Genomic DNA, 276,931 nt, shown 5'->3' with positions numbered 1-276,931 from the left:
GCCTGGCGTGCTGCAGTCCATGGGGTCACAAAGAGTTGGACACGACTGAGCAACTGAACGACAATAACAGCTTTTCAACAGTGACAGAGGCACACCACAAGCCTGCCCTCCAGGTGACCCTGAAGGAAAGCCGTTGCCTGTAAAGTCCAGAGCAAGAGTGGAGGGAGAAGAGGAACCACTTGAATTCAAGTGACTTCTTAGAGCCCGGCTGTGGTGAGAGTGTGGCTCTCCAGTGAGCATGCTCCTCGGGGGAATTAGGTCAACTGTCTGGTCACTGGAGGACGTTACCCCTTAGGCCAGGCCATAGCAACTATTTACTTCCCACATCCTCAACGTCTCTGTGGTCTTCTGAAAACTGCCCCAGAAGTAGCTGTGGGAACTCAGCCGGTGCCCTCACTCTTGTTTACGCCTCCCCATCACCCTTCTCCCACTTAACAAAAGAGAAACAGATACCTCCAGCCGTCCCACACGTCTTACCACATACACAGCCCCAGTGTATGAAAACATGCACCAAACAACCCAGCAAAAGGAAACTTCAGATCCGAGAGAGGAAAGTCCCATGAGAGCAAAGCAGAGGGAGCTTTCTGGACGGAAATCCTCGCAGGGCAGAGCAGCCATCAGCCTGCCCTGCCCCAGCCGCTCACCTGCCTTGGTATTCAAGACAAGCATGCCGTGGTCGCCACCACAAAACAGTTTTGTGAATGGAAAACGATCGAGTAAAATTTTTTTTTCCCCTGTCAGAACACAATTTTATTTTATTTATTTTTTTTCCATTTATTTTTATTAGTTGGAGGCTAATTACTTTACATGATTGCAGTAGTTTTTGTCATACATTGAAATGAATTAGCCATGGATTTACATATATTCCCCATCCCGGTCCCTCCTCCCACCTCCCTCTCCACCCGATCCCTCTGGGTCTTCCCAGTGCACCAGGCCCGAGCACTTGTCTCATGCACCCAACCTGGGCTGGTGATCTGTTTCACCCTAGATAATATACATGTTTCGATGCTGTTCTCTTGAAACATCCCACCCTCGCCTTCTCCCAGAGTCCACAAGTCTGATCTATACATCTGAGTCTCTTTTTCTCTTTTGCATATAGGGTTATCATTACCATCTTTCTAAATTCCATATATGTGTGTTAGTATACGGTAATGGTCTTTATCTTTCTGGCTTACTTCGCTCTGTATAATGGGCTCCAGTTTCATCCATCTCATTAGAACTGATTCAAACGAATTCTTTTTAATGGCTGAGTAGTATTCCATGGTGTATATGTACCACAGCTTCCTCATCCATTCGTCTGCTGATGGGCATCTAGGTTGCTTCCATGTCCTGGCTATTATAAACAGTGCTGCGATGAACATTGGGGTGCACGTGTCTCTTTCAGATCTGGTTTCCTTGGTGTGTATGCCCAGAAGTGGGATTGCTGGGTCATATGGCAGTTCTATTTCCAGCTTTTTAAGAAATCTCCACACTGTTTTCCATAGTGGCTGTACTAATTTGCATTCCCACCAACAGTGTAAGAGGGTTCCCTTTTCTCCACACCCTCTCCAGCATTTATTGCTTGTAGACTTTTGGATAGCAGCCATCCTGACTGGTGTGTAATGGTACCTCATTGTGGTTTTGATTTGCATTTCTCTGATAATGAGTGATGTTGAGCATCTTTTTATGTGTTTGTTAGCCATCTGTATGTCTTCCTTGGAGAAATGTCTGTTTAGTTCTTTGGCCCATTTTTTGATTGGGTCATTTATTTTTCTGGAGTTGAGCTGGAGGAGTTGCTTGTATATTTTTGAGATTAATCCTTTGTCTGTTGCTTCGTTTGCTATTATTTTCTCCCAATCTGAGGGCTGTCTTTTCACCTTGCTTATAGTTTCCTTTGTTGTGCAAAAGCTTTTAAGTTTAATTAGGTCCCATTTGTTTATTTTTGCTTTTATTTCTAAAATTCTGGGATGTGGGTCACATAGGATCCTGCTGTGGTTTATGCCGGAGAGTGTTTTGCCTATGTTCTCCTCTAGGAGTTTTATAGTTTCTGGTCTTACATTTAGATCTTTAATCCATTTTGAGTTTATTTTTGTGTATGGTGTTAGAAAGTGTTCTAGTTTCATTCTTTTACAGGTGGTTGACCAGTTTTCCCAGCACCACTTGTTAAAGAGGTTGTCTTTTTTCCATTGTATATCCTTGCCTCCTTTGTCGAAGATAAGGTGACCATAGGTTCGTGGATTTATCTCTGGGCTTTCTATTCTGTTCCATTGATCTATATTTCTGTCTTTGTGCCAGTACCATACTGTCTTGATGACTGTGGCTTTGTAGTAGAGTCTGAAGTCAGGGAGATTGATTCCTCCAGTTCCATTCTTCTTTCTCAGGATTACTTTGGCTATTCGAGGTTTTTCGTATTTCCATACAAATTGTGAAATTATTTGTTCTAGTTCTGTGAAAAATACCGTTGGTAGTTTGATAGGGATTGCATTGAATCTATAGATTGCTTTGGGTAGTATAGCCATTTTGACAATATTGATTCTTCCAATCCATGAACACGGTATATTTCTCCATCTGTTTGTGTCCTCTTTGATTTCTTTCATCAGTGTTTTATAGTTTTCTATGTATAGGTCTTTTGTTTCTTTAGGTAGATATACTCCTAAGTATTTTATTCTTTTTGTTGCAATGGTGAATGGTATTGTTTCCTTAATTTTTCTTTCTGTTTTCTCATTGTTAGTGTATAGGAATGCAAGAGATTTCTGTGTGTTAATTTTATATCCTGCAACTTTACCGTATTCATTGATTAGCTCTAGTAATTTTCTGGTAGAGTCTTTAGGGTTTTCTATGTAGAGGATCATGTCATCTGCAAACAGAGAGAGTTTCCCTTCTTCTTTTCCTATCTGGATTCCTTTTACTTCTTTTTCTGCCCTGATTGCTGTGTCCAAAACTTCCAAAACTATGTTGAATAGTAGTGGTGAGAGTGGGCACCCTTGTCTTGTTCCTGATTTCAGGGGAAATGCTTTCAATTTTTCACCATTGAGGGTGATGCTTGCTGTGGGTTTGTCATATATAGCTTTTATTATGTTGAGGTATGTTCCTTCTATTCCTGCTTTCTGGAGAGTTTTAATCATAAATGGATGTTGAATTTTGTCAAAGGCTTTTTCTGCATCTATTGAGATAATCATATGGTTTTTATCTCTCAATTTGTTAATGTGGTGTATTACATTGATTGATTTGCAGATATTAAAGAATCCTTGCATTCCTGGGATAAAGCCCACTTGGTCATGATGTATGATTTTTTTAATATGTTGTTGGATTCTATTTGCTAGAATTTTGTTAAGGATTTTTGCATCTATGTTCATCAGTGATATTGGCCTGTAGTTTTCTTTTTTTGTGGCATCTTTGTCTGGTTTTGGAATTAGGGTGATGGTGGCCTCATAGAATGAGTTTGGAAGTTTACCTTCTTCTGCAATTTTCTGGAAGAGTTTGAGTAAGATAGGTGTTAGCTCTTCTCTAAATTTTTGGTAGAATTCAGCTGTGAAGCCATCTGGTCCTGGGCTTTTGTTTGCTGGAAGATTTCTGATTACAGTTTCGATTTCCTTGCTTGTGATCATTTTGTTAAGATCTTCTATTTCTTCCTGGTTCAGTTTTGGAAAGTTATACTTCTCTAAGAACTTGTCCGTTTCTTCCAAGTTGTCCATTTTATTGGCATAGAGCTGCTGGTAGTAGTCTCTCATGATCCTTTGTATTTCAGTGTTGTCTGTTGTGATCTCTCCATTTTCATTTCTAATTTTGTTAATTTGGTTCTTCTCCCTTTGTTTCTTAATGAGTCTTGCTAATGCTTTGTCAATTTTGTTTATTTTTTCAAAAAACCAGCTTTTAGCTTTGTTAATTTTTGCTATGATCTCTTTAGTTTCTTTTGCATTTATTTCTGCCCCACTTTTTAAGATTTCTTTCCTTCTACTAACCCTGGGGTTCTTCATTTCTTCCTCCTCTAGTTGCTTTAAGTGTAGAGTTAGGTTATTTATTTGACTTTTTTCTTGTTTCTTGAGGTAGGCCTGTAATGCTATGAATCTTCCCCTTAGCACTGCTTTTACAGTGTCCCATAGGTTTTGGGTTGTTGTGTTTTCATTTTCATTCATTTCTATGGATATTTTGATTTCTTTTTTGATTTCTTCTATGATTTGTTGGTTATTCAGAAGCGTGTTGTTTAGCCTCCATATGTTTGAATTTTTAATAATTTTTTTCCTGTAATTGAGATCTAATCTTACTGCACTGTGGTCAGAAAAGATGACTGGAATGATTTCAATCTTTTTGAATTTACCAAGACTAGATTTATGGCCCAGGATGTGATCTATTCTGGAGAAGGTTCCGTGTGCACTTGAGAAAAAGGTGAAGTTGATTGTTTTGGGGTGAAACGTCCTATAGATGTCAATTAGGTCTAGCTGGTCCATTGTGTCCGTTAAAGTTTGTGTTTCCTTGTTCATTTTCTGTTTAGTTGATCTATCCATAGTTGTGAGTGGGGTATTAAAGTCTCCTACTATTATTGCGTTACTATTAATTTCCTCTTTCATACTCGTTAGCGTTTGCCTTACATATTGCGGTGCTCCTATGTTGGGTGCATATATATTTATAATTGTTATATCTTCTTCTTGGATTGATCCTTTGATCATTATGTAGTGTCCATCTTTGTCTCTTTTCACAGCCTTTATTTGAAAGTCTATATTATCTGATATGAGTATTGCGACTCCTGCTTTCTTTTGGTCTCCGTTTGTGTGAAATATTTTTTTCCAGCCCTTCACTTTTAGTCTGTATGTGTCCCTTGCTTTGAGGTGGGTCTCTTGTAGACAGCATATACAGGGGTCTTGCTTTTGTATCCATTCAGCCAGCCTTTGTCTTTTGGTTGGGGCATTCAACCCATTTACATTTAAGGTAATTATTGATAGGTATGGTCCCGTTGCCATTTATTTTGTTGTTTGGGGTTCATGTTTATACCACCTTTCTGTGTTTCCTGTCTAGAGAAGATCCTTTAGTATTTGTTGAAGGGCTGGTTTGGTGGTGCTGAATTCTCTCAGCTTTTGCTTGTCTGTAAAGCTTTTGAGTTCTCCTTCATATCTCAATGAGATCCTTGCTGGGTACAGTAATCTAGGTTGTAGGTTATTCTCTTTCATTACTTTAAGTATGTTCTGCCATTCCCTTCTGGCCTGAAGGGTTTCTATTGATAGATCAGCTGTTATCCTTATGGGAATCCCTTTGTGTGTTATTTGTTGTTTCTCCCTTGCTGCTTTTAATATTTGTTCTTTGTGTTTGATCTTTGTTAATTTGATTAATATGTGTCTTGGGGTGTTTCGCCTTGGGTTTATCCTGTTTGGGACTCTCTGGGTTTCTTGGACTTGGTTGGCCATTTCCTTCCCCATTTTAGGGAAGTTTTCAGCTATTATCTCCTCGAGTAACTTCTCATGGCCTTTCTTTTTGTCTTCTTCTTCTGGGACTCCTATGATTCGAATGTTGGGGCATTTCACATTGTCCCAGAGGTCCCTGAGGTTTTCCTCATTTCTTTTGATTCTTTTTTCTTTTTTCCTCTCTGCTTCATTTATTTCCACCATTTTATCTTCTAACTCACTTATCCTATCTTCTGTCTCTGTTATTCTACTCATGGTTCCCTCCAGAGTCAGAACACAATTTTAATTTGTCCACTGGCTTGACAGTGGAGGCTGACTTTGCCCATGAGGAGATTCAGGGGGCATTTTTTAAATCTATTTTATTTTACTTTACTATTTCATTTCATTTCATTCATTTTTATTATTTCAAAATATATTTTTAAAAAAATTTTGCCACCCTGCATGGCATGTGGGATCTTAGTTTCCTGGCCAGGGTTGGAACCCATGCCACCTGCAGTAGTAGTGTAGAAGCTAAATGTCTGGACCAACAGGGAAGTCCCTAGATGTCAACTTCAAAATGTGCAGGGGGCACATACTTGCTCGCTATCTTAGGGGACATAGAAATGAAGATTGAGGATCTCTATGTTAGTCCCTCGGTCATTTCTAACTCTTTGTGACCCCGACTGCAGCACGCCAGGCCTCCCCGTCCATCGCCAGCTCCAAGAGCTGCTCCAAGACGGAGCGAAGCCTGGAGTGATGCAGTCCACGGGGTCGCAAAGAGTCGGACATGACCGAGCGACTGAACTGAACGGAGGGATCTTCAGGATCTTCCCTGGTGGCTCGGATGGTAAAGAATCTGCATACAACGCAGGAGACTAGGGTTCAATCCCTGGGTCAGGAAGATCCCCTGAGAAGGAATGGCTACCCACTCCAGTATTCTGGCCTGGAGAATTCCATGGACAGAGGAGCCTGGTGGGCTACACTCTGTGGGGGCAAAAAGAGTCAGACACGACTGACGGACTAACAGAGGGATCCTCAAGCTTCCTTCCTGAGTCCCCTAAAATAGTTGTGAGCTATTATGTGCCCCCTGCACATTTTAAAGTTGACATCTAAGGACTTCCCTGTTGGTCTAGCTGTTTAGTCTCTGCACTTCCACTGCAGGTGGCATGGGTCCAACCCTGGTCAAAGAACTAAAATCCCACATGCTGTGCAGTATGGCAAAAAAAAAAAAAAAAAAAAAAAATTGAAATAATAAAAATTAATGAAATGAAATAAAATAGTAAAGTAAAATAAAATGGATAAAAATCCCAGTTTTAGGGATTTCTATAGATAAATATCCCTAGACCTTCACGTCCTCTTCAAACTAACCAATGTTCAGAAAATTAACATAAACTGCTGAGCTGAAATTCTAGTTTAATCCTGAAGAAGGCAGCATTGCTTAAATGTTCAGTTCACTTCAGTTGCTCAGCCCTGTCAGACTCTACAGAGCTAAAAAAATATTTTTCCTAATGGTTCTCTCTAAGCTATCTCATCCTAAAGGAGATCAGTCCTGAGTGTTCATTGGAAGGACTGATGTTGAAGCTGAAATACTTTGGCCACCTGAGTTGAAGAGCTGACTCATTTGAAAAGACCCTGATGTTGGGGAAGATTGAAGGTGGGAGAAGGGGAAGACAGAGGATGAGATGCTTGGATGGCATCACCGACTCCATGGACATGAGTTTGAGTAAACTCCAGGAGTTGGTGATGGACAGGGAGGCCTAGCGTTCTGCAGTCCTTGGGGTCACAAAGAGTCGGACACGACTGAGTGGCTGAGTTGAACTGAACTGAAGCTAACTCTCCTTATTTGCCTTCAGATAATTTTACTTCAAATAAGAATGAACTTTAGCATTTGAAGGCTTGAGGAGAGAGTAGCTGTCTTTTCAGAACAGAAAGGCGTCTGTGTCAAGCACATTTTTTCAAGACTGAAACAGTATTATTATTTGTTTGCTTAAAAAAAAAAAAACAATTTCTTGAGTTCCAATAGCAAATAGATACTCAAAAAAGTGCTTCCCTGGTAGTTCAGCTGCTAAAGAATCTGCCTGCAATGCAGGAGACCTGGGTTCAATCTCTGGGTTGAGAAGATCCCCTGGAGGAGGGCATGGCAACCCACTCCAGTACTCTTGCCTGGAGAATGCCCATGGACAGTGGAGCCTGGCGGGCTACAGTCCACGGGGTTGCAGAGTTGGATACAACTGAGTGAATAAGCACAGCACAGCTCAGAAAAGTGTTTGATACTTGGACAGTCATGCTACCTCCAACTCCAGGGAAGTTTTTGGTTAAACACGCAGGATACTTTTGTGTCTACATGACTCCCAGGCAAGGCTCACCCACATCCCCTGAAAGCCCACCTCACTCATTGCTTGAGCCTAGCAGTGCCCGGAGGGGTCAGACACGTTGTATAAATAAAGAGGACTTTGGTACTGTGACACACAATGGCCTAAACGTGACTATAGCTGTTTACAGTTCTCGATGACTCCAGGAAATTATGTTCTGATGTCATTTCACTAAGAAAATCATGTGGTTTCCTTATGGGGAGTTAATTATTGCCAGGTCTTGAATAAATGGTGGTCAAAAATTTACATTGAAAGCACAGATAAAGCATGTAGACAGATAATCCATGGCTCACATGGAACACTACCCTGTCAGGAACTGGAAGCTTCTTCAAAGATGAGATGGGGAAGCACAATGAAGTTGAAAGGAAGAGCGTGAAGTAGTGAGTTCTGACTCTCAGACTCTCAATTCCTCTTTTTTTTTTTTTAAATTGGAGGATAATTGCTTTGCAGTGTTGTGTTCGTTTCTTCTCAATTCCTTTTTCCAGTGATGTGTCCACTCCCAGCTAAGAGGCTACACACTTCTCGTTCTACATGTAAAAACTGCCTTCCAGCAAGTTTCAACTTGTGAGTGTTGGTTGCCTCCACTAGGGTATTTGAATGTTTGTTTAAATAGAACTGAAATAGATGATTTTGCTCTGAGTAGAAGGAATTCCAGCCTCAGAGACAGGTGTGGGAGGCGGCTTTTGCAGAGGGTGAGTTCTGTTGCTGAGATGGCTGGGCAGGTGTGAAAGGAGCCCACAGACTCCACGCAGCCCTTCAGACATCTCATCAGCACCTTGACACCACCGAAACAGAATGTCAGGTCAAGGGATCTGCTGCTTTCAAGGCACTGAAAGTTTTAAATATAATCTACAACAATCAAACCACAAAACCAAAGGCACAAGACATGCATGCCTGTGTCTGTGTGTGTATATATGTGTATATATATGTATGTGTGTGTATGTGCATGCATGCTCAGCCACTGAAGTCATGTCAGATCTGTTTTGCAATGCCATGGACGGTAGCCCGTCAGGCTCCTCTGTCCATGAAATTCTCCAGGCAAGAACACTGGAGTGGGTTGCCATTTCCTTCTCCAATGCATGAAAGTGAAAAGTGAAATTGAAGTCGCTCAGTCGTGTACGACTCTTAGCGACCACATGGACTGCAGTCTACCAGGCTCTTCCGTCCATGGGATTTTCCAGGCAAGAGTACTGGAGTGGGGTGCCATTGCCTTCTCCAATTTAAGCACATGATTAACTGCAAAACTATAATGCTTGCTATATCAGGAACTGTATATCCTACTAGGAAGGAATCTGTCATCACCACCACCAAAGGCAAACAGTTATTAATTAAACATCCATGTTCACATGGCATTTTCCTGAGCATAAAAAACCTCCTGCAGCTCTCCCTGAGTTTACCTTTGTGTTAAATACCAGTGTGGGCCCTTCCATAGAGGGAGAGGCAGACAGAAATGAACAACAAGGACCAGGAGTTGATCAAATTAATATAAACACACTCTGTGGTTGGTGGAGACAGGCGTCCGGACTGCATGACATCCTGGCCTTGGCTGGGCCCTATTTCTTCATTTAACCATACTACTTATGATCTTGGTTAACTGTTAACCTGACTTATTCGGGTTCTGGCTTATTGCAGACTAAACCACTGGCTTCCTATTTCCAGATGACAATATCAAATACAGCGGAATGAATATTTACACTCTCCAAAAATCTTGTGTTGAAATTCTAACCCTCAGGGTGTTGGTATTAGAAAGTGGGACCTTTGAGAGATGGCATTTTTCGTGAAAGGTTATGAGAGTGGAGTCCTCGGGAAGGAGATTAGGAGGCTTATAAAAGAGACCCCTGGGAGCTGCCTCACCCCTTCTACCATGTGAAGACACAGCAAGAAGTTTCCCATCTGTGAATAGGAAATGAGCCATTGTTGGACATCAAATCTGCCAGGACCTTGATCTTGGACTTCCCAGACTCCAGAACTGTAAAAAACACATTTCTGTTGTTTAAGTCATGCAGTCTAAGGTAATTTGTTATAGCAGCTTGAACAGACTAAGACCCAAGGTAAAGGCCATGTTTACTATGCATAGGCTTCAGGGTCCCAGAAACTAGTATTGTCTTCTGGGTACCAAAGAATGGGACCCAGGAAACCGGTGAACTGGAAGTCTACTGGAAGATTACTTCTAGTTTACTATTAACTGGAAAACTCAGTCCTAGCCCATCTTAAATAGAGCTTTTGCCAGGGTGGTCTCTAAGTCAATAGGGCAAGGGGAAGGAGGGAACAGAAGACATTATAGTTCATGTTCCTTGAGAGTCTTACTTGCATTTCTTCACCCTCAATAAGACTATTCCAGGGGATTAACCGCAGAGATGCCAGGGAGACAGCATCTTTGACTTTCAAGAGGGAACTTTCAAGGTTAAAAACCACATTCTAAACTTCAGCAACATCAGACCAGGCTCTGCCCAGGATAACACATACCCCTAGGAAGAAGTGGGGGCTTCCCTGGTGGCTCAGATGATAAAGAATCTGCCTGCAATGCGGGATACCTGGGTTTGATCCCTGGGCCAGGAAGATCCCCTGGAGAAGGGCATGGCAGCCCACTCCAGTATTCTTGCCTGGAGAATTACATAGACAGAGGAACCTAGAGGGCTACAGTCAATGGGGTCGCAAAGAGACACAACTGAACAACTTTTTAACTTTTGGAAGAAGCATCGCTTGCCCCAGGAACCCAGAAGTCCACCCTTCCAGGCACTTGCTCGGTGACTCAGATCCTAGGATGTTTGGTGACCCTTGGGTGTGATAATGGCTTTGAAGTTTGTGAAAAATTAGTTGAAGAGGAAAGACGTCAGCCCCACACACCACTGCCCACCCACCCCAAAGAATGAAAGGTCTTGGAAAGGTCTCTAAAGAATACAATGACCAGACACAGAGCTTTAGCTTAGTGGTTTGATTCTTCTTTTTTTTTTTTTTTTTTCAAATAGTCATGCCTTCCTTTACAGTCTCAGAGGGAGTCTGAAATTCACCCAAATTCTTAAAATAAATCCAATTTAACTTAGAAAAATTACTGTATGTCTAAAAACATTTTTAGAAGAAGATAGAGGAGGGTCTTCCTACACAAAATAACAATAATAAAATGATTGAATTCATTAAAAACCATGTACCAGTTATTTATATGTATTATATATAGTGTATAGCTATAGCTATATCTGGGCTTCACTTGTGGCTCAGATGTTAAAGAGTCCACCTGCAATGCAGGAGACCCAGGTTTGATCCCTGGGTTGGAATGGTCCCCTGGAGAAGGAAATGGCAATTCACTCCAGTATTCTTGCCTGGGAAATCCCATGGACAGAGAAGTCTGGCAGGCTATAACCCACGGGGTAGCAAAGAGTCGCATAGGACTGAGCGTCTAAACAGAAACAACATGTATCTGTATCTGTCTAGCCTGAAGAGAAAGGATACTAATGAGCAGGACCTCAGTTATTCCTGCCAGGCATTTTGTAACATCACCTCCCTCAAACTTCCTAGACAATCACATGAGGAAATGGGGGGTTTTGCCAAGATCCGGCAGCTGATGAAATCAGGTGGGATCAAATCTAGATCTAATGAGCCAGAAGCCAGTGTTCCTAGCTGACTCTGTTCCACCAACTTCCTGGTCATACTCAAAGTGGGAAGAAGAAAGGTTTCATGAAGATCTTCAAAAACAAAAGAAGGCTATTGCATCTGATTGGTATCAGCCTTTGTAAGTAAGTATCATTGGTACTTACCAGGTCTTCCCTTGTGGCTCAGACGGTAAAGAATCTGCCTGCAATCCAGGCAACCCAGGTTCAATCTCTGGGTTGGGGAGATCCCCTGGGGAAGGAAACGGCAATCCACTTCAATATTCTTGTCTGGAGAATTCCACGGACAGAGGAGCCTGGTGGGCTACAGTCCATGGGGTTGCAAACAGTCAGACACGACTGAGTGACTAACACTTGCTTACTTACTATCACTGGTAAATATAATATCCATGGTTTATAGTTAACATTGCTTCCATCTGTGTCTTTAAAAAATTTTTTTTTAATTAATTAATTTGGCTGCACTGGGTGTTGATTGGGGCACATGGGGATCTAGTTCCCTGACCAGGTATCAAACCCAGGCCCCCTGCATTGAAAGCACAGAGTCTTAGCCACTGGACCACTAGGGAAGTCCCTCTAGCTGTGTCTTAAAGGGAGAAAGGGAATGGGAGAAGGAAAACGGAGAGGGGAGGACAAGAGTTAAAGCAGCTTTGAAATCTTTGACGAGTCTACTCTTTGTCCCACTAGGCAAAAGGAGAGCACACTTTCTGGGAGAAAAGTCAAGTCATTCCCCATGGCACATCACTCCCCGAGAACGACTGGTTACCTCCTTCAGAGGGAGGTGTGTGATTCCTGCTGGCAGGGTGAAGCACCTGGCTTCAGGAAGGATGAGACATTAGGAGATGTAATCCATTTCATCCTAAAGACCTGGGCAGGGCAGCCTTTAGAAGGCCATTCCTTGCTCCACAAGCCCCGAGGATTTGAATGCCAGCCAGAATGACGCCAAGGAGCCTTCCTCTTTCCTGATGGCGTGGCCAAGAAACCTCATTCCAGGGACCGGCTTCCTGGCCAGATGTTTGTCATCCACACCTGCGGACCTTAGGAAACCTAGGGTGACCTCAGTAGGTGCAGCCTTGACTTCCTTCCCACCACCACCCTTCAGATGTGGAAACTGAATGAAAATCCTCACCGGGACCATCCGCTCAAGCAAATGGGTCAGGGTGGAGAACTTCCTCGCTTAATGGTCAGTAAGTCAGGTGTTGGGCCGCCTCCTGGCACATCTGATCAAAGGACAAGACCATCCAGGCAGTGGGTCAGGCTGTTTTCTTGCAGGATGATGTGGCTGGGCTTCTATTTTGTGGCTCATCTAGAAGCAGACGGTATTTATGTATTTATTTAGGCTGTTCCAGATCTTTGTTTCAGCCTGTGGGCTTCTCTAGTTGCGGCTCAGTTGCCCTGAGACATGTGGGATCTTTCCGGACCAGGAATCGAACCCATGTCCCCTGCATTGGAAGTCAGATTCTTAACCACTGGACTACCAGGGAAGTCCCAGATGGTTCTGATTCTCTAGTGATACTCCCAGAGCCTGTGCTCGAGCAAGGAAGTTACCACGTTGGATTAAGCCAGACAATCAGACAGCTGCCTTTGTGCACTGTATTTTCTTAGCCTCTCCCAAAAGGGCCATTTCTGAACTGGCCTTTCATAGACTGCCCCCTTTTGCACTAGTGAACACTATGCCAGCTGTAGGGCCATTTCGGTGATACTACTAAGTGCTAAATTGGTTTAGTCGTGTCCTAACTCTTTGCAGTCTTATGGACTGTAGCCCACCAGGCTTCTCTGTCCATGAGATTCTCCCGGCACAAGTACTGGGGTGGGTTGCCATTTCCTCCTTGAGGTGATCTTCCCGACTCAGGGATCAAACCTGCATCTTTTACGTCTCCTACATCGGCAGGCAGGTGCTTTACCACTAACGCCAGATGGGAAGCTGGTGCTACTAAGGATGTGGCCCAATCCAGCTGACAGCATTGATCCCCTTTTTCAGGCCTCTTAAGAGAAGTGCCTCTAGGTTTGAATAACCAGAAAAATGTGTGTTTCTCCTGAATGTGAGCCTGTGTTCTTTTCCAGGCATAATGAATCTGGTAACTTACAGAATTTTTCTCTTTACTTTGGATGTTGGGAAATTCAAAGCTAAACACATTGCCTACTTCCAACAACTTGCACAGTACTACAGCGCATGTATTGTCTGTACACCCTTTGCACTTGTGTTCATCCTGTTTTCCTACCCTTGCTTTCTTTTTGCCCTAATTGCTTCATCTCTTAGTTGTTGTTGATCACATTGGATATACTCTAAGGGTTCCCTGTATTAGTCAGAGTAGGCCTACTAAAATCACAAATGGCTCCAAAATCTCAAAGCAGTGAGGATGACCTCTGAGTTGGGCTTCACAGGTGACTCAGCAGTAAAGAATCCACCTGATAATTCAAGGAGACACAGAAGGCGTGGGTTTAAACCCCGGGTGGGGAAGGTCCCCCGGAGAAGGAAATAGTAACACACCACAGTATTCTTGCCTTGGAAATCCCATAGACAGAGGAGCCTGGTAGGCTACAGTGCACGGGGTTAGAGTGAGACCCGACAGAGCAACTGGGCACACACACTTGGCCTCTCACTTGACTTAAGTCTAATGCAGCTATTAGGTGGTGATTCCCCTCCTCAGGAACCCAAGTCCTTTTCACCATGAGGTAGAAAGATAGGAAGCATATCAGAAAACTGACTGCTTCAACCTGGAAAGCACACACCATTTCTTTGCACTTGCCATTGGCCAATACTAGTCACACAGATGCAAAATTTCTTGGAAATATATTTCCCAGTTGGGCACACTCTTCCTCCAAGCAACTCTATACGGGAAGGAACATGAATCTTTGATGGTCGGCTCTCCTTTCTCTGCCACACTCCCTAAATTGTTCTTGGAATAAGAAAATTAAACTAACTCAATAGACACTAGATAAAAAGAAAATTTCTCCTTGACAAAGAACTGATCACTCCAAAAATAACCAGAATTGGTAAAGATCTATGGCTGGACTCTATGCTGGGTATTGTAGTTGACACGAAAATGTGAGTTATACAGTTCTTGCCTTCAAGAGGATTACAGTGTTGCATGTACACCTTCTGCACTTCCACTTCCATGGTTAGGTAGAGATGTAGCCACCCTCAAAATCATTCTCTGGTAGAGACATCATTCTACCAGATATCTTTCCTGTCCTCATTAAACTCTGTAAAGAGAAGAGTCAGACATGACAAGGAGCTAGCTTGTTCTGCGGCATAAACCAAAGACCTTCTGAAGCCACCTTTAGGGCAGCCAGTGAGAAGTAAAGAGGCAGATACTCTTCATTTCTGGCCTTGGGTAAAGGGTTTAATTTCCTCTTGCCTGGATTCCTAACCTGTAAATTGGAGATAATGATGTTTGCCTACCTTGCCTTCAGAATTAATTAGTGGTTGTGTTGTGCTTTTTGTCTATAGATGAAAGGCTTTCATGTGAACATCATTACCATCATCATCATGACCATTATTACCTTGGGTACTGAAGATAAAGCGATGGAATTCCTACACAAAGTTTCCAGGAGACTTGAGCTTTCTAACCTTTCAACCTCCTCCTCTACACTTTTAAAAAGAACTAACCCACTTTCCCCCTCTTTCTGACCCTGCTGTCAAGGACAGAGAAAATGAGAGCTAGTCGTCATTTCTTAAAGACCTGTGTTTCACACACCCCAACTTGACGATGACTTTCTCCCAGGAATCAAGGCTATACCATTTCAACCACTCCCCAAATCCAGATGTAAGAGATAGATCAGAAAACAAGGGAAGGGAAAACACTTAAAAGAAATTTTAAAACATCTCAGAACTCTTCAAAAAATTATTTCATTTTTTTTTCTCCCAGACATCTAACTATATATATTTACATTTTCTATTTACTTGATGACATTATAAGGAAGAGTATTATTTCCTTTCTTCCAGGTAACTCAGTGGTAAAGAATCTGCCTGCCAATGCAGGAGGGGTGGGTTCAATCCCTGGGTCGGGAAGATCCCCTGGAGGAAGGCATGGCAACCCTCTCCAGTATTTTTGCTTGGATAAACCCATGACAGAGAAGTCTGATAAGCTACAATCCACAGGGTTGCAAAGAGCCAGACACGACTGGACACGCATACAGAGGCACAATTATTTCCTTTGAACTTAGTACCATGGGCTGGTTCCCAAGTTCTAGGGAGCTTGTCTGTCTCTGAACTCAGTAAAAGGTCAAACTCTGATGTGAAAACTGGAGTCCTTCCAGGGAGATTGACAAGGCTTTGGACAACATCCTACTTTTGGAAGTGGGAGCTAGGAGCAGAGGTACTGTGGGTGATGAAATGATAGAAGTAGCACCAAGAAAACAGGGTCAGGTTATCAGAGAAGAACCTGAAGTTTCCTTGGTACCTAGATTTAGTGTTCCTGAGCCAGTACTGAGTTGGCGTAACCCAATGGGGACTTATAAACAGTCCCAGTTCCCAGGACTAGCTTAATTGGGGTCATGATATTTCTGGGATGCCAATAAAATAGTTTGCTAAAGCAGTGTAAACCCTTTCACTTATCATTGATGCTGGTACTTCCTCATTCTAAATGAGCCCTGAAATGTGAAAGCTGGTCGGGATTGGAAAAGCTGGAATGAGTCAGCTACCGCAGTGATTCCAGCCCCAGCTTGCCTTGTTTCCAGTGACAAGTTGCACAAGGGGAGTAAAGTTTGATTCTGAGTTCTTGGTGACTCATATGTTAGTCAGGCAGGTAATGATCGCAGCAAATATGTTTATGCCTCTTCCTGTGTGCTAGGCATTGTTCTACTCCCTTGGCATGGAATAAGTCATTTAATCCACCCTAGGAGGCAATTTCTATTATTACTCCTACTTTAGAGATAAGGAAACAGAGGCAGAAAGGGTTTAACTGTCTTATGCAAGCTTTCATGGCCAGGCAGAGGCAGAGCCAGTCTTTGAACCCAAGCTATCTATACTTGGAGCCCCTAAACTACGGTGACTCCGCTGCTACTGCTGCTAAGTCACTTCAGTCGTGTCCTGCTCTGTGCGACCCCATAGACGGCAGCCCACCAGGCTCCTCTGTCCACAGGAATCTCTAGGTAAGAACACTGGAGTGGGTTGCCATTTCCAACAGTGACTCTATGAGTGTTCTTTTCTGTGTTGTGTAGCATTTCTCTGTATCAGGAAGTCAGTCCCTATTCCTGGACTGAATTTAAATGATCAGTTTTTTTTCCCACAAGTTAGAATTTTCATACCTACATAAGACCTGCAAATATTGGGTTGCCCAAAATGTTTGATTCTTTTGGCCAACCCAATATGGTCAACCACAAAGCAGGGAAAAGGCAGAGCTCAGCAGAATGGATGCCACCTAGTGACCCCAAGGTACAGATAGAAACATGCACTGTTGCTGGAGGTGAAAGGAGGGTGCTGAGGGCATGGGTCCAGTCCTTCCATGGCCGAGACAGGGTTTGTTTTGTTTTGTTTTTTTTTTTAAAAAAGCATTCTAAACCTAGATGGAGATATCTGTTGCTGATGAGAAAATCTCTCAGGAGGTAGAAGAGACAAGAGGTCTTTTTAACAAACGGTGCTGGAACAACTGGAGATCCACAGGCCAAAAATCCCCAAATTAATCTAAGTGTAGATTTTACACTTTTGGCAAAAATTAACCCCAGATGAGTCATAGACCTAAATGTAAATTCAGAACTATAAAACTTCTAGAAGATAACACAGGAGAAAATCTAGGTGACCTTGGGTTTGACATAACTTTAAAAATAGAACACCAAAAGCACAATCCAAAATGATGTCAGACTTAAAATCAAAATCTACTACACAAAAGACATCGTTAAGGGAACGAGAAGACAAGTCACAGATTGGGAGAAAATATTTGCAAAACGTATCTGATAAAAAGGACTTGTATTCAGAATATACAAAGAACTCAAACCCAACAATAAGGAAACAAACCACCCAATTTTAAAAAGCAAAAGGTCTGAATAGACAGCACACCAAAAAAGATATACAGATGGAGAACAAGCACATGAAAAGATGCCCCTTGTCATATGTGACTGGGGAATTGCAAATTAAAATAACTATGAGTTACCACTGTACATTGATTTGGAGTGGCTAGCATCAAAAAAAAAGAAAAAACCACCAAAAACAAAAATCCAACACCACCAAATTCTGGAAAGCATGCAGAGCAAGGGCCCCCCTCATTTGTTTTTGTTGCTGGTTGGAAGGCAAAGTAGTACAGCCACTTTCAAAGACAGTTGGGCAGTATCTTAAAAAGCTAAGCACAGTTCATATGTCAGCTATCTCTCAATAAAGCTAGGGGGAAAACAGTCTTGCCACAAGATTCAGCAATCACATTCATGTTTACCCAAATGAGTTGGAAACTTGTGTTCTACACAAAGACCTGTACACAAATATTTATAGCAAGTTTATTTATAATTGCCAAAAATTGGAAGCAACCAAGATGTCCTTAAACATATGAACAGATGAATAAACCGTGATATACCCAGATAATGGAATATTATTCAGTGTTAAGAAATGAACTATCAAGCCATAAACAGCTTTATAAGGCAGAACTTCAAATGCATATGCTAAGTGAAATAAGCCAGTCTAAAAAGGCTACATACTATATGATTCCAACTATAAGACATTGTAGGAAAAGGCAAAACTAAAGATCTAATTAAAAAAAAAATCAGTGCTTGTTGGAGGGAGATATAAATGGAGCACAGGTGATTTTTAGGACAAACTATTCTGAATGATATGATAATGGTGGGTATATGACATGTATTTCTCAAAACTCATGGGCCTGTACTGCACAAAGAATGAATTCAAATGAAAGCCATGGACTCTAGTTAGCATATTGGTTCATCAATTATAATAAATGTTTCACACTACTGAGAACTATTAACCATAGAGGAAAGTGAAACAGAGAGGAACAGGGAAGGGGGGAGCACATGGGAACCCTTTACACAATCTTGTTTGATTTTTCGGTAACTAAAGTTGCTTTTAAAAGTAAAGTCAGGCTTCCCTGATGGTCCAGTAGTTGAGAGTCAGCCTTGGCATGCAGGGGACACTGGTTCAATCTCTGGCCCAGGAAGATCCACACGCCACTGAGCAACTAAGCTCTTGTGCTACAGCTACTGAAGCCCATGGGGCTAGGGCCTGTGCGCCACAACAGGGAAAAGCCACCGACCACAATGAGAAACTGGCACACATCTAGAGAGTAGCCCCCACTCACCACAGCTAGAGAAAAGCTCGTGCAGCAACAAAGACCCAACACAGCCAAAAATATAAATAAATAAATAAAATAATGAAAGTTTTTTTAAAAAGTGAAGTCTCAGGAATTCCCTGTTGATTAGGGCTCTGTGCTTCCACTGCAGGGGACACAGGTTTGATCCCTAGTGAGGGATGCCTTGTTGTGTGGTCCAAAAAAAGAGGGGGGAGGAGTGGGGAGAGCCTTAATTATAAAAACGGAGAAATAAAAATGATGAGAAAATTGAAGGATTCAGAAAAGTCAACTTCTGGCCCACCATGGTAAGGACACAAATTCAGCATGGGGAGAGACTTTATCTCTTCGGTTCATTGTTATGTCTCAAGAGCCTGGAACTGATTCTGGTATACCAGAGCTAGGTATAAAACAATGCTATATAAAATATATTTAATATATATTAAAATATATAAGCAATACTAGGTACTCAAGAAAGAAAGAGCAGAGAAAATGGAGAGGACAAACTTATTAAGGAAGTAATACATTTCTCAGAACTGAAGTATCCTCTGAAACAGAAAAATGAGGGACCAGAGGGCCAACAAAGCATGTTACCTGCCACTTCAGAACATCCACAATAAGGAAAAGATCCTGAAAGTTCACAGAAAGGACTAAGAACGATTGGCATTGGGTTTCTTGACAACAGCAAAATCTGGACAAGAATGGAACGATGTCTTCCAAGTTCTGAGGAAAATCTTCTCCAACCTAGAATTCTCTGCGTTGTTGCCGGAGTCCAGCCCCATCGGTCCAGGAATACTCAAGGGATGAGTGGCGTCAGCGAAAAGCAGTGCACAGACTCTGGTTGCAATGCAAGAACTCTTTATTTTTTAACAGCTCAGATTATATAGAATTGTTTTTCTTGCCTCCCCCTTACCATCACCCCATGTTACATCAGATGTTGGTTTCATACTTCCATCAACACTTTCCCTCATATCTTTTCCAATGACTTCATCTGGAACAATCTCGATTACAGGGCTTTTTCCTTGAATGTCCTGTACATAGTCTTCTTGCCTCAATGGCCTAACATTTTCACTCTGACAAAAACAATGTTCCATAGATTCCAGATATAGTATGAATTCTTTGGACAATAAAACAATACATGGGAAGGGTTATGAAAAACATGTTTGACATTTCTGAGAATAGTACCATGAGAAAACCTCGATATTTTTCTTTGTCTAAGACCACAAAACCTCAGTCTACAATCTTTAACTCCTTAGTTAAAGCAAAACACCTCTATTAATAGTGAGGTAATGGCAGTGAGGCTAGTTAATACAAATCTTTTATACTATTGAAATCCAATGTTGCACATTTTCTAATTCTACAAAAATGCCCATAATATTCTATGTTTATTAAGGGAATGGAAACAGTGCACAAATAGCAGCACTGAAATAGCAACAATGAAAACTCTCTTGACCAAAGAGCAAGTAAACTGAAGCAGTACATCTACTTCTGAATCTAAATGTCTCTACTCTTTTCTAATCTAGAACATTATTATCTTCTAAGCAAGCAGCCAAACTATGCCTGTGGCTTTTTCCTTATTTCTGCCCATAGCCATACCCTCGGCTTGGGCTATTCCGGGGAGGCCTGATTACTACATATTACATTTCCAAGATTTAGTAGAAAGCACAATAACAGTAAGACAGAAAGAGAAAGGGGACAAACTGGGTCCCCGGGGCGACCCCGAGGGGAAGAGCTGCTTTGCAGGTTCCTCTCTCATCCCGTGACCTTGTCATGGTCTGGGCACGTCCCAGCGGCTCCCGACACCTTGTTAAAATATTAATTGAATATGAAGATAAAATAAAGTCTTTTTCACACCAGCAAGGGCTTCAAAATTTCCCTCCACCAACTCCTTCTCGGGAGCTTCCCGGTGGCATAAAGAATCTGCCTGCATGCAGGAGATGCGCGTTTGATCCCCTGTTGGAGAAGATCCCCTGGAGAAGGAAATGGCAACTCACTTCAGTATTCTTGCCTGGATAATCCCATGAGAGAGGAGGCTGACCGTCTACAGTCCACGCAGTGGCAAAGAGTACCTCCTTCTCAGAAAGTTCCAGAAGGATGTACTCCACCAAAGGAAGGAATTAAAACCATGAAAGAGGAAGACACAGATTCTAGGAAACAGAGGCTTCAACACAGAGTGTGGACAAAGGAAATTCCCCGGGTGCTGACGAAAAGAAGCTGAGTCACAGCTGGACAGCAGACCCAGTGAGCAGCCAATCCCAATCGGAGCCAGGAGAGAGGGGTCTCTATCCTTTTCTAAGTGAATAGATGTACATATTCATGGTCACATAAATACCAAATGTTGATTTAACCCAATTTCAGAAATGTCCATATAGGGAGGTAGAAAGTGGAAGTGGGAAGGTGGAAATGAACTAAAGTCTCTCATTGTATAGTAAAAAGTCAACATGTAATGCGCAAGCTGGAATTGAGATTGCCGGGAGAAATATCAATAACCTCAGATGTGCAGATGACACCACACTTATGGCAGAAAGTGAAGAACTAAAGAGCCTCTTGATGAAAGTGAAAGAGGAGAGTGAAAAAGTTGGCTTAACGCTCAACATTCAGAAAACTAATATCATGTCGTCTGGTCCCATTACTTCATGTCAAATAGGGAAACAATGGAAACAGTGGCTGACTTTATTTTGAGGGGCTCCAAAATCACTGCAGATGGTGATTGCAGCCATGAAATTAAAAGACACTTACTCCTTGGAAAGAAAGTTATGACCAACCCAGACAGCATATTAAAAAGCAGAGACATTACTTTGTCAACAAAGGTCCATCTAGTTCAAGCTATGGTTTTACCAGTGGTCATGTATGGATGTGAGAGTTGGACTACAAAGAAAGTTGAATGCCAAAGAATTGATGCTTTTGAACTGTGATGTTGGAGAAGACTCTTGAGAGTCCCTTGGATTGCAAGGAGATCCAACCTGTCCATCCTAAAGGAAATCAGTCCTGGGTGTTCATTGGAAGGACTAATGTTGAAACTGAAACTCCAGTACTTTGACCACCTGGTGCAAAGACCTGACTCACTGGAAAAGACCCTGATTCTGGGAAAGATTGAAGGTGGTAGGAGAAGGGGACGACAGAAGATGAGATGGTTGGATGGCATCACTGACTCAATGGACATGGGTTTGGGTGGACTCTGGGAGTTGGTGATGGACAGGGAGGCCTGGCATGCTGAGGTTCATGGGGTCACAAAGTCGAACATGACTGAGTGACTGAACTGAACTGAAGTGAATGCTTATGATTGAAAAATTGATAAACTGCAAAGCAGCCCATTTGGTTAAAGTATGGAGGTTGTTACTTTGAAAACACCATCAGTTTCCTGTAGAGAGGAGGCCTCTGGATGGGGAAGCTGTCTCTCGTTAGAAAGAAATATCATAATGTTCTTTGTCTTTTGAAGGTTTGGCACGTGTTATGTCTTCAAAATACAAATTCAATTAAAAAAAAAAAGAAGAGGACGAAAAGTTGTAGCAGTAACTCCAAAAGGATTCAAGCAGATATTTGAAATGGATAACCAACCAAGACCTACTGTACAGCACAGGGAACTCTGCTCAAGATTATGTGGCAGCCTAGATGGGAGGGGAGTTTGGGGGAGAGATGGATACATGTGTATGTATGGCTGAGTCCCTTTGCTATCTACCCGAAACTATGACAACATTGCTAATTGACTATACACTGAATTCAGTTCAGTCACTCAGTTGTGTTCAGCCATTCTTGGTGACTCCATGGACTCTAGCACACCAGGCTTCCTTGTCCTTCACCATCTCCCGAAGCTTGCTCAAACTCATGTCCATTGAGTCAGTGATGCCATCCAACCGTCTCGTCCTGTTGTCCCCCTTCTCCTCCTGCCTTCAATCTTTCCCAACATCAGGGTTTTTTCCAGTGAGTCAGGTCTTTGCATCAAGTGGCCAACGTGTTGGAGCTTCAGCTTCAGCATCAGTCCTTCCAATGAATATTCAGGACTGATTTCCTCTAGGATTGACTGGTTGGATCTCCTTGCAGTTCAAGGGACTCTCAAGAGTCTTCTCCAACACCACAGTTCAAAAGCATCAATTCTTTGGTGCTCAGCCTTCTTTACGATCCAACTCTCACCCCCATACATGACTACTGGAAAAACTATAGCTTTGACTATATGGACCTAATATAAAGTAAACGTTTCTTTTCTTTTTTTTTTAAGGACTCAAGCAGGGTCCTTTGGGTTGCCTGCTGATTATATGAGGATGGAGAGGCAGTGTACAGGTGACCTATCCATCCCAAATTCCATCCCAAATACAGAGCCCAGACTGTGTCTGGGGTCAAGTAGCAGGCTCATTTTGGTACATCAGCAATGTCATTTTTGGTCTTCAATTCTGTGCTCTCTGCCTCTCTGACTTTGAATCCTTTGAAAGGTTTGAAAATATTTCAATCATACCTTAGCACAAGGGGCAGATCCACATTTTATGGGACCTGAAACTTATATGACTTTGGGGATCCTCGCTAGGAAAAATAATACAAAGAAATATTTACTTATTATTATTTAGAATGAGACAATATGTCACAGTAAATTAAAAATGTCTTAAGCTGTTGAATACTCAAAGGCTAAAAATCCAGAGAAGTGATGTTACATTTATTAATTAGCTCCCTGACACACCCTTAAAATAATTTTTTCCTATATTATTTTGGATGCATAATCTTTGATCCCTATTAAAAAATTTTATCATATTTTTATAGAGAGAATAGAAAGATAATTCATTCAGTCTTCTCTCTAGCAAGGTTGATTGAAATCATTTTTTTTTTTTAATAATTTGTTGCTTAGAAAATGCTTTCTCTGGTATCTAAATCATTATTGGTAAAGCCATGTACATGTGTAATGTTGTTGTCTTGAATTTTGAAATATCTTTTTGTTCTTTATACTTATGAACTACTTCAGACACCTTGCTTTTGTGGTATTGCTTCAGACTTGTTGCCTGCAAACACAATTGAATTCTGATAAATGTTGTTGTATGCGATTTTCATCAATACAGGAAAGGGGAAAAAAAAAATATATATATATATATATATATATATGCTTCCCTGGTAGCTCAGCTGGTAAAGAATCCACTTGCAATGCAGGGAACCCTGGTTTGATTCCTGGGTGGCGAAGATCCTCTGGAGAAGGGATAAGCTACCCACTCCAGTATTCTTGGGCTTCCCTAGTGGCTCAGTGAAGAATCCGCCTGCAATGCAGGAGACCTGGGTTTGGAAGATCCCATGGAGGAGGGCATGGCAACCCACTGCAGTATTCCTGCCTGGAGAATCCCCATGGACAGAGGTGTCTGATGGGCTACAGTCCATAGGGTTGCAAAGAGTCAGACATGACTGAGTGACTTAGTGTGCACAGCACGCATGCACACACACACACACACACACACACACACACACACAGTATCATAATTGTCTATGCTGCATTTTCAAGTACATTCCTGACAAGAAAGAACATGCATTTTGACTAAACTTGTTTGAGAGCTGAATCTTGCATTTACTAAAGATTGGAAGAATGTTCCACATTCCACATCTTTCCAACTGAAAGATGTTTTTCAGTTCCAATCTTTCAAATCTTGTTTCTCCTTCACTGTTCTCATGCTTCCAGTGCCAAACACCACAGGACTTTCCATGTCATGAAATGGCCTCTGTCCCCTGCATCTTACTGTCACGACTCCCAGCCAGTGAACTGTAGTAGCCCCTAGACATACTCGGCAGAGACCACAGCACTCAACAATATATATCACTAAACCCAAACTACATGTATCTCCAGCTCAACTTCCTCCCCAAAGCCCAAGGAAAGCCACAATGTCCCCACCAGATGGGAAAGAATGATGGAAAGGACATGAAAGAAGAAACAGTGTTTTTACTGACTGTGGTTAAAATATGCCTTGCAAATTTTAATTTTTAAAAAACCATATGACCATGAGGCTCTATTTCTAGAGCCTTAGAAGGCCCAGTGCAAAGGAAGTGCCCTGTAGTTTAAGCTTCACTCCCTCTGACTGGCAATTAGGCAGGAAAATGGCCAGCACTCCAGTCCTTCTGCCCCGATGTGAAATGTCACAGCTTCTGTCCTGAGGCCAGGGGTGGGGAGGTTTGGGCCTGGGGCAGCTGAAGGGGTAGGGCTCATGCCTGGTTCACCTGAGCTGACCCTGGCTGTGTGGCTTAAGGGATGTGAGCAGAGGACAAAGGAGGTCACCCTGGAAGCACTTTGCCAGCTTTCAGGGGAGGAGGCAGGGTGGGGAGTGTTGAGGGAAGGCAGGAAAGAAAGGAAAACCCAGTCCCCAACAATTACTAGCAGGCACCAGAGAAAGTCTCTTCTGGCACTGAATCTTTGATTAACATCACCAGGATAATCAATTCATTGATTATTACCATTTTTTCTGAAGACAGCCATTTCTCCTGTATTTGCTATATATACACACAATATATTTAACCATATTTATTGTTCATGACCCTTGAATTACTCTTTAAGGGGTAGAGCATATTTTTTAAAATATTTTATAATATGCTTATTATTTTTTAAATTAATTAATTTATTTTAATTGGAGGCTAATTACAATATTGTAGTGGTTTTTGCCTACATTGACATGAATCAGCCATGGGTGTACATGTGATCCTCATCCTGAATTCTCCTCCCACCTCCCTCCCCATCCCATCCCTCAAGGTCATCCCAGTGCACCAGCCCTGAGCACCCTGTCTCATGCATCAAACCTGGACTGGCGATCTATTTAATATATGATAATATACATGTTTCAATGTTATTCTCTCAAATCATCCCATGCTCACCTTCTCCCATAGAGTCCAAAAGTCTGTTCTTTACATCTGTGTGTCTTGCTGTCTCACATATAGGGTCATCGTTGCCATCTTTCTAAATTCCATATATATGTGTTAATATGCTGTATTGGTGTTTTTCTTTCTGACTTACTTCACTCTGTATAATATGCTTCAGTTTCATCCACCTCCTTAGAACTGATGCAAATGCATTCTTTTTAATAGCTGAGTAATATCCCATTGTGTAAATATACCACACCTTTCTTATCCATTTGTCTGCTGATGGACATCTAGGTTGCTTCCATGTCCTGGCTATTATAAACAGTGCTTCAGTGAACATTGGGGTACATGTGTCTCTTTCAATTCTGGTTTCTTCAGGGTGTATGCCCAGCAGTGGGATTGCTGGATTGTATGGCAGTTCTATTTCCAGTTTTTTAAGGAATCGCCACACTGTTCTCCACAGTGTCTGTACTGTGTTTGCATTCCCACCAATAGTCTAAGGGTTCCCTTTTCTCTGCACCCTCTCCAGCATTTATTGTTTGTAGACTCTTTGATAGCAGCCATTCTGACTGGCATGGGATGGTTCCTCATTGTGGTTTTGATTTTCATTTCTCTAATAATGAGTGATATTGAGCATCTTTTCATGTGTTTGTTAGCCATCTGTATGTCTTCTTTGGAGAAATGTCTGGTTAGTCCTTTGGCCCATTTTTTTGATTGGGTCATTTATTTTTCTGGAATTGAGCTGCAGGAGCTACTTGTATATTTTTGAGATTAATTCTTTGTCAGTTGTTTCATTTGCTAATATTTTCTCCCATTCTTAAGGCTTTCTTTTCACCTTGCTTATAGTTTCCTTCATTATGCAAAAGCTCTTAAGTTTAATTAGGTCCCGTTTGTTTATTTTTGCTTTTATTTCCATAACTCTGGGAGGTGGGTCATAGAGGATCCTGATGTGATTTATGTCAGAGAATGTTTTGCCTACGTTTTCCTTTAAGTTTTATAGTTTCTGGTCTTACATTTAGATTTTTAATCCATTTTGAGTTTATTTTTGCGTATGGTGTTAGAAAGTGTTCTAGTTTCATTCTTTTACAAGTGACTAACCAGTTTTCCCAGCACCACTTGTTAAAGAGATTTGTCTTTTCTCCATTGTATATTCCTGCTTCCTTTGTCAAAGATAAGGTGTCCATAGGTGTGTGGATTTATCTCTGGGCTTTCTATTTTGTTCCATTGGTCTATATTTCTGTCTTTGTGCCAGTATCATACTGTCTTGATGACTGTAGCTTTATAGTATGGTCTGAAGTCAAGCAAGTTGATTCCTCCAGTTCCATTCTTCTTTCTCAAGATTGTTTTGGCTATTCGAGGTTTTTTGTATTTCCATACAAATAGTGAAATTATTTGTTCTAGTTCTGTGAAAAATAACATTGGTAGCTTGATAAGGATTGCATTGAATCTATAGATTGCTTTTGGCAGTGTACTCATTTTCACTACATTGATTCTTCCAATCCATGAACATGGTATATTTCTCAATCTATTTGTGTCATCTTTGATTTCTTTCATCAGTGTTTTATAGTTTTCTATATATAGGTCTTTTGTTTCTTTAAGTAGATTTATTCCTAAGTACTTTATTCTTTTCATTGCAATGGTGAAAGGAATTGTTTCCTTAATTTATCTTTCTGTTTTCTCATTATTAGTGTATAGGAATACAAGAGATTTCTGTGTGTTAATTGTATATCCTACAACTTTCCTATATTCATTGATTAGCTCTATTTATTTTCTGGTGGAGTCTTTAAGGTTTTCTATGTGGAGGATCACGTCATCTGCAAACAGTGCATCTCTCCTGTGTTTGGCTGAATGTGTTCATTCTGTGGACTGTGACAACAACAGCTTGCCATCAATTGTACTTTGGATCTGTCTCTCCTGTCATCAATTGTACGTGCAAAAGAAATATAAAAGGATATTACAGGTAGACCAAGGAAACTATAATGAGGAAGATGATTTCAGATAGAAGGTAACAATACGTTCTACAGTCAAACAGATATTATTCTTGAAAGTCTGTTTATTTCTGCCTCTTGGAGGAACAAGGGGCTTCCCTGGTGGCTCAGTGGTAAAGAATCCACCTGCCAGTAAAGGAGATGTGGGTTCAATCCCTGGGTCAGAAGATCCCCTGGAGAAGGTAAATGGCAACCTACTCTGGTATTCTTGTCAGAAATCCCATGGATGAAAAAGCCTGGTGGTCTACAGTCCATGGATTGCAAAAAGTCAGGCACAAATTAATGACTGAGCATGCACTTCGAGGAACAAACATTTTTAGAGGTTTACTTTGTGCCATGTGTATTATCTCCTTTAATCTCACAATAATACAGAGACGAGGTGCTATTATTTGTATTTTGCAGAGAAGGACACAAGCCCAGAGTAAAATTAAAAGGTTCAGGGTCTAAACAAGATAACACAAAGGTTGTCTGACTCCCAGGCTGTGTTTTCTCACTACCTCACACTGATCACTGAAAACCACCCATAACGTCAAGTCCCAGGGCTGGTCAGAGTTCTCCCCACTGAAGGGTTTAGTGTCCAGGCCTGTCACGCTCTGAGCGTCCGGATCCTAACCAAGGCAAAGAACCTATCTTATCCTTTCCAGGGCTGCTCAGAGCTTGCAGCATGATCCTGACAACTAGTGGATAGATTTTATTCTTTTTCCTGAAGAATTACCCCTATCCTCAGAAGCAAGCCCTAGAACTAAGAAAGGTTGTAGAAAACTTCTTTTATTAATAGAAACACTTAAAATTTTCATTTTCAGGTCAGAGATTAGAGAGCTTTGAAGTTTAATAATGCTGAGTTGGATGAGTTTTTTTTTTTTTTAATCCTTTCATTTTGAAGCTATTGTAAGTATTATAGAGACATATTTTCACTCTCTACCCTGGGAAACAGTCAACCAAACACTGGCTTCCTTCTCTGAGTTCTGGTGTCTGAAACAAAAGCTGACATTTCTTGCTTGCGTGCCTGGTTGTTGCTTCAAAACGAAACCAGAACATTCTTAGCCTTCAGGCAGTGCTAATAGCCACAGACAGCTGGCAATTCTGCAACCACAGTGAAAAGGTTAGGGGAAGCTCCCACTAGGTCCTACACACAGATCCGCTGTGTGTGCATGTTTATACATATTTTTTAGTGAAGCACAAAATGTAGACTCAGAGAAGAATGACTGTGGTTACAGACTGGACTACCTTCCTGCCCTGACTTTGTGATTCACTGGACAAGTGGTTTGGGGGCTGAGAGAGGAGGGGGCCAGGACCACGAGTCCTTTGATTGCACCAAAGCTTTAGAGACATTTCTGGAAGAATAAGCAGATTGTCTTCTTTATATATATATATAATATATGTCAGGCAAAGGAGACTGTTGCTTTTTCCCACACAATCACATGCAGCTATTTCAGTCTCCATGACAGAAAGAGGCCCTTGATCTGTATGCCTTGTCCCATAAAAGAGTAGAACCAATCATGATGCCAGATCCATGCTGGCAAACTTTGAATGACTTTTTAATAAATTAATTAATTTAATTGGAGGATAATTACTTGACAACATTGTGATGGTTTTTTGCCACATATCAACATGAATCAGCCACAGGCATACTTGTGTCCCCTCCCTCCTGAGCTCCCCCACTCACCTCCCTTCCTACTCCGTCCCTCCAGGTTGTCACAGAGCACTGGCTCTGGGATTTTCCAAACACAACAGTAATCAAACAGTAATCATCACAAGGACTTCCCTAGTGGTCCAGTGATTAAGGCTCTATGCTTCCACTGTAGGGGATGTGGGTTCCATCCCTGGTTGGAGAGCTAAGATCCCTTGTGCTGCACAGCATGGACAAAAATAAGAAATAAATAAGTAAAAATTTTAAAGTAACACAGAAACTATTTTAAAAAATAATTGTCACATTCGGAGATATCTTTCTCAAGGGGAGCTCAATGAATGATAGCCCTGTCTTTAACTCTGACCTTTCCCTCTGAGTCCCTAAATCTCATTGGCCACAGAACAGTGAGGCATCTGCTGCTAAGTCTCCCTCTCTAGGGCCCCCTCATCCCACTAGATGCCCCAAACTCTCTGACGGCTTTGGGTTGCTCAGAACCCTCAAAGTGGGGCACAGCTTTGCTATTCCCTGGCTAGCGATATTGGCCTCACCTAGGGGCTGGTCAGAAATGCAGCACCCTGGATCCCAGCCCTGACCTGCTGAATGGAGCCTGCATCTAACAGGACCCTTGGTGACTTGTGGGCATATGTGTTTGTGAAGCGCTGGTCTGCACTATTCTCATGAGGGTACAGCTGAGCCTTGGCACCAACTCGCATGTGACCTGGGGCAGGTCAGGACATACCTCTGGGCCTCAGTTTTCTCATTTGTGAAATGAAGAAGTAAAACCATCCTTAGGTGGCTCCAGAATCAGGCCAACCACTCACCTCTGGGTCAAAAGAGTCAACCCCGCCCTCCGCCCCAAGCCTTAGTCTGTGCTCAGTTGCTAAGTCAAGTCCAACTCTTTGCAACCCCATGGGGTGTAGCCCTCCAGGCTTCTCTGTCCATCGGATTTCTCAGGCAAGAATGCTGGAATGGGTTGCCATTTCCTACCCCAGAGGATCTTCCCAACCCAGGGATTGAACCCACATCTCCTATGTCTCCTGCATTGGCAGGCAGATTATTTAACGCTGAACCACCAGGGAAGTCCTTGGTTTACTCACTTGCAAAATAGCAATATTAAGTACCCATCTGATGGAGCTATTGTAGAGAGGGGGATGGATGAAAAAAATCTGTATTTTTTTCCAGTTGCTGCTGTAATAAATTATCCCGAAGTTAGTGGCTCAAGGAAAAAACACTTTTAACTTACAGTTCAAGAGATCAGAAGCCTGAAATGGGTGTCTCTGGGCCGAAATCAAGGTGTCAGCAGGGCAAGGAAGCTCAGAGGAGAATCTGTTTTCCTGTGCTTCCAGCTTCTAGAGGTTGCCTACACTCCTTGAGCCATGGCTCCCTCCACCTTCAATCTCAGCAATAGTCAGTCAAGCCCTCACATCACATCATTCCAACCACTGCTTCTGCCATTACATCTCCTTCTCTGACACTGCCTCTTGCCTCCTGCTTTCACTTATAAGGACTCCTGTGATTACCCACCAGATAATCCAAAACAATCAACTCATCTCAAAGTCAACTGATTAGTAACCTTAATTCCATCTGCAGCCTTAATTCTTCCTTTGCTGTCTAATGTAACATAGTCACAGACTGCAGGGGTTGGGACACAGACATCTTTAGGGGGCAATCTTTTGACCACCACATGGCATTAGGGAGTTATCACTGTGCCTGGCAAGTAGTCAACACTCAATAAATGTTAGGTGTTTTTATCCTATTTTATAGGAGCAGAGCAGTGGAGTGGCTGTGTTTCCATGATGAAGTTGAAACAGAGTAGGACCCTATGGGCCCTGTCCTCCACGTCCTCAGCCTGCCCTTTGTCTGTGGAAAAACTCTAGCCAAAGAACAAGTTTAATCAGAGAAGGGATAAAATGCAGAAGCAAAGGAAAACTGTCCAACAAGACTAAATAATAAAAGTTTAGTCATTAAGCAAAGTCAAGAATCTTTGGTTCCTTCTCAAAAACTATAGATAAGATTCTGAGCTATGTCGTGTGAGCTGTCTTGTAGATATTACTGAAACCCCCACCAGGTCACAGAAGTTCACTACACAATGACCAGACTATAATCTATGACATAAATTGCCACAGTTCTGAGAACTGGCCTCAAGGAAATGGGAACAAACCAACCCTGGAACTGAAGACTAATTGTACTTAAAACAATCAAGATGACATTGGTCAGACCACCAATGACCAATTTGAAGATGACTGTCAGAGCTGACTGTACTGTTTCTGCATATAGCCCCCTCCCTGAGCCTATAAAAGCTTTTGCCCCCTGATTGTCAGGGTAGAGAATTGGCCTTTGGACAGAAGTTCACCCTCCCCTATCTCCTTGGTTGCCAGCAACCAAAATAAACAAACTTTCCTTCCCACCAACCTGGGAAGGCTTTTGAGTGTTGAGCAGCCAGACCCCACTTCCTGTCACAAAATAACCAAGATTGTTTCCATAGATGTGTCTTCTGGTTCTGGCTTGTCTTACCTGCTACAACTTTGGCTCCTGTGGTTAGACACACATCCCTAACTAGGGGCTCCCACACCTCCTGATGAGTCAGCCACATCTCAAGTCTAAAACTTGAGAAACTTTCAGGTCTACGTGTGGATAATAAGTTACAGCTTCATGACAGTTTCAGAGTTCCCTGAATCCATTATCTGAGTTTTCTCCTGCAGACCACCTATCCTCTATCATGTTCATTCATTTGAGAAATACTGAGTACCTCTCAGGGGCTTCCCTGGTGGCTCAGTGGTAAGGAGTCCACCTGTCAATTCAGGAGACATAAGAGACACAGGTTCGATCCCAGTGTCAGGAAGATCCCTTGGAAAAGGAAATGGCAACCCACTCCAGTATTCTTGCTCGGAAAATCCCATGGACAGAGGAACCTGGCAGGCTACAGTTCATGAGCTCACAGAGTTGGACATGACTTAGTGACTGAGGACGCATGCACCAGTACCTTTCAGGTGCTGGGCACCAAAGCTAAAACAAGGTTGAGAGGGCTTATCTCCATTTCTTGATAGAAACCTATGTACCTACAGAGGTGATTTGGGAGCTGCCAACAGGGCTCAGAGGGAAGCTGAGAGACCCTGGCTTCTCTGAGCCTCACTTCAACAGAACACCTTCACAAGAGACTCTATGGCCATCAGTGCGAAGACTTTAGACCAATTCTTTGTATTATACTTGGTTACCTCTCAGCTATATAACATCTGAGTGCAAATCATTGAACTCTTTAACAAAGTATTGTGGAGAATAAATCATAATTGGTTTTTCTAAAAAAGCAGCTTCAATTTTTTTTTCTGTTTCACACAGTGGAGTTCTGTGTAGTATTTTGTTTAAAAGCAGTGTCCCCTTTCCGGGGCCTGGCACTCAGCGTGCTCAGTGGCTCATTGTGTACGATTCTTTGCGACCCCTTGGACTGTAGCCTGCCAGACTCCTCTGTCCATGGAATTTCGCAGGCAAGAAAACTGGAGTGTGTTGCCATTTCCTACTCCAGAGGATCTTCCTGACCCAGGGATTGAACCCACGACTCTCGCATCTCCTGCAGTGGCAGGCAGATTCTTTACCACTGCACCACTTGGGAATCCCCTGGCACTCAGTGGACATTTGTAAATAAGTAAACCTCTATGTGTCTGCAAACCACTAATCTAGGATATGGAGCCCCTTTCCAGCTGATTCTCCCTGGTTGGCCCCTGGGTTTGCTAACGCTGATGCCTCAGGTCCTCTGGTCCTGAGTCTGGAAACGCCTTCTCACCTCAGCTCAGTTGCATGGCTTCCCCTGAGTGCCATAAGCAGCTCTCCTTCCTTTGTCCTCATTAGTTTTGACTTCCTCTCTTTTCTTTCCATTTCTAGGCACCACCCTCGGCCATCTTTTGATCCACTTCTGGTATTTCTGGAGCACATGTAGCCCCTCTTACCATCTTCCTGTCTCCTGTTAGTTAAATTCTGGTTTATCATCATAGTAGTTGTCTCAAATCCCCAGTGATATTTGCTGCCTCCTTCTCAAAGGGATTCAGCCTGCCCTGCTTCCTAGGGCAGAGGAGAAATCACCCTCTTCCCCTTGCCAGCCCTGCCCTCTCCCCCACTCATCCATACCCCACCCTCCCTCCCCTGCCTTGCCATAGAGTAACAACAACCCTTACATAGGGATTCCCAGGTGGCTCAGTGGTAAAGAATCCACCTGCCAATGCAGGAGACGCAGGAGACTCGGGTTTGATCTCTGGGTTTGATCTAGGCAGATCCCCTGGGGGAAGGCATGGCAATGCACACCAATATTCTTGCCTGGAGAATCCCATGGACAGAGGAGCCTGGTGGGCTACAGTCCACAGAGTTGCAGAGTCAGATACGACTGAGCGACTAAACAAAAACAACCCTCACACAGCTCTTCTCCACCCCAGGGGATTTGGAATTACTTAAAATTAAGCTGTCTCATCTTTCCCTTCCAATCACTTCTAATAACACCTTATATTTATAGCTCTTTTGAGTTCACAAAGTTCTTTGACATTATTGCATTTAATTTGAGCCTCAGACGCTCGTATGAGGTAAGCAAGGCAGTGACTTTTTCTTCTCTTTTTTGCAGAGAAGGAAACCGGCTCTGGGTGAAACAGCGCTTTGCTGAAAGCCACTGCAGTAAAACCAGCTGCAAGTTGAGGCTTGCCCAAGCACAACCCTCTCTGCACTGTGTATTTGGCCTCACATCCAAAGAGTAAGAAGGTTCAGGGCCTGTTTCATGTTTGTTTCAGAGGTGGAATTGGCAACCGAGCAAGTTGCTCTTAATCCTGGCTCTGGCTGTTGGAAAACTTGCCTCGCCCTCCTCACATTAGTTGCCTGTTGAATTTGGAATCAAACAAAGAAATCTTCCGTTTGCTTGTTTGCACTTTATATTGTTTCCTCCTTTGACTTCATAGAAAGGGAAGAAGCTGGAAACTTGCATTTCTGTCAGTTACAGTCACTTTAATTAGACCATGACGCTTGAAAATTAAGCCAGCTTTGTCATGAAAAGCAAGTTTCTTCTGTTGGAAAAGGACAGCCTTTTGGAGCCAATGAAGATACATAGTTTGGCAATATTCTCCACAGCACACCCTTGACCTGCCACAGAATAGAAGGGTAGTTAAGATACCGTATCTGAATTATTTGGTAACAGAAATAAATTCTCCTAGTCTCAGGACTCCAAATGTAGGCTGTAAGGGATCACTAGACAGTCAGTTTCTGTCATTTTGTTCCCTCTCCCCTGCTTTCCTTGGAGAAAGCTGTACAATTTGGGTTGTTCTCAGAACCTTAGGATTTTCAAACTTTTTTTTTTTTTTGGTTAAAATTGATAAAGAAATGACAGATTACACCTTCAGAGCCAGGCAAGAGGAGTGGAAGCTGTTGTATTCTGCTTGGTCACCCTAAAAGCTAATCAGTTTTCAGATCAGCTTTCCTCTTACTGAGTCAGGCTGGGAGCAGAATAAGAAATAAATGTTTCCAAACTTGAATGCAAAATAAGTACCTCTGACTAGATGGTACTGAATTGAACGAATGAGTGTAGAATGTTTTTCCATCAAAGGAAGAACCTGGTGGTTCTGGATCAGGAAGAGAGGAGTCAGTATGATGCAGTCATAACTTAAATAAACATATATTATAATTTTCCCTACTGAAGGGCCCTAGACAACGACACCTCAGTAACAATAAACACACCATGTGCCCAGATATAGGTTTCTAAATGCCATTCCCCTGGATTCGTTATGAAAAGCAACAGTTTCAGGGCTGGGGAAGGGAATACAAGATAAGCCTATGATATGCCAGAAAGTAGAAAAGCAAAGACTTATAGGTATTTGCTGGGGTCCTTGCCCCAGCAGGATCCGGGGGTGCCCTCAGGATGAACAGCATCGGCGAGTGAGAGAGAGAGAGAGAGAGAGAGAGAAAGAAAGAGAGACCAGACCAGGATGTGCAGCAGAGTCTGGCTGCATTTTATTTTTCACCGTAGCTTTTATACCCTAAGTTAGTACATTTCTAAGGGGAGGTGAAAGATAAGCATACAAAGTTTAGTTTAACATTATGTCAGTTTTGTCCTTCATGAAACCAGGGTGTTTTCTGCATACTTCTTTGTTCATGAGAGTTTTCTTTCATAGTGGATCTTTGTACATTATCTTCTGGCCTTGGGGCCTATTAACATTTTACGATCTAGGTGAAGGCAAAACTGTTTTTATTGTTCTATTTTGCCTTGAGTTTAGCAGAAAACAGAAAAGTTGCAGTTGCATGGTGCAGCAGGTTGCAACATAGTAGAAATACAATCCTGTTAACGCAAATGTCAGCCTTTTTGCAAAAGTTCTCAGCTAAAATAATCTAAAAAGTTTAGCACACAAAGACTCTGTGGCTCTGATGAGGCAGCCTCTGTTTTAGCACTCTTGATTAAAATTACCAATTATCTTATTGTTTCCACACTAAAGCTAAACTCTTATTTTTCTAAATCCTTAACTATATTAACAATAGTTTTTACTGCACAACCTCAGCACAATAACAGCAATCAAATGTTGATCCGATAACCACTTTTAGAATAATGATTTTTATGTTCTCTAATAGGGCTTTTTAACCCCCCGAAGGGCTCTGTGCCTATCAGGGCCTTTTGTGATCAGGTTTTTTATGCTGTTTATGATTAAGGTGTTGTGAGCAGTCGTGTGCATTAATACGCATCTACCAAACAAGCCAGAGTGCCAGCAAAAGGGTTTTTACTTGAAACATTTCCTTCATTCCTGGCCCCTTCATAGGGAACCAGCGTCCAGGAGATTTATTAATTAGGGTTCTATGTTGGTCTTTATTTAGTGAAAGAGGAGCAGGAGAACTCTCGTCAGGCAACACAAGAATCCGCAGCAGGGCAAACAAGAACAACAGCAGAAAAGGGGGGAGGATACAGGGTGGGGTAGAGGCCGAGGCCAACCTGGAGGGTCCCTTGTATCCTGAATGGCCTTGCCTGTCAGGTATTTTCTTCATGACCTCGTCATGGGTGGGATCTCCCACAACGGCTCCCTGCAGGTATTCATAAAAAATATCATGCAGGGACTTCCCTGGCAGTCCAGTGGTTAAGACTCCATGCTTTCACTGCATGGGGCACAGGTTTGATCCCTGGTCAGGGAACTAAGATGACTCATATGACACAGCTTGGCGGAGAAATTTTTTTTAAAAAGACAAGATCATACAAAGACATTCATGAGTCTTAAATGCATATTGATCAGTGAAAGAAGTTGGTCTGAAAAGGCTACATACTGCATAAATACTCTATAATTCCATTTATGTAATATTCTGGAAAATGCAAAGCTATAGAGAGGCTAAACAGAACAATCTAGGGTGGGGAAGAAGATTGACTGCATAGGTGAAACACAGGGAAACTATTCTGAAAAAGTAAAGAAATTTTTTTACAACATAAAAAATCACTTTGAGACTTATCTGTTTTCCAACTTCAGATTTTACTGTATAGAATATTCTAAAAGGAAAGAATACACAATATACTTACATATGTATGTATTATAGAACATATAGGAAGAACTAAAAACTGCAAGTGTTGATGTGTAGGGTTTATAAATGTGTACAGGCAATATCTTGGGAGAAAAAGTATAATAAGGTTTCAATACATATTGCAATTTGTTTAGTAGACTGATCCATTTGATTCAGACATCACCTTAGGTTCCATGAAAAAGAGAAAGTGTTACTCTCTCAGTAGTGTCTGACTCTTTGCAACCCCATGGACTGTAGCCTACCAGGTTCCTCTGTCCATGGGATTCTACAGGCAAGAATACTGGAGTGGGTTGCCATGCTCTTTTCCAGGGGATCTTCCTGACCCAGGGGTCAAACCTGGGTCTCCCGCATGGCAAGCAGATTCTTTACCATCTGAGTCACCAGGGAAGATTTCATACTGCATTGTAAATAGACTAAATGAAGTTTAACAAGTGCATTCTAGGGGAATAACAAGGGCAACTGAATTAAAAACACAAAGTTTCCCTCTCCATCATGTCCTACTCCACTGCTGCAAAAAACTTAAAGTTTCATAAAACCTAAGGGACCTGTATGCCACAGACCCTGGGGCATGGAAGGCCAGAATATCATTGATGAGGCTGTCACTCTACTCGCACCTATTCAGAAATCTAGAACCCACCTATAATGCCTCTGAGAAGGGGACATTTTTATTTACTGTGAAAAGTCAAATGGACCCCATCAAATGAGCCCATCTTTCATGGTCCCAGTTGTAAAGGTATCTACAGAAGATGTAGAGATGGAATATCACCTGAAGCCTACAGAAATTCAAGCCTCACGCTGCTCCTGGGCTAAATCTCATGGTCCTCTGAAGAATAACTTCCTCATCAGCATGCCTCATCTAGGGCACACACTCACACACCCTTACTCACTTTACACACACTCACATACGTTTCCTGCTTTTCTTCCCTGAATATTCAATTCTAAGGCAAACTCTGCATCGCACCATTTGTTTTCTTTCTTTCTTTCTTTTTGCCTATGTAAGGAGCATGGGGACAAGTTTACAGATAACTGCGAACTTGTGCAGAGTCAGTATTTGTAAAACCTCTCAAAGTGACTCTTATCACTATCAAAATAGACTAGGTCAGCAGCCCGAAAAGGAAGTAAAACACAGAGGAAGAAAGATGATCTTCTTAAACCGGCATAAACATCCTTATTTATTTGTCGTGGCCTCTTATTATCCTTACTTTTCTTTGCTGGAATAGCATGAATATTTTTTTCATGAGTTGTTATCACCAACTAGCCCAGAAAAAGGATAGCACTTATTTATCACTCTTTCTACTTTCTGCCTTTCTTGTCACAACCATTTTCAATCTCTTTCCAAGATACTGGTTGGCACCATGTATCATGTCCTCACTTGGATGCTTTTACCAGCAACACTGAGAGAATCTATTACTTTTGTCTTCCTGGTGAGTCACACAGTTTATTAAAAGCATCTCAAGGCCAGTGTAAGTGCAGTTGACTTAATAGTTGATGAAACACAGAGGAAATTTTTTTTAATTAAGTGAAGGTTCACATGTCTTTATATTAAAATTCTTTTGGCCACTATCCCTGGTAGTTTAAGCACGTGTTTAATATGATAATTACCCTTAAACAATTCAAGCAATTTGGGTTGGGATACAAAGGGACCAGAAGAATGGAACTGATCATTGGAAACCTTACAAAATAATCAGGGAAAAGATTACTGTCTCTCAGTTCTCTACAGTATCGGGGAGTGTTAGAGTTGGAAGAGTTTGAGGGGGTTGTCCATTTTAAATTAATTTGATTTAATTTAATAAATGAGGAGGCTGGGGGTCAGGGAGTTCTGATGCCTCACTGAAGGCTAGCAATTAGGTGCTGAACAAAACAAATATGACCCAGTGTTTTTTCATTAAATCATGGATTTGTATTATTTTTGGACTTTTAGACAAGAAAGAAATATGTTTGTTAATTAAATTGCATCCTTATTATAATTATAGTGCTGAATATCATAAAGGTCTCTAGAAAGATGTAACCAAAGGGCATATGGCTCTAGGCCTTAAACACTGATATTTAAGTGCCTTCAAGTTCAGTAAGGGATTCAGAAGAAATCATAGTGGACGTTTTCTAATTTCTTTGAAGAATAGGCAGTGATAGAAACTGTTTTGGTCGGCAGATGTGTGCGTGTGCTCAGTCGCGTCCAATTCTTTGTGGCCCCATGGACTGTAGCCCGCCAAGGTTCTCTGTCCATGGCATTTTCCAGGCAAGTTTACTGGAGTGGGTTGCCGTTTCCTACTCCAAGGGGTCTTCCTGACCCAGGGATCGAAACCACCTCTCTTCATTTGTAGATGGATTCTTTCCCACTGTGGCTCAGCTGGTAAAGAATTTGCCTGCAATGCATGGAACCTGGGTTCAATCCCTGGGTTGGGAAGATCCACTGGAGAAGGGAAAGGCTGCACTCCAATATTCTGGCCTGGAGAATTCCATGGACTGTATAGTCCATGGGGTCGCAAAGAGTCTGACATGACTGAGATACTTTCACATTACTTCACTTCTTTACTACTAGCGCCACCTCAGAAGCCCCTTGGCCAAGAGATGAGACGGTCAGGTATTGCTGGGAACTACATGTTTTCTAAGTTGCTCTTAGTTTCAGCCATCTTGAGATATCATTGAAAATGGGATCTATGGGAAGAATTAAAGGCATGGGGATAATTATGGTTAAGAGGTCAACCATTCTGGATAAGGATAGAAAATGATATTTTCTAATATCTCAGTCACTGGCAAGACCAGGGACTGTGGTCAGGAGCCCTCATTCCGCAACCTCTGTATATTAACCTTACCCATCTTCTACCATGTTATATTAATATATTAATTATTATGTTATTACTACCATCATCAGGCTTCTCCTGTTATCCAAGTAAAAGGAACCATTAAAAAATCACTTGGGGGAATCTCTTTGTGGTTCAATAGTTAAGACTTGGTGCTTTCACAGGTAGGGGCCCAAGTTCATCCCTGGTTGGGGAACTATGATCTGGTAAGCCACATGGTGCAGCCAAAAATAATTATTTTGGTGTTCTTCCACACTTTGTCAAAGTTTGGGCATATAGAAAGCTCTTCATTTGTGTTTTAATTTTGTTATCAATTATTTAGTTGATCTGGAGAAACTGTACCAAGTTTGGGTTCGCCAATTTGTAACCATGAGGTAGACCAGTTAACATTGGTCTAACATTGCAGAATGAAAACTGTGGAACCTCTGCAGGTAGTCTAAATGTGAAGCCACACTCCTTGTGAGTAACCACTTCTGTGGTTCACACCTAGTTCTCACTGCCTCTGATTGAATCTCTCTCATGTATGTTTTCTCTTTGTTTTTCTCTCAGGTTAGTGGTGCTTCCTATAGGTAAGGCACTAAACATCAACAGTCAGAGTATATTATTCTTTTTGCTTTACAGGTCACATTCAGCAAACAAGACACACTGGTCAATATAAATGCCTCTTGCATTGGATTTGGCTTCTGATTTATCACCTTCAGTGTCAGGATAATTACGGATTTGTTTTCAACAGCAGATTCATATATCCAGTGGGTTGGTAGCTCCATTTCAATGAACACTCACTAAACACCTTCACTGAGCTTACTGTTCTGACAGGCACTGTAGAAAACATGGTCTCTTCAGGCAATAGAATTTAATTTATTTAACCTGTCATATTCTTGTAATTTAGATGTATTTCCTGTAGTTTGCTCATTTTATCTTCCATTTCTCAGTTTTCTAAAACATCAGAGCAATAAGTGGTGCAATAGCTGCTTAGTAAATTTTTTTATGCACGTTATTCTGCTTATGAGTTTGTAAACTAATCAATTCATATGCTAATCTGCTATGGATCTGTGTTATTTAATAAAAAAATAAATCTGAAAATGGTAATATTAATATTTATCAATGTTTAACTGACTAAAGTCAACCTTATATATATATATATTTAAATTAAGTATCACTGTAAACAATGGAACCATAAAAAATTCCTGAACATTTTGGGTCAGATTTTTCAAATCTGAAAGGAATGAAAAAGCCTGGGTTATGAGCAGTAATCTTTTAAAACTCAGGGTGCTTGAAGGACAGCCAAAATTATAATGAGCTTGAAGCAAATTATCTAATTAATCTTGGTTGATGCAATGACTGTCCTAGCTTGTAAAGCCACCTGTCTCCATTTGAAGATGTCAACATCAAAAGTGAAACATTTACTGAGAGCCCGCAATGCTTCAGGCAGTGGAGAGGAAAGCAAAATGAAAGGACCTCAATTTAGTTAGCTTATAATTACAAGGGAAGTAATGGGGAGGGTATTTTAGGGGAGAAATAAATAGAAATAACAAGATAATACTGAGCAAGAAGAAATTTTAGGATGAGCTCAGGAAAATAATTCCTATCAAACTTCTCAGTGTAATCACTGGAGACATTATACTGTATAATGTTGTTGGGGTTATTAGTATTAATCATAGTAATCATCATTTATTATGAGTGCAGCATACAAAACAATTCTGCAGTGGTAGGATGATGGAACAGATAGAGCTGAACAAGGCTGTGCAGTTTATGAATTCTAAGAACAGATGGTCTTACGTACTTCATTATCAGAGAAAAGTGCTGCCTGACCACATCCAAACACATGTCTTCTTTGCAACTCTACTCTTTTAATTAAAGAAGATTATCCTTAATGTTACTGACTCACTTGAAAAAACACTACATACAACAATGTTCAGTTATCGTTAGTGGGGAGCATGTGTATCCATCTTCCTGTCTTCTTTCATCTTTAAGAAGTAATCTACAAAATAAGTTTATCTTGTTATTGTGCACAATTATTTGCTTATCTTGCAACTATGTGCAAGATAAATCAGGTGAAGAATAAAGAATGGAACTTTAGTAGAAAACCTAAAGAAATTTAGATTACTAAACCATTTCTATGGAATTTTTTATTGAGATAATTGTAGATACACATACAACTATAATAAATAATACAGAAAGTATCTTCAACTCAGTTTCCCTCAACACTTTGCAAAACTCTAGTATAATATCACAACCAGGATATTGACGTTGATACAATCCACTGACACTATTCATATTTTGCTAGCTTAACATGTATACATTGGTGTGTACTTAATCCTATACAATTCCATCACATGTAGGTTCATGTATCTATCACTACAGTCAACATATAGAACATTCCATCATCACAAGGATCTCTCCTGTTGCTCTTTATTATAACATCCAACTTTCCTCTCACCCTGTTAATAACCCCTGGCAACCACTAATCCATGTTCTATTTCTAAAATATTGTCATTTCAAAATTACTGTCTAAAGGAATCATACAGAATTACCTTTTGAGATTGGCTCTTTTCACTAAGCATAATTCCCTGGAGATATATCCAAGTTACTACTTGTATCAATAGTTCATTTCTTTTGATTGCAGAGTAGTATATCATGGTATGTATGAACCATAGTTTGTTTAACCACTCACCTGTTGAAGGGCATTTGGGCTGTTTCCAGTTTTTAACTATTACAGAATACTGCTATGTACATTCACAAACAGGTGTTCATTATGTTTGTCCGAGAGTGCCACTGCTAGATCAGATGGTTACTATGTATTTAGACTTATAAGAAAACACCAAATTGTTTTCCAAGTGGCTGTACATTTTTAATTCCCACCAACAATGTATCATTGATCCAGTTTCTCTGCATCCTTACCAGCACCTGGTGTTGTAATTTTAGCCATTCTTGTGGGTGTACAGTGATATCCCATCATGGTCTTAATGTGGATTTCTTGAATGGCAAATGATGATGAACACCTTTATATTTATTTGCTAACTGTATGACCTCTTCAATAAAAGTGTCTTCATGGCTTTTATCAAAAATTATCATGACTGACGAGGGTTTATTCCAGGAATACAAGGATGGTTTAAGACATGAAACCCTTTTAAGATAAATTTCCACCTTAATAAATTTTAAAATAAGGGATAATTGCTATATATGTTCTCCTCCAATTCAATAAGATTAGACATTTATTTAGGATGTTTAAATAATCAAAAAGAATATTTTAGAAATTAGAAACAGAAAGAATATTTCTTCAAGTGATAAAGGGTAATTATAAATAATCTGCCACAATTATCATACTTAGTGAAACATTAGAAGCATTCTGTTTAAAGTCAGGAAAATGACAAAGATATCACCATTACTATTTCCATTCAACTCTGTTCTGGAAGTCTTAACCAGAGCAAAAAAAAAAAAATAATAAATTGAAAGAAAGAAAAAGAAATAAAATGGAATGGGAAAAAAATCAGTTCCAAAGAACTTGATTGTTCAAACGGTGCATCCAAGAGAATCTACAAATTTTTCAAGCTAATAAGAAAGTCCAAGCTAATAAGATGGTGTGTTACAAGAGCAGTATTAAAAAGTCAATGGTATTCCAGGACATGAGCAATGATCAATCAGATTATAATTTTTAAAAAAATGTCCACTTACAAAATGCAATAGGAACACAACTAACATGAAATATGTGAAAAAAAAATGAAAAATCTTATAATATATTACCTACTAACATAAAAGACCTAAATAAATGGGGAGATAGACCATGCTCATGATTTGGAAGACTCACCACAATGATGTCAGTTTTTCCCCCAAATTAATCTACAGATTTAATGCTTTGTCTTGGGCTTGACAAGTTGAGCCTAAACATCAGGGATTGAGTCCAGGTCTCCCGCATTGTGGGCAGATTCTTTACCATCTGAGTCACAAGACAAGGCTCTTCAGGACAGGTAAAAAAATTTTGAAGGAAAAAGTAAAAGGAAGGATAAAAATATGTAAAAAGATATCACCTTTTCAGATGTCAACATCTATTATAAAACTATAGAAAGGAAAACAATGTATCATTGACAAAGGGACAGAAAAATAGGCCAATTAATCAGAAAAAAAAAAAATGTCCAGAAAAAGAGCTTGGCAAGTGTGGAAATTTGATAGCTAACAGAGGAAGAATTACAACTCAGTGTACACAAGATGACTAATTAGTAAAGGATGCAGGAACAATATGTTACTGTAGGGAGGGAAAAGTTTAGAACTTCATCTCATTTTTTTTTTAATTTTTTTTTTCATTTATTTTTATTAGTTGGAGGATAATTACTTTACATCATTGCAGTGGTTTTTGTCATACATTGAAATGAGTTAGCCATGGATTTACATGTATTCCCCATCCCGGTCCCCCCTCCCACCTCCCTCTCCACCTGATCCCTCTGGGTCTTCCCAGTGCACCAGGGCCAAGCACTTGTCTCATGCACCCAACCTGTGCTGGTGATCTGTTTCACCCTAGATAATATACATGTTTCGATGCTGTTCTCTTGAAACATCCCACCCTTGCCTTCTCCCAGAGTCCACAAGACTGTTCTATACATCTGAGTCTCTTTTTCTGTTTTGCATATAGAGTTATCGTTACCATCTTTCTAAATTCCTAGAACTTCATCTCATTTTGTACACATGCTCAATTACAGACAGATTAAACACACCAAAGCCTTTGACTGTGTGGTTTCTACAAACTGGAAAATTTTTCAAGAGATGGGAGTACCATACCACCTGACCTGCCTCCTGAGAAATTTGTATGCAAGTCAAGAAGCAACAGCTATAACTGGACATGGAACAATAAACCCCTTTCCAAATTAGGAAAGGAGTACGTCAAGGCTGTATATTGTCACTCTGCTTATTTAACTTATTTGCAAAGTACATCAAGTGAAGTGCAGGGCTGGATGAAGCACAAGCTGGAATCAAGATATCCAGGAGAAATATCAGTAACCTCAGATAAGCTGATGACACCACCCTAATGGCAGAAAGAGAAGAATAATTAGAGTTTCTAGATGAAAGTAAAAGAGGAGAGTGGAAAAGTTGGTTTAAAATTCAACATTCAGAAAACTAAGATCATGACATCCAGTCCCATCACTTCATGGCAAATAGATGGGGAAACAATGGAAACAGTGAGAGACTTTTTTGGGGGAGGGGGAGCTCCAAAATCATTGCAGATGATGACTGCAGCCATGATATTAAAAGACGCTTGCTCTTTGGAAGAAAAGCTATGACCAACCTAGACAGCATACTAAAAAGCAAAGACATTACCTTGCAAACAAAAGTCCATCTAGTCAAAGCTATGGCTTTTCCAGTATTCGTGTATGGATGTGAGAGTTGGACTATAAACAAAGCTGAAAAATTGATTCTTTTGAACTGTGGTGTTGGAGAAGGCTCTTGAGAGTCCCTTGGACTGCAAGGAGATCCAACCAATCAATCGTAAAGGAAATCAGTCCACAATATTCATTGGAAGGACTGATGCTGAAGCTGAAACTCCAATACTTTGGCCACCTGATGCAAAGAACTGACTCCTTGGAAAAGACCCTGATGCTGGGAAAGATTGAAGGCAGGAGGAGAAGGGGAAAACAGAGGATGAGATGGTTGGATGACATCACCGACTCAATGGACATGAGTCTGAGTAAGCTCCAGGAGTTGGTGATGGACAGGGAGGCCTGGTGTGCTGCAGTCCATGGGGTCACAAAAAGTCAGACATGACTGAGTGACTGAACTGAACTGAAAGACTCTAATACACAAAGCAAAGCTCTAAAACTTACAGAAGATAAATTAAGAGAACATCTTTGTGACCACAAGATAGACTGTATTTCTATACAAGACTCAGAAACCACAAATCATAAAGGAAGTATAATTAAATCTGAGTATTTTCAAATTTAAAATAAGATATTTAAACTTAAAAATATATTTAAATTAAATTTGAATATTTAAATTTAAATGTAACACATGACATTGAAAGGTCAGAGATTTGGAGAAGATACTTAAAATGCATGTCAAACAATAATTTAACAGTTAAACTATATGAAGAATTTCTAAAAATCAAGAGGAAAAGTCAAATAACAAATGGATAATTGGGGATGCTAAAATAGTAAATTCAAAGAAATGTATTAACATAAATACAAAAAGATGTTCAAACTGATCAGTAATCAAGGAAATGCATATTAGAACAAGGAAATATCTTTTTAGGCCTGTCAGATTGGCAAGAATTCTCACAATACTAAGTTCTGGTCAAGATGAGGACATTTCATACAGTGTTGTCAAACTGATGAGAAACTGACGCAAACATTTTGAAAAATAATTTTGCATTATCTGATAAATTAAAGTTGTACATACCATAAAGGTCTTCCCTGGTGGCTCAGATGGTAAAGAATCCGCCCTTAATGCAAGAGACCTGGGTTTGATCCCCAGGTCGGGAAAATCCCCTGGACAAGAAAATGCCAACCCACTCCAGTATTCTTGCCTAGAGAATTCCATGCGCAGAGGAGCCTGGAGGGCTACAGTCCATGTGGTTGCAAATAAGACAGAGTCGGACACGACTGAGCAACTAACACTTTCACTTCACTTTTTTCACATACCCTAAATCCAGCAATCCTGATTTTCAGTACATAACCGTGAGGGAATTTTGCACAGTATTTAGGGATGTATATACGTGGATTTTCATCACATTGTTTGTAATAATGCAATATTGAAAATAATTTAAATATTCATAATTGGAAAATAGATAATTGTGATATCTAGTTGAAGCACATGAAATTGCTGCTATTCAACCATTTGGATATGGTTCAACTTAATAAATTTATAAAACTGAGTATTATACAGGAGCTAAAATGAGTGAACTAAACCAATATGATTCACCATATTGGTGATAAACCCCTATTATTCACTATGACAAACCCCTAAAACAAAACATTAAGTGAAAAGCCCATGCTATAGTATTTATGGTATGATCACAAGCACATTCAGGTAAAAATTATCATCTTTCAGATCGAGGATCTATGCATACATATGCATACATATCCTTTGTTTCAAAAATTCAGAGATTTTTGAAGATGGTGGAAGGATTCACTGAGAACTGTATGGTTTATGCTCATACTGAAAGTAGTGGTTCCCCTGAAGGAAACTGTAGCATTGTTAGATAAGAAAATAGGCTCTGTGTGGCCCCAAGTTACAAATGTTCATTGTACTATTCTAGTCCCTTACTTTATTTCGGTTTATTTCATATTTACTAGGTGATCCATTACTGGATATTAATCCAAAGAGAAGACAGTAAATAATTCTATGTAGAAGACCGAAAATCTCCAGAGGTAGAAAATAAATAGATGTTATTAATTGAAACAGAGAAAGAAATGGCAACCCACTCCAGTATTCTTGCCTGGGAAATCCCATGGACCAAGGAGGCTGGCGGGCTACAGTCCATGAAGTTGCAAAGAATCGGGCACAATTTAGGGACTAAATCACCAACCACCACTATTAACTGAAAATCTTTATTACAACATTCTCCACTTGTTTCTAGAAATTCCTACGTATATCATATCAATCCTAAACTTATTTTAAGTAAAGATTAAGATTGGCAAATTCACTTTTATTGTTTCTCTTCTTTCCTTTGCTCATGAGTTTAATGATCCATACATGAGATTTTAAAAATATGTCCTGTAGTTCTTAGTGATATAAAGAGAAAATGCAACACTACCACAAATGTGAATTAATTTTATTTCTTCATATCTAAGATTCACTATTTGTTCCCTACCATATGTGCATGTCCGTGCTAAGTCACTTCAGCTGTGTTGACCCAGGGATCGAACCCATATCTCTTAAGTCTCCTGCATTGGCAGGCAGATTCTTTACCACTACCGCCACCATGGAAGCCCATCAGAACAATCATCTTCAAGTCCCAAGTACTGAAACCAAAAGAGGGAAGCTGTGGGCTTTCTCAGGAATGTCTATTTGGGGCAGCGATTTCTCTGAGTTTTTAGGGAGACGTGGGAGGCTTGTCTGAGCTGTGAGCTAGTTTGAGTGGCCCCACTGTGGAAAGGAAAGAGAAGGAGGATTTGAGGTCAAGGGAACCAGGAAGACTGGTTAAACCAGGGCCTGACATTCTGATGAATTTAGTGGGTGACGGAGCTTAGTCACAGATGGAGGTCACAAGAGTCAGCACTGCTGTCAGAAATGAGTGTGGAGAGACCAAAAGGACACTGAAGCCCAGAGCTGAGCCAGAGAAGAGCTACTGTCAAATCCTAATTAGAGAGAAGAGCAGAAGAGATCACAGTTAGAAGTGGTTGAGGTGAGAAGGGAGTTTCCAAGATCACGGGGCACAGCCAGAGGCAGGCAGCATGGCACCACAAATTCCTAGTTCCTTGATGTATCTCCTGCTTCTTTTGCACCCTTGTTGTTAACCACTGACTAACAACCAATTCCTAATTTGCCCAAAGCCTCACTGTTCATTTCTCCTTTTGTGTGTGTTAGTCACTCAGCCGTGTCTGACTCTTTGCAACCCCAGGGACTGTAGCCTGCCAGACTTCTCTGTCCATGGGATTTCCCAGGCAAGAATAATGGAGTGGGTTGCCATTCCCTTCTCCAGGGCTTCTTCCCGACCCAGGAGTCGAACCCAGATCTCCCGCACTTCAGGAGTCCACTGGGGAAAGGACGTATATCCATTTGGTTTGGTGATGTTGAGACAAGGGCTCAGAAATTCATCCAAAACCCAGCCTGAGTAGATCCAGGAAACAGGGCCAGAATTTTCCTACAAACCTCTCTCCTAATTTTAATTTAGGAACCCTGAAGGTGGCCTTATCACAGCCCATTACATGGGAAATTTTATTCCAATTAGTGCTATTAGTGCAAAAAGAGTCAGAAAATGGGTGGAGAGGGTCAGTTGTATGGTGATGGATGGAAAGTAGACCTTTGGTGGTGATCTCTCTGTTGTGGATACAGAATATATATATAATCACAGTGGTGTACACCTGAGACTTATGTAATGGAATATTACCTATTTTCAATTTTTAAAAAAGCTAAAAAAAAAAAGAGTTAGAAATTTCATTGTGTTCTTCATTTCTCTATGATACATTTGAGATCATCAGGTCAGACTATACTACCAAGCCTTGGAAATATCACGCCAGGCCCTGCAAAATGAGATCATAAATAGGTTTCCAAGTTTTCTCTAGTGACTTGGATCTGAGGTGCCAAACCTGAGCTAGGAACTAGCACACTAGATAGAAATTTCAGAAGGGAAGAGGATTAAACAGACATTGGTACTGAGTAGTACAGTCTCCACAACTTTACTTCTAGGCGGGACTCTTAAACTCTCCCACCACTGACCCATGCCTTGTGTTTTTACCACAGGGGATGGCATTCTAGACCCAGAGTAGACCTGAGATCCTGAATGGCTTGGAGGGAAGACAGTCTCAGCCTTTCCTCCAAATTTGCTACAATATTTTCTCCGGAGGCACATTGACTCTGACTGCTGTAGGGTATTGTCAGTTTTGAGTCCCTGCTGTTGAAGCCTTGTTTGCTGTTTTAGTTGCTAAGTCATGTCTGACTCTTTTGTGACCCGGTGGACTGTAGCCCACCAGACACCTCTGTCCATGGGATTTCCCAGGTAAGAATACTGGAGTGTGTTGCCATTTCCTTCTCCAGGGGATCTTCCCAAACCAGGGATCCAACTGGCGCCTCCTGCATTGGCAGGTGGATTTTTTACCGGTGAGTCACCAGGGAAGATGGTCAGAAATCATCAGGAAAGCCTTAGGGAGGCCTTGTCTAACCTCTGACCAGATTTCAGAACAGCCTGTCCACTAAAAGGCAATTTGAGTGAAGAGCCAGTGGTATAGGAAGACCCCAGACAACCAGGCCCGTCACGAAGCTATAAGAATGCTCCCAGGGGAGGGTGTGAGCAACATCACCTCACTGAAGACTCAGGGCAGGACAGGGAGAAGACACCAAGGCTATAATGTGGTCCTGGGATGCATGGCCTGCTGTATTTGTCTTGGGGTCAGGGACACATCCCTGTGTCTGTGGGGAGGTGAGTTCTACTGTCAATCATCACATGATGGGGTGGATCTATTGCAGGGAAAAACAAATCTGCAGATAACCTGGCTCAGAGTTTCACCACTTCCGTGCTGCCTGCCAGGAGCAAGCTGCTCCTCCTTTAGAGCTCTGACCTGAGGATGGATGGAAAAATGCTTGCTCTCTGTTTCCCTTCCCACAGATGAAGTAAATTCAGCTCTGCCAAAGGCTCCATGGTGTCAAGAGAGAACAAGGGAGAAATGACCCCAAGACCATAGAATGTAAGTGTTTGCTTAATCCCTCTTTTCTCCTTTCCATCCCCAAATGACCGCTCAAATTCATGCTTGTATTGTCTTGTCTAGACTCCAGGGGCGCTTCTCAATCTGTCCCCCTACATTATCTGCCCCTTAACGCCATCTTCCACACCATATCTGATCTCTGTTAAAAATTCACCTGTGACCTCAAGGAACTGCCTTTCTAGATTCACCTCCAGCTTGTCTCCCCGCATGCCTTCGTGGTGTGTCTGTACTAGCTCAAGAGGTCTGTGACAGCAAGGTTATCTCGTTCATTGAATTTGCCACAGCATCTATGGTAACACAGGGCACACAGCACGTGGGTCATAGATAGCATGTTGATTCTATTTCCTTTTCCACTGTCATGGTCAGCATGGCCCTGGCTCCCTGTGTTGAAGGCCTGGTGGAATCAGCCACACAAAGGGTAATTAACTAAAGGAAAAAAGGCTCTTCTTCAATTTTACTCTGGAGGTCAAGAATATTTTTAAATCCGAAAAGATTTTAACATCTTTTAGGCTTTAAGAATATGTAATTTCTTGGGAGAATTAAAGTTGCCAAACAAATACAAATTTCTTACATGTAGGCTAAGAGGAGACTACATATCATTTTTACCACTAAGTGAAAATTGTGCCAATTTTATTCTCTTAGTGACTGGGAAATGTTTCTCTAATAAAGTGCATGTTTTTCTCAAAGTTTTTTTTTTTTTTCTTTCTCCAGCAGGATAACTATGTCCCCCTGGGCTACAGAGTATTGTTAATTATAATGAGAAGATACACAGAGGAAAAAAAAAAGATCAGGAAATGCTTAAAAGTCCCTAACAAATGTTTATCAGGAAATGTTATTCCAGAATCAAAACATTTCCTGTCCGATGATTATGCCATGGAGAAAAATCAAGTGATGCCAGTTATGGGGTCTTATAAAAATACTTTTTATGATGAGATGTTTATTTGAGGCAAATCATTACAAATAACATGAATTAAATGACAGTTGCTCAAAATCACACTTTTAAAAAAAGTTTATTATTCACATCAAAATCTATACCTTAAACCTTACAGAAATATACAAGGAATAAATTGGAAATTCACCATCTTACCACTCAGAGATAACTACTATTAATATTTACCTTTATATTTAAATGAACATAATTCCAGGTGTATGAATGCTTAGTCACTCAGTAATGTCTAACTCTATTTGACCCCATGTACTGCAGCCCACCAGGCTCCTCTGTCCATGGAATTTTCTAGGCAAGAAAACTGGAGTAGGTTGCCATTTCCTCTTCCAGGTGATCTTCCTGACCCAGGAATCGAACCCATGTTTCCTGGGTCTCCTGCATTGACAGAAAGATTCTTTACCACTGAGCCATCTGGGAAGTCCTTGACTGCAAGATCAAACCAGTCAGTCCTGAAAGAAATAAACGTTGTATATTCATTGGAAGGACTGATGCTGAAACTGAAGCTCCAATACTTTGGCCACGTGATGGAAGAGCTGACTCATTGGAAAAGACCCTGATGCTGGGAAAGATTGAAGGCAAAAGGAAAAGAGGGCAGTAAAGGATGAGATGGTTAAATAGCATCACCAACTCAAAGGATGTGAATTTGAGCAAACTCCAGGAGACAGTGGAGGACAGAGGATCCTGGCCTGCTACAGTCATGGGGTCACAAAGAGTTGGACACAGCTTAGTGTCTGAACAACAACCACCACCAAGACCAGATAGGTCTTGGTGCATATATACACATTTATGTTCAATTTTATGTAAATAATTATAATAATAGGTGTATCAGCAACATATCATACATATTTTTCCCTGTCAATAAGTCTATAACTGCAGTGTGTATTCATAAGTGTGCATGAATATCATATATCTCCACTGGGATGTTCCAAGCTTCAGCAGCAGCTCTTCAATCATCAAGTCCTCATGTGACAATATGAGAAAAGCCTGAAGGGAAGAGGGGGCAGCGGAGTGGGTGGCGAGGTCATTCTTTAATGTGACCTTTCTCATAAGTGTCTACATCCAGGATTAGCCACCAGCCCACCACAGACACTGCCAATGAGAAGGCACTGATAAAATGTGCTCACAGAAGCCAAGATTTCTTCTCTGTGACTAATTGCATTACTACCTAAACGAAACAAGGTTCTGTGAGCAAGAAAACACATGAGCAATGAAACACATGAAGCAAGCTTAAATCCACGAATTCACAATGATACCAACAGACAAACTCATTTGATCACTGTTGGAGACTGTGAGTGAAACAGCTCATTATTTTGCAAACTAGCAAATTAAGAAAAAGAATTAAATGCTTTTCTGGTCTTCCTATATCACTCAGAAACCAACTCATTGAGAAAAGTAGTTTCCCTTTATAAAAGTGTTCCAACTAACAGATGGAGGAGAAATGATGGAGTTAGGATTATCACTATTTATAACACTAGATGCTAATCTAATCAGTAGACTGCAGTCAGTATAGTATGGATATATGCGCTAAGCACCAACAGTAACTAACATCACACACCTCTTGATGGAAGGACACAACATTATCTAAGAAGAAGTTACCTTGCTGGGGAAAAAAAACAGCCTGAATCTAACCAAGACTCTAAATTAGGGGTCCCCAGCCTCCCGGATCTAATGCCTGATGATCTGAGATGGAGCTGATGTAATAATAAAGAAATTAAGTGCACAACAAATGTTAATGTGCTTGAATCATCCTGAAACCATCCCCTCTACCCATCCATGAAATAACTGTCTTTCACAAAACTGGGCCCTGGTGCCAAAAAGGTTGAGGACTGCTGCTCTAGATTATCAATGACCAATTTATGGGAAGTATGAAGAGCGCATTCAGGAAAATCCAGAATTTGGAAAATCTAGAGGATAAAAGGAGAAGGCAAAAGGAAAAGAGGATAGTAGAGGATGAGATGGTTAGATAGCCTCACTGACTCAATGGACATGAATTTGAGAAAACTCCGGGAGATAAGGAAGAACAGGGAAGCCTGATGTGCTGCAGTCCATGGGGTCGCAAACAGCGACTGAACTACAGCAACAACAGAGGACAAATAACTTAAGAAATAAATTTCAAGGAAACGAAAGGAACTGAAGAAGGAACCTGTGAATTCAAAGAGACTTAAAAGACATATCAACGAATTGCAATGTGTATACTTTGAGTCCTGAGTCACCCAAACTGTTAAAAAAGTATATAAGGCACTTGTGAGGTAATTGAAAATTTGAACTCTGAAAGGATGTCTTCTGATCAAGAAATCTGTGAAAGGATAATAATATTTCAGTTACATTTTTTACAGAAGAGTTCTTATTGTTTAAGAACTTTTACATACTTATGTATTGAATATTTAATATTCAAATTGAAATATTTACAGATGAAATGACAAGATGCTTCAAAATAATATGGTGGTGGAGAGAAATATTGATAAAGCCCATTTTGGCTGTGGATTGCTAATTGATGAAGCTGAATGATGAATGCATGGGGGCTTATTAATCATTTTTCCCATTTTTGTACATGTTTGAAATTTTTCCTAGTACAAAGTGAAAGAAAGAAATGAAGAAAGAAAGAAAAAAAAGAAGGAAGGAAGGGAGGGTGACTTTTAGGTAGGCCACCAACAGTATTCTTCATATTTTAATTTTTCTAATTAACTTGCCATAAAATATATAGGCTGTTTTTACCTTTTCTCCTAATTATAAAGATGCTGTGATGGACTTCCCTGGTGGTCCAGTGGTTAAGACTTTGTGCTTCCATTATAGGGGGTCGGGGTTTGATCCTTGGTTGGGGAATTAAGATCTCATATTCCACTAGGAGCAGTCCCCACCCCTGCCCAAATACTGTAATTTATAGCCATCTGCATACATCTTTTCACATTAACAGATTCCTAAAGGTGGGTTTATTGAGCCAAAGAATACATTTAATACAGAAAGTCAAACTGCTTTCAAAAGGGCTCTGACAAAATACACTTTCAAATGGATTTTTAAGTTATTTCAATGAAAATATTGAGATTTTTATTAGGATAGCATTAGACTTACAAATTAATTTTAGGAAAATTGACATCCTTACATTATTGAATCTTCCTCTCTAAAAACAATACAGTATTCTTCTCTATTTTGCCTTTCTTTGTCTCAGTAGTTTTATAGTTTTCTAATTGATTTTCGTATATTGCTTTTGTAACTGGCTATGTTGCTAAACTGTTATTTCTAAAAGTTTTTCAGTTTCTATTTTTGGCTGTTCAAGATCTATTTCAGTTAAGCCAAAAGTATGAATGATTAAGGTGGTTTTTGACAAGGAGAATCAGAAAAACTCAAATTTTATTCTGAACCTGTTTTCTTTAAGATCCCCAAGAAAAGTACATGAACACAGACACACAAAGAAAGCAGGCCACTGTTATATTCTGATGACTTTTGCTGGGAGCCTTGAACTCAAGCAGATTAGGCTACACTGTTACACTATGGGCTTCCCTGGTGGCTCAGATGGTAAGGAGTCTGCCTGCAATGCTGGAGACCTGGGTTCAATCCCTGGGTCAGGAAGATCCCCTGGAGAAGGAAATGGCATCCCACTATATATGCCTACATGACATAAACAAAACAGGCATGAAACCACGATCTTGGCTCTTGCCCCTGCAATGCAGGATAAGCACTAGCCAGGGCACCTGGTCAAGAAAAGCACGTACTAGAGCATAAAAGCATTTGCTCCAATGCTTTGGGGAGTCAGTGATGGACAGGGAAGCCTGCCCTGCCCCAGTCTGTGGGGTCACAAATTGTCCAATACGACTGAGCAACTGAACTAACTTGGGGCAACGGGATTATCACTGAGCTTCTGCCTTTCAGGCACAAGGAATGAAAAGCCACAAATGGAATTAGTACGTTGTTGGCTGTCTCTCAAGAAGGGGCTCTGACATTTTTTTCCCCTCAAGCCTTCTAAAAAAAGGAGTCACAAGAGTCACTCCCAGTGCCTCCCACTGGACATAATGGTACAATAACAGCTCCATTCTTGGAGGGCAGTAGGCAAAAAGTGCCTTTGAACTTGATCAATCTCAAAGTTGGAATAAAGTAATGGGGTAGGGAAAAGAGACTGTGAGCATCCCTCAGCCAAAAAAATCTAATTGCATCGTCAATAAATAATGATAAATTGTCTGTATCCTGGGAATTCCGTGGCATCCAGTGGTTAAGACTTGGTGATTTCACTTCCAAGGCCTGGGTTGAATCCCTGATCAGGGAACTGTGATCCTGCAAGCTGTGAGACACAGTTAAAAAAAAAAATTTGTTTTTCCTCTGTGTCCTTTTAAGTCATCAGATCCTTACTTTACTTTCTTATCTAATTGTAACCATTGTTTTATTACTATATTTAACAGACATGCTGTTAGGATTTCACCATTAAACATGAAGCTAGTTTTCAGTGTGTGCATGTAGCCTTTTACTAAAATTTCTTTTTATCAAAAATGCATATCATGATTGAATTATATGAGAGTCTCAGCATCGATCAAAACATACCCTATTCCTTTGGCCTGTTTTTAAAATCACACTACACCTTTATTGTGCTTTTGCCAATATCTTGTTTTTTGTTTTTTTATGAACTGAAGGTTTGTGGCAACACTGCATTGAGCAACTCTTTTGGCACCATTTTTTTCTTTTCCCAGCAGCATTTGCTCATTTTGTGCCTTTGTGTCACATTTTGGTAATTCTCACAGTATTTCAAACCCTCCACAAGGAAGAGATTATGATTCACTGAAGGCTCAGATGAGACTTAGGAGTTTTTGTCCTTTTTTATTTAAGGTATTTAAATTTTTAGACATAATACTATCACATGCTTAATAGACAACAGTATGGTACAAACACAACCCTTATATGCAATGAGAAACCAAAAAACATGCAACCCACCCAGGCATATGTTGGAAGTTGGGTCCCAGATCATCACAATAAAGCAAAAATTGCAATAAAGTGAGTCACATGCATTCCTTGGTTTCCCAGTGCACAAAAAAGCCATGTTTACACTATACTGCAGTCTTTTGACCTATTATTATAGAGAAGTATGTTAACCAATATTTTCTCAAAATCTTCTCAAATTCATCTTCTCCTCTCTCTTTAAGCCCACCCCACTGTCACACTGAGTTCAACTCTTCTAACCAGACTGCTGGAAAAAACCTAAAGTTCTCAGAAAGTGAAAGTGTTAGTTGCTCAATCATGTCCAACTCTTTTTTGTGACTCCATGAACTCTAGCCCACCAGGCTCCTCTGTCCATGGTATTCTCCAGCCAAGAATACTGGAGTGGGTTGCCATTCCCTTCTCTGGGGGAATCTTCCTGATCCAGGGATTGAACATGCATCTCTTGTGTCTCCTGCATTGACAGGCAGATTCTTTACCATTGTGCCACTTAGGAAGCCCATTTAAAATATTGCACAGATTCAAAACATGTGGTGAAATCAGATGCTTGCCTACAGAGCTAATGGTACTCTAAGGAAGTTGGTCTCTGCACATTTAATAATTTTATTTATTTAATTTTGGCTGTGTTGGGTCTTCTTTTAGGCTTTTCTCTACTTGCGGCAAGCAGGAGCCACTCTCTAGTTGCAGAGGGCAGACTTCTCTTTGCGGTGGCTTATCTTGTTGTGGAACATGGGGTCTAGGGTGCATAGGCTTCAGTAGTATGGCACAAGGGTTTAGTTGTTCTGCTGCATGTGGGATTTTCCCAGATCAGGGAATGAAGCTCTGTCTTCTGCATTGGAAAATAGATTCTTCACCACTGAGCCACCAAGGAAACCCTCTACATGTTTTTGATCATGTACTATGACCACCAAAAATAGGCACTATTGTCAATCTCCATGTTAAATACTAGTAAAATTTGATTTCTTAATTTAGACAGAGATAGAGGTATTCTAACAATTTTCTTCCACAATCCAACTGCTCTAAGGGTCAGATTTGTTGAAGGAAATTTCCTACTTTATATTCCAGGAGTATATTCTATAATCAACACTTATTGAATCCTCTGTTCTAATCATTCTTGCAGTAATCTCATTCAATCAAATTCCCCATTAGCAATATATTTCAGTGGCTGAAATCACAGATGGTCTATACTATAAACTGTCTTTTATTTTTTCATCATTTAGGAATAATCTCAGGACTAAAATCTTCAGGATGTTAAAGACATATGTATCTTATTTTAAAAATACCCTATCTTATAAAAATTAATTACTAATTTGTCAGAAGTATTATTTCTGCAGAGAAAGGATTGTTACATAGGTTGATTTGTAAATTCTGTATGACATTCTGTATGAAAGTTTTTTTTTTATTTTATAATTTTGCTTTCTAGACAGTGACTCAAATCCCTTGCATGTGTGCTAAGTCGCTTCAGTTGTGTCCGACTCTTTGCAACCCTATGAACTGTAGCCCGCCAGGCTCCTCTGTCCAAGGGGATTCTCCAGGCAAGAATACTGGAGTGTGTTGCCGAGCCCTCCTCCAGGGGATCTTTCCCACCCAGGGATCGAACCTACTGCTAATCAAGTCTACTTCACTAGCAGGTGGGTTCTTTACCATTAGTGCAAACTGGGAAGTCCCTGAATCCCTTAAAATGCCTTAAATATAGTCTGGATACAGGGAAAAGAGGCAGGAAACAGCAAGTTTTGAGTAAGAAAGAATTCCTGTTTCATGAATCAACTCTAAACTTGTTGAACGATGCATTTTAACTTTGGTGGTGATCAAAGGAAAAGTCCTTTCCTGAACAGAAAAATAAGTGATTTTTAATGCAGACTCACTGTTATGCTAATATGCGACAAGGAAAGCAGGAAAGAGAAAACTGGTTGATCAGGGTATTAAAAAAAAACGTGACTTAAAGCCTTTTTGAATTAATATCAATAACACTTAAGACTATGCCAAAGCCTTTGACTGTGTGGATTGCAACAAACTGTGGAAAATTCTTCAAGAGATGGGAATATCAGACCATCTGACCTGCCTCCTGAGAAATCTATATGCAGATCAAGAAGCAACAGTTAGAAATGGACATGGAACAACAGACTGGTTCCAAATTGGGAAAGGAGTACGTCAGGGCTGTATACTGTAACCCTGCTTATTTAACTTATATCCAGAGTACATCATGCGAAATGCCAGGCTGGATGAAGCACAAGCTGGAATCAAGATTGCCGGGAGAAATATCAATAACCTCAGATATGCAGATGACACCACCTTTACGGCAGAAAGAGAAGAAGAACTAAATAGCCTCTTGATGAAAGTGAAAGAGGAGAGTGAAAAAGTTGGTTTAAAACCCAACATTCAGAAAACTAAGATCATGGCATCCAGTCCCAACACTTCATGGCAAATAGATGAGGAAATAATGCAAACAGTGAGAGACTTTAGTTTTTTGGGGCTCCAAAATCACTGCAGATAGTGACTGAAGCCATGAAATTAAAAGACACTTGCTCCTTGGAAGAAAAGCTATGACCAACCTAGACAGCATACTAAAAAGCAAAGACATTACTTTGCCAATAAAGGTCCATCTAGCCAAGGCTATGGTTTTTCCAGTAGTCATGTATGGATGTGAGAGTTGGACTACAAAGAAAGCTGAGCGCCAAAGAATTGATACTTTTGAACTGTGGTGTTGGAGAAGGCTCTTGAGCATCCCTTGGACTGCAAGGAGATTCAACCAATCAATAGTAAAGGAAATCATTCCTGAATATTCACTTGAAGGACTGATGCTGAATCTGAAATTCCAATACTTTGGCCACCTGATGGGAAGAACTGACTCATCTGAAAAGTCCCTGATGCTGGGAAAGATTGAAGGTGGAAGAAGACGGGGATGACAGAGGATGAGATGGTTGGATGGCATCACCGACTTGATAGACCTGAGTCTGAGTAAGCTCCAGGAGTAGGTGATGGACAGGGAAGCCTGGTTTGCTGCAGTCTGTGGGGTCTCAAAGAGTTGGAAATGACTGAGCAACTAAACTGAACACTTAAGAGATATGTTTAACCAGGCTATCAGGTCCAGGAGAACTGGCACAAACCATCCCAAATGAAAGTAGACTATGGATTCATGTTTATGTTAAGGTCTTTTCATGTAGTAGCAAAGCATATTTGAGAAACCAAAGGCACATAATCAAGGTTAATTTGATTCCACAAACAATTCTTAAGCATTTTGTGATACATACATTAACAAGGCAAGATCTATATCCTCAAGGGTGCTTCCCTGGTGGCTCAGATGGTAAAGCATCTGGCTGCAATGCAGGAGACCTGGGTTCGATCCCTGGGTAACAAAGATTCCCCTGGAGAAGGAAAAGGCTATCCACTCCAGTACTCTTGTCTGGAAAATTCCATGGATGGAGGAGCTTGGTGGGCTACAGTCCATGGGGCTGCAAAGAGTTGGATACGACTGAGCGACTTCACTTTCTTTCTTTCTTATGCCCTCAAGAGTTTCACAATCTAGTGAGATAGAAACATCACAAGTAATTGTATAAGGAAGGTATGTTTAAGTGATAACCCCACCTCATCTGGCCACCCTTCCCCTTAGATAAACACTCCTGAAGGAGTTCCTTTTGATTATCCTTTTCAAATCAAAATTCCAAGCTGAACTTTCACTTAGTTTTATTCAGTTCAGTTCAGTTGCTCAGTTGTGTCCCACTCTTTTGCGACCCCATGAATCGCAGCATGCCAGGCCTCCCTGTCCATCACAAACTCCCAGAGTTTACCCAAACCCATGTCCATTGAGTCACTGATGCCATCCAGCCATCTCATCCTCTGTCGTCCTCTTCTCCTTCTGCCCCCAATCCCTCTCAGCATCAGGGTCTTTTCCAATGAGTCAACTCTTCGCATGAGGTGGCCAAAGTACTGGAGTTTCAGCTTCAGCATCAGTCCTTCCAATGAACACCCAGGACTGATCTCCTTTAGGATGGACAGGTTGGATCTCCTTGCAGTCCAAGGGACTCTCAAGAGTCTTCTCCAACATCACAGTTCAAAAGCATCAATTTTTAAGCGCTCAGCTTTCTTCACAGTCCAACTCTCACATCCATACATGACCACTGGAAAAACCACAGCCTTGACCAGATAGACCTTTGTTGGCAAAGTAATGTCTCTGCTTTTAAATATGTCTAGGTTGGTCATAAATTTCCTCCCAAGGAGTAAGTGTCTTTTAATTTCATGGCTGCAATCACCATCTGCAGTGACTTTGGAGCCCCAAAAAATAAGGTCTGACACAGTTTCCACTGTCTCCCCATCTATTTCCCTTGAAGTGATGGGACCAGATGCCATGATCTTAGTTTTCTGAATGTTAAGCTTTAAGCCAACTTTTTCACTCTCCTCTTTCACCTTCATCAAGAGGCTCTTTGGTTCTTCTTCACTTTCTGCCATAAGGGTGGTGTCATCTGCATATCTGAGGTTATTGATATTTCTCCCGGCAATCTTGATTCCAGCTTGTGCTTCTTCCAGCCCAGCATTTCTCATGATGTACTCTGCATATAAGTTAAATAAGCAGGGTGACAATATACAGCCTTGACATACTCCTTTTCCTATGGGAACCAGTCTGTTGTTCCATGTCCAGTTCTAACTATTGCTTTCTGACCTGCATACAGGTTTCTCAAGAGGCAGGTCAGGTGGTCTGGTATTCCCATCTCTTGAAGAATTTTCCAGTTTATTGTGATCCACACAGTCAAAGGCTTTGGCATAGTCAATAAAGCAGAAATAGATGTTTTTCTGGAACTCTCTTGCTTTTTTGATGATCCAGCGGATGTTGGCAATTTGATCTCTGGTTCCTCTGCCTTTTCTAAAACCATCTTGAACATCTGGAAGTTCACGGTTCACGTATTGCTGAAGCCTGGCTTGGAGAATTTTGACCATTACTTTACTAGCGTGTGAGATGAGTGCAATTGTGTGGTAGTTTGAACATTCTTTGGGATTGCCTTTCTTTGGGATTGGAATGAAAACTGACCTTTTCCAGTCCTGTGGCCACTGCTGAGTTTTCCAAATTTGCTGGCATGTTGAGTGAAGCACTTCACAGCATCATCCTTTAGGATCTGAAATAGCTCAACTGGAATTCCATCACCTCCACTAGCTTTGTTCGTATTAGTTTATATCAAAGGCCAAAAGGCGGAATTCCCTGGCATTCCAGGGAATGGAATGCGGTTAGGATGTTGGGCTTTCATTGCCAGGGCCTGGGTTCAACCTCTGGTCAGGGAACTAAAATACCACAAGGTGAGCAGTGCAGACAATAAAAGCAAGCCAAAGGATGACTAGTTGTTTGGTGGGGTGGGGGTGGGGTGGGGTGGGGTGGTGGGACTTTGTCTTATGCAATGTCGTCATGCATGTAAGGCTTCTGCTCAGCTCATGTCCCATAAAATCAAATAAATGCAAGCCCCATGGGGTTCAGAGGACTATGATCTGATGATAGACATAAATGCCTGCCAACTATAGCACCTGCCATAAAAGTAGCTAGATGTTCCAGAATGATGCTTCTTCAATGACATGACAAAAGCCAAACCACATAAAAGACTGACATGGTCATTCTGAGTTGAAATCTCAGTTACTCCATGTTGCTATGCTGCTTTTGGTAAATCATTGGAACTTTGAACCTGTGTCAAACATTTCATATGCGTGCAGCCGTAAGTGGCAGCTTGCAAGCAAACAGCAGTGAATGGTGGCTGGAAGCAAGGTCTTAGTTTCCCAGCCTGGGAGTCCTAACCACTGGACCACAAGAGCCAGGAGTTAGGGCTAAAAGTCCCTAGTCTTGCCTGCCTGCTAAGCTGCTAAGTCACTTCAGTCGTGTCCAACTCTGTGCGACCCCACAGACGTCAGTCCCCCCGTCCCTGGGATTCTCCAGGCAAGAACACTGGAGTGGGTTGCCATTTTCTTCTCCAATGCATGAAAGTGAAAAGTGAAAGTGAAGTTGTCTGCCTAGTCAAGAACAAATTCAGGTGAGGAGGCAGAAGGTAAAGTAAAAAGTTTATTGAAAAGAAAAGTACATGGGGAAAGGCACATGGGGTGCTGAGAGAATCACGCCTTTGGGAAGTTTAAATCTTTCATAAAGGGGCAGTTTTCTGGGTTTTTGTCTTCCCTCAGGCCAATCACCTTGCTCTGTACCCCTGGTTAATGTGTCTAAGGACCCTCCCCTTGGCCCACGCACACCCTAGCCAAGATGGATCTCTGAAGTGAAGGCTTCTGGGAGGAGCAAGACTCATTATGGCCTGGAACTTAGGCTCTGACTTTTGACTCCAAGGAGCCTTTTCTGCAAATGTGCAGTGTCTCCCTTATCAGACAGGACTCCCTTATCAGACAAGGAATTTTTTTTTTTTCCTTTCTTTGTCCTTGCCATGATTATTCTCTAGAGGTGACAGACAAAGACTGGCTATGTATCCTGTTTTTGTTGGCTGTAAATTCCTCAACTGGAGCCCATCTATCTCTTATCTCAAAAACTGCAAACAGAAGGGTGACTGATTGTAAATTTCCAACCTGCAGCCCATCTATCTCCTACCTCAAAATCTGTATTAAAAAGCCAGTGTAAAAGAAATCAGTTTACTTCATAGGAACAGCTTAATAACATCAGTTACAGCACATTTTGTCAATATCAAAATCCACTTAGGCCCAACGTCAGTGTAGCAAGGTGGAAGAAATTATTGCACACGACAGAGCTGTGATTACAAAGCTGGGAATCTGCCTGCAATGCAGGAGACCGGGGTTCAATCCCTGGGAGGGGAAGATCCCCTGTAGAAGGGAATGGCAACCCACCCCAGTATGCTTGCCTGGAGAATCCCATGAACAGAGGAAGCTGGCCGACTGCAGTCTGTGGGGTTGCAGAGTCAGAAACGACTGGTGGACTAACACACACATAAAGCTGTGATGCATTTTACGAAAATCTACGAAGACCAAGAGAAGTGCAGTCTAATACAAGAAATGACTGCAGATCAATAAACGGAGAGCGTGGTTGTTCCAAAGGACCTTGGTCCCAACGTAACCTGTAACCTAGATCACCGCCTCAGCTTCCATCACTCATTATTTCGGCCTTTGGATTAGAAAGGTACAGGACTTCAGCCCCGCTGCAGTGAAGGGAAAGCAGAGAAACCATGTGTAGAAGTGATCTGAACTCCCTGATGGAGGGACCACCAGTCGAAAAGCCAGCACTGGCTTGGGGAGAGTGACTGTACAAGAGGTTGCCCCAGCATCTTCTGTGCGCCTCACCCTTCCGGCTCAGGCATCTCCGAAATCGCAAGACTTTGGGGACCAGAAGCCTGGAGGAGAGGGGGTGTGTCCACAGGGGAATCCCTGAGAAAAGGGGAGAGGTGCACACAGCGGGGGTAGCCGGTGCCCAGTCCTAGGGGTCCGTTCACCGGTGAGAAAGGGGGCGGGGGCGGCAGGGGGGCAGCGGGGAGGAGGGGCGAGGCGCCATCGCCCGGCCCCCTCCCCTCCCCTCCCCTCGGGTCCGCTCCCCTCCTCTTCCCTCCGCGATCGGGCATCCGGGCGCATCCCGCCGAGGCCCTGCTGCTTCTGGGAGAGGCGCCAGCTGGTCGTTGCGCCGGTCCCCCGACCGAGCAGTAACGGCGACCTGAGAGACCGAGCGGATGTGGTTCGGGCCTGCGGTGAGGTAAGGGCAGAGGGGATGGCGCGGGAAGTCAGAAGGGGGCGCCGGGCTTGAATCCCGCCCCTCGCAGATCCCTACAGCGGGAAGCCACCTCTCCCCGCCCCCGCTGCCCGACCTCAGGGCGCGGCAGCTGTAAGAGTAGCCCCTGGGGCGAGATCCCCGCCCGGGGCCGCTTGCTTAGGCGTCTCTGCGCGTGCGCAAGTCCTCCGGCGAGGCCTGGGCGCGGGGCTCGGGGGCAACACTCTTGCCCCGTACAAGGGCCCAGTTGTCGGCGCGCGTGCGCACAGCCGCGGGCGGTGGCAGGGCGCGCGGCCCTGGGATCGTACCCCGACCCAGGTCTCGGACCGAGGCGGCGTGAGGTGCGCATGCGTGAGTCGCAGGCGGAAGTGGGGCGGCCCCGCGAGGGTCGCGTGTGGCGTCTCGCCAGGGCTAGTCACCTGCCTGTAGACTTCTCCTCGTTAGGCCAGAGCGGGTGAGGCAACTGCCTCGGGGCTTCGCCTTCCTTTCCCGCTCTCCGCACCCCTTTGAGGCTGCGGTTTTCGTTTCCGTCACCTCAACCCTCGGTTCCCGTCCTGTACCTCTCTCTCTCTTATTTCCCCCAGCTTCCGGGCCCGAACCGGCGCGCTAAACTCACTTTGCCTTCAACATTCGGTCCTGATATCAAGAGATAGCACAGGAAGTCTGACTAAAAGATAGGCCATGCTGTTTGGGAACTGCAGTGGGGGGATGGGAAGAAATAGCCTTGAGTCTTTATTTTAAGCTGGAAGATACTTGCCCTGGAAGCAGAGATTTTTTTGAGATGCTGAAAACTTTCCAAGTGCTCCGCCCAGGTGGAGAAAGAACTTCCTGCCTGGAGTTGGAAGGCGCGTTCAAAGGGAACTTTTTGCTTTTTGTTCTGTGGGAAATTACATAATATGTCTGGACAGTTCGAGTCCAGGACTGTAACAAAACGCATGTCGAAGAACTGACTGGTGGTACTGCGCTTGGCGACTTAATCTTTGTTAGAGCTGAGTAAAAGGGAGTAGAGTTCTCAAACTGCTTTGCCACGAAGATCTTTCCCCCAGACTAGGAAGTGACAGTCACTGTTTGATGTTTATTGAGCCTTCTAGCTTTGCACCTTTCTAGTACTACGTTCCTACTTGGCTTTGCACATTCCTGGGCAGTGGTACTTAAGTCAGATTCTGCCACTCCAGTGGCAGTTCTTGGAATGATTTTTAACAGTATTGCTGTGTGCCTTGTAATCTGATATGATGTGCGGATACAGCTCTTTGGAGGCTGGAATAGAAGCATTTACTATCAGAGAATCTGAGTACTCTAGGTGAAATGAAATCTCTTTTCCAGGGCGTTAGGCAATATACACGTTATTAAGTGTGGGTAAAAGCTTCCCAGGTGGCGCTGGTGGTAAAGAATCCATGTGCCCATGCAGGAGACCTAAGAGACCCTGGTTTCATATCTGGGTGAGCAAGATCCCCTGGAAAAGGAAATGACAATCCACTGCAGGATTCTTGCCTGGAGAATCCCATGGAAGGAGGAGCCTGGCTGGCCACAGTCCATAGGGTCGCAGAGTCTGACGGGACTGAAGGGATTTAGCAGCCACGCACGCAAAAGTAATGGAATACCACATTCTTGCACACTCCACTCCTTCCCCACAGGCCTTACTGTTGTTTCTGCACTTACCAGGCCCGCCTCCACCCTCGGCCGTGTGCATTTCCTCCATGCTCAAAGTTCGCTTAACCCCTCTACCCAAATCTGCATGGCACCCAGCTTCATTAAGATCTCAAATTAATTGCCATTATTTCAAAGGTGACTACCTCATCTAAAAAGGCACTTCTGTCACTCTCCATCCCCTTAGGCTTTTTTTTTTTTAATCCTCTATTTGGCTTTGTAGCACTTATCACTGTCTGATACTATGGATACGTATGTGTATGCACTGTCTCCCCCATAATTGCAGCTCAGTAGATTTTTTTTTTTTAACATTTGTTTATTAGTTTGTCTGCCCTGGGTCTTGGTTGTGGCACTCTGGATCTTCTGTCTTTGTTGCTGCATGTGAGATCTTTAGTTGCAGAATGGATCTCTTAGTGGAGGTATGTGAGATCTAGTTCCCTGACCAAGGATGGAACATGGGCCCCCTTCATTGAGAGCTTGGAGTCTTAGCCACTGGACCACTAGGGAAGTCCCGGTAGATTTTGTTAACTGTGCACATGAAATTGGTATTTAGCTCTAGAATATTTTATACTGAAGTCACAAGGTAGATTCATTCATTCATTCAAAAAACATTTTCTGAGTGACTAGTTTGTATTAAGATTGTCTTAGGTGTTTAGAGTAAGTCAGTGAACAAAATAGACAAAGATCTCTTTCCTCTGGAGTTTAAATTCTAGCAGAGAATGATTAACAACAAACATTTAATTATTTATTGTGCTAGAAAATTGTAAGTGCTCTAAAAAAATGAAAAGAGAAAGGGAAGTGAGATTTAGATGTGGGTTGCAATTTTAAACAGCGTGGTTTTGGTAAGTCTGAAGGATAAACTGAAGGTGATATTCATGGTGGAAAACTGGTTTTTAGAATTGAATTATCTTTCTGGGAAAACTTTTTTTCCCCACCATTCTCTACTGTGTGTTTCATGGGACCCACACAGCATGTCCATTATGGCTAATGTAACTGTCCTTTGTAGTAGATAGGTGAGAAAATGTCTTTTCCAAAAAGTTCACAATATTCATGCTTTTACAGTTTAATGCAGCACATCAGATGAAGAGACTGGGCTCTTGAATAGATAAGATGAGCCAAATGAATACTACAGATGGGTGGAGGAAAAATGTGTATTCTCTTCACATTTTACTGCACTTTGCAATTGTTTCTTGATGTCCCTCTGACTATGGATGACCGGGTGAAGTTGTTTTGTATGAGTAGTCATTGATTTTCTTTATTTGAAACAGTTGAAGAGTCACCTGGTATGACATCATGCTTTAAGGTACTAAATTATTGCTCTTAGAGGTTTCTGAATGAACCAGACAATCCTGGCCAAATTGCAGTCCATAATTAAAGGCTGCTTAGAGAAAGAGGCTGATGGAGAGGAACAGTTTTAGAAAGTGAAGTGTTTTTCCCTCTGGGTCCTTTACTTAAGTGGATTACAAACACTGTGTTTAAACATCAAAAGCTATTAATCTAAAACTGTAAATGTAGAGTACCCAAGGGATTTACTGATGACTCTAGGAGTTTGTCATATCTAATTTTGGATTTATCACATGGCTAAAGTGAAATTAAAATGCCCCTAAGGATGCTGTTACCTTTGAGGTTTGCTGAAATTGACTTCCTGTAAATCAGAATTGACCAGGAAAGATTTGAGAATCTCTTTGAAGGGGAATGGAATTATGGAATGGAATGGAATGATCAGGGTTGCAGTGTGACATCAGGGACGCCTATTGAAAGCTAAACATGGAGGGCTGAATGAGGGTTTTTTTTTTTTTTTAAGTATGTTTGCTTGTTTGTTTTTGGCTGCACAGATCTTCACTGTTGCACAGGGGCTGTTCTTTGTTACAGTGCTCAGGCTTCTCACAGCCGTGGCTTCTCTTGCTAGGCACACAGGCTTCAGTAGTTGTGACACACAGGCTGAGTTGCCCCGTGGCGTGTGGGATTTTCCCGGACCAGGGATCGAACCTGTGTCTGCTGCATTGGCAAGTGGATTCTTAACCACTGGGCCACCAGAGAAGCCCTAAATGAGGATATTTACTTAAAAGGAGCAGATAAACTTCCCTCTCTGAAAGGGATATTCATAGTGTCCTTCAATGGAAAACTGGTAGGATCCTCCTTGCCTTCACTATTCAGAAGGAACATTTGTCTGATTTACATGGCGAGTTCATCTTAACGTGAAAGTTTCCAGGGAATTTAAGACATAATAGTTTTTTTCAGCATTAATCTGACATTTGGAGTGTGCTTTTTATATGTCTCAGCCTTGCTGATCTAACCTGACCTCATATCCAGTATGTATATGTCCCCAGGGAAGACATTTTGAGCTGACATGTACCAGTGGGTCATAGTATGTGAGTAAATCATGAATTGTGACCACATTATAATATATTCTGTATTATGCTGAGTGTATTTGATTGAACAATGGGAATTGCAAATGGAAATGAACCAAGGCCAAAAGGGGCTACCATGTTGAATTTACATTGTGGGGCAGAGATCTTTAACAGAATGCTATTTAATAGCCATGTTAAGGGCTTAAAAAAATTGTGTTAGATCTATAAGGATCTAAATTTCAAATGTATTTACAAATGTCTCAAGTATGTGTTCATTTTAGCTAGTGTGTGAAAGTGAAAGTGTTAGTTGCTCGGTTGTGTCTGACTCTGCAACCCCATGGACTGTAGCCCGCCAGGCTCCTCTTTCCATGGAATTCTCCAAAGCAGGAATGCTGGAGTGGTAGCCATTCCCTTCTCCAGGAGGTCTTCCTGACCCAGAGATCAAACCCAGGTCTCCTATATTGGGGGCAGGTTCTTTACTGTCTTAAGCCACAATCTAAAAATATTTGTATAGTTTATGTTGATGATTTTTCATATTTGAAAGTGGCACTTTTGCTTTGCTTGTCTGAAAAGATCAGTGCGGATGAGCTCGGTAATCTCTTCCAACTAAATGCAACTTTGCTTTGAACTGAAGATCTGCTTCATCACTCTTAGTGAAATTTGGAAACTGTTTACAATGGAATCATTAAAATGGCAACTATGTTTCTGTTTCATAAGTCATTTTGCTGTTTATCTTAAACATGTGGCAATACCATTCCCTCTGAAGTTGTGCTTTGGTTTTAGTTGGGCTTTTAGTTTTTCTTGTCTTGTCCATCCTGTCTAATTGACCCACTTTAGTTGGCAGTTTTATAGGGAGGGATCTTACTGTCATTTGTCATTGATTTATGACAGCTGGCAAGGGATAATTGGGATCATGTTTAATTATCTTATATTACATTTATGCATGTAATATAAATGCATAGAATATAAATGATAGAAATGGTATGGACCTAACAGAAGCAGAAGATATTAAGAAGCAGTGGCGAGAATACACAGAAGAACTGTATAAAAAAGATCTTCACGACCCAGATGATCACGATGGTGTGATCACTCACCTAGAGCCAGACATCCTGGAATGTGAAGTCAAGTGGGCCTTAGGAAGCATCACTACAAACAAAGCTAGTAGAGGTGATGGAATTCCAGTTGAGCTATTTCAAATCCTGAAGGATGATGCTATGAAAGTGCTGCACTCAATATATCAGCAAATTTGGAAAACAGCAGTGGCCACAGGACTGGAAAAGATCAGTTTTCATTCCAGTCCCAAAGAAAGGCAATCCCAAAGAATGCTCAAACTACTGCACAATCGCACTCATCTCACATGCTAATAAAGTAATGCTCAAAATTCTCCAAGCCAGGCTTCAGCAATATGTGAACCGTGAACTTCCAGATGTTCAAGCTGGTTTTAGAAAAGGCAGAGGAACCAGAGATCAAATTGCCAACATCCTCTGGATCATCGAGAAAAACAAGAAAGTTCTAGAAAAACATCTATTTCTGCTTTATTGACTATGCCAAAGCCTTCGACTGTGTGGATCACAATAAACTGGAAAATTCTTCAAGAGATGGGAATACCAGACCACCTGACCTGCCTGTTGAGAAGCCTGTATGCAGGTCAGGAAGCAACAGAACTGGACATGGACCAACAGACTGGTTCCAATAGGAAAAGGAGTATGTCAAGGCTGTATATTGTCACGCTGCTTATTTAACTTATATGCAGAGTACATCATGAGAAACGCTGGACTGGAAGAAGCACAAGCTGGGATCAAGATTGACGGGAGAAATATCAATAACCTCAGATATGCAGATGACACCACTCTTATGGCAGAAAGTAAAGAAGGACTAAAGAGCCTCTTAATGAAAGTGAAAGAGGAGAGTGAAAAGTTGGCTTAATGCTCAACATTCAGAAAACCAAGATCATTGCACCTAGTCCCATCACTTTATAACAAATAGATGGAGAAACAGAAGAAACAGTGGCTGACTTTCTTTTTTGGGGCTCCAAAATCACTGCAGATGGTGATTGCAGCCATGAAATTAAAAGACACTTACTCCTTGGAAGGAAAGTTATGACCAACCTAGACAGCATAATAAAAAGCAGACACATTATTTTGTCAACAAAGGTCCGTCTAGTCAAGGCTACAGTTTTTCTAGTAGTCATGTATGGATGTGAGAGTTGGACTATAAAGAAAGCTGAGTGCCGAAGAATTGATGCTTTTGAACTGTGGTGTTGGAGAAGACTCTTGAGAGTCCCTTGGACTGCAAGGAGATCCAACCAGTCCATCCTAAAGGAGATCGTCAGTCCTGGGTGTTCATTGGAAGGACTGATGCTGAAGCTGAAACTCCAGTACTTTGGCCACCTGATGCAAAGAGCTGACTCATTTGAAAAGACCCTTATGCTGAGAAAGATTGAGGTCAGGAGGAGAAGGGGATGACAGAGGATAAGATAATTGGATGGCATCAGTGACTCAATGGACATGGGTTTGGGTAAACTCTGGGAGTTGGTGATGGACAGGGAGTTCTGATGTGCTGCGGTTCATGGGGTCGCAAAGAGTCAGACATGACTGAGCGACTGAACTGAACTGAACATTTATGCATATTTATATTATTTCTGACTTTCAGATGACATACCGTTTAAGGGCTCAAGTAAGCATGAAGGTGGGCACCATCATTACCCTGTTGACATTTACTTGGTCTGGAGCTCATTAACATGCTGATACTGTAAGCTGTATGCTGGTGTCCTAAAAGGCATTGGTTTTCCCTCATGCCCTGTGTCTTTGATTATAAAAGCATCATCAGCTGTGTTGCCCAGATGGGCAAATTTGTTGAAAAAGCATTAAGCATTGTATTGCAAGAAAACTTTTTTATATATTAAGTTTCTCAAGCATAGCTTTAGAGTTGATTTCATACTGTGAAGTTGAATTTTGAAAATACAGAACACTGGGCTTACTCTCAGTCATGTCTGACCCTTTGTGACCTGATGGACTTCTCCATGGAACTCTCCAGGCCAGAATATTGGAGTGGGTAGCCTTTCACCACTCCAGGGGATCTTCCCAACCCAGGGATCGAACCAGGGTCTCCTGCATTGCCAGCAGATTCTTTACCAAGGGAGCTTTGAGCCTTTCTCTGCAAAAAAACAATTTTCTTTTTTTTAAATTTTTCCTCTGGGATCACTTCTAGAGAACAGATACCAGCATTTAGGAGCTTCTAATTAATTGCACAATAACAATTTATATGGAAAGTGCATTCTCTCGTAGACAGTGTGTCTAGTTTATTAGTGCTTAAGGTCCATGCTTATTACTGGGTTGGAGTAATATTGACACAGGCAGCTATGAGCTGGATATCCTTTTGCTCTATGTTATTCATTTATTTTTTTTACATATTTGCTTTCAATTTAGTGCCTGCTGCAGGCACTAAATCAATATTTGTTGAATGAATTAGGCAAATGAGTGCCCATTTATCAGTTGAACTCATTAGGTCAGAGGTATTATCAAGTAATATGATACATTGCCATATTAACAAACACTGAATAATTCTGATTACCAGTAATAACATGTAGAGATTGCTTATTATATGCTTTGTACAGAGAAATGAATTATTTGATCTGTTCTTCAAGAGGATTAGGAATGGGTATGTTTATTGTGTTCAGTTACTGAAAGACTGTCCTCTTGTCCACTGACCTTCAACAGTACAAAAAGGTTAAACATACAGGGATAGTTTAGAAATATACAAGTTAAAAAAAAAAAAAAAAGAAATATATGCAAGTTTAGAGAAACAGCCAAAGTAGAAAATGTCATGCAGAAGATTACCTTAGTTGATATATATTTGGTTTTGAGAGTTACTCTTGTGGGAATTCGCTGGTGGTCCAGTAGTTAGGACTCTGTGCTTCTACTGCAGGGGCCACAGGTTCAATTCCTTTTCAGGGAGCTACGATCCCACGTGCCACGTGGTGTGGGGGAAAAAGAAAATTGCTCTTACTAAAACTTAGAACATTGGCTCTTGAGTATCTTGTTTGGAGCCTCTGAAGGCAGATGTCAGTGGCAGGAGCTTCTGGCTGGAAAAGGTACTTATTCTTCCATTTCTTTTTAGATTGCAAGGCAAAATATCAGTATATTAAAATTCCATAATAACATTGTTCTTTTATTACACTTCAACAAAATGAGGAAATGCATAAGAAACTATTTTTCAAAGCACGGGGCACTTTTTAAGTTGAGTAATTAAGTAAATACATGAGCCAAGTTATGTATCCCAAAATACACATAAGGAAAAACAGTAAAGCAACATATATTATGGGTATCATATGGGATGATCTTATGCCGTGACACTGTCGCTATGAAGAAGAGCTTCCCAATACAAATGCCAGCCTCTGCCCTGGGTCTCCCTCCTGTGCAGAAAAGGGGGAAATTTGTAAGCAGAGTAAGATCAGAAGTAAAATCACATTCTAATGCACTTTTTTTCTATTTCAGATCCTTCTTCCCTGGCATTTAAGATACTCTCTTTTTTCTATGTTATTGAGTTATTATCTTCCTGTGCTATTGGTAGAATTTTATCTTACTGATGATGAAAGAAATTGTGGTTTATGAGTTGTCAGTATCAAGCCTTTATTGAATTCTTATGTTCATGGTAAAGGCAGTATTATTATTTTTTGTTTGTTTGTTTGTTTGTTTGTTTTTCCCATTTATTTTTATTATTTGGAGGCTAATTACTTTACAGCATTGCAGTGGTTTTTGTCATACATTGAATTAGCCATGGATTTACATGTATTCCCCATCCCGGTCCCCCCTCCCACCTCCCTCTCCACCCCATCCCTCTGGGTCCTCCCAGTGCACCAGGCCTGAGCACTTGTCTCATGCACCCAACCTGGGCTGGTGATCTGTTTCACCCTAGATATACATGTTTCGATGCTGTTCTCTTGAAACATCCCACCCCCAGGTTCTCCCATAGAGTCCACAAGTCTGTTCTATACATCTGAGTCTCTTTTTCTTTTTTTGCATATAGGGTTATCGTTACCATCTTTCTAAATTCCATATATATGTGTTAGTATACTGTAATGGTCTTTATCTTTCTGGCTTACTTCACTCTGTATAATGGGCTCCAGTTTCACCCATCTCATTAGAACTGATTCAAATGAATTCTTTTTAACGGCTGAGTAATATTCCATGGTGTATATGTACCACAGCTTCCTCATCCATTCGTCTGCTGATGGGCATCTAGGTTGCTTCCATGTCCTGGCAATTATAAACAGTGCTGCGATGAACATTGGGGTGCACGTGTCTCTTTCAGATCTGGTTTCCTTGGTGTATATGCCTAGAAGTGGTATTGCTGGGTCATATGGCAGTTCTATTTCCAGTTTTTTAAGAAATCTCCACACTGTTTTCCATAGCGGCTGTACTAGTTTGCATTCCCACCAACAGTGTAAGAGGGTTCCCTTTTCTCCACACCCTCTCCAGCATTTATTGCTTGTAGACTTTTGGATAGCAGCCATCCTGACTGGCGTGTAATGGTACCTCATTGTGGTTTTGATTTGCATTTCTCTGATAATGAGTGATGTTGAGCATCTTTTCATGTGTTTTTTAGCCATCTGTATGTCTTCCTTGGAGAAATGTCTGTTTAGTTCTTTGGCCCATTTTTTGATTGGGTCATTTATTTTTCTGGAGTTGAGCTGGAGGAGTTGCTTGTATATTTTTGAAATTAATCTAAAGGCAGTATTAGAATGGTGTTATTCTGATTCTACAATTTTGTTTTCCTTACTATTGGGTAACTTTATCCTTCCTTTGTACTCAGATGATTAATTTAACTTAAGATTAAAATCTTGAAAATTCTCTTGTCAATTGGAAAAACCAAATTACACTAATTCATTGATAGAATTACATGGCAAATTTTGCCTTTGGCATTACCTCTGGTGTGAACTTTCTTGTGAAAACATTTCCATCAAAGTCCAGCCATGGGTATGTCAGTATCCATTACACAATAAAATAGTATTGTTTTCTGCATGTTTTAAAACATACATATATATAAACATAGACCAGAATATTATATATAATTATTTTATATATATATATATATAATAGTTTGGTCTATGTCTATCTCCCCCCACTAGTCAGTAAGAACTCTGGGACCAAGCACTTTGTTTTGTTCACTGCTCTGTCTTGCATGCCTAAAATATTGTCTGGCATTTAGATGCTCAATAAATATGTATTAAATGAATGGGCCTACTCCAGAGGCAGGTACAATTATTATTATCTTTTTTGTAGGTAGAAGTTGTCACTGCTTTAAAATTACATAACCAATATTTGAGGGAGCTGGGCTTCTAGGTCAGGTCACTTTGGATCCAAAATCCAAGTTCTGAACAATTATACTACATAGTCTCAGAGTCTGGGAGGTTAAACTCACATAGATAATCATACAACCGTGCCATTAAAGTGACTGAATGTGAGAATACAAATCAATTCACTGCTTTTGGAGAAAAATCTGTCAACAATCCCCAAATCTGAAACTTACAACCCCTCTTCTAATAAAATGATCAATCATGAGAAAAAAATGTTATCTGGTACTTCCCTGGTGGTCCAGTGGCTAAGACTCCACATTTCCAGTGCAAGGGGCCTGGGATCAATCCCTGGTCAGGGAACTAGATCCCATATGCCACAACTAAGAGTTTACACACTGCAACTGAAGATCCCACGTACTGCAACTAAGACTGAACACCGCCAAATAAATAAATGAATGAATATTTTTAAAGATATAAAAATAAAGTTTAAAAAATTGTTGTCTTAAAAAAAACTTTATCAAATAGTGTATCATATACATCATTCTATGACAGTGATTTTTGATCAGAATTGTTTTGGAGACTTATCTGTGTTGATTCTGGATAATTTATTTTAATTGTGTAGTTTGCACAATTTGTAAATTTTGTTGATGGAGCCTGTTGATCAGTTGTATCCACTATTTCTAATGTTTTGCTATTGCAAATGATTTTGTATATGCTCTAGAGTTCCATCTAGGCTAATGTTTTCCAAGACTTGACTTATTAATGATCTTGAAGTTATCTTAGTGGGCTGAAACCAATGTTGAAAAATTAAATAGAAAAGGATAAATTAGGGTATGAGTAGAATTGTTGTCCAGTCGCTAAGTTGTATCCGACTCTTTGTGACCCCGTGAACTGCAGCATGCCAGACTTCCCTGTCCTTCACTATCTCCTGGAGTCCTTCACTATCTCCCAGGTAGAATAGAATAATGTAAAATAGAAAAAAAAAAAAATAGGAAAGAGGATATCCCTTAGTATCTCATGTAGCAAGGGTAAGAATTATTTTGTGAAACTTTTTTTTCAGGTACATATATGTATCAAAAAAGCTTGAAAGATACTGCTCTGGTCTAAATATTGTTGAGTTGCTCTAAAAGTGATTGTAACAGTTTACATTCCTTCCAGTAATATGAGGAAAATGTGCCTTTTGATCTGCATCCTCACAAACACTGTGTATTATCCCCTTTAATTTTGCAGATCTGATTGGTGAGTTCTATCTCATTGTGATTACATTTCCATGATACCTTTTGTGGATATGTTTGTTAATTTCTTCTGTGAATTGCCTCTATCCTTTTTCCATTTCTAAATTGGATTGTTTGTCTTTCTTTTTCTGCTTTTAGGTATTCTTTATATATTATGGAAACAAATTATTTGCCAGCTATCAGTTATGTATATTGAAAATATCTTTTCCCACTCTGTGGCATGTTTTTCCTTTTGTTCATTTTGTCTTTTATAATGCCAAAGTTTTTTTTTGTTTTTTTTTTGTTTTTTTTTTGTTTTTTTTTTTTTTTAATTTTTATTAGTTGGAGGCTAATTACTTTACATCATTACAGTAGTTTTTGTTATACATTGATATGAATTAGCCATGGATTTACATGTATTCCCCATCCCATTCCCCCCTCCCACCTCCCTCTCCACCCGATTCCTCTGGGTCTTCCCAGTGCACCAGGCCCGAGCACTTCTCTCATGTACCCAACCTGAGCTGGTTATCCGTTTCACCCTAGATAATACACATGTTTCAATGTTGTTCTCCTGAAACATCCCACCCTCGCCTTCTCCCAGAGTCCACAAGTCTGTTCCATACATCTGAGTCTCTTTTTCTGTTTTGCATATAGGGTTATCGTTACCATCTTTCTAAAGTCCATATATATGTGTTAGTATACTGTAATGGTCTTTATCTTTCTGGCTTACTTCGCTCTGTATAATGGGCTCCAGTTTCATCCATCTCATTAGAAGTGATTCAAATGAATTCTTTTTAATGGCTGAGTAATATTCCATGGTGTATATGTACCACAGCTTCCTCATCCATTCGTCTGCTGATGGGCATCTGGGTTGCTTCCATGTCCTGGCTATTATAAACAGTTATAATGCCAAAGTTTTAAGCTTTAGTGTGGTAAAATTTAACAGTCTTTTCTTTGTGGTTTGTGCTTTTGTGTCTCAGTTAAGAAATCTTTCTCTGCCTTGAGGTCATAAAGATATTTTCTATACCCTCTTCAAAAATTTGAAAATTTTGCTTTTTTCCTTGTCCAGATGATTTCCCTTGCAGTTTTTATGTTGAAATACTATAGATTAAACTTTAAGTATCTTTTGGTAAGTTTCAGGATCCATATTGTTGCAGCCTTGTCCTCAAACTTACAATATCTGAAAGTTATATTTTATAATATTAATTCTTTTTATAATTGAGCACCTCTACTGCTGACTTTCTAATAGTAAATTTAGCTGATACCATTTTAAAACTATATTTTTCTCAGATAAATACTGGCTTTTTGAAGCCAGTGGTGTGTTCTGTGCAAGATGGTATGTTCTTTTTCTTTTCTATTTTTCTGTAATAGAATTTATTTATGTATTTCTATTTTCAGTCACATTAACCTTTCTGTAGAAGACAACTTCACAACGATCTAGAAGGAACGGGATTAAAGATGACTGAATACTGGGCTCCAGAAATTTAAAACAATCAGGTACAAACATTTTTGGAGGGAATATTCCCAACCAGTCAGTACAAAATAAAACCATCTGGAATATACACAAGAAAACTTAAAATATCCCTGCAGTACAGGGGAAAGTCCAAGCTCGAGGGCATTGAAATGAATCCTGGCTCCAACCCTGACTGGCTGGTGTCTGTTGGTCAAAGTATTGAAATATGTCTGTTAAACAGAGGTAATGATGATATCTGTTTCTAAAAATGGCTATTATAAAGATTAAATGAGATAGGGCAGTTAGTGTTTGGCAATAATTTGGGTAACTATTTATTTTAACTATTATTATTGCTCCTGTTATTTAGAATTCATGTTTATCACATCATCAATGTGGTATTCTATATGTGTATTATGGATTTTTAAGATGTATATGTTGGTATATTACTGTAACATTGTTATTAATAATAGCCCAGTGAAATCATATAGGTAACAGGATGAGATGATTATAATCCTCACCTATATTCCACAAACTGTATTCCTCAGGTAGTGTAAACTAGGGAAGCTAGTTTTCTCTATTATATTTGTGTCACATCGGAATAATGTTAAAAAACCAACCAGGGAATTCCCTGGTGGTCCAGTGGTTGGGACTCCACACACTGCCTTGGGTGTGGGTCCAATCCCTGACTGGGGGCCTAAGTTACTGTAATATGCAGCAAGATCAGAAAAAAGAAAAACAAAAACCATTTTCCACAGTGCCACAGATTTTGACATTTTTTTCCATAGTACTGCATAATAGTAATTAATTGTGAACCATTTTTAAATCTTCAAAGGCATTCTGACAAAAATGAAGTGATATTAATAATATATTTCCTGTTAATTGAATCTTACTGAATGTTATTTTTTTGAGTATGGTAATTTTCATCTGCCATACATGTAATTATGTCTTAACCTGATTAGTCAAATAAATGGAATGACCTGTTTTACACCATTCCAATTTTTAAAGAGTTAAGGTAGTTACAATTAATCAAATATACTGAAAAGAGCTATTTATTTTGTTTACTTGAGCAGCCAGGATATGGTGGTGTTTAAAATTTTCTATTAGCTGATATAGAGTACTTTTCGGGATACATTGTTAGGTTAAAAAAAACAGATTGCAAAAGAGTATGTAAAGTATGCTATTCTTTGTATAATGAGGAATTGGGAAATAAAAACACGTAAATATATGTACTTATTTTGCAAAAAGAAACAGAGAAATAAAGCAGAAACCAGTGAATTTAGTTATTTACAGTGGTCGAGGAATGTGGTAGGGAAACAAAACAAACCCCAGGATTACTGTGGAGTGATCTCAGCATATTAGCAGGATTTCCTTCTGCTAGGAACAAAGGTGTCCTGAAGTTCAGCAAGAGGCAGTCGCTTCTCTAGTTAGATTCCATTTCCTTCTCTTGTTTCTTTTTTTGCCTTTAAATTCCCTTCCTCTACTCCTCTCCTTTCTTTTTATCTTTTATTCCAATAAACTGGGGACAGCTATGGAAAAGATCTTTCCAGTTAGGATGAGGCAAAAGGAGAAGAAATTCCAGTGTAGACTGTCTGCAGTCAACAAAAGGCTGTATTCAAAAGCTGCTTTCGACAAGTATCTTGTGTTTTCCTCTGAGCCGTGTGTTGTGGTGGTAATAGCAGTGACTGGGTCATGATCCCCTCCTTCTTTTTTCTTTTTTATTATAACTTATCTATTTATTTTTGGCTGTGCTGGATCTTCGTTGCTGCACAGGCTTTTCTCTAGTTGCGGAGAGCAGGGGATACTCTCTAGTTTCAGTGTGTGGGCTCCGGGTCCCCTCTCTTAAAGAGCTTGCAGATTAATCGGGAAGACAGATGATATAGGAGTAACTGCCACATGAAATGATTTTTTCCATGTTGGCAGCCAGGTCAAATTTTAGAAATTTATAAGTGAGGAAAGTCTAATTGATCCTTTTCTCAACAAGTGTATTTTTTCCAAACATTAGAAGTAATGATTTGTATTGATTGCCATAGTTTGAGTAACTATTATTCTGAAGGTATCATTTATTATTCCCTATATGCTAAGAGACCTTTTTACAGCTGAAGAAAACAAAATTTTACCAGTATCCTCAAGTGAATATAAAACATTAAGTACACTGTTAAGAGTTAGCCTTATTTTGATGATTGCTTTTATCTATTGCTAGGCTCTAACTGCTTATAGGTAACATCAAGTAAGATGTTCTGCTGTTAGCACTTGAATTCTGGGTTTTATTTGAGTAAATAGAAGCCAACATGGTAAATCAGAGTATTAACATTGTTTGACATGATTACATTAAATTGCTTTTGGGGGGAGAAGTGAAAGTGAAAGAAGTGAAGTCGCTCAGTCGTGTCTGACTCTTTGCGACCCCATAGACTGTAGCCTACCAGGCTCCTCCGACCATGGGATTTTCCAGGCGAGAGTACTGGAGTGGGTTGCCATTTCCTTCTCAGAGGATCTTCCGAACCCAGGGATCGAACCTGGGTCTCCCACATTGTAGGCAGACGCTTGAGAGAATATTTATTCCTATTTATTTTCAGTGATGATTGTGTAACAGTTTAGCCAGAGTCCAGACATCCTGCATATTTTGTGACAGGGCTGCTTCTGCTAGTTACTTGTGTGTGGTAGGAGGCAGTCATTGTGGAGACAGTTAATTAAGGCAAGAACATTCAGTGTGATGGCTACATGCTTGGTGGCTGTTTTTTCAGATTTTTTTGTTAAGGTCTAAGGTAACACAGTCACATTTGTTCATTCATCCTTTCGTCCTTTTCGTTCATTCATTTTTTTCCCTACTTAGCAAATCATATACTCTTCAGTGAAGCTGAGAATTGATAGGTCTGCTCTTCACAGTGATTTGGAACTTTCCAGTCCCAGAGGAAGTTTGACCAAGGTCCAAAATTTATTTTTTCTCATCTCTAGGAAGTAAACTCTGAAATGAAAATTTTCTACTCATTCCTTAGTAGATGTTTATCTTCTACTAGGGAATATATGTTTATCCTGGGATTATTTTTCACACCTCTGCTGAAGGAGTCTCATCAGAGAACAACAGTTAAAACAATTTTTATGTTTTATAGCTGTTAACACCCATGCCTCAAACTTAATTCCCTTCACTATATTTGAACTTAGCTTCTTTTCTCTGTTAACTAGAAAAGTAAAAAGTGAAAGTCACTCAGTCACGTGTGACTCTTTGTGACCCCATGGACTGTACAGTCCATGGAATTCTCCAGGCCAGAATACTGGAGTAGGTAGCCTTTCTCTTCTCCAGGGGATCTTCCCAACCCAGGGATCGAAGCCAAGTCTCCCATGTTGCAGGCGAATTCCTTACCAACTGAGGTGTCAGGGAACCGTTAATTAGAAGTAAAGTAATTTTAACCTGCCCAGTTTCACTCGACACATGGTATCCTGATTTTACCACATACTTTTTCCTCAGGGACTACACAGAACCATGGAAGACTTTCTGGAAGATGACCTTTTTCTTCTCTATACTCTCTATGGAAAACGTGGCAAGGTTAGAAAAATCATGCCCGTGGAGCATGTATTTTCTGTCATGTGAAAGAAACTTTGTCAAACATCTATTGGTCATTCAATAGGAAGATCAATGAGATAGTGTCTTTTCTTTGCGAGGCTCACAGCGTAGTGGCTAAGATGCTGGCAGGTCACTGTTGTGGGTGTAGAGAATGCCTGGGGGCCAGCAGGGGATGTGGGATTGTCTGAGGGTTAGAGGAGGGGTTCCCAGAGGTGGTGACGTTTGAGCTGGATGAAGAGGAGGCCACCCCCACTTTCACAGATAACGCTGTTTAGTCACTCAGTTGAGTCCGACTGTTTATAACCCCTTGGACTGTAGCCCACCAGGCTCCTCTGTCCATGGGATTCTCCAGGCAAGAATCCTGGAGTGGGTTGCCATGTCCTTCTCTAGGGGATCTTCCTGATGCAGGGGTCGAACTCGCATCTCCTGCGTTGGCAGGTGGCTTCTTCTCTGCTGAATCCTCAGGGAAGCCCTCCACAGACAATGCTGTCCCTCAGAAGGGTCTGGGTTGAGCAACGTTGCTCCACTGCCAGAGATTTAAAAAAAAATTTGAAATAGTTAATCTTCGATGACACATCCTTAATTCATCTCAAGTATTCTTTATTTCATTTCTGTCACATCCAAATATTACAGTCAACCAGTTTAACTCTGGTCAGTGTCCCAACTGACAGAAGTTTCTCATCTTTCAGCAGTCTCATCCATCTCCATCTTGTGTTAATTTTATTAAATTTATGAAATATCTCTTCAGTGTTAACAGCTTAATATTAACTGCCGCCGTTAACTTTCATTTTTCTGTTTTCCACTTTTTAGAGAATAAAATGTAGTCAAAATGCCATAAAAGACGTAAATCAGTATCACAGCCTGCATAGTGTGCAAGACAGCTCTGTGAACCATAGACAGCAACCTGAGCCATAGCATTGCTGTGCGCTGACTTGACATGCTAGTTTGTGAGCTCCTGTCGGAGAGTAGCTTGAAAAGCAGTCTATAGAACCTGAAAGTCTTACAGAATGTTCATAGAAGATTTCTATGTTGTTTTCTGGGAACAGATTTGGTGAAATAACAGGCTCACAGTATTAGCAACCAAATTACTTTATTACATGGTGTTATGCTGCCAGGAAATCCTTAAAGGGTGAGGTATCTGCTGTTATTTTTGAAGGATTTTTTTTTGACTATGCATGCCTGCTATGTAATCTTAATTCTATTTCTATATGCTGTATTGTAAATTGAATTGTGGAAACTTAATAATTGTCCATAGTTAAGTATCATAATCCACTTGGTTCTTCATATGCATGCAGGAGCAGAGTTAATATGGAGAGCACACACTCAAAGGAATAATAAAATGCATTTTGGTATCTAACTTTATGGAGATGTATTTCCTTAATTATGTTCTCCTTGAGCTAATATTAAAATTTCACCACTTTGCCTTTCCAAACAGATGCCTGTGAAAGATGAGAGAGGTGACCTGGATATGAGCAAAGTAGTGAAGGTGAGCTGGCCTAGGGTTAATTCTCACCTGTGTTGGTGAGTTGTGTGGGGAAAGAAGGTCCAGGCCAGGATGCAGATTCCGGGGACATGATCTTAATGATGTAAATGTCAAACTTTCATGCCCTGGTAGTGTTATTTTTCCCCTACAGATTTTTTAATTGCCCACTCTTGGCTCCTGTTCAACCAGTCCCTAACTTAACAGTTGGGCCCAGAGGTGGTTGGGTGCCTTCTGCAGAGATGCCTGCTGTCATGCAGGTTGGCTGTGGTGTGATTGAGGCTCCTAAAATGTGTGGATCCTTACGTACACTCTTACTGTATACAGTGTATGTGTGCATGTGTGTTAAGTCACTTTAGTCATGTCTGACTCTGTGCAACCCTATGGGCTGTAGCCTGAAGTATGTGTGTGTATGCATATATATACACACACACGGTATACATATATGCTGTATATGTATACAATATATACAGTGTATGTAACTATATATGCTCATGATTATGCCAGACAGAAGAATGTATTTTTCTTCAAAGAACAAAGATGCTCAATTCCTTGAGAGTAATATTAAACATTTACCTCAGAAAAGTATATTAAAAAAATGTATTTTATAAATGAAGTCATCAGTTCTCTATGAAAAGTTTCCCCACAGAATTAGAAAAAAGTGAAATTTTGATGACTCACCTCCAGCAGCCAGCCTTCTGGCAGAGATTTAAAAAGCAATATTCACACTTGTGTTGTGTTTAGGTTATATTGTAGTTACTTGTTTTCTATTAAATTGTGAGCTCCGTGAAGGCAATAACTAGGTATTACTTTTGTCTTGGTATCTGATACTTGGTAAATGTTCACGGATACCATCAGACCCAGTGTTCTCTCACCCAGTAGCCCTCTTTACCAGATGTACCACTGCAGGTGATGTCACAGACCCACACGCTGGAATCCCATTGGTCAGTAGAATTATGGGTTGGGTACCATAGGTTTTGTAGAGGTGGGCCAGGAGGGAAGCTCAGAACTAATGATTTGTAGATAAGTGTTAAGGAGCTGGCTGGATTGACAGCCAGATTCTAGGCATATAAGAAACCACTTGATTTTGTAGCAATCAAAATCCAAAAATCTGCTTGAAAGGAAAAAATAAGGTAGCAGTCAATTACTGTATATTACTTATGTAATATGTAATATGTCACCATCTATCCTGTTCTTGGGAAGACAACTCATGGTGGGCATTGCCTTGTTCACTAAAAACTTCATGAGCACAGCAGCCCAGGCCTTACAAATGTGAGCAAACACTGGGTCTGCCAGGAGTGTCACTTTTTATGTGAACTTTTTACTCAGCCACAAATGATGTTTGGAAAGAAATCTGGTCCATCCACTCAGAAGCTAGTGATGTTGGAGAATTTCTTAGTCCCTCTGACCCTCAGGCTCCTCCCAGGTGAAATGAGGACAGCACTGTGTGTGTCCTTCACTTGGGAAGATGAGAAATATCAATAATATGTCAGAACCCCTTTAACTAGCACATTAGCATGTCTCCATGAAATATTCATGCCAAATCCCAAACATTGTTCTTTCTGAAAATTAAAGACTTCAAAGGGGAAAAACATTAAAATGAACCACTCATAGTAAATAAGACTCCTTCCTAGTATAAGGAGGTGGGTGATTTAAAGTAGAAGCTTAGACTCAAAGCTGACATAACAAAGTTCTGTCATTAGCGCCACAGGGGTCCCAAAGATGATAGGAGACATCCCTGTCCAGACAGGATCTTGCAGTTTGAGTGGCGTAGTGGGGAGCAGTGGCCAGATTTGGCACTAGGGGAGTCTCTGCCACTCATGAGAGCGATGCTGTTAGCATTGACAAACTGCTTCCCCTCTGTATTGGTTTCTTCACATGAATTTCCTCCCTGACAAAGCACCACAATTCAGGTGGTGTAAAACAGCAGAAATCTATTCTCTGACAATTCTGGGGGCTTGAAGTCTGAAATCATGGTGTCGACAGGGCCACGTTCTCTGAAGTCTCAAGGGAAGAAGTCCTCCAGCCTCCTCCCACCTTCTGCTGGCTCCTGGCACTCCTTGGTGTTCCGGGACTGTAGCTGTATCGCTCTAGTCTCTGCCTCTGTCTTCACATGGCCTTCTTCACTGTGTGTCTTCATGTAGTTAACTTTACGTGTCACCTTGAGTGAATCCCTAGTGCCCAGGTTAAACATCATCTCTGGTTGTGTCTGTGGGGGTGTTTCCAGATGAGAATAGCACTTGAATTAGCGGACTTAGTAAATGGGTTGCTCTTCTCAGTGTGGGCAAGTTTCCTCCAGTGTATTGACAACCTGAATGGAACAGAAGGCAGAGGAAGGAAGAATTCATCCTTTTCTCCCTGCCTCCCTCCCTGATTTATCTGGGAGATCTCATTTCATCCTCTGCCCTCGGTCTGGGGTTTACATCATTGTCTCCTCTGGTTCTCAGGCCTTTGGACTCAGATTGAATTATGTCACCAGCTTTCCTGGGTCTTCAGTTTGCAAATGCAGATATAGGACTTCTGCACCTCCATAATCTTGTGAGCCAAGTCCTTATAATAAATAAATTAATTAATTTCCCCTGACTCCTTTAGCTAGTCTGATCTTCTCTCTACTAGAACATATATCTGGTAAGATGGACTTAATATCTGATAGAAAAGACAGGCCTTAGAAAATTCTTTATTCCTTTAAAGATACATTAAGCTAGAGTATAGTGATTATTGGGTCTTCCCGGGTGGTTCAGGTGGTAAAGAATCCGCCCACAATGCAGGCGACCCTCGTTTGATTCCTAGATTGGGAAGATCCCCTGGAGAAGGGATAGGGTACCCACTCCAGTATTCTTGGGCTTCCCTGGTGACTCAGATGGTAAAGAATCCGCCTGCATTGCGGAAGATTGGGTTTGATTCCTGGGTTGGGAAAATCCCTTCGAGGAGGACATGGCAACCTACTCCGGTATTCTTGCCTGGAGAATCCCCATGGACAGAGAAGCCTGGTGGGCTACAGTCCATAGGCTCGCAAAGAGTCAGACACGATTGAGCGACTAAGCATAGCACAAGACATGGTGATTATTGAGGGAAATGCCATTTGATAGGCATGTTGGCCATTATGTAATCTTACTGTAATCTTAAACATTTTTGGAAGTTGAAAAGTATGTAAGTGTATATATTTCCAGGATAACAAATAAGTGGAAAAGGGAATGGCAGTCCACTCCAGTAGTCTTGCCTGGAGAATCCCACGGACAGAGGAGCCTGAAGGTCCATGGGGTCACACAGCGTCGGACACGACTGAAGTGACTTTCCACACAGCAAATAAGGAAAAGCTCTCTTTAAAGAAGCTTTATCATGTCCACATTGAATAGAGGGTGTGGCTGCTTGTAACCTTATTGGATGTTGTGCTGGGTTTGATTGTATCCCCCTCCAAATTCATACGTTAAGATCCTAACCCCCAAAGGTAATGGTTTTAACATTAGAAGGCGGGGCCTTTAGAAGTTGCTTACGTCATGAGGGGAGAAACTTCATGAACGGAATCAGTGCTTTATAAAAGGGGCTCCAGAGAGACCCCCAGCCCTTCCACCACATGAGGACATAGTGAGAAGACATGGGCTCTGAACTAGGAAGGGCACTTTCATCAGAACACAATCATGTCGGTGCCTTGATCTAGACTTCCCAGTCTCCAGAACAGTAAAATATAAATTTTTGTTGTTTATAAGCCATTCATTCTATGATGTTTTGGTTTAGCAGCCCAAAGGAACTAAGACACATCATTATTCTGGAAGGTGACCTTATTTGGAAATGGGGTCACTGCAGATGTAAATCATTTAGTTAAGATGAGGTCATGAGGGTGACCTAACCCAGTATGACTGGTGTCTTTATAAAAGGGGGAAAATTTAGACACGGAGAGAGACAGACATGGGGAAGATGATATGAAAGACATTGGAGAATTCAGCCCTCTGCAAGCCTTAGGGAGAGGCCTGATAGATCTTCCCCCTCACAACCCTTAGAAGGAACCAAGCCAGCTGATACCTTGGCTTTGAACTTAGCCTCCAGAACTGTGAGACAACAAAGTCCTGTTGTGTAAGCCCCTCAGTTTATAGTACGTTGTTACAGAAGTCATAGCAAGCATATGCACATACTTTCTGGGTGTTTCTTCCTACAGCCCCCAGATCTGAGTGGGTGCCTGAGGGAACCCACCAACTGCTCCAACTGAATGGTTAGAACTGACCCATGAACTGAAACTTCTGGACATATTCCTTGGTGTCACCTTTGGCACTGTCCTTTCCCAAGGACTTCTTTTGCTAAGACTCAGGCAGCTGATGAAACAGCAGTCTTCCCTCTTTTTTCCTGCTTTTACCCCCAGCCTATTTTCCAAAGCTACATTTAAGACACAACTGTCACCGAAAGTGCTTGCCAGGCATTCAGCCCCGCCCTCCCCCCGAGTTCAGCCTTGGATGGTTCCAGTGTCTTTGAGGAAAATTAATAGGTGATATCTGATTCTGTCCTGGGCCTCTGGCTCTTGGTTGTGGTGAGAACGGTCCGAAGTGGTTGAACCTGTAAAGGCAATTCCCCAAAATAGATAGTGTGCACACCAGTGCACACTCTTAAACAGAAGGGGGCAGAGAAAGTGTGTTTTCTATGAATCATTTTTAAAATAATTTTTACAAAATTCTTTTTCAGCCAGTCCAGGCTACTCTGTCATCTTTGAAGATGTTAGATGTGGGAAAGTGGCCAATTTTCTCCCTTTGTTCTGAGGAAGAACTGCAGTTAGTTCGTCAGGCCTGTGTCTTTGGCAGTGCCAGCAATGAACTTCTGTATACTACAGTAAATGATGAGGTAATGTTGAAGAAAAAATTTCAGCCACTTATATTTTTAGTAATGCGTTTGCTAAATTGAAGATCTTGGGGGAACTAAGGAATTAAGATTAAAAAAAAATGCACAGAGTAAATCCTTATTTTTTAAATAATGAAGCAGTTTTCCTGTAAGGGGACTATGCCTGTTTTGAATGTAATTACAGGTTTGTTTGCTTGAGCTAACAGTGGTTTTCCCCACAGGTCTTTGTGCTTGGCACAAACTGCTGTGGTTGTTTGGGATTAGGTGATGTCCAGAGCACCATTGAACCTCGGAGACTGGATTCTTTAAGTGGCAAAAAAATCGCCTGCCTCAGCTATGGGAGTGGGCCACACATTGTCCTTGCAACAACAGGTAACCTAGCAACACAGGGTGGGTGGAATTTTAGCCATTGCTTCATTTGTTGAGGAGCAAGACTGGGACCACCCCTTTCACTGAGAACATACTCTTTGATTGGGCAAGGCTTTCTGGCTCTGCCCTGTGAACTGGTCTATGCTTTGGACTGTATGAAATATGAACATATCTGGATATCAAAGTAAGAAAAGGTAGCCGATGGAATCTAGCAGTTATTGGCACTTTGGTTGTCAGAATGACAGTGCTATAAGCCTACTTTAGAAGTATAATTATTGTGCATTAAAATGCTGAACCTCACTCTGGACATTTTGAACTTGAGATTCTTGATCTACAAACAGAGATTAAAACTAGATTCTAAGATCCCCTCTAGCTCTTAACATTCTGTGATTCTGACATTAAACAATGACTGATGGCTCTAATTGGTGTCAGTAGTATAAGGAATTAAATATTCTCATGGCTTTTTCATGCATTCAGACTGATAAGACTTTATCATTAAAACATACCTTATTGTGTAGTATTAATACATATTCAAAAAAGTTCATAAACTATATATGCACAGTTTTATAAATAATTACAAAGTATGTGTCCATGTTCTGTCACCCAGATCAAGAAATACAATCTTAGGATTACCCCCAAAGCCCTGAACATGTATTATACTGCACAATAAGTAATATAATAAAGATTTAAAAAATTAACTTGGTAACCATTTATAAATAAGGAAATTAAGATTCAGAGAAGTTAAATAGCCTTACAGTCTTTTGAATTTCAATCTGGGTTTTTTTTTTTACCTCTTAATAGCCTTTTCTCTGTTATTTATCAAAAACCTATCTTCCAGTTATTTTAATTGCATCCATTTAAATTTCATCTTGTTGCTGTGAGGCATAATGTAGTTTAACTTTCCAAGTGTTTTCTTTTATAAAATGAGTTTTGTGGAATAGGGAAGTTGATTAACTTTCGCATGTGAATTTTCAGTTTCCATGTGTGGAAGTGTATAATATATATACTTTCATATAATGAGTAGTTGTTTTGAAAGTCGGTTATGTTTCTTTTTATTTTCAGAAGGAGAAGTCTTTACCTGGGGTCATAATGCTTACAGTCAGCTGGGCAATGGGACAACTAATGCTGGTCTAGTGCCCTATCATATCTCTACTAATCTGTCGAACAAGCAAGTCATTGAAGTGGCCTGTGGGTCTTACCATTCTTTGGTGCTAACATCTGATGGAGAGGTGAGAATAATCAGCCTAAATCTCACTGATAATAAGGTTTCAATAAGATTATATAGATTCCTATAGCAGACATGGAAATATGATCATTTAATTAAAATAACCACCAACCTCACATTCATCTTACTCTTGTTAGCAGTTCATAGTCATGGTGTTTATATTATGACATGTACCTGTATGTGGTAAGGATTTGTATAACTGCAAAATGTAGAAGGATGTATTGTTACTTCTCTTCACAAAAAGAAAAATTCCCAAATGCTAGAAAATATGACTGAGGCAAAGTAGATATTTTAAAAAGATTATATGACATTCAATTATAATTATTGCTGTTTAGGTAGATAATGCCAATAACCTAATTTTATAAAGTAATATATTTTATGAGAATGCATCCTGTGAAAACCTCCCTGCCTATGTTGTGAGAATTTATGAATATCAAGCACTTGGAGGGCAAAAATGAGGCCAGAAGTGCCACTTGAGGCGCTCTGTATATTAACGTGTTTCATTTACTGATTTCTTCTTTCAAATAGGTATTTGCATGGGGTTATAATAACTCTGGGCAGGTAGGGTCTGGATCCACAGCCAATCAGCCGATCCCTCGACGCGTCACTGGCTGCTTACAGAGCAAAGTGGCTGTGAACATAGCCTGCGGGCAGATGTGCTCGATGGCAGTGGTGAGCACCGGGGAGGTAAGAACGGCACTTCATGGCTCGCTGCAAAAAGCCCGTCTACCTTCTCAGTGTTCTGCTGGCCTCACGACAGAGACCACGATTGCTTTTCCGCTTTTGTGGGCATCGAGTCTCTTGTTTTCTCTCAGGTCTTTGTCTGGGGCTACAATGGAAATGGGCAGCTGGGACTCGGCAGCAGCGGCAACCAGCCAACCCCCTGCAGGGTGGCAGCTCTCCAAGGCATTCGTGTCCAGCGGGTATGTCCCCTGTGGGTTTACGTGTGCCTGTTTTTAAATCTATGGTGGCAGACATACCAGTGTACTAAAAAAAGGTCAGTCGTCTTAGCAGGATAAAAAGTTGAAGTAGAGGTTAAAGTTATTTTCCTGAATTTAGTTCAGAAAATTTTTATCTCCAATGCACTCTCACACATAGCTCTTAGAATGTAAACTTTTATTGTCTTTTCCAAGGAAACTTTGGCAATTTGTATCAAGAGCGTTAAAAATATTCACCTGCTTTGATCTGTAATTCTACTCTTAGGGCATATATACTAAGGCACCAAAGATAAAGTGACTTATAGAAGGTATAGTTCTTAGAGCAGACAAAACAGAAAAAGAATGAAAGAAAAAGAAAACAATGGTAAATAATAGATGTAGCATAATTTATCCAATCAGACAGTAAGTTAATGGTTAAATAAGTGATACTAAATCTATATGAACAGAAATGATGCTTACAAAGGATTTTACTAGTGCTATATGCTCTGTTAAGTAAAAAGATACAGGACTACTTATACAGTATGATCATTTTTAAAAAAGCTTTCAATGTATATTTCTATATTTTTTTTATAAACAATCCTGACCTTAAGATGACTTTCGTAATTATATTTTTCTATATCTTTTTCACATTGAATTTATGTTTTACTTTCGTAATAAAAAGTGAAAGTAGTTCTTGAAAAAGAGAAGAGTCTATTTCTTATTCCTTTCACACACTTTGATCTCTATGAGCATGATGAATGCCACAGTAAAGGTGGCTAAACAGGACTCTTGTCACTGCAGGACTCATGTTGATCTCAATGCAGTTTTCACCACACATGGGGCCTAAGCTACATCTGGAGGGGTGTTGGCTGACTTTAATGCCTGCCTCTCTGGCTACTGTTGCCCCTTTTTCATTTTTGATTCTTAACCTATCTTGTGGAAAGCATGTTTCGCTCTGTTTGCAGGCCTGAATGGATTTGTTTTTTCTCTTTTCAGGTTGCCTGTGGCTATGCACACACTTTAGTATTAACAGATGAAGGTCAAGTGTATGCTTGGGGCGCAAATTCTTACGGCCAGTTGGGTACTGGCAATAAAAGTAACCAGTCCTACCCTACCCCTGTCGTTCTGGAAAAGGACAGGTAATATGTGTATTTTCAAAATGAATTCAGTGTTCTTCAGTGATAAAAAAAAACTGAGGCATGATACAGAATTATGGGCAATTTATTGCTAGTATTAGAATATTCCTGAACAAGACCATTCATTCCTTTTTAAAACTAGCTTTAGAATTTGGGGGAAGGTTGAGTGTATGTTAAATATTCTATTTTAGTCATCCATATTTCATCTATACCTGTAATAGTTACTCTATACAAACTACAATGACTAAACCTCCAATAGCTCTTCAGCATTATTCTTTTCACTCAGAAATTTCCTTTCCCCTCATTCCCATTGTTCTCTATTTCATGTTCTTAAGGAGTTGATAACATTTGAGGTCTGTCTTCTGTGGTTTAGGAAGATGAAAGTACCTCCGATGGGAGTATAATGCCATTCACCCAGCTACTTATCAGATTTGCCAGTTGAAAAGGGTAGGGCTGTTTTTCATGACCTCAACTCCTAGGCTCTCACTATGAGGAAGAGCAAATGGTTATAAAATTAAAACGTAGTTTTGTGCACTTGCGTGCACGGTTGTGTACTGAAGTGAAAGTCGCTCAGTCGTGTCTGACTCTTTGCAGCCCCATGGGACTGTGGCCTGCCAGGCCTCTCTGTCCGTGGAATTCTCCAGGCCAGAATACTAGTGTGGATAGCTGTTCCCTGCTCCAGGGGATCTTCCCAGCCCAGGAATCAAACCCAGGTTTCCTGCATTGCAGGTGGATTCTTTCCCACCTGAGCCGCCCGGGAAGCCCAAGAATACTGGAGTGGGCGGTCTATCCCTTTTACAGAGGATCTCCCATCCCAGGAATTGAACCGCAAGGTTGTGATAAGTGATTAGCATAACCCCAGAGTTTTTTTCCCCAAATTATCCTACTATTTTTGAAGGTCTCTTGAACTTCTCAAACATGGCCTTATCACTCCCTTTTCACTCTTCATTTCTTGACACAGAAGCATGGAACACGAACATTTCATTATCTTTTCTGTTAAACCAGGGTTGACGTCATAGAAATCAGTATTGCTATTTTCATTTTTAGTGTACATATAAATTTCTATGATATCTGATTTTTAAATATATGGGTAAGTTATTTTGCATTTGTATGTAGTTCTTTTCTGTATTTCTGTCGGAATATTTAACAGTGAAAATGAAGAACCAGTCATTTTCAGTCCCTTGATTTTCATTCGAGTATTGACCTCCCCACCCACCACTGATCTTATAGTAAGACCCTAGACTCCGTAAGAACTGGGGATGATGGAGAAGGAAACGGCAAGCCACTCCAGTACTCTTGCCTGGAGAATCCCCTGGACAGAGGAGCCTGGTGGGTGAGGCTTGCAAAAAGAGTCAGACTAGACTCAGCGACTAAACAACACAGACAGACAGACTGGCGGCAGACGGGGGCCGAGGGCCATGTATGCGGCACCCCAGGATCATAGGAGGCACCCCTGTCCTACGTCTGCTTTGGCCTCCTGCAGCCTGATGGCTGCGGGGCCTCAGAGGGCCACTGGCGGGGCTCTGCTGCTGAGCTCAGAAGTATACCTAGCATCACACCAGTGAGGGGGTCCACAGGAGGTGGTCCTGGATCTCTCCCTGCCCCATGCCTGCCCAGGACCAGATGCTGGTTTCCAGATGCTGCAGTGAACCATTCAAGCAGGAAAAAAAAAATCAAACAACACAAAGAACTGGGGAGGAAGGAAGATAATGAAGGTCCTGTGCTGACAGGCACACAGAAGATACAAGCAGCCATGTCATTTTTATTTCTCTTAAAGATAGTTCAGAGCCACTCAATAAAAAGAGAAGAGACCGTCTTGAGGCTTTGAATAATCACAAAAGTGTCTCAGGCCTGCAAATCCAGTCACTCCGGACATTTAGTATTTAGACAACACGGCACAGAAGTGTGAAAGGACCAGAGTTAGCATGGGTATAAAAACAAGCTATATCTGCATGGCGCTTTACCATTTTTCTGGTGTTGCCTCACTTCACATAAACCCGAACTCCTCTGTCCTTGGGCTTATGGAATTGGCTGCCATGTGCCCACCAGCAGCTTGCCCTGCCTCATGCTGCTGGTCCTGATGGGCTCAGAGCGAGTGTCGGGTCTTCTCACCGTAGTCACGCTGGGACGGACAGAATATAGGGCGATTCGGTGGGAGAAAGCCAGAGAGCGAGAGACGCAGGCATGGGAGTTATGTGAGTGTCCAGATACCTGGCACTGGAGAGTTACCTGTTCCTTTCTGTCTTTTTAAAAAATCTTCACAACTTAAAAACATTTTTTTAAAAAAAATTATATAGGTAAAAAAAAGTAGAAATTGCTAAACATGTGCATACTTAATATTGTCCACCTAAACATGATTTTGGCTAGAATATCAAGGATGAGTGTTTTGAATGAGATGTTCCTGCTTTTCTCAGTTTCTCGTGCTTGAATTTCGTGCGATGATTTTAAGCCTGTGGGCTCTCTGTCGCACGAATATTGCAAGGGAGGAACCTCTAGGTTTGCAAGGGCTTGTTCTGCACCTCCCCGCCCTTTTCAGTGACTGAAGCTTTGCAGGAACATTATGACTTACCTCTCAGGAACTCGTGACTCTTGGGGCTCATTGTGGGGAGGCTGGGCTAATTAGAAAGAACAGGATTGAACTCGGGGTGGGGTGGATCATCAGGTCTTGGTTGCGTGTTCCCAGAAGCGGAAAGTGAAAATCTGGCTACGTGGTTTATTTGCTCAAATAACAACCCAAGAAAAACCTGATTTTTAAAATATTTTTTCACAGAAACCTATTTATGATGAAGAATGCTAACATTTTATGTTCACGGAGAAGTGATTTTCATAGTTAAAATGATTCTCTTTAACTCAGTCATTCCCAGTCTTTCTGAATTTTCAATACTTTGATTTACCAGCATTTAAAGTTCCATAAAAAACATATTTTGAGTTAAATTGATTTCAAAACTCACTTTGCTTTGAATTTTTGTGAATTTTGTAGCTTCTTGAGGTGTTAATAATTAGTACTATGTTGGCCTCACAGAAGCAGAATTGAGAAACACTGCTCTGGATCTTGTAATGGTCATGATTTCTTTCCTGTTGTTTTTCCTCTTCACAAATTACCTTATTTTTGCTCTTCAGTTTTCTGTTTTGCATTCTTTCTCATTCTCTGCCATTTTAGTTCTCATACCTCTTAGCCATTAAGCCGTGCCATTGTGGTGGATTGTTTTATTTAGGTGACACCAAATCCATTTATTGTCAATGTATTGTAACTTTTTTTCCAGTAGGAATGGCTGGCTACAAAATAAAGCATGCTGTACGCCAGACCTCCTGGGCTTCCCTCGTGGCTCAGCAGTAAAGAATTCACCTGCCAATGCAGGAGACATGGGTTTTATTCCTAGGTCAGGAAGATTCCCCTGGAGAAGGAAATGGCAACCTACTCTAGTATTCTTGCCTGGAAAATTTCATGGACAGAGGAGCATGGCATGCTAGTCTGTGGGGTCACAAAAGTGTCCAACATGACTTAGCGACTAAGCAACAACAATGCCAGACCTCCTGGCAGTAAACCTTAGCTCAGTTTATTGTCTACTGCATGTATGACTGGATAATTTGAACTTCCATATTTGCTTTTTCGTATGAATCAGACAAAGGACAGATGACCTCAGACAAAGGCAGGGCGCTTTGGCAGATGCTGGTGTCCCAAGCCCAGAGCTGAAGGTTCCTCTAAACTTTCTCCCTTCTCGTTGCTGTAGCAGCTGCTATGGTCAGCCAAGCCCAAGCCCCACCCCTGACTTCCCTAGTGGCACTGGGTGTTCCAGGGAAATGCCCTAGCCATGCCCAGGGACGGCCAGCCTTCGCAGCTTCTCTGGATCTTTAACTCCCTGGCTGTGGAAGCAGCATCCCGCCTCCTTGCATGAATGGCAGAGACTGCTTCCCATTCTTGGAGGGTCATGGTAAACATTTCTGAAGTGAATGTAGGGGTAAAGTTACTTTGGTTTTCTGGTATTGGGTAGTTTAGCACAGAAGTTCACGGTTGTGTTCCAGTCAGTTACATTTTTCATGGAACATTTGTTATCAGGGAAAAGAGAGGTCCACCAAAGTGCACAAGAACATTCCTGACCAAGGACTTTGTGCATAGTGACATTGAGAGGCAGTGAGTACTTTTTGTTCAAACAGAGGGTGTGTGGGCACAGGTGATATGAAAGAAAGCCGGCCATGAACGGTAGGCAAATTATAGTAGGCCTTAAGGACATGTGTCTGGATTTTTGTCTTGTGGGAAGTCAGTGAAAGGTTTGAAAGGAGTCATGAGAATGGTTTTTCAAGAGAATCACTAACTTGACAGCACTGTGCAATTTAGGTCAGAAGAGAGAGAAAGTCTAAGACATGGAGACCTAAGAGTTAACATCGGTCTGGATTTGGGGTGTGCTTGATGAGGCTCTGGCAAGTGGGAGACATTACCAAAAAAGAATTTGTTGTTATTTTGCCAATTGGATATTCTGAAGAAAGTGCTAAGTGAGGATGGAGGAGAAGTCAGAGATGACCCTAAATTTCCTAAAGTTCTGGGAATGCTGGTACCATTGCCCAAGGCAGAATCAGGATGGCACCTCACTTGGGGTAAAATATTATTTTAAGTCTGTGTGGTGGCTTGGTCTTAGAGAAGACAGTAAGTTTCAAGTCAACAAAACAGTGGTTTCCATCTGGAAGTGTTCTGAGAACTATCTGCCTGTCAGCCACGAACTTACGGAAGTAGGGTCTGATATAATGGTTGGTCCCAGAAAACTGCTCTCTGGGGTTCTAGATGATACCGTTCAGCGAGTCAGAACTACTGCACTTACTGCTTGCAGTGTGAGTTGGGGTGCCCCATAGCATGCTCCATGGAACCCTAAAATTGGTGACGTTTTGATAAAAATATTTATTGACCCTGGGTGGAGATGCCCCACATCTTTTTGATTTGCTTTAAGTAAGCAGTGTTTTAAGAATAATTAAACCACCTTTTTTTTTTTGGTCTTTTAGTCTCTGTTCTCATGGCTCGTACTTCAGTTTCAAAATAGGTACATATTTTTATCGGCCTACTGGCTAGAAGTGGTAACAAGCAGACCTTCATGATGTATAAGTGGTATTGAGACATTGCTTAAATGTAAATAATGGTTTGGTGCCTGAATATTTACAAACTTAGGCTTAATGAAGAGTTTGTGTTTTTTTTTAAATCAGTTAATGCTAAGGGAAGGAAAAATCGACTTGTTTCTTCTCCTGTTGACTGTTTACTTGGTGTGTGTTTGTGAACCTAGAATTATAGAGATTGCAGCCTGCCACTCGGCGCACACGTCTGCCGCCAAGACGCAGGGCGGCCACGTGTACATGTGGGGTCAGTGCCGCGGCCAGTCGGTGACCCTGCCGCACCTCACGCACTTCTCCTCCACCGACGACGTGTTCGCCTGCTTCGCCACGCCCGCTGTCACGTGGCGCCTGCTGTCTGTGGGTGAGCTGACTGCTGTCTGTTGGGTGATGGCCTGAGAGCTAGGAAGAAAACTGGTGCTGTTGTTTTTCAATAGTGAGGACTTTTGTTAAGTGCAGTATCAGGTAATTCATTTCCCTCTCACAGGCTCCTGTGAAAGAGAACTCACTGGACCGATTCATTTTCCTTAAAAGTATTAGAAACCTCATACTAAAATTCAAAGAACTTCGGATGGCTTTTTGATGTGACTGGGAAACCATGCTTTTATTTTTAGCGGGTGTATTTACTCAAGCTTTCAACATGTTTATTCAGTGAGGTGGTTGGGGCTTTAGTTGTTTTGCCAGATTTACAAGCAGATGTGTCTGAGGTTCTTATAATGATTGCAGCAGCAGGAAATCTGTGTTTAGGGGAAAAAGCACACTGCTCAGTTGGTCACTTATTTTGGGAAATCAGTATTTTCATGAGTGTGAGCAAAGTGATACTATATTTGGCCTGCATTTTCATTGGAAAACACTGGTGTCATTCCCTTAGAACCTGACGACCACCTCACAGTGGCCGAGTCCCTGAAGAGGGAATTTGACAACCCCAACACCGCAGACCTGAAATTTCTGGTGGATGGAAAGTACATTTATGTGCATAAAGTCCTTCTCAAAATCAGGTAAGGCATCATTTGAGAATTGAAATAAATATGTTTATTATTTTCTAGTTGCAAAGACCTATGTCAGGCACTAGAGTGATTCTGAAAAACTGTAAGGATCTTTTCGCCCTTATGAGCAGACAGTACAGCAGGGAAAATATGTTATATGTGAAACAAGAAATCATAGAAGACGTCGTATACAATGGATGGGGCATGGTGCAGGGCATACACAATTGGCTTCCTCAGAGACTCTGTAGACAGCTTGTCCACCTTGGCACTGGAGGGCAGCCATCCAGCCAGCGGTGAGCATCTATTGAGCCCTGTTGGGGCTGCTTGACCTAAGTGAACCTCCCTGCCCAGGACCTGAGTGCAGCCCATGAGAGTCACTCTCCTTAATCAGCTGTGGGATACCGTAGGTTTAGACCTTGAAAAAAGATAAGAGCAGCAAGGTTTGGGGTAAAACTAACAGATAGACTTTTAAAAATTCACTTTTATTAATGGGTAATTTTTGAGCATCCATTTAAAATGTGCAGCCTGAGGAGTTTTGACATGTGTATATTTTCTGGAAACCACCATTCCACACCAGGACACAGAACACTGGCATCACCCCCCTCAAAGACCCCTCAGGCCCTAGCCCTGGGGCAAGCCCTGATCTTCTTTCTGTCAGTATAGATTAGTTAGCATTTTCTAGAAGTTGATGTAAATGTAATGAAACAGTATGTATTCTTCTCTGCCTGGCTTCTTGCTTCTAGCCTAATGATTTTGAAATTCATTTTGTTGTGTAACAGACATCCAAATCCTCCTGCAGTGAATCACAAACACAGTATAGTGTTTCAGTCTCAAGTTCACTTCTTAGTAAGGCCAGGCTATGCACTATTTGTTCACTTCTACTGTTGCCCATAAACCTTCATAAAAATGAGGAGGTTGTGGTTTGTTAGGGCTGTTGTAACAAAGTTCTGTAGACTGATTGGTTTCAATAACAGAAATTTATTCTCTTATGGTTTTGGAGGCTAGAAATTCAAGATCTTGTTGAATGAAGTAGGTTGTTCCATCCTCCATCCCATCTTCTGGTAGTTTGCTGCCAGTTTTTTGCCATCCTTGGCTTATGGCAGCATAACTCCAGTCTTCACGTGGCTCTCTCCCTGTGTTCAAACCCCCTTTCTTTAAGGACACCAGTCGTATCAGTTTAGGGCCCACCCTAATGACCTACTTTTAATTTGATCCCTTCTCCAAATATGGTTATGTTCTGAGGTTAGGACTTCAGTCTGTGAATTTGGGGTTTCAATTCAACCTATAACAGGAGGAGAAAGGACAAAGTTACTCAGAATTTTAAAAAATAAAGCCACCTGATTTCTATAAATGCTGTTCCCTGGACATGGTGTGGGAGGGACCCGTGGGAGTCTGTGGCCAGAGAGGCGGCCGCCCCACAGCAGGCTAGCCTTTGCAGCCTCCTCCAGTAAACCACTGTTTGCAGACTTTTGGCCAGCAGAGGAAGCAAGGGACCCAGGCCAGGATATAAAGGTGTGTGGTCTGTGTTTTTCCTCTCTGCATGTTAGTTGCTTCCTCTTTAATCACTACGAGCACGTGCTCCTTGGGAAGGTTATTGGCTCTTGCCCAGAAGCCAGGACCTGACATCTTTCTTCCTTCAGGTGTGAGCATTTTCGCTCTTCATTGGAAGACAACGAGGATGATATTGTAGAAATGAGTGAATTTTCGTATCCTGTTTACCGAGCCTTCCTGGAGTACCTATACACAGACAGCATCAGCCTGTCCCCCGAGGAGGCAGTAGGTAATTCCCACCAGACTTGACCAAGAGTTTGGCAAAAAGGTGGTTTGTGTAGAGCCTCAAAGGAAGTCTCTGTAAGGGTAGTCATAAAAGTAGTTCTGTTTTTGTGTGCTAAACCCAAACTCTCCTTCTTCCCGCCTCATGCAAAGGTTGACTTGATGGATAAAATGAGAGGTGGGTGAATTATCAACCCATCAACACTGTGGGGTGGGTGCCATTCAGCCTGATTTCCTAGACACCGTACACAGCTTTTTAGTTTCCACAACCTGCTGCCTTCAAGATATTTACATTATAAAAATGGTAAGATGCATGTAATAAGAAGCCCTGCTGGTCTCCATAACTGTGACTGTCTCTTTGGGACAGACTGCCGTGGTCCAGTGCCTCACGGCACTTCAAGGTTACTGACGGTAAGAAAGCAACACAGGGTGTCCAGTTGGGCACAGGGTGAAAAACATACTCAGTTTCAGCTTACAGCTGTCAGTGTCATTGGCCAGTGGGACAGAAGAATTAAAGAATTGCTTCTGTAAGGAACCAAAGAAAGAGTTTAAACCTCACATTTTAAAATTCGGTATTCATTTCACATGTGTAAAGCTGGTAACACTTTTTACCAGCTCAGCATTTAATTTTCCTCGGGTGGACAGAAGTGTGATTTCTGAAGTTTTCCAGTTTTCCTTCCTTTCTCCCACAGTGCTGGAGGGCTAGGGCCCACGGTGTGCCACACTCCCCTCGGCACCTGTGAGGGAGACAGACCGAGCCCTGCCCCGTGGAGCTGGTGCTCAGGGGAGGGAGGCCAGCCCTTAACGAGAAATCAAAGGGGTCAGTCAGGAGGTCAGGGAAGACCTCCGTGAGGAAGTGTGCTGAGGAGAGAGCAGGGGGAAAGCAAGCAGACACCCAGGCGAAGAGCATGCTAAACGAGACAGCGTGAGGGTCTGAGACAGGAGCACGGGGAGCGTGTGGAAGAGGGGGATGGGGAGAGAGAGACTGAGGTGGGCAGTGGAGGTAACTGAGGCCAGGCAGCTGGGTCTGGCCAAGACCAGATGCGGCCTTGGAGGTCACGGTGAAGGGCTTGAGTTTTAGTCTTGATGTGATAGACAGCCTTGGAAGATTTTGACAGTAAGGGTTGCGTATTTAGTTTTTGCTTTAATAATAAAATGGAAAAAGGAAGTAGCTTAAACAAGGTGGTTTCTCTGTCACCCAGGGACACAGTGCAAGGCATCCTTACATGTGGCCCTTGGATTCACGTCCATGGCCATATCTGCACTGCAGACAGCAGGACGGATGAAGGGACAGTGGCGAGGCGCCAAGGGCAAACCCTGGTGTCTGCTAAGGAAGTCCCACTTCTTTTAAACCAGGGACCAGAGATGACCAAGGCCTTAATTAGCTGCATAGGAAGTAGCAGGGAGTGGTCATTTTTAGATGGCCATGCTCAGCCACATAGTCTAGGATTTGGGGATAAAAGGAGGATGGGTTTGTGTATTTTATGGAGGGAGGAGGCACCGGCAGCTTCGACTCCAGGAGTGAAAAGATCAGGAACTGTAATGGTTGAGATGTAAGGTGGTGGTGCCCTGGGTTAAGGTGGTCTAGCATGGAGGTGTTGAAAGAGATGAGAATCTGGACACATCTTACAAAGCGAGCTGATGGAATTTGTTGGTGGTTGGTTGTGGGGTGTGAGGGAAAGAGAAGGATGGGGGGTTTGGCCTGAGTATGGAGAGCACCAGGTTTTGCTCTGGAGTTTGAAAAATCAAAGGAGTCTGAGATGCCTTTTAGACATCTGTGTGGCAGGTTTTCTATAGGCCCCTGGGCAAGAGTCTAAAGGAGGCCCACATACCACATGTCTAAAAATTTAAAGTTATGTGTCAAGCTAAAAGCTTCAAATAAAACGTGTTAAATCCTCATACCTTGAAAAATACACCTTCATTAAGAACTGAGAGGCCAGGTTGGCATTTCATCTGGAATTGAGGGTAGGTCTCTTGGAGTTGCGTGCTAGGACACCATTGCGCAGGAAGGTCAGGGTCCTGGCCTCCAGCTTGGTATCTGCCATCTTTGTTTACCCACCACCAGCTACATCCTGCACCACAAGAGGCACGCGGGCACCCAGCCTACTCTCCATGCTCCATCCATCCCGCCCTGGCCACCCCTTGGGACTGGGGGTCTGTATCTTGGTGACAGGGTCGAGGGGAGGAAACACTTGTGTGTGTGGCCTCAGGCTGATTTGGCAGGGAGTCCCAGGGTCCCTGGGGGCTCAGACGGTAAAGAATCCACTTGCAATGCAGGAGACTCGGTTGGATCCCTGGGCCAGGAAGATCCACTAGAGAAGGAAATGGCCACCCACTCTAGTATTCTTGCCTGGAGAATTCCATGGACAGAGGAGCCTGGCGGGCTATAGTCCACAGGAGCGCGGAGTTGGACATGACTGAGCGACTAGCACTTTCACACTTTCCCAGAGTCCCGGGTGCACGAAGTTTGGTCTAGGAGCAGGCACGTGGCTCCCTGGCCACTGTGGAGAGGGGTTGCCTGGAGCAGGTGCAGAGCTGGGCCCTCCTGAGTGGAGGATCCAGGCATTACCTGTGAGCACACGCATATGTGAGTCTGGTGCCTGGGGTGTGGGGAACTGTCAGTGTGAATCTGAGAGTTGTTGAGAACTGACTAGAAACAATTAGGTCATTCACAGCTCTCAAGATTTCAAAAGATTTCAGTTTGTTTCCCCAGTGGGCCATAGGCCTTTCTTCCTTTCTTCTATGATAATACTTGTCATATGTTACAACAAAAGCAAGTTTCCAACTAAAATCTACCACATTGTGTAAAACTTACTGTAAGGTTGAAGAAATCCTGGCTCTGCGTCCTTTGGGCCCTCTATGCAGTACCTTCCATGAAAAGGTTATCTTGAAGTAAACATGACAACAGTCTACAGTCATGATTTAGCTAGCTTTTGATCATGTGGCAACCAGGACTGAATTGGACCTAGCAAGTGTTCTATTCTTCCCAGGGTGTAGGACTGCTGAGCCCATGGTGTGGATCCCATTCATGCAGGGGTGGAGGGGACTCTCACAGTCTCTCTAGCCAAGTGACATAACTTGAGGGCCACTCACTTCACCAGTGACATTCTTTATGGTAATTAACAAATCCTCAAATGGAGATTTAAATAGCCATAATTGAAGCCATTTGACAAGAGCCTTTCAAACAATGACTGACTGACCATTCCCTTTTTTTGGCTGCACTGAGCAGATGTGGGATCTTGCCTGACTCGGAATTGGACCCTTGCCCCCTGCAGCGGAAACTTGGCGCCCTGGGCACTGGATGACCAGGGAAACCCCCTGACTGACCATCCTTGATGAGAGTCTTTCCACAGTGTCCCTGTGTGCATGTTGAGTCACTCGGCCCTGTGCAACTCTGCGGCCCTGTGGACTGCAGCCTGCCAGGCTCCTCTGTCCATGGCAAGAGACTACTGGGCTGGGTTGCCATTTCCTTCTCCGACAGTATCCCTTGGAGTAGCTTAAAAATCAACTTAAACATCGAAATCACTCTATGTTGTATTATTTGAAAGTAGGTGACAGATAATATAACAAGAATCATCAGGTTTTTACCAGACAGTAAAAACTGTGAGGCTGGAGATCATTTAGGGAAATAAGTGAAATAAGAGTCTGAATCCTAAACTCTTGGGCATCCGAGTACGCGGAAGTCAGGAAAAATGGTCCAGCCATGAGACTGAAGAGTAACTTCTGAAGGAGAAGCAAACCTGAGCAAGTGTTTGAAGAAGCTCTCACAGCACATGTGAATGCTGCTGGGAAGGTGCTGATGCTCCGGCGGGGGTGGGGGGCGGTAACCGGAGGAAAGGCCATTTTCACTTGCTGCTGTTTCCCCCACAGCTCCGTGTTTGAGTGCTGCACTTGCTGTCAGCACAGCTGTGTCCTTAGATCCAGCCACACACGCACAGTGTGTACGTCAGCCTAAGCTCCAGTTCCCATACCCCTTCACTGAGGATTATATTGGGTTGGCCAAAAAGTTCGTGTGGGGTTTTCCATACGATGTTACAGACAAATCTGAACAGAAAGTTCTGGCCAACACAATATTTAAAATCATCTCTGACAGGTTGAGTGAGTTTAAATCAGGATACTTGAGATCACTCCCCTAATAAACATCTCCTTCTACCAGGATTGCTTGATTTGGCTACATTTTATAGAGAAAATCGTTTGAAAAAACTCTGCCAACAAACTATCAAGCAAGGAATCTGCGAGGAGAATGCCATCGCGCTGCTATCGGCCGCCGTGAAGTATGAAGCTCAGGTAAGAAGAGCATCCTTTCAACGAGCTCACCTTACACTGAAAGAAACTCTGCTTAAAGATTTAATTTAAATAAAGTACTAAAAGAAAAAATATATAAAGGAATGTTTATATAAAGTTAGGATGGAGCTCAAGGGCAGAAACCGTGAAGGAAAGGATTGATAGATCTGATCTGAAAAAATCAAAATGTTTACACACGCGTGCACACACACACACACAAATAGAAAATAAATGACACTCTGGAAAAAATATCTTTAACACAGTGAAGCAAGTTTACCATAGTTAATGTATAAGTCTTTAAAAAAAAATAACATGAGCAGTTTGATGGAAAAAAAAAATGGACCAAATGGATTTATGAACAAATGAAAACTAAGAATGAAAATAAGATATAATTTTTCAGTTGTCAATAGGAAAATCTATTTTTAGAAATAGTACAGGCTCAGGATAATGGATATTCTCCTAAATTGCTGAGGAGAATGCAAATTAGTATTATCAGTTGGGGCAGTTTGGTGTAATATGTAATAAAAGCTTTAAAAATTTAATTCTTTAAGGAATTCACTTATAGAAAGTTATCTTAAGAAAGTAATCATGGATTCAGAGATTTAGCTTCAAAGACGTTTCCTGTAGCATTGTTTATAATTTTTAAAAATTAAAAAAATTCAGCATAAATATCTCAGTTCTCAGTTCAGTCGTTCAGTCATTTCTGACTCTTTGCGACCCCATGGGCTGCAGCACGCCAGGCCTCCTTATCCATCACCAGTTCCGGGAGTTTACTCAAACTCATGTCCATCGAGTGGGTATTGCCATCCAACCATCTCATTCTCTGTCGTGCTCTTCTCCTCCTGCCTTCAATCTTTCCCAGCATCAGGGTCTTTTCAAATGAGTCAGTTCTGCGCATCAGGTGGCCAAAGGGTTGGAGCTTCAGCTTCAGCATCAGCCCTTCCAGTGAATATTCAGGACTGATTTCCTTTAGGATTGACTGGTTTGATCTCCTTGCAGTCCAAAAGAGTCTTCTCCAACACCATAAATACAGCATAAAGTTAGAAGAAAATTGTTTAAACAATGGTACAGTCTTTGGGGTCACAAAGAGTTGGACACAACTTAGCAACTGAACAACAACCTCAGATGTGCAGATGACACCACCCTTATGGCAAAAAGTGAAGAAGAACTGAAGAGCCTCTTGATGAAAGTGAAAGAGGAGAGAGAGTGAAAAAGTTGGCTTAAAGCTCAACATTCAGAAAACAAAGATCATGGCATCCAGTCCCATCACTTCATGGCAAATAGATGGAGAAACAGCGGAAATAGTGGCAGACTATTTTTTTGGGCTTCAAAATCACTGCAGATGGTGATTGCAGCCATGAAATAAAAAGATGCTTACTCCTTGGAAGGAAAGTTATGACCAACCTAGATAGCATATTAAAAAGCAAAGACATTACTTTGCCAACAAAGGTCCATCTAGTTAAGGCTATGGTTTTTCCAGTAGTCCTGTATGGATGTGAGAGTTGGACTATAAAGAAAGCTGAGCGCTAAAGAATTGATGCTTTTGAACTGTGGTGTTGGAGAAGACTCTTGAGAGTCCCTTGGACTGCAAGGAGATCCAGCCAGTCCATCCTAAAGATCAGTCCTGGGTGTTCATTGGAAGGGCTGATGTAGAAGCTGAAACTCCAATACTTTGACCACCTGATGTGAAGAGCTGATTCATTTGAAAAGACCCTGATGCTGGGAAAGACTGAAGGCGAGAGGAGAAGGGGACGACAGAGGATGAGATGGCTGGATGGCATCACTGACTCAATGGACATGAGTTTGAATAAACTCGGGGAGTTGGTGATGGACAGGGAGGCTGGCATGCTACAGTCCATGGGGTCTCAGAGTCGGACATGACTGAGCGACTGAACTGAACTGAACTGAACAGTGACATTAATACTATTCAAGATACATCATTGACTGAAAAACTGTGGTTCTATTTTTTAATAAGTATATTTGTTAAATAAAAACTTTAAAAATTTAGTATAAATAGCTAAATTGAAAAAGACCAAAATTTATTATCTACATAGAAAAAAAGACTGAAAAATATAGTCAATGGTTACCTTTGAATTGGTGGGATTGAAGATGATTTTTATTTCGTTATCTTTGCTAGTTTTTCCTGAAATTTCTATAGTGACCATGTATTGTTTTGATAATAAAGAAAACTTGTCTTAGAGTTAAATCTTAAGGAAACAGGCCAGACTCCTTGGAGTTAATTTCCTTAAGGATATCCTTTCCTTTGTCAAAGAACAGGGACATTTTAGCAGTGAGCAGAAAAAAGGCTATAGCTTCTTTTCTGCTTATGATATGCTTATTAAAGAAAATTCAGAAAATACAAAAAGTATGAGGAAGGAAATGCCTCATCAACAAACATTTTATATAGCTCCTTCTGATTTTTTCCCTAGGTTATGTGTATATCTCTAAATACTAGGTTTTTTTCACTTAACATTAAAAAAAAAAAAAACTTCCTTACCTTGAAGCATGGACATTTAAAAGCATAGTGAATATTTGTCTTTCATCAAGGTAATAATACATTGGGCACTTACAACACGCAGAATGCTTCATGGTCAAATAGTAGCTACGTGCTTTTTCAAGAGTTTGGTACAGTCACGGTGGTAATGCTGGACTCTTCTGGACTGCCTCAAATGATGAGATGGTGGGCACATACTGTTTCCCTCTGAACTAGGCTTAATTTGCAAGACTTCTTCACATTTCCTATTTATGTGAATTATTTGAATGCTTACCATCCAGCCCTCTGTTTTCTAGAAAGCAAGCTCCTTGAGGAATGGCAAGGACTTTGTTTTGCCAGATCCCTAGTGCCTAGGATAGTGCCTGACACATAGTAGGTGCTCACTAAATGTTTGTTTAATGAATGTCTCACTTTGCCTTTAGAGGTAGACTAATTGTTATATCCTAAACTAGTATGACAGACCACAAATAAAATTGACTCAGTGCTTACGTCACATAAAAGTTTATAAAGAACAGTGCATTTGATGTGACTAGTATTCTTACTTGCTGACTCTAATAAGAAATGGACAAAAAAAGAAATGGACCTTTTCAGCAAGTTATCCCTCATGCTTGACTACACTTCAGTTCAGTTGCTCAGTCGTGTCGGACTCTTTGCGACCCCATGAATCGCAGCACACCAGGCCTCCCTGTTCATCACCAACTCCTTAATACATAATTAATAAAAGCCAGGGATTATTCGAAGCACAGTTCATACCGTGCTTAATTCTCAAAAGAACCCAATAAGAATATAGGCATTATTATTATTCTAATTTACAAGTGAGGAAGCTTGAATCTGAGAGATTAAATTCTTAGTAAACTATTAATAATAATTTTAAAACTGGCATGCAATCCCAGATTGGACCAATTTCAAAAGCACACATTCTACCACAATTCTCTACTGTCTCCATATTTTAAATCAGCAGTGTTTATGCACTGGTTCAGCAAATACCCACTGAGTGCCTATTAAATGCCTGACACTGTTCTAGGTACTTGAGGGTACAAGAAGTGAACAAAATAGACCAAAATCTCTGCCCTCATGGAACTTTCTCCTGGTGAGGGCAATAGATAAACTAATACAATATGTGTTCTGTTAGGTGGTGATAAGTGATATAAGAAAGTAAGTTAGGGAAGGGCAGTGGGAGGAGGCCAGACTGAGATGAAATCTGAAGGTTTATCGTGGTCGAGGAAGGAAGGGAGGTCTCACCAAGGAGAGCTGAGCACAGACATGAAAGAGACGCGGCGGGCCATGTAGCCCAGGGCCCGAGGCCGTCAGGGTCTCCACTTAGTTCTCAGTTCTCTGGGGCCAGAAGTGTGTCAAGCCACCTGATTTCTGATTCTCAAGTTTGCAGATCTAATCAAGGGAATCACTATGGGACTTTTTTTTTTTTTGGCCTAGGGTACATTACAGTAAGCCAGAAATCTCCATCTGTGGAGTTTCTCTCAGCAGAAAATTGTGATTTCTTTCAAGCACTTTCCCACTTCAGACTACTAAAGCTCTGTGTGATCTGATGAAGCCTAACCATCCCAGCCTTGTCTTCTTGTGAAGGAGAAAGAGCAGTGGTCTGTTCATGACTTCAGAGAAGCAGTTTCCCAGATGACTCTTTCATGGCATAAGCTTTCCTCACAAATTCTTTACAGGTAGAACTATTTAAGCCCCAGAAGACTAAAAGAGGAGTGTTGGGCTCACCATAAAGAAAATCTTTTAGTCAATTTACTCTATACATTCACACAATAAAGAAACATTTATTACACAAACAAAAAAAGAGTGTTGTACTCTAAGTAAATAGTGAAAGAGGAATGAACAATACACATCGGTGCCTATCTCTGGGAAGAAAATGTCTCATTTTTTGCATTGGTTAGTGTGGAGGAACTTGAATGCTTTCCTCTGTTATTTACATTTTTACAAGCATAGACTCACATCAGCTGTATAGTTTTACAGCTATTCTTTAGGTACTGCTGTCCCAGCATTTCTTTCTGTTGGCCATCAAATCCTCTTTCCTCACCTTTGTGTTTTAGGAATTTTTGTGCTATGTTGCATTGCATCAGGATATGTGAATTTGCTAAAATATTTGTTGTCGTCCCTAGGACTTAGAAGAATTCTGCTTCAGGTTTTGCATAAACCATTTGACTGTAGTAACACAGACTTCGGGCTTTGCAGAAATGGACCATGATCTCTTGAAGAACTTTATCAGCAAAGCAAGCAGAGTTGGAGCCTTTAAAAACTGACCCTCACCTGCAGGAAAGAAGTTTTAGTGTTTCCACTATCCCTGCAACAGTCAGAGAATAACTTCTTCTTAATAGTGTTGATGATGTGCTACATTTGGGCTGAACATGTTCTGTCAAAACACGGGGATGGTGGTGAGTCTTCCCCCGCTTCTGAAATCCACTGTCTACAAGAGAAGGCATTAAATGGTCTGTTCAGATGGGACTAAGCGCAAGGGGAAAAAATTGAAATGTCTTACTATATTTACCATTTCCTCTTACAAGTCACTTAAGTTGAAGACTTTTGGTACAGGGGTCTAAGTGTATGCTATTCTGGCCAAATTTCCATATTCAACAGGCTGGTACCACACAGAGAAGCTTGACCAGGAGTGTTCTCACTAGCACACTTCCAGCATCCAGCACAGTGCCTTGCCTATAGCAGGCACTCAACTTATTATCAATCTTAATCATGCCTGAACAGCTTTATTTATGGAACACTGGATGAAGGAATAACTTAGGCAAAACAAATTTAAAACAGCTGAGGTTCCTATTATGGTACATTGTTCTGAGGAATAGTGGCTAATTTAAAGCGTTAATTAGAATTCACAAAAGGCCTTGGCAATTAAATTGTTGAAGACCCAAGGGCTAATTTTAATTCTCCGTTTTACTCTGAGTCATTAATTTCTCATATGAAATTATTGAGTATGAAATACTATCTTTGAAAGAGTGTTATTCCTGGGCTGATTTGCCTTACATAATTGCATAATGTCCTTTTACTTTTGTGTTAAGAGATTTGCCTCTGTAAGTAAAAATGGTTTTCTCTTGTAGTTGACTTTTATGTCACCACAAAACAGGTCTTTTAACTTGGCACAGTGTGATTATAAAAGTAGCAGCTGAAAAGGAACTAATACTTCCATTTCATGGGCACCACTAGCACGAATGAGGTAAATTTATACTTTTTAGATCAAGTTACCCAACTGCAAAGGAGAAACTGAACCAGGATGTAGGCTGCGGTGTCAGTGTCCTAACATGTATTTCACAATATGATACTATGTGAAGAAACCTCTTTTGGAATTAGAAACCTTGTTCTGATGCTGAACTGTTTGATAATAAAGTGCTCATTTGTAAGTAACAGAACAAATGTGTGTGTTTTTTAATTCTTCAGAAGCAGCAAGATTCTACCCACCTTATGTCTCTTAGATACACACAGATTGTTTCATATAAACTAATTTTTTAAAGCAGTCACTGAGATAAGGCATCATAACAAACCCGACCCTAAAACCTGGATGACTTCTAAACAGTTTAATTACTATTCATACACTTACCTATGAGTGATTGGTCTTTACTGGTGAGGTCGCTTGAATCCTTGTTTCTTTCTGTTTATCTATTTTTGCAGACCTGGTCTGGTAGAGGCCAAGGAGTCCAAGTGTCTCTAATTAAGTCAGAATCCCATTTCTGGAACTGTACAGTGTGGGTTATTTTAAAACAGTCTCACACCATGTGTGTGCATGTCCTGGTAGGTTTATTGATCTCTCCGCAAAGAAACATTGAGGCGTTCCACAGCTTCAGTTGTCACGGTCAGATGTCCACAGGTTTGATTCACTTCCGGCTTCTCCTCACCCTGCTAGGCCTGCTGTCACTGACCAAAAGCCTTTATATTTTACAGTGTCTTCCCGAACCTTCTCTTCCTCTTTCTTGCCCTTTTCTGACAGTCTTCTGAAGTTCCTCAGTGCCTTTTTCTTTCATGAACTCATTTCATGGAAACATGGGACCACCCAGAGAGGAAAACAGGTAAGTTTATTTAGGGATGGAAAATGGATTACCCTCCATGAGACTCCATAGTGGGTCACCACTCTGCCAGAGTACATGTTAGTAAGAAGGGGTGGATGGAGTTCTAGCTAGATATCCTCCAAAGAGGAAGAGAATATGATTTGTTTCCATATACTTGGAAAACACCTTCCACGCCACCCCCCACCCCCACCCCCTGCATATGGACTTCTGGATGCTAGAACTACAGTAGTGAGTGAGTGAGACCAGTCAGGTTGATCCCAGGATGGGTAAACAGGCAATAGGCAAGCTGAGTAAGGTCATTTCTGATGGTGATGATGCTGTTACACTTTCAAAGGACGGCAGCACAGTACAGAGGAAGGATTTTTAGCTTGGGTGTCAAGGAAGACCTCTGGGCTGACAGCCCTGAAAGATAAGAAGAAACAAGCGAAACAAAATTGTGGGGGAAGATCACTTACAGACAGAAGGAACAGCAAATGTAAAAGCCCACTCCAGGGATGGGCTTGGCATCACAAGACAAAAAGGCCAGTGTGGATAAAGCAGAGTGAGCACGAGAAGGAGGCAGTAATCCAGTGTGAGTACCCCCAGGAGAGGAGCGCAGCCAAGCCATTTACACTTTAAAAGGATCATTTTCACTCTGCAAGGAGTAGAAAGGTGAGGAGGGAGGCCGAGACCAGTTAGAAGTCTCTTAACAGTGGTCCAGACATGAGCTAACAGAAGACAAGTTTTTTTATCTTGAGCGAGTATGTGTTGAGTAAAATGGGGAAAGACCAGGGTAGAAACAAGGTGGTGGGTTTTTTTTTGTTGTTTGATTTTGGTTTATATTTTGAGAAGCTGGGTGGGGTAGGAATTGAGTTCTTTTGGCTGTGAGAGCTCTGACTTCTGTGAAGAGGTCAGGGCTGGAGAAATAAATTTGGGATTAATCAGCATATAAAGCCCATTAAATGCTAACAATGGATGAGATACTAGGAGAGAATTTAGATACAGAAGAGACTGTTACTGCACTTAATACAAAGACCACATCGGACTACTGAGACTCTTAACTAATTTATTGAAAAATAGACAAACTATTGTTAATTGTAGAAAATAGTAATGTAGCAATTTCAAATGTACAGTTTTAACCAATACAAAAAGCAATAAAGCAGTATCTGAAGTCTTATGTAAGAAATCTCAATACACAATCTCTGAAGTTCCTTAAATTCTGACACTAATTCTAACATGAACTTATTAGCAAAAGACCCAGTAATGTGGTAAGCCCTTGACCTAAAAGCTAACTGATTTGTATGATATTCATGCAAAAATGAATGAGGAAGTGAGATAAAGCTTTCTAGTGCCTGTGTCACCAAGAAAACTGTCAAAAAATTAAGTTTGCAACTTAATTGAGCACAAAATAAAATTCTGCTTTCTAACAAATAAGACCAGATTTCTTTTTAAAAAGAACTCTCAGTTTAAACAAAGTAATTTTCTAAAAGCTAGTAGATGCTACCTTAAATACCACCTATTTTAAATTATACCATCTCTAAATAAGTTAATCACACAAGATAGTTTAAATTACACCTTTAGGTGTCAGGGGGAGGGGGAAAGCGCCTCTTTTTCTACTGTAGCTATTTTAATTTGAAGCTTCTGCACAAAATCAGAGAGAAACATTAATGTCTAACCCAAAGACCTTTCATCACCTGCACTGTGGACTAGAAATAATGTGGCTTTGAATGTGCCAGTGTAAGACCATGCTGAATTTAAAAAAAAAAAAAAAAAGACAACTGCTAGTTCAAAAGATACATGGAAGACATGTACCATTCTAGGAGAAAAAAAAAAACCTCTTCCCAAATTCAGGAGAGGAGAATCATTGCTGAGATGCAATTAGGAAACTCTCTAAGAAAAAAAATTAAGGCTCCTATAGTTAACAATCCGTTTGTGGAGTAAAATTTGCTTTGTATCTTGATTCTTTGGGACCCAGAAGCGCCAGAAAGTGTCCTTGGGATGTACTGGATCCAGGTACTCGACAGCAAAGCTCTAGCTGAACACTTTATTTCCCAGGTACTAGACAGGTACTTAATGAATTCAGTGATCTGAATGGTATAAAAACCAAGAGTACTATTAATAACTCTTTATTTTTAAAGCATGAGTTGGATAAAGAAAAGGATCAATAAACTCTCACAAGTCCTGAGGTATGAAACCTGTATCAGTAGTATGACAGTATCTCATAGGTTTATACTTTTGCCTTCTGTTTGCATTTTAAAACTAAAATTTATAAAACAAACACACAGTACACCCATTTAGTTTCCATTAGTAAACTAAACTCTAATGTGTAAAAAAATCAGTCATTTTCTCCTAAGTTTCTAGCATCTGTTTTAGCACAAGAGTTCTGGGTCATTTGGGTGAATGGGGGCAGTCAGCCAAATTGCATTTGGAAGACAAGACGCATTTTCTAAGGGTACTCGTGTTAAATTAAAAAAATAAATATAAATTAATAAAAATAACAGCAAACATCATACGTGCCACAAGAGAAGACTTGGATAGTACTCGGATAGGCACAGGTTGTGAGACTCACTCCTGGGGGATCCTGCCAACGTTTGTAAAGAGCAATTATTAAGTAAGACCCCTACGTATCAACACGTTCCATTCCAAGAGTGCGTTCTTAAGTCCAATTTGTTCATAAGTCCAACAGAGTTAGCCTAGGTACCCAACAAACACATTGGCTATATAGTACTGTACTATAATAGGCTTATAATACTTTTCACACAAATAATACATTAAAAACACATAAAAATAAAACATTTCAGTCACAGTACAGTACCTCGAAAACTACAGCAGTACAGTACAACAGCTGGCACACAGGCTGGCACTGCATGAACACAAGAGGAGTTACTGCTGGAGAAGGGACAGGAGGAGGGAGCCGGCAGAGCTGGAGGGCCATCAGCAGCAGGAGGTGGAAGGCAAGCTGCAACTTCATGCCTGATGTTGACGGCACAGGTTCTGGTTCCTCACTGGATTCAACTGTTCACATCTTTGAAAGTTCAACATCTTGAAGGTTCGTATGTAGGGGCCTTACTGTACTTTGGAAATACAAACATCTGGTACAGCTTTTTCAATGGCAGGATCGACATAAGCTTTGATCGACAGACTTTCAATCTTGTACAATAACAATGCATGTAATAGGGACTACAATGTTGCCAGTGGCTTAGGAATCCCCTGCACAAATACTCAACTGTGCTATCCACAAAAAGATATGTATTACCTTCTTCACTAACTGTGGCTGTAAACAGAACCTGGGAGAGTCCTACAATCAGATCTGAAGGAGACAAAGACAATGAAACTGGATGTGTATGGGTGCCCACCAAGGTCGTGGGGTCCTCACTTTTCTTCCCTGTTTGAGGTATCCATGCTCTCATTCATTTTCTGCTTTTGCATTCGTGTTCGAGTAGATGCTAAAAAAAGGATGAAGAAATGTTAACAGCACTGATGGTGTGGGGTTAAGTTGGTAAAGGGCTACCCTATTTGTTATGCTCACACCAAACTGATGGAGCCCAGGACCTCACAAGCTGTGGTTTCCAATTTTTTAAGTCACATACCCCTATCAACCAGCTTCTTCCCAAAATATGTACCATTAAAGTATGTATGTATTTATGTGTATAAATTATAAAACACATATACCCCAAACATTAAAAATCAATGAGATAAAGATAAATAAGCATTCTAATACTGTCTTATGTATCCCCACAAGGTGATCTTACACACACTCAAGCGTGCCCAACTTTGTAGACCACTGCTCTAGAGGTGATGTGGTTAAGTCCAGCATCTGAGCAAAACAGAATCCTGGGCTGGTCCAGAATCTGCTGGAGTGAGTGTTATTCTTCATGAAGTTCAGAATCCCCTTGTGTTTGGAGATGCACTGCAAGTACTGCAAACACAGCAGCTCACAGCTCATTTATAATTTTTTTAACTTAATTAATTAATTTGGCTGCACTGGGTCTTTATTGCTGTGAGGGCTTTCTGCAGTTGCGGTGCACAGGCTTCTCACTGCGGTGGCCTCCTGTGTTGCAGAGCGCAGGCTCTAAGTGCCTGGACTGCTAGTTGCGGTGCACGGTCTCTAGAGCACAGGCTCAGCAGTTGTGGGGCACGCGCTTCCTTGCTCCTCAGCATGTGGGATCTTCTCAGACCAGGGATCACACCTATGTCCCCTGCATTGGCAGGCAGACTCAACAGCCAGACACCAGGGAAGTCCAGCTTATAGCTCATTTAATTTGGACATGGACATTTTAAAATACATTATTAATTACAACACAGACAAAAACAGAAAGCTTCTTTTAAATTATTTCAAAATTCTTAACTTGATTTTAGAGGTAGGCAAGAGTTCTTTATAAAGAAGCACAAAGAACATTCACACTTGGTAAAGAACAGAAAGAGTGACTCTCAGTCTCCTCTTCTGGTCCTTCCACTCAGCAATCCAGCACTGTGTGATGATCTGTTTTTCCAGAAAGCTGAGGAGCAACCTGGAGAATTCCTTACCCTTATGTGTTAAAACTCCTGCCACTTCCCCTCCATTTTCTAGCTGTGTGAAGGCCCTGAACTTCAGCCTGGCAGAGGGAATTCACAGTCATTGCTAACTGTGTCAGTGTGAAATGGACTGACTACAGCAACTGAGCTCCTCTGTAAGAAAACACTCATATTTTTACATCTTTCTACTCCCTTTAAAATGCATACTTGTGAGCTCCAAAAGGCTTCCACATGTTTTGAAGGCCTGATTTTAGTTATAAGCTTCATGTCTATTTTCATGCACTGGGGAGGAAAAGCTACAAAAAAGTTTAAAACAGTAGTATATTAGTTGATGTAAAATCCAAAAAGAGATTCATTTATAAGCAAAGAACTTAAAACTTTTGTTACATTTAGTTTCAATAGTATCTTCAAATAATATACATAGAAAAATTGTTTAAAATCAAAAGTAATTTTAAAAACTTTGTATCTCAAAGTTAGTATATAAGAGATGTACTGAAAGAAAGCTTCTTTTTAAAAAGTCACATTTTAATTGGTATTGTTCTTATCGATATGTCCTATGACCTAAGGGTGACAGTTTTAATTGTTATTATCTCTTAAATATTTGTCTTCTTTCCAAGACCTGGCTCTGTTTCCTGTTAATGGATCTGGCACCAGATTATCAGGAAATGTCACCTCTTCCTGGTGACATTTCGTGTCTACCTCTCTAAGACAGTCCAATAACAGTCTGTGGTTTCTTGGTGGCTCAGTGGTCAAGAACCCACCTGCCAATGCAGGAGACCCAGGTTCGATTCCTTGGTTGGGAAGATCCCCTGGAGGAGGAAATGGCAACCCACTACAGTATTCCTGCCTGGAGAATTCTGTGGACAGAGGAGCCTGGTAGGCTCAAAGAGTCAGACATGACTTGGCAACTAAACAACAACAAACAATTTATGCACACAGATCTTTTTCCTTTTTTTTTTAAAGACTTTTTTTTAAAATATGGACCAGTTTTAAAAGTCTTTATTGAATTTGTTATTGTTTCTGTTTTATGTTTTGGTTTTTTGGCTGTGAGGCATGTGGGATCTTCGCGCCCACACCCCCTGCACTGGAAGGTGCCATCTCAATCACAGGACCACCAGGGGAGTCCCCTGATCTTTTTCTTAAAGTGCTTTCCATCTAACTCTGCTTGGGTTAATCTTTCACAGCCTCAGATAAGTTTAGGAGAGAATTCCGTTTGCCTTAACATTCCAATGGAAACAGTAACAGACTTTATTTTGGGGGGTTCCAAAATCACTACAGATGGTGACTGCAGCCATGAAATTAAAAGACACTTGCTCCTTGGAAGAAAAGTTATGACCAACCTAGACAGCATATTAAAAAGCAGAAACATTACTTTGCCAACAAAGTTCAGTCTATTCAAAGCTATGGTTTTTCCAGTAGTCATGTATGGATGTGAGAGTTGGACTATAAAGAAAGCTGAGTGCTGAAGAATTGATGCTTTTGAACTGTGGTGTTGGAGAAGACTCTTGAGAGTCCCTTGGACTGCAAGGAGATCCAACCAGTCCATCCTAAAGGAGATCAGTCCTGAATATTCATTGGAAGGACGGATGATGAAGCTGAAACTGCAATACTTTGGCCACCTGAAGAACTGATTCACTGGAAGACCCTGATGCTGGGAAAGATTGAAGGTGGAAGGAGAAGGGGACGACAGAGGATAAGATGGTTGGATGGCATTACCGACTTGATGGACTTGAGTTTGAACTAGCTCCGGGAGTTGGTGATGGACAGGGAAGACTGGCGTGCTGCAGTCCATGGGGTCACAGAGTCAGACACTGAGTAACTGAACTGAACTAATGTTCCAAACTTACGTCAGTCTAACTTGGAAAATGATTTAGTGTTCTTTATCAAAATTATGATTTCTAGTAATGGAAAACTTTTGTTTGAAATCCAGTTCTAAAACTTGCAAATTAGGAAAGTTCGATAATAGCAGAATAAAAGATTCTTTAAGTAAAGGTGATGATATTTATATATGCTAAGTTTCTAACATCCTCCCTATATATCCAGCACTCAGAGAGTTCCTCATTACAGTTCTGCTATACTAAAATATTTTCTAGCCACAGCCATCCGTAATGAAGATGTGGTTTCACTTCTTGGTCTTCCTGCTGCACAGTAGATGTTGGGATGGATGAAGATGACCTGACTTTGCATCATACATTTAATACATAGATACTTGTAAATAACATATTGTTGACTGAATTATATTTTAAATGCATAAAAAAGTCTGTTAATTAAAGGGATTCTATAAATTTATCCTTTTATAATGAAAAGGCTTTCTGCAATGTAAACAACTGTTCATTTACTTATTCAAATAAGTACTTACTCATTTCTGCCAGTTTCTGTTGAAATTTGGATTCCCCTGGGAGATGTTTACTGCAGATTTAAAAATTCAAAATATTTCATATGTATATGTATAAATGAAAAACTCCAATTTCCAAAAACTATGGCATTTTCAATGACTATTTATGCTCTTACTTTAGTAAATAGCTTTTACTGTCAAAGGATTATAAATCAAACATCTGAAATACAAATGTCATAAATTTATGAGCCTGGATATGTTATCAGTGGTTCTTATAAAATAGGGTAGCATTTTTCAAGAGTGAGCATTTTAAAATCTAATGTTAATCAAAGCTCACAAAATTCTATCCATGGCATTGTAAAGCCCGATTAGATTTGTAAACATCTGATATTTTCAATGAATTTCAGTAGATTTATGTGGTGCTTTTTTAACTTTGGGATGCAGTCACATCTTTTATTTTGAGCAAGCCTCATAATTTCCAAAATAAAACTGGCGTGAGAGAGACTGGCAGAAGCCAGGGCCAGAGCAGCCACTCTGGGTCCTCCCGACGACCAGCTCAGCTACTGACACACGTGCTAATACTGTCCCTACCTTCCATCTGCTTCATCAGATCCTTCGATGTCAAAGCGCAGTTTTTTCAGTGGTTTAGGAGGGTTGCTTCCTTCAGCACTTCTTTTGAGCACACGGTCACTGTTACACACCATTTGATTTATTTTCTGGAACTTCTCTGAAGTCTACAAATTATAGAATTCTTTATTTTAGATCATTTTGTAGTTAACAACCCCAAATTATAAGTTTGAGGTGGATCAAAAATCAGGCAGAGGTAATATCTGCATTTAACTTCCTGCTTTTTTGGACCAAACGGGAGATATGAAAAATGTTAAAATCAGTCTAACTGCACCTAACTCTGCCCCAATAAATACCCGCTCTTCTCACACCCTCCTGTATCTTCCCAACAACTCTGACTACTACTCCAAAAGTCCTGGTTTCTCATTTTCAGAACTTACTCATGCACAAAACCAGGGCTATTTCTCAGAAGCATGCAAAGCTGGAAGAGCTTTTTGGAACCTTGTTTTTTTTTTTTTTAAGCATAGCATAACTGGAGCAAATGTAACAAGAATTCAATAAGAGGTGTCTAGTGATTAATAATTTTGGACTCACTTTATGAATATTATGCTGACAAGTCATACAGCTTATAAATTTGAAATCATCATTGATGTAGTATTTGTTGATATTCCTAACTCTTAAAAGGTTTAAAATAAAATATTAAATATATGAAAAACTCAAAGCATTTGAGTCCTTCCAAGTACTATTAGAGGTAATTAGATATACGTATCTCCTGAGGAAGAATCCTTTCACAGTAAAGAAAACTTTGGTAAAAAATGCTAAAGAGGGCACAATACCTTATTTTATCCAAAGGACAAACACATGGAAAAACTGTGTCTCATCTATTTCAGAACCAGAGTGAGGTGATTATCTCAGTGATGTGTATTAACATGTTTATTTGGATTCTAGAATGAAATCAGACTTTCCAATAGAAATTAAATCTGATTTGACACTGAGGATTAGCTTTGCTAATTATGCAAAGCTAATTTTCATTAGCTAATTTACCAAAAATTAAATGAACTAAGTTTCCAAAAAATTAAATGCAAAACCAGATTTTGATGGAAAATATATTTAGAGCCCATGTACAACAGGATAGAAATGAAATTCTGTACACCTATTAAATGGATTTCCAGTTATCAGCTTTAAAATATGGAAGTATGTATAACCTTCTTTCAACTCTTTCAGAGGTTATGGCAAGCAAAACAGTTTGAACACCACTACTCTATACTTAATCTGGATCCAATCCTATTTATGTGGCCCACATCACCTTTGTGAAGCCTGACAGCTGTAGCTTGTGTTGAGCTAAATGTCATCGCATTTACTATTTGTAACACACATGTTAACATTTGGTTTTTTAGTATACAACATGTATCTCTCTCTAGTTATTTCATTGGGGGCAGGGCTTAGGCAGACGCTAGAATGGCCTCACTGTCTCCTCGAATGTGGGGCTGGATCTAGTGTTGTCCTGCTTCTGACAAAATAATGCAGCAAAAGTGATGGCAAGTCACTTCCAATATGACAAGAAGACTGACTTCAATTTTGCTTATCTCCCTCTTCCCTCCCTCCTCTCTGTTGTGAGTAGCCCGCCACCCGAGGGAGAAGCCCAGGTGTTAAGGAACTGATGTTGGCTTGAGCCAACAGCCATTGAGGATCAGCCAACAGCCATACAAGTGAGTCTGAGTGAGAAAGGTGGTCCTCCAGGTGAGCCTGGAGATAACTGCAGATTCAGCTGACATGCTGACTGCAGCCTCGTACAGCCAGACCCTGGACCCGGCTGAGCCAGGCCTGCTCAATGACCCACAAGGAATGAGGTTAAAAAAGGTTTAAATGCCTAAGTCTGGGGGTGGTTTGTTATGCAGCAATAAATAACAAATATAGGTGGGGGTGGTAGGAAGAAACATTCAGTAACGCTCACTGAACACAGGACTGTGAATTAGTGACACTGGGAAAGGCCAGTTAGAGCAGTGGGCTCCCAGACTAGGATAACCCTTTCAAGGCTTAACTTTCCCCTGGACTCCTCTGCAACAAAGACCATCACATAGTCTGTCACTTACCCTGGGGCATGTAACCAATTCCTAATCAATTTACCAGGGAAGAATACCCTAGAAGTTGGAGAGGAAGGAAAAGCAAAAGTGTGTATACATACAGAAGGGACCAGGAGGTACTGGCTGGTGACAAGAGGACGTGGTGACCACATTTTGGAGTATTTTAAATCATACTCTCAATGAGTGAAATTCAAAGCCACTTTTTAAAACATTCCTTTGAGACTATATAATGCACATATATATTTGCATGTATATACATTAATGTATACACACATATAATTTCAAAGGTGTTTAAAAAGCAGTTTTGAAATGCACCAATTATGAATTTGATTTAAAATTAAACCTGATTTGAAAATAAATCTGATATATATCTTCTAAATTTTATGCAACATGCTTGAATGAGGTACTTGAATAGCAGCATTTATAAATTCAATTACAGAAAATTTCAAATTCTTTTATAATTATGGTATCATGCTATTGTAATTCACAGAAAAAATACTCACCCCAAATGATTCACCGATTGATACTAAGATTCTGTCAAGTTAATATAAAATACAAATTAGTAATGCAAATCATACACAATTATGCAGAGATGAACATACACACGTCATTCTGAACTCACAGGAAGACCAAATCAAAGCTTTCCTCTACCCCTAGAACCACGGATGAATTATACTCATTAAAGGCTAATTTTGGTAGTGCTAGTCTAGTCACACACTGAGCTGGTTCCGTAGATTTTTAAAGCAAGAACTGCACGTCTACAAGAATATATTTTGCCATTGCTTACAAGGAAAGAGGGTAAAAGAAAATTTTAAGTTTACCCATACTTAATTCTTCATAAATCAATGAGTAAAGAAGCAATTCAAATTTTTTTCACATTTTCTCATTAAAAATGCAAGTTATATTTGGTAAAACTGTATAAGTGATAATCCAAATTCTATTAGGATCTATACTGACATATGGTAAAGGTTATTTAACATGTGGGCTTCCCAGGTGTCTCAGTGATAAAGAATCCATCTGCCAATGCAGGAGATGTAGGTTAGATCTGTGGGTTGGGAAGATCTTCTGGAGAAGGAAACAGCAATCCACTATAGTATACTTGTCTGGGAAATCCCATGAACAGAGGAGCGTGGTGAGCTACAGTCCATAGCATCACAAAACAGTCGGACATGACTTAGCGACTAAAACAACATTTAACACATATCCTAGAATCATAAATCTCTTAGTTTGTCCCTGTTTGAATCATATAATTTATGCACTTGATAATAAAGCTGAAGAACAGCATTAGCCTGATATGACAAAGATTTGATCTTATGCACATGGAATCAATAGATATATGGATTTTATTGTTCTCCAATTCTTTGATAAGTAGCCATCATTCTATATGATTTACCAAAATATGGTGAATAAGGAGAGTGTTAAGATGCTCTCTTAATAGCTGATCAGGATTTTCAGAATGTGACTTTTTTGCTAAAGGACTCCAACCCAGAAGTGAATTAACTAAGATCAGCAAGTAGCTAACATTATCAGCATAATATGGGTTAATTATCATAATTAAAAATTTACTTAAGTATACATTTTCCTGTAGCAATGTATAAATTAAACATGGTGTGTACCTCAGCAGCTTAGAATGTAAGTTGTAGATATTAGTACATAGATACTCAACCATAAAAACACCAAATATACAGAAAATAACACAGGGGCACATGAGAGCATTTATATCATTTGCCAGTTATTTTCTACTTTTTCTTTCACTGTACAGTTTGAAATTTTTATGAGTGTGCATTGCTTATATAAGTAAACACACTACACTAATGTTTTCATAGGATTAATATATCCCCTTCTTCCTGTTTGTTTTTCTTGCCCATTAAGTGCAACTGTATGGGCTAACAATTTTTGAGATGAGACTATATTAACTTTACTAATTAATCTGCCTCCACTATTCAAATAAAGTCAGTTTCAAATAGCCCATGATAGCATATAATAAGTCAGCTGAAGTACTTCAAAGCCAGAGAGCATCCACTGTTGAATGTGTAAGATAACATAATGATTTGTAGGTGCACAGAGCCTTTCATCTGAGAATTTAAAACAGCTTCACACTCATCATTTACCTGAGCCACAGCAGCCTTCTGAAGCAGAGACCTGCCCAAGGTAATACAAAGAGGCCGCAGGCAGAAGTAGGGATAGACTTCTAAAGACTTCATTTACCATCATCTACATTTAATCAGTCATCTACATTTTCATAAGCAAGATGAACAGATCCACAGAAAGAGTTCACAGGACATTCAATAAACTCTAGAATAAAAATTCTTAAAAGGAATCTACTTTGTTTAGCAGGGTGGCTACTTAAAAAACTGAGAGTGATCTGAAACTTAGGATCAAACTAGTACTCGGATTGTTTACAAAAGACCCAAGACACCAGGAAAGTTGATGACTAAATTTGCAAAGCCATCTAAGTAAACAGATTATCTCGCCCCCAACACCCCCGATTTTTATTTTTATCATATCACTTAATATAAATTAGGAAATTAGGGACTAGCTTGTAGTAAATGAAGAAAGCTTAATGGTTTTATGCTTGGATAAAAAAAAAACACCCTCTCATTCTTTACCGCTTTCCTAAAAAGAAAACACAAACCTTGATCTTGGAGTCATTTTTGTTGGTGTAGGCAGACCTTCTGAAATTTTATATGGATTCTTTAGGGGTGATATATAGATGTTCCCCCCAGGAATCCGTAAAGGTGAACTAGAAAACTTGTAAGGGCTTCGAGGAATGTGAGGAATCGGTGACAAGGTAGGGGGCTACAGCAAAAACAAAAGCAGGAGATTACTTAACATTTTAGTGAGATCCACTGCTTTATAAGTAGATTTGCCCAAATAAAGGATGCCTTCAACATACCCTGGTGGAAGCGTACTGCAAAATATTTGTTTTCAGTCTCTGCATGAAGACTGAATTATAAAATACAATAATGGAATCATACTCCTCTTCTCTGATCAAAACACGTTTGAATGTCTGAGGAAGAAGAGCAAAAATACTTGTTAAATGAATTTGGGAATTTATCTCTTTAGAGTTTCTATTTTAATAGTTCATGATACTTTTTAACAGTAAAAAGATGCATTACTTTATAGGAAAAAAACAATCTAAAGAAGCCATTTTAGGTTTGGATTATAGCTGTTCTATTGTAAGTGAAAAGTCATACATATATACAGTATGTGTTTTATATATATATAAAAGTTTAAAGTTTATTACAAATATTCTGCTTATTGGCACAATACAGTGTTTCCTATTTATTTGATAATACAAATTAAAACATATGAACATTAAAGTGACAAATGAACATTAAAGTGTTAGCTTCCCAGTTAATTTTAATTACAAATAATTAACTAATAATATGAAAATAACAAGTGGACATGTAAATTTACACAAATTTACAGTCAGAACATATGGTACCATTACTGACTAAAGTTACCCACGTTACAGATATGGACATATTTTGAAAACTCTTACCATGGAAAATTACCTACCTCCTGAACAGCATGAGGAAGGTCTTTGTATGCTGTGACAATGATTTTGAATTTAAGGTCTATATTCTTCACTTTGCATATGCCATACATGGAACACATCATAATCTAGTAAATAAATGTGATACAAAAACAGTCAGGCTTTTGTTACATGGTTGTGCTCAGAGGATGAGATGGTTGGATGGCGTCACCGACTCAGTGGATACGATGAGTCTGAGTAAACTCCGGGAGTTGTGATGGATAGGGAGGCCTGGCGTGCTGCAGTCCATGGGGTTGCAAAGAGTCGGACACGACTGAGCGACTGAACTGAACTGTGCTCTAAAATGCACTGTTATCTTTCTTTTAGTTAATAAAAAAAAAGGGAAATTTAATCTCCTACAGAATTATCTTTTCCTCTCCTGAGCTCATTTGGCACTGTTTTAGATCAACTATTCTTATGTCTCATGATTTTTCCACACTAAATTAATTGTAGTTTACAACAACACAGAAAACACCTATGATAAAGTTTCTTCAGTGGTTTTTGCAATGAGAGCTGTCATGTCATTAAATAAGTAAATACTGAAATAGTCTCAAACTCTAAAGCTCTCATTTGTAAAAAATACACCAAAAATATAAAGGGTAGACAGTAAGCAAATATATGTTAACTAAATTGATGTAGCTTCTCATTTGAATCCAAACTTTTCTTAAGAAATCAGTACATAGCTAACAAGTAAGCAGGAGAAGAGAAGTGCATAATTTCCCTACCTGGTCCAAATGCCTGTCTCTCATGAGTTCATACTCATTTTGCAGTGTGTGCTGGAAAAGGGTCCAGATGATATGCTCGAGTTCTGGGTGGTCAGACAGAAGGCGTGCACACAGGGTATTCAGTCGAAGATATGCCAGTCGATACACTGGAAAAATAAGGGGAATTAATCACATTCACTCTTAATTTTGTATCACAGGTAGATATTTTCAAAACATTAAACTATTATAACGAAATGCTGTTAAATAGCATTTAACATTAACTTCATTTCTCCCACTATTTTCCTTATGATTTTTAGTCTTAGGACTGTCCTACACACATAGAAGCCAAAACAGTACTTTGCTGAAACTACTATTCAGCAAAAATAATTCTTTTGCTGAATTATTATAGGATAAAGTTGAGGCAGAGGTGAAAATTAGAGGAAGAAAGATCCTAAGATATTGTGAAATTAGACAACCCAAATATGGTTTGTTTCAGTTTCATTGGTAATCACTCATCACAGATGTTGAATATTCTATCAATATTCAAGAGAGTAATTCTTTTTTAAAATAACAGAATTTCCAAACTCTCTTAATTTTTTCAATCCTGAAAATTGAAAAAAAATAGTCTTTTATATTTCTCTATAAAAATGCTAGACTTGTAGATTACCTAAGTGGTAATATGACTGTGATATTAAATATATTGAGCAAATTTATTTAAAAATACTACTGGAACACAGGTTGGAGAAAAGCAATCCACAAAACTGAATTTTCCTCCATCTGGTTTAAATGTACCTGTCAAAGACTTGCATAAAATAATCAGAATTTTTTAGTTAATAATTTATCCCACTGGTCTTCAACTTTGGCTTACATCAGACTTGCACTGAGGACTTGATAAAAAAAGGATTTTTTCCTCATCCTACTAGAGTCTGATTGAATAGTTCTAGCATTGGGGCTCAAACAAAAATTCTCCTTTCTGCAACTTATCAAGTGAGGTGGATTCTGCTGGCTGGGGACCACACTTTGGAACCACTGCTCTAATTTAAGGACTTATACCATGCCTATAAAGCTCAGTATATTCACTTTATTCAAGTCAGAAAGAAGATTTATCACAGAAGAATCTGGCCTTCTACCTTTCTTCAAAGAGTTTCAAGTGGGTGTGCACCTGCATGTACATGCACAGACACCCAAACGACCTTCCCACCCCATCACACACAATCAGAAAATGCTGTACAACCTGGTCGCCAGGAAATGCATCTGCATTAGGCCACAGCCCATTGTATAATCTCAACTTACACACCTCAACAGAAGAAGTAATGTCAGGGGCAAATATTTCCAAGCATAAATTTTAAAGCATAACAGTAAGCAGCAACAATAACATCTGACACTTTTTGAGTGCTCACTATGTGCTAGACACTGTTGGAAGCATTTTATGTATTCATTCATTTAATTATCTCAAAATTCAAATAAGGTAGGTTATTATTATTTTATGGATGAGGAAACTGAGGCATAGAGCTTTTAAAGTGACTTGCCCAAAGTCATATCTAGTAAGCCGAAGAGTAAGATTTGAATCCAGTCAGCCTCGTTTCAGAGTCCATGCTCTTGAAAGTAATCATCTACTAACCTTTTTTGTAAAAGAGTGAAAGGGAGGTAGATTTCAATGGCTTCTGAGTCTGGAAGGCTGAGGTTGCTTGTGCCTCTGAATTTGGAGTAGAATTTACACGTGGAGTTGACCCTTTTTTCTTTGGGGATCTTACAGGAGAAAGATACCTAGATGTATTCAAAGGAAAAGTCTTCATGTGAAATTTTCTCAGAATTTCTCTTTCACAGATACACAAACACACATAGCTGTACACATGCATCCAAACACATCCTGTCTATTTAATCTACTGTTTTATACCAAAGTCCTATTTAAATACAAGTTGGAAAAGAGAGCTTAAGAGGAAAACTAAGCTTGTTGTTATCATTTCTAACCCTATTTTAATAAATGGCCTTTCCTGGAAATTACTGCCTTATTGAAAAAATAGCTATATATGTTTGTATGTTCAATTTTAATAATTAAAGTGGGATTGAGATAATAAAAATGACTCCAGCTTAAAAGAACAAGCCATTGATATTAAAATATCAATTTCTCTGATTCTTCTCTTAAAAATCTTTCACTGATAACTATGGTTCATTAACATAAGACTTAAGTAACACAGACATACATCCTGCTAAATTATATAGTACAGAATTATATGAATTAATATTTCAGGTAACATTATCAAGGCAGGTCTACACACATACACTAAACATGTGAGGCATAAATCGAGACAGAGATATAAGTACATACTAACTCTCAGTTTCTGACCTAACACTGCTCTGTGTTGCCCTTTATTTGAGAGGATAGTCCAGGTCTACCTTCTAATTCTGTTTTAGTATCAGATGGTAAAAGAATCCACCTGCAATGTGGGAGACCTGGGTTCGATCCCTGGGTTAGGAAGATCCCCTGGAGGAGGGCATGGCAACCCACTCCAGTATTCTTGCCTGGAGAAGCCCATGGACAGAGGAGTCTGGCAGGCTAGAGTCCATGGGGTCGCAAAGAGTCAGACATGACTGAGTGACTCAGTACAGCTGAGAAATAATTCTGAGCAGGAAGTAGGATTTGTACCTTACTCTGGATATTTCTACTACATGTAATATATTAACTAGAACACTAGAAAAAGGGAACCAGTATCACGATTTTATAAGTACCAGGAGTCTAGTCTATCACCCTCGAATTTACCTTCAATTCACTAGCAATACTGTACACTGACTTAACTTGGGTAGAAGTTAGTCTCCCTCAAATTCCAGGTGAAAATATTACCTGCTGGATAATAGGTAATAATCAGACGGTAAAGTGTCTGCCTACAATGCGGGAGACCCGGGTTCAATCCCTGGGTCAGGAAGATCTCCTGGAGAAGGAAATGGCAACCCACTCCAGTATTCTTGCCTGGAAAATCCTATGGACAGAGAAGCCTGGTAGGCTACAGTCCATGGCGTCACAAGGAGTCGGACGTGACTGAGCGACTTCACTTTCACTTTCAAGCAGGATAATACTTACTTTGCTTCCTGAATCTCAGACTTAAGAAGGCCAAAGTAGAGCTCTTCATTTCACCATTTTTTCCATCTCAAGAAATGGCTCTGTATTACAACCAGTTTCTTAAGTCAAAAACTTAGGAGATGTTTTAAATTTTTTCCTTTCCCAATCTTCAAATCCAATGGAAAAGAAAGTTCTCCCTCTAGAAACATACCCCAGACATTTTCCATTTCTTTGTATCTCTACTGACGTATCTTCAGTTCAGTTCAGTTCAGTCACTCAGTTGTGTCCGACTCTTTGCAACCCCATGAATCGCAGCACGCCAGGCATCCTTGTCCATCACCAACTCCCGGATTTTACTCAAACTCATGTCCATCGAGTCAGTGATGCCATGCAGCCATCTTATCCTCTGTCGCCCCTTCTCCTCCTGTCCCCAATCCCTCCCAGCATCACTTCCAGTGAGTCAACTCTTCACATGAGGTGGCCAAAGTATTGGAGTTTCAGCTTCAGCATCAGTCCTTACAATGAATACCCAGGACTGATCTCCTTTAGGACTGACATTTCTTAGACCAATTCATTTATTTACATCTCTCATTTGGACTATTGAAATTGTCTCCAAACTGGGTCTTTCTACTTTCTTCCTTGTCCTGTTCTTTTCTCTCCTCTTACCCCATCTGTACTTCAAATGGCAGCCAGAAAGTGGCCCTTTAAAAATACAAATTACAGCAAGCTGCCCCTCTGCTTAAAACCTTAATGCTTTCCCACAGCCTTTTAAAATCTGAACTCCTCTCTGCGGCTGATGAGACTCTACAAGGTCTAGCCGCAGTCTGCCTTTCCAGCCTCATCTTGTACCACTCTCCTCTTGTTTGCTTTGGGGTTTCTTTCTATTCCTAAGACCAGGTAAGTTTGATCACCCAGGGACACTGCACTCATTGTCTGCTCTGCCTGGAATGCACACCATACAGATTTTGGCAGGCCAGCATCCATTTGTTCTTGAAGTCTCAGGTCGAATATCATTTCAATAGAGAAAGCTTCCCTAAACATTCTATCACTCTCTCAGCTCCTCACTTTCACATCATTCTGTTTATTTCCATTACAGAACTTATTATACACTAAGGTGACCTTAAATATTAGTTTCCTTGTTCACTGTTTATTTCCTTTCTTCAGAATGTAAGTTCTGTGAAGGAAAGGACCTAATCCATCTTACATGCCTTTGTATTCTCAGTGCCTAAAATGCTTCCTGGCACCCAATAGTCAACTGCTTATTGAATTAAAGAAAAATATAAGGCTTGTCATACTCATATTTACGTATTACCTAGCAAGCTAAGTTATACATGAAGGCAGAGGTTTCACACACTAGAAATACTCTGGATACAAATTAGCATGGAAATGGCACCTCTGGAAAACAGCCCCTGCACGCGTCATAGAGCTGTGTAATGTCAATTCTTGCACAGAACTAAACAGAAACATAACATTACACACATTCCTGTGAAAGGCAATGCAGCTGGAATGTTTCAGAGCATGGGCTTTGGGGTCAGACTGCTCAGATCTGATTTCTGTTGGCTTTTGGTAAGTTACCTTATTTCCCTAATTCCTTTTTCATAGATAATGAAGGCTGATACAGTGTCTATTACCTTACGGGGCTGTTTGGTAATTCTCAAGCACTGAGTGAGCCTTCAAAAAAGGTTAGCAATCGCACTGTTCTTCTAGCACGTCACGAGGCACTCATCAACCACTTTAGTTTCCTGTTTGCACCGCTACTCCCTATGCCCATCCTAGGGTGGTTTCAGTCGCTCAGTTGTGTCCGACTCTTTGCGACCCCATGGACTGTAGCCCGCCAGACTCCTCTGTCCATGGGGTTTCCCAGGCAAGAATACTGGAGTGGGCTGCCAGTTTCTTCTACAGGGGATCCCATGCCCATCCTATGCTTCACTACGAAGGCACTGAGCTGCACTTCTGGAAAAATGTTTCCTGCTTTCCTGACTGTTGTACTTTGGGGTTCATGCTCTTTCTGTCTCCTCCGTCCTCTCCCTTCTCTCTGGTTTCCATGTTGAAATCCTAGTCTACCTTTGAGGACTATCTAAATCGTCATCCCTGCATGAAAACTGTCCTCATGACCCTAAACTGGAGTGATTTCAGTAGTACTCTGTACCGCTGTATATGGCCTTTCTTTGGGTCATGTATCATATATTTCTGATTCTTGAAAGCAGGAACAATATCTTATGTAAAATTCTATTCTGTTATGCTTTTGCATACCAGCTTGTATCACACTATGCTCAGAATCCTTTTGTAAGCTGAATGGACAACAAGAGATTTCACTCACATATCTGCTGCAGTGTGATTATTCTGGAGAGGAAGGTTGAGAGTACAGGCAGGTTCAAAGTGATCACCTGGTCCTTCTCGGTCCTTTGCTTGTTTAATAAGATCAAATAAAGGTGAATCCTACATGAAACAAGATGACATTAAAACAACACTGGTAAGCATGACCTTCTTATGTATGTATCAAAATCATATTATTTGACATGGTGAGCATTATTAATATAGTCGTAATTGACAATGGCAATTCTGAAGTCAGAATAAGGTTCTTGTTTCCATTTTGAAAATGACTGCCAATTTTTTACTATGCACAAAATAGAGAATTAGGAATATGTATAACTTCAAATGCTTATATTAGAAAAGAAATTAAAAGTTAGAGAAAGAGATACAGAAAAGACCCAAAGAAAGTAGAAGGAAGAAAATAATAGAGATATGAGCAGGATTTAATGAAACTGAAAACAAAGATAAAATACATGGTCTGATAAACAAAGCTAATAACTGCTTCTTTGAAAGAACTAATAAAATTTTAAAAATTCCAGCCAGACTGAGAAAGGAAGAGACAGATAAAGAATATTAGGAACAAAAATGGGGCCACCATTACAAAGATCAGAAAGATAACAGGGGACAGTTATAAATAATTTTATGTCAATAAACTGGAAAATGTAGACCAAGGGGAAAGTTCCACAAAAATAAAAATTAACAAAACTCAATAAGAAACAAACCTCAATAGTCCTATAAAGTATTAAAGAATTTGAAATGATAATTAGAAGTCTCCCCATAAAGAAAACATTCAAGTACCTCTGGTTTTACCAGTAAATTCTACCAAACATTCAAGGAATAGATAATTCCGCTTTTATTTCAACTCTTCTGAGAATGGAAAAAGTAAGAACATTTTCTCTCTGATATTTGAGGCCAGTACAACATTGATACTAAAAATTGTCAAGGACATTACAAAAAGAAAAGTTATAGCCCATTCTCACTCATAAATGGAAATATAAAAATTCTAAAATTAGCAATCCAAATCAGCAGTGTTAAAAAGAGAGTATGTCATTTACCAAGAAGTTTATCCAGGTTGCAAGATTAGCTCAATGTCAGAAAATCTATAATGCAATGCCCCGTACTAATAAATCTAAGGGGAAAAATATTGTCAAAATCAATGCAGAAAAAGCTCTCATTTAAAAATCCAATGTTAAAAAAGAAGAAAAGTCTTAAGAAATCAGGAACAGAAGGGTACTCCTAATTTGATAAATGGCATCTACAAATAAACAAAAAACCCACAGCAAACATCATGTGTAATGGTGAAACATTAAAAGCATTCCCCTTAAAAAATCGGAGATAAGAGAAGGATGTCCCATTATCACGCTTTCTATTCAGTATTATACTTGAGGTTCCAGTCAGTTCAAAAGATAAAGAAAAGAAACTAAAGATCAAAAGACCAGGAAGGAAAAAAGAACAAAAATACCATTATTCACACATGATTTATGTCAATAAGGTAGCTCAGTGGTAAAGAATCCGCCTGCCATTGCAGGAGATGCGGGTTCAATCCCTGGGCCAGGAAGATCCCCTGGAGGATGAAATGGCAACCCACTCCAGTATTATTGCCTGGAGAATCCCATGGACAGAGGAACCTGGCAGGCTATAGTCCATGGGGTCAGGAAAGAGTTGGACACAGCTCAGCGACTAAATAAAAACAACAAAGAAAACTCAAAAGGATCTATAGAGAAATTATTAGAATGAGAGAGATTAGCAAGGTCTCAGTACTGCTGTAAAACCAATACAAAATATATTTCTATATACCAAGCAAGAAGTTTAATTAAGCATAATTTAAAAATCATTTATAAAAATGTAAGACCAGCAGTAAGAGCCATTAAAATGATTGATTCAAAAATTGTAACTTTCTGGAGGTGACACCTTGCAAGACCATAAAACCTGGAGCCATACTTATTTCACTCTTTTAGTGCTCGAACTAAGAAAGAAAGGAAAACAGACAAATTGCCAAGATGCTAGGTTTATATAAAAAAGAAAAGTGGTGCAGCTGTAAATAAAAATGCAGAAGACGGTAGAAGGTAGATTTTGTGAAAATATGAAGATGTCTATTCAATAAGATGTGTTTTAGCTAACCATTTGAAAAAAAGGCTATTATACTTTCTCAATATATAAAAATTCAATTACTTACATTAAAAAACAAAATTGAAGAAGTATTAGAAATACAAAAGAATATCTTTATAACTTCTTTTTTAAAATCTTTTTTCACCTTTACTGACGTATAATTGACAAAAACCATATATATTTAAGGTGTACTATGTGATGGTTTCATACAAACACACATTGTGAAATAATCACCACAATCAAGCTAGTTAGCATTCATTACCTCCAGAGTTACCTTTTATTCTCTTTGCATCCCTTCCTCTCCTTCTTTATAATTTCTTGATAAGGAAGGGCCTTTCTAGGTTTGACCAAAACCCAGAAGTCATAAAGAAAAACATGAAACAACCCGACTACATAAAGCCTGAAAACCTCTGTGTGACTAAAACAGCAATAAACTAAGGTAAACAAAATCTTTAAAAAGTAAACAATACTGATTTATTCTACAACCACCATAATGTATCGTACTAATTCCCACTGTCAAGTCATTCTTTCCTATATTCATTAGGGGCACTCTGAAGTGCAATCTCAATAATGGCTTTCATCTGAGTAAAGTAAGGCTAACAATGAAAACCAGCTAATGCATGTATGTCAGAGTCAGTGTTTTACATTTTCTAGTCATTGATGAACTGAATATCTTTTCATATGGGATGAATCCACATATATTCAGCAGGAGTGGCCTTATCCCATTCTTTTCTCAAACAAAGACCTTTCAGAAGACCTTGAGACTCACAGAGATATGCAAGTAAACTTGAGCCTTTAATAGGACATAGGTATGTGGCTGACAGGCATTTTATTTTCTCTTCAAATATGGTTTAAACCCAAAGATGGTTTACCTGGTTGAATTATCACAATAGGATTATACCAAAGTGAATTCTTCTTCTAAGAATGCAGGTGCCCTTCTGCTCACCAACAGTCTTCATGTTTCACCCAAGTATCACTTTTATTACTCCATCTCTCCAACCCAACTGATTCAGAGGAGTACAGATATAGAGAATGAAGTATGCCATGAGAATAATAATAAGTATGGCGCAATTCACAGAAGCACAGACTCTGGAGTCACACCATAGGTGTTCAAGTCTTGACCACATACTGGCTGGCTGACCTAGGAGAGAGTCGCTTTACCTTGTTATGATTCACTTTTCTGTCCTGTAAAGTGGAGATACTAATGACAATAATGCCTAGTTATCATGCATCCATCCACCCATTGTTTGCCATATGTCTATTCTGTAACAGGTGCTATATTAGGAAGTAGGAACATAACAGTAAGCAATCCTCTAGTTGTTAGCTACTGATAGGGTCACTTCAGAGGCATGTGTCCTCTTCTGCCTTACTCAACATGTTCATCTGAAATAAACTTTAATCATCTTCTACCACAAAAACCTCCCACTCCTATCCAGTTTTCCCCATATCATTATCACTTTTATACAGTTGTCCAAAGCAAAAAGATATCACCTACATTATTCTTTCTCTCACTCTCCACTGGAATCCAATCCACAAAAGTTATATTGGTTCAAACGTTAAAATATATCCCAAGTCTAACTTCTTCTCCAGGTGGGACTTTTAGAGAGTTATTAAAATCCCAGTGCCAAGCATATAGTGGACACTCAATATATATTTCTAGAATGTTATATGACAAAACCCTATCATGGGTTTAATTAAATACAGCAAAGCACAAAGACGAAAGTGGATGATAGGATTTGCTTTCTAATTGATAACTAAATATCAACTGTAGCAGTTGGTTTCCAAGATAACCCCATTAATTCTTGCTACTGGGTATTCACACCCTTGTACACTGTACCTGGGTTAGTCTGTGTGGTCCATGGCATGCAGCAGAAGTGATGGCATACCAGGTCTGAGATTAACTTATAAAAAACCTGCAGTTTCCATCTTAGGTTCTCTCTCACGGATCTCTTTGTGCTCTAGGGGAAAGCAGCTGCCATGGAGCAAGCAACCCTACAGGGAAGTCTACATGGCCAACAAATGAAGCCTCTGGCCAACAACAAGTGAAGGAATGAAGGCTACTAACAGCCATGTGAGTGAACTTGGGGTGGATTCTCCAACTCCAGGAAAGACCAAACCCAACGGCAGCCTTGGTTGATAATTTGAACAACTCTCCTGAAAGAACTGGAGCCAAAACTACATAGCTAAACCATTCCCAGATTCCTGACTTTCAGAAATTACACGCGAAGTAAATCATTAGTTCTTTTATTAAACTGTTAAGCTGTGGGATAATTTCTTACATAGCAATGGATAACTAATACAGAATCTGACTTTTTTAATCTAAAGAAAATACTTAATGGAATATTTAACTTTTGAAAATGTATGTATAATTGTATCTATAGCACTGCTTGCATTCATGATTCAGAAGTTTACTCTTGGGTTTCAGGCAAGATGTTTTATGTCATTGCTAACCTACTTAAATTAACTCTTAGCATAATCACTCTCTGGACATTTCACTCCATTTTGCCACTTAATCATGTGAAGGAAACCAGATTCTCCCTGTCAGCAAGATTAGTATAAATCCTACTTAATAAGTAATATGGATAGAAAAAGTAGAAGTTGTAAGTCTATTCTACATGATCTTTCATATTAACATACATCTAAAGCAAGAGTGAACGTCTCCAGAGAGTAAAGGATTTCAAGGCTATCAGGTCAAGATATTCCTAAAAGAGATTCTGATTATCCAAGTAAGTACAAGGTCTCCAGTGCTAGTAGAAAAGTTAACAATAGGGGAAGTGGAAGACAGGAATTGCTATTGTTTTCTGGGCATTTTAAGAAATATTATTGGCCCTACATTACAGGAAATGTTTTTGTACTATCCTAAGCCAAATCATTATAAGGTCATTTTAACTTGCAAAAGGAAATTAGAATACAAAACAAAATTGTGGGCAGGCCTTGACCTGACAGTTCTTTCCCATTTAACTTCACTACTTCTTTAACACTAATATTTTTCAGTATTCTTTTGCTAATATATATGCTGGCTGAGCCACAATCATGACTTTGGTTCTATCTCTGCTTACTCCTAAATCTATTAATACATTTCTGACTAAAACTACACTTTCAAACTCCAGATCCAGTGCTTTCAACTAGACACCTCAGATCTCCACATATATATGTGGCAAGTATCTCAAATGCTAACATGTTCAAATATTAACATGAACGTATTACCTTCATCACCAATCAGCTAAGACTTCTTCAATATCCTCTTTGGTTAACTGTTATCAATCACCTAATTACCCACAGAACAAGTCTTAGAATTACCCTCAGGGCCATCCCTGCACTTATCCTTTGATTCATGCTTTTAATTTTAACATATTTACACCTTCATATTTAAAACTGGTTTCTTGTAGATAGCAAAGAACTGGGTCTTGTTTTTTATCCATTCTGAGAATCTCTGCCTTTTAATTAGAGTTTGGACTATTTACATTTAATGTAGTCATTGACATGGTTAGTTTAAATTCTACATCTGTTTGTCCCATCTGTTCTTTATTGCCTTTTGACAAACATGCAAAAGCAAATCAATGGAAAAGGAATGAACCTTCACCTAAATCTCAAACTTTGTAAAAATAAACTGGAAACGGATGACCTAAATATTAAGTGTGAAGCTATAAAACTTTCAAAGCATAGGGGAAAGCCTTGGAGATCTAGAGTCCTTAAGACTTGACAACAAAAGCATGATCCATAAAATAAAAAACTGATAAACAGCACTTTCATCAAAATTTAAAATTTTTGCCTTGAGAAAGACCACATGAAGAGAAGAGTCTATAGAAACTTTGAGAAACACTTTATAAGCCACATATCCAACAAAAGACTAGAATCTAGAATATATAAAGAACTCTCAATGGTAAAAAACAAACAAACAAAAAACCCCACAAACGATTCAATTAGAAAATGGGTAAAGATGTGAAGAGATACTTCACCAGAGAGAAAACACAGATCACAAGTAAACAAAAAGATATTCAACACCATTAGCCATCATCCTGATGGGCAATGTAAATTATAACATCAATGAGCTATCCTTACATGATCAGAATGGCTAAAAGAAAATTAAAACAATACCAAAAAATGGCAAGGATGCAAAGAAACTGGATCACCCATGTATTGTTGATGGCAATTCAAAATGGTACAACTGCTCTGGAAAATATCTGGCAGTCCATACAACACAATAATTATATGACTTTGCAATTGCACTCTTTTGAGTATTTATCCAAAACAGTGAAAACTCATATGTTTATATAAAACCTGTACACAAATGTTTATGGCAGCCTTACTTGTAATAGTCAAAAAGTAGAATCAGCAAAAATATTCTCTAATATGTCTACAGTTAAAGAAATTGCAGTACATTCATACTATGAAATATTAGCAATAAAGAAGTATGAACTATTGATACAGATAATATCTTAAATGAATCTCCAGAGAATCTGGCTGAGAAGAAAGATAATCCTATTTGATTCCATTTATATAACATTTTGAAACAAGAAAAATTTTAGAAATAAAGGACAGATTAATAATGGCCAGGGGTTAGGGCAGGTATAGTCAGGCTGGAGAAATAGGAATATAGTTCCTCATGTGATGGAACTGTTCAGTTTCTTGTCTGTGAGGGTGATTGTGTGAATCAGCACATTGTCCCCAGACAGGCTGCCAGGTATCTCTTAGTTGAGGACATTATGGTAAGTGAAATAAATCAGACAAAGACAAATATACTCAGTCTTCCATATCAGGGGGTGTGGAACCTGTGGATACAGACGGCTGATTGGGCTATGCCATTTTGGGACTTGAGCATCCACAGATTTTGGTATCTGCAGGAGTACTGGAGCCAATCCCTTGCAGACAGCAAGGGTCGACTCTACAGTACAATCTCACTTATATGTGGACTAAAAAAAAGAGCTCACAGACACAGAGAACAGATTGAGGGTTGCCAGAGGCAGGGGGTGGGCAAAAAGGGGGAAAGAGTTCAAAAAGTAAAAACTTCTAGTTATAAAATAGTCATGATAGAAGATACAGCAGGGTGACTATAGTTAATAACACTGTAGTGCATATTTGAAAGTTGCTAAAAGAGTAAATCTTAAAAGTTCTTACCACAAGAAAAAAATTCTAACTACATATGGTAATGAGTGACTTACTGTGAGTGACCATTTCACAATATATACAAATATTGAATCATTACGTTATACACCTGAAACTAAAATACTGTGATAGGTCAACTGTATCTCAATTAAAAAACATTTTTTAATCTGGAAAATTATAAACAGCTGATTAGAATAGTAGAGTTATATCATCTGTTCACTTTTAAGCTTTTTCTATTTCTCTTATTATTGCTAAGAACCTTAATATCTCCCCTACATTATAAATAAAAAATGTATTCCTAAAAAACCTTAAACCTCACAGAATGATATCCCATGTGTTTAGAAAGTAGCAGAGTTTAGTCAGAGAAAATTGAAGTCATGATTCCAGGTGCAAGTAGGGCTGGATAATGGTCATATGTCAGAAAATGAAAGTAAGGCCAAGACTTGACTGTGAAGGACAGACATGGTAACCAGAATCTGAAGGTAGATTCAAACTTAGGGTACTATGTTATCAAGGAAAAAAAACAAGTGGGATAGAACTACCTTTAAGAGCCCAGATTCTCATTCAACCATATGCAGGATAGTTAACAAAAGTCAAGAAAGCTGACCTAGCTGTGCCTACTTAAAAACATACAAACAAGAGCACAACATTAAAGGTGAGTCAAGTTTATTTAGTATCTTACATCTTACTGAGGACTGTAGCCTGGAAGAGGTAACGGGGGGAGGTCGGTATACATGTGCACACGGTGAAGGTGAATCCTGCAATCACACACATCTGGGTAGAAGGTTAATGTTTCAGTGCTCTTCTAAGCATGGGAAGAAGAAAGAATCCAGGTTCATAAAAACTTTCTCCTGAAAATGCCTATCAGAAGGCCTCTGCTGCCAGTTTTCCCAGAGCACATTCTGCCCTGAACTCCTTTCAGGGGGTGCTAAAGTTCAGTGACTGCACTGACCAAGGACTTAACTCTTGCAGAAACTGCTGGCAAGAGACATTTTTTAGTTGGCATTTGTATCAACAAGTTAACACAGGTTATGAAATGTCACTGCTTTATTAGAAAACTGAACTCAGCAGAAGAAAATTCAGTCCCTTGAGCTAATGGCGTAACAGCCAAAGCACCAAGACAAAAAGATAAAATAACAATTGCACAGGGACACAGAAGTCAGTGTCCATCTGACTTGAAACTGAACGACTGACCTGGGGGTCTTTTGAGGGTACGTCTCCTAGAAGTATTTAGCTTGAAGACCACTTTCAAATAGCCAAAACCAAAACAATACAAAGCTCCCGGTTCATGATGTGCCATGCCAAACAAAAATCAGAAGCAGACACACAGAATTTCATCAAATTGAAACACTATCTAGAAATTTCCAATTGCCATGAAAATCTTGGGGACAGGAACCTGGTGAGTAAAGTTATGGAAGATAAAGCTGGGAAATAGAGACTGAGGAGAGCTTTTTATAAGGTTGTTTCTCTTAATTCTCCCTCCAACACAACATTGTAAAGCAGTTATCTTTCAGTTAAAAATAAATTTGAAAAAGACATTGTTTAATAGTTAAAGGGTAATTCTCTAAGACAGCTATGTGATTTATTCTTTACTTCTTTCAAGTTTTCCTTCAAATGCCCCCTCATCAACAAGCTCTTCCTAGAACTCTCTACATAGAACCTCCTTTTTCCTAATAAATGTAGTTTGTTTTTTTTTTTCATAGAACTTATCACCATATGTCCTACCCTTCCTATAACTCTCTACTGCTGCTGCTGCTAAGTCGCTTCAGTCGTGTCTGACTCTGTGCGACCCCATAGACGGCAGCCCACGAGGCTGCCCCGTCCCTGGGATTCTCCAGGCAAGAACACTGGAGTGGGTTGCCATTTCCTTCTCCAGTGCACGAAAATGAAAAATGAAAGGGAAGTTACTCAGTCATGTCCGACTCTTAGCAACCCCATGGCCTGCAGCCTACCAGGCTCCTCTGTCCAAGGGATTTTCCAGGCAAAAGTACTGGAGTGGGGTGCCATTGCCTTCTCTGATAACTCTCTACTAGAACCTCCTTTTTCCTAATAAATGTAGTTTTTTTTTTCCAGAGAACTTATTAACATATGTCCAACTATACAACTGTTTGCTTATTGATTGCCTGTATTCCCACAGTAAAATATAAGCCCAGAAATTCTCTTTCATTTGCTGCTATACTCCCAACACCTAGAAGAGCTCTTGGCACACAGTTTGCACTCAGTAAATATCTGTTCCTGAATAAACAAATAAATACAGCATACCAGAGAGAAAGATAGCATAACCAGGAAAAATAATTTAAATGTGCTTATCCTATTTCCCTATCCATATAACCAGGACAACAATCCAGCAATCTTTCTCTTGTTTTGATCAGCCTGAAAGGGTTCGTTTTTTGTTTAACTGAAAACAACAACAAAAACAAAAGGTTTGGCTTTAAAGGGGGCCCTTTTGTAGTCAGTCCTTCCGGTCTTTTGTTTGTAACCTTTCTGAGGCAGCACTGGTAACAGCTGGTATTGACAGGAAGTCCTCAAAATTCCCAAGAATGTGAAATCAGTTGATCAAAATGAACATGCTGATAAACCAATAAAAAGAAGTGACCATGAAAATTTTGTTCTGGGAATGGATTATTAGTGGCTTAGAATCTTAGTGATTAATTCTTCCATATGCCTTTGCATTTAATATATGTTAAAGAGCCAATTTTTTCCTTTGAATTTCGGCTTGGTTAGACTAGGTTAAAAGCAAAACATCTACATAAATGCTTAAAGTCAAATGTATTTCTGCTTTTAAGTGTACTTGCAATCGTGTTCATTGTGTTAGATCTTAAGAATATGTCATTAGTTAAAAAAAGGAAAGAAAGAAACGAAATGTATATACTCATTGCCCTTCTAGGAATTTAGAATGAAACTAGTTATGAGGCATCCTTCAGAGAACTGAGACAATCACTCAAATTATCTTCTGTGTTTTTAGTTGAGAAAGACATGACTATACTAATGAGACTATTGCTGTTTTTGTTGTTTTAGTCACTAAGTCACATCCAACTCTCTTGGAACCCCATGGATACACTAAGACATTATTACCAGGCTCTAGTCATCAAGTCTTGAAATTTGAAACTTATTCAACTTTAAAGGCTAGCGTTCTCTAGACATCATCTGCTCTGGAGGCCCTTTAACTGACTTGATTGACTCTCATCTCCATATTGTACAAAAGCTACTGTTATACTCTATATTACAAGTATTTCCATGTTTTTTTAAACTGAATTCAATTGTATGAATAATTTTAAAACTGAGACAGTTTAATAAGTATTGTGGAAGTACAGAAAGGAATTGATGAGATCGAAAGGTCTCCACAGAAAAATGGGATAAAGTTTTAAGAGCGGCAGATGAAGGAATGGGGAGCAGGAAGAGAGGAAAAAAGGAGGAAGGGAACAACTCAAGTGTTAACAGTGATAAACATGCTCACTCAAGTAAAGTCTTACACCACATTCTTGCTTCTCTTTACTTCATCTCTTTGCTTAAACCTGCTACAACCATCATTCTTGTACACTTTTGTTACAAATCACCATTCATTAGCTTTTAAATCTTTCTTCTAATCCCACCCATCCCTACAATCTGGTTCCACCGTTTGAACTTGGGTAGATGACTCATGCTCCAGTAAAGAGTAACATAAAGTGTTATGTGTCTGCAGTAATAACAGAAAGGTAAATCATTTTCAAATGATATAAATTATCACAAATTTAATAAATGTTCCTGTTAGGCTAAAATATTTTTTATATAAAACAAATATATTCTATCAACATAAGTTATAAATGTTCTTTTTTCAAAGTGAGGAAGTTTTGCTTCTAAATCTAAATAGAAACTTTATCATGAAAATATCTAAAACGAGAAAACTTTGGCTTTTTTCATAGGTGTAAATTTGAGATGGAAAAGGACCCTGAAGAATCACTTCTTATCAAGGCAAACATTTCTTGTATTCAAAATGAATAAAATAAATTTACAATGTTTTTCTTACATTTAAAAATTTCACTGTCCCACACTCTTTTAAAGTTGAATATATTTATTTCACATACTTTCTCATTCAATTTTTTGCATATATTTGGACTATCTTAATCTTCCAACAAATAATACATTTTCCCAGAACCAAAATTTGACACTGGGTGGTTTTCCTAAATTGAGAGCCAACAAGAAATGGCATACCTTCTACCACCAGATCATGATTTGAAGTGGTTCATGTGTAAAGATTCACAATGTATTTCTGAAATAAAGCAAATTTTTTTCTTTGACACCCTGGAATGTTTTCTTTCACTAAATGAAAACTACGAAAGCTACTTTATTTTCCTTTTCTCCCTTGTGCCAAATGCAGCAGCTTCCCCTTGCCTAGATTTTTCTGCCCTTCCCATTCTTCTCTTTCCCATGTTGTATTACTTTTTATTCTTTTACTAATGTGTTCAAGAATTTATGTTTTAAGATTTATTTTTTGCTTTTTGCAAACATTTATTGCATTCAAAAGGAATAATTTTTAGAATAATGGATATGACTAATATTCAGAATAATTTCTCTCACATTTCTCACATTTAAAAACTTTTAACTGTGCCACACCAACTCCCTTTTTAAACTTTTAAAATGTAGGCATAATTTACATAAAATAAAAATCTTAAATATTTAGTTCCATCAGTTTTGACAGTTTTAAAATTATAATCTGCTTTAAATCCTTTTTGGATGAAATGAAAGGTATAAATGAATAAATAATTAGTGGATTCATTCATGACTTGATCTATGACTATCTGGCAGGGTAAACTGGTAGGACTGGAAATAAGTAAGACAGTACAACAACCATATAGATTAGAGTAGCAGGGTCAGTTTAAGAAGACAGCAGTGAGAATAAAGAAGGTGCAAGATAAAACTGATATTACTATCAATGCTAGAAAAAACCAATATGAAAAAATAGAAAGGAAGAATAGCTGAGGAGCCCACTTTACACATTATTTGTTTATAGCGGTGTTCAAGAAAGCCTATATTCAATCAGGCATGAAAAAGTCGAAGACCCCCTGGAGAAGGAAAGGGCAACCCACTCCAGAATTCTAGCCTGGGAAATCCCATAGACAGAGGAACCTGGTGGGCTACAGTCCACAGGGTTACAAAAGAGTCGGATATGACTTAGCAACTAAACAACAACATGAAAAAGTCAAACTTCTTGCCTTCTCACAGCTACAGTTATAGCAGAAATTTAGTCAAGAACTCAAAAGTTACTCAAATCCTTACAGTTATAAGCTAACAGAATTCTCTCTCAAACTGATAACAACAACAAAAAAAAAACAACTAAAACACAACTATACCATTACTAGAGTGATAAATAAAATATATACTTTGAAGGCTAGCTAGTTACTGACCTGGCTTCTTCATAAAATAAAAGTTTGAAAAAAAAATTTTTTTTAAAGTTTGAAAAATGATGAGAAAAGTGAAAAGTAATGACATTCATAAAATTTCAAATCAGCTCTTAAAAAACCCATATAAGAAACCAACAGATTCCCAGATTTAACTCTGAGAAGTATGTTGCTGTTCAGTTGCCCAGTTGGGTCCAACTCTTTGCTACCCCACGGACTGCAGCACACCAGGCCTCCCTTCAGAAGTATACAGATCTCATAATAAACTGTTTGGTCTCTTAAGTCTATCAAATACAAAAGCACCTATTAAATATACCGGAGTACTTGGACTTATTTAACTGCCTTTGTAAGTAGTTATTTCACAATTTTCATATCTTAATCTAAGGAATTTTAAAGTTATCTAATTTCACTCTGGTTCCTTAATTAGAAGTCAAATTAAATATTTTGAAACATCTAGCATTCAATGATCTGCCCATTCAGTCATTCTGCTGTTGTTCTTCCTCAGTAGAAACAATTCTCAATAAATTCCAGTTTATCAGTATAATTCATGCCTCAGTAAACATGTGAGTGTCTGCTAAGGGCCAAGCACTGTGTAAAAATTGGAAATACAAACATATACTAATATACTGATAATAACAGAAAGTTTAATTCAATGAATAGTGATCTATCCAATTTTAAGCATATGAAACATGAAAAAACTACAATTGAACAGTTAACTGACTATTAAGTCAAGAGAATAACATCAATATGTGGAAGAATATTCCAATGTCTCATTAGTTCATTTTATGGGACAATGCCATATTCAAAATGAAAGTAAAAGTAAATAAGATCAGGGCATATAACTGATTATATTTTATTTTTTAATGATATATTTAAAGAGATTGTCAATTTGAAAGCAGATTACTGAGAAACTATAACAGAAATTTTTCCCCAATGAGAATACAAACTTATTAACTACTCTCCTTATTACTGTTCACTCTTAAGTTTCCACCTGTCTTATGAACACATACTGCCTCTCTTCCAAACCAGTGTGATACAAAGAAATTCAGCCTTCTAAAGTTTAAAGTTTATTGAGTGCAAGTAATATTCCTATTTTTCTGTGTGTCACTTGATTATGTATTTCCTTGTCAAAACAACAAAAAACAGACTATAATTCAGGGGATATTCATCAACAAACAACAAAAGTTGCTGATCTTGGTGAGAGTGCAGTCCAAATTAAAAAGGTTAAAAATCAGCATAAAACAGACTACAAAACATCAGTTTTAAATTAGCTATGTAATTCATGAAAGAAAAATAAATTGCTCTTAAATTTCCTTCACTGATAACCTAAAGGAAGAATTTCAGCCCAAATGGAACCAAACTAGAAGATAGTAACAATTTAATACAACTAGATGTTGCCTTTTCTGAAAAATGGTAATATAAAATAAGAAAAAGTGTCTATAGATTGTGATATCATCACTCCTTGAGGAAGTAACATCTATATTCAACTATCCCTTTCCCACACATACTTTCTTCTGATTTCTTTGGGCTTGAAAAATGAGTACACTTTAAATATATAGCGAGAAAACACTCACAAGAGCTTTTAAACGAAAACAAAATCTGACCCATTGTCCAATATATAGTTAATGTCATAATAAACGGGGTAAAGGGAGGGCTGGTGGCGGGGGGTGGGGGCGAGGTGATTAAAATAAAATTCTGAACCTAAAATTTAGCGAAATAGTGTAACTTTTATTTTCCAAAATTTATTTCAAGCAATATAGGGAAAAAATATCTTTGTTTACAAAGATGCAATTTTGTTCTGTAAGACTACTACACCAAACAGAAACATTTTTAAATTTATTCTTCAGTAAAAGTGATTATTAAAAAAATTGGAAGTGCAATAAAATATTCATTTAATTTTATAGAAGAGAGGAAAGAATGTGAGAAAATTGTTTATGAAAAAAGTAAAGAGATTAAGGATTGGAGCCATTCACAACCATGGCAATTAAATTAAATCTTGAGGAGCAATTATAGAAAACAGAAGCCAAGGGTGGCAAAATTTGGGTCTCTCAACTCAAATTCTTTTTACAACTAAAGATTAAATTTCTCTCTTTTACAGCCAATAATTTTTTTAAACGTTATATTAAGTTACCACCAACAATTTCAATTTATAAATATACCTACACATTTTAGTTCCCCCAGCCCCCAAAAAGTCTAATCCCAAACACAGAAGCAATCACATACAGATGTTTTCCCTCTCCCTTGATTACTACCAAAGAGAAAGAAAGAATTAAAAAAAAAAAAAAACCTCCTTAAGAGGTAGCCAACATTCCAGAAGGCAACTGCATAAAAGGAGTTAAAGGGCAGACTGCTCAATTAAACAGTCAGAGGCCCTTTGCAAGCCTCCTAGGTATATCCCCAGCAGAAACGGTATCAGATTAAAGGAACTGCAAACAAACTGGGCTGAAACCTTTCTTTGTTCAAGCCCAGCCTCTTCTTCCTGTGATGTCATATTACAAATCAAGCAAGCCTCTCTTTTTCTCTTCAGAGAAAGCCTGTCTCACAACACAGCTGGCAACTGAGGAAAAGGCCTCCGAGTCAGCCGGAGTGAACATGCTTAGGAATTTATTTCGGAACCTTTGAAAGACTCCTCTGCTTATCCCTATCTGGGATCCACTGCAGGAATATCGAAAAGGAAAACTTCATTTAAAAGGTGTAAGAAATAAGTGAGATTGAACTGGGAATGTTTAAGTCTCAGAAACTTTGCACTGAAAAGCAAAATGTGATTGCTAACTTCAGCTTAAACATTCTGCAGCATAAAGAAACTTTCACTTTGGAATATTCATCTTGACCACGGAAACAGAAGTTTACAGGATGAGGAGTTTTACTCCGTGTCAGAACACAGTTTTTATTTAAACTTTATAATCCAATGATTGGCTTCACTGTGTTTTTAATACGAAGCCCTGGGATCACAGATCTTCTGGAGACTTGAAAATGAAAATTTTTTCTTGTTGAAGAATCAACTGGAAACTTTATAGCAACAAACTTCATGTTTTTTTTGGAAGAAAAAGAAATATTTGTAAATCCTTGCAAAGATCCAAAGGGTTTGTAAATACACTGGAGGTTACAAAGTGGTCACGATCTGAATATCAAAGGAGACTGTTGCTGACCAAAGGAGTTGCTTCAACACTCTAAACTGGACGTGCCTTTATAATGGTAAGCAATAACAGCTCCGACTGCATATATAATGACTCCTTTAAGTACACCTTGTATGGGTGCATGTTCAGTATGGTGTTTGTGCTTGGCTTAATATCCAACTGTGTCGCCATATATATTTTCATCTGTACTCTCAAAGTGCGGAATGAAACAACAACATACATGATTAACTTGGCGATGTCAGACTTGCTTTTCGTTTTTACTTTACCCTTCAGGATCTTTTACTTTGCAACAAGGAACTGGCCCTTTGGGGATTTACTTTGTAAGATTTCAGTGATGTTCTTTTATACCAACATGTATGGAAGCATTCTGTTCTTAACCTGTATTAGTGCTGATCGGTTTCTGGCCATCGTCTACCCATTTAAGTCGAAGACGCTGAGAACCAAACGAAATGCAAAAATTGTTTGCATTGCTGTGTGGTTAACTGTGATGGGAGGAAGTGCGCCAGCAGTTTTTGTTCCATCTCCGGGTAACAACACTTCAGCAACCTGCTTTGAAAATTTTCCAGCAGCTACATGGAAAACCTTTCTCTCAAGGATTGTAATTTTCATAGAAATAGTGGGGTTTTTTATTCCTCTCATTTTAAACGTAACTTGTTCTAGTATGGTGCTGAGAACTTTAAATAAACCTGTAACATTAAGTAGAAGTAAAATAAATAAAACTAAGGTTTTAAGAATGATATTTGTACATTTGGTCATATTCTGTTTCTGTTTCGTGCCTTACAATATCAACCTTATTTTATATTCTCTTATGAGAACACAGGCATTTGTCAATTGCTCAGCAGCAATAGCAGTAAGGACCATGTACCCAATCACTCTCTGCATTGCTGTTTTAAACTGTTGCTTTGACCCTATCATTTATTACTTCACGTCGGACACGATTCAGAATTCAATAAAATTGAAAAACTGGTCTACCAGGAGAAGTGACTCCAGATTCTCTGAAGTTCAAGGCACAGAGAACTTTATTCAACATAACCTACAAACATTGAAAAATAAGATACCTGACAATGAATCTACAATATAAGCTGTCTGAAATAAGAACACCAGGACTTTACTGGGACAGAACCTCCAAGGTCCTTCAACTGTGAAAAGTGTTTTCCTGGACAACAGTTTCTCCACCTCAGAAAGAAAATAAACATGTGGACATTTGAAAGTTTTTAGTATTAAAAAAGTATTTGATGTGTTAAGCATTAAAATGTATTCTGTTCTTGTATACACTCAGTTTTATTCTTCTGAGCCACTTTGATTTGTACCTTTCTCTTCATTATGAAAAAAAGTCTCTAGGAAAGTTGTTCAAAATATAAAAGTAATCATGATTTAAGTCATGTGATAACCATCTGTGTGGTCTTTGAATATCACAGTGATTTTATACTAAATAATTAATATTAAAATTTTCATTTAAGTGTTTAATACCTTTATTCAATATACATCTAATTTTGATGTTAGTCTTAATTGAAACTATTAATCATGTTTCTTAAACTATAATAATATAAATGAGAAAGAGTCATTTAAAGAATCCATAAGTGTCTTAAGAGTATTTTTCAAAAAAACAGTAAAAATGTCTTCTGTAGAGATGACATACTGACACTATTTGAGGATGTCGAGCAGTTACACTTACAGATAATATTTAGGATTTTGTCTTGCTATTCAACTTGTAAAAAGCAGATACTGTGTATATAGAATAATATACTTTAAAATTATTCTTTTGGTTCATTTTCTGCATCTAACAGCACTCAATTTAAAAATTATATATGCCACAAAAAGTAATGTGGAAACTAACAAAATGTTATTTTGCTAAGTAAATTTTAAAAAATACTACTACAGGTATATTTTAAAGGCATATTTATGTCACAATAAGTAACTTGTTTTTTAAGTATTTTAGATCAGAGAAATAACATATAATACTTGACACTTAGTGAACAGTACATATGTTTTGACCATTTAAGCCAAACAAATTTTTAAATGTCTAGAAATTTGTATTTTCCCTTTACAGTTGATTAGAACTTTTCTCCATATAGAATTTTAGGTTTACAATCATTATTTTTCTGAACTTTGGAGGCCTTGATCCATCTTTAAATTGCAAGGTTGTTAAGTCAAATATTGAATAGCTGAAGAATATTATTTCAAGTAGACAAGATGTTATTGTATGTCAAAATAACTTGTAAAGTAAGGACATAGGTCCTTCCATAAAAAGCAGCAAAACTAGAGGGTCAAATAACTAAGTACAATTACATTTTCATTTTATCAAACATAAATAAGGTATCATGTTGAGCTAAAATTTAGATATGAAGCACTATCTACACTGAAACGCTTTCATTTTCCAACATATCTTTTCTTCCCCAAATTCAAAGTTAACTAAAAAAGTTAACTAAAAGTTAACTAAAGTTAACTTTAGTTTCCAAAGTTAACTAAAAAAATTATTTTCACTTGAGAAAAAAGATATATAATTAAATTAGCATTCAATCTATCTGATTTTCACATTTTCAATCTTCCAAGTCCTGAAAACAAATTTGGATAAACAAAACACTCTTTGTTTTAAGGTTTAAGTTTTCTTTTTGCTGTTCTCTGGGTTTGAGCTGCAATGGTTTCAAATAAATCATAGAAGTAAGCTAAATAAGCAAACCCATTTCCATAAAAATAACAGTGGAGGATTTTCTTGTTAGTGAGTGATAGTCTCCTTTCATTAAACTTAAAACAAATCCTTAAAAAAGAAAACTAGTGAAGAAATTAAAAATAGTTCTTTATATCTCAAGAGAAGTATATATGTTGTAAAGATGTTTTCTTCAATTGACCCTGAAGTGCCTTTATTTGATACCATTCTTCAGAAAAAAACAAATATATTTAGCACTCTAAACATATATGTTTGAGTTGGAAAGCAACTAACAATTTAATAATACAGAAGAAAGGTGCTGAGTTTATAACTGAGATTTCTCAGAAGTTTTCTTGGATTAAGTATCTGTGAGCAAGACCTCAAAAGCATGGATATTATTTTAAAATATAAGCAAAAATAGTCATCAGGTAGTTGTTATTACTGGAGAAAATTTTGTTGCCTGCTTATCAACAGGAAGATGAATCAAAAAATTTATAAGATTCTTCTTGAATACATAACAGACAAATATTAGTTTTCCTCAACTACAACTTCAAATCCTAGGTAAATCTTAACTACAGGGACAAATAGGGTACAAAAGTTATTTTTCTCTGTTGGCTTTGCATTTTTAAGTAAATTATACATTCAGAGGGTTATCTCTTTCCCCTTTATCCAGAAAATCTGTATTAAGAAAACTCAGAATTTACTTTTTGTTTCCTTAGAATGACAATACTAGCCCCTCCGTCCCCTCAAACTGCCCACTATTTTTTACATCTTTATAAAAGAGTAGATGATTTATCTAATCTTCCTTTCCATATTAAAGTAAAAAGAAGTAAGATGAAAAGTTTTGAAGTGTGTAAAACCACTTTCCAGTATCCTAAGGATTGATTTCAAACTTAGAAGTGATCTTTTCTAAGAAAATCAACCAAGTAGCTAGTTTACCAAAAGAAGGTATGAAAATATATGTATTATATCCATAGAAAATTAAAAGGAAAGGCACTACTTTATCAAGGAGTTTTATCTTTATATCCTACATTCAAAATACTGAGAGTCAATCTGACGTATAAACCTTAATTATGGGATTGGTATTTAAAGAATCAGCGACTCATTTGAGGAATAGAAAATGGAACATCAGCAAGTTTCATATACCCGAGAAACATTTAACTTGTAACTGGTATGCAGCTAGCAAGAATCTGAGGAAACTGCAATTTCAGACCTCTGATGAACAAGGTACCCAGGCTTTAGTCACTGTATGAAGTTACTCCTGTCCTGCGAACTGATCTTTACTATCTCCCAACACTCAAAAACTTTTTAATACCTGTATGCCACATCCAACCCCAGATATCACAAATGAGGGAAGATAACAACCCTTTTATATATAACATTTTATAAATAGTGCCTACTAGTAGATGAATCTTAAGGAAATCCTAAGGGAAATTATTTTTAAAAAGTTCTTTTGAGCTGTCCTGAAAACCAAATAATCCACTTATAATATGACTTCTAAAAAATAAACTCCAAATTTAAAAGAACGAATGGATAAATGTAAAGACACAGAACATATTTAAATCAACCAGAGTATTTAATGATCAACAATATTTCTTAAATAGCAACATTTTCCAGAGGTCAACATTACACTATCCTAAAATCACTAGTTCTTAAATTTCTTTTATCTCTTTCTTCATTTTTTTCATGACTTTGCTACCAATTTTTCTGACAGTCAATTTTATAAAAGTACAAAGAATATCACTTAAACAGGGCAAGACCAGGATAATAAAAGAATATGAAATTAACTCCAGGCAAACTTTTCTAACAAGTCTCTCTCCTTCTTCCATCTCTTAAAAAGATTTATTTCAGTAACTCCTTAAAGGGGAACAAAATTACCAGTGCTAAAAGCAGTGGCCAAAACAGAATTCAAGCTACAGGACCCCAGAAGTATAGATGATTCACAAATTTAATGAACGGTTTTCAAACTCAAAATTTGCTTTACTTATATAGATTCAACCAATACTTTTTGAAAATAATTGAAATATTTATGGCCAGCAGGAATGTGAAAATATATTCAACATCACTAACTAAAACGACAATGAGATATTACTTCATACCTGTTAGAAGGACTGTTCTCGAGAAGGACTAACAGTGTTGGTGAGTATGAGAAGAAAAGAGAACCCTCCCACAGTGCTGGTGGGAATGTAAATTGGTACAACTATGGAAAACAGCATGAGATGCCTCAAAAAATTATGACTAGAACTACCATGTGATCTAGCTGTTCTGCTTCTGAGTATTGAGCTGAAGAATATGAAAACATTAACTGGAAAAGACACATACATTCCTATGGTCATTGCACCATTATCTTTAATAGCCAAGATGTGGAAAGCACCTGAGAGCCCATCATCGGATGAATAGAGCATCTGTTATGTATCTGTCTGGGTAAATGGTACTCAGTCATAAAAAAAAAAAAAAAAAACCTTGCCATTTTCAATAACATAGATAGATCCAGGAGGCATTATGCTAAATGAAATAAGTCAGATGAAAAAAAGATAAATACCAAATGATTTCACTTGTGTAGAATCTAAAAAAACAAAACAAATGAATTAAAAAAAACAAAAACTTCTAGATACTGAGAACAGATAGTGATTATTAGAACATAAGGGCTGAGGGGTAGGTGAATTGGTGAAGGGCATCTATTGTATGGTGATCAATGGTTTTGGGTGATGATCTCTTCGTAGTGTATACAGCTGTCATACTGTTGCACACATGAAATTTATATAATGTTATATAGCAATTTTACCTAAATAAAAATAGGAATAATCTATGGAAATAAAATAGAAAGAGAAACAAATATGTGCTTTTATGGCCAAGTTACAGTTACTAGTCATAGGGTGAAGGTGTTGAGTTTCATTATCTTCCTATCAAAACGACTGGTGGGAAATTCATAATTTAAAACTGAAAGAATCTGGGGGTCATTTATACAACTTGTTTTATCTTAGGTAAAAGAAACGGAAGAAGTAAAAGGCCAAGTAACTTCATAAGGTCACATAACAATTAAAGTAGAGTCAGGTAAGAGTTTTGTTTTTTTTTAACTTGTCTACTCCTTTAATGGTAATAGAGAGAGTAGCAGATGCAAAGGCCTCCTTGGAAAGAACCTGGTATGTTGAAAGGATTAAACTAAATCCACAGTATCTGCAGATGGAGGACTGAGATCCCTCATAAGCCATGATACAGTCATGGTAAGATCTGAGGAGATGGGGAATGCGCTGAAGGATTTCAAGCAGAAGGAAAGACACAATTATGCATTTCGAAAAACTCCCATCCCTCTGATTATAGTGAAGAGATGCATTTAACTTCAGGAAAAAGAAAAAAACAATCACAAAAGGAGCTATATTTATTTCATTTAAATTTAAAGAGATTCTCTTATCCTTTGATTATGTCCTTTCCCCCTTATTAAAATGCTTTCTTTTTGAAATGATGGTGATGATGAGTAGGAAGAATATTTTAATGTGTTACTTGGAAAATTTAAGCCAGCAGCCCTGTGGAGAAATTGATAACATTCATATACTGCTGGTGGGAAACAAAATGGTATAACGCTAATGGGTGGGAATTTGGCACATGCGCCTGTGTGCATGCACACACGCACACACACACATACTCACTCTTATCCTTTAACCCAGCATTCTGATTCTAGGCATTCACCTTGAAGACACACTTTCAATAATATAAAAATACATATATGTACAGGATGCAGTATTGTTTGAAATTGGAAAACACTGAAAATTCCCTAGATGTCCAAGCACAGAAAATTGGTTGAATAAATTACAACACCTATACACATATACACAATGTGGTGTGTCAGTCTTTGAGAATTTTTAGAGTATAATAAAAATCGTGAAGAGAAAGTATCTGTTGTAACTTAATGGAGGCTGAAACTGAGCAAGAACAATAAAAAAATTTTTTTTTTGGAACGAGTGAGACACAAAATACAGCTGTTTCCTATTCTAAGTTTTCTTATCATGTTCTAAATCTAGCATGTACAGGAAGACACCAAAAATACCTTTGATATTTGTCCATTTCAGTAGCAGAAAATATTAAGAACCAATATGCAAATTAATAAAGCCACATATGCAAAGGTCACTTGAATGCATTTTAAAACAGACTAGGTTGTGGCAGTTTAGTTTTTAAAACATGACATAAAAATCTGAAAAAGACATATGTCAAAAAGTTGGTTCTATTTTATAATTAAAAGTAACTGAACTTACATGGTTTAAGAACAACTGCCCTAGAGTGGTTCTATAATTTTATTAAACTCACTATTAATAACAGCTTTTGATTTTGCTGGAGGTATTCAGAAACTACATTAAATAGAATTGAGATCTCATAAGATATCTCTATTTTTTTGTTCCTTGCACATTCAGATTCCAGAGTCCTTCCACACCATTACAGTTAGGATATGACATGACACTAGTTTAGAGACTGAAAATTCTTGGACTATATTCAGGTAATTTTCTAACATCATGACCTTATAGAAGATACTCTCTGAACAAGAGTACAAGTGCTTCCATTTCAACAGGTTAAGTACAGAGGATATTTCCAAACTATTTTTTTACAATTGCCATTTCTCTTGTTTGTACTTGACTAATGAACACCGACCTCAGGGTAATTAGTGACATGATTCACAACTAAAGCACCACAACAAATTCCAATGGCAGTATAACAGAGAACATTGCCCACATTTAACAATGCTGGAGTTCAGTTACACCTCTTTTTCCTTGAACTTATTCCATTCTGAGAAGGCAGTGAGAGAGACAGAGGTACGTCAGAAGAGAACATTTCTACATACTTGTAAGCCAGGACAAACAGATCCAATACTGTTTAACTGTGTGCTCAGTCCTCTGTTCTTAGGAAATCACTGTATAGTAGAGAAAATGAACTAAAGGAAACTAACGATTAATTGTGATGTTTTTAAAAGGTACCATTTTCATAAATGTACATTTATTCCTCATGGCAACCCTGATAAGTATTATCATGCCCATTTTACAGATGAGGAAAATACAGTCTGAGCGACAGACATACAACTTGCTGAGAATCACACCAAGCAAGTTACATGGCATCTCTGAATGAACCTCAGGTTTTTCTTGTCTGTAAAACAGGAAGAGCAATGTTTATTTTCTGGGAGGATTAAATGGGAGATGGTGATGCAAAAATCCAGACAGAAGGATCTGCTATAGAACAGTGACACAAACACAGATAAAACATGAATAAAGAAACTAATCACAATAGTGCATATACCTAGTGGTAAATTAATATACACCACGAGGCAGCACAAAGGTTAAAAGTACCGTCTCTGGGACCAAGAAAGTTTGAGTCAAAATTACAGCTTTGCTATCAACTTAGTTTTGTGGATAGGGGAAACGTTCTTAATTTCTCTGTGCCTCCAATTTTTCATCTGTGAAGCGGTGATAATGAGAGTATCTACCTCACACATTTGTGCGAAGAAAATGAGTGAACACATTTCAGCACTTTTAACAGTGCTGTTACCTATTGTCACTTCTACACTGGACTGTAATATATATAAGTGAGGGTCATTTTGATGTAAGTCGGCATGATGATCAGATTTCAAAGAAGCTAGTGATGAGCTTCTTATAAGCACTGCTTCCTAAAGCAAGTTTCTATGAGTTACCCAAGGGACATTTCTGAGTTTGAGATTTTTTTTTTAATGTTCCTGAATTTCTTTAGTCCTTTGTGCCAGTTCATGAACAAGGAGAATGTGTCGTATGGATGATGGGGGAGGGGAAGGGAGACATGAATGGACAAGTCATGAATACTTTTCCTCCACAGCGAACTCGAGCAATTTCTCACGTGTCAGGGCATTCCAAAGATTAAAAAAAAGAGACAAGTGCATAGAGAAAAGAAAACACTGAGGAGTCAAGCCTGGGCTCAAGACAAGATGGCATGGGAACGAAGGTCTAGATATGGAAACAATTTTATGTTTAAAATCATACACAGATCTGGGTCAAGAACTCAGGTTCACGTGAACATTCAATACAAGCGAAGATGTGGAACAATTTCTAACAGTTATCTATTTCAGTTTCTTTGGGTTTTCTGCTTGTTGTTTTTTAACATATGAAGAACCACATTAAAAACCATTTAATACCTCACTGCTTCTTCAATGGTTCAATTATGAAGAAGAGTTATTTTATTAAATTGAGCTTACTTATAGTCTTAGAGCTTTATAAAGCAATCACTTATTTGCATTTCAGTGAATAACTGTTCATATGAACTAAGTCACTATCCTTATTTTTGTGCTTTTTCTGTATATCTGTATTTTTTTTTAAACTTCTCTCTAGACTACTTCACTAGTTGAACACAAGGTCCCTATCAAAAATTTTATTTCTAAGATATTGGCTTCCTTTATTTTTCATTCTTGGACTTTACAATTTTTCGTTCTTACAGAAGATGTTAGGCATATCTGAAATTTTTCCTTTAAAACTCAGAAAGAACTCAGTTTTAACATTTCAATCTATAAAAAGAGATCTAGTTTTCCATTTCACCTCACTCTCACCCTTCCCTTCAATCTCCCTGAGAGTTGATTCAAATATTTAATTTTCTCAACCCTAAACTATATATATAATTATAGATTTTAAAAATACTTATATTACTATATTAAGATATCATTCAGAGAGTCACAAAAATGAAACATACAGATGCACTAGTAACTTCTTCTAAAATCTAGTCTGCTCCTTTTGTGGAGTCTCCTAACCTTTTCTCCTGAGGAATCTAGATCAACAGTGACAGCACACCACACAGAGGAGTGCTTCCCGAAGGGCTGCACTTTCTCCCATTTCCAGTACTGACGAGCTCCAGGGCAAAACACTCTCACCTTGTTACTCAAGATAAAAAACATACATGCTATTTTTTCATTTAGAATAAAATTTTATATTGTCTCCTATGCTGGACTACATGCTACAGTGGTAATAAAAACAGTGCGAATGAATAAACAGAAACAATGTAGTACAAGGAAAGAGGAACTTTACTAGTAGAATTTGGAATCAAACCAATCTGGGTTCATATGCCAAGTGGGTGACTCTAGACAAACTGCTTAACCTTGCTGAGCCTACTTCCACTTTTGAAAAACGAAAACAGTATTAACAACATCACAGGATTATTATGAAAATTCAATTAGACAAATACTTTTGGTGCACAGCACACTGCAACTAGTCAAGGAGTATTAGCTGCCTTCCATCTATGGCTAATTAGCTGCTAGCTGGGACACAGATTCCTAGGTTCCTCCTCACATGGGAAATTAGATTCACGCCTATACCTACTTTGTGGAGTCAGTGTGAAGAACCAACAGAGTACTTCACTTTAAAGTCAAAATCATGTAAAGTCATCTAGGATTTGGCCACTCTAAAGAGTGCATAAAACAACAAAGAAAACTATAAGCAAGGTGAAAAGACAGCCCTCAGATTGGGAGAAAATAATAGCAAACAAAGCAACAGACAAAGGATTAATCTCAAAAATATACAAGCAACTCCTCCAGCTCAACTCCAGAAAAATAAATGACCCAATCAAAAAATGGGCCAAAGAACTCAACAGACATTTCTCCAAGGAAGACATACAGATGGCTAACAAACACATGAAAAGATGCTCAACATCACTCATTATCAGAGAAATGCAAATCAAAACCACAATGAGGTACCATTATACGCCAGTCAGGATGGCTGCTATCCAAAAGTCTACAAGCAATAAATGCTGGAGAGGGTGTGGAGAAAAGGGAACGCTCTTACACTGTTGGTGGGAATGCAAATTAGTACAGCCACTATGGAAAACAGTGTGGAGATTTCTTAAAAAGCTGGAAATAGAACTGCCATATGACCCAGCAATCCCACTTCTGGGCATACACACTGAGGAAACCAGATCTGAAAGAGACACGTGCACCCCAATGTTCGTCGCAGCACTGTTTATAATAGCCAGGACATGGAAGCAACCTAGATGCCCATCAGCAGACGAATGGATGAGGAAGCTGTGGTACACATACACCATGGAATATTACTCAGCCATTAAAAAGAATTCATTTGAATCAGTTCTAATAAGATGGATGAAACTGGAGCCCATTACACAGAGTGAAGTAAGCCAGAAAGATAAAGACCATTACAGTATACTAACACATATATATGGGATTTAGAAAGATGGTAATGATAACCCTATATGCAAAACAGAAAAAGAGACTCAGATGTATAGAACAGACTTGTGGACTCTGGGAGAAGGCGAGGGTGAGATGTCTCAAGAGATCAGCATCGAAACATGTATATTATCTAGGGTGAAACAGATCACCAGCCCAGGTTGGGTGCATGAGACAAGTGCTCGGGCCTGGTACACTGGGAAGACCCAGAGGGATCGGGTGGAGAGGGAGGTGGGAGGGGGGACCGGGATGGGGAATACATGTAAATCCATGGCTAATTCATTTCAATGTATGACAAAAACCACTGCAATGATGTAAAGTAATTAGCCTCCAACTAATAAAAATAAACAGAAAAAATAAAAATAAAAAAATAAAGAGTGCATAAAAAAAACTCAACCCTGAATATTCATTGGAAGGACTAATGCTAAAGTTGAACTCTACTTCGGCCACCTGATTGGCAGAACTGACTCTGCCAATCTGGAAAAAGACTCTGATGCTGGGAAAGATTGACGGCACAAGGAGAATCGAGCAACAGAGGATGAGATGGTTGGATGGCATCACTGACTCAATGGACATGAATCTGTGCAAACTCCAGGAGATGGTGAAGGACAGGGAAGCCTAGTGTGCTGCAATCCATGGGGTTGCAAAGAGTCAGACACAACTTAGCGACTGAACAACAACAGAATTATCTTGTACATTCACTTTTGTACAATATCTCATTTACCAAGAGAGCTAGCTCTTCGCTTTTAAAGAGATTAAAAACAGACTTTTGAGACTAATTAACTAGTCTTAAATCAGGACTCATGTACCATGGCCAATGTGGTCCATAATTTTCCCCCAAATATCTTTCCACATTTTCATGCCCAGTTTAAGTTTTTTCCCATCCACTTACAATTGATCACTCCCTCCTTTGACCCTCATGGCTTATCTTATTTCACAGTATATCGCAATGATTTACTTTCCTATAGGTTCCAAGCCTCTTTAAGGGTAGGGGCTATTTCACATGTCATTAGATACCTTGCTGGAGCAAGTACAATTCCTTTCAAATAACTGATATGCAAATATCAGATATAATCCAAAGAGAATTGGGAAAAAATGAGTTAAAGGAGAATAGGGAAATAAGACCTGTCTGTTATCCTTTTTTGAAAAATGTTTCTTCAACATTTTATACATTGTGAAGCAATCTAAAGTAGTGGCACACCTTCAGCAGTGGCAAATAATTCTCAACATTTAAACAGTTTTGTAGAATTATAAAATATTTGAGCTAGAAATACTAAAATCTTTTTGGTCTGTCTCAATTTACAAAGCAAGAAACTAAGACAAAGACATTAACTTGTATGTGGAAGAGGTAGGCTCTAAATGTCAGGTCTTCTGATTCCCACATTAGGCCATACTCACTCTCGCTATGTCAATGTGGTTTGCTCCAGAGATATAGAAATCTCTGAACACAGTGTTTCACCATGCTGCAAAAGAAGGATACTCCAAAAACAAATTAAGAAAAACAAACCAAAACAACAATAAACATAGGGAGTGCTTGAAGAATAGCAGAAGGCTAAAAGGTAAAGAAAATGAAAGAAAGTGAAGTCGCTCAGTCATGTCCGACTCTTTGTGACCCCATGGACGATAAGCCTAGCACACGCCTCTGTCCATGGGATTCTCCAGGCAAGAGTACTGGAGTGGGTTGCCATTTCCTTCTCCAGGGGATCTTCCTGACCCAGGGATCGAGCCTGGGTCTCCTGCGTTGTAGGGTAAGGCAGGGTCCAATTATCACAACCAGAGTAAAGAGGCTGCATTTATCTAATGGCAATGGGAGCTACTGTGGGTTTCTGAACAGGAATATTGCATGAAAAAAGCATTTAAGAATATTCACTCAGCACCAAACTATAGAATGCAGGGTAGTGTCAAAGCTGGGAGATCAAGCAGGAGTCTATAATAGTATGTTCAAGGTAAGAAGGTAATGATATGATCTAGGAAAATGTAAATGAAAATAGATATTTAACATGCTAAATAAATATGACACGTGGTAATTTTTTCTGGTTTTTGTACTTATAATTACTGATCAACTTTAACTGATGCTTTCCAACTGTGGTTAGAGAACTTCTTAGAGAAGACTTTGGAGAGTCCCTTGGAAAGCAAGATCAAACCAGTCAATCCTAAAGGAAATCAACCGTGAATAATCTTGTGGAAGGACAGATGCTGAAGCCAAAGCTCCAATACTTTGGCCACCTGATGTAAACAGCTGACTCACTGGAAAAGACCCTGATGCTGGGAAAAACTGAAGGCAGAAGGAGAAGAGGGCAACAGAGAATGAGATGGTTGGATAGTATCACTGATTCAATAGACATGAACTTGGGCAAACTCCAAGAGATGCTGAGGGACAGGAAAGCCTGACGTGCTGCAGTCCATGGGGTCGCAAAGAGTTGCACACAACTTTGCGACTGAACAACATTTTATATTACAAGATTCTATAAAACTACAGAGAAAAAGAAGAAAAAAATGTTCAGTATTCAAGCCTTGATGACTTGAAAAGTAAAATGTAAAAATACAAATACTGGGAAGCAAAGATGTATTTAGAACAAAATAAAATAATTTTAGCTTTGAAAGGTAAAGTCTAATTTTCTAAATCACTTGAAAAAGCCTACTTAACCGTGGGAATTAAGGGCAAGAAATTAGGAGTATGCTGGGTCAGAATGAGAAACATTATAAAACCACAGTGATATTTTCAGAAAGAATCAGATTTTTAAAAACTAAAATATTTTGCTGGAAAAAAAGATAAATATATGCTTACTTAAAAAAAAAAACAAAACTCATGACGAGCTTTTAAAAAACCCAACATAAAGCATTTTTCATTATAGTAGCATGGTTGCTATATAAATATAGTATATGACATCATATTACTTCACTATCCTTATTGTTTTAAGTGTTAAACACAGCTTAATCATTATCTTACAATTCATTTGCCTTCCTGAGACACTGCTCTTCGTAAAATATAACTTTTGAAAAAAACTAACATCTAATGGTAAATACTAAAACCATTGTGCAAAGTGCACCAGAGGTTAATGATCTACCACCCAAATACACAACAGATATCCTTTTTGGCTTTTTCAGAGCCACAGGCTTTTCTCCCTTTTGTGTTCATTTCCTGTCAAGTTTGACATTTCAAAAGAATACCAAAGAAGCTTAAAAATTTGTTTACAAGTGTGTCATTAAATCAGGACTCTAAAAATAAAAGCTATTCATTGCAACTGTACTGATGTATAAAAGAGGCCTTCATTTAAATTTTGGAAAAATAATAAAAGAGGAAACATTTAAAATCTTTTCTTATATAAAAGTGCTCTGGTCCAATATTTTTGCAACTGAATGAAGAAACTTGCTGATGTGTAGTGACTACAAAAAAAAAAAAAAAAAAACCACAACAGAATCCAATTTAATGAGTCAGCTATATTTGACAACATTCAGAGGAGGCTCAGCTTTCTTATGACTTATTAAAATTTAATACAACAATTAATTACTAAAACTTCTACATTCTCCTAATAAGTATCCTCCGAAATACTATTATTCAGAAGATATGATGCATTTAATACAGGAAAATAGAAATGAAACCCTAAATATTCTTTAAGTATATATATTCAAAAATCATTATCAATCACTAAATACTATACATAACTCTTTTGGCTGTGATGAACAGAGACCAGATTTGTCTTAACTACAAAGTCAAACAACATAAATAATAGTTTTCAGACAATGAGTACAGGCCAGTAATAGGACAAGCAGTGTAAGACAGTAATGCCTGGGGGGGGAGGGGGGGGAAGCAAATGCTTAAGCTCCACCTTTGCTTGGACAGAGTTCCCAGGTTACAAGTCAGGGAGGAGAAAGTGAAATAGACTTCAGTGGCCTCCCTGGCTGAAGAAACAGAATTGAGAATTCAAGACAGACAAATCGGGAAAATTAGCAGGACAGAGTAGCAGAGGAGAGTCTTAAACAGAAAAGAGACAGTTGCAAAGACAGCGCTCCAGGAGTCTGCAGAGAGTTACTCTCGGTCTTTACCCCAGTCCTGATCAGCGCGTGCAAACTACCCGAGGCCAGGAAAAGAAGCATGGGAAGAAGCAGAACCATTCCAGGAGCTGACATAGGGCCAAGAAGAGTTCTTATTTCCACCAGCCAGTCTGGAAAAACCTTGTAATGTATGAGACATCAGGTAGAGCACCTAGAGGGGACTGCCTCAAGAGTGGGGAAAAATTAGTCATAAGTTTAAAGACTGGCTTTAGAAACAACAAAAGCCTTCAAAGGATCAAACGCTTCCAAGTAACTAAACTGTGTCCCAAGACACAAGAATAGTGAAAGGAATATGAAAATATCCAGGACCACTAAGGTAAAATTCACAATGGCTGGCATCCAATAAATAGTTACCAAGCAGCCAAAAAATAAAGACCCTTCAAAAGAGAAGTATCAGTCAACAGACAGTCTTAAAAAGACATAGATGTTAGAATTAGTGGACAAGGACTTTAAAATAATTATTATAACTATATTCCAGTTAGTTGAACGTAAAGGAAAGCACAGGCATGCTGAAGAGAGATGTGAAAGATTTAGAAAAGGATTCAAATCAGATTCTAGAGATGAAAAATCTAATACCTAAGATTAAAAGCACAGTAGATGGAATTAATAACAAATAAGACATTTCAGAGGAAAAAACTTAATGAACTTGAAGACATAGGTGTAATAGAAACAATTTCAAGTGAAACAGAAACAAAACATCTGGGACAACAACAACAACCAGAGCATCAGTGAGCAGTGGGACAATTTTAAGTGACCTAATGCATGTGTGACCAGAATCCCTGCAGGAAGGGGTGAGAGGAGTCAGCAAAAACATTTTGAGAAAATAATGGTCCCAGATTTGATGAAACCTATAAGCCCATATATCGAAGTAGAACTCCAAAAAGAGAAACATGAAGAAAACTGAACTAAGGCACATCTTAATCAAATTGCTTAAAATTAGTGATAAAGAGCTGCTCTGTAAGAAGGGCAACTACTTGAAAACCAAAATGCTATGAGATGCACAGTTTCTCATATGAGAAGCTCAGGAGGATAAGATGAGGAGGGGAAAAAAAAAAAGAAAGGGAGGGAGAGGTCAGCACATACGAGGCAGGAGCAAGGTACCAGACTTCTAAGAAACATTTTAGAAGTGAACCTTGCTCCAGACACCAGCTGGCACCGCATGGTCCGGGAGGAACTGTCCAGTCTAACTTTTCCCAGATTTCTGACCCGCAGAATCCTAAGCAAAATAAAATGATTGTTTTAAGCCACTAATGTGCCATTCAGCAATAGATAACTCGTTTCATTTAATCCTTCCTTTCCCATCTTGAAAAATAATTATCCCGTTGCCTCACATACCTCCAGCTATACCTTTACTTCCCTTTACAGATAAAGCTGGTAGAAACTATTTATAAGCACTGTCTCCACTTTATCTCTCACTCATACATGAGCCAAATTCCACTGCGATCTATTCCTGCTCCCACACCACTTCTTCCAACAGTCCTTGCTACCTTCACCAGTGACTTCCTTGTTGCTGAAACTAATAAACACTCTTTCCTTGTTACTGACTTCTCCTACAGTATCTGAAATAGCAAGTACTCAGACCTTTTCATTCTCTCTTTATGACACCACTTCTGATATTTCTCCTTAGCGACAGGAGGATTCCTTAATTTGATCTCTTTTGTAGGCTTCTGTTTTCTGTCTATCCCTTAACTGTTGGTGGTCCTTAGGATTCTATCCTAAATTACATTCTCTTTTTGTACTACACTCTCCTGTTAAATGACCTTATTCTATTTCCTAAACTTTAGCCATTTGGAAAAATGCAGGGATTTATAGTTTTGGAGCCAGAGAGACCTGTGTTTGAGCCATTAGCTCTACTGTTTAGTTTATATGGTTTAGGGCAAGTTATTAAACTTCTCTAAGCATTATTTCCCTCATTTAGAATAATAATACCTCATGAATTATTATAAAAGTCAAATGAGATGATAGGAAGTACTCATCATAGTGTGGATGACACAGATAAATTGTCAATAAAGGGTGGTAATTTCTATTATTATTATATATGTGTCAGTAGCTCTCAGGTTTCTATTCCTGGCCTAGAATTTCTTTCCTAAACTCCAGACACACATATCCAACTGCCTCTTGACACCTTTACTTGATGATCTATAGGCAATTCAAACTCAACATAACCAAATTTCACCTCCCAAGGAAATCTCATTCAATCCCAGCTATCTTTAATGAATGACACTACCTTAATGTCTTAAGTTGATCCTTTTTCTGTCTTTCATTCTCATTTGTGTAATTAACTGCCATATCTTATAATACAAAGCCAGAGATGCTGTTCCAAGTGCTTTTCCCATACCTTAACGCATTTAAAATGAAACATACACATGTAATAAGATACAAAGTTTATAAATGACCAGGAAGTAGTATTGATCAACACTGTAAGACTGCAAAGGAGGAAAGAATGACTATAGACTTAGGATGGTCGCAAAAGGCAAAGTGGAAGTAGACCTGAAAATCTGGTAAATAAAAAGGGGAAAGCATTTCAGGTGGAGCCTATGAAGTGAACAAAGACTCAGAGACAGGCAGAGACAAACATGGATGTATGAGTAATAGTAAACAGAGAAGTCTGAATCGAGAACAGAATATAAGGAAAGTATTCTCAAAACATTTTGGACTCAGCATCCTTTAACATTCTTAAATTATTGAGGACCCAAAAGTTTTTGTTCATGTAAGTGTGTCTTTCAATATTTGAGAACCCCTTGGACAGAAGAGCCTGGCGGGTTACAGTCCATAGAGTCACAAAGTGTTGACACGACTGAAATGACTTAGTACACATGCAATATTACTGTGTTAATAATTAAATCTTAGAGTTAATTAAGTGTAATTAAAACTGAAAAAAATTCAAGAATGCAATTTATCTGAAATAACCAAAATAAGCTTGCTATGGACATGAGTTTGAGTAAGCTCTAGGAATTGGTGATGGACAAGGAGGCCTGGCGTACTGCAGTCCAGTGCTGCAGAGAGTCAGACATGACTGAGTGACCGAACTGAAGTGAACTGAAGCTTGCTATATGTTAACAAAACTAACATTTTTATGAAACCTAAGTCTATTCTCCTAAATAAACAAAAAAATTAGAACACTGGCAGAGTTTTATAATCCTGTAAAGCCCTTTCATATCTAGCCTATAGAAGAGATGTGAATTCTCATATCTGCTTCTGTATTTGCTTCACTGAAATGTGTTGTCTGGTTGAAGTATAAGAATATCTGGCCTCACACAATATGTAGTTGAAAAAAGAAGGAGTATTTTAATAGACTTTTCAGATAACAAGAGATTCTTTTTTGACACTACCCTAAAACTCAACAAACAGTAGTTTCTTAAAGGTTAATTGCAATGTGAAATTGGAAACAATTTTCATGAATTTTTATTTTCACTGAATTTTTAATTTTAATTTTTTTCATGAATTTTAATTCATGAATTAAACTTCACATTCTGAGACCTTAAAAACCATTGATCTATCTATCAAAGACCTTAAACTCTGAATAAACTTCTTACTCATGTATGATTTTATAGCATGATGCATTGGTCATTTGGAAATAAGAGTTCACTGAATTACATAGATCTTACAATGCTGATGATCTCTTTACGTAATGTTAAACAATCGCATTTACTAATACTACCCCTGAATTCATCAGAAAAGTCTTTGATGTATTGGGAAGCTATTCTGCTTACAGTGAATACAAGATTATCAAAATTCTAACTTTCCCTTGAGAACTCAAAACTTATCATTGGCAACATTTATTGTTAGTTGCTTTCAACCACACTGTACTTGAGAATAGAGATTGTACAAAATAAATACTTTTAACTGGTTCATCAATGATGTTTTTAAATGACAACAGGCATGTTTTGCTTTTTTTTTTTTTAACGGAGTTTGTGGTGGTGAAGAATACAGTGACCACAAGCCTGGGGGGGAGGGGACTTGATGGATACAAGTATGTATGTGGCTGATCACCAGAACCCCTTCGCTGTTCACCAGAAACTACCACAACATTGTTAATCAGCTATACCCAACACAAAATAAAAAACTGAAAAAAAAACACAAAAAACAAAACCCATATGGAGAAGGAAATGGCAACCCACTCCAGTATTCTTGCCTGGAAAAGTCCATGGACAGAGGAACCTGGCAGGCTGCAGTCCATGGGGTTACATGACTGAGCATGTGTGCACGAGGGTGGAGGGAGATGGGTTGGTAGCAATAAAGTGGTAGAACTAAAAAAAAAAAAAAACAAACCCACAAACACTTTCATGCTACTGCTCTAATATGGTGCAGAGGTTCCAAAAGTTTTGGAATAAATGTCATTGGCATAAATGTCAATAGAGTGAAAAAAATAAATAACATCTTAACAGTAATATGAAAATAGCTTTCACATTGCAGATCCCCTAAAATGTTTTCCGGGATCACAGACCACACTTTAAACTGCTGTTAAGAAAAAAGGAAGAGACAAAGCTTCTAAAAGAGAGCCTTACAAGCATCAAATAATTACTTAAAATTCCCACTAAAAACATACATTTGATTCCTTCAGCCCTCTTTGTATGCTGGGTAATTATAGAACTGTATCCTGAACACCATAAATGTTAAAGTTGTAAAGATTCTGGATTCTATTTTTCTCAAATGAATATTGCTTATTTATTTGTCTTAAAGCAGGTAATTATTTTTACTGAACTTGAGCTGCAAATTGTTTATTCACCAGCAGCTTCTGCTTCAAGTCAGATCTTCTGCCTTTCTACTAAAGCCACTTTGAGACAGGCTTCCCTGGTGGCTCAGTCAGTAAAGAATCTGCCTGCAATTCAGGAGAGCCGGGTTCAATCTCTGGGTCAGGAAGATCCTCTGGAGAAGGGAATGGCAACCAACACCAGTAACTTTGCCTGGAGAATTCCATGGACAGAGTAACCTGGCAGGCAACAGTCCATGGTTGTTTCAATTTTCCAGTTTCCCTAGTCAGAAAGCCTGAGATTTTCCCACAGGCACTCATCTCCCCCTACACCTCCCAGCCTCAGGCTAAAAGCTTCCTACCCAGGCTCACAGCACCCCTACTCCATTTCTCAACTAGGCTGTCTGCTCTAAAAGGTCAGTGACTTCAGGCGATTCCTTTGGTGGCTCAGTGGAAGAGAATCTGCCTGCCAATCAGGAGACACAGGAGCTGTGGGTTCGAGCCCTGGGTCAGGAAGATTCCCTGGAGAAGGAAATGGCAACACACTCCAGTATTTTTGTCTGGAAAATCCAATGGACAGAGGAGACTGCTGGGCTACGGTCCATGGGGTCTCAAAGAGTCAGGCACAACTGAGTGTGCACAGGTTTTATAGTTGTATTTTTTTGTGAGGAGTCATATGGTATGGTCTCCCTCCATATTACCAGAGGCACAGGTCCCCTAGAAAAGATTTTTCATCTGAGGAATTAGCATCATGAAAGTGGTTCTGCATTTACAAAAAAACTTCTCTGGTGGCTAGGAGAGAAACAGTGTTAAGGTAGCCAAGATGTGGGAAGGTCACGAGGATAAACCCACAGACGCCCACAGAAAAGACCATTTAGAGAGTAAGCTACCTGGTTTATCTTGGTTTACAAAGATTTTACTGAAAAAATTCAACACAGTCTAAATACACTGAAAGTAAAATATCCAAATCTCACCTCATCATCTACTGGCATGATCAACTGCTTAACAGATTTAAGAGGCCTAAACATCTGTAAGTCATTTGGTCCAATGCTTAGGCATGATTCATTTTAAACCACCCCTAATCCTCCAGATTTCTAGAGGACAAAATTTCACTAGGTTTTTCAATAGATTGTTTAGCATCTTATACTCATATATTGCCTATTAATCTCTCTGGGATCAAAAAAACAGAAGTGTGCTTATGCCTTCTTAAAGTTATTCCATTCTTGATTTAGTATTTCTCAAGACTGTGCAGTAAAGGTACTCAACCCTTTCCCCATGCAACCATTAAAAATACAATGATGTTCTTTCTTTCATTAAATTACCAATGAGTAAAGTAAGTAGTATCTCACTTGATGTTTCCCTGTGAGTATGTTCTCATAAATATCTTCAGTTCAATGAGAGATTCTGATTGTACTACAGAAACAAAAAACCAAGCAGGTTTGCTCTGATTCTTGATCTGGATTTTGGTATCATAGGTGTGCTCAATTGCTCTGATTCTTGATCTATATGTTAGTAACGTGGGTACATTCTATTTGTAAAAAATCCTTTGAACTACAACTTTTGATATATGCTTTCCTGTATATATGTTATACTTCAAGAAAGAAAAAACTCCTACAGTCTGTGAAAGCTCAAATTTATCTGTGGTATGCCTACTTTCTAAAATGTTAATTATTCTCACAGGAAAGACTCACATATTATGTTGTGTGGCATGACTTATTTTCATAGTTACCCACCACCACTCTGTTCTGTTTATGATTAAAACAGCAATATGTATTGATTTTTTGAAAATTCAAACACTAAAAGTAGTCTATAATCTTATCCCCCAGAAATACCAAACTTAGAATTTAATTCAGAGGCTTATGAAGTCCACACTACTCTATTATTAAAAAACTGTACCCTTAACCAGACTTTGTGCATGTTACTTTCCCTCCAAAAATTCTCAAAAATAAAGGAATATTGTTTAGAATCCTAGAATACCAGTAACTGAACTGAACAGGCTTGAACACAAGCAATTTTCAACAGTAAATTTCTACTACTTCCTCCATAATTTTCAGAGCTCGTGTCTTTTCTATATCCTCACAATATCTACCTCAATGCAAGGCATATAGCATATAGCAGATGTGTATCGATAGAAATAAAAGTTCTCCAAAAGAAATGAGAATAGTCACTTTCAGATGATAACAGTAATGTCTTGATTTCAATTTCTAGGAAAAGGGGACATGGCACCCTCTAAAAAGTACTCTATCTATTTATTCCATTTATTGATCTATGTATTTATTTTTGCTACTTTCATTGAACCCCCAGATTCTGAGAGTTTTCTCCTAACTACTCCTTTTTTTTTACAAAGCAGAAGCTTTTGTATAAAAGACTTACCCAATTCAATCATAGTAATACAATGTCTATCAACTTCCCCTACTTCTCTCCTTTCCCATCCACTCTGTCTATACGGCAATACAAGAAAAGCATGAAGAAACAAGTCATCTCTTAGCCATTACATTTTTAAAATATAAAAAAATTTAAAACTATGTTTGCATGAAGATTAAGATTATAACTAAAGCCTTAATTTTTTCATTGTCATTTCTATATGCTGATATAAATGAAAAGATGTAAGCTTAGCATGCAACAGTTTCAAAAGAAACCAACTGTATATCAATCTACAAACCTGATGATTAACAAAGTATTGCCCAACTATGAAGATTTAAAGAGCATAACAGAACTTCATATAAATATTTTACTATTACTACATAGGAAATATAACCTTTGTTTAAATAAAGCTTTATCAATAGCTTATATGCTATAAATAGACTACCTAGAATATTCCTTTTGCCCATACAATGCTATAAGCAATAAATACACTTGTGTAGGTTTTAGATTTTTAACAATGGAACAAAAAAAATCAAATTAAATTGAACTAAAAATCTGTGCTCTTAAATCATCTCAATAGCCTGTCAATTTTTTTTTATTATTCTGTGAAATTTAAGACCAGACATTTAAATTTTCAAACATGACACTCCTACTTTAAATAAAGTTCCCAAATACCTTAAAGAATTCTGCTTTGTTTTGAAGTACCAAGCTTTAAGAAAAGCAATTCACAATAAATTCCTATATGAGATAGTCTGGAGAGCTCAAGGACACCATTCTACTGGTAATATTCCACTTGATTCTTGGGCTCTACTTGGAAATCACATTATTCATTAAATCACATATTTGCTCAAGGTAAATTTTAACAAATATATCTCACTAACAGATAACTGTTATCCATATGCATATGAATATCTTTAACTATTTTGGCTAGTTACTTACTGAGAGCCATGCAAGGGACTCCATGATTCGATGTTCACATCGTTCTAAATGTTTAATCATTTCTCTGGTCAGGTTGGCTTCTGCTTTGATGAAACTTTCAATCACTTTGTAAAAATCAAAAGCTTTTAAGTTAAATACATTCAGAATCCATGGGAAGGATAGATCTGTTCCAGTATCCAGGCTCTGAGACATACTTCCTAAAAATGAAAGAAAAACATAACTTAGGAATGAAACAGAAAGTCTTGAATTACATTATTTTTCAGTTCAAAGGTTTTGTCAAACAAAAAATTAAAACACAGTAGAAAGGCTAAACAAAAAAAATTTATTTAAAACAGAATTTTTTATTCTGGGGTCCACAGACTCCTAGGAAATAGGCTTTCCAAGTCTGAGTGCATATGCATGTATGTTTCTTTTAGATAGAAGGCTCATGCTGCTGCTGCTGCTCATAGCTTATATCAAATTTTCAAAGGTTTAAATATTCTAAACTTGTATCAGGAACAGGCTTAACATCCAACCAGTAATGCACTGGCATATCCAATTTAACTGTCTGATTAATTGTTGATTAAGAGGGGAAGTGATTGTTTAGATTTTGATAATTTGGTTAGAAAAATCTGTTTTAACTGTGCATTTCTTAGTTATATTAGTTATGTAATATATTTGTATCCTTAGATAAATTTTTTTCTTTTGTTTTTTACAAACAAAACTTTTTTGACACTTGCAACATTATTTGCAAAGTAATAATACATATTGAAAATTGTGTTTTAAAAAACCACTATTGGTGGCCTCTGTTCCATTTATCCGGTAGATTTCAGTTCCAACCTTTGGTCTCATAATCACTGAATATATATATGTGGCAGTGCTTCCTTATCAGTGGAAGATGCTCAGTAGTACTTCTCAAGGATTTTACAATCTCCTAAATCTTTAAAGGGGGTTAAATAGGTACATTTCCTGGATTCAGTATAGACCAAAATAGAGGCCTTGTGAAAGTATTCCCAAGATGATTTGAAATAATCCAAGTTCACAAGCCATTCTAAGGTGACCAATTACATTCTTTTGTATATAATGACCTAAAATATGCATTTCTTCTCCTTAACTTCTCCATCTCCCACCCCCATAAAAAAACCCACACAACACCTCAGATAAGTTTTTTTAAACTTTAAATTGAACTAGAATGTTTATTTACTAAAATTTAACTTACTGCTATAGGTAGCCATTACAACCTCAAGAGCGCATGCCAACAAAGACATATGAAAGATGCTGTCATTCAGGAGTTTGCTAAAGGAAAAAAAGAATGATTTTTGTAACATTTACTTTTATAAAAAAATTAAAAAAGAAATTGTTTTACTAAAATAAAAATTTACCTAAAATTTTGAATGGATAATCGTTCTTCTTCCTAAAACAGATTTAAAAAATTAACTGACGCCTTCTTTGCATTAGCAATGAATTTTGTTTTCTATTATGTTCTTTTTAACTTACTGATTTAAGCATGGATTCCATTACTCGGTAATACAATCGGACTCCAAGTTTGTATCGCTACAAAAAACAAATAAAAAAAATCAGATCCCACTATTTTAGAAAACATAACAATTACTAATTTTTAAAAAGTTTTGCCCTGAGACACATCTCTGACCCTTCTTAGAAATATGGCTACCAAGAGAGCACAAAAGCTAATCTAAAACCAAGGAAAGTGTTGGTCACTCAGCTGAATCCAATTCTCTGCAACTCCGTTTATAAAATGATGGTTTTCACATTCCTGATAAATTTTCAAGAGGAGGGGTCCAGTATATGGTTTTCCTACATTCCTACTTCAGTCTACATCATAACAGATATACATGTACTAAGAATATATTATATGTTATTGTTAGTTGCTCAGTCCTTTCCAACTCTCTGTGACCCCATGGACTGTTGCCCACCAGGCTCCTCTGTCCATGTGATTCTCCAGACAAGAATGCTGGAGTGGGTAGCTGTTTCCTTCTCCAGGGGATTGTCCCAACCCAGGGACTGAACCTGGGTCCACTGTATTGCACACTGATCCTTTGCCATCTGAGCCAATGGGGAACCTGGTACTGTTCTAACCATTTTACACACGAATGTAACACTTCTGTGACCTAGTACATGTATTTAAGATAGCTCTCCAGGATTAAGAGAAAGAATAGTACCTTTCCAAAAAGCTGGCAAAGGCAAAAATCAGATCTAAAGGATCTTACCAGAAAAAGGTTTTAATCAAATAACTAGTTTCCATTAGTTTAAAAAATAGTCAAATTTTAAATAAACACAAATATACACCATAATCCTTCATCCCAAATTATGACCAAAAGAACTTTTAAATTTTAAAATGCAAATGGTATCAAAACATAACCTCACTACTCTAAAATAAACGTGTATAGTAGGCTACAGTTTTCAAATGTATTTTATATATTACTCGTTAATGCCATAAAGTAAAGCAAATACAGAAACCTGGCAGCTCATACATGAAAGAGCCAGATGCAAAACCAGGGCTTGGAGCCAGAGCCCATTCTCTTGCCAAATGTTAGTTTCAGATTTTCTGAAATAATAACAGCAACAGTAAAAGTAACATCATTCAATAATACCACTAATAAAAGGCATGTATAATATTCCATTCACATAAGTATATGCATACATGAATATTCATATATGTAAAAGTTAAAGAATATACACCAAAAACTTAGTATCAACAAGATTTTGATTTTTTTCACTTGTACTTTCTAAAATTTACATAAGTTCTCTAAAATTTTCTGCATGTTTCCTTTTGGTTTCTGTAATAGAGTAAGGAGAGCTAGCCAATAAAATTTTTCCAAATAGCATCATACACAGGTGACTAGGATATGGTAGCTGCCAAAATTTTATACTATTAGACAGTAGTTACACAACTTGGACAGATGCTGCATTTGAAATTATTTACTATGCAGTGGTACTCATCAAAATGAGTTCAAGTTACCTGTGATCCAATTTCCATACATCCTTGTCCCACAGCTTTAGCAAATTTCTCTTTAAAGACGTCTCCAATATCCTTCACTCTTTTCAGGATACTTTCCTTTGGATTCACTGTGCAATTCTTTAACAAGGAAAAATAGAAATTAACATAGAGGATACTGTCTAATCAGAGAATTAACACTTTCTGTTCTACAATAGCATGACTTGTTACTTTCAATTGTTTATACTGTGAAAACACTTCACAATAAATAAGTAAATTCAACTACGGAAAATATGAGAAATATAAAGCATTCCATTCTGGGAATAGGGACCAGAAACTACTAGACTACAACTTAAAAACCCCTATTATCTAAATTTTCTCCTGGCAAGTTAGGAAAGATTTGTTAGCCCTTTCATTAGCCATCAAAAAACAGCCTCACAGATTTTACAACTGATACTAAAGAAAAACAGCTAATCATAAAAAACACAAACAAAAGTACTGCATGCTCAAGGAAATTAATATTGTTAAAATATTCATACTACTCAAAGCAATCTACAGATTAAAAAAATTCCTGCCAAAATTTCAGGGTATTTACACAGAGTAGAGCAACTGTATGTAGAACCACAAAAGACCCCAAACAGCCAAGGCAATCTTGAGAAAGAAGAACAAAGCTGGAGGCATCAAACTATACTGCAAAGCTAGAGTAATCAAAACAGTTTGCTTTGGTATAAAAACATAATCAATGGAACAGAATAGAGAGCTCCAAAATAAACCCATGCATATGATCAATTAATTGCCACAAAAGAGTCAATAATACAAAATATAAAGTAAGGAATGGGACAATCTCTTTAATAACTGTGCTGCTAAAACTGGAAAACCAGTTTCAAAAAACTGAAATTATACCACTATCTTACTCTACACACAAAAATTAACACAAAATGGATTGAAGACTTGAACATAAGACCTGAAACCATGAAACTCTTGGAAGAAAACATGGATGGTAAATTCCCTGTCATTAGGCTTGGAGATTATATTTTGGAATTGATTTCCAAAAGGTAACAAAAGCAAAATAAACAAGTGGAACTATTTAAAACCAAAAAGCTTCTGCAAAGTAAAGGAAATTATCAACAAAAAGAAAAGGCCACCTACAGGATAAGATAAGATATTTGCAAATGATATATCTGATAAAGGGTTAATAGCCAAACATAACAAAGAACTCATACAACTCAATATCAAACAAACAAAACAAAACAAAAAACTAGCTGATTAAAAAAGAGTCATAGAACTGAATACACATCTTTCCAAAGAAGACATACAAATGGCCAACAATCACAAGAGAAGATGCTTAACAACACTAATCATTCCCTGGAGGAGGGCACGGTAACCCACTCCAGTGGGTTTGTGCCTGGAGAATATCGTGGACAGAGGAGCCTGGAGGGCTACAGTCCATGGGGTCTCAAAGAGAAATGGCTAATGATCAGAGAAATGCAAATCAAAACCATAATGAGATATTGCCTCACAACTGTCTAATGGCTATTATCAAAAAGAGAACAAATAATAAGCGTTGGTGAGGATGTAGAGAAAAGGTAACCCTTGTACACTACTGGTGGGAATCTAAATTGGTACAACTACTATAGAAAACAACTTGGAGACTCATCAAAAAATTAAAAACAGAAATATCATAAAATCCAGCAGCTTCACTTCTGTGTATTTATATGAATAAAATGAAAACACTAATTTGAAAAAATATTATGCACCCTTATGTTCACTGTAGCATTACTTACAATAGCCAAGAATGAAAGCAACCTAGGTGCCCATCAATAGATGAATAGATAAAGATGTGGTATATAGGTATTCCAAATAGGGAAAGGAGTATGTCAAGGCTGTATATTGTCACCCTGCTTATTTAACATATATGCAGAGTACATCATGAGAAATACTGGGCTGGATGAAGCACAAGCTGGAATCAACATTGCCGAGAGAAATATCAATAACCTCAGATATGCAGAAGACATCACCCTTATGACAGAAAGCAAAGAAAGAACCTCTAGATGAAAGTGAAAGAGGAGAGTGAAAAAGTTGGCTTAAAACTCAACATTCAGAAAACTAAGATCATGGCATCTGGTCCTATCACTTTATGGCAAACAGATGGGGAAACAGGAGAAACAGTGACAGACTTTATTTTGGGGGGCTCGAAAATCACTGCAGATGGTGACTGCAGCCATGAAATTAAAAGACACTTGTCCCTTGGAAGAAAAGTTATGACCAAACTAGACAGCATATTAAAAAGCAGAGACACGACTTTGCCAACAAAGGTAGGTCTAGTCAAAAAGATGGTTTTTCCAGTAGTGATGGATGGATGCGAGAGTTGGACTATAAAGAAAGCCGAGCACTGAAGAATTGACACTTTTGAACTGTGGTGTTGGAGAAGACTCTTTTTTTTAAAATATGGTATCATTTATTTGTGAAGCCTAAGAAATGATATAAGTGAACTTATTTACAAAACAGAAATACACTCACAGACATGGAACACAAATTTATGATTACCAAAGGGGAAAGGAGGAGGAGGGATAAATAAGGACGTTGGGATTAGCAGATACATATTACTATATATAAAATAAAAAGCATGGACCTAGTGTATAGCACAGGGAACATCTTGTAATAACCTATAAAAGAAAAGAATCTGGAAAAGATACACATGTGTAACATATGTATAACTGAATCACTATGCTATACACTTGAAATGAACACAACATTGTAAATAAAACTATACTGCAATAAAAAAAAAAAAAAACAGAAGAATCACTTGGAGAAGAATCACATTGTTAAAAATAGGAATTCCTAGGCTCCAAACCTACAGTGTTGTATTAAATTTCTACTATATGGCAAAGTGAATCAGCCATATGCATACATATATCCCCCCATTTTTGGATTTCCTTCCCTTTTAGGTCACCTCATAGCACTGAATAGACTTCCTGAGCTATAATGAGTAGATTCTCATTAGTTATCTATTTTATACATAGTATCAGTAGTGAATGGAGAAATCACTGGTGACTCAGTCAGTAAAAAATCCACCTGCAATGCAGGAGACCTGGGTTTGGTCCCTGGGTTGGGAAGAATCCCTGGAGAAGGAAATGGCAACCCATTCCAGTATTCTTGCCTGGAGAAATCCCACGGACGGAAGACAGTCCACAAGATAGCAGTAGTCGGACACAACTTGACAACTAAACCACCACCATCAGTAGTGTTCAGTTCAGTTGCTCAGTCGTGTCCAACTCTTTGCAACCCCATGAACCGTAACACACCAGGCCTCCCTGTCCATCACCAACTCCCGCAGTTTACCCAAACTCATGTCCACTGAGTCAGTGATGCCATCCAACCATCTCATCCTCTGTCATCCCCTTCTTCTTCTGCCCTCAATCTTTCCCAGCATCAGGATCTTTTCAAATGAGTCAGCTCTTCGCATCAAGTGGCCAAAGTATTGAACTTTCAGCGTTAGCCTCAGTCCTTCCAATGAACACCCAGGACTGTTCTTTAGGATGGACTGGTTGGATCTCCTTGCAGTCTAAGGGATTCTCAAGAGTCTTCTCCAACACCACAGTTTGAAAGCATCAATTCTTTGGCACTCAGCTTTCTTTATAGTCCAACTCTCACATCCATACATGACTACTGGAAAAACCATAGCCTTGACTAGATGGACCTTTGTTGACAAAGTAATGTCTCTGCTTTTTAACATGCTATCTAGGTTGGTCATAACTTTCCTTCCAAGGATCAGTAGTATACATATGTCAATTCTAATGCCTCCCCTTCCAAGTCAGTTTTAGAAAGAGAGCTCTAGCCGTCAAGTAGAGTTTCATATACAGCAAACAACGAAGGTGGTTTCACGACATGATAAGAGTCTGGAATGCTTCCCTCCCCACCACCTACTTAGTTCATTTTGTCAATTTGGGTCACTGGAGAAGACTCTTGAGAGTCCCTTGGACTGCAAGGAGATCCAACCAGTCCATCCTAAAGGAAATCAGTCTTGAATATTCATTGGAAGGACTGATGCTAAAGCTGAACTCCAATACTTTGGTCACCTGATGTGAAGAGCTGGCTCATTGGAAAATATCCTGATGCTGGGAAAGATTGAAGGTACGAGAAGGGGGCGACAGAGGATGAGATGGTTGGGTGACATCACTGACTTGATGAACGTGAGTTTGAGTAAACTCTGGGAGTTGGTGATGGACAGTGAAGCCTGGCGTGCTATAGTCCATGTGGCTGCAAAGTGTCAGACACAACTGAGCAACTGAACTGAACTGAACTGATACAGGTATATGGGCTTCCCTGGTAGCTCAGCTGTTAAAAGAGTCCACCTGTAATACAGGGGACCTCAGTTCGATTCCTGGATGGGGAAGATCCCCTGGAGAAGGGATAGGCTACCCACTTCAGTATTCTTGGACTTCCCTGGTGGCTCAGATGGTAAAGAATCCACCTGCTAGAGAATCCCCTTGGAGAGAGGAGTCAGGCGGGCCACAGTCCATGGGGTCACAGAGAGTCAGACGTGACTGAACACTGAGCACAGCACAGCACATGTAAGTGGACACACACTCATACAATGGAATGCTATTTGGTGGCAGCGTAGTCACTGAGTTGTGTCCAACTCTTGCAGCCCCATGGACTGGAGCCTGCCAGGTTCTTCTCTCCATGGGATTCTCCAGGCAAGAATACTGGAGTGGGTTGCCATTTCCTTCTCCAGCCGATCTTCACATCCTAGGAATCAATCCCGGATCTCCTATATTGCAGGCGGATTCTTTACCAACTGATCTATGAGGGAAGACACATTCCCTATAAGGGGATATTATTTGGCCATAAAGAAAAAAGAAATCTTGCCATTTGTGACAAGAAGTATGGCTCTAGAGAGTATTATGCTAAATGAAGTAGATCAGACAAGGAAAGCAAATCATATTATATGATTTCACTTATATATGAAATCTAAAAAACAAATGAACAAACATAATAAAACAGAAACAATTATAGATGGAGAACAAACAGAAGGGACGGGGTGGGTAAAGAGAGAAACAGGTGAGGAAAATTAAAGGGTACAAACTTCTAGTTAAAAAATACATGAGTTATGGGTATGAAATGTACAGTGTGGGGTATACAGTCAATAATTATGTAATATCTTTGTATGGAGACAAAAGGTAACTAGATTTACTGTGGTGATCATTTTGAGATGTACAGAAATACTGAATCACTACACTGTGTACCAGAAACTAACCAAGTCTTGTAGGTCAATTATATTTCAAAGACAAACAAACTCATAGAAAAAAGATCAAATTTGTAGTTACTAGAGGCAGGGGGTGGTTGAGGGGGAACTGGATGAAGGCAGTCAAAAGGTACAAACTTTCAGTTATTAGATAAATAAGCACTAGGGATGTAACACACAATATGATAAATATAATTAATACTGCTGTATGTTATACATGAAAGTTGTTAAGAGAGTAAATCCGAAGAGTTCTCGGTACAAGGAAAAGAATTTTCTTCTGTTTCTTTTATTTTGTATCCAAATGAGATGATGGATATTAAACTTATTGAGGTCATCATTTCATGATGTATGAAAGTCAGATCACTATGCTGTATGTGTAAACTTATACAGAGCAGTATGTCAATCATATCTTAATAAAACTGGAAGAAAAAAATGTCTATAGCTTCTAATATTTTACTTACACAAGGAAGGAAAGATGGCATTGATTTTTAAAATGAATAAACCAAGAAATAAACTGAGAGAAAAACTTAATGATTTTCAAGATATGCCCCCTCTGAGACAGGCAATTTGTAGTGTACGCAAAACTCTGCAGTCAAACTGTTGCACTCCGTTTAATGTTAAGCTTTAAACTGAGTTCTGGAAAATATCTCTGAGGCAGACTTTTTTGCGCCACAGACATAGTTGAAAATAAAAAAGAGGTCCTACATACTTCAAATGTTGGAGGAAATACCAAAAACAAATTTAAGGAAACAGAGATTATCATTCTTTTTACTTATAAAAGTTCTAAGTAACTGAGTACCTATGTCTGGGAACTATTCTTGTGCTACAAATTACCCAGAAATAAAAACAATTTTATGCAAACTGGACAAAGAAAATCAGTTCTGAGCCAACACAGTTATGAATATGATGACAGAAAAATACTTTGTTAATCCCTGGGGGGGAACATAAGCAAGAAGACAACAAAGACAAGGACAAAACCACAGGCAGCTTATGATATTAAATAGAATGCTAACCAAACAGAGCACAGTTACTGGATAAGCCAGACTTTAATAAGTCTTCAAGCCTCAACCAGCTTCCACAGATGAGCATTTCAGTCAGTCCCAAGCCTCATCTAATTTTAAAGGAGAAAAGGAACAAGCATGGAGTACAGACACTAGTTTTCATTCTCTTTCTTTCTCACTCCCTTTTTTTAAGGGGAGGGAGGGTAGCAGGTGCCTTTCAGATATCAAACTCAGGGTCTATCAGGAATATATACTGTAATGCACACAGGGCCATACAATAAAAATAAATTAAAATGGGCTAAATAAACAAGACTGCAGAGATATGACAAATATTAAATCCTATCTAATGTCACATTCAAAGAAAGTATCTTAACAGCAGCCAGAGGGAAAAGACAGATTAACTATAAAGAAACAACACTTGAATTGACAGAAAATTTCTTGCTAGCAACAATGAGAGTCAAGAAGTAGTAAAGTAATACCTTCAAACTACTAAGGGAAAGTAAAGGTCAACCTAAAATAGAAGATCCAGGTAAACCGCCTCACAAAAAATAAGAATAAAGATATTTTAAGACAAGAAATAAAACAAAAGGCTTGTAAACTCATATCACACTAACTCTCACTAAAGGAATTATAAAAAGATGTATGGGGGCATGGAGACTCAAGAGGGAGGCGATATACATATAGTTATGACTGACTCACATTGTTGTTCAGCAGAAATCAACACAACCTTGTAAAGCAATTATGCTCCAATTAAAAAAAAAGATCTATCTGAAGAAAGAAGAAAATAAAAACGGAAGGGAGGTCTAGGCTGCAAGAAAGAATGGTGAGCAAGACAAATAGTACACATGAGAAAATCTGAAAATAACACTGTCCAAATAAAACAAAACTACTACTAATATCTAATTTGGAGAGTTAAAAAGAAAAGCAAGAAATAAGATAATAGACAACTTATTGAGAAATGGGTGTTTAAAAAACAGTATTTTAACTTCTAATTTCAAATTTGTTTGCCAAGATATCATAATAAAGAATTTCACATATGGCTTACATTAAAATAGGAAATCAGATTTTCCGATGGTTGATCACTTGCTGAATTTAAGATCATCATTAATTGTTGGATAGTATTCATAACAGTCCTAGAAAAAATATGAAGAAATGTTGAGAAATGAAGTAACAAAAAGAACAAGTGACATGTATCTATGTCGTAAGTTACACTTATCTTCAATCTCATTGTCTCTTGTTAATCTTTAAGAAGTTCTCTGAAATAGACTTTACAAATCCCTTAGTGTACTGTTGTTTATAAGGAATTAACATTTTAGTTAGATCTTTAAGAACTGATATGATCATAATCAGTAAGTTTATCATTAAAAAACAGATATGCTTATTTACTAATAAAACTATATATCAATAAAACAATTGATAAAAGTAATGACATTATTTTAAGGACAAAAGGGCATCAAAATGGCAATATTTTAAGCAAACATTATTACAATTAAATATTAAAACTGGTCAAATAAAGACTAAGATATTTAATAACTCAAGTAAAGAAGCAAGTGACTCTCTTTACAGAGATCTTCAAGAAGGTGGCATACATGATTTTATTTTTTATTTTTTTGGCATACATGATTTTAGAAGTCATCATTACTAAAACATAAATGTAGGTCAATCTCATAATTTTGTGTGTATTTGGGGGTACATGGTAAATATTAATAACCCAATTTTGGAGTAGAAGTACACTGCTACTCCGTACGCACTGTTTAAAGATGCAAAAAGCTGTAGAATGTTTATGGCCGAAAGGTTCCTTAAATATTATTTAATAATCCATGTTTGGTTCTCAGTCAAGCCTCTCGAAACTGATAGCTACAATTCCTCGACTTTTAAATATAACGCTTCTATGACATACACATATACTAATTGCTTAAGCCACAATGACTAAAGCCATAAATGAACAACTGCTAAAACCAAAAGATCTTTCTTATTCGGTCTGACACTTGATTTTCTTGAGACATCTCACACTCAAACACTTGCTCTTTTCTGAAACTCCCTCCCTCCTTTGGCTTCTTTGGCTCCACTCTCTGGCCTCCCCGATCACACTTCTCATTCTTTTTAATCTAAGTTCTATCCAGTCCTTAAGTCCCAGCACTCTTAGGGTTCAGTCCTTAGTCACCCATCCTTGCTATTATAACCCTCACTTCAGAAAACCTCATCTCTTTTTCTGGTTTTAACTCTCCCTGATGATTCCCAAATCTATTATGTAAGATCCTTATATCCTACTACTTATTACATTATCTTCTTCATATCCCATAAATTCCTTAAGAATAATATCCTAAATTTGAATTCATCAACTATTTATCAAATCTGTTCTTGCTCTTTCATTCCCATTACCTATCTTTTGGTTTAGATCTTCAGCATCTCTCAAGTGAATTACTGCAATGTGGGATTTTAACAGGGATTTTGACTCACTATGTCTATGGCAGCAGGATCAAGGCATACGTACTTTGGGGGGAAAAAAGCTCCTCAGGTTATCTAATTTGCATCCATGGTTAACAACCACTGTGACAGATTGGTAGGTCTCTCTATTTCTCACTACACCCTCCTCAGTCCCTCTCTTCACAAGTGACTATCATGTAAATTTTCAAAAACCAAGTCTGGTTTTATCCTACCCCTGCTTAAACCATATATAGCAACAGACTATATCCTGCACAAGCTGAAGTCCAAACTTCTGAGTGTGGAATAATAATAAGACCCTTCATGACCTAGTACCCACCCTCCTCTTCTGCCATTTCATCTTCCCACTTATTCCATCAGTATAAAGTTGCTTACAGTTCCCCTGACACATTGTGCTGTTTCATATGTCCATTCCTCTGCACATGCTATTTGTCTTCTGTGACACAAACTTACATGTTTCAAAACTCAGTTCAAACATCACATAAAGTCCCTCCTGTACCAAGTCTGAGGCTATTACTGTATTCAAACAAGAATGCATTTTTATATGTGTATATAGTCATTTGAAAAAATTAATGATTAGTAACTATGCATCAAGTACTATCTTAGGTCCTAATTATTTAATTTAATGGTGAACAAAAAAGTCATGATCCATTGCAGTATAAACTTAAAGGCTGTTATGGGTATTGACAGAAATAAGTAAATACACAGATGAATTCATAATTATAAATTGTGATACACACTATGAAGGGATGAATGGGATGCTGTGAAAAATAATAATTTCATAGAGAAAGACATCTTCATTATATATTTGTATATACATGTAACAGGTATATATTGAGTGCTCTTTGTGTGCCAGATGTGCTCCTAATTGCCAACAATATGATTATTAGACATAGGTCTGTCTGCCCTTAAGGAGTTTAACCTAGAATGAGAATGTGTTCCATTTTAGTAAATAGAAAAGAGAAAAGTGTTATCATTTGCTCTGTATATACCCCAGAAGGACTAGAACCATTTTCAATGTCTTTTCCTCACAAATGATTAAACCTGAAGCACTATAAAGCACTGATCAAATAATTATAATGAAAATCAAAAGTAAGAAAAATCATACCTAACTGGAGTCTGTGGAAGAATCATATTCACCTCTTCATCAGGGTTACTTTTTCGTGGTGTTCTTTGCATTTCAAAACTAAATATGATAAGCAGAGTAATTCAGACTGAAAATTTACAACTTGGGCTTTATGAGTCAAAAAAGCAGTACAATACCTTCTGTTGCCTCATGACATCATACAAAATGGTTAAGTAAATAGTAGAAGGTAAAGAAAATAGATGATCCAGAAGCTGCTAACATAAATAAAATTTCATTTTTTCATCATCATTTTTAAATTAGGTTTCTTTCCACTAGGTTTACAGACAAACAGGTGTGCAATCATTAAGAATTTTTCTGAAAGTGAAAGTTAGATGCTTGTTTTCTCTAGAATGTTAGATGTTGATGATATTACTAGCCAAGTTGTTCAGTATTAAAAAACATCAAAGCTCAAGTTTTTCAATCATTATGCCTTCCAAAAACTTTACTTAGGCTTAAATAAAACTAGAGACATTTTACTTGTGTTTTAATTTCCAAATTATATATACATATATATTTTTTAGCTAAGATTAAATGATTTCACGCTTAACAACATAAAATTAATCATACAATCATTCAAAACTTTTGTACAAGCATATCCCATTTTACTGCACTTTTCTTCACTATGATTCACACAATTTGTTTTTTAAAACGTTGAAGGCTTATAATCCTGCATTGTCAGATGATAGTTACTATTTTTAGCAATAAGGTGTTCTTAAATTAAGGTATATACATCTTTTTTTTTAATATAATGCTTTTGCACATTTAACAGACTATAGTACAATGTAAGTGTAACTTTTACATGCGCTGGGAAACTAAAAATATTTGTGTGACTTGCTTTATTATGGTATTGCTTTATTGCAATGATGTGGAATGGAACCCATAATATCTCATAGGTTTGTCTATAGTTATCTTAACCATTCCTATTTTAGGATTCTATATAACAATTCAAGAGAATATACTTTGGTATTATTAAGTTTTTAAAAAATGAACCAGCATATCAACAAATAATAATATATCATGTGTAATACCTGTCTGTAGGATCAGCCTGAAGAGTTTTATCATGATCCAGAAATAATCTTGCATCTAGATCTTTGTTTTTAAGGTAAATTTCTTCATATTGTTTAGAGAGATTTTCCACCTCAAAAACCAAAAAATATTGATGATTATCCTTTTCATGCCATTATATCTCAGTATATATATATCCCAGATTTAAACAATTTTTGTACAATATCACCTAATTCTACATTACAAAGACTTCACATGCAATGTAAATAAAGGCATATACCTAAAAGTGAAGTATTTTAGTGCAAAAATTGCACACTTTTTTCAACTCTAATTTTAAATCTTTTTTTATGGATATATCCCACACTTTATCTAGACAAGAATCACCAATGCTACAAAACAATATTGAGATGGAAATGTAGATAAAAATAGATATATGACCACTTAATTGCCAAAATCCTCCATTCTATACATCTTTCATTTTTAATCTTCTACCCCACTTTTCAATATAAAATAATTTTTCAAACACTAACAAATCTTCTGTATCTTTTCTAAATCCTTTGGTTTACTCATGCTTTCTTTAGTAACATATCTTGGGCATATAACCTCAATTAATTAGCCTAATTAACATACTTGCACAATTTATTTCCAATCTCAGACACTTTTCCAAATGCTAGAATCAATAAATCTTTTATCAGTTCTGGGTTCATAATTTTCCAATCATAATATAAAAACCAATGCCTGCTAGACAATTATTTAACATGCCTTCTCCTGTGACTTTCTAACCTGAGAGCCCTAAAATTCCATTCTAAAAGAAGTAGTAGAAAGAAATTCATTTAAATGTAAACTTTGTGCTTGCCTGCCTAAGTTTTTTAGGCAAAGCAGACATTTCTATTTATTTAATCATTGTTCCTGCCCTGTCTCAGTGAAGCACTAAATATCAACAGGTTATTGACTAGTAGCTGTTAGTGCTACATAATGTAAAGTTTATCTTGAATTTTCTAACCTTGTGATCTTTTCAAAGGGAAAAAAATTACAAATGCCTAAGATTCTTTAGAGTTGTAAATACCGTATTTTTTGATATATAAGTTGGTAACAGGCCTCAGTAATACACCACCCGGCCCCTTCTTTCTTCTTTAATACCATGTCTTACCAGTCCCTGCTCTGTAACCCAACTTTAAGGAGTTAGTTGGAGTTCACTGAACAGACGATACTATCACATATCATTGTGCCCTTGAATCTATAATTTCCAACTCCTGGAAATGCCACTTCTCATAAATCTTACTCTGCTCAGAAACCACATGACCTCCAAAGGATTCTGTGCAAAATCTACCTGGCCCGATTTGAATTAGGTAGCCCTCCTCTGAGATGTCACCATGCCCTGTGCACACACCTGTTAAACTCCTGTAGATCCCTATTAGTAATGTCCTATGTGTGTCTCTTCCACTAGCACCACAAGGACAATGACTGTGAGTTAAATCTCTACACGGACGACATGCAGCATGATGCCTGGCACATGTTACGCACTAAGTAACTGCTGAATAAATAAGTTAGTTAATTCAAGGACTAGCTACCAACTCAGGTCACAGAATCAGCAATCTAGCTCTCTGATTTCATGTCTTCTGGTCTTGGTGACTGATGCTAGGTGTGTCTAAAACACTGCTTCATCATTGAGAACTTGCTCTTCATCATTTAAGCATCCTTTTCTCCACAAGTTACCACATAAAGTTCTCAGCTGTCTGTTCTCACTGAAGAGCAAGACATTTGAGGCAAAATGTGAAAAGAAATAGATGGATGGCATACCACTAAGTTACAATATAATCACAGTCATTTCAACCAAAGCTATTTCCAATTAAGTAGCCAAAAGAGGAAATTCCCTGGCAGTCCAGTGGTTAAGTCTGGGTGCTTTCACCACTGGGGCCCAGATCTGATCCCTGGTTGGGGAACTAAGATCCTACAAACCGCATGGTACAGCCAAGAAAAAAAATACTCAAAAGGATGTTCCAAAATTCAGTGATGACAATAATGTTGATGGCATTAATCAAGGCTTCTATGCTTAAAGAAGCATAATAAAGCAAATCAGAATCAAATTAGATCGCAGAAATTTAAATATTTAAGGCATTTAGAAGTTCAAAAGCCTATATTTTGATTTTTGAAAAATTTCAGTACAAATCAATGTCTAGTGCAAATGTTAAAATGCTGTTTATATATACATTTGAGCATATATTAAAAAGGGTTTTTCTGTTACTATATAAAATTGATTTATCACAATTCTACTTAGATTCTTTCCCTGAGTGAAAAATATTTAATATATAGTAAAGTAACCCTACGAAATTTAGACAACTCTTCTTCCCTCCCCAAAGTCCCGAAACATATTAACTTTTTATTACATTTTCTTTCAGATTACCTCTGGAAGTCCATTAGAAGCTACAATTCCAAGAGAATTCATAAAAGGTATAAAATTTTTGAAATAAACATTTTTCACCTGAAAAAGATAAGGTTACAACATGACCATTAAAATTTTTAAAAACTGGTTTTTTAACTTTTTGACTGTTTTTGACTGGTTTTTTGACTGTCACTATTAATACTAGAATGAGTGAACTGACATTTTGATCAATAAGTTACATTCAACTCAGTGTGATCTTTATTTATAATTAATACAATTATTCATTTTAATTTATGAGGCAGATTTCAGGTCCTAAAATGGAGGTGCAGGGGGTAGTTGTTAATGAAATGGGATTTACAAGAAGAAAATCCATTGAAACCAACTTCAAAATCCCATATTTAACAAGTGGTGAAAAGATCGGAGGCTCAAAAAAATTAAGCAACTTGACCAAAGTTACATAGCTAGGAAGTGACAGAGCTGGAATTGAAATCCAACCTGCCTAGCATCAAAGTCAAGGCTCTTTAACTTCTCTACACTGCCTCTGATTTCTCCCCAGAGTATTTTTGGGCCATTTCATATACATATCAAGCTTAATGTATATTGAGTTAATTATTTTAGCACAAATTTAGGAAAAGGACCTGCTTTTATAAGAAAATAATTTCATATACATATACCTAGCAATTTTCTTCAAAACTGAATGAAAATGCTTTGGGACTTATGCAGTTTCATATAAAAAATTCCCTACATTTAACATGAATAATAAAGACCATATTTGGAAAACCTGGAATTGTATCTCTGACTATTCTATACTGACAAACTGTCCCAGAATTGTAAGCAACTTACTTTTCTTCATATAACTTTCTTTTCCAACTTTGGAGTCTACATTTGTTAAGGTAGAAATAATTTAATATATGCCTATTAATAAGTTCCTATCTTCTACTTCACAAATAAGCTGTAAGAATTAAGCTTCTATAATACTTATTAATAGCATTGTTTTCCAATTAATTCCCATTTAACTGGAATAATTATACGATGGGTAGTTCTATTTAACTAATTAGTATGACTAACCAATAATAATATGACCATAAATATAACCAAGTTATATAATCATAAATGCCATATGTAAATAATATTACATATTTTAATATAGAAAGTATCAAATTTTTAATATAAATTACCAAAGCTATTGATCACCTACACTTTATAAGTCACTGTTACATCATAAATTATGAAAGAATTATTTAAAATAAAAAGGAAAAACATGATTTATTCCTGATTTTTGGAAGGCAATTATATAAGTAGTTCTGAAATCCAGAGATTTAACCACCAGGAATTAGAAAGCTGCCTTTATTTATATTCTTTATCTTGAAGGACTAAGCAGCAGGCTGGAGTTAAAAAGAAAAAGTTTCAATTACATTTGTCACCTTATTAGTGAAGACAATATGTTATTCTAGAAAAGTAAAAGAGTATATTATATGTGTAAAGTTGATACATCTACATGTCTATATCTATATACTTGATGAAATTAACTCATAGTGCCAAAATTCAGACTTGATAAATCACGCCAATACTTATTAAATGAGATTTTGATATCATACCCCCATTCCTCCCCAGAGTTGACAGAGAAATTTCAAAGATGCAACATTTCATACAGTGAATTGTGGATAATATAACAATCTATGAGAGAAAGAGCATGGCACAGCGAAAGAAGCACTGGTAGCAGATGTTCCAAAGCACAGACTTTGTTAGTAATCAGCTATCAGTCTCCAGAAGCTTGTCTACTCATTAGTAAAAGGAGGCCGAGTACATTAATTGTAAGATTCCTCCCAGTTCTAACATTCCAGATCTTATTAACAAGATAAGCAACTCCTGGGTGTTCAGCATATCCTCTACCAGTCATTAACATCTGGTGTGATACTTAAAAACAGAGTAATTATACATGACTGAACAGAAATTTGGGCTTCCCTGGTGGCTAGCAATAAAGAATCTGCCTGCCAGTGCAGGAGACGCAGGTTCGATCCCTAAGTTGGGAAGATCCCCTGGAGAAGGGAATGGCAACCCACTCCAGTATTCTTGTCTGGAGAATCCCATGGATAGAGGAGCCTAGTGGGCTATAGTCCATGGGGTCGCAAAGAGTTGGATACAACTTAGCGACTAAACAACAAACAGAAATTTAATCTTGGTATCACTTATCACTAAAATCAAAACAATAGGGTTTTCTTAGTAGCTTACTTTAAAACATTAGGAGTATCAATAACCACAGAAGAATCAAAGAACAAATATATTTGAAAACTACTGCCTTAATCATGTACGTTTCAGTGATTCCAGAATGAGGGAGCTATTCTCTTTAAAATCAAAGTAACTGAATATGAAAATTAAAACTTTTTCTAAATATTTTGCTACTGCAAAAGAGTTGGCACTAATTACAAAAAAGCAAGCTCATCATGAAAGAATTATATATTGTTAGGAAGAACTTACATCTAAATCTACTGTAACTATTTTAAAGAAATCATGAAGTTAAATTACCTCATCTATATTACATTCATGTTCTTTACAGAGAACTTCAATAATTCTTGTATCATTTTCTAGTTGTTTTGCTATCCGTGCACTCCTGTTCTGACCTCGCCTTGGTGTTCGAGGTGAACCATTAATAGGTATTACAGCTGTTTCTGTAAAAATGGTAAATTAGATAAGAACAATTGCACATTCCACTGTATAAAATAATGAAGTATTCTAATTATAACTTGGAAGGTTGGAAATAACCTTGGTAACATTCTGCTACTTTTCCTTATTAGGCTTCACGAAAAAGCTAACAGCTTCATTTATTTACTTACTATCTATTGTAAATTATATACTGGTAATAGTTTTTGCCATCCCTATTCTCTTCTGCCCGCAGCTGGTCCAAAAAGAAACCTAAAACTCTATAGACAAATATGAAAAAGGCAAGGGAAATAGCCAACTTATAAACTAATTTTAAGTGTATTCTACTCAGTCGGTAAGGGGGAAAAATGTTTCCTATCTTGAAAGAGTCTTAAGAATGTTAAGCATTATTTATGGATTCACTTTCGAGGTAAAGTATAAAAATAAGTTTTTAAAATTTTAACAAATACCATACAAATTATGATGATTTTTTAAAAATAAGCATAAAAATAATAAATAAAAATAATAATGTGACACTAAATTGTGATTTTACAAAAAAAATCCCCTGGATTATTTTGAGCATTTTCAACTCAAACTGAATGTGGATTGAGCTATTAAAGAGATTATAGATGATTAAGTATAAAAAATATTAATTGCCTTTAGGCCCAACAAGAAACTGAAGAGGATAGAGGAACATGTTAGACTATACCATAGGATGCAATCAGTAAAAATTAAACCATGAAAAAGTCAATAGAAAAGACCACCTGATTATTTAATAAATAAATTACAAGAAAAAAAAGAGAAAGATAGATGGAGGAGGAATATTTTAAGTCGTAAAGTCATATCAATCAATCACAAAGTATAGATGCTATTTAGATTCTGATTTAGTCAACCTATAAACATTTTTAATTACTTTTATAAAACAATTGAAAACAGGGGCACCTACTAGATATTTGGTGGGATTAAGGAATTACTATACTAACTGGTTTTTAGGTGTGAGAATGGTATTGTCATTATGCTTTTTAAAAAGACTTTATCTTTCAGAGATATATATTGAAATTTATAAGGATGAAATGGTATGCAAAAATGTGCTTCAAAATAATATTGCTGGTAGAACTGGGCAGTAGATAGGACTATGAGTTGATCAAAAGTTATACTCTGAGGGCAGGTGATAAATACATGGGGGCTTATTATATGATTTAATTATGTTCACAGAAATTCTTTTTTTTTTTGGAAATTCTTAATAAAAAGCTAATTAAAAATTTACTATAGATGTCAATTCAATACCTTATCCTGGTTTCTCCTTTAACATGGCACTTGGAGAATTAAATGAACATCTGAATTATCCAAGAGCACAAAAGCTGTCAACCTAAAATCACACTCTTCATCAACTTATTACAGTTATAACATATTTTTAAAGTGAGGAAAAGACATATAAAGAAAATCTTTAAAGATTCGGGAAGTTTTTGAATTTATTATTTTGTATTTTTTCGTTTTGCATGTGGTTTCTGCTAAATGACCAGCCTTTTCTGTAAAATCATGTTCAACACATTTTCAAAATTCTGCTCCAGACTTCATTTTACCATGAAGCTATTGCTCATGAAGATTAATTAGGCTTCAGTTTTTCAATAACTTTGACAATACTTTGAGACTTAAATGTTTTGATCTGTCCTCTATTATTTTTAGTATTATTAATACTCTTATCATTTTAGGAGCAAGGAATCAGTTAAGCCTAAGTTAAGTTCACATTTTTCTGTAGTATAACAAGTGTTTTTTTAAATCCTACTGTATATGCCATCAAAAGAAGCAATTTCATTCTAAGAGGAGTATACTTATCTTTGCTTAATGCTATCTAATTATTTCAGTAATAGTTATTATTTAACTACAGTTTACATCTCATTACCCTCTTAAGTGGATCAATTACAGTTCACATGCCAAAAAAAAAAAATCAGTCACATAATCATTATAGCATCAATAAAAAAATGTAGTTAATCTGTTCCTGTAGGATAGGCCACCCTTTCCCATACAGTTTAATTCTTATCTGTTCCTTGCCTATTGATTTTCTCTTTACTGGGCATGCCCTCCCTAAACTTACCACAACCCTCAAACCCTAACTACCACTTCAACACTCAACTCAAATGCCACCACTTCGAAATGGTACTCCTTGGTCTTCCTCAGCTGGGAAAACTTTCTCATCTCCTAAACGCCCATAGTATTTGCTGTATTTTGGCCCAGACCACTTTCAACCATATAGTCTAAAAACTTGCTTACTTTTCTAATTCTTCCATATCTTATGCTACTTAAGAGCAGAGACCATGTCTGATTTTTATTATTCCTTTGGCTCTAGAACTGTGTTTTGGATCTAGGAGAAGTCAATAAACAACTTTGAATGATGAAGTAGGAGGGGTATAAATTAAAATACTCACTATATGGTTCTTTGAGCAATGCAGCAGGTGAGAGTTTGATAAAATAGTCAAGGACACACAGCATTAATTGAAATGAGATCACCAGATCATCTTCCATTTGTAATACTTGTCCTGAAAACAAAAATGGTCCACATTTTAAGGTAGAGATTGAGATATTAAGTCAGGAAAAATTGTGGACATGAGTGTGTCCATATACTCATGATTCAACAATCACTAGGAACATGTTAAAAATCATTTTCTATATCCCTAGGTATGGTGCAAAAATTTGTTTATAATACACTTAGAAGTTGTTAAGAAATGCCACAGAGGTAAAGAATATCAAGGACCTCTAGTTAAAAATAGTGGAGTGAGGTCAGATCAAAGAATCTCTCTTCCAATTCCTAACAAAATGAAAAGAAAAATATGTACTGGTTAAGTGCTAATAACAATACCAAATTTGAGAGATAATGACTCAGAGCATCCTTATCTTTTCCCCTCTTTTTACTTAGAGGGAATAGGTATTACTGACAAGAGAGGGAAAAATGGAGGAAGTAAACAGCTACAGCAACTCTAACAAACATAAAGACTCCAGCATAATACACTGGATTAGGGGACAATCTGAATCCTAACACCCTCCTTTTATGGAAACAGGACAAGTGCCCTGTTTTACAGGTCATTCTAACAAAAATCTCAGAACAATGACTCATATCATTCCAGATGAGGTCCCGACTTTCTCCCTCATCCTCTGACTAAAAGTAAGTATAATTTTTTTTTTAAAAGGCTGCTTTCATACAATAGCTCTTTGGGGAACACAACAAGTCACAGATAAAGTGCAAAGTGAGTGAAGGGAAATGCATTCACACTACATCAAAGAAAACAGAACAGCAGGTCTGAGAGGCCCAAACAAGGTCCTAGCAACAAGGTGGATGGAAAGAGGATGCGAAGCACAGTGGTTATGCAAACATATTAGAGAAAATAAAAAAGAAAATAAAAAAATAGAATCACAATATAAGGAGGGGGAAAACTGGGTAGACAACCCCATGTTGAAGATAATCTATCAGAAGAAAATGTCCTGAGTCCTTGCACTGAGAACTCAAAAGAACACGAATTACATAAAAACAAAGAGCTAAACAAGGTAAGGAAAAACTCAAGACCAAGTAACAATTACAAACATAGTTTAGCTCAAAACAGAAGGAAAGTTTGAAATAAAAGTAGTTAATACATAGGAAAAAGACCAAAGGTTAAAATAACATTAGAGAAGTTTGAAATAAAAGTAGTTAATACATAGGAAAAAGACCAAAGTTTAACATTAGAGAAGACAATAAATAGGGAGGACAAAATCAATCTAAGGTAAGATAGTGGGTGTTGTCAAAACATAACAGAATAATATCTTAAAATGTAGCATGCTAAGATTTCTCTGAAATGAAGAACAGAATCTTTAGGACATGACTCATAAAACAGGCCAAACATAGAAAACACAGCACCAAAAAGCTTTTTTGAAAAACTCCATGGTAAAATCTAGACAGCTAAGGATAGATCAAAATAAAGAACTCAGAAATGGAGAAGCTATGATACAGGAGTGACTAAAAGCTTACAATTCATTTAAATATATAAATGAGGTAAAACAAGTGTGATAACTATAATTACAGAATATACATATATTACAGAAAATAAATATAATCTTGGATAATGCAATGATGATAAAAAAAAATAAGCAAAGCTGAAAGTAGGAAATAGGAAGGGTGACATGAAGAGAGAGGATTCTTGTTCTTCAGAGCAGATTAATACGTATCGTTATAACTTAAAACACAAAGCTATATAAAATAAAGATTCTAACCTCTTAAATGTTTTCATAATACTTTTTCATAATGTTAGAGAAATATTTTAGGAAATAATATTGCTTAAGTTAAAACATTCAGATAAATTTAAGCAATTCCTACTATTTCTGTTTATTTTCTTCTATAAAATTTGAGTAAAATTAATTTTTACATTTTAAATAGCACAATAATATGATCTTATTTTTAGAAAATTATATCTCTCTGTGAATGCACTCATCCACCCATCTATTTTATCAGAATGTCATTTCAGATGTATTTTGTGCATATACATAATTTTGATGATTATTTTAAGTGGGTTCTGGGTAATTTTTCTATTTTTCTTTGCATTTCACTGTATTTATTGAATTCTTTATCATGAGTATACATCATTTTTATAAAAACAGTAACATTATTCTTAAAAATAGGAAAGTAGGAAAGAATGAAAAAATATTTAAAAAAGAAGTGAAATGAGACATTTTCAAGGTTGCCTCCAGTACCAGAACTATGAATTTGCTAAGAGTTAAAAAATCACAAAAATTGGAGGCAAGGAGGAGCAACATTGAACTGAATTAAAATTTTGAGCTTACTCAAAAGAAGGATCAATTATTACATTTGAAACATTAGCATTTAACAATGACTTTACCTTTAGCTAATAAAAATGTGATCCAAGAAACTTTTAGCACCAGCATAGAATTTATTTCAGTAGATACCCTAGTAAACAGAAAAAAAATTAGTTTTCTAAATATATCTTTTTCCCCCCATTTTTTACAGTTACAGCCTAGAGTTGACTGCATAATAGAATACAGTCCATTTTAAATGCACAATTTACACATGAATTCAATTTTGTCTCAATTTAGTTTGTGTTTTTACCAAGTTATTTATATTTTCCCACAGAGTAGTATACCTTTTCTAAAGAAAACACTGAATACCTTCGATTGTAATCTAAAAATATGCACAGGAAGTAGTATAATATGACATACTTGGTTTCCAATTAATTCTTTTCTGTTTTCTAATTAAAACCAAATTTATGTAAACAGAAAATATAGAGGTTTGGGTAACTCTAGTTTACCAGTTTAACACTATGCCCTCATAAACTTTAAATCATTCACTTTTTGGAATTAACAAGTGGAATTAGATTAATAGAGTTAATTAATAAATATACAATTTCTCTGTATCAATTGTCTTCAGTATCATTATTTCAGTGGGACAGAAAATCTCATATATTACTCATTATGTTTCTGAAAAAAAACTGTAGAACTCTTACAATGGTATACTGCTGGAACATGTATCATACATTTAAAAAGACTATTTGGAAATTTTAACATAGACATTCATATTTATTCTTACAAAAAAATTATGCTTTAAGTCTTAGTTAATAAAATGTCTGTAATACACTCTCAATAAAGATTAGCATTTTTCTCAGAGTTGGTAAAAAATTTCTCTGAATCAACTTCTCCCTTTAGTTCCCAATTAGTTCTCCCTTATAGTAAAAGGCAAGTATTTCATACCACTTTCTTTGTGAAAAGACAAATAATCTGCACAGGACTTAAATCTATTACCTTAATTTATGAAGTAGTGTGAAATAAGCAATCAAACCAACCCTGAAATTATCAATGTGTTTGGGATTATTTCATATATTAAAAAACCCAAAAAGTGAAAAATAACATGCTCTGAGGTACTTACGAACTGCTGGGTTGTGTCAAATATATAAGCTCACACGTCCTGAAAGGAAGAAATAATTATGTTAACATCATGACTTTTTAAAAAGTTACTTTTAAACTTTTTTCATAGTTTAGAAGTCAATTTTATAATGCTTTATTCATCCTATTTTAAGGATACTTTTTTTAAAGTGAAGAATTATAAAACAAAGTTAAAGTAGATGTTTCCAATTTATGACATTTCATACATCCCTGTAATATTTAGTTACAAAACGACTGGACTCCGTGTGTGTGCATGTGTAACTTGGAATACATTCTGTAACTGAATCTTGATCTGGCTACAATCTCACACCAGGTCATAAAAGCTTATTTAATAAAGTCTTGCCGAAATAACACAACTGAAAAGTACTACTTAACTGAAACCTACTTATTTAGGGCAGCGACTTCTGGAATGGTGGGTAGAGTAAGGATCTTTACAGACCTGTTTCCTAAAATAATAACTATAATTGGTAAAAACTATTTCTGAAAAACCATTTAAAGTCTCTGGAAATTTTTCTAAGGGCACACAACAAAAAAGGGAACATATCTTCAAGAAAATCTAACAAATGCTGATGAGAACAATGAGTCTGAGGAATTCAATGCAAAACTCATTTCTTACTCCTCTCCAGTTCAGCGTTAAGGAAGCTCTATGCCTGACAGGTGTAGCCAAGACACAGGGCTCCTCTCTCTCCAGCTCTCAGCCTGGAACTCTCCCTGGTGAGAGCAGGTTATCAGTGTTTCTCACCTCCCACAGGTCTATGTTGCAGAAGACCCAGCCCAAGCAAGAGGAGCTGAGCGGTCTGGGGCTCCTGTCCTCCACTTCGCACCCACTCACAGGGTAAAGTTTTATTCCAGGCACACAGCACATCAAAATACTGATTTGTCTTGTCTCAGCTGGCTCACAGGACAGAGGCTCCAGCCAAGAAAGGCAATCTGGGAAGACTAAGGCTATTGTCTCTTCGCAGTGCCCTACTCTTAAAGCAGAGGTATCACTGCCAGAGAAGAGAACACTGCCATCTGGCTCTCCCAACCAGTGGCACAGAAGTGGCAGTAGGAGAGAAGCAGGTCTTAAGAACATAGAGCCTTGAGCTCTCCCTAGAGGAATTAACTTCACGCAGAATGGTGTGGGGGTGTTCAAGAATAACAGCACTGTTGAAGGCAATGCAGATTTTGATAGAAGCAGATAAAAGAGAAACCCAACAGATCTTATGAGAGCAAAAAGCTAAATCCTAGATCACTGAGAGGAGAACCAGGGAAAGAAACAGCTAAGAATAACTCTCCTGACATCAAAGACTACTTCTGCAAAGGGAGCCAAGTATAATTGGATTTAACTGTGAAGCAATTTGTGACTCAGAGCATTGTCAAAAGCAAAAAAGTAATCAGCAATAAATGAGAGGTAACAATTAAGTGTGATATTAACAGAGGCAGTTAGCTTAACAACAGGGGGAAAGATGGTTAAAGAAAAAAACCACTGTCAGCTCAGTGACTGCACCTGGCCAAGGCTACACTGAGGAGCAAATCAGAGGTAATACACTGGGAGAAAAGACTTCACTGAAATAGTACCTTCCATGTCATGGATATGCCTGTTCTGGACATATCATCTAATAAAAGTATGTGGCCTTTGTATCTGGTATCTTTCACTTAGCTTAATGTTTTCAAGGTTCAGCCACACTGTAGCATATATCAGTACTTTATTCCCTTTATGGCTGAATAGTATTCTACCATATGGATGTGTGTGTCAGTTGCTCAGTCGTGTCTGGCTCTTTGCAACGCCAAGGACTGTAACCTGCCAGGCTCCTCCAAGCAAGAGTACTGCAGTGGATTGCTGTTTCCTTCTCCAGGAGATCTTCCCGGCCCAAGGATCGAACCCAGGTCTCCTGCATTGCAGGCAGATTCTTTACCATCTGAGTGGCCAGGGAAGCCCCCTAACTATATGGATAGTTCACATTTTGTTTATCCTTTCGTCAGCTGATGGATATTTGGGGTGTTTCCACTTTTTGACTAATACAAATAACACAGCCATGAACACCTGTACACAAGTTTATGGATGAATGATACATGTCAAAATTTGATGTTTTGGGATATACGAGTTAAATAAAACACTAAAATTAATTTCACTTGTTTATACTTGTCATGCAGCTAACTATTTAAAATAATATGGCTTGCATTTTTATATTTCTATGTGACAGCACTAATATAGTTAGTAACAGCTTTAAAAGCTACTGTTTATTAAGCATTTAGTATGTGCTAGGAGGTGAGCTAACCAGTAATACTGTCTGACTTCATTCTTACAATTACTCTGCAAGGAGAGCATTAAGATTAGCTATATCTTACAGATTGAAATTGAGGTTTAAAGATGTTAAGTATCTTTCTCTAGCTTACAAAGTCGGTAAATGAAAAAATTAATACTCCTATCTAGATCTGTTTAACTTTTTAAAAGTTATCCTAATCACTACAGCACACTGCCATATACATATATATAAGTGAACCCAGAAATCAACAGGCTTTGGCAGGCCTGTTTATTTGTCCATGTGTCCATGAGTCAGACACAACTGAGTGACTTTCACTTTTGGTATCACAGCTAATTTTCTCAACAGTTCTTAAGAAGAAGGTACACATAAGATAGAAAAAAAATCCTGATTCACTTCAAGACCAATAAACATTAAATTATCTCATAAACTAGTCAATAAAAATTCCAAATCCCTTTAACAAAGGCCTGAGTGATCTTTTACAGGACAAATCAGACTCTGTCACTTGATAGCTTAAAATCAATGACTCCACTGCCTGCTGGGCAAAGATCAAGCTCACTCTCAATCTCATGCCCTCCTACCTTTTAGCCATTAGCAGTATCCAAAATACTTTCTGGTACTGCTTTGGCTTTGTACACATGCTGATCACTCTGCCTAGGATGCTCAGTCCCAGTCTCCACGTATTTTGCTTGGTGAGTTTCTAATTATTCTTTAAACTCTACTCAGACATTGCCTTCTTCTACAGTTTTTTCACCCCATAATTATTCTTATTACCTTAAAAATACACAGTATTGTTACCCACTACATAATTTCTGCTTCTTACAAACAACCCTCTACAATAGGACATCAAAAAATTACTGCAAATAATTATATTAAAATATATAATTTAATTATTTACTGTAAACTTCTTGATGATCACAGTATCATAAGATTTCACATTCCCAGCATCTAACATTTAGTCATTACCAATAATCATTTCATTAATGCTTGTGTAGTTTCTTAATTTATATGCACTAAAACACCTGATAGCCTAAAGTTTCTTAAAGGATATGCCACCAAAAAAAATTCTTTTAAACCACCATTAAGAATACAAGTCACAACTTGGCAGTAAGGTCACCATTCAGTTCAGTTCAATTCAGTCGCTCAGTCGTGTTTGACTCTTTGTGATCCCATGGACTGCAGCACGTCAGGTCTTGCTGTTCATCATCAACTCCTAGAGTTTACTCAAATTCATGTCCACTGAGTCGGTGATGCCATCCAACCATCTCATCCTCTGTCGTCCCTTTCTCCTGTTGCCTTCAATCTTTCCCAGCATCAGGGTCTTTTCACATGAGTCAACTCTTTGCATGAGGTGGCCAAAGTACTGGAGTTTCAGCTTCAGCATCAGTCCTTTCAATGAACACCCAGGACTGACCTCCTTTAGGATGGACAAATTGGATCTCCTTGCAGTCCAAGGGACTCTCTAGAGTCTTCTCCAACACCACAGTTCAAAAGCATCAATTCTTCGGTGCTCAGCTTTCTTTATAGTCCAACTCTCACATCCATACATGACCACTGGAAAAACCATAGCCTTGACTAGACGGACCTTTGTTGACAAAGTAATGTCTCTGCTTTTTAATATGCTGTCTAGGTTGGTCATAACTTTCCTTCCAAGGAGTAAGTGTCTTTTAATTTCATGGCTGCAGTCACCATCTGCAGTGACTTTGGAGCCCAAACCAATAAAGTCTGCCACTATTTCAACTGTCTCTCCATCCATCTGCCATGAAGTGATGGGACCAGATGCCATGATCTTAGTTTTCTGAATGTTGAGCTTTAAGCCAACTTTTTCACTCTCCTCTTTCACTTTCATCAAGAGGCTCTTTGGTTCTTCTTCACTTTCTGCCATAAGGGTGGTGTCAGCTGCATATCTGAGGTTACCTTGATATTTCTCCCAGCAATCTTGATTCCAGCTTGTGCTTCATCCAGCCCAGCGTTTCTCATGATGTACTCTGCATATAAGTTAAATAAGGAGGGTGACAATATACAGCCTTGATGTACTCCTTTTCCTATTTGGAACCAGTCTGTTCTTCCATGTCCAGTTCTAATTGTTGCTTCTTGACCAGCATTCAGGTTTCTCAAGAGGCAGGTCAGGTGGTCTGGTATTCCCATCTCTTGAAGAATTTTCCACAGTTTATTGTGATCCACACAGTCAAAGGCTTTGGCATAGTCAATAAAGCAGAAATAGATGTTTTCCTGGAACTCTCTTGCTTTTTCGATGATCCAGCAGATATTGGCAATTTGATCTCTGGTTCCTCTGCCTTTTCTAAATCCAGCTTGAACATCTGGAAGTTCATGGTTCATGTATTGCTGAAGCCTGGCTTGGAGAATTTTGAGCATTACTTTGCTAGCATGTGAGATGAGTGCAATTGTCCAGTAGTTTGAGCATTCTTTGGCATTGCCTTTCTTAGGGATTGGAATGAAAACTAACCTTTTCCAGTCCTGTGGCCACTGTTGAGTTTTCCAAATTTGCTGGCATATTGAGTGAAGCACTTTCACAGCATCATTTTTTAGGATTTGAAATAGCTCTACTAGAATTCCATCACCTCCACTAGCTTTGTTCATAGTGATGCTTCCTAAGGCCCACTTGACTTCAGATTCCAGGATGTCTGGCTCTAGGTGAGTGATCACACCATTGTGATTATATGGGTCATGAAGATCTTTTTTGTACAGTTCTTCTGTGTATTCTTGCCACCTCTTCTTAATATCTTCTGCTTCTGTTAGGTCCATACCATTTCTATCCTTTATTGAGCCCATCTTTGCATGAAATGTTCCCTTGGTATCTTTAATTTTCTTGAAGAGATCTCTAGTCTTTCCCATTCTATTGTTTTCCTCTATTTCTTTGCATTGATCACTGAGGAAGGCTTTCTTATCTCTCCTTGCTATTCTATGGGACTCTGTATTCAAATGGGAATATCTTTCCTTTTCTCCTTTGCTTTTCACTTCTCTTCTTTTCACAGCTATTTGTAAGGCTTCCTCAGAGAGCCATTTTGCTTTTTTGCATTTCTTTTTCTTGGGGATGGTCTTGATCCCTGTCTCCTGTACAATGTCACGAACCTCCATCCATAGTTCATCAGGCACTCTGTCTATCAGACCTAGTCTCTTAAATCTATTTCTCACTTCCAGTGTATAATTGTAAGGGATTTGATTTAGGTCATACCTGAATGGTCTAGTGATTTTCCCTACTTTCTTCAATTTAAGTCTGAATTTGGCAATAAGGAGTTCATGATCTGAGCCACAGACAGCTCCCGGTCGTGTTTTTGCTGACTGTATAGAGCTTCTCCATCTTTGGCTGCAAAGAGTATAATCAATGTGATTTCAGTGTTGACCATCTGGTGATGTTCATGTGTAGAGTCTTCTCTTGTGCTGCTGGAAGAGGGCGTTTGCTATGACCAGTGCACTCTCTTGGCAGAACTCTATTAGCCTTTGCTCTGCTTCATTCTGTACTCCCAGGCCAAATTTGCCTGTTACTCCAGGTACTTCTTGACTTCCTACTTTTGCATTCCAGTCCCCTATAATGAAAAGGACATCTATTTTGGGTGTTAATTCTAAAAGGTCTTGTAGGTCTTCACAGAACCATTCAACTTCAGCTTCTTCAGCATTACTGGTCGGGGCAGAGACTTGGATTACTGTAATATTGAATGGTTTGCCTTGGAAACAAACAGAGATCATTCTGTCGTTTTTGAGATTGCATCCAAGTACTGCATTTCGGACTCGTTTGTTGACTATGATGGCTACTCCATTTCTTCTAAGGGATTCTTGCCCACAGTAGTAGATATAATGGTCATCTGAGTAAAATTCACCCATTCCAGTCCATTTTAGTACGCTGATTCCTAAAATGTCCTAAATTCCTAAAACGTTCACTCTTGCCACCTCCTGTTTGATCACTTCCAATCTGCACTGATTCATGGACCTAACATTCCAGGTTCCTATGTAATATTGCATAGGACCTTTATAGCATAGAACCTTGCTTCCATCACCAGTCAAATCCACAACTGGGTGTTGTTTTTGCTTTGGCTCCGTCTGTTCATTCTTTCTGGAGTAAGGTCACCACCAGGAAGAATCTTAAATTTAGATGACTCTTCCATTCAGAACTACAAGTCTTCTGGCAGAGAAGGCTAAAGTGGAAACGGAGTTCATTAAAACACGTGAAACATGAATAAAACAAATAATTTTGGAAGAAACATTCAGAATGTATATGACTGGACAAATAAGAAAGTCAAGATTATTAAGGGGACAAATCTAAGGTGCAATACTTAACAACTTTACTAAGTATGTAATAGTTCCCAGATGTAATCTAATCATGAACAATGACATGAAAATGCACGGTGCAATCCTAATAAAACTTTTACTTTACCTTTCTAATTTGCTGTAGAGTGCAGACAACACATTATACTTCTTCAACAGTCTTGACATAGCATTATCAACTTTGGTACTAGTATCAATTTCTTTTAGTAAATCAAAGAATTTATAGACACTACAAAGGAAAGAATAGAAAAAAGTGAATCCACAATTTTAGAAATTCATTTTTTCATTTTCAAAGCATAGACATTTCAATTCAAAAGGCCTGTTAGCTCTGTACCAAATCACTATTATATCTTTTGGAAGGATTTAGTTTTTGCATTTTACTAGAATTTAAAGCGGAAAAAAAATCAACTAGTCTTCAACCTATATCCCTGTATCTATATACCTAAGCCTACATCCATTTATCAACAAGAACACAGAACAAATAAGGGTTATTACAGACATATACAAATATTTAGTTCTATATCTAGCTATATGTTTTAAAAATCCTAAGTTCACATCCATTTATCCAACACAAAAACTACCTGTTTCATTCTAATGTTTTCCTTTACATATCTACAACTCTTCTTTGACAGTGAGAAACCTGGGATCCAGTTATCTCTGACTTACTCATTTAATCAATCCGCCTGTAACTACCAAGCTACCCACTTCTCCATGTTGGCACCCTCCTCTCCTGCTTGGACTGACTCCCTCCACCGTGAACTGCCCTCACCCCTCCACGCAGGGATCTGACTGCTCATCCCAGACAGCTCTCACCTCACATGTGCTGTGACTCCCTACACCAGCTGTCCGCACACCAAGGAGCCCATGTCAAGAAGCCCCCCACACCCTCCCTTGGGGGATGACCTCCTCATCCCACTTTGGCTCTAACACCCTTCTCAGGGACCCATGGCTCTCCCTTACCACAGATGCACACACCTTCTCTCTTTACCCCACCAATGGTTTTAGGGGAAAGAAAAAGGAAATAGCTGGGAGCTCAGATGGTAAAGAATTTGCCTACAATGCAGGAGACCTGGGATTGATTCCTGGATCAGGAAGATTCCCTGGAGAAGGGAATGGCAATCCACTCCAGTGTTCTTGCCTGGGAAATCCCATGGACAGAAGAGCTTGGCAGGCTACAGTCCATGGAGTCGCAAAGAGTAGAACATGACTGACGACTAACACTAATAATTTTTATATCACAGGAAAGGAAAGGGACCCGAGACTTAATAAGGATAAGCAATCTATGTCAAGTCACATACCTTGTAAAATATACCCAGTCTATCTTAACCCAAACAGTGATATTCTCTTTCCAATCCTCTGAGGTCACTAAAACATTTGCTGATGTAAAAATTTACCTCTATATTCAGACCATTTTCAGCTATATAAAACCTATTTTGGTCTAGTGATTTTATTTAATAAAGTTAAACTTTGAAATCTCTGAGAGGTAAACAACTTCTAATTTAACCAGTTAAATATGAACATAGGTCTTTGTTTCCACATTTTATTTAGAGGTAGTAAGAAAGAGTTACTAAAACGTGAAACAATTTTATCTCATTTACACAAAACACCAGTTATGTTTAACTCTAGATGGCTTTATCCAAGAAGAAACATACTACTATCTTTTTGGTAAATTATTTACTGTTAGATACTGTAAATATACTATAAAAGAAATGACTAGAAGAAATGACCAGAAGGCTTTTCTTGAGTTGTTGGAAACAATTAGTAAACTCTCATTAGGCTTATAAACTCAATACAGACATTAAGTAATTACAGGGGCAAGTATTATAATAGATACTTAATTGAATACACAGTCTCAAAACATATATAATTAAAATATCTATTATATTAAAAGTGTTAAACTTTAATAAATTAACTAAATTCCTTGAAGATGGGCTCACACTACTTTTACAAAGGTTTTAATATATAATAAGCCTATTTAATAAATCTGCCTTTTTTGTTCTTTTATCAACAGCTACAATTAAGAAGGTTAACACAGTGAGAGATACAATGAAGATTTTCCCAGGACACAGACCGGCACGTTTTAAAGAAAGTGCAGCATAAAGACATTAAGGGCCCCAATGGAGCAGGAGAGCTCACTAGCTGACCCAAATTCTCCATGTTTTAGTTAATTTTGGCATTTCCCACCAATTCCCTGAAGTCTATTAAAATGACAGTTCAAGAACAGTTTTTTTGTTTTTTTTTAAATGGCAGAGGCCTATATTAATGGAAGAAATTCTACCTGGTTTCAATGTTTTTCTGTAGCTCAGTGAAAGTGAATGGCATCTCATCTAAGTCAACTGCTGCAATAAAGATACAGATTCCCCACAGTTCCTTTTTCTTTTGAACATAACCTTCCTGCAAACAAAACAAAACAAAAAGGTTCAAGTAATTCATTAAATCATTTACACACAAAAACTGTGTTAAAATTATTCTATGCAACTTTTTTCTTATTGAGTATAATAAATCTGTTCATAAGTCTTTATGGGAGTATTTAACTATAAGCTAGTAAAAACTAGTTACAAAATTAGTAACTGAATTTTATATTGTAAAGCAAAAAAAATTACCAGAAAGGTCAAAAAGTTAAATTACAACTTTCTATAAGAAATCTAGAAGCCAGTCAGTTCTCTGAGGTAAACATTTTCAGTTCTCAATAACACAACATCATCCAAGCCAAGGTGAAAGATTTTACTTCATAACACAAATTTTTTTTAAAAAACAAGCTCATTTTCTCACTTGATTATCCTCCTTTTACTCTAATTCACTTGTTCTTTTACCAAACTATTGATTCAAGTATTTTCTAACCTTATGAAATTTATCTCTCTCAGTGTTCTGCCTTCCTTATAAAATGGAAATAATACTTACCTCACTTTGTAAGAATTAAATGAGACTTTTATATAAAGCCCTTACCACAATGCCTAGCATTTAATTAATACTCAATGAATGACAGCTGTCATTATCATTAGAATATTTTTTCATTATCATTAGAATACTTTTTCCCCTAAAAATATATCTTTATTTAAATATGTGTTTTATAGGTAGAATTGGATTATATTAAATTGAAAACAAAAGAAATAACAAATTATCTAATGTTCTATCAAACAGTTGGAACTACTTGCTTACTCTTAACTGTAGAGTACAATGGAGCTGAAAAGTACGTGATGCCAATTTTATATTGTTTTGAAATCTCAATTATACAAAAGTTTTAGGAAAAAGAATTATTCTAGATTATCAAATTTTAGGGATAATACAAAGCTTATCACTATCCAACTCTAAACTTTTCCTTAATTTTAAAAATCATATCTTTATCTTCATACAGTTTTATCTCTTCCAATTTTTTTTTCTGTTAAAATTTCTATTGAGGAATTCAGAGAAACCCTAAGTAGAGCAGGGAAAAGCTAGCCAGTCATACATATGGTTATCATGTGACAGCTGTGCAATGCAGGAGACCAACAATGTGCTGACATTCATAATGCTTCTACTGTTCTAGAGGTAGAATGTAGGCACAGAAAAATGACCATTAACATATCATACATACAGGCCTTAATTTTGAATTGCCAGTTAAGATATTAACCATTTATCTGAAAAAAAAAAAAAAAAAACATATAAAAGCAACTGTGGAGTACAAATGTGGAGTAGTGAGAATCATCTACACTGGTGCAAAAAAAAAAAAAAAGCGACATTATCTGTAGAAAATTTAAAAATGGTAATAAACCAACAAAAGCTGATCAGCTTTAATTATCACCATGATCTGGAAATTTTAAACAATATCAATGATAAAAGCACACCCCTCCAGAAACACATTTCTTGGTCCTACTGTTGAGTTTATATATATATGGTGGTGGTTTAGTCGCTAAGCTGTGTCTGATTCTTGCAACCTCATGGACTGTAGCCCAGGCTACAGGCTCCTTTGTCCATGGGATTTTCCAGGCAAGAATACTGGAGTGTGTTGCCATTTCCTTCTCCAGGCCAATTTGTTTTTTTAGTATCTTCTAAAATTTGACATATCAAATAATTTAGATCACCAACTCAATGGACATGAGTTTGGGTAAACTCCTAGAGTTAGTGATGGACAGGGAGGCCTGGCGTGCTGTGGTTCATGGGGTTGCAAAAAGTCGGACACGACTGAGTGACTGAACTGAACTGAACTGAATAATTTTTAAAGAAATAATCATTATGCAACTAACACAGTTTTGTCACTTTGGGGATACAGTGATGAAAACAGAAACAAAAAAAATTCCCTGTCTCCCTGGGAGTTATACTTCTATTTAAGTTAAAAACATGAATTTTTGTGTCAAACATTCAAGACTTTGAACACATACTCTAGTTGTGTAACTGTAAACAACTGATTAAATCTAATTAAACCTCAGGTTTTACTAAAATGGAAATGATAATAGTATCCTATCTGGGTCACTGTGAAATTTAACAGTGAGGATGCTCTTAAGTAATCAGCACAGTGCCAGGCCTTATACTCATTCAATATAATAAACAGCAGCAGCACTATTACCAGAGAATCTAGCACTCATTCCTCTACGTCATATCTGTCTCAAAAACTGTCCACAACCCAATCTTCTCCACACCAAAGAGATTCATCCTTGGGAATGCTGAGGAATACTGGAGTTTTGTGTGTAAGAAAGCATTTTTATTGACTTCTAGTCCCTGGCAATCACTGATTTGATGTCAATTCCTTCTCTAGAATGTCATACAAATGGAATTATACAGGCTGTAACCTTTTTTGTCTGGCTTCTTTCACTTAGCATAATGCTTCTGAGAACTCATCCATATTGTTGCACCTATTAGTATTTATCCCTTTTATTTGTTGAGTAGCACTCCATTGTATGAATACACCACACTTTGTTTATCTATTCCAAAAGCTGAACACACTGCTATGAATAAGACTACTAACCCTAGCCTTAAATATTCAACTACAGATCTTTAAGTGGATTCATATTTTCATTTCTCTTGGGTGAACACCTCATTGGGGAATGCTAAATTCTATATTAAATGTAAGTTTAAGTTTGTAAGAAACTGCTTAACTGTTTTCCAATGTGGCTGTAATACTTTGCACCCCCACCAGCTACAAATGAGAGTTCAAGTTTCTTCACATCCTCACCAGCACTTAGTTTCTGTTTGTCTGTTTTCCAGTCATCCTAGTAGGTGTGTAGTGGTACGTTTTCCCAAGGACTAATAACATTGAGTACTTTTCAAATCTCACTTAGCATCTGGATCTCTTCTTTTGCCAATTTTCTATTCAGTTGTTTGTCTTAAAAAGTTGTTAAGAGTTACTTAAACATTCTGGATTCAAATTCCTTAACAGGTATGTGTTTTGCAAAAATCTTCAACTGATCTGTAGCTTTTCATTTTCTTAAATAGCGTATTTCAAAGGGCATAAGTTTTTAATTTTGATGGAGCTCAATTTATTACTTTTATAGATCATGCCCTTGCTGGTACTATCCATGAAATCTTTGTTTAAACCAAGGTCACAAAGATTTTCTCCTTGGTCATCTTCTGGAAGTTTATATCTATGCTTCATCTGAATTAATTTTTATGACTGGTGCAACATAGGGATGAAAGTTCATTTTTTGCTTATGGATGTCCAGTATCGTTTGTTGAGAGGGAACTCCTTTCTCCATTGAACTACCTTAGCACCTCTGTGTGCAAACACTGACACATATGTGTGAATTCTATTTTCTGATTCTCTGTTCTGTTCCAGTGACCTATTTGTCTTTCTTTCCACCAATACTACAATGACTTGATTACTACAGCTATGCTTTGTTCTTTTTTTAGTTCAGTTTGATTCAAGACTTTTAAATCCGTAAATGACATTTGATTCAGTTCTCATTGTGCAGATTAAGAAACTGAAGATTAGAGTGTGGAGACTTGACCAACACAGCCTATCAATGCCACAGGCCTATAAAACCCAAGTTTCCTAACACTCAAATTAGTCTTCTTCCCTTTATTTATTTCCTTACTACATTTCTACATTGATTTCCTAACATTTTCACTATTGAAATCCTTAATCTCACCACCCCACTAAAAGTCCTGTACTCTTAACTATTTTACTGTTCTGTACTTTTTATTTCTATTTTGTTGAGAAGGTTAGAGAACCATAATTTCAAAGGCCTCAACATGTTTCTCCATATCAAATAATTTCTAATTACCATATACTCCAGTCTGACTCCCAACATCCCTGCACCTAGCTTCAGGTCCCTTTTCTCTTCTGACTTGGACAAATGAACATCCTCCTCCACTCTTTATTTCAGTAAATCTACTCCCTCACTTCTTCCCACTTTGGATCACCTCCTTCAAGACCTAGTTTATTAATTCCTCCCTCTGTCTTAAATAATTTATCTTACAGTTCTTTCTAAACACATGCTTCTGTTTAGCTACAAAAAAGCTTGTGCTGTGCTGTGCTAGGTCACTCAGTTGTGTCCGACTCTTTGGGATCTCATGGACTGTAGCCCGCCAGGCTCCTCTGTCCATGGGAATTCTCCAGGCAAGAATACTGGAGTGGGTTGCCATGCCCTCCTCCAGGGGATCTTCCCAACCCAGGTCACTCTTGCATTAGAGGCAGATTTTTTACCATCTGAGCCACCAGGGAAACCCAAGAATACTGGAGTGGGTAGCCTATCCCTTCCCCAGGGGATCTTTCTGACCCAGGAATTGAACCGAGGTCTCCTGCATTGCAGTCAGATTTTTTACCAGCCGAGCTACCAAGGAAGCCCCACAAACAAGCTTACATCACTTAAAAAAAAAAAAGTTATCCTTCTATTCCCTGGACTTTATCAAGCTACTGTTTGAACCACACATACAAAACTCTCACTATTCACACACACACTCACCAGATACACTCTCCCAGTACACACCTACTGCATCCACTGAACACATCTACTATATAAGTGCTATTCTACTGAGGCTATTGTCTAAGTCTCGAAAGATCTCTCTCTAAACTTAATAGACTTTTCTTTGGTTTCATCTACAAAGACCTCTATACAACATCTGACACCACTGTAATGAAACTTTTCTCCTTAGCTTTTCAAACACAGTCAACATCCTCATTCTCTTTTTTATCTCTATCAACTTTTTCAGAGTTTCCTAATTCCAAAGACTTTTTCCCACCACCTTCTTTTTTCCTCTGCCGTCTGCAGTTTCATCCACTTCTATAGCATCCCCAACTCCTCGATACAGATGTTTCACATGACTCATCCTGCTTTCCAGCCCTCACTGCTGTCTCAAGATCTATGCCCTATTTTCCAATGGAAATTACAACACAAATTTGTAACTGACTTGTTTCCTCAAAACCTTAGTTGAGAATTATGTAATGGGCTCAGAATAGCACCTTTGAAACCATTAAAACAGAGGAAAAGCAATTTTTACTCAGCCAAAAGAATCACAAAAAAAAAAAAAAAGAAAGAAGAAAAAAATGAGGAAAGGATAACAAAAAGCATTTTGCAAAAGAAAAAGACAGTAATTTTCAATAAACATATTTTGAAAATAAAAACCTCAGAAGAGTGTTAATTGAAGGACATTTTGCTAATTTGCATCAAGAGCCTTAAGAGTTCAGTTTTATCTCTATGAATTTATCCAATGAAAATAATTACTAAGTAAGATTCAGTATAATAAATGTTCAAAGAATTACAACAGCAAAAATGGTGGGAAACATTTAAATATCTTTAAATAGAATAGTTAAATAAATTATGATAGAGCTGTATCAAGAGCTACATAAAACTCTTAGAAAACATTTCAAAGATTATAAGGACACGGGAAAAAAAAGCCAAAGACACGTTAAAAGAAAAAAATATCAGAATACAAAATTCTGTGTATATTTTGACTCCAATTTGGTGAAAAATTTTAAAAGAAAGGATAGGCAAAAATATATCAAAATGTTAACTATTATCTCTAGGTGGTAGGATTACAAATGGTTTTCATTAATCCTAGATACATTTTCTAAATTACCTACAATTATAAAATAGAGGGGAAAGTAAGTCAGTTGAAGAGTACTAAATTTATATAAAACAGATAAGAAGAAAAATTAGGAATATTCTTGAGAAAAAATTTTTTTTAAATAGTAAAACTTTAATTACATATACTACAGTTTAAATCAAAATCTCTAATCAACACTTAAGAGGCTATTCATTTAAGCTATCATTTAGTTTAGTTTACTTAAACAACCCAATTGGTAACCCTGAGTTAGTGATATGACTTCTACTTGGTTAACCAAAAAGTTTGTTGAGTTTTTTCCCCATGATATTTTATGGACATGCTGAACAAACTTTTTGGCCAACCCAACACTTGCCCTTTTACAATGCACTAACTTATAAAAGAGCTCCCCCAAGTGGTAACATAAATCATCTTAGAAACATCTGAAAAGTAGGTTAACATAACTAGCATGAATTTAACCTGAAATTTTAAAAGCTAAAAACACTACTCTCTCTTATCTTTACTTTTTAAGATATCAACTATGAAAATGATGGAAATAAGCCATAGGAAACACGCTCTTTATCTCATGGTCAAAAGGATACATCCTTACACCAGATTCATGAGACTGCAATGAGTGATTAGCAATAAAGTTACAAGTTAAATGCATTACAGAAGTAGAGGGGCTAAGAGCTGCCTTTGTATCTTCCCCTCCGGAATTTCCTTACCAAGGTTATATGTAAGAACAAAAGAAATAACATGCTAATATGCCAGAAAATCCTCCCTCTCGCTTGCATAATATTAGCTGACAGCAGTGAGTGCTAACAAAATTCTTGATGTGCTCACAAGAACCAAAAGGCAAGAGCAGCACAGCCAAGAAGAATACAAAAGCTAACTCTACTTGTGCTCGATCATATTTTTGATTCAAGATGCAGGGGTCAACACCAACTGAATTAGCCATCCAGTTACACAATGCCTTTGTGGGGAAAGAGTTGACTCTACTCCCAGAAAAATATGTTCTTGGCAAGTTCAGATTCATCTAGTCTTCTGCCCAAGAGATGAGTACTTGGAGCTAAGAACTTCTACAGAATTCGGTGGTTAGGACTATTTAAGCACCTAACTAAACTCAAGTTCAGTTTACTAGATTGTTCACTTGTCCCTATCTCAAATAGTTTGTAAGCATTTTGAAAGCATAATCACATTAAGTACACTGCTGAACCCTCAAGAACCTAGTACAATGGCCAGCATTAACTTGACATTAAATGTATATATATTTTAAAAGCAGCATCAATAGTCATACCCCAGTATAGGATAGAATGACTTTTTTGACTTTGTTTTTCCCCCTAGTAGGCTCAGAGAACGAAGCAGCAAGTGAATCATGAGTAAAAAGTTTTAAGGTGAGAATATTGGTCCTACCACAATATCTTTATCTCCTGATCCCACAGATAAGCTACTGAGGATCAGCAGGATTAATTCACACAAAGAAATGAATTACCATCTTCACTTCCTAAACTTGTAATACATAACTGACCTGGAATTTAGTTTCTAGTCAAGCTCTCTGTTTTACTGAGTCCAAGGCCCAAAAAATGATCCAGCCAAGAAGACAGAGCCATAGAGTAGTGAAAACAGCCACCATATTAAAACAACTATTAATTAACTGATGTCTACCCTTTTAGAAACAAAGATGAAAAACAGTGAGGAAGTCAACTACTACAACTCAGATTTATTTATGTGTATAAAAGATATTTTTCAAAGTTTGCATGTCCATTCATTCCACCAATATCATTTGAAAAAACAAAAACATAACTACTGAATAAATGAGTTGGCATTAGAATAAAAGAATCTCAGTCGGAAGGGAAAATGAAAGGGACCATTGATCACTGAAGTCCTGTGGTCTGGGAGACTCTAGGGTTCAAATCATAAAATGATAATCTTTGGCAAATTTGCTTAAATTTTTAAAAACTTAAGTGAACCCATATGTTTACTTTCAATAATGCCTCAGTAGCTAAAGTAGCTAGTGTTTCACTTTTGCTAGAATTCAATGCAACAAGGTAACACAATTTACCTTTATACTGATAAAAAGCACTGGCTGTCAGGCTAGAATAAAATTAGGAAAAATTATTATTTAATAAACAAAGTTTGGTACACTTTCTAAAAGAGATTCAAGGTGAGGGGAAGTTTGGTGGTTTCTGACTGCAATATAAATCTGATTCAATTTATCTTAAAAACGGTTTGCAGAATGAGAAAAATCAAGGCACATACTGAAAAGAGGTAAAGTAGAAAAGGAACAGGCATTTTTGACAAAATAACTCACTTCAAAACTCTCCTAAGTATCTAGGTCTCATATAAACTTGACTACTGTTTATAGCTGAACATGTAATAGAAATAACTACCAATCTGAACATCAATAATTATGAATATCAGGCCTCTAAAATTATAATGCATATAAGGAAAAAAACTGATTCACTGAGAGAGTATTTATAATCACTTCTTTCAAAACAAAACCTGTTGTATCTAAATTATATAGAGCATAAAGATGTTTAAAGTACAGAAAAACAAATGGTCCTATTAAATTGAGGTTGAAGATACCCTAGCAAACCTGGAAGCCTATAACTCTCCACAGTCATTTCAATCCTATGGGGAAAAGGTGTTATACAGTATGATATATTCTTCTGGTACCTACTTCTAACATGAAGAATAAAGACAGGTGAATGAATAAAGAAGATGTGGTATATACAACCAACTAAACGTCACTCAACCATATGAAAGAAGGAAATCACTAATGCCATTTGCAGCAATGTGGATGGACCGAATCATACAAAGTCAAGTCAGACAAAGACAAACATCATATAATATCACTTATGTGTGGAATCTAAAAAACAATACAAATGAACTCACAGACAAAACAGAAAAAGACTCACAGACATAGAAAACAAAATTTATGGTTACCAAAAGGGAAATAAGCTTGGGAGAAACAAGATATTCAATATCTTGTTATAACCCATAATGGAAAAGAATTTGATAAAGAATACACACACACATCACTGAATCACTTTGCTGTACACTAGAAACCAACACAACACTGTAAACTTCAACTTAAAAAAAGCAGGGTAAAGTGAAGAGAAATCTGACGGGGAAGTAGGGCAGAGTACAGTATTAAACAGTGTTAGGCCTTATTGGAAAAGTGAGATATCAGCAAAGATTTTATTTATTTATCTATCTGTGAGCAAAGACATATCTATTAAATTTTGTAAATGTGAATGTCTTCTGACCCAGTGGTTTCACTTCTAGGAACCAACATTACAAAAGTACTCTTATTTGTGCACTAAATGTATATATAAAGCTATTCACTGCAGCAGTTTGTAGTATCAAATGGCCAAATTTAATGTTTATTAATAGGGGAATATATAAACAAATCACATGTCCATACAATGGAAAATACATACACTAAAAAGATTAAGCTAAACACAGAAGGAGAGGTACTCTTCAACATATAACACTACATGAAGAAAGCAAGGTACAGAAAAACACAAAAACTAGAAACTTTTATTAGCTGCTTATGGAGGAGAAGCGGGTAATTTAGGGGAAAGAATGAGAGAGGTTTTCATTGCTTACATTTTTATTTCTTTTGAATCTTAAACCATCTGAATCTATTGCCTATTCCAAAATAATTACTTAAATTGGTTAAAAAGTGTAAATAAATAATAAAACCTCAGTGAAAAAAATAAAAATCCTGTGTGTATGTGAAGGGGGAAATGAGGAAGGGTTGGAGGGACAGAATGAACAAAAATTTATCAGTGGTTATTTCTATAGAGGTGGGAATACAAAGAGAGCAATGGATATTCACTTCTCACTTTAATACTACAAAAAATTTTAAAAACAAGTATATTTGAGTTTTGAATATATACATGTGTTTATATACAGGATAAACATTTATATATGCATGTTCGTATGTAAATATATATTTCTTTGAAATACTGAAAGGGAAATACAGAAACAGTGGAAAAAATAACAAGAAAGATGTTAGTGAGAAAAACTACATGCTATGCCTTGAAAGTTGGCATTCAAATCTGTAAACAGTTACAAGAGTCATAATGACCACAAAATAAAATAAAATTGCTTATCAGAAGCAGCCTAGCTAGTCTTCATTCAGAGATGAGAGTAAAATTCCTTCCATGGGTCCTCAGAAAAAAGAAAATATGCTGCAGTAAAAATAGCAATCAAATTATATACTATTATAACAATTATCTATAATTACATGTTAGATATATCTGAGTAGTTCATGATGAAAGCTCATGAAGAACTTTAATAATGCTATCCGACATATATATTAAGCTTAAGACATTAAATGGTGAAGAGGGAAGAAATGGTTTGATTAAATTTAGAGTATAAAAGTAGAGAAAATCAATAAAACCAAAAATTGTTTTTTTGAAAAAAAGATAAGAGAAACTTTTAGACTGATCAAGAAAAAAGATTCAAATTAGTTACAATTAGAAATGACATAGGGATATTAAGACCTACCTTATAGAAATTTCAAAAAGAATTATAACAGGAATGCTATGAGCCACTGCCTGCTGACAAATCAGATAATTTAAATTAAATGGACAAACTTCTAAAGAGACAGAGATGACCAAACCAACACAGAAAGAAACTGACAATTTGAAAAGACCTGTAACAAGGTAAAAGACTAGACTAGTAATTTTAAAATTTCTACACAGAGAAAAGTTGAGGCTCAGATGGTTTCATTGATGAATTCTACCAAACATTTAAAGCAGAATTAGTATCAATTCACCAAGTGAAAGTGAGGTCACTCAGTCTCGTCTGACTCTTTGTGACCCCATGGACTGTAGTCTACCAGGCTCCTCCATCCACGGGATTTTTCAGGCAAGAGTACTGGAGTGGGTTGCCATTTCCTTCTCCAGGGGATCTTCCCAACCCAGGAATCAAACCCTGGTCTCTTGCACTGCAGACAGATGCTTTACTGTCTGAGTCACCAGGGAAACCCATCAATTAACCAAAATGCTCCATAAAAGCTGAAGAAAAGGAAACATTTCCCATCTCCTTCGGCAGTCAGTACTACCCTGACATTAAAATCAGACAAAGACACTGCAAGGAAAGAAAATAGAGACCAAAATCTCTTATGAACGAATGCATAAAAATTCTGAACAAAATACAAGGAAACCAAGTTAAAAATATATAAGAATAATTACACACCATAAACAAGTGAAACTTATCCTAGAAACACAATGTTGGTTTAAAATCTTAGGAGAATATAATACATTATATCAATAAGGAGAAAAAACATAGTTGTCTCAATAGATGCAGAAAAAAATCATTTGACAAAATCCCAAACCATTTGACAAAATACTCAACACAACTGGAATAAAAGGGAACTTCCTCAACCTGACAAAAGGCATCTCCAGAAAGCCCACATCACAGGTAACAGTAAGACTCAATGTTCTCCCACTAAGATCAGGGAAAAGGTAACAATGTATTGGAGGTTCTAGCCAGGGCAGTCCACTAAGAAAAAGAAATAAAGGGCATCCATATCAATCCCAAAGAAGGGCAATGCCAAAGAATGCTCAAACTACCACACAACTGCACTCATCTCACACGCTAGCAAAGTAATGTTCAAAATTCTTCAAGCCAGGCTTCAGCAACACATGAACCGTGAACTTCCAGATATTAAAGCTGGTTTTAGAAAAGGCAGAGGAACCAGAGATCAAATTGCCAACATCCGCTGGATCATCAAAAATGCAAAAGAGTTCCAGAAAAAGATCTATTTCTGCTTTATTGACTATGCCAAAGCCTTTGACTGTGTGGATCACAATAAACTGTGGAAAATTCTGAAAGAGATGGGAATACCAGACCACCTGACCTGCCTCTTGAGAAACCTGTACGCAGGTCAGGAAGCAACAGTTAGAACTGGACATGGAACAACAGACTGGTTGCAAATTGGGAAAGGAGTATGTCAAGGCTGTATATTGTCATCCTGCTTATTTAACTTATATGCAGAGTACATAGTGAGAAACGCTGGGCTGAAGGAAGCACAAGCTGGAATCAAGATTGCTGGGAGAAATATCAAGGTAACCTCAGATATGCAGATGACACCACCCTTATGGCAGAAAGTGAAGAAGAACCAAAGAGCCTCTTGATGAAAGTGAAAGAGGAGAGTGAAAAAGTTGGCTTAAAGTTCAACATTCATGGCATCTGGTCCCATCACATCATGGCAAATAGATGGGGAAACAGGGGAAACAGTGGCTGACTTTATTCTGGGGGGCTCCAAAATCACTGCAGATGGTGACCAAAGCCATGAAATTAAAAGACACTTACTCCTTGGAAGGAAAGTTATGACCAACCTAGACAGCATATTAAAAAGCAGAGACATTAGTTTGTCAACAAAGGTCCGTCTAGTCAAGGCTATGGTTTTTCCAGTGGTCATGTGTGGATGTGAGAGTTGGACTATAAAGAAAGTTGAGCGCTGAAGAATTGATGCTTTTGAACTGTGGTGTTGGAGAAGACTCTTGAGAGTCCCTTGGACTGCAAGGAGATCCAACCTGTCCATCCTAAAGGAGATCAGTTCTGGGTGTTCATTGGAAGGACTGATGTTGTAGCTGAAACTCCAATACTTTGACCACCTGATGCGAAGAGCTGACTCATTTGGAAAGACCTTGATGCTGGGAAAGATTGAGGGTGGGAGGAGAAGGGGACGACAAGAGGATGAGATGGCTGGATGGCATCACCAACTCAATGGACATGGGTTTGGGTAAACTCCGGGAGTTGGTGATGGACAGGGAGGCCTGGCATGCTGCGGTTCATGGGGTCTCAAAGAGTCGGACATGACTGAGGAACTGAACTGAACTGATATTGAATAAAGGGCATCCATATTGTAAAGATAGAAGTAAAACTATCTCTATTTGCAGATAACACAATCCTGTTTACAGAAAATCCTACAGAATACACTAAAAAACTACTTGAACTAAAGTATGAATTCAGCAAGTTCACAGCATACAAAATCAACATGCAAAAGTCAATTGTATTTCTATCTACCAGCAATGAATAAACCAAATATCGAAAATAAATCCCATTTATAATAGCATCAATGAGTACAATACTTAGCAATAATATTTTAATTGCAAGACCTGTACTCTAAAAACTAAAAATACTGTTGAAAAACTTAAAGACTATCTCAATAAATGTAAAGACATTTCACGTTCATGCACCTGAAGATAATATCATTAAAATGGCAATACTCCCCAAATTAACCTACAGATTTAGCATAATCCCTACTGAGGTCTCAACTGCCTTTCTAAAAGAAATTGACAAATTGACCCCAAACTTCATATTAAGAGAGAAAGCTGGGAAGATGGCAGAGTAGGCAGCACGAGAAATCTGTGTCCCTACCTAGACAACTGCACTGACAGAATCTGTCCGATGTTAACTATTCTGGAACTCTGGAGTCTATTGAAGGCTTGCAACTTCTAGAGGAAGGGGCAGAAGGTAAATTATAGTTAATTTCTACCAGTTTTAGCTCTTAGCACAGTAGCAGCTACTCATGGCCAACTGTCACCCACATGGCAGACAACTGTGCACATGTTCCTGGAACAACCGGCATGCAATCTGCAGGAGCCAGGGAGAGCGAAAAGGGATCCAGTCCTCCAAATTTCATAGATCTGTGCTCTGATCACTGTGCATTGCAGGAATGTAGCAAGGGGGGGGGGGGGGGGTCTCTTGTTGCACCTCTCCTGCTAGCTGAAGTGACTTTCAGAAGATTTAAAAGGTTGGCACCTTCCCCCTACTCTTTATTTTCTCTATTTCCCCTTTGGGGAGCCAGATATTGATGACTAAGACCCATTCTAAGACAGAGACTTCCCTGGTGGTCCAGTGATAAAGCATCCACCTGTCTATGCAGGCAGCATGGGTTAGATACCTGGTGCATGAAGATTCCACATGCTGCAGAGCAACTAAGCCTATGCATCACGACTACTAAGCCCATGCTCTAGAGCCAGAACTCCACAATAAAAGAAGCCATCATAATGAGGAGCCCGGATACCATAACAAAGAGTGACCCTAGCTCTCTGCAACTAGAGAAAGGTTGCGCACAACAATGAAGACACAGCAAAGCCAAAAAAATATAAACAAATAACATTTTTAAAAGACCCATTCCAAGACATAATTAAGCTGTCAAATCCAAAGACAGGGCTTCCCAGGGGGTGCTAGGGGTAAAGAGCCTTCCTGCCAATGCAGGAGATGTATGTAAGAGACGTGAGTTCAATTCCTAGGTCAGGAAGATCCTGTGGAGGAGGACCTGGCAACCCACTCTGGTGCTCTTGCCTGGAGAATCCCATGGACAGAGGAGCCTGGCAGGCTACAGTCCACAGGGGAGCAAAGAGTTGGACATGACTAAAGCAACTTAGCATGCATTCATGTACCCAAAGACAAAGGGAGCATTTTTAAAGCAGCAAGAAAAAAGCAAGTCATTATGTATAAAGAATCTTAAATTAGATTATCTGCAGATTTCTCATCAGAAACGCTGAAGAAGGCAGAGGACTGATACATTCAAAATGCTAAAAGAAAAAAAAACTATTAGCCAAGATTGCTATAGCCAGTAAAATTGTCCTTCAAAAGTAAGGGAGAAATCAAGACATTCCTAGATAAACAAAAGTTGAGGAAGTTCATTACCACTAGACATGTCCTATGAGGAATGCTAAAAGGAATCCTGCAGGGGGCCATATTAGCAACGGATACTTGGGCACTGTCGGAGTGTCTTTCCCGCGGAGAAAGGTGCTCGGTGTCGGTCTTCCCGGAATTATCATAAACGTAAGAAAACATGTCTCGAAGATATGACTCCAGGACCACTATATTTTCTCCAGAAGGTCGCTTGTACCAAGTTGAATATGCCATGGAAGCTATTGGACACGCAGGCACTTGTTTGGGAATTTTAGCAAATGATGGCGTTCTGCTTGCAGGAGAGAGACGCAACATCCACAAGCTTCTTGATGAAGTCTTTTTCTCCGAAAAAATTTATAAACTGAATGAGGATATGGCCTGTAGTGTGGCAGGCATAACTTCTGATGCTAATGTTCTGACGAATGAACTGAGGCTCATTGCGCAAAGGTATCTATTACAGTATCAGGAGCCGATTCCTTGTGAGCAGTTGGTCACAGCACTGTGTGATATCAAACAAGCTTATACACAGTTTGGAGGAAAACGTCCTTTCAGTGTTTCATTGCTTTACATTGGCTGGGATAAGCACTATGGCTTTCAGCTCTATCAGAGTGATCCTAGTGGAAATTATGGAGGTTGGAAAGCCACATGCATTGGAAATAATAGTGCTGCAGCTGTATCAATGTTAAAACAAGACTACAAAGAAGGAGAAATGACTTTGAAATCAGCACTTGCTTTAGCTATCAAATTCCTAAATAAGACCATGGATGTTAGTAAGCTCTCTGCTGAAAAAGTGGAAATTGCCACACTAACAAGATAGAATGGAAAGGCTGTCATCAGAGTTCTCAAACAAAAAGAAGTGGAACAGTTGATCAAAAAACACGAGGAAATTAAAAAAAAGATATCATAGAATTGTATTTGTAAGGCATGCCTGGTACATAATACCTGTTCAATAAATGATAACCAATGTTAAAAAAAAAAAAAAAAAACACGAGGAAGAAGAAGCTAAAGCTGAGCGTGAGAAGAAAGAAAAAGAACAGAAAGAAAAGGATAAGTAGAAGACAAAATCAGGGATTTTATAACTCATTTGGGGCACCATTTCAGTGTAAAGGCTGTCCTACTCTTCCACATTGAGAAAGTTTTGACTTTTTTAACTTGTCTAGTGGGAAAATAGGATGGTACCAACTGAATTGGGTCCTTGTTATTTCTGTCCAGGTGAATACTGTAATAATGATTACTCTTTATGGACAGCTTAATCACCCTCTCCCTCTTTTTTTTTTTTAATAAAATTTGGAGAGAATGGAAATGTTAAAATAAATAAATAAATAAATAAATAAATAAATAAATAAAAGGAGTCCTGCAGGTTGAAAATAAAGGATTAAAGTTAGTAACTCAAAGTCATTTGAAGAAATAAACATCTCAGTAAAAGTAAATACACAGGCAATTATAAAAGATATTACTATTACAATAATAGTGTATAACTCCACATGCTGTTTCTATATAATTTAAGACACTGATGCATTAAAAATCATTAGTTTATGTTTTTGGACTCTTGATATAAAAAGGCATAGTTTTGTGACATCAATAACTGAAAGGAGTGTGGACAGGGCTAATGAAGTATAATTTTCTATATTATTGAAGTTAAGCTTGAAAAAATTCAAATTAAAGTATAAAACTTTAAGATGCTAAATGTAATCCCTATGGTAATGACAAAGAAAACAATATACACAAAAGGAAATAAGAAAGGAATTTAAACATTTCAATACAAAAAGTCAGCTAAATACAAAAGAATCACTGCAAATAGAAAACCAACAGAAAAACCAAGGAAACCAAAAGCTGATATTTTAAAAAGATCAATAAAATAAAAAAGCCTACAGTCAGATTAACTTTAAAAAAAGAGAAAGAGAAAACACATTATTATAATAGAAATGTATGTGACTCTTTATTTCTTGCTGCCTTTTGAATTCTCTCTTTAACTTTTGCCATTTTAATTATGATATGCCTTGGGTTCATACTGTCTGTGACTGTGTGTTTCCTGCACCTGGATATCTGTTTCCTGTCTACGTTTGGGAAGTTTTCAGCCATAATTTCATGAAATAAATTTTCTACCTCTTTCTCCCTCTCTTCTTCTGGGACCCCTATGACTGTGATTTTTAGTACACCTAATGTTATCCCCAAAGTCCCTTAAACAATTCTCATTTAAAAAATTTTTTTCTTTCTGCTGTTGTGACCCAGTGATTTCCATTATTCTATACCTTATGCATGCTTCCGTATCACCTAACCTGCTGTTAATTCTCTCTAGTGTTTTTCATTTCAGTTATCCCGTTTTTTAGCGCTGACTGGTTTTTTTCTATGTTTTCTCTAATCCCTTGTTAAAATTCTGTGTTCATCTATTCTTTTTCCCAGTTCAGTTAGCATTCCTATTACTACTGGACTCTTTATAAGGTATTTACCTCCGTTTCATCAGAGAGTTTTTTCAGGGGTTTCTTCTTGCCCTTTCATTTGAAATATAGTCCTCAGTCTTCTCATTTTGTTCAGCCTTCTCTGTCACCATGATTAGGTGAAACAGTTACCTATCCCAGTCTTGGAGGCATGTCCTCATGTGGGGGTGTCCCAATGCAGTCTGCATGTGCCCAGACGCTCTGGTCTGCGAGCTGCTGGATCTGAAGTGAACGAGCGCAGGCTGTCTTCCCCTGGGCTGTGCGGGCAGCCATCTTTCTCATGGGTTGAGGTTGGAGCAGCTACGGGTCCGAAGCGGTCTCCACCATATAAGGGGTGTGGGCGGGGCTCCAGGGGCTGGAACCGGAGTACCCAGGCAAGTGGGCTTCTGCTAGGAGGAAAGTGGGTTTCTGACAGGAGTCCCTGTCCAGGTATGGGGCGCGTCCACGGCTGAGGACACGGGGCTGAACCTCTGCGCTGGTTTCTCTCCCTCGGCAACGCGCGGCGTCCATGCCTTGGTTAGAGGCCGGGTCATGACTTGAGCTGGCGCCTGCGCTCAGTGACCCGGTTTCACTTCCTTCCAGATGCGCGCATGGACACATGATCCTGCCTCACTGACCCGGTTTCACTCCCTTCCAGATGCGCGCATGGACACACGAGCCTGCGATGGCAGGCCCCACCTAGTTTTACTCCCCCTCAAGTGTGTGCAACGTCGGTCTACCAAGTGCCTACATTGTCCGTCTGGGATGCGGCTTTGCTTCCTCCAGGGTGTAGACACGGACACCCAGGCTGGCAGTGTCTGCCTCCACACTGGTCAGTCAGCGGCAGGGTGCAAGCAGGCTCGCAACCCTCCAAGCGTGCGCGCTCTCAGCAGCTGCCCGCGCCGCAGTGGGTGCAGCGCCAGGGCAAGAGGCGCTGGAGCAGGAGCCCTGAGCAGGCTGCGGGATACACTGGGATGGTCCTGGTAAGCCGGCCAGAGCCCAAGAAAGTTTTCCATCTGCTGACTCTGCTGTGACTGGGAGGAGCCAAGTCTGTGCACGTCCTTCAAGGGCCAAGTCCTGGTTTCTTAGAGCCCTTCGGTAAGCCCCAATGATTTCCAAACCAGCTAAGGGGGTCGTCTTCTCAGGGTTGGACCCGTTGGCTAGGTTGCCTAATACGTGGCTCAAACCCCTCACTCCCCCCAGGGAAAATCCCCAAGTCTGTGCCATGTCCCTCCCCTTCTGTACCCTCCACTGGCGGGGGCAGGTCCTGACCAGACCAGACTGCTTCTCCTCCCTTCCTGCCAGCCTTTGTGCAGTTCTTCCTTCACAGCCTCGGTTGAAAAAGAGCCAGCTGGCTAGTTCCCAAATCAATTTTACCAAGCACCGCTCTGTATGTAGTTGTGGTTTTGATGTGTTGGTGCGTGAAGGTGAGCCCGCATCCTTCTGCTCCATCTTGATCTCTCCTCTCCAGGTACGGTTTTTCACAGTGGACGCACCAATATACATTCTTACCAACAATGTATGGTTCCCTTTTCTCTATATTGTCACCAACGCTTATTATGTCTTGTCTTTTTTATAATAACCATTCTAACAGTTGGGAGTGGTATTTTACTGTGGTTTTGATGTGCATTTCCCTGATGATTAGAGAGGTTAAGCACCATGTACTTGTTAGCCATCTGTATGTCTTCCATGGAAAAATACCTATTCAGTCCCTCAGCCCATTTTTTTTTAAACTGGATTGTTTGTTCTTTAAGTATTTTGGATTTTAACTCCTTATTAGATACAAGATTTGCAAATATTTTCTCACAATTGGTAGGCTGCCTTTTCATTTTGTCAATGGTTTCCTTTCCTATCAGAAGCTTTTTATTTTGATGTAGTTAGTTCTACTTGTTTATTTTTGCTTTTGTTCACTCTGCTTTTGGTGTCAAATTCAAAAAATCATCCCAAGACGGTGGTCAAGGAGCTTGCACCTATGTTTTCTTCTAGGAGTTTATGGTTTCTTATGTTCAAGTCTCTTAATCCAGTATGAGTTAATTTTTATCAATAGTGTGAGGCAGTGGTCCAGTTTTCCCAGAACCCTTTACTGAAGAGATGGTTTTATCACTGCTGAATATTCTTGGCTTCTTCTGTCATAAATTAACTGACCATATATGTGTGGGGGTTTATTTCTGGGATCTCTTTTCTTTTCTCTTGATCTATGTGTCTGTCTGAATGCTAAATCCCATTCTATTCTTATGACTAGAGCTGTGTAATAGTTTGAAATCAGGAAGTGTGATGGCAATGATAATGATACAATATCAAAGGCATGATTCATAAAAGGAAGAATTTATAACCTGGACTTTATTAAAATTATTTCTGCTTGACGAAAGACACTGTCAAGAGGATGAGAAGTTAAGCCACAGAATGGGAGAAAATACTGGCAAAAGGAATATCTAAAGAGGACTGTTTTCCAAAATACACAAACTCCTCCTAAAACTCAACAATGAGTAAATAAACAACAGACTAAAAAAACTGGCACAAGGTGTCAACACCTCTCTGAAAATGATGTACAGATGGCAAATAAACATGAAAAGATGTTCACCATCGTACACCATTAAGAGAATTACAAATTAAAACAGTGAGATATCACACCTATTAGAATGGCCAAAATGCAAGACAGTGACAACACCAAATGCTCACAAAAATATGAAAGAAGCAGCGCTTTCTTGAATGGTACCACCACTGTGGACACAATTTGGAGGTTTCCTACAAAAATGAACATACTCTTACCGTAGGATCTCTGCAATAGGATCCAACAACAACACTCCTTGGTGTTTAAAGAGTGGAAAACTTATGCCCACAATAAAAATCTATAACATGATGTAGATATAGCAGCTTCATTCATAGTAGCTAAAGCCTACAAACAACACAGCCACCTTTCAATAAGTGAACGGTTAAACAAACTGTGGTGTAGCCATACCATGGAATACTACCAAAAAGTAACAAAGAAACAAACCATTTTCAATGAGCTGGACTGTGTTCCCTCCACAAAATTCCTATGTTGAAGCCCGAGCCCTAAGTATATGAGAACATAACTGTGTTTGGAAATAGGGTCTCAAGTGGTACATAAGTTAAAATGAGGACAGAAGTGTAAACCTAATTGAATCTGACTAGCGTCCTTACATGAACAGGAAGCCTGGACACCCAAAAGGGCACCAGGGATTTGTGCACAGGAAAACTGTTCCAGAAGACAAGGAGAAGGCAGCCATCTGCAAACCAAGGAGGGAGGCCGCAGAAGAAACCAAACCTGCCCATAGTTTATCTTGGACTTCCAGCCTCCAGAACTGTGAGAAAACATATTTCTGTTGTCTAAGCCACTCAGTCTGTGGTATTTTTTCATGGCACCCCTAGCAAACAAATATAATGACATTTAACATCAATGTGTCTCCAGGGAATTATGCTTAATGAAAAAAAAAAAGACAATCCCTAAGGTTAAATACTATATGATCTTATTTCCATTTCATTCTTGAAATTACAAAATACAGCTGACTCTTGAAGAACATGGCTGCAAACTGTGTGCTATATATTTTTTTTCAATAGTAAAGGCTACTGTTGTTTTTCAGTCGCTAAGTTGTGTCTGACTCATTGTGACTCCATGGACTGCAGCACACCAGGCTTCCCTGTCCTTCACCATCTCCTGGAATTTGCTCAAATTCATGTCCATTGAGTTGGTGATGCTATCTAACCATTTCATCCTCTGCTTCGGCCTGCCCCGCCTTGCCTTCGATCTTTTTCAGCATCAAGGTCTTTTCCAGTGAGTCAACTCTTTGCAAGACTATAGTACTACACTATAGGCAATTTTTTTTTTCCAATAGTAAATATTATAGTATTACATGAGCTGAGATTGGCTAAACTCTCAGATGTGAAACTACAGAAATGGAGGAACCATGTATATGAAGAAACTGTGTATACAGAGGGTCAACCATAAGTAATACAGATCGTCGACTGTGTGGAGGTTTGCTGGCCCTAACCCCAACACTATTCAAGGATCAACTGAATGTTATATTATCTTTGAGTAAAGATCTTATTAAATGTCTTTGTATAGTCAAACTGGTCTATTGGTATTGTAAGATAATATTAATACTTGAAAAGATGATTATAATCATTGGTCACTTTTGGGGAATGTTATGAGACAAACTCAGCTTGAAAACTAGTCAATAAACACCAAAAAAAAAGAAAGAAAGAAAGAAAGAAAACTAGTCAATAAACGCAAAGAATAAAGCACTTATCCAACCTTTCCTGAATGACCTATACTTCAGAATAAACATAGTTGATGGAGGAAAGTTTCTATTTACAGAAGAATTACAACTAGTAATTGAAAAGGGAAAGATTAGTTCAGCATTTAGCAACCTCTAATGGCTCCAGTCAATGGTCATCAAAAAAAGCTTACATTAAAAGAGAGAACACAAGACATTATTTGTCTACCAATAGGCATACACAACAACATCTCTGAAGCATTTCTTCTGAAAAATATCAAACCAGGATCTGATCAGGCCTCTACAATCATTTCTAGAAAACACAGAGAATTAGGAAATATGTTAAACAATGAAGGAGGTACAATCTGTAAAATACACACAGTAAAAAATCTCACAGGATAAAAACTCCAGTTTCTTCAACAAATACATTGGAAAAAAAATAAGAAAAGAAAGGAAAAGGGGGAGGGAAGGAAAAGGTAAAGTCTACAGACTGAAAGAGATTTAAAACATAAATCAACCAATCACACTAGGTAGACCTTATTTAAATCCTGAACATACTGAAAAAAAGAATTTATGAAACAATATAGATAATTCAAACAATAATCAAATAATAATTTGATATTAAGAAATTTTCATTAATTTTATCAGGTGTGATGAACTGTGATGCTTCTGTTGTTTGGAGGGGACTGTCTTCTGGTGCAGCTCGTAGGATCTTAGTTTCCAAATCAGGGATTCAGTCCATGACCCCTACAGTGGAAGTGTGGAATCCTGATCAGAGGACCGCCAGGAAATTTTTTGTGGTCATTTTTTTAAAGAGCTCTTTTTTTCCCCCCATACATACTGAAATATGTATAGATGAAACATCATATCTTGGATTTACTTTAAAATAATCTGGAGTCAGGGAGAAAAAGAGTTTGGCCATGACTGATAACTACTGAAGCTGGTTAAGAGGTATGTGAGAATTCATACTATTTTCTCTAACCTACTTATATGAATCTCTGAAACTCTCCAAAATAAAATGTCTTTAAAAATTAATCTTAGAAGTAGAATCAGAAATAAAAGAACCTGCATATATCCTCCATCTGTAATACAAATGTAACATTCATGTATATGTCCTTTAGCAGTTTACAGTCCATGGGGTCGCAAAGAGTCAGACACGACTGAGGACACATACACACAAACATGTTCTTAAATGTATTTTGCTCAGCAAAAACCACAAGCAATCAGAATATAAGCACCATCTTCAAACAGAAAGGGTATATATATAACTAAGGACTAAAAAATTATAGGCAAAGAAATTTTTCATTACACATAATTTTAAAATATATATTCTGCTAAGGTTATTAAGAAACCTCGTCATATTTTTGCAGCACAGCTTAAATAGAATGCCTAGTTTTACTCTAATTCCAAACTATTCTCTTCAATTATCTTTCTAAATGTAATTACCTCTAAAATGCTTCTATCAAGGGTAATATATTTCAAAGCCCTTGAATATATACACACACAAATAAACATACAAATACACACACACACCCCCTCTATGCAAAAGCCTAAAAGGCTGACATTCAGACATCATTTCTGTTTTTCAGATGAGCAAACTGAGACTGGGATTAGCCAATTTGCCTAAAATCATATAGCTACATTACAACTACAATAAGTTTTTTGCCCTGAGGTCCAAGGTTTTTTTTTTCTCTGCCACGCTGTCATTCAAGATGCAGAATGAAAACCAATATTCCAACAACTGATTCACCATAAGTCACAGTATGAGAAGTACACCTGACCAATTTCTTATTTTATTCATATGCTGTAAGCAGCATGAACACAATTTAATCATATGACAGCAATCACATATTACACGCTTACTAAACATTTATACAAAAAGAAATTTCTAGACAATATACCACAAACCTTTCCTTTAAAAGGATTAATATATGCTTTCCTGCATGTATAAACAACTTTTTTTTAACTCTCAAGAACCTAAAAATGTGAATTTTAATGAAAGTGCCACATCAAAATCACTATACATCCATTTAAAACTTCAACCATTTTAACTGATCCTTAAATTCTTTTAAAAAACATTAATATAAGATTTTCTGCAGTAGCTCATTAGTCAAAATATTCTGCTTGCATGACCAAATATAAGCACTTATTTACACTAATAAATGCTTTATATGCATGAATTTATTTAATCTACCAAATAACTCCAAGACACAGAAATTATTGTTAGTTCCATTTGCAAATAAGATAATTGAGACTTGGAGATTTTAGGTACCTTTTCATGATCACAGAGACAGTAAATGGTAGATTTGAAACTTGAGTCAGTCCAGTCTCATGACAAATTCTTGCTCTTAACCCATCCTTTGTTTCAATAAACATTATCTATTTTCAGGTGCCAAAAATTACCCTGAGTTACCACATTCTTCTTGTTTCAAAGAAGATAGCCAAGTGCAACTAGAATGGCTGCATCAGAAACAGGTTCATTGTGTCACTCTCTGGCTTCTCAGCACTCACTGTGTCACATTCTCCCTTAGAAATTACTGTATAAATGAAGATTAAATTGTCAGGCCAACTCTCAAAAACTTAACTATCACTGAAAATAACATTTCTGTGGAAGAGTCTGGTGAACTGTTAACAGAAAAATACAACATCATCCTGTCGTACCCAACGAAAAGATGCCCCAAATCCCAAATGTAACATGAAATTCCTTTATTTTCCTCAGCACACAACCAGAAATGACTTTTCATCTCCTAGTCCCCATCAAGAGCATCGTCAGGAGATGAGTTTTAAACTATGCCAGTTCCCATGGAAGATAGGGACAAAGCCAGGAGAAAGAAAAGGGTAGGATACAAAAGCAGTAACATTTATTTATTTATATACGTATATATGAAAGTCCGAAGCCCAAAACTATTACTGCTAGAATTCAGTTTTTTAAAAAAAGCATCCTGTGAACTAGCCTGCAAATCTAACTACCTTATTGTACTTACTAAGATCTGGATTCCTGGGTCGGAAGATCTGCTTGAGAAGGAATAGGTTACCCACTCCAGTATTCTTGGGCTTCCCTTGTGGCTCAGCTGGTTAAGAATCCACCTGTAATGTGGGAGACCTGCATTTGGAAGATCCCCTGGAGAAGGGAAAGGCTACCCACTCCAGTATTCTGGCCTGGAGAATTCCATGGATCAGAGTTCCATACGACTGAGTGACTTTCACTTTCACTTTCAAGAGATCTGGAACACAGCTCACTTAAAAATTGGCAACTATCTGCACTTACCAATACTGTCTATAATCAACTACCCCTTCTCAACTTTCTGAAAACTAAAAGCCTAGTATTTATGGAAGAGAGAGAAGTGAAGGAGTGATGACTCTTTAACAGCACATTCAAAGAAACGGCTTTGTACATGATATACCCAAATCAGTGGAAATATATATTAGGTGCTTTGGGATGATAATACCAAAGTCATTCATCCAAGATACTTCAAGAATGCCTTTTTAGTATGTAGTTCTAGAATATGTTCAGATCTTTTGAAAATGTGAGGTTTGTTTTCTCTTTTTTTTTATTACCAGATGCTATAGACTGAATACTTGTGTCCCCCTCAAATTCAGATGCTGCAAACCTGATGCCCAACAAGATGGTATCAGGAGGTAGAGCCTTCAGGAGTGATTAGGTCAGGAGGGAAGGGCCCTCATGAATGAAATCAGTACCCTTCTAAAAGAGGCCAGCAAAAGCTCCCACCAGCTCTGCCAAGCGAGGCCAGTGACAAGGCACTATCTGTGAATTCCCTGTGAATAAAGAACTGTGCCTTTACTAGACCCACAATCTGCCTGCATCATGATCTTGGACTTTCCAGCTCCAGAACAGTGAGAAATAAGTTTCTATTGTTTATAAGCTATCCAGTCTAAGGTATTTGTTGTAATAGTCCAAACAGATTAAAACACTAGAGATTTTTTTTAACAGTTATAAATAGCTATTTTTATGGGATGTATATAAACATATTTTGCTGCATTGACCGAATCAGTAAAAAACAAGACAGCAGTGTACTCTAATACAATGCTGAATGACAACGTAAACTCATTAGAAGTGATTAGAGTGCAATTTAGCAATAATTACCAATAGTTTTATAAATGCTCGTAGCTTTTGACTCAGTAATTCAAATTGTAAGACTTTATCTAATAATCAGAGATTCATTCATTAATCCACTTAACAAGTAACTGAAGACTTAAATTTGCACCAGGTATCACTCTTACAAAAAAGGATGTTTATCACATAATTTTACAGCTCCAAAAAGTTGGGGGGAAAATGTCAAATAACAGTAAGCTAACAAATCAGAATACATCTAATGGATAAAATATCATAACACCACTGGAAATGACATTATCAAATATATCAAAAAATACTTAACAACATAAAATGCTCATGTTAAGAAAAAATAGTTTTTTAAGATACAAAACTACATGTAATTACATATATAACTATATGTATGATCCCAAATCTGTGTTTTAGATCTTATTAGTCAGGATCCTTAGTTAAGTTACTCAATCTCACTCAGCTTCAGTATCTTCATTTATAAAATGAAGATTTTACATTTAAAATAAGCATTTTATACTTCACAACTTAAAGGCTTGTCAGATGAGTTACTTACAAAGTGCTTACAATATTCCCCAGTACATATAAAGTGTCAATAATTATTTGCTAGTGATATTATTATATACATAGATGTTGAATATATATGCATATGTATTCAAGAAAAAAATGGAATATCAAAATATTATCAAAGATTCTGAATTCTAAATAATTATAAGGCAATCAGGAAATTTCAATACTGATTATATATTATGATATTAAAATTATGAGTCATTTTGTTTTTTAAAAAGTCTTTATAGCATAGTGAACTATTTATGAATAAAATGTGAAACCTAAGATTTGCTTTAAAATACTTTGGTGGGGGGCTTACATGGAGAGTTGGGTTTTTTAAATTTTTCATGTTATCAGAAATAAATTACCTCTGGGTAATAGGATTATTAGTAACTTTGCTTTATAATTTTCCAGTTTCAAAATTTTTTATAGTGATTAAAAATTATTTCTGAAATTAAAAAAATGTTTTCAAAAAATTTTGACATTCCTTACCAATACTCCATCCACAGATGAAACTTTTTCCCAAGTTAACCAAGCTCTTTCTCTGACATGATCTGGTATCTTTAATTTCTGACATAATGCAGTGAAATCAGGTTCTTCAGTTTCTTCAAACTCAAGCCTACCAAATGAAAAAATATTAATAGGCACATATTTACAATCAAATTAATTAGATAAACATTTCAATAGTTTGCATAGAATAGCACTATCCTGAAAGACAGCATCACTAAATACTTTAGAATCTTATTTATCTTTGAAAAAATTACACTCAGAATTTAAACATATATTTATCTTTTTCAGTCTTTCCAGAATGGTAATACCACACAGTGAAAAATGTTTACTACTTCAGAGCAGCAAAATAGCTTAAAGGAAGTACAAGATCTAAAACTGTTTGGGAAAGTTGGGTTGGTTAACAGCAAGAGGAAAGCAATAGATAATATTACAAAACCAATTCAATATCATTAACTTTTGCTAAAATGCAGTGTACCCTTCACAGTGTTTTATTTAACCTACTTACTAGTAGTTCTTAGATGATGATTAAATTCAGCCTTTTCTTCCTGATTTTCCTTAACCAAGACAGGCAGTCAAAAAACTCTTCTTGGCTAATTCTTTTTCAATCACTTAATGTCTACTTGACCTCTAATAATAATAGTAGTAGTACAAGGAATAGCTAATAATTTTTTAGTATTTATTATGATCCCACACAAAGTACCTTAGATGAAGATAGATTCAATCCCCACATCAGCCCTGTTAGGTAAATCCTCTTATTATCCCTGTTTTACAAATACCAAATCAGAGAAGTTAAAGCACTCACTTGAAATCAGGCAGTATGTCAGAAACCCTGATAGAAACCCAATAATCTAACTCTATAATCCATGCCCTTGAGCACTATTCCAGACTGCCAACCTCCTCTGAAACATAATTAACTTTTGGTTATCTCAAGAATGAAAATGGTGTGCTGTTTCCCTTAAGTAAACTCCCAATTCTCAAAGTAGACATGGGCTCCATCACTGGAAATGCAGTTGGACTGGGCCCTGAACCCACCCCAGGTAAATTTCTCAACTTCAGACTGCCAGGCAGTGGTTTTATCCTTGTTAAATAGTTAACCTGTAGTTTGACAGCCCATAAGGACACATTTTATGGGTAAGGATAATGAAGAACAGACTTTATCTTGCATGGTTCTGACTTAAAGAATTTGTGATAGTTTCATCATTTAAAAGTATATAAAATGAAGTGTTGGAAAATAGAAACAAAGACTTTCTTTTCCCGGGTGATGGCCAGAACTTCAATATTTCCGGTTACTCTACAATATTCAAGAATGCTTCCAAGCTCTGTGGATAACGTAAGAGTTCTTTGCAGTAAACCTCACTGTTCTTACCAAAGGGAAACTGGAAAATACTGGACATATCAGAGTTTAATCAGAAACTAACGTCTTCTCCTAGAACATCCCTGGGCTTCCCCCCCCCCCCCCCCCACTAGTGAGAATGATTTTTAATTCATAAGACAGTCATATATGAATTTATTATCTAATAGCCTTTCACAAGCCATTTCCAAAAGCCTTTCCCAATCTTTAACAATTTGTCTCAAATTCTGTTAGTGCAGGGGGAGGTGAGAGAAACAGAACCTGCTGATGGACTAGAACTGTGGAAGGGAGACAGAAAGGAGTCCCATTCCCTGTAATTGATGTGCAGTCTCAAAGCAGGGCCACTGCTGACAATAATAATGGATAATTATACTCGTTCAATTTTTGGTTCTAAACATAAAGCATAACAATCAAGAAAAATAAGATGTTGCAATACATTATCTCCCTGTCAAGTTCCACTGCATTATCGTGGACTTGCTTAAATTTAGAATCTACTTAGGAGAAGAAAAACAATTCCATGTGAGCACAAAAACACTCGTTTTCTACTCCAACAAACGAAACAAACAAAAAAACCCCAAGGACACCAGGATCCTTGCTGGCTCAAAGCCGAAAGGCAAAATGGAAGAAATAACGAGGCACGCTGTAGCCAACGAAAATACGCAAGAAGTTTTGGAAAACAAGAGAAAAGTTTAGGAACTTTTAAGCTCTTGGGCTAAACGTCTCACAATATTTTTACCCAGGCACGAGTTCTTTCTAAAGAGTTACGTTCCACCAGTCACTACCGATGGCCGTGAATCCCCAAGAACCGAAAACCCCCTTCTAAGAGAAGGCCACAAGGCGCCTCAGCCGAGCTTCCTGGGGGGTAACTGACACCCAGGACCCTGCCCGTCACGTCCGCGGGCATCTCTGCCGCCGCATCCAAGGCTTTTCTGGCTGTCTCTCCCAGGCCTGGGCTTCAGATACAGCTGCGCGCCCAGAGGGAAAAAAAAAAAAAAAAACAACCACTTCCAACTGTTGCATCGCAGGAGACCAAAAGAGAAAGTCAAAAGACCACTGGAGGACTACTGATCTCAACGGGGAGAAAAACCTGTCCAGCAGACACCAGTTAGTTCTTTTCTTTTTTTCTCTTTTGCGTGTGATGGGGTCTCGAAATCACCCGCCGGATGCGCAGGGCCGTCTCGCGGAGCAAAGGCGGCACCTGTCACTTCGCTCAGCGACCCGAGCCCCACCCGCCCGACACCTGTCAAGCTGGAGCCGAGACCCCCTCCCGGCCGCCCTCCCCTGGCGGCGCCCGCACCCAGACTCCTGTCAGCTCCCTCCGGGCGCTCCGCCGCGACGGGTGGTGGAGGGGGGACCGTCCTCCCGCCGGGACCGGCGCCCCGCGGGGACGCGCCCCCGCCTAGACGCCGCGGCGCCCGCCGACGCAGCCTCGGGGCGCCCTCCCCACTCGCCGCCCGCCGCCGGTGGCTCGGCCCGCTCACCTGGCCAGAGGCAGGTCCTCGGAGCCGCTGTCCTGCTCGGGGTCCTCCTCAGGGGGCGGCGGCGGGGGCTCCGCGGCGGCGGCGGCGGCGGCGGCGGCGGCTGCTCTCCGGGGGGTTTTGGGCGGCATGACGCGCTCGCAGGGCAGGCACCGGCGGGCGATGGAGGAGGGCCGGGGAAGGGAGAGGACGCGCGCACCTCGGGCACGCCCAGTCCTCGGCCGACTCCCGTTACAAAAATAATTTGAACGTTCCCCTGAGAAAAAAACCGGGCCGGCCCTCCCCCGCCCGGCAACCGAGCGCCGCGTCCAACCGCGGGAAAACGTCACTTCCGCCCGCGGCGTCACGTCCGCGAGGCTCCCGGGCCCGCCGGCGTCGGGAGGGCACCGGGGTTCTGGGCGAGGCGAGGCAAGGCGTGGGCCGGGAGGGCGGGGAGCCCCGGGCCTGCAACCCAGGCGCCCGCCCGGAGGCAGCCGCTGCCGCCTCAGCCTGCCTCTCCTCGAAACTCGCCCCTGCGGGCGTGGGTGGCCGGGTAAGGGAGCTACCCGGCCCGGTGGGTGCGCGGGCCCCCTCGCTATAGCCGGGTGGGTCCGGGGCTGCGGCCGAGGCCCCCGCCGGCGAGTATCGGGCGAGCGCACCCGGGGCGGACACGCCCCTCTTCTCTTGGGCGGCGCCCTCCCGCTTGCCCGCGCTCCTCCCGCCCAATCCGTTAAGCGAAGTCGGCCAAAACAAAAACAAACACCCTCTGGAACACCTATGAGGAGCTGGGTTTTGCCCACTACTAGCGGAGACGAAGTATGGGACGACGAAACTGGCCTCTTGAGAGTTCTTTGAGGGAAGAGGGGTGGGCCCTGCGGGCAAAGAACGGAAGACAAGGTGCTGCGCGGTTTTAATAGCGTTAAAACCAGGAAGCACCATCGAAACGTCTAAAGGACATCTTCAGAGGAGAAGGGGCATTTGAATAGAAGTTTGCCAGGACCTCACATCTAAGGAGGACTTACTATGTGCACAGGGGATTGTTCTGGCCATTTTACCTCTTTATCTTACTGAATCCTCAGAAAAAGCCGTTTAAAATGAGTTGTATTACACTTTGGATAGGGAAAACAGGCTCAGAGGAGTTAATTCATTTGCCCAGTACTCCAGTATTCTGGCCTGGAGAATTCCATGGACAGAGGAGCTGACAGGCTACAGTCCATGGGGTCGCAAAGAATCAGATACGACTGAGTGACTTACACACACACACACAGCCGATGGGTGGTAGAGATTTTGAACCCAGATATATTTGACTCTACTTATCCATTATGCTGTGTTAAAGAAAACACCAAGAAGAGAGAAATAGCAATATGCAAAGTACAAAGACATAAGAAAAGAGTTTGCAGGAATTACCATGGTCAAACATTGACTTAGAAACTGTGTCTCCTGTCTCTTGGTATTTACTTATGCTAATAGATTGCCTAGTTTGAGTACCTGCTTTTGTCTCGCTGGCAGATGCTGTGGGTTGCCCGCTCGGAGCTTCCCAACTGAGATGCTGTGAATAAAATACAGCTGTGCTCTGATGTGAATTCCCTCATCCTTGGAACAGCTGAGCAAGGCTGAGGCAGCCGACGCCTTCAGGCAAGTGGTAGCTTTTGGGTTTATCCCTGTGGGCCATACAATGGATTATCATTTTCTGTGTATAGTATGGTTTATGCCAGAATGTGAAAAAGGGCTAACAGTTATTGGCCTACTCAACAAGTTCTGCCTAAGTTCAGAAACTCTTTCTTGGGGACTCAAAGTTTATCAGGTGTTAGGGTCCATGCCCAGACCCAACTTCAGAGGGCAAATACCATCACAGCAGTAATTCCACTCATCTTTCCCAGGATTCGAGTACAGTAGTCAGGAGCACAGGATACAATTTGGTTTTTGTAAGATGCAGTTTTGGTTTTTGCAAGATCAAAGATAGTCTGCTGGGAGCCTCTAAAATGAGATACAGATGACATAGTTCTACCCCTTAACTATTTTGAGAATGTGTCACTTGCAATCGCTGCAGCCATAGTGACTTAAGACAAGCTGACCTGAGGATGAGGCAGAAACACTAAAGATAGCTCAGTTGTAATATCAGAAAATCTGGGTCCTTAGTGACATGACTGAGCCTCTGATTTGACTGGCCCTGGAGCTGACCTTGATGGAGCTGGGGTTTTCACTTGTTTCCACCAAAAAACATCAAAACCAAAAATTTTGCTCCAGTGAACTCCTTCCATATAGAGACCAGTCATTAATGTAGCCTTAGTACCTAGCATGGTGTTGGGCACACAGTAAATGCTTCTTTGCTAAAACTCGGGAGGGAGGGAAAGCAGAGGAAAGTCTGGGAACTGAAGTAAACTCTCTTCATATATAGATATGACTTGCTTTATTAAACCCATTTTGTCAATACCTGAGTTTACCGTAATTATGATAGCTCACAGATTTCTCAGTTGTAAGATACATTTAAAGTCCTGGGATTTCCCAGTGGTTAAGTCTCTGAGCGTTAAATCCAGTGGATAAGACTCTCCACTTCCAAAGCAGGGGGCACAGGTTCAAGCCTTGGTTGGGGAACTAAGGTCGTACACACTGTTTGGTGCAGCCAAAATAAACTGTTTATACAAAACTCAGGAGAAATTGAGTCAGTTAAAATCCTTACATTCCTCCCACAGCTTTCTGTTGCATTGCCAAAGAAGTGTTGGAAAGTCTACATATTCCCCAAGAAAGTTTCCCCTGATCTTTCTGCACCTTCACAGTAGTTTAAAGATTACTGTAAAAAAACAAACAAAAAAAATTATTTCTTAGATTTTCTACCTAGAGACAGAACTCTCTTCAGTTTGAGGCCCCTTCAGTGATATGAGACTTTTTATTTTTAAAGTCTTCCGTAGTCTTAAGAAGTCTGCCTTCGACTTTTTTCTTTGATTCTTTTTTTTTTTTTTGTCTGTGCTGGGTCTTTGTCCTGGTGCACAGCCTCTTCACTGTGGTGTGTGAGCCTTCTCTGGTTGCAGAGCACCAGCTCTAGAGTTGGAGGGCTTAGTGATTGCAGCATACAGGCCAGCTGCCCGGTGGCATGTGGGATCTTAGTTACAGGACCAGGGATCAAACTCTTGTTCCCTGCATTGGAAGGCAGATTAACCACTTTGGCCCATCAGGGAAGTCCCTTGACCTCTTTGTAAACTACCACACTGTTTCCATTTCTTTCCCATCTAGCTTCTTGAAAGAGTAGTCCCCATTTGTGCTTCTCTCGCAACTCCTCAGCCTTCTAGTGGTGCCTCCAGCACTCCACTGAAACCACTTTCAAAGGTCACCAGTGTCCTAATTGTCAACTCATGGCTTCCTTTTGGTCTCAACCTACTTGACCTTTATTGCAGTTAACACAGTGAACTACTTCCTCTTAAAGCTTCCCTAGTCTTCCACAAATTCATAGTCTCCTTGTTCCCCTTCTCTCTTCTGTTACTTCATAAACTCCCCTACTAGTTTTCTCCTAGCAGTGCTGCTTAAAGTGTCGTTCTTGGACAGTGCCAGTCTGCAAACTACTTGTGTTTAGTACACAAGGAGATAAGGACAGAAGTTAAGAGTAAACGTTTCAGGCTTCCCTGCTGTCTAAGACGGTAAAGAATCTGCCTTCAATGCAGGAGACCTGGGTTCGATCCCTGAGTTGGGATGATCGCCTGGAGAAGGGAAAGGCTACCCACTCCAGTATTCTTGCTTGGAAAATTCCATGGACAGAGGAGCCTGGTAGACTACAGTCCATGAGGGTCACAAAAATATAATTAGCATTCTATAAACATGAAAAAAAAAAGAGTAAATGCTTCACAGCATTTATAGAAGTTTTAACATTTCAGCTGTATCCAAGCATGTGATCATTATACTCTGGCTAAACAGAGTATAGAGTGGTTCAGATTTCTCCTTGCCTGGCAAGTTGGAGGTCAGTGGCATGAATTGTAGGTCTGTGTCCTTGTCATGTGCTATAGAACCACATTAGTGAAAGAGTGAAATTTTTAAGGTTAGTTTGTCAACTGTAAGCCAAAAGTGAATAAAAATATGTGGAAATGTAAATTTTTCCTTTTATATAACTAGTTATTTTTATAGCCATTTTATTTTTGCAGCCATTTTCATTTTTAATCAAGCCTGTTTTTGAAGTTCAGAGCTAAAGTTGGGAAGCAAAATTTGTGTCATTTATTTTTAACCCTAAATTACAGATGGTGAAATAAGCCTTTTCTGTCTTGTCAAGAAAAGACACATCAGTAGTGGGTTAGCAATGACAGTAGTAAACTGAATAATAACCAGAGAAGTAATTCCAAATAATTAAAGATCTGAGTGCTTGTATTAACTTTGCTCAGAAGTGTAATTCCCCATCTACTGAGTTCACAGCCATATCTCATAGCCAAGTGCTAAAACTATGAACTGACTGATGAAGCAAGAAGGCCATCAAATTTCAGTGGCACTTATATATAAAATATAAAAAAGAACTATGAATTTGAGAAAAGATTTTGAATTTTTATTTTCTATGAAAATAAACACACATAGGGAATTCTTGAATCCAGAATCTATTTCTTTCGTTGAAAGATAATTTAAATGTAACTACTAACGTAATAGGATAAATCTTCGGAACAGTCTACTGATGAAGAATTGAAAATGAATTTTTAAAATAAAGCATCATTTGCTTCATTTGGAATAAAAGTTAAGAATGAGTGTCTGAGCTTGCTGAATTTGCTTTAAAATCTCGGTGGTTAGGACCCAGCACTTTTGCTTCCAGGGCCCAGTTTCTATCTCTCCTTGGGGAACTAATATCCCGCAAGCCTTGTGGCAAAAAAAAAAAAAAAAGTAAAGTCTTTTCTTCAATTTCCTTAAACATACATTTAAGAGACTGATTGCTCTGCTATTAGTGTTCTTAAATACAACACAGAAACAGTTTAGGGACTTGTGTGGTGGACCAGCAGTTAAGACTCCTCGCTTCCACTGCAGTGGGTGTGAGTTCGATCCCTGATCATGGAACTAAGATCCCGCCTGCCCCACAGTGTGGCCAAAAAAATAAAAATAAAACACGGGAAACAGCAGCAACAACAACAACGAAATAGAAACAATTTAGATACACATTATGCTAGTGGCCTTGTCAGCAACCAAGCTGCGTTAGAGGACTTAACAAGCAAGAAGCACTTCCATTTATCATGTTAAAAACTTCAAGTATTAACAGACTTAAAATATTAAATATTGTTATAGTATTTAATATGAGAAATTCTCACTTCACTGCCAACCTTTTGTTTAGACTGTGGAATGATGGAAAATTAAGGGTGTATTAGCTGTTTTCTTGGAGAAGGCAATGGCAACCCACTCCAGTACTCTTGCCTGGAAAATCCCATGGATGGAAGAGCCTGGTAGGCTGCAGTCCATGGGGTCACTAAGAGTCTGAGACGACTGAGCTACTTCCCTTTCACTTTTCACTTTCATGCATTGGAGAAGGAAATGGCAACCCACTCCAGTGTTCTTGCCTGGAGAATCCCAGGGACGGAGGAGCCTGGTGGGCTGCCGTCTATGGGGTCGCACAGAATCGGACACGACTGAAGCACTTAGCAGCAGCAGCAGCAACAACAGCTATTCTCTATATTAATCACCTATCTGTACACTTTCAGTGAACAAAGTGCAGTTGTTATAGTTTTTTCCTTTTATGTTATTTTTAGTTTTAATTCTGTTTTTTGAAATGTAGTTTTATGTCTGTTTGAAATACTTAAAAGTGTGACCTTGTGTTTGGTGTGTCATTTTTGTTTTCATTTCATTTTTCTAGTACTTTTTCATATTTTAATTTCCAAAAATTTATTTTTCACAAAAAATTAAAATTTGAAAGTTCATTCCTTTCTGGGTAGTGTAAGATAGCACTGGCCTAGAAGATCTTCATCTCTCTTCTATTCTTGCTCTATTTCATTCCCATGATTTAAGTCACCTCCCACATGTATGTTCTTAGATTCTTTTTGGTTTCAAGAAATAGAAACCTACTCAGTTTACCTGAATTATTCAGGGTTTATGATTAGGGGGAAAAAGTGCAGAAGACCAAAAAAAGATTCTCCGCTGCTGCACTCATGTATCTTGACATCCATCCAGCAGCAGGCACTGTGAATGCTGCTATTCTTCATCTCTTTGTTCTCTTCTCCTGCCATAAGAACCTTCTCTCCAGGCCACCAGTTCACACTCTTCAGGAGAGAAAACGTCATCAATTCCCCTACTAAACTGTAATTTATATTAAGAAGATCAGATAACATAATTCATGGAGCTCAGTGCCAAATGAAAATGTAGAAAATTATAGAGACTTCCAAGATGGTGACAACAGAGCTTTAAATCAAGCTCAAGGCCTTTCTAACGTGCAGTGTTACAGAACTGCATGGTCTACATACCCAAAAAGCCAGCTCTAACCATGAGGGTAGATCTGTGTCTGTTCTAGCGTATCCCCATGCCTAGCATGTGCCCACAACACTGAGCAGTCAGCTGGGTAGCCAGTTTCAGTTCAGTTCAGTCGCTCAGTCATGTCCGACTCTTTGCGACCCCATGAACCGCAGCACGCCAGGCCTCCTTGTCTATCACCAATTCCCAAAGCCTACCCAAACTCACGTCCATTGAGTCGGAGATGCTATCCAGCCATCTCATCCTCTGTCGTCCCCTTCTCCTCCTACCCTCAATCTTTCCCAGAATCAGGGTCTTTTCAAATGAGTCAGCTCTCCACATCAGGTGGCCAAAGTATTGGAGTTTCTGCTTCAACATCAGACCTTCCAATGAACACCCAGGACTGATCTCCTTTAGGATGGACTGGTTGGATCTCCTTGCAGTCCAAGGGACTCTCAAGAGTCTTCTCCAACATCACAGTTCAAAAGCATCAATTCTTCGGTGCTTAGCTTTCTTTATAGTCCAACTCTCACATTCATACATGATCACTGGCCTTGACTAGACAGACCTTTTTGGCAAAGTAATGTCTCTACTTTTTAACATGCTGTCTAGGTTGGTCATAACTTTCCTTCCAAGGAGTAAGCATCTTTTAATTTCATGGCTGCAATCACCATCTGCAGTGATTTTGGAACCCCAAAAAATAAAGTCAACCACTGTTTCCACTGTTTCCCCATCTATTTGCCATGAAGTGATGGGACCAGATGCCATGATCTTAGTTTTCTGAATGTTGAGCTTTAAGCCAACTTTTTCCCTCTCCTCTTTCACTTTCATCAAGAGGCTCTTTAGTTCTTCTTCACTTTCTGCCATAAGGGTGGTATCATCTGCATATCTGAGGTTATTGATATTTCTCCCAGCAATCTTGATTCCAGCTTGTGCTTCCTCCAGCCCAGCGTTTCTCATGATGTACTCTGCATATAAGTTAAATAAGTGGGGTGACAAGTAGGGTGATAAGTAGCCAGTTTAGTACTACACTATTATACTGGGTTGACCAAAACGTTTGTTCGGGTTTTTCCATAATGTCTTCCAAACAAACTTTTTGGCAACCCAGTACTAGTTTCCCCTCCTCCCCTGCCCACTCCCTTGTCTTCACTCCTTTTTCTCTCAAATAGCCCTTAGGCTCTATTTTCTAGAGAATCCAAGCTAAAAGTCTTGGCACCAGGCTAAACTCCAGTTAGAATGGGGACCAATGGGATTTTGATTCAACACCACATTCTGTGGCTAAATCACTGGAAAACAAGAATGTGGATAGATCTAAGGGAATGAGAATAAAGCATTTCTATTTTTGTGTCTCATGTTCATTTTCACCAAAGAGCATCAAAAGCAAGACATGACAATATGCTTTTTATTAAAATAAGAAAGTGAAAGTGAAAGTTGCTCAGTCATGTCTGACTCTTTGCAATCCCATGGACTATATAGTCCATGGAATTCTCCAGACCAGAATACTGGAGTGGATAGCCTTCCCCTTCTCCAGGGGATCTTCCCAACCCAGGGATTGAACTTAGGTGTCCCACACTGCAGGTGGATTCTTTACCAGCTGAGCCACAAAGGAAGTAATATAAGAGATTTACTTTACATACAAAGACACGACTAGGTTAAAGTGATGGACATAAATATGCCATGAAAATATTAATCATAAGTTAAGAGCTTCTATTTTAATATAAAAGAAAGTAGACTGGGACTTCCTGATGGTCCACGGGCTACAACTCTGCACTACTAATGCAGGGGGCCTGGGTTCAATCCCTGGTCAGGGAACTAGATCCCACATGCTGCAACTAAGAGTGTGCACACTGCCAGTAGAGATCCTGCATGCCGCAACTAAGACTCGGTGTAGCCAAATAAAAAACAAATATTAAAAAAAAAGGAAGTAGGCTTCAGAACAAGGAGTTTTACTGGCGATGAAAAGGATATTTCATATTGATAAAAGAATCACTCAAGAAGATATCATAATTTTAACTATGCACATGTCAAATGTAACTTCAAATTCATGATGTAAGAATTGACAGAACTTAAGGGAGAAATAGACAAATCCTTAATTGTAGTTAGTGATCATAGCACTTACTTCACAAGAATTGATAAAAACAAATACACAAAAATAATTGAGCATTTTCTAGATATTGTTGTATTGACCTCTAATTTGAATCTGCTAAGCTCAAAAAACATACTGTTTGATTTCAGTCATTTGAGATTTATTCAGACTTGTATTATGGCCCAACCTGTGGTCTGTCTTGGAAAATCTGTGTCTTTTAAAAGATGTGTATTCTGTAGTTCATGGGTATAATAGTCTAAATATCAATTAGCTTAATTTTTATGTAGTGTGATATAGGAGTAATGGCTCATTTTTTCCAAATAAAGGCTCAGTAATTTCAGTACTATTTGTGAAAATCTTTGTAAACAGAATGTATAAAGAACTCTTCCAACTCAGTAATAAAAAGACAAACAACCCTACTTTTTAAATGGACAAAATACTTGAAAAGACATTTGCCAAAGGAAGATATATGAGTGGCTGATAAGCACATGGAGAAATGTTTAGTATATTAGACATTAGGGAAACTCAAAATCATACTCTCCAACAACTAAAATGCCTCAAATTTAAAAGAAGGCAACACCACATGCTGACAAAGATAGGAAGCAACTGAAACTCTCATTCATTTGTGGTGGGAGAATGCAGACCACACACTCTGAAGGTGGCCCTCTGTGATCCCTACCCCTTAGTATCCCTGCCCCGTGTGCCCCAATCCTCTCGAGGGTGAGTGGAACTTTAATGGAATATGGCAATAGAATGTGGCAAAGGAGATGGGATAGACGAAATGTATTTGATTACTTGATTACATAGTATAAGATTGTAGCACTCATCTTGCTGAGGTCTCTTGCTCCTTAGTTGGCCTTGAGAAAGCAGCTGACCATTTAAGGAACCCCACATAAGGAACTGCAAGCAGTCTCTAGAAGCTGAGGGCAACATGCAGCTAAAAGTCAGCAAGAAAATGAAGCCCTCGATCCTACAACCAAAAGGACATGAATTCTACTGACAACCATATGAGTCTGGAAGTAGGTCCTTTTCCAGCTGAGCCGCCCTATGAGACTAGTCTTATTCAGCACCTTGATTGCAGCCTTCCTTGCAAGTGATCAGCTAAGCTGTAATCCCTGACCCACAGAAACTGGGAGATAATAAATGTGTTTTGCTTTAAGCTGTTAGGTTCATGGTAATATTATTAAGCAACAATCGATAACTAATACAGATTATAAAATGGCACAACCACTTTGGGAGATGGATTGATATTTTCTTATAACATTAAACAGAAACCAACCATAAAATGCACATATTCTACAATCAAGAGAAACATCATAAGTCCTCAAAAAAGACCCATATACAAATACTCATAACTTCATTCATAATAGCCAAAATTCAGGAGAAACAAAATTTCAATCCATACAAAAGTAGATAAATTGTGTGTATAACAAGGAATACTACTCAGCAATAAAATGAAATAAACTTTTGATGGACACAAAACATGAATGAATCTCAAAAATATTGTGCTAAGCTAAAGAAACAAGATAACAAAAGAGTACAAACTGTAAGATTCCATTTATGTGAAGTGCTAGACAGGCAAATCTAATCGTGGTGAAAGCAACTGAACCAGTGATTGCCTCTGGGGGTTCAAGGGCAGGCATTGACTTGAAAAGGGCACGAGATCATCTTCTGCCCTGATGGACATACTGGCTGTCTTGATGGATTAGGCTTTCGTGGTAGCTTAGCTGATGAAGAATCCACCTGCAATGCAGGCAACCCTGGTTCGATTCCTGGGTTGGGAAGATCCCCTGGAGAAGAGATAGACTACCCACTCCAGAACTCATGGGCATCCCTGGTGGCTCAGATGGTAAGAAAGCTGTCTGCAATGCAGGGGAACTGGGTTCAATCCCTGGGTTGGGAAGATCCCCTGGAGGAGGGCACGGCAACCCACTCCAGTATTCTTGCCTGGAGAATCCCCACGGACAGAGGAGCCTGGCGGGGTACAGTCTATGGGGTCACAAAGAGTCGGACATGACTGAGCAACTAAGCGTAGAACAGCATGTATTTGTCAAAACATTTTGAACTGTATACATAAGATCTGTGGTTATCACTATATGTAAATTATACTTTAATTTGAAAAAAGTAAAAAAACAAAGGAAAATGGAAATACTTGTTTAGTAAAGATAGTGCGCATGGCAACAAATTACCCCAAGATGCTTGCAAAGATAAAGAGAAAAACATAGACCATCTGCTCTGTGTAGTCTGTAAGAACATAGGTTTTCAGAGGAAAAGGCACCTGCTGATTGGTTTTGTCTTCAGTTGATATTTGTGTCTGGAGCTTCATTGACTCAAACCACCCAAAGAATACCATCCCAATGAATGCCATGAACTCTACAGCCCATATATAATCAATGAATACTCACTATATGACCTATACACAAAGAAGTCTCCTGAAATAACTTTATCATCCTTATCATGTGGTTACTTCAGACAGGATCTGACTTTCACCCAGTATCAAAGGTAATAATTAATTCAAAATAATATTTATTGTGGTGCTCTGCCAAGCTGTATACAGAGATTAAGTTATTACAAGACCTGTGAGTGAAAACCTGTCAAGGATATCAAAAACAAGAGAAGTCTGAGAATCTGGCATCATCTAAGGAGCCTAAGGAGAAATAACAACTAAATGCAGTTTCATATCCCAGATGGGATCTTACAACAGAAAAAGGACATTAGGTTAAAAAACAAAGAAGTCTAAATAAAGTACGGACTTCATTAATAGTAATCCGTCAATATTGGTTCGTTGGTTGTAAAAAATGTACCAGTGTAAGATGTTAATAATTAGAGAAACTGTGTATTGGGGTGAAAGGCTAGTTTCTCAATTTTTCTGTAAATATAAAACTGCATTAAAAAATAAAATCTATTAAAAAGAAAAAAATGAAGTTTTGTGTCATGATAGGATCTGGGAAGCAAGCACTGTAAGAGACTGATCACATACAGATTAGAAGACATGGGGTCAGAGGAATGGGGTACCACCCCAGGAACAGAACAGTGGTTTTAAGTTTGTTATATTTCCTTCCCTCAAAATTCTTGCCTCAGTTGTAGTCAGCATCAACCAGCCTCTTCTCTGGCACCTGCTGTGGTTTCTGTTTTTATCCCCTGCCAATCTGGATATGCAACATCTGCAAGTTCCCCCAAATAAATTACTGGCATAAAAATATTAACAAGAAATGTGGTTGTTTTTGGTGATTTCATAGGGAACATGGAGAAGGCATTTATGTTGAACACAGCAAACAATTTTTAAATCCCCTTTAAATTGGAGATTTAGAAGGATGTTTTTGGGATAATGGGGGAAGTGTTCATGTGTACTGAATATTAGATATTTTATTGTATCAAGTTTAAATTCCCGAGTGGAATAATTATACTGTGGTCACATAGGAAAATGGCTTCATTCTTAGGAGACACATACAGAAGTATTTTGTGGTGAAGTTTCATGATGTCTACCTACAATTTTCAAATGTTTCAGAAAAGTGTATATATATGTATATTTATATATATAAATATATATATATTTCTCTCTGTATCTACTTTTTAATCTAACTATATACAAAATTTGTGAATACACACTTTTATAAAATGTACTCTTTGTCTCTATACATGTAGATGCAGTGGATATACTACATTGTACTGTTTTTGCAACTTTTTTGAAAGTTTGGTCTTTTTCAAAATAAAACATTGGTGGAAGTCTCCCTTAATATATCTGTTCTCCAGAATCCACCCTTGGCTCCCCACTACAATGGATCTCTCTTGCATGCTCTTTCCCCAGTCCTGCCCTGTCTTTGATGGCTCTAGTGTTTTACCCAAGGTTTCTTTCTCCCTCCCACTTCAAATACGTCTCCTCTTACTTACCTCTGCTTGGTTTCTATCCTCAAATTCACAATCCTAAACCCATCACAATTTCCAGTGAAACCTAGGGGGCTCTAGTTGATAAGGCCTACCCTCCCAAAAAGACAGTCTAGCAACCATCATGTGCAACTGAGCATGTGTTTTTGAGCTGTCTTCCCTACCCCAGGTAGCATAATGAAATAGTCCCACCAAGTGCTACTTTGAAAGAATTCTGGGGAATGGAATTTTCATCTCATGTCATAACTAGAGGACTCCAACACTGCACCAAAATAGGAAGACTGCTTCTGTTTCTAAACTTACGGCATGTCATCCAACCTCATGCTCAGCTTTCAGAGTAAGAACAAAAGTTTTCACATATAAGTGCTGAGCTTCCAGAGATGTCTCAAAGGAAGAACAACTAGTTGAGCTAATAGCAGGGGCTTTCATGCTAAAGACTGTAACTGAGAAGGATTTCCGGTGATTGAAAAGGTTAACTCTTGGTTTCTAAAGCCCCAATTCCTGTTAAATTTCTTACACTGAAAGCTTGAGAAGTGATTGTCCTATTCCAAAACTATAAGATAGGGCAATGTACCATATATTAACTGTAAGTAGATCTCTAAAATGAATGGGCAGGAGACTCTGACAGGTACTCCTAAGAGTTTGATGTTATTATTGAAGTTCAAGTCAGGATACCTGAGTTTGCCTCTGATGCCCATATAACTCCTCTCCTCTTTTCTCCTCTTCTGGACCATGTTTTTCCAGTGAACTTGATTTCTTCGTGTTGAACTATCTGTTCAGAGACTGCAAAATAGCACTGTTCACCCCCATGTGCCATCTACACCTCTACACTTCTTTCCCTGTTGTCACCTCCCCCGCAAAATCATACCCCATGGGGTGGAGTTTTTACCACTTACAAAGCTCTTTTAAAATATTTTAATTTTTGTTTGTTTGTTTATTTGCTTGCCCAGGTCTTAGCTGCGGCACACAGGATCTTCAGCTGCATCATCTGAACTCTTCGTTGCAGATGTGGGATCTAGTTCCGCATGGAGGGATCGAACCTGGGCCCCCTGCATTGGCAGTGCAGAGTCCTAGCCACTGGACCACTAGGGAAGCCCCACAAAGCTCCTTCATGTATAGTGACTCACTTCTCTCAATAATTCAATGCTATGTGTTTTATTAAACCCTTTTTACAGTTGATTTGAGGGCTTCCCTGGTGGCTCAAAAAACTGCCTGCAATACAGGTGACCCGGTTTCGATCCCTGGGTGGGGAAGATCCTCTGCGGAAGGAAATGGCAACCCACTATGGTATGCTTGCCTGGAGAATGCCATGGACAGAGGAGCCTGGTGGGCTACAATCCATGGGGTTGCAAAGAGTTGGACACGACTGAGTGACTAACACTTACAGTTGATTTGAAACTGAATTTGAAGAGGCTAAGAGATTGTCCAGGGTAACACATCTATTTATGGCCAAGCCAGAAATTCAACCTGGATTGTGATTTCATGTCTAACATTCTTGTTTTCTCACCTCAGATAAAATTCCAGTTTCTGTGGTCTAGGTTAAAGTGTCCTTCCTGAATATGCTAGAAAAACAGGAAATCCCAGGGAGTCAGTATGAATATCATAATGAAAACAAAAGCAATGTTGGATATTCATCTGTTTTCTTTCTTTTTCCTCTTGACTCTCTCTTCCAGTTAGAAAGAGGATTTCAACCCTTCTTTCCTATTTCCTTTTTTTCTTCCCCCAAACACCTTTTATTCTCCTGCTAGTTCAGTAGAGACTCATATCTCACTCAGAACTGCTTCTCAACTGCAAAACTAGGTTAGGGGATACTATTAATAAAAGTAATGGTTTCACTTTTAGCTCCCAAACCCAGCTGTGTTAGAAATAGTAACTTTATTTTCCTCTGAACTATTTTCCACTTAGAGTTCCCACCCTCTAAGCGGCAAAAATTTAAATTTAGTCAACATTCATCCAAGACATATATCTAATTTCTGGGGTGCATGTGGAGTGTCAAAGCATTGGGTGTTGTGACATCTTTGACTTGGCTTCCATTTAGCCATCCATCATCTGGTTTCATCTTTGTTTACTTGACATACAAGGCAATCACTGCATCATCCCCATGAGCCCATTAAAAAGGCCCCTGCAGGTTTCACAATTATTCTTTCAACTTCTATACAGACTCTGGGGTACAAAAAAACTCATTCCACTGCCAGGCTGAGTCATGGAAACTGTGGGTGCTCCCTGAAACCCCATCCACTTATATGGTACTCTCAGGCCACGGAACCATCCATCTACTGCACTGCAACACATGGGACTCTGTAAGCTGTCCCACACTTTAGACTTGTCACACAGCCCTTCAGCCTCTGAAATCTTGGGTCTCCTTGGGCCTCTTTCTAAGAACACATGTAGATTGCCTCTTCTCTCGGATCCCACAAACTTACCTGATGTTTCTGTCATTTTGCTCCTCCCCACTGAGAGCAGGATCAGTCTGTCTTCAGTAACCCAGAGAGTAGGTTCTTCTCTTGTTCTATTTGCCATCCGGACTTTCCCTTTCCTCTCAACCCAAACAGTCTTTAATTTTCTTTGATTCATTATCTGAAGCTTTTCTCTGATTCATTATCTTCTTCTACTTAATTGCTTATGCCCTGAGTCCTTCTCTCAGGGTTTATGAAGATTCCATGAAATAAGTAAAAAAGTGTTAATTGGGAAAATGAGTTGGGACTTCCGTGGTGGTTCAGCAGCTAAGATGCCGCACTCCCAGTGTAGGAGGCCTGGGTTCAAAACCTGGGCAGGCAACTAGATCCCACATTCACCCCTGAAAGAATCCACATGCCACAGGGAAGGCCCCACGTGTGGCAGAGCAGAGCCCATGTGCCACAACTAAGACCCAGTGCAGCCAAACAAGTTTTTTTTTTTAATGAGTTAAAATTGGCCAAGTCACAGGGAGTTAGTTTTTTTAAATTTGTATTATTTTACTTTAGCTACCCTGAGCAGCACCTGGGATCTTACTTCACTGCCCAGGGGTTGAACTTGTGCTCCTTGTGGTGGATGCACAGAGTCTTAACTACTGGGAAGTACTCCCTCACGGACTTTTTAATCCAGAGAAGCTTTTGAAAATAATTTTCCATTAAAAAGGTGCTTTCTGAATCTGTCATCTTTCCATTATGAATAGTAACTTTTATTTACTTTATTACTCTATTTAGTCGCAGTTAACATGGCTTTTATTTCTACTACCTAGAGTACAGGTTTACCTTCTTGTTACAGCCTTCATTTTCCTTTGTCATGTCAAGAAATATAATTTTAGAACGTACAGTTTTGTAATAACTTCTCCTAAGGGTTAGTTCATTTTCTTTCCCTTTTCAATGTAACGTCTCTTTCTGAAAGCAATTGAGAAAAAATTTGTTAAGTCCCTCTTTATGCACAGTTATGGGAAGAATATAAAGCAGAAAACCTATAAACTCTTTCCTCAAGCAGCTTATGATCTTTTAATAAAACAAAATCCAGACATAAGTGAAAGTTAAATAGCAAGAGAAGGGTAGGAGTGAAAAACGTACTTTTAGAAGGTTGTTCCAAGCTGTCTGAGTTTCTATTCGAATCTCTAGGAATTAGACTTTTGAGAAATTTACAACTGTTAAAGAAGAGCTATGTTGTTTTTTGATTGACATTATTTTTTAACAGAAGGAGGCTAGTTAACAGATCTCACTAAATAAAGAAATAAGTATTTTTGCAGATTTCAAGAAGCCAAAGTTCTAAACCTACCTTTGCCATCTGTATGCTGTGTGTATGAATGCGTGTTTGTGTGTGTGTGTCCACGCTTGCCTTGGTATTTTGAGTGGGCCAGAGGGGAAAAGAGAGAGACTTAGGAGAAAGAACTGGAGGAGAAGCCAGCCACCCACTCCTGCAGCTGTCTAGTATCTGCATGTCATATGGAAGAAAAAATCCATCACAAATGTGATAGAACTGTTGAAAGTGCATGAAGTTACAGCACTACATCTGTACTCTTCAGCTGGTGAGGCCTTCAATAGTAACTTTCCCATATTTTTTTGTTAATTTATTCATCCAGTAAATATTTACCAAGCCCCTACTATGTGGATACTCAGGGGGGAGCCTTTATAGGCTGAGATTCTGCCTTCATGAATCTTACATCTGATTGAGAGGAAGACATTAAAAATTACTCAGATTTATAATTACAGACTAGGAAGGAATGGGATGTAGGGTAAAAGGTAAAATGAGGGAATTCATCGGGGAACTCAAGGGCAGCTTCCCTGATAAAGTCACATTTGAACTGAGCTCTGAAAGATGAGTGGGAATCAATAAATTAAAAAATCAAAGAGAATGGCATGTGGAAAGCCCTCAAGGCAGTAGGGAGCGTGGCATATGAAGAACTAAAAGGAAATTGGAGCACAGCACAGGAGGAAGGTGGCGTGGGATAGAATTGGAGAGGTTGGCATGGGTGTACAGGGCCTTTGCAGGCCACAGTGTGGGAGACAGGAAGGGATTTTAAATAAAGGAAGGACACAGTCAAATTTCCTGACTGCAGGGTGGAGACTTGAAAAGAGGAAAATAATGGACAGGAGGAGGTCATTTAGGAAGTCATCGCATTAGTGCCTGATGTGATAAGAGCATCCTACTGTTCTTTTGTCTGGGCCTCCAAGCTCAAGGTCTGAATGAAAGAGAAGCCTTTCAGAAAATCCTTCCATCACCAGGTCAGTCCTTGTCCACAAGTCTTTCAAGACAGTGAAGTCCCCTAGTGCACTCAAACCTCTGATGATCTGTGTGGGGCAAGAATTCTGCAAACGGATTGCAGGAAACACAGTGCCAAAGAGAATGGTTAGAGGTGAGAGAGACAGGGACCTCTGCCTTTGGAGCTAAGACCATTTGATAGAGACAGACTGAGCTTCCTGTGGATGAATGGCTGCATTCACTCACTCCTGGGTGTCTAATTTAGGGGAAAGAATCCTCAGAGATGGAGGGGTAGGGATGTCAGGCTTGAGTACTTGAGATCTGGATAAAGGAAACTTGAACTGATGTCAGGCTTTCACTGCAGCTGGTTTTATTGCCTGGTTCAATTAGGGAAGTTGCTGCCACTGATGTGGGTGGGATCCATGAATTATTCCTTTGCCTTCTTTATTATTATTTTAATTGGAGAAGAATTGTCTTACAGTTTTGTGTTAGTTTCTGCTGTACAACAATGTGGATCAGCTATCGTGAATTAATCTTGAAACTAGTCACACAGTAAAGTTTGTGGCAATCTCTTTTTGCGTCCGGGAGATGAAAGTTATAGAATTGTGGTGAATGGAACCATGGAATATTTACCAGCTCTGGTGGATCACTAAACTCCTGAAAACCCTATGTAAAGGGCTCTATTGGGAACTCTAGTTATTTCATAGGCAACCAACAGTCTTCATTTCACTCCAACAAAAGGCTGATTGTGAGACTTTGGCCACAGCTGTAGGATGCAGGGCCACCTGTCAGCTAAATGAAGGAATCTGGGAGTGGCAAACTGCTCAAGACTCTACATAAGGTTTGGCTGTTAGCAGACCAGCCAAGAAGTCTTGCATCAGAACTGTGGGGCCTGCAGACAAGTCTTTTCTTTGTGCCAACATGGAATTTTTCCAGCCTGTACAGTGGCTAGATATGTGATTAGCTTCTCCAACCTAGGAGTTGACAGACAGCATAAGTCCTAGGAAGAAGCAGGAGCTGGCAGCATGGGAGGCAGGTATCACAGACAGAGGCAAGCAGCAAGTTCAGTCTATCGTCCAAGAAACAGAGGAGATAAGCACTGCAGAATGCTCTGGGCAAAGGTCAATAATCAACACAGAGCTATTCCAATTTTCCATAGTCATTCCAAGTTCAACCAAATTAAGCACTTTAACAGCAGGCATTTTGAAAAATAAAACACATCAGGGCTTCCCTGGTAGTCCAGTGGTTAAGACTCCCCCTTGCAATGTAGAGGACACAGTTTGATCCCTGCTTGGAGCAATAAGATCCTACATGCCGTGGAGCAACTAAGCCCAACTGTTGAACCTGAGCTCTGGAGCCTGCACTCCACACCTAGAGAGTCCAGAAGATCCTGCAGCAAAAAATCCCACATGATGCAACTAAGACCTGACCAGCCAAATAAATAATAATTAAGTAAAAATTTAAAAATTAGAACAGATCCATGTAGTGGGTATTTAGACAAAACTCAAAATCTAGACAAGAGATCAAAACCTTTCTAATATCCCACACACTAGCATTACTTTGCTAGCATGTGAGATGAGTGCAACTGTGCAGTAGTTGGAACATTTTTTGGCATTGCCTTTCTTTGGGATTGGAATGAAAGCTGGAATGCAAAGTCAAGTGGGCCTTAGGAAGCATCACTAGGAACAAAGTTAGTGGAGGTGATGGAATTCCAGTTGAGCTATTTCAAATCCTAAAAGATGTGCCTCACTCAATATGCCAGCAAATTTGGAAAACCTCAGCAGTGGCCACGGGACTGGAAAAGGTCAGTTTTCATTCCAATCCCTAAGAGGCAATCCCAAAGAATGCTCAAACTACTGCACAATTGCACGCATCTCACATGCTAGTAAAGTAATGCTCAAAATTCTCCAAGCCAGGCTTCAGCAATACGTGAACCGAGAACTTCCAGATGTTCAAGCTGGATTTAGAAAAGGCAGGGGAACCAGAGATCAAATTGCCAACATTTGTTGGATCATCAAAAAAGCAAGAGAGTTCCAGAAAAACATCTACTTCTGATTCATTGACTACGCCAAAGCCTTTGACTGTGTGGATCACAACAAGGTGGAAAATTCTAAAAGAAATGGGAACACCAGACCACCTGACCTGCCTCCAGAGAAATCTGTATGCAGATCAAGAAGCAACAGTTATAACTGGACATGGAACAACAGACTGGTTCCAAAATTGGGAAAGGAGTACATCAAGGCTGTATATTGTCACCCTGCTTATTTAACTTACATGCAGAGTACATCATGCGAAATGCTGGGCTGGAAGAAGCACAAGCTGGAATAAGATTGCCAGGAGAAATATCAATAACCTCAGATATGCAGATGACACCACCCTTACGGCAGAAAGTGAAGAACTAAAGAGCCTCTTGATGAAAGTCAAAGAGAAGAGTTTAAAAGTTGTATTAAAACTCAACATTCAGAAAACTAAGATCATGGCTTCTAGTCCCATCACTTCATGGCAAATAGATGGGGAAACAGTGGAAACAGTGAGAGAGTATTTTCTTGGGCTCCAAAATCACTGCAGATGGTGACTGCAGCCATAAAATTAAAAGATGCTTGCTCCTTGGAAGAAAAGCTATGACCAACCTAGGCTGCATATTAAAAAGCAGAGACATTTCTTTGCCAATAAAGGCCTGTCTAGTCAAAACTATGCCTTTTGCAGTAATCATGTATGGATGTGAGAGTTGGACTATAAAGAAAGCTGAGTGCTGAGGAATTGCTTTTGAACTGTGGTGCTGGAGAAGACTCTTGAGAGTCCCTTGGACTGCAAGGGGATCCAACAAGTCCATCCTTAAGGAAATCAGTCCTGAATATTCATTGGAAGGACTGATGTTGAAGCTGAAACTCCAATACTTTGGCCACCTGATTCGAAGAACTGACTCGTTTGAAAAGACCCTGATGCTGTGAAAGATTGAAGGCGGGAGGAGAAGGGAACGACAGAGGATGAGATGGTTGGATGGCATCACCGACTCAATGGACATAAGTTTGGGTAAACTCCAAGAGTTGGTGATGGACAGGGAGGCCTGGTGTGGTGTAGTCCATTGGGTTGCAAAGAGTTGGACACGACTGAGCCACTGAACTGAACTAAACATCCCACTTGTTATTGGGGACTCAATCAGATTTAAAACTAAGAAAAGGGGATGGAATAGATAAGGCAATGAACTCTTATTTCCAATATCCTTCTCTGGGCTCCTTCAAGGTTCTTTATTACCCCTTCATGCATACCACATTTGAATCAGCTTCTATATTTTTGTATTTATGTGGCCCTTCATTCAGCTATCCCATGCATGCATAAATGCTAGCCTGTTTCAGTCATGTCTGACTTTGCCCCTCTGTGGACTATAGCTGCTAGGCTCCTCTGTCCATGGGATTCTCCAGGCAAGGATACTGGAGTGGGTTGCCATGCCCTCCTCCAGGTGTTCTTCCCAGGGATCAAACCCATGGATCTTACGTCTTCTGCATTGGCACTCAGGTTCTTTACCGCTAGCGCCACCTGGGAAGCCCTCAGCTATCCCATAAGTCAATGATAAATTTTAAGATTCTAATTGCTTTTTTTGTCAAATGTCTAGCCTGCAGATTTTTAATTAGAGGCTAGAGGGAGATAAAGCACCTTTCAATTTTCCCTTCCACAAAGACCACAGATTAACTTGCAGCTATGTGCATTCTGATTTCAATGACTGTCTAACAAATAGCATATATAGGTACTATATATAGTAGTGGACATTTATTTAGTCTATATTTATGTGTTTAATTTTTAGATTACACATCTGTCATTTAAAATAATCTTAGTAGTATTAAAATAATAGCATACATGCTATTGTTTTTGAATTTGATAAAAGTTAGCTAAATTTTTCTAAATCTTCAAAGCTATATGACAAGCTGTTTATAAAATTTATATGGAAATGAAAAGGGCCAAGACTCATTCAGATACTTTTGAAGAAGACAATGGTGGAAATACTTGATTTACTAGGTGTTAAAGATTACAAAGTTAAAATAACTATAACAGCATGTTATTGGCACAGGAATGAATAAAAGGACAAATGAAACAGAATAGAGAGCCCAGAAATAATTCAAACATGTATGGATATTTGATATGTGACAGAGGTGGGACTGCAGAGCAGGGAGGGAGGGAAGGGTATGTGTGTGAGAGAGAGAGAAGAGAGGGAGAGAGTGAGGGGAAGAGACTAACTAACTTCAAAAAGCAGTGTTAATAGAAGAAATTATATGATACTAAAGATTTGCTTCAAAATAAACTACAGGAAGAGGAAAAAAGATAAGACATGATCACATTTCATAATTGTTTAAAATGAATATTTAATTTATAAAGTTTTATTATATTATTTTTCTTTCCTTTTGATATGTTTGAAATCTTTTACAATGAGAACTTAAATAAGGAGATGATCTGAATGTCAGGGTGAGGAGTTCTACAGACCTGCTCTCTAGTAAAGCAACCCTAAATGGTAAAAAATTATATATATATTAAAAAAAATTTTTTTAATCTCTGTAAATTGTCTTAAAGTCATACAGCAAATGAAATGTTTACTCAAGAAAATCTACTAAACCTCAATAAGAACAGTCAGAGTCTATGGTACTTGAGTCACAACCCATTCCCCTCTTCACCCCTCTCAAGTTCAGTATAAAGAACTTCACTCTGAGCAGGTGTGGCCATGAATCAAGATTCAACTATATACTGTTTACAAGGCACTTCTGATTCAAGATACAAAGACGTTGAAAGTAAAAGTATGGGAAAAGATATATCATGTAAATAAGCATAGAAAGCTGGAGCAGCTATATTAATATCAGGCAAAAGAAACTTTAAAATTGTTTGCTATTGATAAAGAGTTTTGTGATGATTAAAATGTTAATATATTAGGAAGATATAATTTAAACATGTATGCTTCTAACAACAGAGCCCCAAAATGCATGATGCAAAACCCGACAGAATTGAAGGGAGAAATAGTCAATTCAAAAATAATAGTTGGAGAATTCAATACTCCCATTTCAATATGGATAAAACAACTAGATTGAAGTTCAGCATGAAAATAGAAGACTTGACGGACTTTGTAAACCAACTAGTCCTAACACATCTATAGATCAACTCTACCCAACAAAAACAGAAAACACATTCTTCCTACATACACATGGAACATTCTTCAGAACAGACATCTGCTAGGCCATAATACAAACTCAATAAATTTAAAATGATTGAAATCACAGAAAGTATGTTTTCCAACCACAGTGGAATGAAAATAGAAATCAGTATAGAAAGAAATTTGGGATACTAAAAATTATGTGAAAATTAACAGTGTACTCCTATATCACCAATAAAAGAGGAAATCACAAGAAAAACTAGAAAATACTTTGAGGGATCTCCCTGGGGGTCCAGTGTTTAAGATTCTGTGCTTCTATTGCAGGGGGCATGGGTTTGATCTCTGTTTGAGGGACTAAGACCCCACAAGCTAGAAATAATGCCCAATTCAGTAGCAATGAGCATGTTTTGTACCCTAAATTGTCATCTCCAAATTTCTCAGTAAAAGGAATTAGAGATGCTTAGAAACTGACTAATTCTTGATCTGGAGAAGAAAATATTAATAAAAGAAGCCTGGAATAGCTTATCATTCCAGAAAGCAAGAAAGCTATCAAAGATTAATATGACTATTTCAAAAGGAATCAAGAGTCAAACTGAGAAATCTCCCACTGAAAATATCTGACAACTTGAGCACAAATAAAATTAATAACTAAAGTTAATTGAGATACATCAACCATTTTGCCCCCATTGAATTCATGATGTCCTTGGACTTACCTGGTGGCTCAGAAGGTAAAGAATCCATCTGCAGTGCAGGAGACCCGGGTTCAGTCCCTGGGTTGGGAAGATTCCCTGGAGGAGGAAATGGCAACCCACTCTAGTATTCTTGCCTGGAGAATTCCGTGAACAGAAGAGCCTGGCAGGCTACAGTCCATGGGATCGCAAAGAGCTGGACATAACTGAGCAACGAACATTTTCACTTTCATTTTCATGATGTGCTTATAGTAAAACAAAAAAGAAAACACATTTTTCACTATTGGAGGTTACTAAGGAAGTAAGTCATTTTGAAAATTGTTAAATTAAGGGAAAGAACCAAATATTTATCCTATTTCTTATATGAACTCTAAGGTAGTTAATTAGTTGATGATGATAAGTTTCTCTAAACAGAATTTTTCAATAAATAAGAAAAGGGAGTGAGAGAATTAAAATATCACTTTGTTGGTAACCTTTATGAATGAGTGAAAGTGAAAGTCACTCTGTCGTGTCTGACTCTTTGCACTATACAGACCATGGGATTCTCCAGGCCAGAATACTGGAGTGGTTAGCCTTTCCCTTCTCCAGGGAATCTTCCAGACTCAGGAGGATTCTTTACCAACTGAGCTATCAGGGAAACCCTTTATGAATGAATAGATCCTGGTAATTATTGTTCAGTGGTGACTACCATCACATCAGAAAAGACACCAGATAATATGTGTCTCCTAATGTGTTTATATCATCTGTGAAGTATTCTTGCTAAAAAAAAAAAAAAGAAAAGAAACCAGAATCAAATCACATCTTTAGAGTCAGCTACCCGCTTAAGGGAAATTCAGTGAAGAGAGACAGGGAAACTTGTTAAATGAAACTACAAGGGTGCTGGCAACAAAACCCAGCCTGAGGGATAAATAATTCAGTTTCTTCAACAAATAAATTGCAGGAGGGGAAATGAAAGCAATAGGCAGAAGATAGAAAAAGAAGCGAAGGATCTATGGATTAAAAGAGTTTTAAGACTCTAACTTTACACCAAATACAAAAATTAACTAAAAATGGGTCAAAGACCTAAATGGAAACACTAAAACTATAAAAACTCTTAAAGGAAAACATAGGGGGAAAGCTTCATGACTTTGAATTTGACAATGGTTTGATGGATGTGACACCAAAAGCACAGGCAACAAAAGTGAAAATAAATTGGAATACATCAACATTTTAACCTTCTACAACATCAAAGTGAAAAGTGAAAGTCACCAGTCATGTCTGACTCTTTGCAAACCCATGGACTATACAGCCCATGGAATTCTCCAGGCCATAATACCGGAATTGATAGCCTTTCCCTTCTCCAGGGGATCTTCCCAACCCAGGGATCGAACTCAGGTTTCCTGCATTGCAGGTGGATTCTTTACCAGCTGAGCCACAAGGGAAGCCATCAAAAGACACAATCGATTGAAAATTTAACCTCTGCAATGGAGGGAAATATTTACAAATCATGTATCTGACAAGGGATTAATACTCAGAATACATAAAGAGCTCCTACAACTTAGCCACAAAAAATAAACTATTTTAAAAATGGGCAAAGGACTTGAATAGATATTTCTTCAAAGAAGATGTACGAAAGGTCAACAAGCAAATGAAAGGATGCTTACCATTAGTCATTATGGAAGTACCGATCAAAATCACAATGGGTTACCACTTCATGCCCATTGGGATGGCTGTAGTTTTTTTAAAAAATGAAAATCAAAAAATAACAAGAGTTGGCAAAGATATAGATAACTTGGAACCCTTGTGCATTATTGCTGGAATGTAAAATGGAGCGGCCCCTAAGGAAAATGGTCTGGTGGTCCGTGAAAAGAAAAAAAGTAGAATTACCATAAGATCCACTAATTCCTCTTCTGAGTATATATCCAAAAGAATTTAAAGCAAGGTCTGGAAGATATTTGCACACCTGTGTTCATGGAAGCATTATTCACAATAGCCAAGAGGTGGAAGCAACCCTAGTGTTCATCAACAGATGAATAGATAGATGAAATGTGGTATATACATACAATAGAATGGTATTGGGCCTTGGAAAGGAATGAAATTCTGATACATACCACAACATGGATGAACCTTGAGACCGTTATGCTAAATGCAATAAGCCAGTCACAAAAAGACAAATGTTGTATGACTGCACTTATTTGAGATACCTAGAGTAGTCAAATTCATAGAGACAGAAAGTAGAATGGTGGTTGCCAACCAAGGGAATAGGGGAGTGGGGAACGCTGGTGTAATGACATAGAGTTTCAGTTATGCAAGATGAAAAGGATTCTGGAGATGGATGGTGATGATGGTTGTATAACAAGGTGAATACACTTAATACTACAGAACTGCACACTTAAAAATGGTTAAGATGGTAAACTTTATGTTTTGTGTATTTTACCCCAATTAAAATTTTTTTAATTTTAATTTAAAAAATATTTAAGAAAGAGCCAACTGCAATGTATGGATCTTACTTGGATTCTGTTCCATACACATGAACTTAAAACAAAGGAGGAGGGATTCCCTAGTGGTCCAGTGGTTAGCACTTGGCTCTTTCATTGCTGGGGTCCCAGGTTCCATCCCTGGTTGGGGAACTAAGATCTCACAAGCATAATGAAAAAAATAATAATAATGAAAAAGATCTCATAAGCTGTGCAGCCAAAAAAGAAAAAAAATTCAATAGTAACTGTATATTTAATGAATTTTTATTATCCAAGTTTTAGATGAGATATAGTTTTATGGTTGCTTTTTAAAAAAAGAATTCCTGTCTTGTAGAGATAGGTGCTAACATATTTATGGATAAAATAATTTGATGTCTGGAATATGCTTTAATACAGTGAAGGCAAGGGAATAGCTTGACAAAATAGATCAGCTAAGAGTTGATAATTGTTGAAGTAAGTTGATAGGTACATCAGTGTTCCTTCTCCCCCATTATGTATTTTTTAAAATACTTCTTTGAGTTGAATGTTGGTGGTAGTCGATATTATTCTTTACTACTGGATATACATATAGGAAGGATACTACATTTTTGCCAATTTATTCTCAGCCTACAATGACAGGCTTGTTTTCAACCTTGTCTAGCAAATCTGTTCCCTTCTGTCAAATGCTGTGGAACTAAATAGTTCCCCACATTCCAATTGCTTAGAAGCCAGAATAAATAGCGATATACCACATGGCACCATCAGTCCCTGTTCACAGTCCAGAAATATCATTAGAAAATGGGTAAGTAATGCACGTCTGTCGACTGACGGTATCATGTGAGCCACAGCATGTCAAAAACCTGCGGACTGATTATTGCCCTACAAACAGGACAGCCCTGGAGACACCGAGACGGATTTTTAGGTTAAATTTATCCATGAAGGAAGCAGAGAGGCAATGTTTATACAAAATGGTAGGAAACTGGATATGAAACACACCATCTAGCTGCTTCAAACCATTGTCCCAAGAGCTTGTTATTGAGTGAACAATTACTTATTTCCTGCCATTTATTTTTAACTTTCATGTTTACATTTAAAAGTATAGCATAATAAAATATTTTTGCTTCAATTTTCCCTAATGAGTTTTACATTTTTATATTTTTCTATATTTCAGTATTTCTTAGAATATGATACATAATATTACAAACTTACATTCTTCTACTTTTATTTGGGAATTAAAATGGCTGTAAAAGGCACACTTATTTAAACTTTTCCTGCAAAGGATTAAAGAAACTAGAAAAAAATATAATCATAGCCTTATTTAAATATGTTTTCTCTCCCTGTCTGAAGTCCTTCTTTGTATCCTGGTCCTCAGCTTACACAATAGTAGGAAGCGATTCTTGGCACATTTTTTTGCAACTGTAGGACACTTCAGAATCCGGTAAAACCAGTGCCCACCGCAAGTGTAATGAAAAGATTGTTCAAGCATTTCCTTCAGTTCACAGAGGGAAAAATTTTCAAAATGGGTTAAACTCACATAATGGTGATCAACCATTTTGCCTTTTTGCATTTCTTTTTCTTGGGTATGGTCTTAATCACTGCCAAAGATCTGAGTTCAAATTAGGTCTTGATATCAAAGCAGTTGAGATTGTTTGCCAAGTCCAAGCTTGCTCTGCTTGCCCCACACAGGTCAATAACATCCAAGAGACAAGATGCTGAGACACGGAATATGAATTTATTCAGAAAGCTAGCTGACTGAGAAGATGGTAGACTAATGGTCTCAAAATAATCATCTTAACAGGGTCTGGATGCCAGGATCCTTCTGAGAACAGAGAGGGAGAGAGGTGAGGAGGTGAAGTAGAAAGGAGCATTAATCTTATAAATATCTCCTGAAATGGCTAGTCATGGGGAGGGGATATGTTAATTTTGTCCTTCCTGTAGCCAAGTGGACAGGGTCCTGAACAAAGGCATTTTGGTTTAACGTTCAGGTAGAGAAGCAGGGTTCCCTGAGGCAGGCCTTTATGTATGGACAAGATCCTTCTAGTAAACAAAAGCAAGGAGAAGCAAAGGTTAAAGTAAAAGAAACAGATTGAACTTGAGGTCAGTTCTTCCCTGTAACAGAGTGACCTGAGGAAAGTCACTGAACCCATTGGGGCTTTAGCCTCTTTGTTATATATTAAGCATGTTCCAGAAGATGAGCTTTGAAATACCATCCAGTTCTAAAATTCTGTGCTTCTTTGAATTAACCCATGCAACAGGTTATATATATATATATATATATATATATATATATATATATATATATATATATATGACAAAATTTATAAATGACTCAAAACCCAGTCTCCCCCATCACAGATTTTTATCCACTTTTCCATTCTTTTCACCTACTTTGAGACTCTTAACTATCACTACCAGGAGAAAAGATGAGTGTTAGTCACTCAGTTGTGTCCAGCTCTTTGCGACCCCATGGACTGGGGCTCGCCAGGCTCTTCTGTCCATGGGATTCTTCAGGCAAGAATACTGGAGTGGGTTGCCATTTCCTTCTCCAAAAGATCTTCCCAGCCCAGGGATCAAACCGAGATCTCCAGCATTGCAGGCAGACTCTTTACCATCTGAGCCACCAGAGAAGCTCAAGAAAAGAGAGAAATAATAAAGATGAAGAACACAGAAAACATGTAAAACTTCTTTTTAATCTCTGAGAAATGGAAAACTTTCTGTACTTTGTTTCTCTATGCCTAAATGGATTTGCCTTGCTAAAGATCAGATAAAATCTCTCAAACATGTTAAGCAATGATTACATTTTATTGTGCCCATCAAGTACATATTTAACTGACTAGATAGAATAGCCCTGTTTGATAGCAGTATCACAAAATTCAGGAAGGAAATGAATGTTTGGACTTTGGATTTGAATCCGAAGACTTCAAGAGTCTGGACTCAAGAGTTAAAGACGCCAGGAAGCCTGAGTGTCAATCTCCTCTTTTGTTAAATGGGAGTATAACATTAATACCTCTCTTCACAAGGTCATTGTGACAATAAGTAAAAAATAATGTAGAGAACACCATCTGAGAGTGGACAGGAGTACCTGACCAGAAGAAAAGAATATATCGAACCACACAAAACTCGGTAGGACGAAGGAACTAGAGGGGAAAATAGGAGTGTTAATAGGACTGGACCTGCTCTCAGTGGGTCAGGGAACTGAAGCAGTGGTCTGATCCCCACATCGGGGCAATCACTTGAGTCAGAGGAGAAACATTTAAGGCTGAGGGAAACAGCTGATCTGTGGCAGCCTGAATGGAATGAGAATCAGACAGTCCTTGCTGCAGCCATACCTACCCCGGACAGGGACGCAGAGTTTGGGGATTGTGGGGCCATCCCAGGGTGAGGGCTGCTGTTGACTGTGGAGAGGCAGATCAAGAGGAGGTGAGGGAGGAGACTGCAGGGGGAAATGCCTGTGGAGGAAAGCTGTGCAGCCATGGAAGCAAGGCGATACTGCTGAGTCACGCGAAGTGGGTGGAGCCATCACCATAGCCTCGCTCTCTCCCCACACGCCACCATCAGCAGCTGAACAAGAGGCTGGCCCATCAAACGCCTGATGCACTGAACTCCAGAGTAGGACCCCAGCCAGGGGGGGGCCCTCTGTGTGCCTGACTCGCTGAACAACAGAGAAGGACCCCAGGCAAGGGAGCCCGCTAAGTGCCTGAACAGGTGGAGCTACAGAAAAAGACTGAGGAAAGAAGCCTTCTGATCACCAGCTACGAGAGGCTTGGAAAAAGACTCTGATAGGGCCATAATCCTGCGGCGGAGGCAGCCCGTGTCCCTGCACACTTGGCGCCACCAGGGTACCCACAGTCAAGCATCTGCGCCACCTTCATGCGCAACTCTCACTGGGGCAGAGCTGCCACAGGCAAAAAAGCCTTGGACCTATGTGCGCAGGGTCGCTTCGGTAGTGTCTGACTTTGCAACCCTGTAGACTGTGGCCTGCCAGGCTTCTCTGTCAGGGAGGGTTTCTCCAGGCGAGAATACTGAAGCGTATTGGCCAACACGGGTGGCCATACCCTTCTAGAGCACGGTATTTCCTGCTGCCCTGGCCGCCAACTCCCCCGAGTACCTGGTGCTGCCAGAACCCCTGCGACCTAAGCAACTGCACCACCTCCACACCTGGCCCTCACGGGGGCAAACCCAAGCCCTCCAGGGCAGCCTCAGGAGTAAACCCCAGTGGATGACCCACATGCAGAGGTGGAGATGAGACCACAATTGAAACCCAGGGCCAGTGTGACTAAGGAAGAAGACCCAAAACCTTCCCACATGCAGATTAAATCCACACAATCAATGAGGCAGACTCTGTGTCTATAGAATATATAAAATGTCATTGAGAGCTCCCACAAAAGAATATGCACTAGTTCTGATAGCTGTGGACACTGGAGGCAAGAACACATAGGAATAGGAGCAGATTAGAATCTGAGCTGCCCCCACAGAAGGTCCAGAGATCAGCTCAGTGTTGGACGGCAACCTAGGGAAGGGAGGTGGACTGTGACTCCGGGTGAGGGAAAGGACCCTGACAGCAGTGACTCAAGAAAAGCATTTATTGTTCTTATGTTTTGACTTGTTCTGTAGATTCTTTTGGATTTTTTCCCTTCTTTTTCCTTTTTTATCCCCTCTGTTGTAGTTGTTGATTTTATTGGCACTATGAAATCTAATTAAGCTTTTGAGCTTTTTTATTTCAGTCACATTATTTTTATTGTTATAAACCTCTGCCTCTACCTTGAGCTTTTGCAGTTCTGTGGAGCTGTTTTTTTTGTTGTTGTTGTTTTAGTTTTAATTTTTAAACCTATTATTATTGTTTCTACATTTATCCCTTTGCTTTTCCTATTGTTCTTTTCCCCTTGTTGTTAATCTAATGTGTATAAATCTTCTTTATCTACCTCTATTTAAGTTTGCATATCTATTCTTTCTTTCTTTCCTTTCCTCTCAACTATTTGTCAGTTTTATTTTCATTGTTTTATTCCCCACTTGGCACCTTGCTTTAGTTTTGTAATCCAGTTTGTGCTTAGTTAGTCTTGTTCTGGTAGATATAATTTTTGGTTTCCTTTGCTCCCCGGGTCAGTCTATAGTACTTTATTTTTGTTGGACTGTTTTGATTTTGCTTATGGGTGTATATGTGTATATTCAGTCACATTTTTATTGTTGCTATAAATGTCTGCCTCTACATTGGGCTTTTGCAGTTCTGTGGAGTTTTCCTTTTTTTCCCCCCTTTTTTCTTTCTTCTTCCATCTTTTTTTTCTTTTCTCTTTTTGATAATTTTAATTTTAAAATTTTTTAAACCTATTATATTTTTTCTACATTTATTCCTTTGTTTGCCTTTCCTATTGTTATTTTCCCCTTGCAGGTAATCTTTAATGTATGTAAATCTTCTTCATCTACCACTGTTTAACTTTGCCTATCTATTCTTTCTTTCTTTTCTTTCTTTCCTTTCTTCTCAACATATTTGTTAGTTGGTTTTCATTGCTTTACTCCCTACTTGGCACCTTGTTTTAGTTTTGTTTTGCACTTTGTGCTTTACTTAGTTTTGTTCTTAACTGGTAAATACAATTTTTGATTTACTTTGTTGGCTGAGTCAAACTACTGTACTTTATTTTTGTTGGACTGTTTTTATACTTTGCTCATGGGTATATATGTATATACATTACATATGTATATGTAGTGTATCTTCCATTATTTTAATTATTATTTGCCTGATTTTGTAACTGCCGTTTGTCTGGGTTCATCTTTGGCTTCTCGTTTTTGGATATTTGTTTTAATCTCACTTAATGCCAAGCCAGGCTTCAGCAATACGTGAACCCTGAACTTCCAGATGTTCAAGCTGGATTTAGAAAAGGCAGAGGAACCAGAGATCAAATTGCCAACATCCAGTGGCTCATCAAAAACGCAAGAGAGTTCCAGAAAAACACCTATTTCTGCTTTATTGACTATGCCAAAGCATTTGACTGTGTGGATCACAATAAACTGGATCACAAAAAATCCTGAAAGAGATGGGAATACCAGACCACCTGACCTACCTCTTGAGAAACCTGTATGCAGGTCAGGAAGCAGCAGTTAGAACTGGACATGGAACAACAGACTGGTTCCAAATAGGAAAAGGAGTATGTCAAGGAAGTATATTGTCACCCTGCTTATTTAACTTATATGCAGAGTACATCATGAGAAACACTGGGCTGGAGGAAGCACAAGCTGGAATTAAGATTGCCGGGAGAAATATCAATAACCTCAGATATGCAGATGACACAACCCATATGGCAGAAAGTGAAGAAGAACTAAAGAGCCTCTTGATGAAAGTGAAAGAGCAGAGGGGAAAAGTTGGCTTAAAGCTCAACATTCAGAAAACTAAGATCATGGCATCTGGTCCCATCACCTCATGGGAAACAGATGGGGAAACAGTGGAAACAGTGTCAGGCTTTATTTTGGGGGGCTCCAAAATCACTACAGATGGTGATTGAAGCCATGAAACTAAAAGACGCTTACTCCTTGGAAGGAAAGTTATGACCAACCTAGACAGCATATTAAAAAGCATAGAGATTACTTTGTCAACAAAGGTCCATCTAGTCAAGGCTATGGTTTTTCCAGTGGTCATGTATGGATGTGAGAGTTGGACTATAAAGAAAGCTGAGCACTGAAGAATTGATGCTTTTGAACTGTGGTGTTGGAGAAGACTCTTGAGAGTCCCTTGGACTGCAAGGAGATCCAGCCAGTCCATCCTAAAGGAGAACAGTCCTGGGTGTTCATTGGAAGGTCTGATGTTGAAGCTGAAACTCCAATACTTTGGCCACCTGATGCGGAGAGCTGACTCATTTGAAAAAACCCTGATACTGGGAAAGATTGAGGGCAGGAGGAGAAGGGGACGACAGAGGGTGAGATGGTTGGATGGCATCACCGACTTGATTGACATGGGTTTGGGTGGACTCCAGGAGTTGGTGATGGACAGGAAGGCTTGGCGTGCTGTGGTTCATGGGGTTGCAAAGAGTCAGACACGACTGAGTGACTGAACTGAACTGAACTTAGTGCCATAATAAACCACTTGTGGAATCCTTGTTCCTGACCAGAGATCAAGCCCTGAGCCTTTGGAGTGGGAGCACGGATTCCAAGACCATAGACTACCAGAGAACTAACCCTAGGGAGTATCAAATAGTGAGAACTCACACAAAGGAAACCACTATAATACAAGACCCAGCATCATCCAACCACCAGTAGCACCCCATAAAGGACTCCTCATCTAAACAACAAACAAAACAAAAATACAAACCAAATCACCAGCAGGCAGGATTACTACCTCACTCAATCTTGTCCATCAGATGAAAAACAAACAAATAAAAACTCAGCACAAATCTCACCCTATATGAAGCTTACACAAACCACTGGACCAACCTTAGAAGGGAAGAAGCCAAAAGGAAGAAAGAATTCAACCTTGAAGCCTGGGAAAAGGAGATCTCAAACATCAGTTAAAAAAATAAATAAATAAAGGCAGAGAAATACTACATAAGTGAAGGAACAAACTAGAAACAGAGAAGTCCAAATAAATGAAAAGGAAATAGGGAAACTGCCTGAAAAAGAATTCAGAATAATGATACTAAACATGATCAAAAACCTTGAAAACAAAATGGAGGAAATGAAAAATCAATTAACAAAGACCTATAAGAGTTGAAGAATAAACATACAGAGACAACACAATTACTGAAATTAAAAATATTCTAGAAGGAATCAGTAGCAGAATATCTAAAGCAGAAGAGTGAATCAGTGAGAGGAAGATAAAATGGTGGAAATAACTTCCGAAGAGCAGAATAAAGTGAAAAGAATGAAAAGAAGTGAAGATAGTCTCAGAGACCACTGGGACAAAATCAGATGTACCGACATTCGAATTATTGGGGTCCCAGAAGAAGAAGAGAGAAAGAAAGCATATGAGAAAATTTTTGAAGAGATTATAGTTGAAAATTTCCCCAACATGAAAAAGGAAATAGTCAATCAAGTCCAAGAGTCCCATACAGGATAAACCCAAGGAGAAACATGCCAAGACACATACTAATCAAACTAACAAAGACTAAACACAAAGAAAGAAAAGTAAAAGCAGCAAGGGAGAAGCAACAAGTAGCATATGAGGGAAACCCCATATGCTTAACGTTGATCTTTCAGCAGAAACTCTGCAGGTCAGAAGAGAATGGCAGGATATATTTAAAGTACTGCACAGGAAAAATCTACAACCAAGGTTACAGTGCCCAGCAAGGATCTCATTCAAAATTGACAGAGAAATAAAAAGCTTATAAGACAAGCAAAAGTTAAGAGAATTCAGTACCACAGACCAGCTTTACAACAAATGTTAAAAGGACTTATACAGTCAAAAAATACAACAGAAGAAAAAAGATCTACAAAATCAACCCCAAACAATTAAGAAAATGGCATTAGGAACAGATATATTGATAATTACTTTAAATGTAAGTGGATTAAATGCTCCAATCAAAAGACACAGAGTGGCTGAATGGGTACAAAAACAAGACCCATATATATGCTGCCTACAAGAAACCCACTTCAGACCTCAAGACACATATAGACTGAAAGTAATAGGATGGAAAAATATATTCCATGCAAATGGGAAGCAAAAATAAGCTGGAGTAGCAACCCTCAGATCAGACAAAATAGACCTTAAAGATTACAAGAGATAAGGAAGGACACTACATAATGATCAAGGGATCAATTCAAGAGAAAGAAATAACAGCTGTAAATATCTATGCACCCAACACAGGAGCACCTCAATGCATAAGACAAACACTAACACATAAGAGGAGAAATTGAGAGTAACACAATAATAGTAGGAGACTTTAACACCCCACTCACACCAATGGACAGATCATCAAAACAGAAAATTAATAAGAAAACACAAGTCTTAAATGATACATTAGATGAGATGGATCTCATTGATATCTTCAGAGCATTCCATCCAAATGCAGAAGAATACATCTTCTCAAGTGCACATGAAACATTCTCCAGGATAGACCATATTTTGGGTCACAGATCAAACCTCAGTAAATTTAAGAAAATTGAAATCATATCAAGCATCTTCTCCAACCACAACACTATGAGACTAGATACCAATTACAAGAAGAAAGCTGTAAGAATTACAAACACATGGCGATTAAACAACATGTTTCTAAATAACCAACAGGTTACTGAAGAAATCAAAAGGGAAATCAAAAAATTTCTAGAAACAAATGACAATGAGAACACGACAACTCAAAACCAGTGGGATGCAGCCAAAGCAGTTCCAAGAGGGAAGTTTATAGCAATCCTACCTCAAGAAACAAGAAAAACATTGAATAGACAACCCAACTTTACACCTAAAACAACTAGAAAAGGAAAAACAAAAAACCAAAAATTAATAGAAGGAAAGAAATCATAAAGATCTGAGCAGAATTAAATGAAAAAGAAATGAAAGAAACAACAGTGACGATTAATAAGACTAAAAGTTGGTTGTTTGAGAAGATAAACAAAATTGACAAACCTTTGGCCAGACTCATCAGGAAAGAAAGAGAGAAGAATGAAATCAACAAAATTAGGAATGAAAAAGGAGAGGTTACAACAGACAGTGCAGAAATATAAAGGATTATTAGAGACTATTATGAACAACATATGGCAATAAAATGGATAACCTGGAAAAATTGGACAAATTCTTAGAAAAGTTCAGTCTTCCAAGAGTGAACCAGGAAGAAATAGAAATTATGAACAACCCAATTACAAGCACTGAAATTGAAGCTATGATCAAAAATCTCCCAAAAACAAAAGCCCAGGACCAGACGACTTCACAGGAGAATTTTTTTTTTTTTTGAGAGATTTCAATGAGACTGAAGGAACTCCATTTTATTTTATTTTATTTTTGTATGACCAAATGTGTTTTATTTTTTTTATTTGTTTTTATTAGTTGGAGGCTAATTAATTCTATCAAACATTTAGAAAACAGCTAATGCCTATCCTTCTAAAACTCTTTCAAAAAATTGCAGAGGAAGGAACACTTCCAATCTTATTCTACGAGGCCACCATCACCCTGATACCAAAACCAACAAAGACAACACTAAAAAAGAAAACTACAGATCAGTATCACTGATGAACATAGATGCAGAATTCCTCAACAAAATTTTTGTGAACAGAATTCAGCAACACATCAAAAAACTCATACACCATGATCAAGTTGGGTTTATTCCAGGAATGCAAGGATTGTTCAGTATATGCAAATAAATCAATGTGATGCACCATATTAACAAATTGAAAGATAAAAACCACATGATCATCTCTAGATGCAGAAAAAGCCTTTGACAAAATTCAGCACCCATTTATGATTAAAACTCTTCAAAAAATGTGCATAGAAGGAACCTACCTGAACATAGTAAAGACCATATATAATAAGCCTACAGCCAACATTATTCTCAATGGTGTAAAACTGAAAGCATTCCCCCTAATATCAGGAACAAGACAAGGGTGTCCACCTTCACCACTATTATTCAACATAGTTCTGGGAGCCCTAGCTACAGCAATCAGAAAAGAAAAGGAAATAAAAGGAATCCAGATCAGAAAAGAAGAAGTAAAGCTCTCACTGTTTGCAGATGACATGATACCGTACATAGAAAACCCTAGATAGTATCAGAAAACTACTAGAGCTAATCAGTGAATTCAGCGAAGTTGCAGGATACAAAATCAATACACAGAAATCACCTGCATTTATATATACTAACAATAAAAAATCAGAAAAATTAAGGAATCAATCCTATTCACCATTGCAACAAAAAGAATCAAATATCTAGGAATAAACTTACCTAAGGAGACAAAAGAACTGTACACAGAAAATTATAAGACACTAATGAAAGAAATCAAAGATGACATAAACAGATGGAGGGATATTCCATGTTCCTATGTAGGAAGAATTGATATTGTGAAAATGACTATACTACCAAATGTAATCTACAGATTCAGTGTGATCCCTATCAAATTACCAATGGCATTTTTCACAGAACTAGAACAAAAAATTTCACAATTCATATGGAAACACAAAAGACCCCGAAAAGCCAAAGCAGTCTTGAGAAAGAAGAATGGAACTGGAGGAATCAACCCTCCTGACTTCAGATTACACTACAAAGCTACAGTCAGCAGAACAGTATGGTGCTGGCCCAAAAACAGAAATATAGACCAATGGAACAAGACAGAAAGCCCAGAAATAAACCCATGCACCTATGGGTACCTTATATTTGACAAAGGAGGCAAGAATACACAATGGGGCAAAGACAGTCTCTTCAATAAAAGGTGCTGGGAAAACTGGACAGCTACATGTAAAAGAATGAAATTAGAACACTTCCTAACACCATACACAAAGATAAAGTAGGTTAAAGACCTAAATGTAAAACCAGAAACTATAAAACTCTTAGAGGAAAACATAGGCAGAACACTCGATGACCCACCTCCTAGCATAATGGAAATGAAAACAAAAGTAAACAAGTGGGACGTGATTAAACATGAAAGCTTTTGCACAGCAAAGGAAACAATAAGCAAGGTGAAAAGACAGCCCTCAGAATGGGAGAAAGTAATAGCCAATGAAACAACTGATTAAGGATTAATTTCCAAAATAGACAAGCAGCTCATACAACTCAATGCCAGAAAAACAACCCAATCAAAAAGTGGGGAAAAGACCTAAACAGATATTTCTCCAAAGAAGACATACAGATGGCTAACAAACACATGAAAAGATGTTCAACATCGCTCATTATTAGAGAAATGCACATCAAAACCACAATGAGATATCACCTCATACCAGTCAGAATGGCCATCATCAAAAAATCTACAAACAATAAATACTGGAGAGGGTATGGAAAAAAGGGAACACTCTTGCACTGTTGGTGGGAATGTAAATTGATCCAGCCACTATGGAAGATGGTATGGAGATTCCTTTAAAAACTAGGAATAAAACCACCATATGACCCAGCAATCCTACTCCTAGGCATATACCCTGAGGAAACCAAAATTGAAAAATACACATGTATCCCATTGTTTGTTGCAACACTATTTACAATAGCTAGAACATGAAAGCAACGTATATGCTCATCAACAGATGAATGGATAAAGAAGCTGTGGTGCTTGCTTAGTCACTCCAGTCGTGTCTGACTCTTTGCAACCCCATGGACTGTAGACCACCAGGCTCCTCCATCCATGGGATTTTCCAGGCAAGAGTACTGGAGTGGGTTGCCATTACCTTCTCTGAAAGAAGCTGTGGTACACATACACAATGGAATATTACTCAGACATAAAAACATTTGAGTCAGTTCTGATGAGGTGGATGAACCTAGAACCTATTGTACAGAGTGAAGTGAATCAGAAAGAGAAGGATAAATGCCATATTCTAACGCATATATATATGGAATCTAGAAAAATGATACTGAAGAATTTATTTACAGGGCAGCAATGGAGAAACAGACATAGAGAATAGACTTATGGACATGGGGAGAGGGGAGGAGATGGGGAGAGGTATGGAAAGAGTAACATGGAAACTTACATTACCATATATAAAATAGATAGCCAACGGGAATTTGCTGTATGGCTCAGGAAACTCAAACAGGGGCTCTGTGTCAATCTAGAGGGGTGGGATGGGGTGGGAGATGGGAGGGAGGTTTAAAAGGGAGGGGGTATATGTATACCTATGGCTGATTCATGTTGAGGTTTGACAGAAAACAACAAAATTCTGTAAAGCAATTATCCTTCAATAAAAAAATAATGTAAAAGCACTGCTACGTAGCAGGTGCTCAGACTACACTCTTCCTGCCTTCCTTTCTTCTTTCTAATATCATTCAAAATAATAATAATAGGTACCCCAAAATACTTGTTAACTGAAGAATTTATTGGATGATATTTTAAAAGGCAGCATAAGACTAATAGGGAAAGAAGGGAAAAACTTTCAAGATTGATCAATCAAAACAGAATAAACCTAGAAAGACATATGCCAAATGTAAATGGTAGTCTTCTTTAGATTGTGGGAACGCACTTACTTTTTTATTTTCGTATTTATTGCCATTTGTATTTTCTAATTTTTCCACAGGGAATGTATTATATCATAATTAAGAATTTTAAAATAGAATTTTATTTAAAATAAAGAATTTTAAATAAAACAAGATTTTAATTAAAAATCTACCTGAACCCATCAGTCAAGCTGATCATCACTTCCTATTGACATGATGTTATAGGAAGATTATAGCACAGCAGATGAAATGCTCTTGCCAAAATAAGTAACCTGAATTTAATTCCTCATTCAAATCTAACTCAGTTTACAAAAAATACAAGAGATACAGGAGAATTTTAAATGATTTCATGGAAATGCAATCAGAAAAATCCAAAATGTAAGAAATACTACAGGACACTTGACCCAACTTTTCAGTCAATGAATGTTAGGAAGGTGGAGAAGGGAAGATGAAATCATATATTAAAAGAGATGTAAAGGATATAACAGTTATTGTACAGCAGAAACCAGCACAATATTGTAAAGCAATTATCCTCCAATTAAAAATTGTTAAAAAGGATATACCAATTAAATGCAAAGTATGGACCTTGCTTAAATCCCAGTTCAAACAAACCAACTATCAAAAGCCAATTGAAGAAATCTGAACATAGATTTAGATATATATTAGTTGATTAAAAAATAATGTTAATTTTGTTGAGGATGGGGATAACAGTCCTGTGATTTTTGCTAAAAAAAGAAAAAATATAGTATTGATGGGTGAAATGATACTTGTTTGATAGTTACTAAAATACTCCAAAAGAAAAGTAAAACAAGGGAGGGATAGATGAGATGATAAAGAAAATATTGCTAACAGGTAAAGCTCAGTGATGAGCTCGTGAGAATTTATCATACTTTTGTTTCTATCTTTGTACCTGTATTGGAAATTTTCCATAATTAAAAGTCAAAGTTGAAGACTTCCCTGGTGGTCCAGTGGCTAAGACTCCAAATTCCCAATGTAGGGGGTCCGGGTTCAATCCCTGATCAGGACACTAGATCCTACATGCTACAACTGAAGATCCCACATGCCTCAATGAAAATTAAAGATCCTGCGTGCTGCAGCTAAGACCCAGCACAGCCACACACACACACACAAAGATGTCTGTGATATTTAAAAGACAAAAAAGCAGTGTTCAACAGCAAAATGTCTCTTCTCTTCCTCCTCTTTCCTTGCTGTTTTCTTGGCTTGGCCTTCTGTTCCAGTCACATAGCATGTGACCATACAATCTGTATGTCTAAGAAGGGCTGGCTGGGTCAATAATATTGAAAACTGAATTTCAACATCATTTCCAAGAGATCTTAGATTTTTAATAGTCATTCCAGGAAGCCTGTGACTTCTGGATAAAGGTATGACTTACAGAGAAAAGGACCTTCCATTTTCTAAAGATTGATTCTTTGTGAAATAACTGGTCAACAAGTCATACCTGGTCTCAAGCTCATCTTTCTAAGTGAATTGCAATTGACAGTCATCAACTTTGAAACAAGGAAGTTTCTACCAATTAGCTTGTGTTTTCCTCGTGGGTTTTTGTTTGTTTAATTGTATGTTTTGTTGTTTAGGGTTTTTCTGGTCTAAACTCTTTCACGCTGTGATTTTTCTGCTCTGGTTTAAGTTCTCCCTACCTGCAATGCCTTGTTTGTGTGGCTCTGTGATCAAACAGAGCCAGCACTCCTAATCCTTGGCCAGACCCCTCTGCCTAGAGTTAATCTATCCAGACTTGTTTAATTTAGCAAAGTCCTCCTCAGAAACCACATAAATATTTGACTTTGCACTTTCAGTTTTTATATATACATGGCTTCTTAAAAAGCCAATTACTCTGTTTTCCATACTTATTATTTCTGACCAGAATTTGGTGTGGAATGCCCTTTTCTTACTAAAGCCATAGTAACCATCTTCCTGACCATGGTCTCTGAGTATCTGGGGAAGATGAGCCAGGTATACAAGGTTCACTACCCTCCCAGCCATGAGATCCACCCTTGGCTCCAAACTGAGCTGATACACTATCGAAGTGATATTATATCACTCTCATAGATCCTATCAAAATCTGCAAAACAAATTTTAGCTGTTTCTGAAATACAGAAAGAGGTGATCTATAAAACAGTTTTATCAGTCAGCATCTTTTCTTCTGCTGGAAACAATGAGACTTATAGGAAAAGAGAGGGAAGCTCATCATGCTCCTTTCAACCAGTACCTCCAGGCAGACAGAAATTGCAGACTCCTTTAGTTCAGAGCTTAGTGCTGTAATCTGTACACAAGAGTGCTCACAAATGTACTAATTTTCCACCAGGGATTTGGATTTTCTGGGTCATCTAGCAGAAAATAGTTTACTATAGAGGCAATGTTAACTTAAAAAAATAGATCACAAGTAGGATTACATATTTGAAGGAAGTCTCTGTTATACTAGACCCTTGATAAAATTATCTCTTGAACTGAATCAATGAGCAGTTACAGTTTCTGTTTTGAGTCTCCATAACATTCACACTCATTCAGACCCTAGAATATTCAGTGTTGAATAAGCAGGATCTTTCTCAGAATGCTGCTTCCAAGAGGCCTTTTACTTGTCCATTGGACTGGACTTCAGCCTTTTATTCTCCAAAGTGATTCAGCCTTATCACATTCAAGGGATCCCTAGATTAGAGGCAATTTGAACTTTAGACATTAAATAAGAAAATAAATTTTCTTATACTCTGGCTACTGAAGACACAGTATCCAGCTCATTGTCCTAACATGGCAACAAAACCAGTGCCAAGTCTGAGGTATATGTGGCTTGCACTCCCATGGTCATGAAAAGAAAGCGTTAGTCGCTCAGTCATGTCCGACTCTTTTCGATCCCATGGACTGTAGCCCACCAGGCTCCTCTGTCCATGGGACTCCCCAGGCACGAATACTGGAGTGGGTTGCCATGCCCTTCTCCAGGACCCAGGAGTCAAACCTGGGTATCCTGCATTGCAGGCAGATTCTTTACCATCTGAATCACCAAGGAAGCCCATTTCAACCCCTAAGTAACATTCTGAAACTCAAAGGAAAGAAAAAAGCCAAAAGAGAGGTTTGGTTTGGTTTGACATTAACAGCCGCTAAAATCCTTACAATGATACCAATTCTGGGGGGAGACTACATAGAACGATGTTAAATGCATTGAACAAGATTAATTCAGTAAATCTTTATTATTTACTATGTGCCAGCTGCCATTCTAGGTACTGGGGAAGGGATATAGCATGAATAAGAGTCGAGTCTCTGTTGTCAGGGAACTTAATATTTTACTTGGGGAAACAAGCAACAAATAGGCACAAAAACAAAGATATAATAGGTCGGGTGATAATAAGAATCATGGAGAAAGTAAGGCATTATGGTAATTCATGGCTTCTAAGAGGACAGACCAGAAAACTCTTAGACCCTGTGGAGTGCAGGCAGAGATAAAAGGAGATTATCAAAGCCACAAAGTCACCCACGCACAAGGCCCTGATGATTGGTCTCACTGTGCAGCAGAATGATAAGACAGGTGGTTTCCAGCTGCTGGATGCTGAGGGGTGAGGGGAGGCGGCTAAGGCAAGCCCACAGTTCTGTGCTCCTTGACCCTAATGGACGTTTCACTCCAGACAGACTAAGGGGACCACAGAATCCCAGAGGAGCTTCCATGAGAAAACAGGGGAGGCTGTAGAGAGTGTTCCCAACCACTTAAAGAAAATAAATTTTCCTTTTTAATGTTTATTCTTATTTGGCTGCTCCAGGTCTTAGCTGTGGCATGTGGGATTTAGTTCCCTGACCTGGGACCAAACCCAGTCCCCCTGCATTGGGAGCTCGGAGTCTTAGTCACTGGACCACCAGGGAAGTCCCCCCAGTCACTTTCTTACTTTTTTCTTCTTTGCATTACTTATTAACTGTTTTAAGAGCGTTGAGTCAAATTCTTGTCATCATTTTTGCCCTTCTTTCAACTTGAAGCAGTCTTCGTGGTCTGGTCTGGGTTGGGCTAAGAACACAGTATAAATTGACACTGCTGGTGTTGAGGGTGGAGGTGGGATCCACTTTAGAAAAGGTGCTCAGACCAGACCTACCCAATGAAGTGACGCTGAGTAGAGACATGGATAAAGAAAGGCAGTGAGCCTTGGGCTATATGTAGGGGCTGGAGGTAGAAGGGTGGAATTCCTGGCCCAGAAATAGCAAGTGTTAAAGTTCTGAGGCAGGATTGCTCTAGGTAGTTTAAAGAAAGGTGAGGCAGCCACATGACTGGAGAGGAAGGAGAAAGGGGAGAGAGAGCCAATGAAGGGGAGGTCGGGGGATTACTTATGGCCTTGTAGAACATGTGAGAACTTTTGACTTTTATTCTGAATGAAAATGGATTGGAGTGACTGATGTACCTGAGACTGTAGCTGCTCTGTTTGGACTCGGCTCTAGGGACCAAAGATAGAAGCAGCAAGACTGGTTATTAACGGAGGCTATTTCACTGATCCAATCAAGAGCTGACAGTGGCTTTGACAAGCATGTTAGCAGTAGGGACAGCGATAAGGGGCTGGCTTCCTGATAGTCCGTGTTTTGAAGATGGAACACACCAGATTTGCTACTTGATTAGGTGTGAGGTTTCTGAAAAAAAGAGGTATCAAGGATGAAAACACATTTTTAGCTTGAGCAACTGAGAGTTGAGATGAGAATATGGAAAGGCTAGTTTATTTTATTTCTTTTTGCGGGGATGGGTGGGATGGATAAAATTTTCCTTTGAATATGTTGAATCTGGTATGCCTACTGGACAAGTAAAATGAGAATGTGAAAAGATAGCGACTATAGCTTTGTTGTTTAGTTGCTAAGTCATGTCTGACTCTGTAAGCCCATGGACTGCAGCACACCTGGCCTCCCCGTCCCTTACCATCGCCCAAGTTCATGTCCATTGAATCGGTGATGGTATCCAACCTTTAGCTTAGGGGAAGTTTAAGTGAGAAGTTTTCCAAATGACGGATGTTTATTTGAAGGGATAAGTTATGTACTTGCCTTGGCCTTCAGTTTCAAAACAATGAGAAACTAAAATTTGTAAGTTGTTTTTAGTGTTTAAGTTATGATATAAATCTAATACTGGGACTGCTATATTTTCACTCCCCCTCCCCATCCAGATGTGAGGTTTACAATAAAGATACTTTCACAGTGAAAACATTAAACAAACATTTTAAAACATGAGCAAACCACAAAGAATTGTGCATGAATGCTCATACCGACTTTATCCATAATAGTCAAGCATTGGAAATAACTCCATATGCAGGAGAAATGATAAAAAAAAATTATAGTATTTATTAAAAAGTAAAATTGTTTAGTTGCTAAGTCATGTCCAACCCTTTGGGAACCTCGTGGACTGTAGACTGCCAGGCTCCTCTGTCCATAGAATTCTCCAGGCAAGAATACTGAAGTGAGTGCCACTTCCTCCTCCAGGGGATCTTCCTGACCCAGGGATAAAACACATGTCTCCTGCTTTGCCAGGCAAATTCTTTACCACTGCACAACCTGGGAAGCCCCTAGGTAAAATACTCCTTAGCAATTAAAAAGAAATACTGATTCATGCAACAACATGGATGTCAAAAATATTGAGTGAAAAAAGCCAGACTAAAAGATTACAAGTTCTATGATTCAAGTAAATTTCAAGAACAACGAAAAACTAATCTATGGTCATAGAATTCAGCAAGTAGTTGCATCAGATGGAGGAAAAATTGATCAGAAAGGAGTACAAGGAAACTCTCTGGGGTAATGAAGTTGTTCTGGTGATTGTTAGCCCAGACATAGAAAATCGTCATAATTCACTGTATTGAACACATGTACATTTTATTAAATGTAAATTCTATCTAAAATACACAACAGGACATGAGCCAACTACTGAAAGGATTATATACTAATGAAAAACCTAGGCAAAAAGCAATTAATCTAATTGAGCACAAATTGGGAGTTCTGAGTTTTCCAGCAATCAAAGCAAAAGGGAAACATTATTTAGCTCTATTATCTAATATCAGCATGTTTAAAAGAAAAAAATTTTGCTATCACTACATTTTAAAGAATATCCAGGGGAATTCCCTGGCAGTCCAGTGGTTAAGACTCAGCACTTTCAATGCAGGGGGTGTGAGCTCCATTCCTGCTCAAGGAACTAAGATACAGCATGCCAAAGTGCAGTCAAAAAACAAAAAAGACTATTTTGATAAAAGTATCTTACAAATGTTTTCAATAAAACCTTCCTAAAAGTTGAAGAAACATTTTGGGCTCATTTTATTTCTGTCAGTCCTCAACAGAGGTAAGAGAATATTAAGTTATGGGTCCATGAAGGAGGGCCTCAGTGGTAAAGAACCTGCCTGCAATGCGGGTGATACAGGTTCGATTTTTGGGTCAGGAAGATCCCCCAGAGAAGGGAATGGCTACCCACTCCAGTATTCTTCCCTGAAGAATTCCATGGACAAAGAGAGCCTGGCAGACTATAGTGCATGGGGTTGCAGAGTCAGACACTGAGCCACTTTCACTATGAAGGGATTTCTATGGGGAACCTGAAGGAGGCATTCAAGGTAGCTTTCTAGAGTGCCACCTTGCTGCAAGGATAGAATCTAGGGACACATTCTTGAGAAATAAAGGATTCTCAGATTTCAGAAGCTCACTTTTCTGCATGCCTCAGCTGGGTTTGTGACAGGAGTTGGATATCAGATAATTAGGGGTTAACGAAAGTGGAATGTTCTCTGGAGTTGTTTAAAACTATATATATGGAGTTCAGCTACTGAACTTGTATTTGGTTAATTATATGTTTAAGAACCTTTCTGGGACTTTCCTCGTGGTCCGGTGGTTAAGACTTTGACTTTCAATGCAGGGGTACAGGTTGGATCCCTGGTTGGGGGAGCTTAGATCCCATATGCCTCTCAGTCAAAGAACCAAAACATGGAAACAATATTGTAACAAATACAATAAAGGCTTTAAAAATGGTCCATTTAAAAAAAAAAAAACTTTAAAAGAAAAAAAAGTTCTAAGAAGCTGCCATATTCACACCCGAATAGAAAACTGTGCCTGGTTCTGCTCAGTTGGGACTTAATGGGTAACTTCCTCTCTGGCGTTTAGGTACCTCTGCCGCAACCCCTTCCTGTGCTTCCCGGCAGTGCTGTAATTGACAAAACTAGGCAGGGAAGTACTTTGTTAGGGCTTTCTTGGTGGCTCAGCTGGTAAAGAATCTGCCTGCCAATGCAGGAGACATAAGAGATCCAGGTTCAGTCCCTGGCTTGGGAAGACCCACTGGAGGAGGAAACAGCAACCCACTCTTGTGTTCTTGCCTGGAAAATCCCACGGACAGAGGAGTCTGGCGGGCCACAGTCCATGGGGTCACAAAGAGTCGGACATGACCGAGCATGTGCACACACATACACACACACTCAGTACCTTATTGTTCAGGACTCCCAGCTTTTAACACATTTAGCATCCTTGGCTCCACTCAGGAAGTACAAGTAGCATCCTTAGCCTTATGACAACCAAATAGTCCTGCTCTGTTTTTAAACTTAGCATCACCCTTTTCGGGAAACACTGGGGCTTAAAAGAAAGTTGGTATCCTTTTGAATGTGGAAGAGCATCTGATCCCAAATTCAGTGGAATCACATGACACGGAAAAAGATATAAGCTTGGTTTGAAACATTTGGGGGACATATAATATCAGTTATCCACTTCTGTCATACAAAAACTTAATATGGCTCTCACAGAACATTTTACTTAGAACAAGGCTATGTCTTTGCACAATGAGCCTGCCAGGATGAAACAGCCTCCAAGTAAAATCCTCACCAGCTGAATTAGTTGAACCCACAAAATGTTGCTCATTCATTCAACAAATATTGACTGAATTGTCCATTCGAATGATGAAGATTATCTGCCCCAAATACTTTGGTTATAATAAAGCTGATGTTAAACTTTTTGTTCTCTAGATACAATGGTCAAGAAGTTAGTTTATTTCTTCATTCAGTGTTAAGACTTATTACATTCCAAGTAGAGAGGACACAGTGGTAAGCTTTGCTGATAGTCTACTGGAAGGTTTCAGGGAAATAGATAATAAATATGGAAGTTATTAACATTAAAATTAAAGAGTTATCATGGCTTTTTCTGAGGAAATGTTTAAATTGAGATATAAAGGATGAATAGAAATTAAATGTTTTGTTTGTGGGGAGGGAGGGGTTTAGGGAGACAGAAAATTGTTTTAGGCAGGGGCACCAGATTATACAAAAGCCAGAACAGGTTAGCATGAAAACAGAAAACTGGTGAAGACAAATATAGTGAGGGCAGGATTTTAGGGCTTGGTAATATTTCGACCTTTTTCCTAAGTGTAGCAAAACACCATCATAAAATTTAACAAAAAAAAAAATAAATGATCAGACTTACGTTTAACCCAACTCATTCAGGTCCAAAATAGACAGATTGGAGAAAGCCAACTTAGATTTTTGGAAGAGACATCTAGATAACTGGGTAGACAACGTTATATTACGTAGTAAAGGTGATGGTGGGCAAGACAAGGGAATGAAGGTGGAACAGGGAGGAATGATTGATTCACCGAGTAGATAATTAAAAGCTCCAACTATATGCCAGTGCCCTGTTAAGATACTGACGAGTCAAGTGGGGGAAATAAGCAGAATAACAAAACAAACTTTCAGTCATAGTACCATAAAGGCGAAATATGTGATACTATGAAGTCGTGAAACAACCTCTCCTAATGCTTCAGAAAAGGTCCCCTTTGAGAAAGGGATCTAGATTCTGCAGATTGACTAGAAGTCAACTACAGGGCATGGCGAAGAACGAACGGGAATAATTTTCAAGGGAGGAGAAACAGCGTTTACACTGTAAGGAAGCCAGTGTGAGAGACTCCAAAGAGCAAAGGGGAATTTGATGACAAGGTTGCAGAAGTGGGATAGCACTGTATTATGCAGCAGTAAGGAATCTGTCCTTTATTCTAAGAGCTAGGGAAAGCCCTGAACATGTTTTAAAGCCGTGTGTATTATTAAAAAAAAAAAACACATCGAATTTGTGTCTTGAAGAGATTGTTGTGGCTGCAGTAAGAAGAATAGATTGCAGGGGTGAAGTGGATATTAAGCCATCTCTGCAAAAACCATGAAGATGCTGGGAGGTGAAGGACTTGGTGACTTGGGAGAGGATGGGGTTTCTGGGTTGGGCTTCTTAAACACACTCCCAGTTCGTAACAGGTAAAAGCACATCATCTGACTAGAAGTTTTTCATCTTTTTTTTTTTTTTAATATTTATTTGGCTGGCTATGTCTTAGCTATGGCATGCAGGATCTTAAGTCTTTGTGGAATCATTAGTTGCAGCATGCAAACTCTTAAGTGGCGGCATGTGGGATCTAGTTCCCTGACCAGGGATGGAACTCGGGCCCCCGGCACTGGGAGCGTGGAGTCTCAGCCACTGGACCACCAGGGAAGTCCCTGTTCTCACCTTCTTACTCACTAGGGCAAGAATTACATTTTGCCCTGGTCATCTAAAAATTACATGCTATATATATGGAATTTAAAAAGATGGTAACGCTAACCCTATATGCAAAACAGAAAAAGAGACACAGATGTACAGAACAGACTTTTAGACTCTGTGGGAGAAGGCGAGGGTGGGATGTTCAGAGGGAACAGCATTGAAACAAGTATACTATCTAGGGTGAAACAGATCACCAGCCCAGGTTGGATGCATGAGACAAGTGCTCGGGCCTGGTGCACTGGGAAGACCCAGAGGGATGGGATGAAGAGGGAAGCGGGAGGGGGGATCGGGATGGGGAACACATGTAAATCCATGGCTGATTCATGTCAATGTATGGCAAAAACCACTACAATATTGTAAAGTAATTAGCCTCCAACTAATAAAAATAAATGAAAAATTAAAAAAAATAAAAAAATAAAAATTACATGCTACATTATACATTCAACTGTCAACAATGGTGGGAATGGGACGAAAGAGGATGGTAGAAAGAGGGCCTTTTACCATCAACATTTCTATATTACATGACTTTTACAATAAAAATGTGAATACAAATATAAGTTGAAAATTGAATATAGAAACCCCATCAAATTATTTACAAATATAAGCAAGAAAGCTAGG

General features: G+C 38.7%; 3 protein-coding genes, 2 long non-coding RNA genes and 1 pseudogene across 16 annotated transcripts; 5 read left to right on the top strand and 1 right to left on the bottom strand.

The window, feature by feature from the left end:
- Positions 1-62,751: 62,751 nt before the first annotated feature.
- RCBTB2 (RCC1 and BTB domain containing protein 2) lies at positions 62,752-107,691 on the top strand. Of its 10 annotated transcripts, none has more exons than XM_070471247.1 (15): positions 62,752-63,191; positions 76,115-76,213; positions 79,633-79,710; positions 81,164-81,214; positions 85,880-86,035; positions 86,254-86,404; positions 87,464-87,630; positions 88,155-88,313; positions 88,442-88,549; positions 89,540-89,682; positions 94,947-95,137; positions 95,645-95,771; positions 97,400-97,539; positions 101,689-101,819; positions 106,507-107,691. In XM_070471247.1, exons 3-15 carry the CDS (start codon positions 79,648-79,650, stop codon positions 106,525-106,527), a joined length of 1,608 nt encoding a protein of 535 aa, XP_070327348.1. In that variant the 5' UTR covers positions 62,752-63,191; positions 76,115-76,213; positions 79,633-79,647; the 3' UTR covers positions 106,528-107,691. The 10 variants fall into 10 exon arrangements, with proteins under 10 accessions (XP_070327348.1, XP_020732168.2, XP_070327347.1 ...); XM_020876509.2 differs by having other exon boundaries at positions 62,760-63,191; positions 106,434-107,691; XM_020876513.2 differs by lacking the exon at positions 62,752-63,191 and adding an exon at positions 63,434-63,547 and having other exon boundaries at positions 106,434-107,691.
- Positions 107,692-109,369: 1,678 nt separating this feature from the next.
- RB1 (RB transcriptional corepressor 1) lies at positions 109,370-229,053 on the bottom strand. Of its 3 annotated transcripts, none has more exons than XM_070471245.1 (27): positions 228,519-229,053; positions 225,669-225,795; positions 199,550-199,665; positions 197,381-197,500; positions 190,725-190,763; positions 189,685-189,752; positions 187,246-187,356; positions 184,706-184,848; positions 182,201-182,278; positions 179,820-179,929; positions 178,774-178,851; positions 176,266-176,353; positions 168,996-169,112; positions 167,513-167,569; positions 167,398-167,429; positions 167,235-167,311; positions 166,037-166,233; positions 127,442-127,560; positions 123,685-123,830; positions 122,085-122,230; positions 121,344-121,448; positions 120,718-120,831; positions 120,457-120,620; positions 118,325-118,355; positions 115,762-115,904; positions 115,195-115,244; positions 109,370-111,797 (listed from the first exon to the last, which is right to left on the bottom strand). In XM_070471245.1, exons 1-27 carry the CDS (start codon positions 228,644-228,646, stop codon positions 111,727-111,729), a joined length of 2,775 nt encoding a protein of 924 aa, XP_070327346.1. In that variant the 5' UTR covers positions 228,647-229,053; the 3' UTR covers positions 109,370-111,726. The 3 variants fall into 3 exon arrangements, with proteins under 3 accessions (XP_070327346.1, XP_020732182.2, XP_020732183.1); XM_020876523.2 differs by having other exon boundaries at positions 109,370-111,766; positions 228,519-229,052; XM_020876524.2 differs by lacking the exons at positions 225,669-225,795; positions 228,519-229,053 and adding an exon at positions 216,345-216,731 and having other exon boundaries at positions 109,370-111,766.
- Positions 142,541-144,546, top strand: LPAR6 (lysophosphatidic acid receptor 6). The gene has a single exon (XM_020876525.2). It carries the CDS (start codon positions 143,220-143,222, stop codon positions 144,243-144,245), a length of 1,026 nt encoding a protein of 341 aa, XP_020732184.1. The 5' UTR covers positions 142,541-143,219; the 3' UTR covers positions 144,246-144,546.
- On the top strand, positions 214,004-214,750 carry LOC110126702 (proteasome subunit alpha type-4 pseudogene; annotated as a pseudogene).
- Positions 216,746-224,353, top strand: LOC139036285 (uncharacterized). The gene is made up of 2 exons (XR_011488995.1): positions 216,746-217,409; positions 219,482-224,353. It is a non-coding gene; the product is annotated as an uncharacterized lncRNA (long non-coding RNA).
- On the top strand, positions 228,860-263,908 carry LOC139036284 (uncharacterized). Its single transcript, XR_011488994.1, has 3 exons — positions 228,860-229,047; positions 230,004-230,129; positions 237,829-263,908. It is a non-coding gene; the product is annotated as an uncharacterized lncRNA (long non-coding RNA).
- Positions 263,909-276,931: the final 13,023 nt, after the last annotated feature.

The sequence above is a fragment of the Odocoileus virginianus genome, chromosome 8 (assembly GCF_023699985.2).
Source record: "Odocoileus virginianus isolate 20LAN1187 ecotype Illinois chromosome 8, Ovbor_1.2, whole genome shotgun sequence".
Lineage (NCBI taxonomy): Eukaryota > Metazoa > Chordata > Mammalia > Artiodactyla > Cervidae > Odocoileus > Odocoileus virginianus.
Note: the sequence above shows the minus strand (reverse complement) of the source record. Positions and strands in the feature narration are given on the sequence as shown.

What these genes read in the sequence shown, in the direction of transcription:
- RCBTB2 (XM_070471246.1), top strand. Translation starts at nt 79,648, where the DNA reads ATGGAAGACTTTCTGGAAGATGACCTTTTTCTTCTCTATACTCTCTAT. An exon ending in AAAGTCCTTCTCAAAATCAG is followed by an intron (nt 95,772 to 97,399) that starts GTAAGGCATCAT and finishes TTCTTCCTTCAG; the next exon opens with GTGTGAGCATTTTCGCTCTT. An exon ending in GTCCCCCGAGGAGGCAGTAG is followed by an intron (nt 97,540 to 101,688) that starts GTAATTCCCACC and finishes TCCTTCTACCAG; the next exon opens with GATTGCTTGATTTGGCTACA.
- LPAR6 (XM_020876525.2), top strand. Translation starts at nt 143,220, where the DNA reads ATGGTAAGCAATAACAGCTCCGACTGCATATATAATGACTCCTTTAAG.
- RB1 (XM_020876523.2), bottom strand. Translation starts at nt 228,646, where the DNA reads ATGCCGCCCAAAACCCCCCGGAGAGCAGCCGCCGCCGCCGCCGCCGCC. An exon ending in ATGAATGTAATATAGATGAG is followed by an intron (nt 182,279 to 184,705) that starts GTAATTTAACTT and finishes TATCTTTTTCAG; the next exon opens with GTGAAAAATGTTTATTTCAA. An exon ending in CAATCGGTGAATCATTTGGG is followed by an intron (nt 115,905 to 118,324) that starts GTGAGTATTTTT and finishes TATAATTTGTAG; the next exon opens with ACTTCAGAGAAGTTCCAGAA.